Genomic DNA, 214,806 nt, shown 5'->3' with positions numbered 1-214,806 from the left:
AAGACAATAGTGAAAAAATCTTCAGTTTTCTTTCTGTGATGATAAGTTCTTAAAAAGAAATTTTCGATTGTGAAAAATTAGGAAAAAAAAGTAATACTCCTGTAATTATTTTGATAAACTGCCATTACTTACTGAATTGCCCTCTCTCGTACGTGAAAAAAATGATAAGTGATCAATTCATAAGGGATTATAAAATGTTTAAACAATGAATGATTAAATAGGTAAATGACCTAAAATTTTATGGAAACTTTAAAATTTGAAAATGAAATAGATAATAAAATAAACATCATTCAACAGCAAAACTATTCTTACCAGTTTCACAATGCCTTCCGGAAAAGCCAGACGTACAGCTACATTCAAAGCCATTTACATGATCTATGCATTTGCCGTTTACACACGGAGAACTTGAACACTCGTCTATGTCTGAAATAAAACCCCATTAACATTGAATTGAAATACACATGAAAGGTAATATAGATTTTTCTATGAAATTTTCGTCCAAACTTTTTCATATTTTCTGGTACCGCCGCCTGCTTAATATTCATCTGGGAACTTTATCAGGCTAATTAAAGATTGCCTCAGGTAAAGTTTGATAATGCTTTTTCTTTTAAAATATACTCATACAATGAAATTGATAAAGATATACTACTATAAATATTTTAAATCTTTTCCTTTAATTTTGCAGTAGGTTAATGAAGTTAATATGTATGGTAAGTATCTATTTGACGGATTCAATTAACAAAGAAGTAGGTAGACGAATCAGTGAATCAGAGAAGTATATTCTATTAAGTTAGACAGGTTTACCACAATAAAACCTTCTGATAATTTTAATGATTGCTAGTAATAAAATGACATAGGAAAAATTTAGCCATCATCATGCATTTTAAAACTAGTATTAATTAGTACTATATACTAACCGGTTTGACAATTGAGCCCTGTATATCCATCCTGACAGTCACATGTATAACGATTGATGTAGTCAGTACAGTTTCCATGTATACATGGAGAACTTTGGCAATCGTCAATATCTAAGGATATTTTTGATTACTAAAAAAAGTCTTGAATGAACATACTAATTAATGAACATATATCCTTTTTTGATTGATTTTAGATAAACAAAGCATGTCAACATTTACAACATTTAGTAAGTATATAGATACTGTACCGCTTTCACAGTTGATGCCTGAGTATCCAGGATCACACAAACATTCATAATAAAGGTATTCATTTGAACAATTTCCATTAATGCATGGTGAACTGGCACATTCGTCAATAGTGTCTGTTAAAGCAATTGATCAAAATATTAAGTTACTTACACATGAAGGGTTCTAATTCATGCATACACTTGAAATTATGAAACATACAAATGTAAACAATAAGCATGAAATTTTGTTAAGCAAAGAGAAATCATGTTTCCTTAGGCTTCGCCAAAAGCGGATGTGATTTTTCCTTGGCTAACTATATCTTCACAGCTTTCGAACTTTCACGCGATATTTTTTAATTATTTGAAACAAAACAAGCCTTTGAAAAAGAACACAAATTTTCAATTTCCCTTTTCAATAAAAAACAAACAAAGACATATTATTGAAGGCTTTTCGATACTTCATAAATATTTTTTTACCATCAATATCTTAGATTTTCTAAAAAACATTTTCATTGGAAAGAAGATCGTAAATTTCGCCAATGCTTTAAAGGAGAAACCCTTTGTTGAAAGTTTTCTGATTTCTGCTGCTCAAAGGAGTTTTCGTATATTAGATAATTAATATTTTTTTTTTTTTTTCCAAACTTTATTTTCCACTACAATATAAATTGGGATAATATATCCGAAGATATTCCCGGCTACTCCTCACCAATGGTGCCAGGGGCCCATTGGATCGGATATAAATGTTTTCATAAATATGTATATTTAATATATGTATATGTATAAAATTATATAATTATATAAATACAAAGACATAGACATTTATAGATTAATCATATAGAATATGAATCATAAAGATACTTATAAAAATATGTAAGTATTTGTTTTTACAAGAATATATGAAAATATATAAATAAATAATATATATGCCATGGGGTATATCTTACCTCACAGAGTCCATAATAATTACCCCCACCTGGCAGCACTACTGAAGGACAGACCCCTTCAGATAGTCAGACTATTATTATCACAAAGCTATCGAAATATCATAAAACCATTTATATATAAAGTTTACATCTAATTTTTTATAAATTTCATATTGATACATTAGGTTTGCCTTTACATAATACAAAATCTCATTTATATTTTCTTCTCTGTTTTCATATCTTAGCTTCATTTTTATCTTGTATATAAAAAATGCTATGTAAGATAATAGATAATTCAGTGAGATAGTAGTTTTGTTTTCTTCATAGAAAAAACCCAATACAATATTTTTCCATTTTATATTCAAATTCAGACGGTTTTGTAGATTTGCCCAAATCGTTTCTACATTTCTACAATCAAAAATTTGGTGTTTTGTATCTTCAAGTGATTCACAAAATGGACATTTATTCGATACATTTCTATTCCATTTGTGAACATTTTTGTTATTATTAAGTAGATTTTGTAAAAGCTTATAGTTAAATTCTGCTAATTGTTTATCTTTTATTTTCGTAATTTTTGATTGATAGATGTGTATCTTGTTTTCCTCAAAGTTAAAGTTAAAGCTTCTCGACCAAAATTTTTCGGAGTAAGGTTTTATGAAAGTTTTCTTCAGAAAAATGTCATAAATAAGTTTGCTACTTATCAGGTTTATCGGTAATCTTCGTTTATTTTCTAACAAAATCATCGTTTGATTTTTTATGTTTATATAAGCTCCTTTTGAAACATCATGATGTTTTTGTATAGGTTTAATAACTTTTTTCAAAATATTGTATTCACTGATTAAGTTGGATTTGTTTACAAGAATATTTTGAAAATAATTAATGTCATGGAAGTTTCCGTTTTCGTCAAACAGGTCCTTAATATATAAGATCCCACTTTTTATCCAGTTGGTGTAGAAAAGACATTTATCATTAAATCGAACCAGGTTGTTCAACCATATAGGTAGAGACAATATTTCATTATCGGTTATCTCCCTTATATCGTTTATTTTATTTTTGCAATCGTTAAATGTACTAAATATTTCACAATAGAAAGTTGGTAATGACTTAAATATTTGTTTTATTTCACCTGTACTTGTTGTATTTATCCTAATAAGATATTCTGGTGAAACGAATTTTCTCGCAACACAAGATGTAAAAAACGACTTTAAAGATGAATTTTTTTCGTTGAAAATTCGTGTAACCCATGCGACCTTGAGCGCTTTCAGTTTACAATCAATGTCAACAATTCCTATCCCTCCTTCGTTCTGTTTTCCGATTAATGTATTTCGTTTTATCCGTTCTCTTTTTCCCCATAGAAAATTGAAGACTGTTTTCTTTATTTTTTTAACTGTTTCGATTTTAGGGTATTGCAAAATAGATGCACTGTAGTATATTTGTGTTAATGCTAAAGTATTAATGACAGTACTTTTTCCATATATAGTTAACTTTCTGGTGTTCCACATTGTGAGTCGTTTTTCTAATTTATCGACTTTTTCTGTCCAGTTTTTTTCATAGCACTGATCAGAATCATGACCTATAAATATTCCTAAACATTTTACGGGTGCATTAGTAATATTTATATCGTACAATTTATCATATCTGTTTTTCAAGGGTCCTAATAATATTCCTTCAGATTTATTCTTATTAAGTTGCATTCCTGATATCTCGCCAAATTGTTCGATTATATTTATTGCGTTTTCTATAGATTTTATATCTTGTAAAAAGAGCGATGTATCGTCTGCGTGTTGAAGGATTTTTATTTCGTTAGGCATAAAGTCATTAGTAAAACCTTTCACTTCTGGTGAATTGTGTAATTTTATTGACATTATTTCTACAATAAATAGAAATAGCAATGCTGAGATTGGACATCCTTGTCTAATCCCTTTCGTCATTTTACAGGTTCTAGACATCCATCCATTATTTTTGATTCGAAATACAGGCTTTGTATAAAGAATTTTCATTCATTTTATGAATTGATCTCCAAAGTTGAATTTATCTAAAGTACTGAACATAAAGTTCCATTCAACAGAATCAAAAGCTTTTTGAAAATCAAGAAGTAAAATTGCTCCTTCTTTTTGGTTCGCTTCACAGTATTCAAATATATCAAGCAAAAGTCTTGCATTTTCTCCTATATATCTACCTTTGATATACGCAGATTGATCTTTATTAATTAGTTTGTCTATAACTTTCTGCAGTCTGATCGCGAAAATATGTGTTAATATTTTATAATCGCAATTTGTTAAACTAATAGGTCTATAGTTTCTGAGATCATTCTTTTCTCCTTTTTTATGTATCAGAGAAATAATTGATAATTTTTGCGAAAAAGTCATTTCCTCCTTTTCAAATGTCTTAGTTAATGATTCATAAAAATATTTTTTAATATCGTTCCAAAATATTTTATAGAATTCGACGGGTAACCCATCAGAACCAGGAGATTTGTTGTTTTTCATTTGTTTTATAGCCTGCGCACATTCGGAAATCGTGGGAAGTTCATCACACATCTCTTTCTCTTGATTAGTTAACTGAGGACAATCACAATCTTCTAAATATTCTTTTATGTTTTCTACTCGGACATGTTTTGTTGAATATAGGTTTTCATAAAAATTACAAAGTGACTCCATGATGTCTTCGGTTTTATTTAGCAATTTATTTTCTTTTTTAATTTCATGTATCGTATTTGCCGATTGATTTTTTCTTTCTAATCTTAAAAAATATGATGTATTTCTTTCCCCATTTTCTATCCAATTTGCTTTTGATCTAATAAATGCGCCTTTAGTCGTTTTAGCGTAAATTTCGTCTAATTCTGTTTCAAGAATTTTTTTCCTTCTCATGTCCATTAAGTAGTGCGGAGACGTTTCAATGTTTTCTATTTCTTTTTCTATTTCTGTGATTCTTTGTTTTCTATTAAGAATAAGAATTAATATAACAAGAAAATGCACGAGGTCTCCGAAGAGGTTTGATATGAAGTGTATTGCCATATTACGTTACTGTTGAATTCAAGTTTATCATATGTGATGTACAGAGTGCTAAATAATTTTTTTTTCGGTATGATAGTTACATTTATATATACATAATTTACTAAAATTAATTTACATTTCATACGATGTTTAACAAACCTGCATTAGAAATTTTGTTTTGATCTACTCTGAAAACGAAGTCCCCAGGAACATCAATGTTAGACATATGAGTAAGATTTAACAAAGAATCTGAACGTGATCCAGGTACCGAGTAAAAGTGTGTTCCATCGCCAGCATTGAATCCTACCTACAATAAACAATGATAAAAACAATTATTTTAAAGTAAATTGAATTTAAATTTTTAGATTTTCATACTGAGGCTACCTGTGTTATGTAGGTCCATGTTATTTTGTTATAGTTAAACACGGCAAAGGAATGAACCCCATCAGTGATGAGAAGGAGTTGAAACGTGTTTCCCTGAAATTTTGAATGTTACGTATACACTTTCCAACCTCACAATTTTTATATGAATGCAAAAAAAATTATAAAGAAAAATTAGAAAAGACACTCTAATTGCCAAAACATATAGAGACCTGATTACAATAAATTGGACCGCTTGAAGAACACCTATGAGCTGACACATTCTCCCATGTTGCTATTAGCATCCACGATGCCGGAAAAGTAGCGATGTCAGGGAAGAGAGAACGAATTCTAGTCGTTCCTTTCTGCAGTGTTGTAGAATCTGTTGATGTACGAAACCAAAGATGACCCCCTTTGATTGTGTCTATATCAGTCCAAAAAGGAGCTATGATTCTGTGAGACCCAGTAATTGGGAAGGGCTCAGAAGAATATTGACTTAATGGAGTTTGGAATGTTACATCGCCATTATTGTTGACCTGTATAATTAGTAAAAAGAATTATAATTCAATTACAAAATGGCAACAGTCATGAACTTATGTTTTACATTTCAAACTGAGACAATAAGACCCAGTGCGTATAATATATGAGAGGAATAAACTTGCATAACAATTGAAGCTAAATCAATGTTTTAGCATAAAAGCCGCAATTTACATTAATTTTTTCAAAATATTTTATCAAAGTAAGTTTTTTCAATTATTTAACTGATGGACATATACATGTACCTACTCATTAAATATAAATTCATCCATAAAATCTAGGATTTCAATCGGTTAAATCATTTCAGACAAAAGACCAGATAGTGTCAAATTTTTGTTTTTTTATGACAAATATAAAACTCAAAATACTGATATCAATTCCAAACGTGTTTAAAATTAAATATGTTTCATGTTGTTAAATCCTTAAAAATACAGCTAATACTTTATTTGCATTCAGAATGCCATTGTTATTATTAAATAAATGTTAATTTTGTTGTCAAAAATATCATTTGGCGTATGTATGTACTATTTAATGATAGATATTATAAGTGTGTTACTAAAATATTGCAGACATGTTTTCTGTTTATCTTGAGATAATAATTTCCTGTGCATTTTCAAAATTGATGAAATTTTGATATAGTGAAGTTCGGAATCTAGTATAAATATATATATAACTCGTATGCAATGAATAATTTTTTTTTAGCGATTTAGAAGTCCCAATTACCGTCCCGTCATGTGTTTTCGTGGTATATACGTTTTCGTGCTATTTTTTATTTTTAGGAATAATCGCACAATGCGAGATCGAAATGACGTCATATTTGCTATTAATAAAGGGGAACCCTGCGCATGTTTTATGACCAAATGTTAAACCTTTTTGCCTTTGCCAAAATAAAATATAGCGAGTGAATTATGCGTACTTCTCAAATTTGACAATTTGCGTAATATACGCCATTTCGTAGTGTTTTGAACTAGAATACCAAACTTACAAACTAATAGCCGGCGATCCTGGATATCATCGTCTGTTAACTATCGATACAGCTACCGGTCATGTGACAATAATTTGGAATTTCCCACTTTTGATATTTTTTCTACGGTGATCTAGTAACGTCATTTTTTATATGATTTTAAACGGAAATATCGGAGGTGTTAAAAAGTTATATGATAAAAAAAATATTGTGCCATTGATAATTAATTGAATTAAACATTTAGTTTCTTTAAATATACATGGAATTTATATTTTAAGACATGAAACATTCAAATAAAGGTTTACAAAATTACTTTTAGGCCACTCTTGAGAAAGAGAATTTTTTTTACATTTGTAAAAGAGTTTAAAAGTGGCTATGTTGTTGTAAATAGTGAGGCCACGCTCCTACTAGCAATAGCTAGTGGGTTAACCCTTTAGCTCATTCGGTAGAGCGTTGGATTTTAAATCTGAGGGTCGTAGGTTCGAGCCACAGTGTGGACACCCCCTAGCTAATCGGTCATACATTATTTAGCAATACAGCTTAGGCACGCCTAGATAGATGTGGTCTTAATTAGCAACAAATAAATTACCATGTCAAATAATGTAATCATTTTGTCAATTAACTAGCATTTTTGACATTGTAAAATTTATAAGGATTTTGCCCGACCATATTTCCATAGTTTACTTGTTTTATAAATACCACGAAAACATATGACGTCAGCAAAAAAATCGAAAGAGCAACTATGCAAGAATTCAATGACCTTCTGAACAAATAACAAATGATATGTGAGTTAAAATCATTTTAAAATAAGGATAATCATTGTTTGTATATATGATAAATAGCAAACATCTCAATTATTCAGTCTTGAAGCACTAAATTATTTCAAATTAACCGTAATGCCACGAAAACTCATGATTCGAGCGTACCTATTCTCAGAATTTTAGAACAATCAAATAACAAAAATACACAAAAAATTGCTGCATTTTCAGACGCGGATCCAGAAATTTTTTCCAGGGGTGGGGTCCACCCCAGTCAAAAAAAAATTCAATCCCCGAAATTTCTTGACAAGCAAAAAAAAAAAAAAAAAAAAAAAAAAAAACTAAACTCGCCCAAACGTCAAAAACCTATTTCGGGGGAGGGGGAGGGGGGGGGAAGTGGTAACTTCTATTGCCTCAAATCTTTCACTTTTCATACCCATTTCACACATATTCACATTGTTCGCATTTACCAGGGTGGGGGGGGGGGGTCAGCGTTTTCTAGGGGGGTCCATGGTAACTTTTTTCTTGTTTTAGTATATACATCTTTTAACCTGGTAAATTGCAGGGGGGGGGGGTGCTGAACCCCCCCCCCCCCCCCCTCTAGATCCGCGCATGATTTTTAAAGAGCAGAATTATACAAGATACTTTTTTCATTACAGCTGATACTTACGTATAAAGAATTAAAAGACGATCCAAAGAAAGGAAATGGCACATTTGTTGAAATGTTTGATGTATAACTATCATCATTTGAAGCCAATTCACTGTCACCTGCAGCCAAACCAAAGGGAAAAAATTGACTCAGTGGGTAACAAATAACTGTTTGACCAATCAAATACAACATAAAGTATATATATGGAACTGATGTTTTGACTACCATCTTAGAAGTTTCTTTCCCTCTGGTTTAATTTTGACGGGTTCATTCTTTTATATACAAGGACAGGGCTAATCGTACGAGGAAATCATTCGAATAATTTTTTAATTACAGTAGTTAACTATGTTTTAGATTTGCTATTGCTACCAAATAATGTACAGGGGCATAGAGACCGTGTACGATGTGAAAGATTTCCGTGCTGAAGATTCTTCCAGATTCGATTTATTCATGTTGTAGATCTCAGACGAGATGTTTAGACTCGGACAACCCTATACATTGTGGTTATCGAGTGTATGTTGGCGAGACAAAATTGCGTTTTAACAGATATACAAACAAACGAAGTCACTAATGTGTCACAAACTATTGATTTGTAATGACACGTAGAAATCAAAAGAAAACAGCAGAATTATCCTTTTTCAATTAACCACTTAACCACTTTTAGTCAAATATCACATATGTAATTTACAGGGTTTAATTAAAGATAAATCGAAATGTATGTGAAAAAATAGCAACAACAGTTAAAACATCGCGAAAGAAAATGTTTTTACCATGTCTGCAGAATGAATTTAAATATCAGTTGCAGAAAGTGTTCAACCTTAACTGTAGTGTAATTTTCTGTTCTATTCTGTTGCCTGAAGGAATAGGTTAGAAATCGTTTTGCGTGTCTCTTACAATGCAGGTAGACACTATATGATATAATTTAATCCGGAATCTGGTTGTTTGTTCGTCCTTTTTTATACATTATAACCTCCATGGCACCTGATCACACCTCTTATGTTTTAGAGATCCGTGTTTGCTTTGCTCCTGATTTGTAATATTTAATTGACTCTTGAGTTTGAATACTGTTCTTTATCTCCATATTTCTTCTTAGAAAACACAGTGCATTCTAATTGAATGTTTTGCTCACGTTTACTTTGTCGAATTATATTGAAAACATACCAATGAACTTGACCTTCGACCTTCCAATTTTAAAATTAAATTAGTTTTTAAATACAACTGTCCAATGATTTATTTGTTTCAGTCAGTCATAAATGTAATATACAATTAAGCGAAAAGATTTAACTTCTAATAAATTACAGAGAAACATATGAAGATAACGAACATTATACAAGATCAAAAGTTCATGCAAAATAGTAGCAGAGCAAACACGGACCTACAAAACATCAGAGTTGAAATAAAGATATGGATTGGAACAATGTATAATGTGCCCTTATCTACAGTAAAAGAAATTTGAAAGTATTACCAACCGGTCTTATATCCCCAAAATACTTTGAATTGAAATGTCATTTTTTTGTTATATTTTGTAATTTTTTTGCATGAAGGAACTTCTGCTTTGTCCAGGATTAAATTTTACAACATACTCAGGAAAAAAAACCTAGTTTGTATGATCTGCGAAATTTGGATATTCAACTTTGCTCTTCGTGCAAATTATATCTTCCATTTTGTTTTGAAAAAAAAGTGCACACAAAGCTATCGTTAATGACAATTTTCTGTTATGAAACACTCTTTTCGAAAATGGAGATTTTCAAATTTTTACACTCGAAAAGCTAGATATATTCAATCATCTTTTGCATATTTTGTTCAGAGAGTCAACCATTAAATCCAATAAAACTATTTAAGGTAATTTGGTAATGGAATATTAATCCTGAAAGTATTTACAATTTTTTTACGTCTTGATAAGCAGATCGCTTAAAGCACTTTATTGCAACTCTATCTGGAATTCTTCAAATATTTGTTGTCCAATATAGCCGTGATTGTCTCCTCAGCAAATGGTTAAAATTGATTTTTTTTTTTTTGAAAAGAAAGAATGTGCATAGTTTTTAGAAAGTTTCAATGAAGTATTTTCATTATCTAGATCTGTTGATGAACACATTTATTTATCCTAGCTTGTCAATTCACATCAATGTTTTACTGGCACTTCTTGTTTGAGAACACTTGTGCTTTATTTAGATTCTGAACACTTCCAAATTGGAAAAAAAATATTTTAAAAATGATAAAAATGCCAAAGAGGCACTCAAATATCACAAGACTCATAAAAGTACTACAAAGATATTTTCATTTATTTTATGTGCAGTAGAGACTGAAACTCTTACGTGAGAAAACTTTCAAGTCAAAGACCCCAATGATCAAGTATGGAGAGTGTGCCGTCTTATAAAAAATCATTCATGCCGCTTACCTAATTACTTTTTTTCAGAATTAACGGTTAGATACATGGAATTAATGAATTAGTAAATTAGAGACTATTGAACTCCAAACCCCTTCAAGAAATGAAGAAGACACTTTGCACTTTCCTTTAGGACTCTTCTGTCTCCCCATCTCACAGGACCTGCTAATGCTCTCAGTTATAAATGGTACTGATTTCCTTGTATAGTAATTTTGACTTTATATAATATTTTAAGATATTTATTTTGTTTGTTTGTTGATTTACGTCCTTTAGAGGATTTTTCACAAGTGGAGGCGCCATTACTTGTTGGCCGATGGGCTACAAATTTATACATATAAGTTACATATTATGAAAAATAAATAAGATGTATGCAAATAAATTCAAATTTAAAGAGCCAGCCAATTTAATATAGAAGCCAACTATTTCAGGTGGTGTAAATATGCACATTCTAAAATTCTTAAAGACAAGAAAACACCTTACAGAAATTTTTTTTATTAAAAATAAATATTTAAGAACGAGGCAATGCATCGTAGAATATTTTTATTGAGAATAAATAACGTAAAACAGTGCAATGCAGTATATAGTGCAAATATTTTATTGAAAATAGCATTAATTATTGAAAATTAAAAACTTAGATCATTTCCATGCATTTAAGACCATGAAAATAAATATCTTAAAATGCGATGCACCTTAAAACATTTTATTGAAATAAAAAAACCAATTACAATGTAGAACAGTGCAATGCATTTTAGAACATCACAAATTAATTTAATTTAAAGATAAATAAATTAAGGTTTATGCAAAACAACGTGTAATGAACACCCGTAATTGAAAACAATAATGTGACAGAAATCGTTCTACAATATTCTTCAAAAAGCTTTTTACATATGAACAATAGTAGACCACCCACATACATACAAACAGAGAGAGAGAGAGAGAGAGAGAGAGAGAGAGAGAGAGAGAGAGAGAGAGAGAGAGAGAGAGAGAGAGAGAGCGCTCTTACATATGTTACCAAAAGCAATGTTTTATACAAATTTTCAAAATATTATGGTCTCTTTTTCACCTTAGTTATTTCCAAATATCATTGAAAACAGTTCGGACTTGTTAAGGATATATCTAATAGATAACAGAATAAAAAAAAAGATTGACAACAAAGACAGAAAAAAAACATAACACCTTCACAAACACGTTGGATGAGGTCCAGTTAATGTTTTTTCTCGTCTATTTCACATAAATTTAAAATCTTAGGCATTTCTACACGTTTCTGATGAATTTTGCTGGCCTTACATGTTGTATGTTTTCTGGGGTATTGCTCGAAATTGCATTTATTTTTCCTTTTGATTTGGTCAATTTTGTGATTCTTTGCCATAACAGATTTAAATATCCCATTAATGTAGAATAAGTAGAGGAATTTTGTGTCTGTTTTCCGAACGATGTCTTACTAGGTCCTAAAGGTGTATCACTAAAGTAAATGACTCCGAACGTCTCACTTTCATTGTCTCTATAATTAAAATAAACAATTTCACTTGCTTTCAATGTGCAGATATAAAATATTAATGATAAAGTTAACAAGTATTACTGCACGTAATATCAATTCATTTTATATATACATATTTCGAAAATGTACATTGGCAAAACATTTCAAGAAAGCCATTTTGCTGATTCTTATTTTTTAAAAATTTTTTTGTTTATTTGTGAAATATTTAAAAAAAATCAACCATCCGTACCTTTTCATTCTTTTCCACAGATATAATACAACTAGAGCTAATACCAACAGCAGTAATCCTATCAATAATGGTATCAGGTAAGATAAGTTAACTAGAAAGAGAAAATAGACAATAGATAATAAATTAAACGTTTTTTCTCTTTTTTATGAGCCGTTTTATAATTGGGACACTAAATTCAACTGCCATATGATAAGTATTCCATAGACCGCATTCATTCAACAAGAGGTAGCTCATACACCGATAGAAGGACTTTCTAGTACTTGAAGAAATTTGAAAAAAATATTTTTTTTGTGGATAAAAAAATAATATTTATGATATTAATACGTACATTGTGAACAATGTCTGCCATAATATGTTGTATCACAGACACAAATGTAGTTATTAATTTTATCGATGCATGATCCGTGCTTACATGGTGAACTTGAACACTCATCAATTTCTAGAATAAAAAAAGATATAAGGTGAAATAAAATAAACATATTTTCATTGGTTTTTATTTGTTTCACTCAATCAAAATTATTCAATGTTTAAAAAAGGGAATATATGGAATTATAGAATACCTGTCTCACAGTGGACTCCAGAATATCCAGGTACACATTGACAGATGTATCCATTGACTTGATCAGTACAGTTACCATGTATACAGGGAGAACTGGCACATTCGTCAATATCTGTACATAATGATGAAGAGGAAATAATGTAAAACATTGCATGCATTTTTTGTATTCTGCGTACGAAAAAGAAATGATGTAAATGTATAAAATACAAACCTATCTCACAATTGGTTCCGGTATATCCCGCATAACACTGACAAGTGTAGTGATTAATAAGGTCAGAGCAGTTTCCATGAACACAGGGGGAGCTTTGGCATTCATTGATATCTATAAAAGTCAACTTCAAATTTTCAAGAAATGATTCACTTAATATTGTTTTATACCGAATATCATCAAATAGAATTTTTTTATTTTGATGTAATTCAACGTCATTTTTGGCAAATGTAGGGAATGAACAAGAGAAAACTCAATGAAAAAGGCTTTCACTTTTTTCATATAGTTGATTGATATACTACTCACCAACTTCACAATGGGTCCCGGAATACCCCGGCATACAATTACACGTGTATCCATTGATACGATCCGTACAGTTACCATGAACACAAGGAGAACTGGCACACTCGTTAATATCTATAGAAAAATTGAAACTTCTATCATGCTTTTCTTGAATAAATTGTAATAATGAAATTTAAGAATTAAAAACAATTAGATCCTCACCTGTTTGACAGTTTGTTCCTGTATACCCATCCTGACAATGACAGGTATAATGATTTATTTGGTCGGAACAGTTTCCATAGAGACATGGTGAACTTTGACATTCATCAATTTCTGTCCAAAAATAATTTAGAACATTGATCAGCAAATTTACTTCTTTTAAAAAGATACCTTGCTTCAAATATAATTTGTACTGTATAAGTGGAAAATCAGGATAAAGTAGCGAATTCTGTGAATGGCATCGTTTTTACCCACACTTAATCGTCTTCTTGTCGTAGTATTCAGTAGATTGAAACTTTCAGACAGTAAAATTCTTATGATTTCTTTTCTTAATGCCGTCAATAAGTGCAGAGAAAGGAACCAAACAAAATTTTACTATGATCAATTCTAGTTTACTGTTATGCTTTATTACAAGATACCTGACTTTGGCTCACGGATACCTTTTTACTTTAATACTTTTTCTAGTTTATATTATTTAATATTTTCAAATTTTACAACTACAGTAGTACTTTCTTAAATACTTTCAACTCATATTTTACTAAAATAAATTCCTCAATACATTTGTAATATTATATATTTAATGATATTGTAAAATTATAATAATAACGGTTTGAAACATAACTATGGAACATTCTTTAATACTCTGATGCTTAATTTCTTTTTAATAAGTTTGCTTATTATTGTTGATAATACCTGAAGAACCCGGTACTTCAGATAACGTGTACATCTATCCAATTCTTACCAGTTTCACAGTTTACACCTGTGTATCCAGGGTCACAGATACATTCATAATGAAGGTATTCATTGGAACAGTTTCCGTGAACACAGGGAGAACTGGCGCATTCGTCAACAGTATCTGCAAGAATATTGCTAAAACAAGAGTGTTTTCTTGAACAGTAGGATTATATAAGAAGTTTTCGTAGGGATAAACGAAGTTTATAGAAGAACAAACCTGCATTGCTTATTTTTGCTTGATCCACTCTAAATACAAACTGTCCGGGAATACCAATATTAGACATTTGAGGAAGATTTAACACTGCATTTGTCATCGATCCAGGAACTGAATAATAATGTTCTCCATCACCAGCGTTAAACCCCACCTTATAGAGGACACAATATAAAAAATTTAGATTACTAGTAAATTTAACATATATATCATATACTTAAAAATAATATAGGCATTAAGTTTAAACTATATGATCTACTACTAAAATGTTTTGTTACCTGAGCAGATTTTGTCCATGTGATTTTGTTGTAATTAAATACAACAAATGAATAAACACCATTGTTGATTAAAACAAGTTGAAATGTATTCCACTGTCAACATAGCAAATAAAATCATATATAATGCAATGGAAGATATTTTATGTAATGAAGCTCCAAACAATATATTCACGGATCGTTTTTGCAATTTATAACAATGAAGTTTTTGAAAAGAAAATTGACATAATTATTCATGGTTCTGTAATCTCCGTATTCATATAACTTTGTTACCTGTTGACAGCTTATTGCTCCACTAATTATTGTTCCACTAGTGGAACAACCATATGCAGCTACATCCTCCCATGTAATTACCATCATCCACGTGGCAGTGAAACTTACAATATTAGGAAAGAGAGTGTTAATTTTATTCGTTCCTCTTTGTAATATAGTTCTGTCTGTTGTTGTGCGATACCATAATTTACCTCCTTTTCTTGTATCTATATCAGTCCAGAATGGTGCTATGATTCTATGAGAGCCGTTTATTGGGAAGGGTTGTGAGGTAAACTGGCTTAATGGAGTCTCAAATGTAACGTCGCCATTGTTATTGACCTTATAATTTAGAAAAAGCTAAAATAAGTTAATATTGAAAAAAAAATTAATAAGATAAGAAAATTAAATTAAAAAAAAATTATTTAAAAAAATTGCCCTTCTTTCAAAAGAAGCATTACAAAAAAAAAAAGACTGAAAAAACAAACAAACAAAACACAATAATTAAAATAAAAAAGAAATTTTTAGACAATTATTCGGAAGTATACTTTTTTTGCAAACAATCTCCCATGTAAAATGATTGTAAAAGAACACGAAAACTCATCCTTAGAAAAAATTGTATGTACGTACGTAAATTGAGTTATATGACGAACCAAAGAAAGGAAAAGACACACTGATGGGAATTCTAGAAGTGTAGCCGTCGTCATTAGCTGGCAATTCGCTGTCTCCAGCCGCTAAACCATAACTATAGAACCGACTCAAAGGGTAGCAGATACAAATGTTAAGTATTGCTGATACTATTACTACAATCAAAGTTGTATAAGACATCGTTGAAGATAGTTTTGAACTAATATGGCACCAAATTTTTGTTACTTTTATATAGAAAAAATCAGGAAAGTCTGCAACAAGGAAGACTTGCTGAACAACCAATGCTATTGAGTTTACATCAATGTTAATTATTACAGCAAACAAAAATGATTTTTTTTTTCACAGTAGTTCCTTTGAGAAGGGCTAAATAAACTTCTCAGTTTTGATAAAGAATTTTTTTCATGTCTAAAACTGTATCTCTTGTCATACCTTTAATCGGTTACGTGGACATATCGTTAATTTCATAGCAAGAATAAAGTCCCTAGAGTATGATAGATTATCAAGAGGAAAGTAAATCGTTAAAAAACCTACACAGCTGTCAAGTCAAGATGTTCTTCTGAATCGATTGCCAAAATGAAAATGCACTGTTTCACCTTAATTTAAATTTATATACACTATATATTTATATACATCATATATATGTATATACATCATTAAAATGTTCTTAAAACCTTTTTTAAATATATTAAAATATTTATTGTACAATGTATTTAAACGTTATTTGTGCATATAATGATATGGTTATCATAGGAAACAAACACCTTATAAATGTGACGTTTCGTTGGTAATTATACCTGTCAGTATTCTCATTTTCACAAGAGGATTAAAGCGCATGCTTGTTTTATGATAAATTGTATTCATTAATATTATTTAATTTTATTATATTATCATAATTTTATAATTAAAATTAAAACATCATAAAATATACACTCATCTTCAAGATAAGACAATGTTCAAATAAGAAAAAATAACTCGTAGACATACACAAGCTATTTTGTTTATTCTTTCAGGGTTTAAGGTATCGAGAATCGTCAAATAAATGTTGCTGGCAAGGTAATGTCTGAATATTAGCATGAAGATTGTATAATTTTGGTTATGATTAAAATTCAACATTTATTTCGTCACTTTTTATTTAAAATTTGAGTAATTATAGGGAGCACACCGAATTCATAAAAATCATACTTAGAGACAGATATTTTCTTGGTAAATGTTTATGTGAAACCTTTCCAGACTTCCTCCGCTACCATTATTTCATGTTCTAATGCCGCATATAACAGATTCGCAGTTATTGCAAAGTTTCATTCTTGCAGATAGCTTAAAAAAACAGTTTTGTTTACTCTTCAATATATCATGAATAAATTGTGCAGTTGACCTAATTCGTTTCCATTACGGAATGTAAATTAGAATTCAGTGTGTACACACAGATTATGTGCTATCCACAGATGTGGTTTCCGTAGAATGTATCCCCAAACCGCTTCATCGAGCGGGAATCCTATATTTGCATAACCACCAAGTCTATATCTAATCCCTAAACAGGCACATGGTTTTGGAAGGGGAGCCCCCTTGCTACTTTTTCAAACATTTTAGAATCGAAAATGTTTGTTGAAAAGTTCGTTTCCCTGTTTTATATGAATGGTCAATGAAATCTCTCGGAAATTATCAGCATATTACATTAGTAAATTACTAGTAAATAGATTTGCAATTAATTTAAAATACAGAACTTGATATGAATATTGTCTCATACTTAAATGGGGTACAGTATCTGCTATCTTATCACAGTGTTATTTGATGAATGAATGTGTGTAAACTAACGATTTTACCAAATGCAATTACAAAAAGTGTTTGGTTATATTGATAAGGAAGTCTTTAAAAACAAATCTTTTCATTTTCCTGTTGTAGTTCTTGATTTCTTGAGTTAAAATTATGTTGGTACACAAAAGAAAGCTTAAAAAAGTTTTAGCTACTGATTTGTTGGATTTTTTTGTTTAAATACACATCGCAGCCTAAGAACGGGGGGAAAATAACTAAAGTAGAATTTGCACAACATATGCAAATTTACTTTAATTTTTAGAAGTGTTAAATTTCAGAAAATTACAGTTTACAGAACCTAATAAAACTATTTTTATGGTTGAAAGCATAAGGAAAAATTATTTTTGTTTGCCCCAACACGAAAATATTGCTTCTTCCGAAAGAAGTAACTTTGGTGTCCATTCCATAGATATATCTTCAATAAAGATTATCAAAATTTATTCTTCACTTTTGTTTGCTCTGATGATGTTTACAAGTAACATACAAACTACATGACCCTGCCATCGTTGACACTGACAATGATAAACGCAATTTAGATACAACTTATTTTAAGATACAAAGTTTTTTCCGGCACATACAATGAAGCGCATTGAAGTGGTAAAATTTTCCGTTTTGAAGAAACTGAGTCATGTTTTGAACGTCAATTATAACATAATGACACGCCCATTTCTTTAGATACGAAAAAAAAACCGTTGTAATGTTTATAACACTCCACTCTTCGTAACAAGCAACATGAATTTCATCAAAATGGATTTTTTTTTAAGTTATAAGAGAGTTAGAGGGTTCTCGCTTCTGTAAAACACGTATTGCAACGAATTTGTCCATAATTATGAATTGATCATGTTTATTGGAGTTACCATAACATATGTATCGGTCGAACACGTGCTTATTCGGTTTTTCAGCAGACCGTCAATTTGATTGGCTACTATATTTATGAAATATCTACAGGTACATGTAGTCGACTGAACCATTTGACCGATTTTTCCTTTCTAAAGAAATGGGCGTGTCATTTTATGACAATCATCGTTCTAAAGATAGCTCAAAACATCCGAGTCAAACGGAAAATTTTACAACTTCAATGCGCTTCATTGTACATTTTGCAGTCTTTTCTTACTTTAAAGTAAATTTTTTTTATAAACTTCGCTTTATTCATACATGTATATCTCATAAATCCTTCGTTTTATGATACAATATAACTTTGACTATATTACTAGAAATAGATGCTAATGGTAATCTACCAATAAAGTTTTATGATAAAGTGATGACTCAAAATTTTCAATCGTCAACTTCCCTTACTTGTACAGCAATATACCATTATAACTTGCACAAGGGGTTTATATTTTTCCGTTCAATTGATTCCCAATAGCGTGCTCTATAAATGAATTTTAAATCGAGGAAAAATTTTTGAAAAAAACATACATATCTCAGTTAATTCGATACGCAAGAGCATGCTCTACATATGAACAATTTCTAAAACGAGGTAAATTATTTACAAGCAAGTTGATGAAACAAGAATATCAGCAGTCTCGTTAAAAGTCATCATTTCATAAGTTCTATTGTCGATACAATGACCTTGTCAGCAAATACAATTTATCATTAAGTCAAATGCTGACTGAAGTTTTTCATACCAATTGTTAGTCCATTATTTATACACTGAATTGACAACGGATTTTTTCCTTTATTTCCTGATCATGACAAGGAGCACACGGCGGGTGTGACCGGTGGCATATATATCATGGCAAAACCACCTCTGATGTTCTGATGATTTTCATTCTGATTTGTTTTGTTTTATGGACTTTGAGATTGAATACTGTTCGTTATCTCCATATCCGTCTTTGACTTGTCGACGGATTTTCCCGATATTCCCTGATCATGACAAGAATCACTCGGTGGTATTGATCATCAGGTAATGCTCACTACTCCACGGCATCTGATCCCACCTCCAATGTTTTTAAAAGTTCGTGTTTGCTCTGCTTCAGATTTGTTTTTTGTTCTTCATATTTTTAGCTTGAATACCATTCGTTTATTTATATACATGTATTTCATGCAAAATCGATGCAAGATGACACTTATTTATGTACACAGGTGAGATTATGTAGACATACGATAATAATGCTTACATTCGACCTATTCATGTCGACATTCAATATATGTTTACATTTGAGCTTTTACCCAAAAAGTTCACATATAAAAAAAAGTCTCATTTGAACGTAATTTTCGTGTATGTTAAGAAAATATCTTGCATGTGTACATAAATAAGTCGCCTTTTGGTATAAATTAATAACATGACTTCAAAAATTTGCAAAAATAAATCGAATGTTAACATTGTTACGTTGTAACTCGCATGTTCATAGAAATAACTCACAGGGAAACATCGTAAAGGATACCAGTATATTTGGATAACTGCTAAGATGGTGTTCATTTTACACATCACAACAAATTGTTTAGGGATTGGAATGGTTATTTATTTAGCTAATAAATGAGAAAGAATTATGACAAGAAAAATATATAAAGCAGTAAAAATACAGCAAACTAAAAGCACAATACCATTGCTAAAACAAGAGCCGTGGCTTGTTAAACTTTCCAAAACTGCCACAACCCTAAAAAAATAGAATATAAAGAGTCATACAAATGGTTCTGTAAATAGAAAAATCTAAAGTTACAAAGTAAAATGATTTGGCACATTGTACATACAATGTACCAGAGGCATTTGTACAATACTTTGCATGCAATCTGGTATTGATAAGTATCAGCACTTTATATAATGTTAACTAGAACGTCTTTCTTATTTTATAAAAGAATTACCTGTTGGACGTGAACCAACTACCTGTTGATTATCATAGTCCCAAAAGGTTTAGAACTTTGTCTGCAATTGCACTGGGCCAGCTGTTCAAATATGTTTTGTTATTATACCTGGAGTTTTCCCTTTATTTTCTCTTTTAATAGATACAAATTACTCTTTGTATGAGTTTCAATTTTGAAGATAAAAAAACCTCAAAAACTGCTTTGGACTCTTTGAGTCGATCTTATAAAAATTGGTACTATTCACTGCCGACCCGTCAAGCCCGCCGTATGTTCTTTGTCATGATTGGGAAATTACGGGAAAAACGTCAACAATTTCACTGTGTAAAATCGCTTGACAATATCAATGTAAATACGAAAAACGTAATTCAGCATTTGATTCATGACAGATTTATCTCCATGTCAACTCATGCTACTATTAAATATCATAAAAGCTTTTGAAAAAAATAAGAAAATCATTTTTTATTTCTTGTTAAATTATCACAAAATTACTTTAAAAATACAATGATACATAATGAAAGATGGGAGTAAGTCAAACTCTATTAATTGAGGTAAATAAATATGTCAAAATATAATACAATACAACTTCAAGTGCTTTGCAATATCCATTTATATTTTGTGTTATCACTTTCACCTGCCTCAGTTGCTTTGCTGATCAACATGTACAACATGGGTTTTGTTGACTTGAAATGCTAACTCATCCGTTTGTACTTTATTCGAAGAGTTTTTTGAAAATGTGGAAATTTTTCCACTTAGTTTTATCACATTCATAATTCTTTGCCATAACAGATTCATATATACTACGACTTTTGAGGTGGTGGACAAACTCTGTGTCTGTATTTGGAATGATGTCTTAGTTGGACCTAATGGTGCATCACTAAAGTGTAAGACTCCATGCATCTCAAACTCACTGTCTCTATATATAAGAAAAAGTTCTAGAAATCTTGTATTCAAAGCAAATAATACAAACTCATTAAAGGAAGCAAGAATTGCTGAAGGCATTGCTCATATCCATTCTGTTCACGTACAACCAAAGCATAGAAAATCTCATTTTAATTTTTAAACTATTATATATTCCACCTTCTACTTTTTAATGGACCTATTCTCTCGTAAAATAAAAATAAATGATAGAACTCTCCGTACCTTTTGAATCTTTTCCACAGAAGAACGGCGACAAACGACAACACGGGCAATCCAACAAATAAAGGTATTAAATAGGCGAAGTTAACTAAAAGTGGTAAAAGTTAATTTATAATCTGACACAGTCTAATGAACCATTTATTAAAGCATCTAAAATGTTCTTGTCTTGTTATACCTGGTAAGATGTTTATATCCATAGAATTATTAAACATTTCTTAGCTAATATTTTTAAATAGAAAAGGTCTTGATTTTTTTTTTGTCTTGATTTATGATATTATACTTACATTCCGAACATTCTCTTCCAGAATATCCCGTATCACAGACACAAACGTAGTTATTGATTTCATTAATACACACTCCATGCTTACATGGCGAACCTGCACATCCGTCAATAAAGTTTGCTAAAATGCATAAAATATGCAGGACTTGTACATGCAATTTTAGGCGATTGATAGCTGTTGCTTTGTATTTATTTTTGTATGTAATAGTTAAACATTGTAGTCAAATATTTTTCATAGACGGAGGAAAGCTACTTATGTAAGGGAGTATACCTTCTGCCTCACAATTGACTCCCGTATAGCCAGGTATACACTCACAGCTGTAACCATTGACTTGGTCAGTACACGTTCCATTTATACAAGGAGAAGTGGCGCATTCATTAATATCTGTTAGGAATGATAACAAAACAGATATAAGCAATATGAACTATTTTATTTATAATAGTTCAGAAAACATAATACAGGAGGGAAAAAGATAAAATTATAAATAATAATACGAATTATATTATACAAATCTAGCGCTATATATCAGTGACTAAAATATTTAAAAGAAAAGTTAATTCAAAGTTACTATACATACTTTATCCACTAGCAGTCTGTAAGCGAAGTTTGTGGATGTTATCAGAAAGAGCGAGAGAGAGGGAGAGAGAGAGAAAAAGTACAACAGAAACTATATTTTACACAGAGATAATCTTTTATCTAGAAAATTAATAAAAGTTCAATTCTTGAATAAGACTTCAATGGTGACGGTAATCAGACTGAACAAAAGGAGAGGAGATACATGTATGTACGCCAGACAAGAAGTTTAAACGCAATTGATTCAAGTAGGTATAACCACACTTTTTTTCTCTAATACACTCAGACTGGACACAGAAGAGAAAAAATGCTCCAGGCATTTACAATATTAAGGTTTTTATAAAAATACATTTGATCTAGAAAACTGATTCAAGTTTAGTGCTCAACAATATTACGAACTGGCAATCTATCGGTGAATTTGGACTTAGAAGTGACCAAGAAGAAAGAAATTGCATGGACAAAATTGTTAAGAGATGCATTTGAAATGTATTTTTGATCTTAAATAAGGCTTAATTCCACATCAATTAACTAATGACACGCGTTGGATGAAATTTGGTCCAGATTGAGACATGTGTTTCGTGTCGATAGACAGACATCGATTTCGAGCACTGTCCGTTATTAGTGTATTCATTAAGATTAAACTGATTTTTATTACCATTTTTTAAAGTAATTAGCGCTTTGGAACAATTCTTGCGACGTATGAGTTTAATAGAAAATGTTGGGACTAAGTATAAATCTGAAGAATTGAAACATATGACGATGACAAACGGTATTCAAGATCAAAAGTCCATAAACCATAAACCAATACAAATTAGGAGCACAACAAAAACGTACCTCAAAAACATAGGGGGTGGGATCATGTACAATGGAGGAGAGAGAATCCCCTGCCGTTTTGCAAGACATGCACTAATATTTCTGATAGATGACCGCAGTATTACTTACCGACTTCACAGTTGATTCCAGTATACCCAGACTGACAGGTACACACGTACCCATTGATTCCGCCTACACAGCTACCGTGAACACAAGGAGAACTAGCGCACTCGTTTATGTCTGGAGAAAAAATAAGAAACTCTATACATAATATTCTTCTAATCAAAAATCATTATGTAATTTGTCAATTATATTAGATCATTACCTGTCTGACAGTTTGTTCCCGTAAATCCATCCTGACAATGACACGTATAATGATTAAGGTGATCAGAACAGTTTCCATGGAGACATGGTGAACTTTGGCACTCATTAATTTCTATCCAAAAATTGTTTAATGCATATAAATCAATTCCCTCGTTCAATGCTCCCAAAAATAACACATAATGCAAATAATGAGAAACTGTGAAGCTGACAAGTAAATTTACAATGATTCGTAAATACGAAATTCTAATCGATAAGCTTTTTTGTGTAAAAGCATCACAAGATTTTTTTTAATCTTCAAATATTTCGTTTGTTGTTTAACAAAATGAGTTTTTCACTTACTGATTGAAAGCAGCAAATTTAGATCCATACTCGGCACTCAGCCACCCACAGCTATTGAGCAGTAGGGATATTTTTCTTAGCAGTGCAATCTGTTAGATTTCCCATCGATACTAATTTCGGATGTAATCGATTTATTTTATATTCATATGAAGCAAATTTTATTCAAAAACTTGTACATAAAAAGAGGAAGACTAGCTGCTATGTTATCAACTCGTATGACGACTTACATTGATATCGTAACAAGTATATTGGTATGGTTTCGGCAAAATGGGAAATTAATGTAACTTAAAAAATATTTTTGATTAACTCTTACCAGTTTCACAGTTAACGCCTGTGTATCCACCATAACAGATACATTCATAATGAAGGTATTCATTTGAACAGTTTCCGTGAACACAGGGAGAACTGACACATTCGTCCACCATATCTGTACAAATATTTCAATTTTCTTGGTGAAAACTTGCACGTTTTCTGTTACCATCAACACGAGGAGAATACATTGATACAATTTAAAATCCTATGTTTTATATTTATGTGACCATAATTTATCCAAATTAAAATGAAGCAATTCGATCCTCACCTGTCTGACAGTTTGTTCCTGAAAATCCATCTTGACAGTGGCATGTATAATGATCTAAATGGTCAGAACAGTTTCCATGGATACATGGCGAACTTTGACATTCGTCAATTTCTGGAAAATAAAAGCATTGCTAATAATAAATGAAAATATACCTTACTCTCTTTTTTATTAAACTCATGTTTCTCTTGTCCCCGGGATCATGAAAGAACTTAAGCTAAGGTCAGAATCTTTATTTTGTACTAAAATGTTGTAGAAGTCGTGAAGTCGAAAATAAATACATTTTTCAATATTATTTCACAAAAGTGTTTTATCTGAAAATTCAGAGATTGATTCAATTATACATGTAATTATACATTTTATAGGCGATTAAAAAAATTGTCTAAGGTCAAAGTTTGTCATGATACTGGGGCTTCTTCATGATGATACATTTGGCATAAGTATTTGGAAAGGTTGTAGTTGACAATAATCCAAAGGGAAAAAGTATCAGGTTTCATCAGACATTATATATTACATACGATAGAGAGAAAAGAAATGCAAATACATATAGTTCATTCAGGTTGTAGATCAACAAGATTATTTTTCCTAAAAGAGGAGTAAAAACTGCTAGAGAAAAATTGAATTTGTTTTCAAGATTGCTCCCTTCCTGTTTTGTTTTCTTGTAGATTTAATATCATATTCATTTTAAATGCTAGAAAATCCCTAGGCAATAAAGTCATATTTCGCTTGATATTTTTTTTTTGTCATATAAAAAATTCATATATTTGCATAATCAAAGGTTTCGAAGGAACATAAATAAAAAGCAGTATTCTCATTTATGTTTAAAGGTAATGAAAACTTATTAACAGTTTTATCTTTGACATAAAACATAGAACAGTAAATATATCATTCGTTTGAGATTATGATTGTTGCTTAGAAAAAAATAGGAAAGGTGACCATCAAGTTATCATTATTGTACAAAACTTGACAACTAATCTTACCAGATTCACAATTTACACCCGTGTATCCAGGGTCACAGATGCATTCATAATACAGGTATTCATTGGAACAGTTTCCGTGTACACAAGGAGAACTGGCGCATTCGTCAACGATATCTGTACAAATAGCAAAATAGTTCAGCCATTTCCTTTCATTTCCATAAAAACGTATACGAATAAATGATTTAAAAGAACAATTGACGTGAAGCCAAATTTGATAAAACAAACCTGCATTAGCTATTTTAACCTGGTCCACTCTAAATACAAACTGTCCAGGAATTCCAATATTAGACATTTGAGGAAGATTTAACACTGCATCTGTCATAGAACCATTAACTGAATAGTAGTGTTCTCCATCACCAGCGTTAAACCCCACCTTCCAGAAGGCAAAATGCAACATTATGTGTACGCGAACAAGGGATTCTTAGTATGTAAACTAGAAAAATAATGAACAGAAATAATGATAACTTTATTTCTATTACCTGAGCAGATTTTGTCCAGTTGATTTTGTTGTAATTAAATACAACAAATGAATAATTGCCATTGTTGATTAAAACGAGTTGAAATGTGTTTCTCTGTAAAGGAAGAAATGTCATCAATAAAGCACAAGTGCGATTTCATTCCCCCAAAATTGCTTTGTTTGTGTCAAAAATAGCCTCTTATTAAAAACCAATTAAATTATAAATACATTTAATAAAAAAATAAAAAGATGTGAAGTAATATAAAAAAATATACTTATATAGCATAATTAGTCCAGGATGCTAGCACAATCCTTAATTTTCATAAGAAGCAGTAATATGAAACACAATATTATGTATAATGCAGATACGGAGATTTATATATGATAGAAATAAAATCTTACCTGCTGACAAGTTATGGAAGAACAGCCGTATGCAGCTACATCCTCCCATGTGGTTACCATCATCCACGTGGCAGTAAAATTGAAAATGTCAGGAAACAGAGAGTTGATTTTAGCCGTCCCTCTTTGTAATATGGTCGCTTCTGTTGTTGTGCGATACCATAATTTACCTCCTTGCCTTGTATCTATATCAGTCCAGAATGGTGCTATGATTCTATGAGAGCCATTTATCGGAAAAGGTTGTGAGGTAAACTGCCTCAATGGAGTCTCAAATGTAACATCACCGTTGTTATTGACCTATTTAATCAGAAAGTACGAACATCTTGAATAAAACATCTCATAAAAATACAATTGTCGTTTTTGAAAATGTCATTTGTTGTTTGTTTTATGCCTGAATGTTTTTGCACGATTTAAAAAAAAAAGAATGCAAGTTATGATTAAAAACCAAGTAAATTATGCATGCATATTCATTTTTTTTAATTCTATACGTACATAGATTGAATTGTAAGATGATCCAAAGAAAGGAAATGGCACAGATATGGGAATTCTTGAAGTAGAGCCGTCGTCATTTGCAGGCAATTCATTGTCTCCAGCAGCTGAACTAAAGTTATAAAAATCAGACAATGGGTAGCAGGTACAAACATTAAGAATTACTGATACTGTAACAAAGATAAAGCTAAAGTAAAACATCATTGCAATTTTAGAGTGTAGATTATTTTGAATTTCAAGATGTTACTTTTATATGGAAAATCAGCAGGGAAAAGAACTAGGAAGAATAGAAACAACCAATGCCATCACGTCTTACCAACAAGCAGGTACTTCTAAAATATCTTACAATATTTCTACTCCTAAATCAAACTTCTAATTCCTCTTGTCTTGACCTCAAACAACTTTATGAATGTTTGTCTACTAATTTTATTGCGTGAGAGTTAAGTATAAAGGGGTTGTCAAATCATTAGGGGGGCTAATAAATAAATATACAATATATGTAGCTGCCATATCTAAATACTTCTTTCTAAATCGGTAACCTCATAGTCAATATATTTGACATACTTTGTACAAAACTTACGGCCTACGCAAAACATTAAGCTTTTGATAAAAGTCCAACACTGTTATCATCACTCTCTAGCTCTGATTTTTTTTTTTGAAAAACAAACACGATAAAAAATTTGTTTGTTAATAGTTATTCTTGTATAATATGTTTTCTCCCAACTTAATAAATAATCAACGGGAATAATTCGGTAACCTCATAAATATTGTTTACTACAATTTTTTTCTTACTCTATTAATTACAATATAAAGAAGTATAATGATCAATAACATGTTTAATGTAACATCAGTACTGATTTGAAAATAGATCACATGTAAATGATACATATAATGGTCTTAAAAACGAAATCTTACTTTGAAAAACAATTTACAGGGTTTTCTATATTTATGTATTAATGTCAACAGAAGAATATAAATGGTAAAAGGTATACGACTAAAGTTTATCCTAATCCCGATCATCCTTGAAGGAAAGTCCAACTCAATTTCTAATTGTATATCAAATGGTACTTTTTAACTTCTTTGTAAACATTATTGCTTTAATTTTTCGGCATATTCTTTAGATAAAGTATGAAATTTGATTTGATAATAATTTTTCCAATCTAAGAAAGAAAAACAAGAGAAAGTCATATTTAAACTGAATTTCAAATACAAATGAAGCTTTCAAAAACTGTAATGGTAAATCAAAATATTATCTGTTATAAAATATCTCAAAAACATGTTAAAGTATTGAAATCTACTATTTACATCGAATTTGGAAACCCAACGATTGGGTACCTTATTATATCTTTATGCATGATTATTTTTTATTGCAAAGGACAAGTGCACTTAAGCAATACTTAATGGGCCCTTTTTATGTGCCAGTTTACTTTAGAATATATAACCGAATCGTTCTCTATTGGTAATAGTTAGATACTAGTGGATATTTCTAATTAAAAAGCATGTTAAGCATCACTAAAATCAGCATGGATTTGAAACAATTGAATTTTTTAAAATGCCTAGGGGCTAATCATAGTCGGGCACGTTTGCGAAAAACCTGTTTTAAAAATATTGAATGAATTTGTGTAGTTGCCTGTAACTATAATGATTAAACAAAGAAATTGGTACTCTTGCATTTGAAAAATTACAATAATAATTTCATTTAATTTGAAATTGAAAAGGAGTGTTTAGGTGGCTTTCAATACCAGTTTCTTTGTATTGCACGAAGGATAAAAATGTTTAACATTAAACTCTCTGTACCCTCCGGTGTTCTTAAAAACAAATACACACAAATATCTTAAGCATGCCTGACTTACTGATACAAAGCCTGCCTATGTTTTACAGTGAGCACCTTTGAGGAGTGTTTAATTATCTGGGTAGAACTCACGTGAATATCAGTATTTTAAATAATTTATTCCACTCTTGGATTCAACATGGGTCATACAGGTAAATAGCTCTCACTTGCCATAGGAAAAACATTGCACTTTTTATACATTTTTTAATATTTGAAGTACCAGCCTAATCGTGTGCAAATTTCATACTTTCACACAAGTTTTATAAATGTTTTATGCGTCTTTTGTCATTCGCACAAGTTTGCACAACGTTAGGCTCATAGTTAACGAAAGCTTTGAAATGAATGACCGTCCTCGATTTACTATAGAAAATCACAAATGTCGGCTGACCCCTACCACGTTGTATAATTTTGTTCTTTGTATATTCGTGGATTTCACGGGTAAAATTTGTTGAATCGTATGGTTTAAATATCAATTAATGATTTGAGATGAAAAATTTTGCTTAATTTGACTGTTTATTTTTTCATATTTTAACGGGGCCCTTAAGTGCACTCGTTCTTTCCTTTTTCAACCAAACGTTACACAATGAATTCTCTCCAGATTTTTCTGTTTGTCCAATCATGACAAGGAGCAAATAGGGAGCTCAGGGTTTGCCAATCCTCCACTACAACAGATCCTCTTACCTCTATAGGTAATATTTCAGAGATTTGTGTTCGCCCTGTTCGCGATTTGAATTGCTTCAATGGACTTTTGAGCTGTTTTCCCTCATTTTTCATAAAGAGATAGAAATATTCTAATTAGCGATATTAATTTGTTGTTTGATAAATTTATCACAAGCAAAAAATGGTCTCATTTACTTTATAAATCAATCTGGAATTACACACTATTGGAAAATAAACATGGAGAGCTCAAATATTAATGTCCATTAAACAACAAAGAATATAAGAGCAGAGCAAACACGTACTTCCAAAACATCATATGTGGGTGGGATCAGGTGCCATGGAGGGGTGAGTTCCCTGCCGACCGGTCACACCCGTCTTGTGTTCGGAAAATAACGGAAAATTTTAATCCGTCGACAATGAAATTCAGTGTGCATACATGTATAATGAACAAACTATTAGTATGAAAAACGTCAGTCGCCTTTTGACTTAGTGAAAAATTGTATTTGTTGACAAGGTCATTGTATCGACCATAGAACTTACAAAATGAAAACTTTAAACGAGTCTGCTGATATTCTTATTTCAATCTTGTTTATCAATAACTTACCTCGTTTATATATGTTCATACGTACAGCATGTTTTTGTGTATCGAATCATTTGAGAGATACATTGTATAAAAACTGAATAAAGATGGTGAATGAATGTTTATTGCAGCATGTATTTATTGATCTTTGATGCTGTCTAAATTGGTCTAGACGCCCTTTTCTGAGACGTACCTCAGAGTGAGTTCACCTCAAATGAATTTCCGGGAGGTTCATTCTGATTTTCCTCTTGACCAACCATAAATTTGCTTATATCTTCTTCGACCAATCAAATAAAACATCTGTTGTGAATGTAAACATGTCAGAAAACCGTACCGAAGACACTACATTTACGTTTCCTTCTTTATGAAATAGTTGAGTATTATTGTTTAATTATTGTCCATTTCTTGTTGTCCACTTCTAAACAATTGATAAACTATTAAAATATAATTAATATGTGTTGTTGCACTACGCATTATAATGTAAGTGTTTATATTTGATGATGACAAGAGCTAAAGTGTCAATAACACAATTGTATAATTCCTAATTATTTAGTACAACGACTTTCGAATGTGGTCTACTTGTGAATATACGGACCTGATCAGGTTTTGGTTAACCTTGGCTTTCGGCCTCAACTTAATACCTTACTAGGTTCATATAGTGACAAGCAGACCTCATCAAAAGTCTATACTAGTAATTGTCTAAAGTAACAAGTTGACTATTGAAAGGTTGAAGCTATCTCGTTTGTCATTTCCATATGTTTCATAAAGTTTGGTTGTTAGATTACCATTAACGTCTTTTTCAAGTAAAATATCTAAATACGATAATTCACGAATATTTCACTTAGAGAATATTATCTCTCTAATCAGAAGGTCTTTTCACTTCAAGAGAAGATAGCCCTGTCCATTTATATAACGTTTGGTATTCCAAAATATGTTTTATAGATACTTGCTGTGGATGTGCAGTTTGACACAAATGAAAACACAACGTTGTAATTTGAATGGTCATTTTTTATAAATAAATAAAGAGGAAAAAAATTCAATACAGTAAAATTAACAATACCATACACAATTAAGTAAGGTTAACAAAGTAGAAATATACATGTAAACTAGTAGAAAAACATCATACAATGAGGTTAATATGCATGTTACAAAATGCAAACAAAGGGCATACTTCAAATCAGAATAGTGACAAATAAGTGGCAACATAAACTGCAAAAAGTCGACACTAATTTTTTAAATTACATTGAGAGATCGGGAGGTTGGCATCAACAGAAAATTGTAAACATTGTGTACAGCGAGAAATAAAGATAGAGACTGACGTTACCTTTATTATTTAATTGTAAGATATAAAGGGAGTACAGGGAGTACACACCTAACACAAGAGTAATGAAATAGCAGTACAAAAGCTATCAAAATCCGTAAATAACCCGTAAATGATTTTATAGATATTTTTTTGCTTAATCTGAAGGAACTAAAACATAATGAAAATGTCATTTAAATGTTGTTCGTAGAGGTAAAACACTGTACTTATGAAGAATTCATAAGAATGATTCAACCGATAATTGTTTTTATAGGTGTATTGGAAGGCTATTAATAATAAAAATCACGAAAGAGTTACCAAATCCCACTCTATCACTTATTATAATAAAATACTGGTATTGTGTTTCCTCTGTCATATTTAAAAAGAATAGTCGGTCGTCCAGCTCTTTAAAAAATATCTACCAAAAAATTGCATCAAGTATATAATTATATTATAATATATATGATATTAGATAGATTATTATTCTAAGCCTTTTTCAAGAGTTGTACTGTACATACAGTAATATAATAATATCACTGTTGTGCTGAGTATTCGGGGTATTAAAATAAACTAAGGCCATCTTTGAAAGTTTTTTCGTTGCACTCCGCCGACCGATGGCTACAATGAAATGTTCTAACTCCATTTTTTAACATCCAAGATGCTGTTATATTTTTTATGTACTCTGGAAAATAGATTTTGATAAATATCTTAAAAATTGTAATTTATCATAACACATCAAAGTCAAATCATACAAAAGTTCATAGCGACCGAATAATTGTAAATTATGATAAATTCAAAAGCTTCATTTTACTTTCTGCTATAACTCCTAGTGTTCTAGAATTCTGTTGAATTTGAAGATCGTGCATGATAAACCGGATGTCGGTATATGATTTATGCAGTTTTGAAAGAGTTTCTGTACATTTCCTTTTATTTTTTAATTCCAGATAACAAAGAAACTTAAGGAAATAAGCGTATGATTTATCATACATTACAAATTCAGCTATGATACATCCATTAACTTCATTTTCAAGAAGTTCTGGGAGGAAGCAACAATTTCTATATAGATCCACTGAATATGAATAGTAGTTTCTTAATAAATCAGTAAAACTACATGCATCATTGGCTAAATCGTTCAGCAAAGCACTGTTGTATGAAATACAAAACAGTTTACTGTCAGGTAGTTTTGTAAGAACACCAGAAATAACATGTATTGAATGTTTAAATTTTCTTTGACAGTAATATAACGTTGCTAAATAAAGCGGTCCAGATGCATTAGAATATCTTGCTAAGGATAAGGCCGCCTCAGATGACAATAGATATTCATGAAATCCGGTAAGTATAAATTTTTCGTACAAAATTACTCCAGCTCTTCTCATAATGATCGAAAAGAGATATATTAACACTGTTTTCCTCAAATCATTTTCTTCTTCATGTTCTTTTCGAAAGGCATTAATGATCTTCAAAATGGATAACATGCATTCATGGTATGTTGTATGGTGTCCTTTTACACTTAGTAATGCAAAAGATATCGCCATAAGTTTTTTCAGTTTTCTTGAAGCATTTGGTATCAAACATACCGGATTTCCAAAAGACAGTGGTTGTATTAAACATAATAGATCAACAGGTCTGTATTTTAAAACTCTAAGAAGTCTTCCCTCAATCTTATATTTTTTCTCCTTAAATCCCTCTTTTAGAAAAAGATTACTAGCTGGTATGAAATAATTCGGACACACGCCTTTCTGCAAATATAATAAAAGTCGTGTTAAGCATATCCGAAAACACCAGAATATATTACTGGGAATCCAAAAGTTGACATTAATATCTTCTAATACATGAAACAGAACTGTCTTTAGATGGTACGAACAAAGTGTGTCATGTGTCTCGAGGCATTCTTCAATTTCGAAATGAGTTACAATTTTCAGTAGACCATAACAACAAAACTGAACATGATTTAGAGATCGGACGATATACCTTTCGAGAACTGAAAAGGATTTCAGCCACTGAATGCCACTGTCATCTCCTTCCAGAGGACCTTTTGGCACAAAATGCATGAAGGTTATTTCTTTTTGCTTTAAAATGTCCGATTTTACTCTATTCCAGAAGTTAGTAGAAAAGTTTTTCAAAAATTGATTTGATGAAACTGGATGGACAGGTAAACCATAACAAATGTCGTATCCTTTTGGAAAATTTGTACTAACGCATGGTCCGTGGCTTTTACTATCACGATTTTTATTAAGACTGTACTTAAGTTTTTCTTGTAAAAACCTTATTCTAGATAGGCACAATTTATCAACATCTAAACATGTTGCATCTGTGTTAACACAATGATATAATGGTAATAGTTTGCTAAAACCAGGTTGACAACCACTTTCAATAGCTACATATTCACACTGTGAGTTTATAGCATCTCCCAATTCTAGAACAACATTCATTGGTAAAAGGGAATACATTACATCAACATCAATCCAGTAAAACTGAAAACCTTCACTTAGACTTCCAGAAATATAATCCTGTAATTGTAGAGAAACGCATTTCATCTTTGGGTACAGATCGTAGATGTCCCGTCGTATTTGAATATCATCTGGTGTACCTACTGCAAGATCCAAACATTTCCAAATCTCCCTAACAGATGTTAACAGGGAATTTGGTTTACCTGTGAAAAGTTTAAGAAATCTTCTGTCAGTATTGACCGAATTCTTAGGATGACCTTTTACTTTTTATGGTTATCCAATATTCGCTTTTTCCTATTTTCCATTACTAATTTTGTAAGTCATGAAAACATATTCCTGGCAATGGACATTTTGTCAGGTGAAAAATTACAAAATAGCAACAGCATTCCTCTAGTAATGAGTGCATTTTCTAAAAAGTAGCTTTAACCACTATTCATACTGCATTTACTTGCCAAAACTGTAATCAAAAGAAAAAGTCTAACTCTAAGAATTATAATATTTTATGTGTATTTTTTCTTCTGTTTGACACTTGTACAGGATATTCAAGCAAAAATTATATTTACCCTTTTTCGCTTTGCGGTTTATAATGCGTATACTGCTCCAAGTTATGTTATATCATATAACATAGGTTAAAATAAGCTTCATTCCTTATACATGTATAAATAAAAATACAAATCCAACAATACTCATCTGATATTTCGTGCAAATTTAACGCAAATCTGACATTTCTTTCTTACTTTGGATAGCGAGCATTAATAAAATGAGTTTTTAAGCTACCTTTTGAAACTTGGTTATTATTATTATTATTATTATTATAAAATCTTATATAAGGGAAGGATATGGAGATAACGAACAGTATTCAATCTCAAAGTTCATTAAACAATGTACAAAATCAGAGCAGAGCAAACACGGACCTCCGAAACATCAGAGGTGGGATCAGGTGCCATGGAGGAGTGAGCATCCCCTGCCGACCGATCACACCCGTCGTGTGCTCGTTGTCATGATCAGGAAATAACTGAAAAAATCCGTCGTCAATTCAGTGTATAAATAATGGACAAACAATTGGTATGAAAAACGTCAGTCAGCATTTGACTCAATGATAAATTGTATTTGCTGACAAGGTCATTGTATCGACCATAGAACTTACGAAATGATGACTTTAAACGAGACAGCTGATATTCTTGTTTCATCAACTTGCTTGTCAATAATTTACCTCGTTTAAGAAATTGTTCAGAATGCTCTTGCGAATCGAATCAGCGGAGATATATATACTCCGTAGGCAGGTGATGAAGGTATATTGCTGCATAGGTAAGGGAAGTTGACGACAGAAATGTTAAAGTCATCACGTTTATCATTTAGCTTGGTTGTTAGATTACCATTAGTTTCTTTTGAAGTAAAATATCCAAATATGAAGCAAAAGTGTAATAAAACTTACTTTCTGTTGTCATTTTAAAAATCTCTCCGAGAAATCTGTACCAAGACATTATGATGAAACCTGTGTGGTTCTCAGCTCTCAGTTTTCAATACTGCCAAAAGATGTACCTTTAAATAACTGTTAACTTTACAAAAGGGCATACATTAAAAAATTTCGACATACTGAGTGTGAAGGGGTAAACAATTTGCATTAATTCAATGTTGAGTTTAGTTATTGAATAAGAAATACATGTACGTATAAATGCCTTTAAGGTTGTATTCTTGAATACGGGATTTGAATACGGGAAGCAAAAAATTTTGATGCATTATTTGATTTTTGCCTTTTAAACAGTCAATTTTTCATTTGAAGAAAAAAACTAATAAATCAAAAGAACATAATTATTTCTAGCTTACCTGTTTGAAAGCCAGAGGATTGTATTGGAAACCAGTCAACGTCACTACATTTTAAACACGACGCTTTCCTCTTCTCTTTTATTGGAATATACAATGCATCTCTATTGAGAGAAATGGGTCGAGGAATAATTAAAGTACGTGTCGGAAATGTCGACCATTGATCGCATAGAGTACATGAAGTGGTGACATAACAGCAAAGTAAAACATTTACTGTCTTCCAGTAGTGCTGTCAAAATGGAGCGAGTAAATAGACTGTGTCTGTATTTGTTGATTCCTCGGTTGACAGCTACAGTTAAATAATAATCTTTACCTTAATTCATGATGTATAATGTCTATATATTTCTTGAAAATAATTATACCCTTAATTTTTCAATATAATTTATAACATCCTTTGTGATGTAACTATCATTGTAAAGAAGGAGCTTAGTCAGGGTCCCATCCCTGGAAGCTGCCTTATTTTTTCTAGTGATGTTACTTGATATGTTGTTATGGATTAGGTCTGGGAAATAAATTGTTTAAAGAAAAGTAAGACATTTGAATGTTTTTCTTTTCTATTGAAATTTTGTTAAATCAATGAAAAAATAATTCGTTGTGTTCTATAGTATTTTCTTAGACTCAATAGGTTTTAATAATAGGGAAATACACCCAGAAATTTTCCAATTTAAAATGTCTAAATATACCAGAAGAAGAAAATTTAAAGATTTAAAACTAATATACACCGCTCTATATTTAAGTAATTTCATTTCTAATTAACGACAAAGCCAGATTAATTTCATTAACTGTAACTACTGATATAATGATCTTTAGGTCAGAATACAGGTTCCTTTAAATCAATTCATAATCATTCACAATAAATCTTTTTTTTCGTTTCCAACGGAAGACCTTCAAATGATACCGATGTTTCTTTACTACTACTGTGATATTTTCGTTGTTTTCGAGGTATGGAGAGACCAAGAAATTTATGACCACTACGAAATGTAAAATTTGAATATGAATTATACAACTTAACATTTTTCATTCAGAAAAAGTACAAACATCTTTTTAAACATCTTATAAAAAAACAATTAAATATTTTTTAAAATATTTTATGTAATGTTTGGCTAATACCTTTAAGTTTTTTCTCGATTAAAAAAATGCAATGAATAATTCATTGATAATCAATTAAATTATGCATGGATCTTCTTAAAATAAAATTCAAAAATACGTACGTAGATGGAACTGTAAGATGACCCAAAGAAAAGAAATAGCAGAGCTATAGGAATTCTTGAAGTAGAACCGTCGTCATTTGCTGAAGGATATGGAGATAACGAACAGTATTCAATCTCAAAGTCCATTAAACAATATACAAAATCAGAGCAGAGCAAACACGGACCTCCGAAACAACAAATGGGATCAGGTGCAATGGAGGAGTGAGCATCCCCTGCCGACCGGTCACACCCGCCGTGTGCTCGTTGTCATGATCAGGAAATAACGGAAAAAATCCGTCGTCAATTCAGTGTATAAATAATGAACTAACAATTGGTATGAAAAACGTCAGTCAGCATTTGACTCAATGATAAATTGTATTTGCTGACAAGGTCATTGTATCGAACATAAAACTTACGAAATGATGACTTTAAACGAGACTGCTGATATTCTTGTTTCATCAATTTGCTTGTCAATAATTTACCACGTTTAAGAAATTGTTCATACGTAGAGCATTCTCTTGTGTATCGAATCAACTGAGATATATATACTCCGTATGCAGGTGATGAAGGTATATTGCTGCATAAGTAAGGGAAGTTGACGATAGAAAAGTTAAAGTCATCACGTTTATCATATAGCTTGGTTGTTAGATTACCTTATTATTGCTGGTAATTCACTGTCTCCAGCTGCCGAACTAAAGTTATAAAAATCAGACAATGGGTAGCAGGTACAAACGTTAATGATGACTAAAACTGTCACAAAGACAAAGACAGAGTAAAACATCATTCCAATATCAGAGTATAGACTATTTTGTGTTGAAGATTTGTAATTTTTATAGGGAAAATCAGTCGACAGAAGAACTAGGAAGGCTAGAAACAACCAATGCTATCACGTCTTACTAATAAGCAGGTACAGTGGAGCCTCATTTATCCGGACGCTTTGGTTCCCAGTCAATTTGTCCGGATATGTGAAGCATCCGGATATCTGAATTACCAGTTAAACAAGACAGAATAACATTTTAAAATTTCGTTCCGATGAAAAATCGTCCGGATACTGAAGCATCCGGATATCTGGCGTCCGGATATCTGATGGTACACTGTACTTCTTAAATATTTTACAATATTCTACTCCTAAATCAAACTTCTAATTCCTCTTGTCTTGACCTCAAACAATTTTATGAATGTTTGTCTACTAATTTTATTGCGTGAAAGTTAAGTATAAAGGGGTTCTCAAATCATTAGGAGGGCTAAGAAATATACAATATTTGCAGCTGCCAAATCAAAGTACCTCTTTCTAAAACGGTAACCTCATAGTTAATATGTTTGACATATTTTGTACAAAACTTACGACCTACGCAAAACGAAGCTTTTGATTGAAGTCCAGCACTGTTTTTATCACCACTCTCCAGTTCTGAAAAAAATTGAAAAACAAACACCATAAAATATCACTTTGTTCATACTTATTCTTGTATAATGTGTTTTTCCCAACTACATAAGTTATCAACGAGTATGATTTGGTAACCTCATAAATATTATTTACTATGATTTTTTTTACTCTAGTACATATGTTGATTACAATATAAAGAAGTTTTAAGATAAATAACATTTTTAAAGTTACATCAGTACTTATTTGATTGTAAATGATAATGGTCTTAAAACAAAATGTTACTTTGAAAAAAAAATTTAGAGGGTTTTCTATATCATATATAAATGTCAACAGAAGAACATAAAGTGTAAATTTAAAGATATGCGACCGAAGTTTTTCCTAATTCTATTCACCCTGGAGGAAAGCTATACTTAATATCTAATTGTATATCAAATCATACTTTTGAACTTCATTGTTCATTTTATTGCTTTAAATTTTTGACACATGCCTTATTAACAATATGGAATTTGAAACAATAATATCTTTATGAAGAAGGATAAAACAAGGAAAAAAAATAAAGAAGGAAGAAGGATAAAACAAGATATTTTGTGAAAGTGCCAGGATGTGTCAATCAAACCTGCCAAAAAATTTGAAGTTTTAATAACTTTTAGATGAAATAAGATTTTTAATTAATTTTTGTGTGAACTGCTATTAAAATATATAATTCGTGATATTATACAGAAAAAAATTAATTTCAAATCTGTGTCCAAGTACCTTTAAAACAGATTATTAAAATAGAATATTATACAAATAGAACGTTAAAAATTGTAAAGGTAAATCAAAATATTCTTTCTCATGAAAAAAATCTCAAAAAATATTATAACTATTGAAATCAACTATTAACATACATTTTCGAATATCTAGCGAATTGGCATATTATATTTTTAGCATTCTTGTTAGCAAAGAATGCGGTATATTGCATAATTTTGCCCCAACAAAAGACATATTTTGAAAATTTCTAAGTATATTGTATGAGAAATCTAAAACAAAATACATATTATAGTTTCAGAGCAGGGTATTGACAATTTACTTTTATATGAGAGAAAATTTGCTCAATTTTTACTATAAAATTGGTAGAGCGCATGCCTGCTAGAGAACATTAATTACATGTACATGTTTTATTGATACTATCATTTTACACATTATATCAAAATATTGAGCTGGAGGAGACTTTTATCCAAAATATCAACGTAATAAATGTAAACACCCTTTTCTGTAGAAATCAAGGAAATTTTAAACTTACGTCGTTTTCCTCATCATTCCAAACATATGAATACATTGTATCCGGATTATTTCCGTTTGTTAAATTATGACAAGAAGCAAATATATAGCGGGTGACTGGATAGGCTTTTCCTCCATGAGACCAGATTATACGTACTTCATATTCTAATGTTTTAGAGATCTGTGTTTTCTCTGATCGCAAATTTTATTGTCTCAATGGACTTTTGACCTTGAATGCTGTTCATTATTTTGATATTTAAAGGTTCAATTTTTTCTCAATTTTCATAAAGAGATAGAAACGTACTAATTAGCAACATTGATTACGTTGTGATAAATGTAATATGCGCAAATAATGGTCAATTTTACTGAATAAATCTGGAATGATACACAATTCACAAATATTTAACTTTGAGAATATGATCTCTCTTAGAGAATATGATCTCTGAGTAAACTCAGGTGACCTATTGCTATCCGCTTTCGTCCGTCTTCGTTCGTCGTGTGTTAACATTTGAACATTTTCAGCTTCTTCTCTTAAACCCTGAACCAATTTCAACCAATTTTGGCATATAGCATCTATAAGTGAAGGGGAACAAAAATTAGGGCCTGGTGGGTGGGGCTAAAACCACAAAAATTAGTGCAATCTTTAACAATCTTTTTCTTTACTCCTGGACATCAAGCAGTCAAACTGTTGGCTTGGTTGTTATCAGCATTGAGTCATCTAACATTCGGAATTTTACGGCCCCAGGGTCAGGGGTTCTGGTATTAGGGTGGGGCTCTATAAATTATATAGTGAAAAAGGCTTTATTTCTTTGAAAATCTTCTTGTCTGCTCCTAGGTATATATCAGATAAACTAACCAAGTACATAGTTATGATGAGCAAGAGTGCCTCTTTTAAAATTGTGAATTTTAGGGTCCCAAGAATAGGGGTTCTGGTGTAGGGTGGGGCTCTATTGATTATATAGTGAAAATGCATTAATTATTTGAAAATCTTCTCTGCTTCTGGATATTCAATAAACTACCTAAGTACATATATAGTGTTATGATGAGCAAGAGTGTCTCTTCTAAAATGGTGAATTTTAGGGTCCCAAGGTCAGGGGTTCTGGTGTTAGGGTGGGGCTTTTTTGATTATATGGAGGTAATGCATTAATTCGTTCAAATTCTTCTTCTTTACGTCTGGGTATTAAATAAACTACCTAAGTATAGTTATGATGAGCAAGAATGCCTCTACCAAAATTGTGAATTTTATGGCCCCAGGGTCAGGGGTTCTGATCTTAGGACGGGGCTCTATTGATTATATATTGAAAAACGCATTACTTCTTTGAAAATCTTTTTTCTGTGCTCCTAGGTATTAAATAAACCAACTAGGTACATAGTTATGATGAGCAAGAATGCCTCTACCAAAATTGTGAATTTCATTGCCTTAGGGTCAGGGGCTCTAGTGTTAGGGGAGGGGGGCTCTATAATGATTATGTAGTGAAAATACATTAATTCTTTAAAAAAATTCTTCTCTGCACCTGGGTAATAAGCAGATGAACTACGAATATAGTTATGATGTGCAATGGTTCTTCTTCCAGAATTGTGAATTTCCAGGCCCCTGGGACAGGGATACAATTGGGGATTCTACTTATACATGTATACTGAAAATGAATTGTTTGAAATATGCTCCTTGGTATTAATCAAACATTATTGATAAGCAAGTGTGCCTATTAAAAAATTGTGCAATGTGTGGACCTAGGGTCAGGGGTTCATGTGTGGTAGGGTTACTTCTGATTATGATTATTGCCAAATATTACTGATTAATTGATTTGCATTTTCTTGTTTCCCTACCCTGCCTATGGGTATTAAGGAGGCTTGGGGTCATCACATTATCAACCAGATATATAACTTAAATTTTTAGATATGGTATCTTTAGCTGTCAACTATCATTTGGCAATGAAAAATTTTATGCATTTATTGAAATTTGACTATTTTTTTTGTATCTTTTTATATAGCTCTTCTTCTTATTGAGTTCGAAATAGTCTAAAAATTGCCATGACCACCAAGCCCGGCCCTTTAAGTTACCAAACGAAGCAATTGATAAGTTCATAGTTATGATTAGCAATGGTGCCAGCCACTTTCAAAATGGTGAATGCCATAGCATCTACCTTAAAACATGAACCAAATTCTATCACTTGAAAGTTGTTGCATGATTCTCAGGTGACATAAAAGGCCCATGGGCCTCTTGTTTCACATTTAATTTTGCTCCCCGAAAATATTATTTTTGGATACTTGCTGTGGTGTTGCTGTCCGACACAAATGAAACTGCAAGGTTGGAATTTGAATGGCCATCCATTGCTAAATAGATGAAGACGAAAACAAAATACACCAATACAGTTTATTTGACAATTCAGGGACAATTAAGCAAATACAATGTTGTATATATAAGCAGAAACATATAAAACACCGTGTAATAAAGTTACACATGGTACAAAAATGTAAACAAAAAGTATTTCAAATCAAAACAGTGTCAAATGGAATATGTGAAGATAACAAAACACTATTCGAGCTCAAAAGTCCATTAAAAATGAAATAATCGAAGTGGGGCAAACACGGACATCCGAAACATTAGAGGTGGGATCAGGTACCATGGAAGAATAAATGACAACATCCGCCCCATAAGTCAACACTAGCTGATTTTTAAAATTACTACAGGAGATGGGGAAGGTGGCGTCAACAGAGAATTGTAAACAATGAGAACAGCAGAAAATAAAGATGGTGACTGGCGTTATCTTCTGAGCATTAATTGTAAGACATTATTACCACCACCCCCCGGAGAACACGCCTACAACAGGAGTAATAAAATATTCTTACTTTTTTTGAAAAATTAATTTTCTCACTCACCTACCAGCCCAGTATTTTGAGACCGAATCAGGAGAGGGGTATCAAACATTCTTTTAAACTTGGCCTAAGGATGCTTCCTTCCATTTCGTAAGTTCTATGGTCGATACAATGACCTTGTCAGCAAATACAATTTATCACTGAGTCAAATGCTGACTGACATTTTTATACTAATTGTCAGTCCATTATTTATACACTGAATTGACGATGGATTTCACCGTTATTTCCTGATCATGGCAAGGAGCACACGGCGGGTGTGACCGGTCAGCAGGGATGCTTACTCCTCCAGGGCACCTGATCCCACATCTGATGTTTCGGAGGTCTGTGTTTTCTCTGCTCTTATTATTTAAATTGTTTTATGTACTCTGAGATCGAAAACTGTTCGTTAAACAATATCCTCCTTATAAATTTCATTAATTAAATTATCATATTTTAGTAAGACCAATCATACATATAGCTTTGCAATTTCCATGTATGCCTATGTAAAAAATTTTATCGACCACTGTGACCCTACCCTACAGAAAGGGGTCAAGATTTGAACAAATTTGAATTTACTCTACCTTAGGATGATTCCACATGGGTTTCATATTTCCTGGCTCCTGGGGAAAAGATTTGTAATTGGTGCCATTAATTTTTCACTAATTTGCTATTATATCCCCTTGGAAGAGGAAGTGAACCTTTATTTAAACACTTGAATTCCTTTTACACAATGATACTCTCTATCAAGTTTAGTTGAAATCGGCCAAGTAGCTTTTTAGAAGAAAATGAAAATGTGAAAAGTTTACGACGATAACGACAACGACGACAGACACTCACAAATACTCACCTGAGCTGTCGGCTCAGGTCAGCTAATTAAAAATAGGCCATCTATAAATAATGTTTGGTTGCCCTACCCTGGTCGACTGGCTGAAAATGTAACATCCGGGAAGCAATTATTTTGTATATGCTCGAGAAAATAGAATTTTGAAAATAGTATTGAAATCTACTGAGAAAAAAAATCACCTACCTACCGACCAAATATCTTCAGACAAAGTTGCTAGAGGACAAACAATATTCTTAAACTGGGTCCGCCGTCATAAAACTTTGAGAATTCTCAAAAAAATTCTCAACTCAAGTTATGAGGATTACTCACCTGAGAATTTTAGAATAAACAGGGTGTAAGGAATGTTTATTTTTAACATCAGGAAGCAATTTTTTTATTTGCCGCAAAGTTTTAAAAAATTTTGAAATTGAAATCTTCTGAGAAAAAAAATCACCTACCTACCGAGACTTAATATCTTTTATGACGGCGGACCATTATTCATAAATTGGCATTATTGGAGAAGAAATGTATCAGTTAAAAGTTGAGCATTGAAATCACAACAATGTATTAGATTAAATTTGATTTAAATTTATCATTATATTACACATTAACATCAAATCATACAAAAGTTATTAGCAACTGTATAATTGTAAAATATGATCATTTCAAAAGCTTCAATTTACTCTCTGCTATTACTCCTAGTTTTCTGGAATTCTGTTGAATTTGAGGATCGTGCACGATAAACCGGGTGTCAGTATATGATTTATACAGTTTTGAAAGAGTTTTCGTGCATTTCCTTTTATTTTTTAATTCCAGATAACAAAGGAACTTTAGGAAATAAGCGTATGATTTATCATACAATACAAATTCAGCTATGATACATCCATTAACCTCATTTGCAAGCAGATGTGGGCGGAAGCAACTATTTCTATCTAGATACACTGAATGTGAATTGTAGTTCCTTAATAAATCAGTAAAACTACATGAACATTTGGCTAAATCGTTCAGCAATTCACTGTTGTATGTAATACAAAACAGTATACTGTCAGGTAGTTTTGTAAGAACACCAGAAATAACATGCATTGCATATTTAAATTTTCCTTGACAGAAATATAAAGTAGCTAAATAAAGCGGTCCAGATGCATTAGAATATCTTGCTAAGGATAAGGCTGCCTCAGATGACAATAGATATTCATGAAATCCAGTCAGTATAAATTTTTCGTACAAAATTACTCCAGCTCTTCTAATAATAATCGAAAAGAAATACATTAACACTGCTTTCCTTAAATCTTCTTCTTCCTTTCGAAAGGCACTGATGATTTTCAAAATTGATAACATGCATTCATGGTATGTTGTATGGTGTCCTTTCACACTTATTAAAGCCAAAGATATCGCCATAAGTTTTTTCAATTTTCTTGAAGCATTTGGTATCAAACAAACAAGATTTTGTAAAGACAATGGTTTTAGGAAACGTAACAGATCAACAGCTCTGTATTTTAAAACTCTAAGAAGCCTTCCCTCAATCTTATATTTTTTATCCATAAATCCCTCTTTTAGAAAAAGATTACAATCTGGTATGAAATAATTTGGACACACGCCTTTTAGCATATGTAATAAAAGTCGTGTAATACATATCCGAAAACACCAGAATATATTACTAGGAATCCAAAAGTTGACATTAATATCTTCCAATACATGAAACAGAACTGTCTTTAGATGGTACGAACAAAGTGTGTCATGTGTCTCGAGGCATTCTTCAATTTCGAAATGAGTTACAATTTTCAGTAGACCATAACAACAAAACTGAACATGATTTAAAGATTGGACGATATACTTTTCGAGAACTGAAAAGGATGTAAGCCACTGAATGCCACTGTTATCTCCTTCCAGTGGACCTTTCGGCACAAAATGCATGATGGTTATTTCTTTTTGCTTTAAAATGTCCGATTTTACTCTGTTCCAGAAATTTGTAGAAAAGTTCTTCAAAAATTGATTTGATGAAACTGGATCGATAGGTAAACCATAACAGATGTCGTATCCTTTTGGAAAATTTGTACTAATGCATGGTCCATGCCTTCTACTATCACGATTTTTATTGAGGCTCTACTTTAGTCTCTCTTGTAAAAATCTAATTCTAGATAGGCACAAAGTATCAACATTTAAATATGTAGCACCTGTTAACATGTTATCAACATCTTTTAATGATAATAGCTTGCTGAAGCCGGGTTGACAACCACTATCAATAGCAATATATTCACTCTGTGAGTTTATAACATCTCTCAAATCAAGTACAACATTCATTTTTAAAAGGGAAAACATTATATCAAAATCAGTCCAGAAAAAATCGAAACCTTCGCTTAGACTTCCAGATATATAATCATGTCTTTGTAGCGAAACGCATTTCATCCTGGAGTACATATCATAGATGTCCCGCCGTATTTGAATATCATCTGGTGTACCTACTGCAAGTTCCAAACATTTCCAAATTTCTCTAACAGGAGTAACAAGAGAAATTTGTTGATCTGCAAAAGTTTAAAAAAATCTCCTGTAATGAACCTAATTTTTATGATGACATTTATTTTTATGGAAATACCATAATCACACTCTTTCATATATTCCATTACTTTTTTGTAAGTCATGAAAACATTTTCTTCATAATGAAAATTTTGTTAGATGAAAAATTAAGAAATAACAACAACAGTCTTCTAGTAATGAGTGCATATAGGCTTTAACTCATTTAAGTTAAATTGGTTTATCAAAGCTAAATAGTTTAATGTCACTTTCGGGGATTTGTCGGGTTTTTAGCCACCCGTAGCTCATCAGCAGGGGTAAGCGTGAAATGTGACGTCATGGCCACACTGCAGTCTCCCTGTAAACTTTTTAGCATTCAACACGTGGAAATTCACCCACCCAACCCTCCCATAAAAATGGCTTTAGCGTAAAATTATAGTTTTTAGCTCACCTGAACTATAGCCAATTAGGCTTCCAAGTGAGCTTTTGCTGATCACATTTTTGTGTATTTTTCGGCCTCTACCATCCGTCCGTCTGTCTGTCCGTCTGTAAACTTTTCACATTTTTGACTTCCTCTCAAAACCACAGGGCTAATTTTGATCAAACTTGGTACAAAGCATCCTTGGGTGAAGGGGAATTCAAATTGTTAAAATGAAGGGCCAAGTCCCCTTACAAGAAACTGTTTCCGTTTTTGCACTTGCAGTAATAATGAATGCAGCCGTGGCCATAACCGCCAATAAGCCATTATTAAAAAAATGAAATATGCGTCAGTTTTCTTTTTATGTTGAATTTGATATTGCACCCTAGAAAGCAAGTTTGTCTTTGATAACATAAATTTTATGCCTAGTTTCTTTTTGTGACACATGTACAGGATGCTCAAGCAAAAATGATATTTACCCTTAAGTTACCCTTTTTTAGCTTCGCTGTTTATAAAGCGTAAACTGCTTTATAATAATAAGTTAATAATAAATAAGTTATCATGTTATATCGTTTAAAGTAGGGCTATAAGCTTCGTTCCTGGTATAGATAATAATAAAAATATATTAATACTTATCTAATATTTTGTGCAAATTCAACGCATATCTGAATTTTCTTTCTCGCATAATCACTAGTGTAAGATTGAAGCAATATGAGCTGCATGTTCGACATCGGAAAAAATATTTCAAATTTGTAATAAACTATTTCAATAACAGGAAAATAGAACGTTTATAAACTTCTTTTGTTCATATTTGCTATGGAAGAACTTTTTATAAGCTTTGATTGAAGCAAAATTGAATTATTGTCGTCCTGTACAGTAATTATTTCTTATAAAATATTGTATATTCGGTTGTTCAGAAATATTTCTTCTGTACATTTTTAAACTTTATTTTGGTATTATTGATCATAATGGTTTAGATTACATACAGATTAAAAATAACACATTTTACCAGCAAAATAAAATTCTCAAATATGCAGCTCATATTGCTTTGACTTGTCCGGTGTGAGACAGCAGTGTGAGATTTTTCTATATCATATACCTAGTAGTGTATCAGCCCTGATACAGGCGTTTTGGACTATGCGAGACAGCGCCTTGGAAGAAGGGCTGTCTCGCCCTCAGGGCTGAGATATCTCTGTCTCGGCCCGTCGTCAAGGGGCTGTCTCGCCCTCAAATTTTAAATCATTATTTCTGTTTTATTTGTGTGAATAAAGAGTAAAATTCATATTTAAGTAATAAAGAGAAACATTATATATCGAAAAATTTAACCAGAATCTTAAAAAAATATTCATTTATATTAGAATTTTGAGAAAATTGTTTTTATCTCCTTTTTGAAACTTGGTAGATATTTTTTTCAATCTTCATTAAACTTACTTTCTGTTACCATCCTGTAAAGCTCTGCGAGAAATTTGTACAAGACATTATGATGAAGCCTGTGTAGTTCTCAGATCTTGGTTCTCAGCACTGCCAATTGAAAGATATTCCTTTAAACCGCCATTTCATGTGTATCTTGTATATTAATTTTTGTATATATTGTACATATATTGTTGAACCTCATGTACCATTTATACGGTTTGAGTGAATAACTTGAACTTGAACTTCCACTTGGCTTGTGGAATTTTTAACTAGATCAAGAAATGTTAAATTAGTGGTTGGGCCTTCAATTTTAACCTGAATTAATTGAAATTTCTATTTCCTGACAAGTTTGTTAGTGTTTAGGTACGTGTAGTTTCTAACACACTAAGGAATCCTTGAAACTTATTTATTCGTTTATCTATTTTATGTTAAATACAATGTGTGGCCTACAATTTTAAACCGATTTAATTGGAATTTTTTATTTCCTGAATTTATTTTTGTTCCTGTCCTGGTTAAATGTATTATAATATATGATTATTGTTGTCTATCTGCAGTTGTTATTTACTATTTAGAAAAATATTTAAGTGTATTGTGACATCTGAACAATGACAAAATAGAGAAGTTTTGTAAACAATGCCATACGATCCCTTTATCCCATTACAGAGCGTGCGTCAATCCCATGCATCTAAATCCTCCCTATTTGTTTCCATTTGTATGTATATCAATTATCGGTAATCTAAAACAAGGGATTGAAAACTGGATTAATTGAAATTTCTATTTCCTGACAAGTTTGTCAGTGTTTATAGGTACATGTAGTTTCTAACACACTAAGGAATCCTTGAAACTTATTCATTTGTTTATATATTTTATGTTATTATAATACGATGTGTGGCCTACAATTTTAAACTGATTTAATTGGAATTTTTTATTTCCTGACAAATTTTGTTGAAATGTTTAGTTAGTTTCTAAGACTCTAAGGAATCCTTGGAATTTATTTATTTATTTTATTTTAAATAAGTGGTTGGGCTTTCAATCTTAATCTGCGTTAATTGGAATTCCTATTTCCTGACAAGATTGTTGAAATGTTGTAGTTTCCCACACTATTTATTTATTATTTTTTATTATTATTAATTCATAAATTTTATTTTATTTATTTCTTATTTTATCTATTTAGTTATTTATTTATTTTTGTTACCTACTGACTGACAATCCAATGGAGTTTATAGATGAAAATTTTTCCTAAAGTAAGACATGTCTTTGAACACCCAAGGAGCATGCGCTTACAAACGTTGGACAATGAATATTTTGCTGAAGGAAATCATTCCATTTTCCTCGTAACTTTTAAGGATCGTAAAATAACATTTCATGCATTATATTATGCAATTTCATCATCATAAAATACTTTACTTTTCACTATAAACATTTCAATTCCTAGTTTCCTAATGAAATTCTATTTACAACACAAATAGTCATCACAATATACACAAACCTCACTTAACACAATCTTACCAAATCTATGGTATATGAACGTGATCTGTAGATGGTTCCCTTCTCAATCAGTCATAGCTTACCCTTAACTCTTACACTCCCTGTCAGATCTGTGACTCTTTCTTCAAAGATATTTCTCAACCAGTGTACAACATGGAGGCACAAACAATGGTGGTGATGATCGATGTGATGTCAATGCAAAAATAAATAAATAAACATTGAATAAATAGCATATATCAAGACAAGCACAAGTGTTACAACAAGACTGTCAAGAGATCAGCTGATTGATGCACAAAATAATTCAATTAAATGGCAAGTAAATATATAACAATTAAATTAACAAAGTGATAAATGCCACTATGGTTGAATTCGCAGAAAATGTCTTTCTTAAGGTTCATTCACAGCCAAGTTCCTCGCTGCGCTTAAAAATTAAAACAATTTTACCGACACATGATGTTTACACGGAATCCATGATGGATGGAATATTTTGCAGTCCGAACCCGATGATATGTGACGCCTATCTATGTCGTGGCGGATCCAAGAGGCACGTGATCACTGCATGGTGGCTAATGGTAATGTCCAATGTATGTGGGCACCATTTGTAAACGTTGGTTTTAATAACAACGAAAAGTTGGTTTCGATTTCGCCAATGTATTAATACACTGAGGTCATGTTCTGAAACAAGAGTTCATCTACTGCGGTGGTTGCTGCACACATGGTTAATATCGTCGTTGGGGATGTTGATACTTTAGATATGCTATGATAATATTCACACATCGGGTAATATGGATGGGTCCTTAGTCCAGGATCTATTTGCCCTGATTATGTTCATATTTCCGACGTTGGATGGTCAAAGGAACGCAAGATGAAGATGAATATTGTTGAGACTAAACTCGATGCTGAGCTTCAATGGATGACGGAAGATGGAAAGGAAGAGCAAATGCACATGCGTAATGGATGTGACTAAATGAAGTCAGTGCATTTTAGTGAGAATTATCTCCCCTGAACTTTTTATCTCTATTTGTCTCCATAACGGGACTTAACTCATATTGAGTTAAGTCGGATTAACTTCACGTAAGTGTAAGCGCATTCGTTAAAAAAAATTCTACACACCGAGTATGAAGTGGTAAACAATTCACATTAGTTTTCCTGTTGAATTTAGTTATTGAAGAAAAAATACATGCATGAATATTTTACGGATGTAATCTTGGATATACGGTTTTATGTATGATTAGGCAAAAGGTTTTTCATGCATTATGTGATTCTTAAAAACTCAGTCAATTATTCATTTGTTGTAAAAATAATTGATATTAAAGTTGATCGAACATAATCATTTCTAGCTGTACCTGTTTGAATGGCAGAGGATCGTATTGAGAACCAGTTTACGTCACTACATTTAAAAGACGAAACTTTCCTCTTCTCTTTTATTGGAAAATAAAATACATATCTACTGAAAAATATGGGCCAAGGAATAATTAAAAGAACTTGTTGGAAATGCCAAATATTGATCGAAGAGAGTACAAATCATTTTTTATCCTTATTCTGAAGTGGTGACATAACAGCAAAGTAAAACATTTACTGTCTTTCAGTAGTGATGTCAAAAAGGGGTGATTTAATAGACTGTGAAACGTATTTGTTGATTTATTGGTTGACAGCTACACTTAAATTATTATCTTTACCTTAATTCATGATGTATGATGCTTATATATATTTTGAAAATAATAACACCCTTAATTTTTTAATATAATTTATAACATCCTTTGTGATGTCATAGGGACGTAACTAAGAAGGAGCTTAGTCAGGACCCCATCCCTGGCAGCTGCCTTATTTTTTCTAGTGATGTTACTTGATTAGTTGTTATGGATTAGGTCTGGGAAATAACTTGTTTTAAAAAAGTAAGACATTTAAATGTTTTTCTTTTCTATTGAAATTTTGTTAAATCAATGAAAAAATAATTCGTTGTGTTCTATAGTATTTTTTTTCGACTCAATAGGATTAAATAATAGGTAAATACACCCAGAAATTTTCGAATTCAAAATGTCTAAGTATACCAGAAGAAGAAAATTTAAAGTTTTAAAAATAACACACACCGCTCTATGTTTAAATAATTTTATTTCTAATAAGTCATCAAGCCAGATTAATTTCATTAGATATAATGATCTTTAGGTCAGAATACAGGTTCCTTTAAATCAATTCATAGTCATTCAAAATAAAGCTTTTTTCGTTTCCAACGGAAGACCTTCAACTTATACCGTTGTTTCTTTACTACTACTGTGAAATCTCTAATTTTCGTGGGGGTTAAATTTTCATTGTTTATCGAGGTATGGAGAGACCAACGACTTTTTGACCACTACGAAATGTAAAATTTGAATATTAATTACAACTTAACATTTTTCAACCTCGTATTCAAATCCCGGCAAACCAATAATTTTTCCTCAAACCTTGAAAATTTGCATGTAACTCCACGAAAATATGTGATTTTACAGTATTTTATTTTTTCCTTACTGATTTTGTGCAGATGATTTAAAGAAACGTTCAGCAATTATGGCAAATTATTTGAACAAGCATTTTGTCCGCCAGTATTCTTAAAAACGCTTTAAGATTGAGTCTTGAAACCTTCAGGGATTATAGATTGTGACTTGAAGAGATGTGAGAAACCTGTTAAGTTTTTAATCTTTTTTTCTTTTTGAAATATTTTAATAGAGAACTAAACTGTTTCGAGTTATGATAATAACCGGTCATTATTTCCACCGGTAGACATTTCTTCGAAACCAGTATAAAGGATCGAATGTAGATTAAGAAACGTTACTATTCGGACTTTATCGATTAATTTTTGTTTAATGTCCAATCGACAATCTTTTAGCCAAACTTAATGTATATACTCGCGTAAAATCGGTCCGGCTATAAGTTGGTTTTGATTTTTGCCATTATTTTGGAGGGATTTGCCATTGACCCGCTAATAAGTCGGTAAAACATTCTGCTAGAAGTATTTGACAAATTTAAATCAATGTTGTGATGTTTAAGCAAGATTTCAACTGATACCTTTTCTAAAAATAAGGTCAATAATTAATTCTAAATCATTAAATCCTTTTTTTAAATGCACACTTTTCAGATTAAAATAAAACTATAAAAATCACAAATATTTTTACTTTATGCATAATCTTATAAAACTACCTTTTGTATCCAGAAAAAAATACCAACCTGTCAATGACTCGCCTATTAGTTGGACAATGAGTTTTGGACCAGAATTTAACTCCAAAAATTGGTATAATGTAAAGAAGTTTCAGATTCAGATTAGGGGGGGGGGGGCTAATATAGTCAATATATTTGACATTCTTTGCAGTCATGGGCATCGATCTTACAATAAAACTGCAAATACACGATGTCTCTTTTGATTCATTACTACCTTATGTAAATCAGCAGTTAGGTCTACATCATACTCGCACCAAACTTTACTCTGTCCATTTGAAACTTTTATATAGTCTTCTTGAAAAGGCCAAGGAAAGTCCCATTTTTCGATTCCTCGTCACCAGAATATAGGCTCCGATCCGTGATTATGGATATCGCAAAGCATATGCTTTTTAAACCCGCACGTTTTATGGAAGAAAATGCAGCTAAAACAATTAGTCTTTTCCTTAAACTTCCATATGCCAATAATGGAATCGACGCAGTTAATAAACGTAATATTCTTTATCACAAAAGGGCCCTGTCTTGTATTCCACTATATTACAAGTTAAAGGCTACACCTTGTATACAAATATACATCGACCATTGCTTCCAAACATTTCAATTACAGGGCTTGGATACCGAGTATCTGAAACATAATCCTCCATCCTTCATGATATCCTTCGTCCTATAACTATAGTCCTGCTTGACACGTTATTACCGGTTACGTAAATTTAGTTGATAATGAGGACCTTAGATCACTTATTTTAAAAAGCTCTAAATATAGGAATCCCCGATCCTTCAATTGGACTCGGAATTTCATAAATATTGTGTTAATTCACATTATTTTGTGGATTCTAAGATATTTTTATGAGCATTTTCGATTACTTATATATAACTGCTATTTTTATGAACCTGTTGACTACCTTATCAATTTATTTTACTGGTCTCTATACATACAGTCATTTGTATTAAATAGATTTAGAAATAAATTTGCTTGAGAGAAAAAAGAAAACAACACTTAATGATCCATTTTTAAGTTGAAAAAGAAAAAGATTACTCCACTTACTATGACGGACAGAAATTCATTCAGAAATTGGTATCACTTTAAAGATTTTGAGATCGATTTCTCTTTGTTATTTTCATTTTTTTTTTTTTTTTGCATATTTTATATTTTAAAACACAGACCCGATGAAGCTCCGAAGATGGGATCATAATAAGTACGAGGGTTGATCTAAAAGTAATGTCACAATTTTGATTAAATTGCTAGTTTTCGACGTAAATTAAGAAAATTATACATGATTGAAGCTACATTTATAACAAATCAGTCCTAGAAAATTCAAGTCAAAATAATTTATACTTTTCAAAATATCGAATTATATATGAAGTGCAATTTTGGTAGTCGCCGCACCTTAATAACGTCATATGACGGATACACGCCGTCATGCACTTAAGCGTTTCCTTTTCGTTTCATTAAAAATATTTGAGATTCATGAACACATATTTCACTATTTTAAAGAATTATTGGTACCCACTGTACACTCTATACTCTACTCTATATATAATTTAGTCCTCTGACAAAATTCTTTGTACAGTACCATAAGACAAACTAGAAGTTTCTCTTATCGCTCTCACCGTTACACGTCTCTCTTTTTTGACTACGTCAAATCACCATCTAACATTTACGCCCGAACTCCCTGTTTCGATCTTCCTGTCCTCTGCTGATCATCCAATGACCCATGACCTGTCAAAAATCACTAAAATGAAGGCTGCTTCCGCTGACAGTAAGTACTGTGTAAAACCAGTCAGAAGAAACTTTTCATAAAGAATGACCCCAGCTCTTTTCATGAAACCTATGAATAAATATTTAAGCGCCGCCAAACTTCTATCACTTTTCTCAGTTTTTAAAAGCTTGAATATTTTGAGAATGGAAAGCATGCATCCTTGAAATGATGTCTGGTATCCTTTCACATCTATCAATGCAAAACAGAATGTAATAAAGTATCCTAATTTTTTTTTGTTTGTATCGCATCAACCAAGTCGGATTATTAAGAGATGAAACAGTGCTTTCCCACAGCAAATAATCTGGTCCGGTTTTCAGAACATCAAAAAGAATTTTTTCAATTCTGCCTTTTCTTGTCATTATTCTTTTCTTGAGAAAAAGATTACATTCTGATAAAAAGTAATTGCGACAATCACCATTTCTCACAAAGAGTAGAAGACGTGTAAAACAAATCCAAAAGCAGTAGAATATATCATTTGGAATCCAAAAGTCTGAATGCACATCTTCCAATACATGAAACAAAACTGTCTTCAAATGGTAAGAATTCAATGTATCATGTATTTCACTATGCTCATAAATTTTTGTCGGATAACAATTTTAAATAAACCATAACAGCAAAATTGAACATGATTTAGTGAATGAATAATAAAATAACATATCAAAATGCATCGAATCTTTCTGTACATGTGGAACACACGTTGAATGCTATTATTAAGAAGCCTAAGGGAACAGATAATATTTATCATAAGCGCGGGACCGGTGCAACGTATGAAGGGAGAGGTATTATTTTAAGCATTCACTAAAGGAAGGCACGCAATTTTTTGAGAGAACACTTTATACCCCTTATGTTATATTAATGTGAATATCTAATCCTAAGACAAATCCTCACAGCTTTATCTTTTTTCTTGAAATACATAGACGTGATTTAGGGTTAAAAATTACTTAATTTCTGCCAATTATACATTTACAAATTCTCCTGAAATTAGTACATTATTTTACATTCCAAAAGTACTGACTAGCATATATTAATTGAGGAATCACTGTCTAGTTAGTATAGTATGTAAGGGCATTAACGATAATGGGAAACATGGGATAAATTGGCCAACGGGCAAAGCCCGTAATGTATAAATTATCCTATGTTTCTCATTATCGTTGATGTCCCTGGTAACTGTACTAACTAGACAGCGGTTTCTTATATTTCCATTTCATTGTGAAATATAATTGTAGAATAAGACTTAAAAAATGTAGATATAGATTAAAATCAGCACTTGACCTATTAACATTCCGGGAGAATTATCAAAATTAACTCCACTTACTTTCAAAGAGATATCACAGATATATCATGAAAAGAATTTTTTGATATCAGAAATTCGAATTTTTTACATCAAAATAATTTGTATTTTTTATATCAGAAAATATATTTTTTGAAAAAAGCGAGATTTTCTGATATCAGAAAATCAGAATGATATCAGAAAAACTTATAAGCATTGTAAATGCATTTGTTAATTTATGTAATAATCTATATTTATTCATATTTTTGCATTTATCAATACAAATGCTAAAACACAAACAAAGATTTAGGCTAGACTGAAACAACCATGAAGTGATAATACTAATCACCAAGCAGCAGCGGATGATACTATATAGAAACAGGAATAGGAGAGCATTTATTAAATTAAGTAAATTATATCTATTTCATTCATATTTTCTGATAGCAAAACCCCGATTTTTTAATATAAAAAAAAAATTAGGTACGCCTTTTTTTTTAATATCAGAAAATCATTTTCTGATATCAAAGAATAAACAAAAAATAAAATGTTGAAAAGCTCAGAAAATTGGAAGGAAAGCAAAAGCTTGATACTCAAGCTGTGAAAAATTAAAATCATGTGTAGTGTGCGAAAGCATTGAATTTGGTTGATTAAATTCGTTGATCTGTGTATTGACGTTTGAAATACTGGTAGTTTTCATAAAATGTTAATGAGTTAGAGAACTTTTGTTTTTCACTTAAATTATATATAGATATGTGGAAACAGGAAGTTTAAGGATTTTCAAAATTTCAAAAATTTCATTTTGGATATTTTATTACATGTACGCTTAGTCAAAGAAAATATTACACAGTAAACACTGGCTTTGTGTAGTTACTGTCAACTACACTAATAAGCAAATTATCATAACAAAACATCATAAATAAATTAATAAACAATAAGTTAATTATGTCCATATTGAAATCACAACGATGTATCAGATTCAATATAATTATAATTTGTCATTGCAAATCAACATTGCATCACAGAAAAGTTCTTAGCAACCGAATAATTGTAAAGTATGATCAATTCAAAAGCTTCATTCTACTCTTTGCTATAATTCCTAGTGTTCTAGAATTCCGTTTAGTTTGAGAATCGTACACGATAAACCGGATGTCTGTATATGATTTGTACAGTTTTGAAAGAGTTTTTGTGCATTTCCGTTTATTTTTAAATTCCAGATAACAAAGGAACTTAAGGAAATAAGCGTATGATTTATCGTACATTACATATTCACCTATAATACATCCATTAACCTCATTTTCAAGAAGTTGTGGGCGGAAGCAGCTATTTCTATCCAGATACACTGAATGTGAATTGTAATTCCTCAATAAATCAGTAAAACTACTGTTGGCTATATCTTTCAGCAGAGCATTGTTGTATGAAATACAAAACAGTATACTGTCAGGTAGTTTTGTAAGAACACCAGAAATAACATGTATTGCATGTTTAAATTTTCTTTCACAGTAATATAAAGTTGCTAAATAAAGAGCCCCAGATGCATTAGAATATCTTGCTAAGGATAAGGCTGCTTCAGATGAAAACAGATATTCACGAAATCCAGTCAGTATAAATTTTTCGTACAAGATTACTCCAGCTCTTCTCATAACGATCGAAAAGAGATAAATTAACACTGTTTTCATTAAATATTTTTCTTCCTTTTCAAAGGCATTGATGATATTAAAAATTGATAACATGCATTCATTGTATGTTGTATGGTGTCCTTTTACACATAGTAATGCAAAAGATATCGTCATTAGTTTTTTCAATTTCCTTGAAGCATTTGGTATCAAACATACAAGATTTCGAAAAGACAGTGGTTGTAGGAAACGTAACAGATCATCAGGTCTGTATTGTAAAACTCTAAGAAGCCTTCCCTCAATCTTATATTTTTTCTCCATAAATCCCTCTTTTAAAAAAAGATTACAATCTGGTATGAAATAATTCGGACACACGCCTTTCTGCACATATAATAAAAGTCGTATTAAGCATATTCGAAAACACCAGATTATATTACTAGGAATCCAAAAGTTGACGTGAATATCCTCTAAAACATGAAATAGAACTGTCTTTAGATGGTAAGAACAAAGCGTGTCCTGTGTCTCAAGGCATTCTTCAATCTCAAAATGAATTACAATTTTCAATAGACCATAACAACAAAATTGAACATGATTTAAAGATCGGACGATATACTTTTCGAGAACTGAAAAGGATTTAAGCCACTGAATGCCACTATTATCTCCTTCCATAGGACCTTTTGGCACAAAATGCATGATAGGTATTTCTTTTTGCTTTAAAATGTCCGATTTTACAGTATCCCAGAAATTTGTGGTGAAGTTCTTCAAAAATTTATTCGATGAATCTGGATCGATCGGGATACCATAACAAATGTCGTATCCTTTTGGAAAATTTGTACTAATGCATGGTCCATGACTTTTACTATCACAATTTTTATTGAGAATGTACTTAAGCTTTTCTTGTAAAAAACTAATTCTAGATAGACACAAAGTATCAAGATTTAAACATGTAGCATCTCTGTTAACAAAACTATATAATGGTAATAGCTTGCTAAAGCCAGGTTGACAACCACTATCAATAGCGATGAATTCACACTGTGGGTTTATAACATCTTCAACTTCTAGAACAACATTCACTACTAAAGGGGAAGACATTACATCAAGATCGATCCAGTAAAACTGAAAACCTTCACTTAGACTTCCAGAAATATATTCCTGATATTGTGGCGAAACACATTTCATCTTTGAGTACAGATCGTAGATGTCTCGACGTATTTGAATATCATCTGGTGTACCTACCGTCAAATCCAGGCATTTCCAAATTTCACTAATAGGGTTTACCAGGGAATTTCGTTCACCTGTAAAAGATTAAGAAAGCTCCTGTAATGGACCGAATTCTTAGGTTGACTTTTCATTTCATGGTGTTAATACCATAATCACAACCTCTTCGAATTCATATCTCCCATAATAATTTTATAAGTCATGAAAACGTTTTCCTGGAAATGAACATTTTGTTGATTGAACATGCGACTATAGTTTTTAAATACAAAGTGTATTTTCTTTAAAAAAAAGTAGTTTTAAACGGTATTTATACTTCAATTACTTGCAATAACGTTATCAAAATAAAAAGTCGAACTTTTAAAATTATCATATTTTATGCGTATTTTCTTTCTTGCAACGCAAATAATGTAATAAATAATGTTTTTCTTCGGTCATGCCAATTATGTATATCATATGTTATTATGTAAATCTCATGCTAAGAATAAGGAACTTAACTGAAGATTTGTTTTCAATATTGTTATAATATTTGAAAAAAAATGAGCTGATCCTCGTAGAGGCCGGGTGACCCTGTTAATACGTGCCAAAGTTGACAGCATTATTTTAGAAGATTCATCTTGAAAGTCATTTACATGATGGTGTGAGAATAGAAAGGCAATGTCTATAGCAATTACATGTAGTTTGCTGTTCGTGAAGATCTGTTCTGTTTTTAAAAAGTTTAAAAGGATCGAGCTAATCTTACAAAAGCCATACCGCAGATGGCAATTCGAACAATATACGTAGCATTTCGCTTCATTACAAGAACAAGAAGCCCATGGGCCACATCGGTCACCTGGGCACTGTACTAGGAAACAAGAGGCCCAAGGGCCACATCGGTCGCCTGAACACTGTGGCTAGGAAAAGTAGAAATTGGTGTATTATTGAAAAGTTTAAATCAGATGTAGTCCCATGACCAATCATGGCTTTGCTATTCTTGAGAAGGAGATTTTTAAGGAATTTTCCTCTTCAGTTGTTTATTTCTATGTTAAACTTTTTGGCCCCGTCCTACCGCCGGGGGTCATGATTTGAACAAACTTAAATCTACACTACCTGAGGATGCTTCTATATAAATATAATCAATTATGGCTTTGATATTCTTGAGAAGAAGATTTTTAAAGAATTATTTCTATATATTTCTATGTAAATCTTTGGTTGGCCATTTTGGGTCCCCTCCTACCGCGAGAGGTCAAGAATTCTATAAACTTGAATCTTCACTATCTGATGATGCTTCCATATAAATATGATCAATTACAGCTTTTCTATTCTCGAGGAGAAGATTTTTAAAAGAATTTTCCTATATATTTCTATGTAAAACTTTGGTCTTTCATTGTGGCCCTACACAACACTAGCTGCGGATGCTTCCATATAAATATAATCATTTATGGCTTTTTTTCTTAAGAAGAAGATTTTTAAAGAATTTTCCTATATATTTCTATGTAAACATTGGTTGGCCATTGTGGCCCCGCCTTACCGCCGGGGGTCATGATTTGAACAAACTTGAATCTACACTACCTGAGGATGCTTCCATATAAATATGATCAATGATGGCTTTTCTTTTTCTTGAGAAGAAGATTTTTAAAGAACTTTCCTAAATATTTTCATATAAAACTTTGGTTGGCCATTGTGGCCCCGCCCTTCCCCCGGGGGTCATGATTTGAACAAACTTGAATCTACACTACCCGAGGATGCTTCCATATAAATATGATCAATTAAGGCTTTGCTATTCTTGAGAAGAAGTTTTTAAAGAATTTACCTGTATATTTCCAACTGAAACTTTGGTCGGCCATTGTGGCCCCGCCCTACCCCCGGGGTTCATGATTTACACAAACTTGAATCTACACTACCTGAGGATGTTTTCATATGTTTTATTTTTCCTGGCACAGTGGTTCTTAAGAAGAAAATTTTATGAACATGCCACCAAATTTTCATTAATTCCCAAATATCTCCCCTTGAATAAGGGCGTGGCCCTTCATTTGAACAAACTTGAATCCCCTTTACCAAAGGATGTTTTGTGGCAAGTTTTGCCCAGCAGTTCTTGAGAAGAAGTCGAAAATGTGAAAAGTTTACAGACAGACGGACAGACAGCTAGACAGACAGACGGACGCCGGACAAAATGTGATCAGAAAAGCTCACTTGAGCCTTCGGCTCTGGTGAGCTAAAAAGCAGAAATCAGTTTATTATTATTAAGTTTAAACCCAAATGTAATTCAACCAATCCTTAAAGGGGAGAGAGTATGATTTGAACATACTTGAATTTACACTTACCAAGGATGCTTGCATATTTCTTTGACTACATGTGGCTTTATTACCCTTTACAATAAATTACATTTAAACTTACATTGTGGCCCTGCCCTACACCCAGGGGTCATGACTTGAACAAACTTGAATTCACACTGACTGAGAATGTGCTTCCATATGAATATGACTTATCATGGGTTTGCCATTCTTGAAAAGTAGATTTTTAAAGAATTTTTCTATATGCACATCTTTCCATGTAAAACTTTGATCTGCCATTGTGACCCCAACCAACCCCCAGGGGTCATGATTTGAACAAACATGAATCAACATTACCTGAGGATGCTTCCATATGATTTTGATCATTCATGCCTTTGCTATTCTTGAAAGGAATATTTTTAAAGAATTTTCCTAAATATTTCTATGTAAAACTTTGATCTGCCATTGTTGCCCCGCCATTATCCTAGGGGTCATGATTTGACAGACTTGAATCTACACTACCTGAGGATGCTTCTATATAAGTTTCATCTTCCCTGGCACAGTGGTTCTTGAGAAGAAGATTTTTAAAGAATTTACCTATATATTTCTATGTAAAACTTAGATCGGCAATTGTGGCCCCGCCTTATTGCCGGGGGTCATGATTTGAACAAACTTGATTCTACACTACCTGAGGATGCTTCTATATAAATATAATTATTCATGCCTTTTCGTTTCTTGAGAAGAAGATTTTTAAAGAATTTTCCTACATGTAAAAATTTGATCGGCCATTGTGGCCCCGCCCTACCCCCGTGGGTCATGATTTGAACAAATGTGAATATACACTACCTGAGGATGCTTTCCTATAAGTTTTATCGTTCCTGGCACAGAGGTTCTTGAGAAGATTCTATAAACATACCACCAAATTTTCACTATTTCCATATTATCTCCCCTTGAATAAGGGCGTGGTCCTTCATCGGAACACACTTGAATCCCCTTCATCTAAGGATGCTATGTGCCAAGTTTGGTTAAATCGGCCCAGTGGTTTTATAGAAGAAGTCGAAAATATGAAAAGTTTACAGACAAACGGACAGCTAGACAGACAGGCGCAGGACAAAATGTGATCAGAAAAGCTCACTTGAGCTTTCAGCTCATGTGAGCTAAAAAGTCCAAATGAAACAGAAAAGTGCGTTTCGTTCATAAAAAGTATCTTCCCTATGTTACATGTTGACATAAAAAAAATAAATAACAATAAAATAATCTAAAATTCAATTTTTCTAATTCATTTCATTGAATATTGATATAATTTAATACAATATGCACTATCATACCTGTAACGCATTTGATTTTTACTTTTTGTATAAATCTAATTCTAATCTATTTCTTTTTTCAAACTTGGATAACGAGCATTAATTAAATCAGTTGATCAAGCTACTCTTTTTGAAGTTTATTTTATCAAAATATTATCAAAAACTTACTTTCTGTTAATACTCTGTCAATCCCTTGGCGAAATTTGTACCGAGACATTATGATAAATCTTGTATGGTTCTCAGGTTCCAGTTCTGCCAAAAGGGGTGCTTTTAAATAAATGCTTCATTACGCAAGCGCATATATTCAAAGCGAGACAATGGCGTTTTCTACATACACATGTATCAATTGTGTAGTGGTAAACCATTTAAATCATTTTCACTGTTGAATTCAATTAAAACATGTATACATGTTTGTAAGGCTGTTATCTTGACAAGGGGTTTTATGAATGATTAAGCAATGGGTTTTTTAATTCATTTATTTTGTGCTAGCGATTTACATTTTTCTAGACTAATTGTTTCTTCAATCAAATTGATATACATGAAGCTTTGATTTCATTAGAAATTACATCGATTAAGTTAAGGATACATAAACTAAACTGTTTTATAGGACGTTAAAAAAATTACGTACATATACTCTCCAGTAAATTATTCATTTGAAGTTAAAAATAATTGTAAAATTGAAAGAACATATTCATTTCTAGCTGACCTGTTTGAAAGCCATAGAATTGTATTGAAAACCAGATTTCGTCACTACATTTAAAAAACGATGCTTTGCTCTTCTCTTTTATTGGAATATACAATGCATCTCTTTTGAGAGAAATGGGCCAAGGAATGATTAAGGTACGTGTTTGTAATATCAAATATTGATCAAATAGAGTAAATAAAAAATGAATAAGTTAAACTGCCTTTACCCAATGAATTTGTAAATTAAATTTTCTTATATACAGACAAATCATTTTTATCCTTTTTCTTAAGTGATGCCAAAAACAGCAAAGTAAAATATTGAAATGATTATATTTTCAATTGAAATTTGGTTAAGCCAATGGAAAAAAAATGGCTGTGTTATATATAGTAATTTCTTGAAATTAAAAGGTTTTAGCAATACGGTAATACACCTAGCAAAATTGAAATAAGAAATGTTCAAGTAAATCAGAAAAAGAAATTAAGTGGTAAAAGTAACATACACTGTACTAGTTTAGTCATTTCATTTTCAGTTTATCACCAAGCCAGATTAATTTTATCAACTGTAGCTACTGATATAATGATCCTTTGGTCGAAGACAGCAGTTTGACTAAAGCCAGCCCTTACTATATCACTTCGTTAGTAACGAAGTGATATAGTAGGGGCTGGCTTTAGTCAGACTGTCGAGGACAGGTTTTTTAAATATAACCTTTTTTTTCTTTATATTAAATCAAAATTATTCATTATTAAGCTTTTTTCGTTTCCAACGGAGGACCTTCAACTGATTCTGTTGTTTCGTATTTTATGTCTTCCCCTTCTTATTTTGTGCAAACGATTTCAAAAAACGTTCAGCAATGATAGTCAATTTTCTACACAAGAATGTTTTTTTTTTTTTTTTTTTTTTTAATTTTTTCGTCGTCAATTGTTACCGTATACAATTACTATCCTGTTTTTAAAGTGGCATTTTGTCGGCCAGTATTCTTAAAAACGGTTTGAGATTGAGTCTTGAAACTTTCAGGGATGATAGTATGTGACTTGTAGATGCGAGAAACCTGTTTAGGTTTAATAATTTATTTCTTTTTGAAATGTTTTATCACAGAGGAAACTAGACCGTTTCTAGTCATATTAATTCCACCGGTAGACATTTTTCCAAACCGAGATAAAGGATCTTTAATATGCATATTACTTTATTGATTAAATTTTGTTTTTACGCCGAATCGGCAAAATTTCAGCCATACTTAATGTACATACTCGTGTGTAAGTCGGTTTTGATTTATATGCACCCGGAACAATAGATCGGGGGAGTTATATTGTTTTTATCCTGTCTGTCTCTGTCTGTTTGTCTCTCTGTCTGTCTGTGGTCAACTTTAAGCTTCGCCATAACTTTTGAACCGTGAGAGATAGAAATTTGCGAAAGTCCAGAAGGCTCATTCGAGGTTCGAAATACGAGATTCGAGATTCGAAATTCAAGATCCAGATTAACCAATCAAAAGCGGGTTAAAGATTTGATTACTCCCCTTTATTAAGATTTTACTATCAAGAAATCGTTTAATATATTTATAACAAATGAGTCATTTGATTAAATTACAATGCAATAAATAATGTTATATATATTAGAAGGAAATTTAAATAATCATTGGATTTTTGATCAGCAAGATATACATATGTACCTCAATTTATATTATGGCTTCTTAAATATTAAATAGAATACATATATCAGGAATATATAAATTTTTGTATTGTCTACTTTGTTACAGGGTTGATGACATATAGGTTTAAATAAAGTTATAAATAAGTGTCAAGTGTCTAAAGATTATAATAACCCCACCCCTACCCACCCCACCTGCACATTTTTCCAAACACACTGAAAATGTTACTTTGTAAAATTTGAAAGGAGACGTAATATTGATAAACAAAAATCACGTTCGTTTTCCTGAAAGAGGAAATACATAAAAATTAAGTATTTAATTACTTATCTTCATCAAAGGCTTTGATTTCTTGAATTCAATAAATTAAAAATTACATCTACAATACAGATTGGCAATATGAATTAGAATAAAAGCAGCATTCATTTTATCTTATATCAAATAGTTGATGAGTCTAAATTAGATGCAGAACTATATAGCATTATGGTGTTATATTTTAGTTTCTGACCATAGCGCTATGGCCAAAGACTAAAATATACTCGTGAAACCGTATAACGCTACAGTTCGATTCAGCAGTCAAGTCTCACTGCAGAAATGTACCCTTTTAATGTAATGAAATATATACCCTTGAATTACTGTGCAGTGTAGAGGCGATTCATAACATTTCATACAGTATCTAATTATAATCAAATACAATACTCTCCCTCAGCAATGGTCTGATAAAAAAAAATTAATAGTCGACCTACTTGTTCCGCAAGTCAACGATAAGACCATGTAATACTCCATGTATAGGTATTTTTTATTTTGTTTGATGATTTAATGATGAAAAATAAAATTATATTTATATTTTTTCAAAATGTAATCCAAATTTTATTTTTATTTTGTTTTAATACATAAAACATTTTTTTCTTGCATTATCATTTAAGCAAGTGACCCATTTGTTATATATATAATTATTCAACGATTTCTTGATAATAAAAACATAACAAAGGGGAGTAGTCAAATGTTGAACCCGCTTTTGATTGGTTAGTTTAGATTTTGAATTTCGAATCTCGTATTTCGAAACTTGAATCTCGAATGAGACTTCTTGGTTTTCGTACACTGAAGATAAAAATAAAACTATAAAAAAAAAATTACAAATACTTGTACTTTATGCATACTCTTATAACACTACCTTTCGTTCTACAGAAAAAATACCAATCTTTCAATTGCTCGTCTAGTAGCCAGACAATGAGTTTTGGACCATATTTGACTCCCGAAAAACCGACTTATAGGCGAGTATATAAGGTATATTAACGCTTATATCATAATCTATTTTAAGTCATTACAAAGTGCCTTTGGCTACGACATATGACCTTATGTCAAGATATTGATTAACCTTAAACATGGTCTAGACTGTCTGTTAAATAAATTAATACTAGTAATTAATACAGCAATTTTCAAAATGATATTGGGTCGAAATCATTTTCTTAGTTTCGGTCGAAGGTAATAAAATTCTTAAGATTTAGTCCATTTCTTAAATTATTATTATTTAAAAAAGAATATATCCTTCAGAAATATTAACTTCAAATTCTCACCATGAATATATTTAAATTATTTATATAAAATGTACATTAAATATATGGAGATAAGTAACAGTATTCAAGCTCAAAAGTCCATTAAACAATACCAAATTGGAGCAGAGCAAAAACCAACCATCAAAACATCAAAGGTGGGATCAGGTGCTATGGAGGAGTTTGCATTCCGTGCCAACCGGTTCTTTTATTTTTATCAAAAGAAGCTAGAGAATAATTTTAACTCATTTTACGGTTGTTCATATAGGTACAATATTTAAGAAGAATTCTTAAATAGGATAAGGAGATAACGAACATTATTCAATATCAAAGTCCATAAAACAATACAAAATAGGAGCAGAGCAAACATGGACCTCCAAACATCATAGGTGGGATCAGGTGCCATGGAGGAGTGAGCATCCCCTGCTGACCGGTCACACCTGCTGTGCGCTCATGATCGGAAAATAACGGAAAAATCCGTCGTCAATTCAGTGTATGAATAATGGAGTAATAATAAGTATGAAAAACGTCAGTCAGCATTTGACTCAATGATACATTGTACTTGCTGACAAGGTCATTGTATCGACCATAGAACTTACGAAATGATGACTTTAAACGGGACTGCTGATATTCTTTTTTCATCAACTTGCTTGTCAATAATTTACCTCGTTTAAGAAATAGTTCAAAAAGCATGCTCCTGCGTATGGAATCAACTGAGATATATACACTCCGTATGCAGGTGTTGAAGGTGTATTGCTGCATAAGTAAGGGAAGTTGACGATAGAAAAGTTAAAGTCGTCCCTTTAATCATATAGCTTGGTTGTTAGCTAGGTTACCATTAACGTCTTCTTTAAGTAAAATACCCAAGTATGAAACAGAGACATCTTTCTGAGAAATTGATACATAAAAATGTAATAAGTAATTACTAATTAGATTCAAGTGTATTCGTCAAAGATTTTGATGAGTAGTAATTTTAGGCTCAAAAGTAATGAAGTAATTTATGATTAAAAATGTTCAGAGTTACCGGCATTTGGATGCATTGTCCAGACTAGTCAAGCTGTGTTAGGGTAATTAAGAGTAGAGCAGTGTCTAGTGTGGTCAAGAATAATGAGTCTTTAATGAGTGGAGCAAAGGGAGCTATTGTTCGTAGAATCGGGTATCGAGTTAAGGTCAAGCTAGGTTATGACAGTTTGATAAGGATTTGATAAAGATATATGTAGAGTTGGAGTTAGTCAATTAATAGGATGGAGCTAATGTTTTAGATAATCATCTGTTGGAGCTAAGATTCGTATATAATAAGTGTGACATTTTGAGAAGGTAGGAGTGCTTTGCTAGGATTTAGACAGTACATATGCTAGCATAAATGTAACATCTTTCGTTTGTATTGTGCCTCTTCATTGTATATATGTAAATAAATAAGTGCTCTGTTTACTGACTTTTTATTGGATTTAGCATTACAAGGATTTATTAACCAGGGATATATTGATTACAATTGGATATACATAAAGTGGAATTAAAAAGTTATAATTGCTCGGTCACCTCCGTGACAATTTTCTTATCTTTTAGGACTTATCTGACTTCTATCAATTCGTCGGGAAAGCAAACAACAGAAATATCCACCATTTTGATAAGCTTTGGCATTGTTAACCCTACGATTTTTTTTCTTTTTGATCTTGTCAAATCAAGATATAAATTGTCAATTCACAAAATAAAACAAATATCTCTTAAAAGTCAAAATCGACAGCAGAATAAGTTTCTGTCATACTAAAAAAGTAGACTGCAATTTTTAAACAAAATCATTTCAACTCTTAATCTTCCACACGTGTAAGCTTCTGTGTAAATCTCGACAACATTAACATGACTTTATCTCAGGCATTTTGGGAACAAAAATAAGTTTGAGATCAATTATAACATAACTATCGGAATATCCTTTCTGACATATTTTATTTGCAGATTTTATTTGATAAATAAATATGTCAGAGAGGGCAGGGAGAAAATAAGTATGATCAGCAGCATTTAAAAGGTTTTTGATTTGCAGGTTTAAAATGTAATATTTTTCAAAATTTTCGACACTTTACTTCAATTATTAATATAAATAATGTTCTGATAAGTAAGAAGAAAAATAAAGAAAAGTAATGATGTATGTATTAAAAAAATAATAACAGAGGTGCTCACAATTGTTGTAAGACAAATATCCTCTTTCAAGTAAAACAATTTTGTAAGATAAAATGGCCAATCAGAATTTCAAAGATGGTCAAAACTTTTGAGGATTATACTGTCGATCATTGAAGAATGCATTTACTAGTATCCTGCATAGCCTTACAAGCCGAAACCAATTCTAATAAATACATGTAGTAAATCTTTCCAAAATTTAAAATTTGTTTAAAGATTTCATTTTAAACTATTTCTTTTCCATGATTTTTTTTAACACTAACTGATACATTTCTATAATTTAATTAAAGAGCGCGGATATTTGGGTAAGTATTTATTAAGACATGTCAGTGATAGAGAGGTTAACGTAGAATAATGAGCATACTGATAAGTTAAAAGAGGTCCTGTTTTCTCCGATCGATTATTTAAATCACATTTCAGTGTAACTAATCAACAATCTTCGTCATTATTGATTACTTCCTGGTCTTTTTCGTAGGCTGACCAACCTGTTACTTTCTTTTCAAACTCTGGTAAAATTTATTATTGAATGTTTTCACCTCAGAATTTAAAGCCTAAAACTTGTATTCTTTATATAATTATTTATTTTAAATATAATGTTTATCTTTTGGTTTGGTAACCGTCCCTTCGACAACTTTGCATCACATTGTACAGAGTTTCATATTATATGGTATAACATGTGAACTTAAGTACAAGTAAAGAAAAAAATAACTGTCTCGTTTAATTTCACTTTGCAAAAATTTAATTAACATGTAGTTAATCAATTCATAATATTGCAACAAAGTTCGAAAAAAGCCATTTTTAGCATAAAGGTAACAATCGAGGTCATAAGGTCATTGATCTTGGTATTGTTTGAAAGAAATTGATAAGTGGAGTATGCATACCAAATATAAAGTCTCTATCTCTCATGGTATAAAAGTTATGATGAAGGTTCAAAAAAGCTATTTATGCATTTAGTTCACAGTCAAGGCCACAAGGTAATTGGCCTTGGTGTCATTTGAAAAGGCATCATGCGTGGAGTACGCATATCAAATATAAAGTCTCTATCTTTCTTAGTTCAATAGTTATGGCGATGGTTAAAGTCTGAAGAAAAAAATATTTCAGCATATAGGTCGCAAGGTCATTGACCTTGGTATTATTGAAAAGAGCTTAAGAAGTAGAGTATGCATATCAAATATAAAGTCTCTATCTTTAATGTTAAAAAAGTTATGGCGAAGTTTAATATTAGCAGAAAAAAAGTTATTTTTAGCATATAGGTCACAGTCAAGGTCACAAAGTCATTGATCTTGGTGTCATTTGAAAGATTTTTTAGTAGAGTACGCATACCAAATATAAAGTCTGCATTTTTCATGGTTCAAAAGTTATGACGAAGGTTAGAGTTTGCAGACAAACAGGCAAACGAACAGACAGGACAAAAACAATATACACTGTACGTCCGCATTAAAATGAAAACTCCGAAACCTTAGTTCAAATTTCAAGAACATTATCAGTTTTATGTAAAGATAAGAGGAGTATTCTTCAGAAATATAATAATAATCTTTTATAAAGATGCTCACAGGATAAGATATAGTTGTTTGCATCTAAAATATACACGATAAAAAGAAAGGTTTTCATTTGAGTCTAATTTAGGAAAATCTAATTTGGATGAACAAAATGAAAATGTTGGTGTTTTGCTTCATTATACTGCTAAACAGATTAAGTTCATAGACATACTGTATATCCAAAACCAGTGAATATAAAGCGCAACAAATAATGAGAAATATAAAAAAAGTGGAGATCATGATGATCCACTCGTACTTTATTTTCTATTTTCAAAACTCTTATGATTTTTTCTGTACTTTTCTATAATCTAATAAGAAAAATAAAAGAAAATCATAATTATATAATAAAGTTCTAGCTGCCCTCTTTCTTTTTGTATTTTTAAGTTATCTTGATTGCATTTGTATAGAAAAGAAAAGTTGTAAAACTAAGTCAATATTTCTTAGTTCGCATATCTTCGCATTACGTAAGATTCTGAACTATCAGTGCCATTGCTATGCAAGAAATCTTAAGATAGCTTTTCAAATGTCTACAGTCCCAAATTTAGACAAGACACACTCCTAAAAAAGGAATAAAATTAATGCAATCGTTGATGTTAGCCTTTCATTTAAGCAGGGATCTATAAAATGAATAGTATATAGTTCATGGACTGTAGATGTGAAGTAATAGTACACAACTTCGTCTTTGAAAACTGTATTTTGTTTTTCTGTGCTTCCTTGATTTAACCAATCAGCTTTAAAGGGTTGCCCGATAAGCAAGGACAATGATACATGTAGAAAGAGCGAAATAAAGTAGTTCACTAACATCTATACATTTATCAATTATTATTAGATAATTAAAATGTTACTTAAACATAATTACTGCAATAAATTGTAATTATTATTACGTTCATTGGTATCTAGCAAATATGAAAAAAATAAAACTCAGAGTTGAGATTTGTTTACTAGATAGATATTGAAAGTTATGTTTTTACATAGAAAGAAACAAATGAAACTGGCTGAGAAGAATTTTTTACATACAATATCCAAATAGCAAATTCTTTTTAAATTGAAAACTAAACATTATTTTACATTCTCAATTATATACTAGTAGATAATTTTAAAAAGTGCCTGCCTACCCTATCAACGTATACTTGTTTTCAAAAAAAATTTGTTATCTGTTTTCGTGATAATTCGTTATTTATGAGCTTTTGCATGGTTTGATAGGATATTTACATTACAGCTCTTCTTTAAAAGGATTTCGATTGCTTCTTCTTTCTTTTTTAATTTTATATAATTTAAGTAGTAGATAAATAATCGTGCAATATAAACGTCGATTAAGATTACGATTTTGTTCATTCTTTTTTTTATCTTTCTGATGATGTTTGCTGTCCTCTTTTATCTACCAATGGTTAGCTTCATTCCAAGATAAAGCGCACGTAAAGTGAAAAGTTTAAAAATGATAAAATAAAAATTGAACATAACAAGTACAGTTAAAGATAAGAATCAAAAACGATTTATAACCATAAGAAAGCTGATCAGTACTTCATTCGGAAACGGGAATGCAATGTGGCAAGTTTTGATTTTCCCTGCTTTTGCAGGTGCAATCCTCATACCGGAGGGCTGCCAAAACATCCCATTATGTGGTCAGTTACCTTGGTCGGAGTGGGGCCTCTGTAGTCGTACCTGTGGAGGGGGATCACAGACCAGGAAGAGAGAGGTGTGTGGTTTACAAGAATGGAACGAAGAAGATGTGGAGGACCAATGTGGGAAACCACCTCGGCTGGAGTACAGAGTTTGTAATACGAATTGCTTCAATGGTGGTATATTTGCCGATGACATCTGCATCTGTTATCATGGAAAAACTGGGAGATGCTGCGAAAATGGTCGGAATTATCTTTTTTAATATCGTTTTTAAAATAATTAAATCTGATACACATTTCTTAATCTTAAATTATTTTCAAAGAAGATGTAAACTGCCTTAACAAAGATACTTGTAAAGCTATAGCAGTTATATATTGATTAACTTTAAGTTATCAAAAGTACTTCTCTATGAAATCAATTTTAATGAGGTTACACTTGAATCAGTCATTAACATTAGTACAAATTTTTGTATTAGATAAGGTTTTTTTTTAAATTTTAAATCTTCTTTGCATTCAAGAAAAACTTAGCTCTTTTTTTAATATTCGTTTCATTCCTTTTAAAAAAAAATATTTGTTTGTAGTCTTTTCTCCCACTTCTGCTTAAAACCAGCGGGTTGATATCAAAAGTTTTTTGCACAGAATTAACTATTTAACACAAATTAACATCTACGATGTATTTCATCATTCGTTGGTACATAATACCAGATCTGTATTTTGCGATATGAATTTTTTTTTTAAAAAAAACATGGCATCTGATTGGTACTGTTTTTAAAATCAAGAAATTACTTCATTGGAGAAACTTGTTACATCAAAGGAGAAAGCGTCTTCATTTCTTCGAGAAGTTGGTATACGATCTAAGAGGGACCACCATATCGATGAGGAGTGTAGTGAATCGGGTTCCTGTGATCACGAGGAGGTTGAAGAGTGGATTAGTTATAAGCATGATCCTAGAGACGTGGTGTGTTCTTATATCAATAATAGAATGTTTAGTCTTGTGAAATAACACGAACCTTCGCACTTAGAACTTTATAATTGTAATTATTTTTGAAAAAAGAAAATTTTTCTATGTTTGAAAAAATTACGTGTATAAATTCTTTGAACACAGACTGGGCACTTGAAACATTTTAAATCTCAATCAACCCTTTATTTTGAAAAAGGATTATAATCAATATGGTCTTGCGATTTGGTTGTTACTACTTTATTGTGTACCATAACTTAAATTATAGTGCACATGGATGAAAGACAGGCGATGTAATGAAAGAAGCTGTGGAGCTGGCTATCGCTGTATAACGATTAATCGTGACTGTAGTCGGTATAGCCATTATCAAGTGGGATGTACAGGTAAGGAAAAATATACAGCAGTATTACATGACGTCAGTATTGGTGAAATCCCAAAAGAAATAAAGTAAACTCAAGTTACTGTTACACATCATGTTTATTTTTGTATGTGCAAGCTATTCGTATAGTATATGACATTGCATCTGGTGCAATAAAAAGAAGGTACCTTAGGCACCAAAATCCGCCTAGTCCCAAAATCTGGTGATAATATTTAAATAATGTGTCTTGGATACCCCTGTTCTAAATCAATTTATTTTTTGAAAATAATTCAAACCGTTTTCCCTACACAACTCACTAAAAATGCAATGTTTTCTTAAGAAAATAACACTGACGACGTCATGACGTGATAACGTTCACATGGCGTTATCAAATTTCAACGTAATGATTCCTGTACAGCGTAAAGAATTGCACATTTCTCAACCTAAAAAATAAATTCATATTTAAATCTATTACTTATCTTTTTTTTTATTTAATCTGTTCTAAATTAAACGTTTCAGTTTTTTTTCTTTGTATGAATTGATATATACAATAACCATGGGTCATTTAAAGAGATAATTTTCCGAGAAAAACTATTTCATCAAGAAAGCGTATTTATTGTCAGTATTTTTCCCCTCTCCATTTCTCTAAAATTCATTATAATAATTAAGATACTACATTAAATTTTAAAATACCAGTATACGATACAATCATGCTCACCTTTTATTTACTTATTTAGGTATATACATGTACGGGAATATACATACATAATACTATGTACGTACACTTGAAAGCGCAAGGTGTGCTTTTATACTGCGAATAAAATCTTGAATGCAACATAAAAATCAGTTTTTATGCCAGCATTTTCTTTGATTTTTTTTTTCTATTCAAGATTTATTTTTGATTAAGCTAAGACATTTACATGTATATTTATCTATGCATTACTTTGTTTCGGTTTTATTACAACAGTATAGTACTTTTCAGGCACGTAGCATCGTTTTTGAAAATGGGGAGTGGGGCAATCTGAAAATTTTTTTTTACTTAAAAAAGTTGATTAGCAAAAAATCAAAACAAAACAAAAAAACCCGCAAAATTAAAAGTTGCCCAAAGTCGAAAATCCTATTTCGTGTGGGGGGGGGGGTGTGTTTATAACACTGTACTGTGCTGAAACGTGGAGGGTCCAACCTTACTTTGAGTAAACATTTTCTATAGTAAAGGTAATGTCCGGAGAAAAAGTGGGGGGGGGGAGCCCCACCCCCACCACCTGATACTACGTCCCTGCTTAAAATAGTACATAGATTTACTCATTATTGATAAGAAGCTCAATAAGGTTACATATTTTTTTAAAAACAAAGAACAGACAAATATATTTATCTTACGTTTATGAAAGAGAAAATATCCCCAACGACGACAGCTATGTCATCCCATGTCCTTCTGACAATCACATATCATCTGTATTTAGTATTTGTGATAGTGGGGTCTGTTATTATGCTTCTTTAATAATGTACATTGCACATGTATTAATAATTATGACATGAAACGGTCATCCATCCAAAGGTTTCACAGGCTTGCCGTGTAACCTGACTTACTAGAAAGGAAGTATAAGTTGAATATACAGTGTACTTTCCGCAGCCCCCACCCCCTCCTTTCGACCCTAAGCTTAGCATGAGTTTCTCCCTTAGTGTCTGGACCTCTTCAGTACCAATATGTCGTCCACGAATACAAAGTCTGTACCTGGACACAAAGTCCAAACCTTGGAGCTTCTCGATGCTAGCTCAGACTTCCTGAAGCAAAGTCGTCAAACTGCAGAGTCACAACGCTTCCATCAATTTTGTGAATTTCCGCGATTTTTAAATATCTATACATGTACGGTAAGCACTTATCATCAAACGATTGCCAAAATATGCCTGCATTTTATACATTTAAATATGTGATGAACTCCACCATGCTACAAAACATTCTCGCAGCTTTACATTTTGTGCATGCAACTGCACATATAGTCAATTGTAAGTTTGTTGTGTGTATTCAGAACTTCTTGGGAAACTGTGTAACAAGGTCACATCATGGAAGAGAACACCACCACTACATACCCCCCCCCCCCCAAATGCTACCCCCAAAACACTATATTTCAGAGACATGAAAACCGTTCCGTACGATTAATATCCATACGTCCTTTTATCAAGTTTAATACAAATAATACATCATGTATATTCATTTTCATTTTTAACAGTCTGCCATATTTGATGTATGTGCATGTATATCAAACAGAATATAAGTCAACATCAATAAAACTGAACTCCTTGTTATTATTTAAGGGACGGCCATTCATTTAATTTACAGTAGGGGTCGCCAATTTTCAGATTATTTACTTTTAAACCACTGTATCACTGAATGAGCTTTTCCAAGATGTTCACAGACCATTTCATTTAATTCCCAGTAAATTAACATGCTAAAAATCAAAACTACGTAGACTACAGTTTTTTTAGCGGGTGTTGATACCCCCAGTCAAGGTCAGAATGTCCAAATGTTCTTGTAACTTTTAGATTTATAGAAGACACCACCCTTCATGCGACAAACAAAATAAGAAGGAGCTAGTGAAGGTTTGATTTTAATCGGACTGCCTTTTATGCATTTACTTATAATGTCGTCAATTGAAATTCAATTGTATTTACTTATTTAAACCGCTGTCTGTTTCAAGTCAACGAAAGAAAATTCCGAATCCGATTTTACACAACTTTTTTGAACAATGACACTAAAATGTAATTGCTGGAGTAAAATAAGGAAAGCAAGTTATAATAAGAAAAAATGCAAGTGCAAGCCAGAAAATGAATCTATATTTATTCATCTGTTTTTTCACACGCACTTATATATCATATTTATAACTCATTCATATGTCCCCCTACAACTTTGTTGCAATTTATGGAGGAAAACAACAATGCGGAGTCAGTTCAAGTATTGTTTTTTTTTAAAGGAAAAACAAGGTACATACATACAAATTGTCACGGGAAGGGGCGGAAGAGGGGGGAGGGGAGGTGAAGATTTCTTTTTGAAAGAACATGTTTATGAAACTAGGTTTCTGAATGTTACGTATGGAATTTTTTGAAATTATTATACAGGTGCTCTCTTCAACGAAGGGACGTGCCCCCACCCCCCAATTTCATAAATTACATTCTATACCTATAAACCGTGTAATGAACTTGTAACATGTATTATGCAATATGCACCACTAAATATACATAAACGCATTGGTTTTTATTAATTTTACATAATACACCGAAAACAATGAAGCCCACTTATATGATCTTAATACCATCCAGTGTACGAGATATTGATATTTACAGCGACAATGACTCGTTTTGTCGGACAGCTTACCTTGAAAAAAAAATAATCTATCATATTTTCTTTTTCTAAATTTCAAAACGTACTTGAGAAGGAACATGCAACAATTTATTTGTTAACAATTTTACAAACAATTTTATTCTTATTTTGAATAAGTAAGCTTAGATCGATTGAATTTACTTTATCAAAAAAAATACCTTCCATATTGATGGTGAAAACAATTTACCTTTCTCGTCCACATAATCTCAGGATCTCTTCATAATTATGAATTGTCATATATCTTTCAAATTACTTTTTCTAAGGAATTTTGAAGTTTTAAAAAATATTATCAACAGCAAGTCAGCAACTTAAAAAAAGTTGAAAGTATTTTTTACACGATCTATTGTGACGTCATCAATGAGTCTATTGCGTAATATTCATAATTATTTCCAGGCGAGAATCAAACAATTACATATCAGTTGCAAAACAAACATAAAAAGTCCTAAATCATGATTATTTAAATATTTTCTTATCTGCGTACTATTACAATCTTTCTCTGTTCAATTTTTTTTTTTGGGGGGGGGGTGCAGATGAACACTAACTTCAATCGTTAAGCATGCTGATCTAATGTTATCCCTATCGATAATTTTCACCTGAACCTGAAGGGTGGATAAAATATATTGTCTACCCAATTTATTGTTTAGCCTATGTTCTTATGATAATGATTAGACTTACTTAATTATTTTGTAACTTTCTAAAAAAAAATAACAGCACTTACGGTGCCTTTAATTGAAAAATAAGTTCACATTAGATTTCTCAACTTGAAATCCGGAATAACAAAGAAGGCATATAAATTCAATTTCAACATTGGCCGCAGCAAACGCGATTCACAAGATGTTGTTAAATCGAAACATTTTTGCGTTATAAAAAATATATGCAAGTTTCATTAATCGCGTTCATTGCGGCCAAAGTGAATTTTGCGATCAAAGATATAAAAACGGCCATTTTTTGAGAATATATTGAAACATGGTATGGTTTTGAGATTTACGTAGCGTTTGTGTGACGTTTTGGCGCCATTTCACATTCGTCATCAGATAGACCTGATCGTGTACAAAATATATCAACACTTTATTTCTGAAGGTATCATTGTTTATTTTTGACGAATTTACTAGGCCGATAGTGGTATCAACCGTATTTTCTTCTTTGTTGCCTCGTGTTTTGAAAGGGGGAGCGGGTCAGAGAAAAAAATCCAACTCACTAGAAAAAAAACCCGAACAGACCAAAAGAGGCCACCTGGCTTCCAGTGAAAAGTCTCATGATTAAATAAGCTATTTTTAAAAGTAGAGAGGGGGTGTACCTCCTTACCTTTCGATCCTTTCAATCCGGCTACACTGAGTGGCCAAAAATATTAATATTGCAACAAACATGACTGACGTCATCATGTAATATAGTGTGCATTAGGGAAAAAAGCGATTTTCAATAATATAAAATTATTATAACTTATACAATTCCTTTGTATTTAGTAGCATAGCCCTTTTGAAGGATAACTTGTCGTAGTCTGGAAGGAATTGACGCATACGGGCAGCGAATGTACGTCTGGGAAAGCCCATTTCAGATTCTTGTGACTTCAGCCAACAAATGGTCCTTGTTTTGAATGTTGTCAATCTAACGAGAGAGTTTGATTTTAACACAACAACAGACATTTATTATTATATTAAGGTCTAGGGATTGAGCAGACAAGCTAAAATTTTGAATACCGTTTTCTTGTTTCTAAGCATTGGTCTGTCTAGCTGCGTGTGGTGTTGTGTTATCGTCTTGCAAAATAAACAAACGATTTCCTAACAAAACTTGCCATAAGTGATTATCTCGCAATTCTATAAACTTTATAAAATTTTGATCTCCATCAACTGGCACAATGACACCAATACCATCGTACGTAATACAATTCCAAAACATACAACTTACTTTTAATTGGTGTTTTCTATGAGGCGCCTTTATGGTATTTACTGCAAAAAAGTGATATCACCTATTCAGTTGGTGATATAATCTATTACGAATAAGTGATATCACCTATTCAGATTTTGAATAAGTGATGTCACCTATTGGAATAGGAATTTCATTGATGCACCTAATCTAGTCTCCATGAACAGCCGAGGAACCAATCTAGCATAAACGTGCAATCTTCTGATGAATTATTAGTAGGTTACGGACAATATTCCTACCATCATTCAACTTATAGAAAATCTTATATTGAACGGTAAACAATGACAGCGTCTTTTGTTGTTACAATTATAGCAGTTTGTCCGTATGTTTTGTACTACATTATTCCTAGGGACTTGATCAAGAAAGACTTCTGAAATCACAAAGAAGATCTAGACTTCCATTTCAATTCTATACTAGAGATTTTTTGATTTTTTTTTGTTCTTTGTATTAATTCTTAATCTCTGAATGTGTTACTAAATCAAACTGGACCACTATCCGGTGCGCCGTAACGTCATTAAACGTCACCATTTTTCGTGTGTTGTGTTTACCACTTACCCATTTCGAATGCTCAGGAAACTGTCAAAAATTAATCAAATACTTTGAAATTCTTTTTTAAAAGACGACAGAATTAATTGTGGAATCGAATAAGGATAATTTTTAACCTAATCTTATCTACTTAAATCTTTTATTTCGAATCAATACTCTCGTATTCTCTAATAAAACCTTCGTTTTTTGACCGTGCGCCATAGGACCGTACCCTGTGCACATTCAAGCGTAATAAACTCTTTATTTTTGTCTATATCTTATCAAAAAAATATGATGCGCTTAAATAAACACTTTCTAAAAATTTCTTCTTTAAATAGTGCGCGCATTATTATTAGAGAAAAACGTTTTGTCCACGATTTTACCGAACAACCCTCGTATATTAAAGCAAACATTGAAAGACTTAATTGCATTCATTTTCTTTAAAGATTTTTTGGTAAAAAAAATAAACCTTTCTATGTTTTAAAATGTCCATACCCAAGTAAAGAAGGGAACATTTTGTAGATGGTCAATGAAAAGAATCTTTTAAATTTTGACAAGGTCCTAATTTTTTTGTTTTATACATACTGTATACAGACATAGACGAATGTGCCAGTAATCCATGTAATCACGGAGGAACATGCCATAATTACCAGAACAGATTTTCCTGCACTTGTCCAGATGAGTATTACGGAACACGATGTGAATACAGTAAGTGGAGTTATCGTTCTTTTTCTATCTTTTATAACCAGGCCCCTATATATTAAGTCAATAGAAATCATTTGCAGAAAGCTATTTTCAATGTTATCACAAGAATTTCAAGAAGAAAAAGCTGTCTTATTGGAAGTTCTTTATTGTTTATTATTTTACGAATACATTTTTTGAATTAAAAAAGTATATAGAAGGAAATAGATTTGAGAAATTATCTCAAGATCAGCAAAGCTTTAATTAGCATTCATAAATCACATGGAAACATGTCAAGGAAATATAAGTTCAAGCTCTGATATAAGGTATTGAAATAATCTGTTCCCCGAAAGACCCTGTAATAATATATAAAAACATTCAAATTTTATTTAGCTTGTAGAAAGCCAGTGAACTGCCTGCATCAAAAGTGTAATACTTGGGATGACTTCATTTGTACCGAGTGTATGAATCAGGGATCAGATCGAAAACACTCAATCTATTACGTTTCCACAGATAGGAAAAAATGTGAAGGTATGCCTACAAATTTACAAGAGAGAAGAACAGATTTTATGTCATTTGCACAATTGTCTAATGAAAACAGAATTGTAAAAAAAGAGTCATCAATACTACAGTGTATATAATATAAAATATATTTGTCAAAGATCTTCCAAAGTGTTTACAATTTTGAATACGTCATTAAATTGTATTACAACAGCTAATAATAGCTATGCTTTGGATAAACAGCTACCTGTTCTTGGAAGCAAAACTGGTGTTGGCCGGGCACTTGCACCCAAAACCTTGCAAAGAATTGCCATTGTAGTAATGGGTTTCACTTGTCATCAAGAGACTCGCACAAAATCTGTAATCGTATGTATAAGAGTAATGACTTTAAGGAGATACATTAAAAAAAGATAATCTGAACATTTCATATAACATCATTAAATTAAATCTTTATTTCGGAACTTTATACAAAACTAAATACAAAATATATACATGTACATGTGTATACGTAACATAAACGTGGTTCTAAAAAAAAAGTAATTTTTTCAGTAAATATTGCACCAGATTTGGAAACCTGTCGACTGGGCGTACAAAATATTGGAGGCGAAGCACGTAATTCTACGTCTACAGGACCATGCCTCCAGGAGAAATATAATTATATGAAGTTTCAACCAGAATATTCGTCAACCGTGTTTACATTCGGAAGCACGATAAATGTTTCATCCAATGTTCCGGACCACATTTCAGAATATCAATTTGGTATCGTTAACACAACGATTTCAGTTTCAACGAGAAATATCAATGGTATATATAAATATAAAATATTTTTTTTTACAACATTGTATTTAAATTAGTACATTTATCTATTGATATACTCTTCTGAAGTAATATTCTTTTATAATAATAAGATGGAGAAAGATGATATTGAATAATATAAACTTTCATTTATTTTTCCGAAGGCCATCAAAAGAACCAAAAGTATTTATATCTAAAGCAGACAAACAGTTGTTCCAGAAATAATTTTACCGACACAAATCCTATATCGACCATTATTACCTGTAAAATGACTATTGCAACACCATGGATTATACAAGATGGGGAACAGTAAGTAATTTAGCTTCCAAGAACATAAATATGAAATTTGTATGGAATCATGGATATACACAATATTTTACCATTTTAAAAATAAAAATGGCATTTATATTTCTTTTCATATTGTCAAAATGAGATGCTTGTGCCAAAATTTCACTGTTCGTTCATTAATGTAATTCAATATTCCCTAGCAATCGTTGCGCAGTGGTGTGAACGTGTTCTCTAAAGCAGTGAGGAAATAATCCTTACGTCGTGAATTTAATTCCTACTACGCGGAGACCGGTACAAGACCGTAAAACCGTGTCGCAGTAAGTAGCTATTGCTGACACGAAAATGAACACTCAACTGCCTCGAGTACCGAGCACAGGTCTTATTGCATCTCTCCAATAGCAAAAATTGCGTCTCAATATGATTGAAAAAGGTCTAGAAACTAAAACGAGACTTGCCTCAATGCAAAGTGTAGAAGCATATAGAAGCCGATTTATGTAGGGATCCATCTAATCAAAAATATCTATCAATTCGATGTAATGAACCGTCGATTTTGTTTAAACTGAGAACGCTAATCTCTAAATTGGATGTCCAAGTCGAATGATCGTAGACATCCCTAGTTAAAATTAATTAGATTCAATTTAATTAAAAAACCTGCGATGCCAAATCTGTTAAAATTTGTCATTACGAATAAAGATATTTCATACAGATTTAGAATTTTTTTTCGATTTTACAAATTTCAGAATTCATAATTTCAATTTGTTTAACTCCTTTAATCGGATTTAATATTTTAACGGTGCGACTGTTACGGCTACTTTAGATTTTTGCTAAGGTCCGTATCTTCAGTACGCATGTATAATTGGAAGTCGTGCCCCTCATGTCATATGTGGATTACCAAACCAAAGAATGATCATTGCTATATTGTTCATAAAATAGAACGTTTGAGCTACTATATACTCAGCAAAGGACAAGATAGGGTAACAGCCGAATCTGGCCCCTTATTTGATATAAAAATCAGAACAATGGTGATAGTTTGTAGTTCAGAAGTTAAAATGATCATAATTTTAATACATATGTACAAGCACTAATTTTGATTCAAAGCTTTCATAGAAGCCACTAGAGGACGCAGAAATACGGCATTTTCCAGAATTTTCTCAATTCTGGTGGAATTTCATCATATTTGGGATATATTTCTCTTCGGAAAACATAGAGCACAAGCTTGCCTATCTGAGATTTTTACACATAAACTGCATCTGATTTTAGTGTATAAAATATATAAATTTGGTAGATAGGCAAGCGTGTGCTCTATGTTTTCCGAAAGATAATGTCATGTAAAATTGATGAAAATTTGCATAAAAATGAGAAATTACGGAAATTGACCTATTTCCTGACCTCACTTTGGCCCCTGTATATTATAAATCTTAAAACCAATACTCATTTAGTGACAGGGGTGACAACAGGTTTTTATGGATAAACTGTTGGATCATTCTGAAAGACAGCCAAACTTGGGGGCCAAATACTGCTCTTACCCTATCTTGTCCTTTCTAAAATACAGGCGGGTTATATACTTTTTTTTACAGATGTTATAGCAAGAATATGCAAAGTCTAAATTTTCTCTAATTCGCTCAGGCGTTGCTCTTAAAAGCTGACAGTTACTAACAACTGTAACGCTGCTCACTGTGCTTGGTACAGATATTTTGAGCGAAATTAAAATAAAATATCTCTAAGAATTATTTAAATAAAACTTATAATTCTTGTTTTCACCCAAAATATTTAATAACATATTCTACTGTTTTATAAAGGCTTTGTATGGAGTTCACAGCATATGCTGGTGGATACCTGAAAACGAAGGATTTCCATGGGAACCCTTCACTCCCACATATCTATCGTACTACACAGTCGTCATATGAAGTGTGCATGAGACGAGACTCAGCCGCACCGAAACACTGTTTAGAAGATAATTCTTGTACAAAGAACGAAGTTATTCTCTTTGAAAATCGAATTACTAATTCGGCAGACTTAAACATATCACTCAATGGCTGGTTTGATCCTTATCGCTACACCCCTGAAGAAGCCTCTGGAATTCAAAGTTACTCAATTACAATACATGATATGAAAGAAGTAGATAAATCAACACTTTCGATGGACGAAGGCAGTTTATTAACTCTGAATATTTCAAGTGAAGTTGATTCAATTCAACTGCCTGATAAACAACCCGCATTGTACGGCGTTTCACTTAATATCCTTGATAATGCTGGTAACTTCAAACAAGCAAGACGATTTGTGTTGTTTGATAATTCATCAGAGATTCAAATCAATGCAGAAAACAAACTTATAGTATATACCGGAAACAAAGCAACAAACTTTACGTGGCAGACGAATCATGGCAAGATTTGTGTACGCTGGGATGAGCGATATTATAATTCTTTTCACATTCATCATAATTTGCTAAGAAAAATAAAAGCTGACTATCACAGTCTATATAATGGAGTTTATGAACAGAACAATGGTCAACTTCCAGTGAAAGGAACGCCAAATATTCATGGAATTCTTGAATTTCGTTACGTTTTTGCACTTAATAATAGAGTGTTGGATAATAAAACTGCTCCAAATTTCCTAAATCAGTCGATTTGTGAAAATTACAGCCTACGGGATGGGGAAACATATGATGTCACCCTTATTCCGAGAGATGTAATGAACAATACAATAAGGGAAACCATCGCAGTTCACATAGATGCAAGCGTACCTGACATTGTCGAAATGTACTTGATTAAAGATGGAGTGCGCCATTTGTTCGTTCACAATTCCACAGATCTTTCGAGAATGAAGATATCCTTTAAAGCTTTGGATGAACACAGTGGACTGAATTCTATTGAATGGATGCTGGGCACATCTCCTGATGGTGGGGAGCTAGGAAAAGGTTCCATTGCAGTGAATCGTCTGGAACCTGGGGTAAGTTTGATCCGTGAAGTGGTAGTATAAATATATTTGACCACATGCAATTGTCTTGCATGCTTAATTAATATCCTTGCTATGCATTCTAGGTTACTTGTAATCATACGGAAAATTGCTATTGCCCAAAAGTTGGAGTTTGTGAGAAAGCCCTGTACAGCGTGAAATTCAGTAGCTTGATCAAGAATAATAAACAGAACGGGCACCACAACCGGGGGTATTTCTTTACGGTGAAAGTAACTAACAATGCCATGTTGGTAAGTATTTCTAGAACGGATATCTTAGCTGATGATTCACCTCCCGTAGGTGGAAATGCTATGGAAGGAGAAATTGGATCCCAAGAGTTAGATTATACTTGTAATAGAGAAATAATCGTGAGGTGGAGCGGTTTCATTGACCATGAGAGTGGTATTAAAAAATATCGGATTGGATTCAATGACAAGTGTCTGTCAAGAGAAGATTTACTTCATAATAATCATACAACGCTTCCAAGTTATATTTACGAAACAAATGAGCAGCAAATAAAGGTACGTGCTCCCTACCCAGGTCTGTACTTTACCAGTGTAATAGCTTATAATTACGCTATGGAATCGTCGGAAGTGGCGTGCTCCAATGGTATTACCTACGATATCTCGCCACCAAAATTGTACAATATAATTTTAGAACACTCGAAAACAACAGAAGGCATTGCATGTTACAACAGGACTGCGTGGTTAATACTCCAAAATTTCACGGGTGTCAAATTAGAAATGACGCAAGCTTGCCAGAAAATATGCAACGACAGCAGTAACGAATTTCCGCTTTTGGAGAATATGTTCTATGTAAGACAAGATTATTATCATGATACATCCTACGCGGATTCAATATGCAAGAAATTAGGGGTATATATAAAAAACAATAAAGTATATATTCCCTCAGACACGATTTCTGTTTCTTGGAATATCACCGACTTGGAATCACAAATACATGACATTAAAATCGGGTTTGCATCAACTAAATCGCAATCTAAAACACCCGACATTTTATCTTTTACGCCCACTAAGCGTCTGCAGAGTGATAAACGATTGCATTCAGCACTTGACTCAGGAACTCCTTTTTTTATTACAATAAAAGCTACAAGTAAAGCTGGCTTGGAAACATCTGCAACAATAGGTCCAGTGGTAATTGACGATACACCGCCTTTATACAGAGGCGGTGTCAACATTGTTTTAGATGATAAGTTTGCATTTGTTGTATGGACCAATGAGACATTCGTTGACGAAGAACAGGATGAGCCAATATCAATGGTCTTATTCAAAATAGGTTTGTTGTCTAATAAATTGCATGGTAATTAAACTTTACTTTAATACCATATTTATTTATACTTTATTAATATTATTGATTTCATATATTTTAGGGCAAGGATCCACTTTTAAAACTCCACTTCTGCAAGGTTACCTTTCCAACAGCTGTCCAAATCCAACTGTTAATCTAACCTGCTTGAAGTATCCGATAAGAAGAATTCAGCAATTAAATGAAAATAATACTGTCTTCTTTTTTGAACTGTACGCTTATAATTCTGTTGGTCATGCAACAACTGTAAGAACAGTAGAATTCAGCGTCCCCTCACGATATCCTCCGACGGCAGGAACTGTTCTAGAAATAAGTAGCAATTTTCCCGGGATAGAAGATACTGATTATATAGAAAGTAATGAAGCAATCTGTTTCTATCTTTCTGGGTTCAAACACATTGAAACTGTTTCATTTGAAGTTGCTTATAGTACGAATTTAACTGATGATTTAATGCCATTTAGAACTCTGCCAAGTGCCAAATGTTTTTATAATCTTAGTCTACCGGAAAACACAAGAATTTACACTCTAATTAAAGCAACATCCTCTGGTGGTAGTACCATCTCCTCGTCTGATGGATTTTTTGTTATCAATGAATCAAAAGCCGAACACTCAATCAATGTTCATGATGGAATATCATGCAATTCTGTAGTACCCGACTATCAAGTAACTGCAAGTCTACACGGTCAAAGGACAGAAATTTCAATAAAAAATAAAAGCTTACTAACTGGAAATCCGTTTACACTTCAGATTTTGGGAACTGAATTAAACTTGTATGATATAAGTTCAGAAGATGTAATTTGGACTGGAAATTCCACTTACTCAGAAAATATATTAACAAAGCCGTTTGTCCCCATGATTGAACATCCACGATTTTTGATCAAGTTTCGGAAAATTCTCAACACAACTTTACTTGTTAAGATTATTAACTGTAACGAAAATGCGAAATTTCAAACTAATTCGAAGGTTTACTTTGCGTACTGGTCCACCAAAAATCCATATAAAAATTTAATAACCCACTTTAGAACTGGGTTACTTGTACAACGAGGGACTACTGAAAGCTTTATTTCTCCACTGCAAACAACAATAAGTCGCGAGAGAGCAAGATTTAGTGATGTATTGCTAGAAGATGGATTGACCTACAGGGTTATCATAGAGGCATGCTTTGAAAGACTCTGCATTCAGCCTCAAAAATCAAATGGGTCGAAAATGCAATATGAAACAAATTCCTTGAGCAAAATTCATTCCTTTCTTAAAAAATCAAATGATGACCTATTTGAATTAAAATTACAGTTTGATGGCTATCAATGTAGTGATAATTCCTATTCAGCTGGTTATGCAGTAGCTTTAGCAGATGAGAGAGGAGCTGAATTATCAAACTGGAAGCCTATAAGTATTAAAACAAATATGAAGAACATTACGGTGCGTAATTACATACCTCTTACGTATATAATATATTTCATTTCGGTTTTTTAAGATGTGTTATTCAAATTTCATTGAAAATGATAATAAATTTTTTTAAGCATTTACTTTTAATTTTCCTTTCAGACAAGCCTTCAAAACATTTCCCTGCCTGTTTACACGCAACACTCTCTGTCAGTATGTGTAAGAGGGTTTTGTTTATCTGGAACGTCTGCAATATCATGTCAACCGATAAAAGAAAAGGAAAATTCAAGTGATTTAAAATTTAATTACGTTTTCGAAATCAACGCAAACTCTCCCGACATTAAGGAGATAAAATTATTTGCTCATAGTCGATATCTTGGAGATAAATTGAAGGTGTTACATAATAATGAAGTTGATTTTATCCAATCAGACTGGAGAGTTAATGGTGTTCTCCTTGGTACATTTAATCGTACGATCATCTGGTACATCATGACAGAAGAGCGTCTTCCCTTGCGTTCTTGTACAGATGATGTCGCTTGTATTCAAGAGATTGTCTCAGAGGATTCTATTGGCTATTTTAAACAAATACAATTTACGAAGAACAAGAGATATTTTTTATGTGCTTTTGCAAACAAAACATTAGTTAAATATGAAAAATATTTAGAACAAGAAGGCCAGATATCTGTTTGTGGTAATGGATTCATAATAGATGATACGGCACCTATTCCAGGAAAAGTACACATCAAAGCAGATTTTGGAAATTTTTTGAATATGAACAAATCTTTATCATTTACATGGGAAGGGTTTTCAGACATAGAGCGAGATTTGATAATTGAATATACATCTGGAATAGAAAAATACACATATAGCATTGGTAATTATTGTTCATTACATAACTTATTTCAAAAATGTTGGTTAAACCTCTCAACCAATTTCTTATGTATATAATTTTAAGACGAGAATTCCTACTTGTATTTTTATAGGAACATACCCTGGTGGTGAAGACGTTGTGTCATTCACTGACGCTGGATTATTGACATCTGCTACTGTACACAGTATTTCATTCACAAACCATGTAGCATACTATGCAACGGTTAGAGGTGTGTGAAAATATAATTATCTTAACCCATCTTTGCAGAGAACTTAAGTATCGAATTCGAGGTAAAGTTAATTACTAATATATTTACACTTTCTCTCATTAAAGCTATTGATCGAGTTGGTCATATCACTGAGGTTTCATCAGATGGAGTCATGTTCGATGATTCTCCACCAGTGCAGGGAAGAGTTTTTGTTGACGGATCAGGACTAGAGGGATACATTACAAATTGTAGAGACATCACAGTCACGTGGGAGGGATTCAACGATCCAGAAAGTGGAATCAAGTCATTTAAAATAGGAATTGGCTCGACAAATCTTTCAGCAGATATTTTCCAATTGATGGAAGTTAGGGATACTTACTGGAAACCAAAAAATACTGATGGAAAATTTTTAGACGGATATAAATACTTTATTTTGTTAATGGTACGGAAAATGCGAATCAAGACGTTCACTTTTATTTTCCTTAAAATTAAACTTAGTCTATTAATATATCCCATTCATTATAGATAACTAACAACGCTGGATTATCTACTTTGGTCAGTTCAAGGGCATTTATTGTGGACGGCAGCCCCCCACATGAAGGGAATGTCATAGATGGAAATGAAGACGGGGTACGTAGGTCCCCTGTAGAAGGTCATATTTGACATATTATTTCTGGATCAACATTTACTGATATATCATTTTATTTGTAGATTGATCTAGATTTTCAACGGAATATCACACACATATGTTCAAGATGGGATGGATTTCATGATCCTCATACAAAGGTGACATATTATGAAATAGGTCTTGGTACTTCAAGAGGTGAAAGCGATGTGTTTCCCCTTACTTCTGTTGGACTAGTAGAAGGTATTTCAAACTTACATTGTATAAAAGAATTAACAATTTTTTTTGTTTGTGATGGTTTTAATTCATGTATGTTTATATGTGTATCTTTAAATGCAGAATTTTGCTGGGCTAATGAGTTTATTCCGGGAGAAAAGTATTTCACAATTATATGGGCATGCAATCAGGCGGGCTTATGCACATCAAAATCCTCGAATGGGGTAATTTTAGATAATTCACCACCAATAGCAGGACTTGTTCGCGTGAGCATGGGTGACAGTCATCAACATTATATCAGTCACAAGTGAGTAACATTTACATTTTCTGAGATAAATAAATTGCTTTGTATTAATATCAAAGTGGAGGAATTAATTTTCTTCGATTTTCTTCATTTAGACATATTGTATCCGCGCAGTGGATAGGGTTTCAAGACCCACATTCAGATATCGAACATTTCGAGTTTTGTATCAGCAAGTCAAGAAATGATTGTGATATTACCGCTTTTGAAAATGTACTTCTTAGCGAACGTATAACAAAAACGTCAATCGATCTACCACAAAGTACAAACTTATATATAATAGTGAAAGCATATAACCGGGTAGGGATGTCCAGCCAACAGTCATCCGAGAAGTTTTGCGTGGATACCTCACCACCGATACTGGTGACAAAACCTGTTTTTGATACTGCCCAGTTTTCACATAAATCTGGAACACAGTATGATGATTCTGTCTTGATTATCAAGTGGAAGTTCAAAGAGAAGGAGAGTTTCATTGCATCAAACGAAGTTGTATTAAAATCGCACAAAAATGGAAAGACCGTAACAGACATCAAAAGTAATGGAAATGATAATAATATCACAATTAAACTTGAAAAGGAAAATTCTTTAAAGAGTGGAGACACGTATTATGTATTTATATCTAGTTGTAATGCAGCTGGGTTGTGCACTCATGCGTCATCAGATCCTCTTCTTATTGATTCGTCTCCCCCACAACTCGGCGGTTTTAGGAATCTATTGAAGTGGAAACATTTTGAAAATAAAACTACTGAGCTCTTGCTCTTGTGGCATGGTTTTTCAGATATCCACAGCGGAATAGAAAGGTACGGAGTGTTCGTCAGCGAATCATATACAGGTTCAGAATTATCAAATGGAGTAATAATTGTAGACCACATAGATAGAGAAATTCAAATGCTATCTCTTAATTTAACACGACAATTGTCTGAAACAGATGAAATTATTTTGTCAATTTATGCGCTGAATGGAGTGGGTCTTAGAAGTAAAATTGCTAAAACAACTGTTGCTTTAGTTTCAGACGATATTTCACATGTAAGTGGTTTTCTAGAATTTCAGCGTTATTTATGTCGATCACATACTTGTAATAACGATTGCACTTGTTCAGTAGTAGGATCTAAATGCCAAGATGAGTCGCTCAAACCCGGTGCCTGTAAGAGAATTGATAATCATGCAGAAATGCCTATGGTTTCATTTGGAGATGCAATGTCATCGTCAAACTTAACTCTGTCATCAAAATGTGTCTTTGTACAATGGAAAGTAAGAAACATGACAAGGTTTCAACGCTTTGAATGGAGCATTGGAATTCAACATGAAGAGGCAGGTGTAGGTGTGTTTGATAGTAAGACAGAAAGTGTCTGGCGTGAAAACGGACAACTCATGAACACAACATTCTGCATGGAAAACAAAAACCGCTTTCAACAAGGGGAGTCCTACGTTTTTTACGTTCGAAGTTGGATTTCGGAGGATACTTATTTTGAAAAGCAATCAGAACCTCTTCTTGTAGATACAACGCCTCCAGCAATTCGACAAGGAAAATCGATTAAAGAAACGCTCTTTTCATGCAATGAAGAAGATGTTGACTTTTTGAACTCGACTTCAGATTTTTTTGTTTGCTGGGATGGTGTATTTATAGAAAAGGGAGCTCAGATTACGAAATATTCTATATCTTCAGGATCATCACCGTTTGGTATGCATGAGGATTTTTTTATTACTTGTTTCTAATTTGAAATTTGAATTTTTTATCTTGAATCTGTAGAAAAAAATGAACTGATTTTATTGTTATTTCAGGAAATGACCTTATCGATGTACAAAATGTAGGACATTTAACATCAATTCTAGTAGAAGGAAAGCTTCTAAAACCAGGTGTTACGTTTTACTTTACAATAACAGCCACAAACAAGCTCGGATTGAAAACATCATTTACCTCAGATGGAGTTCTTATAGATTTAGATAATCCAACGAGAGGAATTGTTTATAATACCAAATTCCACAAAAACATTGTATATCAATCATCAACAAGTGAGATAGGTTTATCATGGCATGGTTTTGATGATCACAATTCCTTCATAAAAAAATATCATGCAACTTTGTTTGGAGAGGATAAAAACGAAACAATAAGAACCGTCATCGATGCTAAAATTCATAATAGCTACATATTCCACAAATTATCGTTAGAGCATAATCGGAGATACAGAGTTGCATTGATTGCATTTGATGCAGTGGGACATTTTGTTGGACCAGTATATGCACAAGATTTGAAAATTGATAACACGCCCCCGCAGGGTTTTCGATGCACTCAGAGGGGGGCTATATCTTTGGCGAGAGTAAACACAACAAAATCTGTATTTTGGACAAAGGTGCGTTTCCGATATCAATTGTCTGCTAATCTAAAGGCTGGGGAGATTCACCATTTGTCTGTAAAAGCAGATGTCTCAGTGTTGTCAAAGAGCATTTATGTACTTGTTGGAGGAGAGAAAGCCATGATAAATTTGTTGCGTAATATTGATGATGACGTATTTGCTGAGCATATGTTTATACCAAAATTTACTGGCACCACTGATATTTCGATTTTTCTATCTTCCAAAGATATCAAAAGTACGATAGTCATAAATTTACATCAGTGTCTCTCGCATGAGCCATCGTTGGATCCGATTGCTCTTGTGCAGGTTTTACCAAACTACGTCAGTGTTTCTTTACAAATTAAAGACATCGAAAGTGGAATAAAATCCATTTACCTTGGTATTGGAACAACAAGAATGGGATATCAAGTAAGGTCATTACGTCCATTTTCAATGGGACTTCAGGAAATCGTAAAAACCGATGTTCGGCATAACAGCAGTCTTTACTTTACCGCTGTTATTGAAAATAAAGCATGTCTTAAATCAACATTTCATTCAAAGCCTATTTTAATTGATCATTCGAAACCGGAGATTCCTAGTATAAAAAGCAATGTAACATACAAAGAAATTTCCGTGTTCAGTGAAAATTCTACCAATGAATTTAAGAACACATCATTGAGATTTATAGAAAAAAGAACGCGGACTACTGTTAATGTCACATGGGAGGTAGTGGACAAAGAGAGTGCAGTTCGTCGTTGTGAGTGTGGGGTTGGTAAGTTAAGATTTTCTGAAACCTGAAACTAAGAGTTAATGTACGATTCCTTCCTTGCATTCAAAAGATAAATCTTGTTCTTTCTTTTAGGAGTTCTTCCTTTCTCAACATCAACAGTATCTTTAAGAAAGAGCGACACGACCATGGGCTGTATCTTTTCAAATCTTGATATTCGACATGGAACACGATTGTTTATCACAGTACAATGCACTAATGGTGTAGGACTTCGAGAAACGAAAACCCACGGTCCCATAATAATATCTATCAATAAACCAGACGAAAAGGCGGCAGAAGTTAGTTTCATACCCAATAATAAGATGTCCGTCGAGCATGCGGAGCCTCTGATTGAAACTCAATCCAATAGATCCAGCATTACGTTTTTATGGAATGGGTTTTCTGATATTTCTGGTATCAGTGAATATGAAACTAGACTATTGAAAGAATCTAAGGTTATTTCATCATGGAGATCAGTTGGACTTAAAACTTACACTTCATATGATATCCATGCCGCTGATGGCGATATCTATACTGCTGAAGTGAAAGCATTAAATCTTGGCGGGCTTTTGAGTAATGCAAACAACAAAAGTATTACAGTAGATGCAAGAAGTCCACAGTTGACAGGTATGTATGCATTAAGAGAGTGTAAATAGTATTATATTATTCTATATGTGTGTATACATTTTCATATTTTGGAGTCATTGGTGCATTTTATTTTTGCGCTAATGCATCAATAACACATGAAATTTTTTTTACCTAAATATAAAATGCTGTCTGAGGAACAATATCAAGCAACCATTTACTTTGATTGTGATAAATTTTATATATTAGTGTATACTAAATGGAGGTATTTGTAAACAAGTGAAAAAAAATTATAAATTTTCTCTATTTGTCAAATTATTTCTTTTATATTTTGATAATAGATCCAACAGACTCAAAAGACAAAACACAGAAAATCATTTATTTAACTATTCGATGAAAAAAGTAAGGAGATCTTATTGCATTTTTACTCTACATATAGGTGACAGCTTGGTAGTGAGGAAAATATCAACAGGCAAATACATGATCGATTGGTCAAACGTCTTTGAGGGCACTGCGAAAGGTTCTACCGCATTTATCGTCTCCGTTGGAACTAACAGAGGATATTCGGATTTACAGTCCCCGACTTACACACAGCAGCATTCGATGCCCGTGAACACGGACGATGCGTCTATTATATGTAATGGATATATGCCGAATACTGTTCTATATGTAAAATTATCAGACTGTTTGAGGCCCGTTAGGGCCGAAAACTGTCTGATAATTTTACATATAGAATAGTATGAGGCATATATCTTACTTAAAACATTGCCATTTAAATGTCCAAAAGTTACCTAGGGTAGTCCGATAATAACACAATGGGAGTTTAGGCATCCATTGTTTTCTACCCGTCTGATAAGTAGATAAAAGAAATGAGACAGTAAAAAAAGTGAGTGAACTCTTGTTTCATTTCATTCATTCAATGGCAGTCGTTTAGTTTAGCAGGAGGGTCCGGTGGTGAAAAATATTTGGGGGAACAATTTTATTTATGATGTGCATAAATTGACATTGATACCAACATAATTTTGGGTGATATTATAACCATCACCATGGAAAGTAAAAAAGCGGATTTTTACCCTGAAGTTTTAGTTTAGATAATGGAAATATTCTCAGGTTTTAAAAGTGTGGCCATCGGGGAACAAACATAAAATAAGGAGTTTTGCAGACTCTTTTGCAGAAATGGATTTAAATTCGCTTATTCAAAGTGCTGCATCAAAAATTCTTTTAAAGAGTGGAAAGCATTAATTTTGTGGAAGGTTTAAACTTCTTTTTTTTCATGGATTTGCTATTTTGTAGCAATTTAATTTCCTTGCGTTTGCTTTCCCTGAATTTGTTTCCTAGCATTTTTATTGGGGGTTTCTGGACATATTTGACCTTTATTTCACTCTTCTTTTTGTTTTTTAAATACCGTCCGATTTTGTTATCATTGCCGTCCGATATTATATTATCAGACTGGTAATTATTATTATCGGACGGCTACAGGTAAATTTTTAGACTGCAAGAACAAAGGCATGACGTCACAGCAATGTTTTAAATATTAATATTCGGGGTATAAGTCCAACAGGAGAATCGCGCATATATCACATGGTATATGCCACAAATTGAATTAAAATAGGCTTTTCATCTACTGATCATTTGATATAATCCTTGTTTGTAATTCATTACATTTTAAATTGACCTTAAATTTATCCAGTGATGTTTAAAAGATATTTAGACAATGTTTCATCAATCTTGATTTTATGCATTAAATATATGTGTACTTTTTTTAATGAATGGTTCATTTTCCAAACAATGGTTCTATAATGGAAATTAGGATTATATGATTAATTTAAATTTTAAAAATTAGGACTCATGAATAGGAAATATTAACACGTGTAGCTTTCATTTGTGTATATTTTGAAAAGATGTAGACAATGTAAAGATGTTAAAGTCATTGATTTAAAATTCCGTCCATTTCAGTTTTACATATTATTGTTTTGTATTACAACAAGTCATTTGATTGAGACCAGCAATATTTATTCAAGCAATATGTTTAAATTTCAAGGTGCATGTTATTTTCATTTGTGTCATTATTGCTTAATGTTTAAAGATATAATGATTTGTAATGTATATTTATTTCATTGTATAAAAGTTTTAATCCAATAAATCTGAGTTTATTTTTACAAAAGCTCGCCCGAATATTTGTATTCTTGCATTTATTTAATAGATTAAAAAGTAAAAAAGAAGTTGATCATGACGCGTCCTTACAAAATGTTCGGAGCTCGAATTAATCAAGGAATGTTATAAGTTTTGAGTGATTTTTTGATGTGGAAGTCACAAAGAGCTCTTAATTACAGTTAGGTATATTTTATGAAGCATGTTAGAGCTTCCTGAAAACGTATGCCTACATGCGAATCGGTTATTTATATATCAATAATTCACGCAAAAGTTTAACGCATTTATATTTTACATGGTCGCAATGCATGCATCTGTGAAACCCCAGTCACATTTCCAAAACGGCCGACGGGTTTTGAAGCTAAAATGGGATTCTTTGTGTGACAATTGGCAGTTCATCGGCCGTTGTCTTGCCCGATTTTGACCTCTTTTTTTGTCAGGGACCAATTTTGTGTCCATCGGTCCAAGTCATAATTTTTCTACGTCGGTGGCCGATTTCTTCAAATAAAGTTATCCGTCGACCAACCTTCGAGCATACCGAAAGTAACATGTTTCTATCTGGAGCTTTTCATGAGAAATTTACCGGACAACCCCACCAAATAAAAGTAGCTAAATCAACAATGTCTCGGGACAGGAGATGACGTCATCCAAACGAAATAAATGCACAAGGTTCAAGTAATGATAAATAAATCCTGAAAGTTTCACAAAAATTCCAAAGCGTTTGTGAGAAATCGCGTGCACAAAACGTTAAGTGATATATGATAGTATTTTTTTTGAGTCAAAAGGTTTTAGTATATGCAATAGGATATAAAAGCTATAAAAATTAATAAAATAAATGTTCAACGTATGACCCAGTAGAAATTTATTAAGTTGTTTAAATGACAAATTAAATTTTAGTCATTTCCTGATTGTGTAGAAACCTTTCAATTACTTCTTGAGGAAGATATATAAACAATTTTCGTGGAACGTGTCGTCTGTACTTAAATGTTCATAAAAGACAGACAACCATACATGATATACCCAGTGCTTTACTAAATCCTGAATGCGCCATCATATCATTAGTTGTAGTATACACTCACCGACCGTCATTTACAATGTTCGTCAAAACATGCATCAATCAGACAATGCGCAACATTTAGCTTAAAAATTAAAATTAACGTTAATAGGTAAACTACTTATAAATCTTAGCAAAGACTATCCTAGTGCATAACCTAGAATGTAACAATATTTTTGATTTATCAAATTTAAAGTAAAAGATGTACATGTCTTATGGTTAGATGTTTATTTAATTGAAGATTTCATATATGAAAAATAGGAAGTTTTGATTTTCAGTATAAAAATCTATAAAATACACACCCTCAATTTACATAACCTCTCCTGCACACACTTGTATACACGACAAAAACACCCTAACACCCACCCATACACATAATAATTCCAATGAATGATTTACATGATTTAAATTCACGAATCATACTTTTCTCCATCATTCTTTGGTTCTTAGTGACCCTTAATAGTTTAAACTTATAGTATCCAATCCAAAACTGACTCTAACGTATATATTCGAAGGAAAATATTTTTATGACGGTTAAACTAAGGATTGTTTTGTTATTCTCCATGACTTTATTGAGACACTCCAAGATCGACAATTACTTGATCGAAGAGGAAAAATTACTATAGAAATGAGTACAGTTAACATAAAGGTTAACTTTGAACTAAAATATGTAAAATAGCATGTATTTGTAAGGAAGAATAAAAAAAAAAGAAATATATCTTAGGGATAGTAAACTTAAATAATCGTTGTATAAATATCGTCATCGGCACAAGTTCCCAAAATAGCTTCATAGTCTCCATCTGAATCATCCGCCTTGCACAACGTGTGAGCTGCCTGAAAATAATAATAATAAGGTATATATAACTGTTACAATTATTTCTATATAATGCCATATGTTTCACTATCGATTATTACATGTAGACGGTCCTTGTATTTAGCAAAATTGGTTAAATGGTATTTTTAAACGAGAAATTCGATTTATCAAATTAAATATAAAAATACAGATTTTATTTTTTTCCCCCTATTATTCTAAGCTCTCTGATAAAAGCATAACTTGTGTTACTTTATATAAATTCTTAAAAGTTATCGATTTGATGTTACTAAAAATGAACATAATCTTTAATAAACTAACAAAAGTGCCGATTTTACAATCTGTTTATGAATCTACTTTATATTAAATAATTATATATTCTAAATCTTTTTATAAATATAATGAAACGGATATAGTCATTGAAATAATTACATTCCCTTAATTACTCAATCAGTATAGAAAGGAGACATATTTAGATCAAAAAGCTTATTTTTCATCTTCAGTATGAGTTTAACGAGAAGACAGAAGAAATTTGTGGCTTTTTTTTTTATTAATTTCACATTTTTATTTGTCAATATTTGAAAAACGATAATTTAACAAAAGCAACGCTTTCAGTCGGTCAATTCATAGATATATCGACTTCACAAAAATGCATACCGACCTCGCAGATATACTTTTCTGTGAAGACGATATATCTATGGATCGACCTCATGAAAGGGCTATAGTTGTATAAATTATTACACATAGCAAAATTAATACAATATCTTGTTTTCTTGTAAATTGTACATACTTTATTTTGCTCTGAATTATCAATGTTCCCATAAAGGGGGATATTGTAAGAGGGGTTTTCGAGAGCATCCCCATTTGTTACATTTGCCTCATTATTTCGTCTGTTTTTGTTCCCCCTTTCTTTGGAAGCTATCATGATCACAAAAACAACAAACACCACAACTCCGGCCACAGAAGCTGAGACAACTATGGTGCGCGTAATGTCTTTATCTTTTGAAACAGAATTTTCAAAAGAATTTATCGAATCTTTTTCCAAATCTGAAACGGTAATTCTAAAATTAAGAAAATAGGTATGAAAGATCAGTTGTAATATCATGGGTACTCTCCCTCTCTCTCTTTCTCTCTCCCTCCAAAATCAAACACGAATAGGTAATTTTACTTTTTTAAAATAATTGCAGCAATAAAGACAAAGATAGGGAGAAGAACGCTTGCCTGCTGCACAAATTACTCCAGCGTCTTTACTGTGGTAGCAATTTTTGATATCCAAAAGTGTAAAGTTACAATGAAACAAATCCACCTCATCACCATTGCACTTGACATCATTCATCAAGATCTTTCCAGTTTCGTACCCAAATACAGAAGATGTAAAGGCGGTAGCATTCTCTCTGTATCAGAATGTAAACATTATGTTGTTTAAAATGATTATAATTAGGGCAGGACATAGTGTTGACTTGATTATTATCAATGCAAAGGGTGTCATGGAATTACCAACAAAAAGATAAAAGCTCTAGTAATTGGTATTCTGACATTAATTTTGTTGCATCAGAAAAAAATACAATTATGATTCTTGAAATGACGAAACAATTTATTTGCCTTAAGAATCCCAGCATGAAGCACACGGCAGCAGCATCTCTATCATCCCATCCGTCGTTGCAAACTGTTCCCCATGAACCGTTATAGAAAACCTTCACTAGTCCTTCTGCTGGTGTCTGACCACCTACCAGTTTTATTTTATCTAGAAAAAACATTATTCGCTTTTAAAGGTATGAAGCATTTGAACCTACAAATACATGTACAGTTAAATAACAGACAAAGGCAATCCTTTATACATGTAAAATTTAATTTGGTGGAAACTGCAGTTTGAAGGCCATTTATTTGGAAACATCAGTAGAACTAAAACAACGGTAATTTAGAAATTGATATCGGCATTTTCTTTTGCACATAGATCAAATTATTTTTACATGTACTATGTAATATCTTTACGTGCATGTATCTCACATGTTTTAGATTAAAAGAAAGTTTTACATTTATATCAAAAACATGTCTTGATTATCTGTTTTCAGTAAATATATTTATAATGGAATTTTGTTTAAAAGTGCATTCAGTATCCAGTATGAAAACAATTTGTTTTATATGTGCATATACTAATAATTTGATTTTAAAATAGATTAATCAACTTTGTCTTGACAGTACGACCAACCTTGTGTACAATTGACTGCTGCGTAATAGTTTTGACTACACTTTTGTCTTCCTAATGTTGAGTATCTACATTGAAATATATCTAATTCACTTCCTCTGCAGTTAACGTCTGTCATCCAAACGATATTGTCTTGCTGGCCAGCGATTCGGGAGGACTCTGCAGTCGATCCTTTTCTAAAGAAATTTAATATTTAAGACATGAAAACTGTAGCATGATTTGTGTACGTTCATATTCAAAGAAAACTTAGGTGAGATATTAGGTCGATGATCTCTCTCTCTCTCTCTCTCTCTCTCTCTCTCTCTCTCTCTCTCTCTCTCTCGTTGTCTTGCCTTGAAAATCCAAGCATTAAACAGACAACAGCAGCGTCTTTATCGTCCCAGCTGTCATAACAAATTGATCCCCAAACACCTTTATACATGACCTCCACTCGACCTTCAGTTGGCGATGATCCATCAACAAGTCTGATTTTTTCTGTAATTAATAAATTAAAATTAAAGGTAAATAATGCCATATATTTATATGTTCCCATTTTAATGACAAGAGCCCTGAACAACATTTTACATTTCAAAACACCAATTTTTCATCCAACCCTCATTAAATCTTCTAAATAAAATACGAGTCTGTCTTCTATCTTACTTCCCAAATTTATTGTTGAGTTCTTAGAAACTGCTTTTTGGACTTCGAGAAAAATATTTCATTTAAAGGTGCGCATATTGAAATTTTTTCATACATTTGTAACATTGCGTACATGCCTTATTGTTCAAAGACAATGAACTATATCTGCAAGCAGCAATCACTGCACTTTACTTTCATTAAATAGATTGATTGTGCATTGTTTAACGTCCCTCTCGATTTTTTTTTAATTTTATTCAAACGCCACCACTTGCCGGTGGATAGCTGCAAATTTTGTCCTATACTCGGCACTGAAGGGCATTGAGCAGGGAGGGATCTTTTTCGTGCCAGCACCTACTGCGACACGGGACCTCGGTTTATACAGTCTCTGCACTTGAAAAAAATCAAGTAAAATAATTTAATTCGATTTCTTAATCTTGGTCTTATATAATGCTAAAAATATTTTAATGTATTACAAATTCTGCGATTAAGTATAACTTTTCTCTGATCATAGTATCTACTTAAAATGTGACCATTTGCAAAATAATCTAAAGAGGGCACTGACCTTACAAAATGATTGCCTGCTCCCATATGAGAATAATTGCTGAATACCTGTTTTGTTTTGATTTTGCGATTGAAAAACCTTTAAATCATAAAAATAGTAGATACACAACAGAATTATGTAATAAAGATTCTGGAAATGTCTAATTATATTTCATTTATTGGAATAGGAGGATTTGATTATTACAGATGGATTCCATCAATATTGGAAAGTCCGGGATCTGCTAGCCTGAGGTAACCCAAATAATTGTCCAATTGATCCGAAAAGATTTTGTGAAAGTTTCAGTAATTTTATTGATTGATTAAGGAGTAGTTAGAGTAAAGACATGGATACCCCCATGTTATAGAAAGCATAACAGGTCCATAATTGCTGTAATAACAACGTAATAAAAATGCCCAATTGATACGACGAAGGTGCACAATGGGAATATGCAAGAAACATTTTGTGAAGCTTTCATTATTTTTATCGGTTGTTTAAGTTTTGCGGATACTAGATGTACACGCACTTCGTTATAAAAAGAATGAAAGTGTCAATGGTTTGCTATGACAACAAAAGATTCACAATTGTGTTATAGGTAATAAAAATTCTTCTGGTTTGTAAAACTTTCAGAATTTTATTTAGTGGGATAGGAGGAGTTGTAGCTAAAATGCTGCAACTCTTGTTATTCTTTAAATGTCAGTCTACATGTTTTTCTATTAAGAACCCCAAATATTTGTTCAGTTGAATAACAAAATAGATGGTGCCTAATGGAACCAGTTTATGAAGAGTGCAAGTCTCATTAAATTCGAATGAGCGGTACATATATACTGTATGTGAGGATTTGCGAATAGGATGAGAGTACCCCATCCATATGATTTAATAATAGTGAACATGTCCACGTCTTTTATGGGAAACCAAAAACATCTGTCCCATCGAATAGAAAAATTGGAGTTCCACATTGAAACTATGCAATAAAGAATCTGTAAAATTAAAAAATATATTTATTTTATTTAGTGGCCTAGGGGGAGCATGAGGAACAGGTATCTCAATTATTACAGTAAGAATGGCAGTTTCTATGTTTTGTGATGGGAAGCCTCAAATATTTGCTGATTAAAAAATAAGGTGCACAATTGCATTAAGTAACACGATTCGTGATCATGGAAGTTGTTTTAGCAAGAGGAGAAGTTACGGATAAAAGATTGGTATCTCAAGTAATATGGATATACGGAAAGACGAACTACTCATCATTATATATCTCCTATTAATAAATGTTTTGCCTGGTGCACAAATAACTCCAGCATCCTCGCTATGTCCACAATTCTCAGTCCCAAGTTTTGATTTTTTACAATACGCTATGTTTCGGTCAAATTCACTGCATTCTACGTCATCCATCCAGATTATTCCTTTTCCTTCCCCGAAGAAAGCTTCCCTCTTTGCAACTGCATTTATCCTTAAAACAAAAGTTGAAAAAAAGTAAAACAACTTTTAAATTAAAACAAGATGTTTTTGTGAAACACTGATACCCCCGTATGGAAACATAGCAAAAAATTTATATTTTCTTAAATGCGAATTTAATATAAAGATACCAAAAGTAGGGTATCCCTACTGGAAATACAATTGTGAAACATGAAAGTAAGCCAAGGTTTAAGTTTGTTCATAAGTATGAAAATTTCCACCGTCAAGGTCAAAAGATCAAAGGTAATTGGTATCCAATAAAAGGTCTTGTTTTAAAAAATGCTTTTGTGAAGTATGGAAGCCCTAACCCTTCAAAAGTTATGGCTAAGGTTAAAAATTTTAAAAAGAAGGTCAAACTCCAAGGTCAAAGTCAAATGTAAAGTATGAAAGCACTACTTCTTACCCTTTATAAGTTATAGACAATGTTTACTTTTTAAAAGTACATGTACAAATGTAGGTCACACTCCAAGGTCAGGGTCAAAGGTCAAATTTCTTGGTATCTAATAAGGTGTCTTTTCAAAAAATATTTTTTGTAAAAGTGACTCAAACTCCAAAGTACATAGGTCAAATTTGAGAAAGGTCTTGTCACAAAGAATACACATGTGAAATTTTAAAGTCATAGCTCCACTTAATCAATAGTTATGGGCAAGGTTAAAGTTTTTACAGTCAAACGGACATATAGAGAGACAGACAAACAGACGAACGGACAAGACAACAAGAGGCCCAGGGGACACAGCGCTCACCTGAGAACATCAGCTAGGAAAATGCACATATCATGAATTGGAAGAACTAAAATCTACACTACCTGAGGATAATTCTACATAAATATTACTAATCATGGCTTTGAAGTACATGAAAAGAAGATTTCAAAAGGTTTTTCCAATGTATTCCTATGAGAATATTTGGTCGACCATTTTGGCCCCACCCCTACACCCAGGGGTCATGATTTGAACAAACTTGAATCTACACTACCTGAGGATAATTTCACATGAGTTTCATCTTTCCTGTCTCAATGGTTCTTGAGCAGAAGATCTTTAAAGATTTTTTCTTTATATTCCTATGTAAATCTTTGATCGGCCATACTGGCCCCACCCTACCTCCAGGGTTCATGATTTGAAAAAAACTTGAATCTACACTATCTGAGGATGATTCCACATGAGTTTCATCTTTCCTGGCCCAGTGGCTCTTGAGAAGAAGATTTTTAAAGATTTTTCCTACGTAAAACTTTGATCAGCCATTTTGGTCCCACCCTACCCCCGGGGGTCATGATTTGAACAAATTTGAATCAATCTACACTATCTGAGGATGATTCCACATTCATCTTTCCTGGCCCATTGGTTCTTGAGAAGAAGATTTTTAAAGATTTTTCCTATATTTTTCCTATGTAAAACTTTGATCGGCCATTTTGGCCCCACCCTACGACCGGGGGTCATGATTTAAACAAATTTGAATCTACGCTATCTGAGGATGATTCCACATGAGTTTCATCTTTCCTGGCCCAGTGGTTCTTGAGAAGAAGATTTTTTAAAAATGCAATTAATTTTTCTCAAATTCATAATTATCTCCCCTTGGAAAAGGGCGTGGCCCTTCATTTGAACAAACTTGAATCCCCTTTACCCAAAGATACTTTGTAGCAAGTTTGGTTGAAATTGGCCCAGTGGTTCTTGAGAAGAAGATGAAAATGTGAAAAGTTTACAACGACAACAACAACTACAACGACGACGACGACGACAGACAACGGACAAATTTCGATCAGAAAAGCTCACTTGAGCCTTCGGCTCAGGTGAGCTAAAAACTATATACCCCCCCCCCCAAAAAAAAAGCAGAATTGTTGAATTTTCAACATTTATATAATCAATGATCAATGTCTGAAATCTAAATAAATGAATGAAATGCAATGATTTCTTGTAAATGTCTAAAATATGGTTTTATTAACTCAAAATATGTGGACGTTACCTTGAAAACCCCAACATCCCACAGATAACAGCAGCGTCATTGTTATCCCAATCATCGTCACATACAGTTCCCCACACACCATTGAATTTCACTTCAACCCGACCTTCAAAGACTGAAGATCCATTGACAAGCTGTACATCTGTTACAGATAAAATATTAAAAACCTGTACAAAAATATTATAAGAAAAGTTATTTTAATACTAGTAATCAAATTCGTAACTGCTAGGAATTCTTCATGCGTTTTTTAAAAGTTTATTAGTTTTTAATTCTCAAAGATCCCTTTACAAATCTGGTCTTTTTTTTTTTTACATAATTTAGGTACTTGATAATGGGATATAGTAAAGGAGCTAATCTTTCCCAAATGAAGAAAAAAATGTATATATTTCAAATAAAGCAAACTATGACTGTTGTGATATACATGTAGTTTCCACAACAAGTGCTCGTTAGAATGCAATTTGTCTCACACCAGAGCTCCTCTTTTTTAAATCAATTTTAAGATACACAATATTTAAGGCTTGCCAAGCGTCTATTGAAAATAACAAGAGGCCCATGGGCCACATCGCTTACCTGAGTAACTTTGGTGATGCGTTTCTTTACCAGATTTCCCCTCTTCTTACATCTATTATGGCCCTCTACCCCCTCTCAACCCCAATCTTGATTTTAATAATTTTGCATCTACACTACCCCAGCATGCTTTTAACTAAGTTTTAGCTTTCCTGGTCCACTGTTGCTTGAGAAGAAGATTTTTCCAATATATTTCTATATAAAACTTAGACTCCCTATTGTGACGCCGCCCTACCCCCAGGGGTCATGATTTTAACAATTTAGAATTTACACTACCCTATAGCACCCTTCCACATAAGTTTCAGTTTTCCTGGCCCACTGGTTCCTGAGAAGAAGATTTTTAAAGATTGTTCCTATAAATTTCTATGTTAATCTTGTATTCTCTATTGTGGCCCCACCCAACCCTCAGGGGTCATGATTTTTACAATTTAGAATCTACACTACCCCAGAATGCTTCCACATAAGTTTCAGCTTTCCTGACCCATTGGTTCATGAGAAGAGGGTTTCAAAAGATTTTTTCCTATATATTTATACGTAAAACTTGGATAACCTACTGTTGCCCCGCCCTACCCCTGGGGTCATGATTTTTACAATCTAGAATTTACACTACCACAGGATGCTTCCACATAAGTTTCAGTTTTCCTGGCCCACTGGTTCTTAAGAAGAAGATTTTTAAAGATTTTTCCTATATATTTATATGTAAAACTTGGACTCCCTATTGTGGCCCCGCCCTACCCCCGGGGTCATGATTTTTACAATTTAGAATCTACACTACCCCAGGATGCTTCCACATAAGTTTCAGTTTTTCAGGCCCAGTGATTCATAAAAGATGTTTTTAATGACCCCACCATATTTTTATATTTTCTTGATTAGCTCCCCTTGGAAGAGGACCTGGCCTTTTATTTTTACAATTTAAATTCTCCTCACCCAAGGATGCCTTGCATCAAATTTGGTTAAAATCGGCCCAGTGGTTCTTGAGAAAAAGTTGAAAATGTGAAAAGTTAACAGACGGACGGACGACGGACAATGGGTGATCAGAAAAGCTCACTTGAGCTTTCGGCTCAGGAGAGCTAAAAAGATAAAAAATGAAAGTTTGAGAAAACCGGTTATTAACGAGCATTGGTTGTGGGACCTCTTATTCAAGCATGGACTTGCGTGTTTTGGTAAAATAAAAAAGAACGCTGAAAAGTTGCCTATCCTGTTTGTATTTAGATCTGTGGTTAGTTCAAAGTTCAAAGAATAAGAATATAATTGTAGATGTTTACAAACATACACCCTACATGTATTTTATGCCATCATATTCTACGGGGGACAATCAATAAATAATGTCATTAGCTCGATGAAATACAACATAGAAATCATATGACATTAAGCTTGGCTTTCTCTCATTATTGAATCTTAAATGAATTGATAACAGTTTGTGTGACCACTTTTCATCGTATTATTTTATTGTGGGAATCTGGAAAACAAGGGTTATTCGAGACACTGCATTAAAAATGAATGGTCAAGAATCAGTCAAGTAGAGTAAAATAGAAAGCTTCATTGAAGCAGCTGTAAAACTTGTTAATATCCAAAAAATATATTAACTGTAATATGTGAAATTTACAGCAGCCAATGTCTGTTTTATAGACACCTGAACAGATGGATTTCAATAAACTAAAATTATATAATGAGCATAAAAAATGGGTACCGTCCTTGGCAACAAGGACGTACAACAACCAATGCATATCTGCGAAAATTTGATAAATTATCACTGATTATGTTTTATTTACTTTAAGACACATAGCAAAATTGATAGAAATCATTTTGGGTGTAGTTCACACTGTTCTAAAGAAACATTTGACCATATATTTTGAAAAATGAATGCTATTTTCTAAAATATTAGCGGTCTTATTATTCAAATTCATATTCGGGGAGGAAGTTCAATTTCTGGAGGAGACTAGAAAACAACTTTTTTTGCAAAAAATTGAAAGGTTTATGAGAGGAAGGAAACAGAATGGGGAATTCACTACATTAACTTTCTTCATGACAGCGTCCAAAACAACAGGCCATGAAGAAAAAAGGAGTTTTGGGGATAAACAGAAAGATAATTTTTTGTCACACCGACAAAATTTAGCAGATCTTTCAACCTTTGACTTGTTTCATTTCCCAAACTTAAATAAACATCTATCAGAAAGAAAAAAAAAGTACAGCAAATCATAGGATCTGCCATATTCCAGTATATGGAGGGTCATACTCAAAAATGTGTTCTAAAACAATTAGAAATTGAATAAAATTGTTACGGACATGTGTTTTAATTAAAAGAGAATATTTTAGTTAAATCATTCAGACTAAGTCATAGAAAAGCGTTTTTTGTCTCTTTCTGAGCCCTAATGACATTATTTATTGAACGCCCCTCGTAGATGTAGTATGCATTCCTTGGGGGGGAAAAGCCATTTAGAATCGTTGTTGGTATAAAATAGTAAATCACAATCGTCTATAAGGTGTTTTATTACATGTGTGATATACAAAAAGGGTCGACTGTTTTCATGGTTGTATTTATCTTAAAATTATTTCTTGACTGCAAATGTATACCTAAAAAACAAGCAACTCCTGCGTCCTCGGCATGTGAGCAATCATGTTTCCCCAAGGCTGACTTCTGACATTGTAATATATCTGTTTCATTTCCTCTACATTCAACGTTATCAATCCATATTTTGCCATTTCCTGGACCATACCTGGCTGATGATTTTGCTAAAGCATTCTTCCTATAATTGGTCAAAAGTGAAGATACTGATACTTGCGATATCAAAAGGGTAAGATGCAGAAAGACACGTAGATAAAACAATTAACCTTGAAAAGCCAAGGATATAGCAAAGAACAGCAGCATCTTTGTCATCCCACTCGTCATCACAAACAGTTCCCCACGTACCGTTAAACCTCAGTTCTACTCGGCCCTCATGTGGCGTAGATCCATTGACAAGTCTTATGTTATCTGCTTCAAAATATATCTATTTAAACTACATTTATTATTTTAAAAAATCCTTACAATGAAACATATATCTAAATTAGTACTAGTATTCAAAAGTCTTAATAGAGGAAGGAATAATATTGATTTATAAAAATGCTTTGTAAACACCATTGCAATCTCGTTTTAATAAATAAAAAAAAGCACCTAGTGAGCAAACAACCCCAGCATCTTCACCATTGTCACAATCATGTTTTCTGATTCCTAAGTTTTGACAGTGAATTAAATTGTCTTCAGTTCCCTTGCAATTTACATCTGTCATCCAAATAGTTTTATTTCCTGCTTCTAAGAATGGAAATGACGTCGATTTTGCATTTTCTCTAAAGAAAAAAAACAACATATCATATAATCCTACGGAAGTATTTAACTTCGACTTAGAAAAATTATTTGCAATAAAAACATGAAAACTTCACAGCTCACATATTATTTTTTAATAACTATCATACACATTGTTTCATATACATGTAAAATATGGGGTTGATACCCGGTTATTAAATATTAAGTTCTTTAAAAATTCCTTACCTTGAAAATCCTAGCATTGAGCACAAAACGGCAGCAGCATCGTCGTCCCATCTGTTATCGCAAACAGTTCCCCACGTACCGTTATACTTTATCTCTACTCTACCCATTGTACTACTCTGTCCACCTTTAAGTCGAAGGTCTTGCACTAAAATAACATTTTTAAGGGATGAATAATCGGCTATTAGTAAGATATTTACCATGATGATTATTTATAAGAAGGAAAATCTCTTCAATTTGAATCGATACATTTCTATCCAATGAAAAATAACAGTCATTGCTTTGTATTTATGAGATCTACTAAATTTTATTATTAAGGTTTTGGCTAAAAAATGTTTTATTATTTTTCCATAAATTGTCAAATACATGTCAATCTGTAATATGCAGCAAAAATTGGGTTTTACATGGAATCCCGAATGCAAATTCAAATTTTCTTAAAATAACTTTTCCTCCAGGATTAGCATATTTTTCACCACTTACATGTAATTTCTGTGCATAACCATCATCAAATACATTTCGAGATAATTTCATGAGGGAAAACAAAAACAATGAACTGTTGCAAACATAGGGTCATTCAAACTCTTCCAGCAAATTGTAAGCCTGTGTTTATACTCAACCTTTAGTAGACTTTTGACTAGATTTTCCATTTAGACATAAGAGCTTATTTTCAAAATTTAGTTTAATCGTTTGTTTGTACATGTATATTGTTTAATGTCCCTCTCGAGAATTTTTCAATCACATGGAGACGCTACTACTTGCTGGAAGTAAACTGCAAATTTTGTGCTATACTCGGCACTAACAGCCATCGTGAGCGAGAGATCTTTTTCATACCCGCACCTCCTGCGACACGCGACCTCGGTTTCCTATGGTCTCATCCGAAGGACCGGTCTCCACGTCCCACAATACGCGACGTAAGGATCAACTCCTTTCTCCGCGACTTTAGAGCAGACTCTCTAACTACTGCGCCACGTGGGCAACTAATCTCTTGAAATGTTAGTTATTAAACTTTTTCTATGAATTGTAATGAATAAGCGTGGATGCATACCAGGTGAGCAAAGTACTCCCGCATCCTCACTGTTGGAACAATCATGTTCACCTAATGTTTCACTTTCGCATTCAAAGATATTATTTTCATGGCCACCACATGACAACCCGTCAATCCAAATTTTCCCATTTCCTCGTCCATAAAATGCACTTGATTTTGCAAAAGCATTACTTCTGCAAATCAAACAAATTGGAAATTAAATATTTTGAAAGTACATGTAACTTGACATGCTCAGTAACATAAACATTTTGTATTCAAAAAAATATAATATATTCAAAGTTATTGGTAATCATAATTACCTTGGAAAACCAAGCATTGAGCAGATAACAACAGCATCTTTTTTGTCAAATCCGTCATCACATACCGTTCCCCAAATACCATTATGCTTAATCTCTACGCGTCCTTCATACGGCAGCGATCCATTGACAAGCCGAATAGTATCTATTATACCACAGTAATTAATCATGTAAAAAAAATGACATTTCATTCCACATTTTTGGATGCATAATCAGTTTCTGCTTTTATAATTTGAGTAAATACATTGTATATACTGTATGTGAATGAAAAACAAAAAAAAGGATTTACAAAAACAATCCAAATCCTTGCATTACACACCTATGATGTTATCTTGTTTCTTTTAATACCAAATATTGCACCGGTAAAGCGACAACTATACACGAAAAAAAGCTGTGACAAATATAACATGAAATACTGTAGTAATTTCTTCGTACGTAATGAGCAAATAACTCCCGAATCTTCATTATGACCACAGTTATGTTTGCCAATATCTGCTTTAGGACACTGAAATAAATTAATCTCGGTTCCTGTACATTTAACCTCGTCCATCCATATTTGTCCATATCCTGGTCTAAAGAAAGCCCCACTCTTTGCCACTGCATTTTCCCTGAAATAAAAATCATTTTAAAAAATTAAGGTTATAGGAAAGTTTAAGAAGCGAATACTCGAGAAATCCCTCATCATTGAATGATAATCATAGATGGAGATGTGTAAATATTTAGCTATAAAGTCAAATTGCCAAAAGAAAACGTATTAATTGACCGTATGAATATGTTACTGATTCGATCAAAAATTTTCTATTAATTTATTATATTTTCACTTTTTTTGTTTTAATTAGCCTCAGAAAACCGAGATCGTGCGTTTAAAGTTATTACTATAAAAATAAAATTAAAGCTTGATAATATCATTCAAAGATAATCTAACCTCGAAAATCCTAGCATGGAACATACTACAGCAGCATCATTGTCATCCCAGTTGTCATCACAAACAGTTCCCCACGTACCGTTATACATTACCTCCACTCGGCCCATCGAAGATGTATACCCATTTACCATTCGAATGTTTTCATCTGGAACTATCAGTTTAATAACTCAGTCCTCTTTGCAGTGCATTAAAAGATTTTGTGATCTGCATTGGATTACTATTTTTATTTTTCTATTACTATTATTTTCTTTTTAAAAGTTGATTTTACCTTTAGTATAATATTTTCACATTATTTCTCCTTTTTGAACGACAATTAGAGATTTTAAGAAAAATTATATTTCTACTATTTTGAATCGCCATTTCAACCTCTTTTACGGCATTTTCATGAAAGGCGGCATTTTTGGGGGGGGGGGGTTTCAACACACTCAGAATAGCAATGCTGCACCAAATCCTACTTTTTTGCCGTGAAAACGTATTTCTACAAGTAGTCTTCTTTTTAAAAATCAGGAGCAGACTATAATTCAATGTGTAAATGATCTGTTTTGAAAACGAGAATATCCACACAATTCTTCTCGTCGACAAGTCGCACTTTATTGCCATGGACCGTGCAATTACATGTATATGGTTTCAAAGTAGGCATATTGCAAAATCTGAATTTTGCTCAATATAGGTCACATGATCTGATCTACCACCCATCTTTGACTTTTAAGAAATATATATCCGATCATTACTTAGCAAAAAGAATGTTTGTTTGTATGCTGTTTAACGTCCCTCTCTAGAATGTTTCACTCATATGGATACGCCACCACTTGCCCGTTTGGGAGCTGCAAATTTTGTCCTATACTCAGCTCTTACGGCCATTGAGCAGTGAGGAATTATTTTGAAAAGAATGAGTTCATAAATTCATGATAAAAGCTCAACATAAAAATGGGTCTTCGAACATCAACGATAACGACATCAATACGATGTAAGTGCCAACAAATGTCATTTCTTACGTTTAAGAATGTAAGGTTGGCATGTGTCTAAATTTTTAACCTTGAATTTTCGAAAGAATTATCTCCCTCTTTTTTAATTAATAAAATAGAAAATCAATTTTAAAAATTTTATCTGGTAAAAAATTTCTTTTCAATTGTTATTCTGTTTCTAATGTTTTAATGCATCTTTCCACCACAGTATACCACAGTATTTTTTACATTCATATCATTTCTAAAACAAAATGCAATCTTTGTTAATTAATTACTGCTTATTTAGTAAAATGTTTTAGACTTTTCTCGCAGGCAATCCTTTTTTAATATAAAATGCTTAAATTTGATATCAGAGTATTATGTACTTGACGGTTATTAGAGGGTAAAGAATTAGGTTCTATTAGGAATGGAAATCCTTAACACAATTAAATCTTGAGCTGATTTTATGCAATGATACTCCATGCAAAATTAAACAAGCATGCATACCAGGCGAACAAAGTACTCCTGCATCCTCACTGTGGGAACAATCATGTTCGCCTAATGTTTCACTTTTACATTCAAAGATATCAGTTTCATCTCCTACACATGACACTTCGTCAATCCAAATTTGTCCTTGTCCTTCTCCATAAAATGCACTTGATTTGGCTGATGAAAAATCTCTACATGTAAAATATCAATACAAAATATGTTTAATTTAGATGCTTGCATTATATGCATGCATGTCCAGTGCATTGCCAAAATATAACTATGTAACGTTACTCTTTTGTTTGACCATTACTTTTGAAAACCAAGCATTGCGCAGACAACTCCTGCATCCTTTTTGTCCCATCCATCATCACATACCGTACCCCAAACACCGTTATGTTTAATCTCTATCCGTCCCTCATTTGGGAAAGATCCATTGACAAGCCTGATAGTATCTATTGAACAACAAAACAAATGAGGTGTAACTTGGGGAATAATTCCACTTCATTATGAATGTTTTAGTCCCCTATCGGTAAAACTGGATGGGGAATATAGATTTCCTCTGCGTCTGTCCGTCCGTCCGTCTAGCTGTCCCGTGTCTGCCTGTAAGTCTGTCCTACTTGGTTTTCCGCTTTTTTTTCTAAACGCTTGCAGATATTGAGCTGAATTTTGGTATGTGCGTATATCTTGATGAGTTACAGGTCAAGTTTGAATGTCATTTTGCTTCATTGATTTTTGACAGAATTATGGCTTTTTTTTCATAATGTTATAAGATCGTACTCGTGCTGTGCTTAAGTCCGAGGGTCAACATGGTAAATAGGAAGCGAGAAAAAGACGTTGAAAAATAAGTTGAATTTTCGTTTTTGTGTGGATTATTTTTTTTTTAGGTTAAAGACATGCACAACCTCAAAATTTTAACATCAAGCAGTAATACCTTGGTCTTAACTTTTGAATATTATAAAATGACATCCTAAAGAAAAAGGGGAACCCGGTAGGGGACATGCATTGCTTATTCAAACTTTCAGAATGCTTGTTCAAATAAAAATGTGTTAAAACACTGAATAATGTGTACAATTATATAAACTGAAAATTTCTTGTATTATAACAACTTCAGATTTGTACTGAATAATGCCTAGGTCACATTTACATGTAAGCCGATGGTCGAGCGACTAAATTTTTCTGGTCTTGTCGGCTGAAAGAACAGGATCGGCCGACACAGTATCGGGCGACACGGAACAGTCACATTATTTCCTAGGGACACCGATGACTTGGATAAATAACACAAACAATTTTTTTTCTTTAGAAATCAGCAATATTTTTTCATAGATCTATATTCAAATAGGTGACGTGAGTAATGTTTGCAACGCAAAGTGGCAGAATATTATAAAATTGTGACTCAATGTTGAAAATGTGGTTAAAATTTGTATGGAATTGCATAAAAACGACAAATGGTGCATATCTAAGCAGCAAAGAATACTTAAGATTTCTTCATATCTTACGGATTAATTATTTATGTTATCTCCGTTCAAAAAATTTATATCAATCCATGCATAAAAATTTTGTTTGTGTTAGGGCCTATGTATCCTTAATAGGTTTAATATTCACAAGTCGGCCAATCGTCGCCCGATCATCGAGCTCTGAACTACAGTTTGATTTTAACCGTCGGCCGAAATTTTCAACACCCTTATTGTCCAACGACGGACGACCGACTTAATAAACTGACAGCCGATGGTCGGACGATGATCGAAGTTTGGTCGACGGATAACTGCACTTGAAGAAATCGGCCACCGACGCATGAAAAATTGTAACTTGGACCAATGGACACAAAATTGGTCGGCCGACAAAAAAAGAGGTCGAAATCGGCCAAGACAACGACCGATGAACTGACGACTGTCACCCGAAGAATCCCATTTTTGCTCCAAAACCCGTCGGCCGTTGGTCGTTTTTGGAAATGTGACTGGGATTTAACGCAGCTTCTTTTCCTCTAAATTAAGTATTATATACCCCTTGATTATTATCGGCCGCAGCAGCGGCCGATCAGCGGCCGATCGATCTATTTGTGGTTGTGTTAGAAAGTGCACAAGGGGAAATGAGACGTTATTTTATATTGGTTCGGTAAAATTAATTCTTAAGTAATAACAAGTAAAAACCATGAGTAAAATATTTTAAGAACTTGCTTTAAAGTAAGTATTAATTGTTGTTATTATATTTCGTTATCATTTTTCATTTTGTATAAGATATGAAAGGAAATTTTCCGGATAATAATGGCGCGGATAAAAGTGCAAGGTGAAAAAAAATGATTTTTTTGCAAACTTATAAAAATTGTTTTGGATATGTTCTACAGCTGGAAATGACACAAAGATATGTTTTCTACATTTTGCACCGCTGCTTCCCCCAGCATAGCCTACTCTGCAGGGCATTATCACGTGACCAAGATCCCGTGTATCAGCATGGGTTAATCTTGAGAGGCCTACATCTTCATTTTGAAGACAATAAATTCTTATACTTCATCAATGACCTTTTTTTTACATCAATGAATCTGTGAACAAAATGCGGTAAAATGGCAAAAAGTATTTTTTTTATATATATTATTTATTTTGCTTTGAAGACAGCCTGAAATAAGAATGATTCAACTAGGTACGGTATTTCACTTTTGAATATCTTTACGTATTTTCCTTGCATGGACGCTCTTAAAATTGTGAAAGAATTTTTTTTTAATGCTAAAGTTTGTTTGCTGCCGAATTGATGCTTTCCATCAATTTTACTTGTTACATTGGTGGGGGGGTGCATTTTTTATTTGACAAATATGTGTTACGATGAAAGTAAAGAAAAATACGTGGTGATTATAATTATTTTAAATGTTTGTTGATGTAATTACTTAATACCTTATTTGTAGATATAAAGTTATTTTACACAATATTGAAAACATTAAAATCCAGTTTATGTTTACAAACCCTATGGCATATAGTTTGCAGTTATATAACCACATGTGTATCAGTAAGTTGATCGCATACCGTAGGTTTTATCAGTACCTAATGAGCATATAACTCCCGAATCTTCACTATGACCACAGTTATGTTTGCCAAGTTCTGCTTTAGGACACTGAAACAAATTAACCTCTGTTCCTGTACATTTCATCTGGTCCATCCATATTGGTCCATATCCTGGTCCAAAGAAAGCCCCTTTCTTTGCCACGGCATTTTCTCTGGAAAGAATTCATATATACTGTATTCTTTTAATGGGCAGATGATACAAAAAGGATGCCTTGATTATTATATATGTTTTCCGATAGATATAATGTTCTATCGTTAAAATGATAACGATAGAATTCGTTCCGTGTATTCACAATGTTGCAAAATAAACACGGGAGATAATTCAAACTAAGTGCATTTACTACGAACAATCAAGAGAGTTCCGAATTAAACATGGCGTATAAATTTGAAGCGAGAAAAAAAACTTTGAGAAAATTGATTGAATTTTCGTCTTTATTTGGATTATATTTTAAGCTTAAAGGCATACAAGGCCTCAAAAACGTTTGTTACAATTAATTTGGAAGTAATTTTTAGTGCAAATCCTTTTGTATTCCTCGAAATCGTTTCGGGCGAATCTGCAATTTTTTGGAGGTATTCTAACTGTGATGAGGGCTTGTCCTCAGACACAGTTAGATTAATAGTCCCCTACCGATGAAACCGGGGGAGGGCACCATAGGTTTCATCTGCGTCTGTCCGTCCGTCCGTCTGTCCCGTGTCTGTCTGTAAGTCTGTCCTACTTGGTTTTCCGCATTTTTTCTAAACGCTTGCAGACAATGAGCTGGATTTTGGTATGTGATTATATCTTGATGAGTTACAGATCAAGAATGAATGTCGTTTCGCTTCACTGATTTTTGACAGAATTATTGCATTATTATTTTTTCATAATGTTTATGATCAGATTCGTACTGCGCTAAATTCCGTGGGTCAACATGGTAAATAGGAAACGAGAAAAAGACGATGAAAATGAGTTGAATTTTCGTTTTGTGTTGATTTATGTTTTCTAACTAGTTTTCCGATTGTATTTATTTTTTGTAAATGAAGCAAACTGCAAATTTATAAAATATTGAACAATGGGCCATATCGCTCACCTGAGTAAGTTTGGCCATTATGTTCTTTAACGGATTTCCACCTCGAAATATCTAGCGTGACCCCGCCCTATCCCCAGGAATCATGATTTGACGAATTGGAATCCACGATACTACTCGATGCTTCCACATCAGTTTCAGCTTTTTCTTCTATCAGAACAAGTTTTAAAGCACCCTTTGGGTATTACATTGTCCAACCTGGTTCTTACGGGCGTCTGTAAGCAGCCAATGAAGCTCCTTAAAGATCTTCGCCATTCTTTTGTTTGAGAGGAGAATTGAGAGGTTCTTTTTAAAGATACCGCCGAGGTTCTTAAGGACAGGACGGTATGTGGTTACCAGAGGGACCCTGCTGTTATTGTCTTTCTCTTTGTGGTGTAATAGGTTTTGCACGTCGTGTCCTGCCATCTCATCAATAACATTTAGTACGGTGTCGGGTTGGTAGCCTCTCTTGCATAAATGGACTAAAGGAGATTGCTTTGTATTTTTAAAATGCAGAGGATCAACAGATGCGCCGAATTCTGGTGGCTAGACCCGTAGGCATACCCTTAAATGTTGGGGAAACTGCTGGACGGCATAGGACACATATGGGAATAAGTAGGTTTCGTATAGTGACTAAATACGATTTAGCCATCAATCAGGGTGGATGAGGTATCTAGGATTGTGGGGGTTTTTTTGCATTTAGATACGTCTGCGACTGATGGAAATGCCTCGCAGCTGTCGCGGCATTCCACTCATTTCATTTCTATATCGTTAATGAAACGCAACCAGCTATGCGTTCAAGTCTTTCCATGAAAATATTGGTAAAGGATGCGGCCATTGTATTACCTATTGCAGTGCTTTTAACCTGCAGGTATTGTTCTCCATTAAACATGAATCTGTTGTACTTGGAAACATTTTCAAGGAGCTAAGCAAGAAAATTGGTTGAGGAAATCTGTATAAGTCTTCTATGCCAGACTTCTCTACTGGCCTCGATACCTACATCATGTGGAATATTAGTGTACAAAGAAGTAACACAGGCACGAGAAGGATAAGACTGGAAGACCAGTAGGGGCGTCTCGTAGATGTAATCCGTGGTATCCTTGAGACGGCAAATTCTCTACATATGGACGGAGATGTGAATTCAGAAATTTACTCCTTAGGTTGTTCAACTGCAAAACTCTATGCCTTCTTTATGTATCTTGAAAACCAGGTAAAATTGTCCTGCCTAAAATTCAATAGGAATGAGTGTCTCATAGACGTTGATACAAACCTTGGTTTTCTCAAACATTACGTCAAGTGTCTCGGTGAAAGCGGTGGATAATTCCTAAGTACGGTCAGAGTCCAGTTTCTTATAGAAAAGTTCGTCTCAGAGCTGTCTCACCCCTACTATTGTTATTGTGGTTTAAATTCAAAACACGTGGTATAGGTTTACCTATTCAAAGGTTATAGAGGGTAGCTGGGAAGAGTCATATGAATCATTTCGGATTCTTTTCTAGAGAAGTCCTCCCTCGGAAGAAAATAAAAATCGGAATAAAAGAATAATATTCCCAGAATGTTGAGATGAAACTATGGTCTTAGATAACAGTTCAGGATCGAGTCAAATGTAAATTTTCCGGCTCACACAATTTTGGTTTTTCGGGAAATTGAATGTGAAAGTTGTGTGAGGAACAGGTATGTTTATTTTCTGTACTAACTTTTGGGTCTCAAGATGTGGAAGTTATTAATTCCAACAGCAAATCATGCACCATTTCTGCAGTAGCCAATAACTTTCTAATGATATACTATATTATTATATAGTATATAAGTATATATTATTCCGATACTCTGAATAGTTATCTCTGCATTATTGCTTGTGTCGTAGACTCTCTCTCTCTCTCTCTCTCTCTCTCTCTCTCTCTCTCTCTCTCTCTCTCTCTCTCTCTCTCTCAAGACTTCAAATATTCTTTTAAAAAATTTGACAAGATTTGCAAATGTCTAGGATTCACAAACATTGTCACCGACAAGAATATCTACCAATATCTTATATTTTTCGTCCCTTCTGCATTCGGGAAAAAGGCTTGTTTTGACATATATTTAAAACTAGTGCTAATTGTAACGGGGACCGCGTTACAGATGTTCCCCAAACGCTTCCCAGATCCCTTTTTGTGCCTTATTCCTGTAAAACTTTTTTTTTTAATTTGCTCAGTGTCGACGGATTCCATTTAAGAATATTAAAGTTACAATGATATCAACTATATATCATTTAACGTTTCACATGCGCGCGCACGCATATGCAAGATAATCATGGCATGTTGGCTAAAGAATTCCTGAGAATCAAAGGAAATAATACAGATATAAATGTTACTATTTTTCAAGTATTTTAGTCATTTTTCGCATTGCGCATGCGCACGTGCTTGCATGTCCATGCTTCCAATTTTGATAGTAGCATAATGTAGGTATCTATTACACCTACTCATATTCTAAATTTTATCCGATTTATTAAAAATTAAGGAAAGTTATAGGCATTTAAAGTCTAAGCCAATCAGATTGCAGCGCACGTGCATGCACGTGCTTTTCTTGAAAATTCTTGAATATCATTTTGTAGAACCTTCTAATGTATGACTATATTTAAAATTTCAAAGTATTTTGTTAAAAAAACAAGAAAGATATTGAGACTTTAGTCTCAGTCAATCAGAGCGAAGCACATGTGCATGCGCGTGAGTTCATGATAATCTGACCATATCCTGTTGTCTATAGTACTAACATATACTTAATATATTATTATTTTCAAACATTTCATAAAAAAATAGAAAAGTTACGGCTTCATCTATTATATGGGTCACTTCACGTGTTGCAAGTGCGCGCTCTTGCAAGCACGTGCGCGCAAAATGACCTTGATTCCGCAAATCTACACAACATGTTTACTACGGATGAACAGTTTACAAGATCATTCGCGGACAAAAAAGTGCCCAGGAAGAAGAAAAATAACTATAAAGTCTGCTATTGCAAGCAATAGCTTATGTCGCCCCGAACTGGACAAGACTTTAATTTTTTTTTTCATCACTAAAACAATACCTATTAGCTAAGCTTGGAAAACCATCAACTCGTATCAGTCCTTTCAGAACTTTGATTTAAAAATCAATGTAAAAAAATTTTTTACGTTTCCCCTGTTTCCATGGAAACTATTGATAATATCTAATTTTTAAATGCAACACGCACAATGAAAGATACTAATCATTTAAGCGGTAAAGTTTCATGACGAATGTCTAAGGGACCAGAGAGAACACTCGTGGACAAAATTCGTCGCTTTTTGCAGGTTTCCATGGCAACGGTAGCCATTTTGAACCTGAATGACCACACATCACAACTACAACCAGTGATCCTCCTTTGAGGAAAGTTTCAGTAAGATTGTTCAGGCCATCTCCGAGAAACCGCCTGGACAACAAAAACATGCGTACAATCGCAATATGTCGTCCCTGACTTCGTTCAGAAACAGAGTAAAAACAATATGTTCCCCAACTTCGTGCGAGGAACATAAATATGAATGAATGGACGACAATTTGCAAGGAAAGAAGATATGTAACATATCTTCTTTCCTTGCAATTGATTGTATCCTCATATACGTTCAAATCTCATTGTTCAATAGTTTTCAGGAATAAGAAATCACAATAATGCAATAATCTCACCTTGGAAATCCCAGAACTGAACAAACAACAGCAGCATCTTTGTCATCCCAATCGTCATCACATACAGTTCCCCACGTACCGTTATACATTATCTCCACTCGACCCATCGAAGATGTATATCCACTTACAAGTCGAACTAGACCAATAAAATTAAATAAGTGTATTAATTTAGATAATTGTTAGAGAAACAATCATTTGATGCATGCATTTGATGATAAATAAAACATGTATGCATACCAGGCGAACAAAGTACTCCTGCATCCTCACTGTGGGAACAATCATGTTCGCCTAATGATGGAATACTACATTGAAAGATACTGTTTTCCTGTCCATGACATGACACTACGTCAATCCAAATTTTGCCATTCCCTTGACCATAAAATGCTTTTAACTTGGCTGATGCAGAATTTCTAAATATAAAATGTTTATGCAAAATATATATTCAACAGAATATTTTACCCGGTATTCCATATGCTTATTGCAAAAGATATTTCCTATTTTTTTCATAGTTGCATATTATTTTAAATACAACTAGTGCTAATTGTAAGGGGGACCGTTACAGATGTTCCCCAAACGCTCCCCAACTCCCTTTTGGTGCCATATTCCCTATAAGCTTCATTAAATAGGACAAAATCTAATTGCATTTGAGACTTTAACAACGCCAAGTTGATTCAAATTCTAGCATTGCACGCGTGCGCATGTGAATGGATGTGCGTAATGACCATATCATCTTGTCTACACAATCTATATATTTTGATATACTAAATATTAAAGTATTTAATCCAAAAGTATTTTTAAAAAACGCCCATTCAAGTGTATTTCTAATTTTACTCATTTCACGTGCACGCACGTGCATACATAAGCATGGTGACTATACCTTCTTGTAGAAGTCCATTACATCTATCTATGATCTAAATCCCACCCCGTTTGGTTGAAAACCAAGGGAGTTATAGCTGTTTAAAGTTTCAGCCAATCAGATTGCAGCGCACGTACACGTACGTGTATGCATGTGCATGGTGACCATACCTTCTTGTAGAAGTCCATTATATCTATCTATGTTCCAAATCCCATCCTGTTTGGTTGAAAACCAAGGGAGTTATAGCTATTTAAAGTTTAAGCCAATCAGATTGCAGCGCACGTGCATGCACGTGTTTTCATGATAATTGCTATTTATCATGTTGTAGGATATCCTAATGCATGGCTATGTTCAAAATTTCAAAGGATTTCGTCAAAAAACAAGAAAGATATTGAGACTTTAGTTTCAGCCAATCAGAGCAAAGCGCACGTGCATGCGCGTGAGATCTTGCTATTTTGACCATGTCATATTGTCTAAGCAACTAATATATCCTTATATTATGAGTTTCAAAGCATTTCATCAAAAATGTAAAAAGTTATGCCCATATCAATTAAATCGGTCATTTCACGTGTTGCACGTGCACGCTCTTGCAAGCACGTGCGCGCAAAATGACCTTCGTTCCGCAAATCTACATCACATGTCTACTGACCCTAAAAAGGTTTTACCTAAGTCGGATGTGTAGTTTACAAGATCACTCCCGGACAAAAAAGAACCCATTAAGAAGAAGAAGAAGAAGAAGAAGAAGAAGAAGAAAAATAATAATAACTAGAGCAAAGCTCGTTGCAAAGCAACGAGTAGGTCTTCCGTCCGGTTTTGACCGGAAGTGACATCAACACAAGAAAGCAATGAGCTAAGTTGTCTCCAGTGACTTTATAATTTCAATTTGCATCAAAACCTTCAAAATAAGCTATTTTTGGCTACTTCCGGTTTGACCGGAAGTGACGACGACAGACGGAAAATTATTTTTTATGCTACCAGAGACATATATAATGCAAAAACTTGTCTAGAACGACAAAAATACGTGTTTTCCGACTACTTCCGGTTTGGCCGGAAGTGACGACGCCGGACGTATTTTGAAGACCCCATTAGATAAAGCTTGACATTTTGAACAACTTTGCTTCTTTGATGTATTACAAATTTTCAATACTTTTTGAGATATAAAGAAAATTCTTTCGGCCCCTCTAGGCCCTTAATTTTAGGGGCCAGCCCTTTTTCCGAGATATCATTTGAAAGATCTTGAGATTCTACACTTCTTTTGTTCTATATGTTTTAACAAAATATTTCCAGGTAAAAAAATATCGTAGAAAAGGTGTTAAAAATTTTGAAATTCACGATAGGACTTTTTTCGGGCCACAGCGAGCGCCGACGTGCGGCACTTCCGATAAAAATGAAATACATTCCACAAATCTACAGACATAGGTCTACCATACCTGAAAGTATCATGTGTCTATCAAAAGCCGTTTAGGAGAAATCGTGCGGACAAACGGACCCTTAAAAAACCATTAAAGTGATGATAACTCTGGACCGGAAGTGACGTCATCAAAACAGAAGAAAACGCATAAGGTTCAAGTGATGTAACATAAGTCCTGAAAGTTTCATGGAAATCCATCGAGCCGTTTTCGAGAAATCGCGTGCACAAAATCGGTAAGAAAAAAAACAATAATAATAACTAGAGCAAAGCTCGTTGCAAAGCAACGAGTAGGTCTTCCGTCCGGTTTTGACCGGAAGTGACATCAACACAAGAAAGCAATGAGCTAAGTTGTCTCCAGTGACTTTATAATTTCAATTTGCATCAAAACCTTCAAAATAAGCTATTTTTGGCTACTTCCGGTTTGACCGGAAGTGACGACGACAGACGGAAAATTATTTTTTATGCTACCAGAGACATATATAATGCAAAAACTTGTCTAGAACGACAAAAATACGTGTTTTCCGACTACTTCCGGTTTGGCCGGAAGTGACGACGCCGGACGTATTTTGACGACCCCATTAGATAAAGCTTGACATTTTGAACAACTTTGCTTCTTTGATGTATTACAAATTCTCAATACTTTTTGAGATATAAAGAAAAAACTTTCGGCCCCTTTAGGCCCTTAATTTTAGGGGCCAGCCCTTTTTTCGAGATATCATTTGAAAGATCTTAGAATTCTACACTTCTTTTGCTCTATATGTTTAATCAATATATTTCCAGCTAAAAAGATATCGTAGAAAAGGTGCTAAAATTATGAAAATTCGCAATATGTCATTTTTCGGGTCATAGCGAGCGCCGACGTGCGGCACTTCCTATAAAAATGAAATACCTTACGCAAATCTATAGACTTAGGACTATCATGCCTGAAAGTTTCATGATTCTATCTAGAACCATTTCTTAAAAAGTCTGCAGACAACCTGACCCTTCAAAAATCATAAAATCGGCAATATCTCCGAACCGGAAGTGACGTCATCAAATCTAAAAAATATGTATCAGGTTCAAGTAATGTTACATAAGTCCTGAAAGTTTCATTAAAATCCATCGAGCCATTTTCGAGAAATCGCGTGCACAAAATCGGTAAGAAAAAAAAATAATAATATAGAAGAAAAAAAGTGAAAAAGAAACCGAAGAATAACAAGAAGGTCTTCCGCTGAAGACGGAAGACCTTAATAAAAGTGAAAAAGAAACCTAAGAATAACTAGAGCAAAGCTCGTTGCAAAGCAACGAGTAGGTCTTCCGTCCTGTTTGACCGGAAGTAGTTTTCATTTTTAACGAATATGAGAAATAACGCCCCAAAATTGGTTGAATCCTCAAAATCTATGTTAATTAATGCAAAAATAAGCCATTTTTTGCTACTTCCGGTTTGACCGGAAGTGACGACGACGGACGGAAAATTTATTTTTATGTTCCTAGTGACAAGATACCCAAAAACTTGTCAAGAATGACCAAAATACGCGTTTTCCGACTACTTCCGGTTTGGCCGGAAGTGACGTCGTCGGAGGTATTTTGACGACGCCCGTAGATTAAGCTTGAAATTTTGAACAACTTTGCTTCTTTGACGTATTACAAATTCTCAATACTTTTTGAGATATAAAGGAAAAACTTATGGCCCCTCCAGTCCCTTAATTTTAGGGGCCAGCCCTTTTTTTGAGATATCATTTGAAAGATCTTGGAATTCTACACTTCTTTTGTTCTATATGATATAACAAAATATTTCAAAGTAAAAAGATATCATAGAAAAGGTTGTAAAAAATTTGATCTTCGCGATAGGACAATTTTCGGGCCATAGCGAGCGCCGACGCGCGGCACTTCCGATAAAAATGAAATTCATTTTGCACATCTATAGACTTAGGACTATCATACCTGAAATTTTCACGTTTCTATCTTAAGCCAGTTTTTAGAACGTTCGCGGACAACCTGACCCTTCAAAAATCATAAAATCGACAATATTTCCGGACCGGAAGTGACGTCATCAAAACGGAAAAAAATGAATCAAGTTCAAGTAATGTTACATGAGTCCTGAAAGTTTCATCAAAATCCATCCAGCCGTTTTCGAGAAATCGCGTGCACAAAATCGGTAAGAAAAAAAAGAATAATAATAGGTAAGAAAAAAAGTGAAAAAGAAACCGAAGAATAACAAGAAGGTCTTCCGCTGAAGACGGAAGACCTTAACAAGAAGGTCTTCCGCTGAAGACGGAAGAACTTAATAAGAAACAGAGTAAAAACAATATGTTCCCCAACTTCGTTTGGGGAACATAATTACCTTGGAAAACCAAGCATTGAACAGACAACAGCTGCTTCTTTTTCACCCCAGTTGTCATCGCATACGGTACCCCAAACACCGTTATGTTTAATCTCTACTCGTCCCTCATACGGCAACGATCCATTTACAAGCCGAATAGCATCTAATTAGAAATCACAAAATTTTCACAAAATTAATAGCATTTAAACACACGATTAATTGAAGGCCTGCTTTTTCATTAACAAAACAACTCATATACATGTATATTTATGTCTTAGGTTTAGTGTAACCGGTATTTTATAAATTTTAAGACAGAGATAAATAGATTTATAAGCAAATCATTTATTTAAATCAAGTACATGGATTTTAGAAAATAAAAAAAAACCAACAGAGTTGCAATAAAACTTTACAATCTTGATTTTAGAACATGAAATTAAAAAGAGCATTTGAATAGTCGAATTTACAAATCTTGCCTTTTACTACCTGATTTTCTAGAAGTTGGAATAGATAGAATTAACCATATATTAAATGAATGCCTGTTGGAATAGAGAATAGGTATATTTACATTTTAGAACTATAAATCAGAATTTTTACATATATTTTCCACTTTAATCTACCGGTATTCATTCTAAAATTCAGCCATTTCAATGCTTTTTGATAAATCTAAACTTTTCTATACTAAAAAACTTTTTCTTGCAATCCATATATTTTAATGGAATTTTTCATAAATTTATTATTTTTGGTCTTAAAATGTACAAAAACAGGTACAGTGTATATTTAAAAAGGGACGTCTAATTCCTGTGAAATCAAATAAACTACAGTAACTGTAAACCATCTTTTATTCGTTACGAATTTATTTCGCGATTTACCAGGGGAAAAATAGTTCGCGACGATTAATTTTGAATCTGTTGTTAATGTATACAGAGATTTTATGGACCTGTTCGCAGCGAGAAATGATTCGCGATGACGAGGCTCACGCGAACTTCGCGAAAATTTCTCGCACGCGAATAAAAGTTGATTTACAGTATCTAAACATCTATTGTTATTTGCAAGTAGGAATAGGTGGAATTGAGATTTTTTGTCCCCCGCTTAAAAAGTGGGGGATATTAATTTGGGTCTGTCCGTCCGTCATTCTGTCTGTCTGTAACGCTTTCGTTTCCACACGATATCTCGAGAACCCTTTTAGCTTTCGCAATGAAATTTTGCATAGCAACTCCCTATGGACTAAAAAAGAACCCTATTGATTTTGAGGTCAAGGTCATAAATTCGCAAATTCTGTCTGTTATAACACTAATTTGTTTCCGCGCGATATCTCGAGAACCCTTTGAGCTTTTGCAATGAAATTTTACAAAACAACTCCTTGTGGGCTAAGGAAGACCCCTGTAGATTTTGAGGTTAAAAGGTCAAAGTTCAAGGTCGTAAATTTATACATTCTGTCTGTGTGTAACACTTTCCTTTCCGGGCAATATTTCAAGAGGATTTGGAGCTTTTGCAATGCAATTTCATACCAAAACTCCCTAGGACCTCCCTCATCTCTCTCAAAGTGTCCCGCCCCGTTTGTTTTACAAGTATTTATTGTATGATATGTCGCTATTTTTATCACAGGGGTATGAGGACATTTTTACGTATAAACAGGTTCTCGGCGGACTTTATATTCTTATTACATCTATTAGAACTGTTTAACAAAGGTTAAATTAGACACCATGCATTGTTTAAAATTTTGACAATATCGAACGTGAATATATATATACATGTATGTGACTTCATATTTGCATGTAATTTTCGTCAATGTACAGCAGTACCGTGGTGTAGTGGTATGTCTCTCGCTTCACAAGCGAGAGGTTCCAAGTTTGACTCCCGAGCGATCACTTTTCTTTTCTTTTTTTTCCGAAATACTTTTTTTTTTTACTGAATGATAGTATTCAGCATGTGAAATGAAAAATTTACGAGGTCTAGTTTGTACAAACTCATAAAATCATCACTACAGTGTGATAAATATTCCATATAAAAAGAATCTTCTATACACATAATTAAGAATAAGCAATCAAATCTTTATATCCATATTGACATATTTTATTTGCTTCAGAATACATGTATACATTTCATAATAATTCTACAAATTCAGTCAGGGGGAGCCGACCCCCCCCCCCATTTCCCCCGAACTGCGCATGGTTTACTTTTTTCCCTAAGCGGGGGACACAAATTCTCTAAATTAGCTTGTTAAAGTTGGAATAGGTAGGTGACACCATGTATCTTTATTCCAAATTGAAATAAAAGGGAGTTGATTAATCTATTATGGCAACGTTCTTTATTCTGGAAGACAAGCAGATTGGAATTGTTTGATTGGAAAGAAAAAAACACTTTTTTTGTACAATAAATTACTCCCCCGCAGTTACTATATCATGGAAAGACTGAAAATTGTACATTGACTTTTGTGAAACTAAAAAATCATACCCGCCAAGAGTCGTTTTTACAATATGGTGGGTATGGGTTTTTTTCATAAATCTTCCCCTCCGATGGTAAATTCATAATTTCAGGAACTTTTATGAATCATTCATGAACATTCATGATGTGTTCATGAATGGTTCATTACTGGTTCATAAAGATGGTTCATGAACTTTATTCATGAATATATTCATAAAATGTAGTTCATGAACAAATGATGAATATATAATATGAATATTGGTAATTTTCATTTTAAAGACAGAAAAATGTAGAGTTCAAGGTATTATGAATGTTAATGAATTTTCATGAAGACTATTATAAAATAATTGACAAAAATGATTGACAGAAAACACTCATTACTCGCATAATACAACTTTTGCATGCAGATGCAAATGTTGAACAAGCCCATGGTATAATTTATATTTAATAACATTCTTTCACCAACTATCTGAAAAAATAAATCATGAAATCTCTAAACATTTCGTGTTTTTATTTGTTTAATTAAACAAACACTGCATTGACATTAACATTTTTTTTTTCAAATTGATTACTTATGTTCCTTCATAATTTAAATTAAACAGTTATATTCATCATAATGTGCTTTACACACAACTTTGTTCGAACGAATTTTCTCTTACATCAAACTTTAAACAAGTTGTTGGAAGAATTATAATGAAACATTCTGGAAAAAGAACTTTGTGAGCTTCGAAAAAAACGTTATAATATATTTATTAACAACTAAAAAATTATATCGCTTGTCTGTACTGTACCGTATTCTTCCTGGATCGAAACGCTATATACATTTTAATTTTGGTACAAAGTTTCCGTTGCTTCGTGTGTAAATGATATAGCACAGACTGCATGGTTGTAAAGTATCTATGACATAATCCACATACGTATTTTGTACTTTTAATTGTCCTATGCGTCTTCACAGCTCAGAATATTCAGTCTGAGGGCGAGATATTGATATTATCATGTCATATGTCCTCTGTTTATGGGGGCCGCCATATTGCATACGAAACTAAAATGCAATACATGTATAATTGATGACGTAAAAAATTCGAATTCTACATTGATAAAACTTATTATGATATAAAAAAATTTGTATTTTCACAGTGAAAAATTATTCAGATAGTGTTTGTTATTTTTTTTAAACAGAAATCTTGGAAATTCGAAACTAACGTATTTCTTAGCTCTACCGTACATTTTTGAATAGGCGCAAACTTGAAAACGCGCGAGATGTTGGAAGTGGGAATTTGTAGAGTGGAGGGATCGGTATTTGTGATCTATAATTTGCATAGTCACTGACCTTTGTCAACTTTTTAAGAAAATAACAGAACATGAAGAAGGAAGACTATATATACGATCGATCTACTTCATAACTGGTGAGTGACAAAAATGGAGGCAATCACTGAGTCAGAAATCTGTCTGTAAACGTTACTGTCTATTTGTAAAATAAATTAATATGTCTTTTTTTAATGAAAGTTTTGTCTAACTTTGCTTTGAGTTGGGATCCAACCATATAATACCGCATATTTGAGTTCATCTCACAATATGCGCCGTTATCAAAGCTCTATCCTATTATTCTATGTCATCATTCACCTCCTTTTTGTGGAAAAAACTAATAAATGTGATAAGCCGGAATTTATTTATCCATCCATACAGCGTCGGTACTTAGTCACTAGATTTACGGGTTATCTCCCCTTTTCTATGCATCAATGAAAGCGAAAGGTGGGTGATGAAAGTATCCGATTTATGTTTTTGTATTGTTAAATATTTTATAATAATTTCCAGTTTTTAAAGTTAAGTTTCAGTCAAAGATGTAAAACAGATTATCTTATTAACATGGATATTGCTCGATGGCAAGTATTTTATTGGATTGAAACAGATCGATTTGCCACCCGTCCATGCTTTAAACACTGGCACATGGTACAAGATTACAATGTGGTAATAATAACCGACTTCATCAGCAGATTTTGAATGAATAAAAACTTACTTAGTGAAATAATATATAAACAAAATGAGCTAGTGTAAAAATAGGTATGAATTTCAACTTTATTCGGTCCATGTTATTCAAGGTCATTTGCCAATAAACATCCGTACACATGGTGGCCTATATTTTGTTACTTACATCCCATAGCCTATCTTTAGGGGATTAAAAAATGGGAATATCCATAATTATAATTCTTACAGTATGCGTATGCTTTTGAAACTTTGGGTTTGGTGCATTTATCAGTTTATTTAAAATATTGAGTGATTTAAAAAAAAAAAAAAGGATAGCCTAAGGGTTACCCTAGCTGTGCCATACCAGTCTACCTTTTTCCTAAAAACAGTGAATAAATAAAAAAAAAAATACAGATTGAGAAGTAATAAATGTTTGACAAATCTTCAGAAATGTTATTTAGCTAGATTCACAAAGGGACAGAACTCTAATTAAAGTATATAAATTTCAATCAAGGCCATTCAACTTTAACAAGGGTCCAAAGAGAGGCATGAAAGATATGCAATTGCGACAAAGGCAGTAATCATTTGTGAAATAAAATAGTTTGAAGTAAAATAAATAACAAGTTTTGGTGCTTTTGAATGTAGCATTACAATAATGCATTTTATGATATGAATGAAACATCAAGTAAGATGTGTATTTGTTTATACATATTTACAGTTGTACACATGCTATATGACAAAACTCAAGGTAAGTAAATATGAATGATGACTAAAAAAGTAAATAGATTTTGAGTCAAAATATTCAGTTGGATGGAAGCATTACAATCAACAATTCAGGCTGTAAAATCTGGGAGGTATACCCGGCATACTAGGTAACATGCACCAGAGTTGAATTGTACATTGTCTGTCAAATCCACATAATATGTATATTAGGACCAGCAGCATCCTCACCTATTCGGATATCACTTCTCTTAAGAACAATAACAATGTGGGCATAGTAATTTAGGACCTCAATGGTTCATTAGTAACAGTTGATATAAATAGGATTCCCCAAATTTTATTTTAATTAACTACATGTAATATATAGCAAGGCTAGCTACTATTTTGCTGGTTAATATATATCAAAGGGTTCAGATTAAGTAAGACGGGGCGAAGGGCATTTGTGTTGTCATTTTGGTCAATGGTGTAGTTAAAATTATACATAAAGGAAATAAAAGAAGGCCATGCTGTTCGTTCCTTGGAAGCCATCTCCAGTGTACATGAGCATAATCATGAATTTCTCTAACAGCGCCTTTACCTTAATTGAGAAGGTTTGATGATAACATAATATAAACACATACATTTAAAGGGGCTGGGTGGTTGTGGCCATTTTTAGGCTATTTGGATCTCCTTTAGAAGAAGAGCTCAATAAAGATATAACTGATCAAATTTTAAAACTAAAATTTATGAAATTTTTCTTTGCCAAATGATAGTTGACAGGTTAAGATATCATATATCAAAATTTAAATTATCTGGTGGTTAATAATTGTTGACCCCCTAGCCTCCTTAATGTCTTCTCACCCCTTAACAGCATAAAGGCCTTGTTCATCCTATAAAGTTGTGTTTAGTAAATGAAAAGTTTTGTACCATCTTAAGTTAACATGAAAAATCAGGTAAACTTATTTTAGTAATTTATTATATATGGATTATGTTGATTATTTACACAGAGATTAATTTCAGCATGGCTTTTATTTCCTAACAATGTTCTAAAAACACGGGTCTTGTCACTTGTTTAATATTTATACAAGAAGAGAACTTTGGGTATTGAAATACAATTCTACAAATAAAAGACTATAAAAAGAAGTTAAATAATAATTTATAGGCTAATTGAAGCACTGTGAAATAAATAAATTGTCAAGAGTACTAGGAAAGTAACATAATTAACATTATCTTTCTCATTGGGGAAAATTAACCTTAAAATAGGAATTGCAACTCAAATTTCCTGAACTTTTACCAATTTTACTCATTCAATATGGCATTGGGAATGAGGGACAATTTACAGAGTTCTTCAGTTGCTACAGTCAATGCAGGCTCATTTGAATACAGCTCACAGTGCTGGTACTTTCTATGTATTTTCCTAATATGGCATATGCTGTATGAATGGTCATGCAACAATAATAAATAAATAAATAAAATAGAAAGGGTTATAATGAGATTTATAAGGTTTAAATTGGGGCTTTTTGTCAGTGTTGGTTTCTGAGATTTGCTATTTCACACAGATAAAAGTTGCTTTAGTTAAAATTCTTTATTCACAGTTTTAAACTTGCAAAGGGTAAACTGTTTAGGTAACTAGTTTTCTTTATCACTAATAAGCACTAAAGGCGAGATTACCTAACTACCTAACAGCAGGGGGGGGGGGGGGGTAACACATATTGTTCCACAGGCTAGGTTACAATCCAAACCATTTCCTACAATATTTTCTTTTTAATAGTATGTGCTTACTGTTGGAAATTAAGACACATATGCATATCTCAGGGGGCATTTTCCCATTGAAAACATCAGTTCAAACCCAGGTGCCATTTGCATGTAATATGTTAGGTGTTTTTCTCTCATCTGAGCAGTTACATGTAGCTTGATTATTTTATGTTACTTTACAAATTTATCTCATATGGGATTAAGATGCATCAGTTGGTGCATATATATGTACATGCAGTTTACATCCATGCATTAGCTAGTGGGTACAAATACAGGTTAGCTAGGGGATACAAATACATGTGTGTAGGAGTTACAAGATTCATAGTATTAAGATTAGATAAACTTCTCCAGCATTTTAGGGTATTAGATATAGGATAGGTTTCCACTGACTAAACATATTAACTTTTATGCTCTTTATCATATATCCATTTTCTACAGCCTTAATAAGATTTTGAAGTCTATTATTTAAATAACCCATTCCATGACACATTTTTGTGGGGGGGGGGGGGGAGCTTAAGGTGTGAAAAGATCATGCATTTTTGATAGAGCATCAGCTGGGAAGGGGTTTAGAATGAAGGATTTAGTCATATGTGCCTTCAATGTCTGCTGCAGTCCAACTACATTTACAAATGAGCAGTAAATACAAAGTCCTCCATTGTGTGTCTTGGTTTGTAAGGTACTTATTATATACAAGATTGAATCAATTTTAAATGGTCCTTGAAGAGTTCACTTTCAATATAAGTGGTACATGTATAACATCATTCCCTCAGAACTGGCAAGATACATTACCAAATATCACAAAACATGTTCTGCAGTTTACAAATTGGGCATGTGAACACCTTTAAAATTATTGACAACATTCAGGAATAGCATAATCATGCTGAAAGGGAAAGGGAAAGGGGGGGGGGTTAAAGAGTAAAGGTGCTCATTCATCTTATTTCTCATCTCTGCATGAAAGTATTTTATCACCTAAAAAATAAATAAATAAGAAATAAAATTCAAATTTATAAACAAATAAATAAAAAAGGGGGGGGGGGGATCTAAATAAAACGTATTTTCTACACAATTTTCTTACATTAGTCCAGGTAGTAGTTCTCTCTTGCCAGCTGGATATTGATAATGGAATCTGAGACCCAAAGCAATATACTAGTAACTTGGAAAGATATAAATTCAGGAGGGGGGGGGGCGTTAGACCCAATTAATTTGAAGGGTCAGACTAGAATTATTTTAATGCAGGATAGTTCTAAAGTGGGTTGGCAATGAGAGAGTGATGTTCACGATGGATGGGTTGCTGAGGGTTTTGAGTAGGCTAGGAGTCCATGGTGGGTGGTTAAATTGAAGTTGCCTACCCCCACCAGGTGGCGGTGGGCACCTACGGTGCCCATGTGGCGAAATCGTCACCTTCAATTTAACCATTGAACTGTTGATTTTGTTGACTTTTTGTGGTTGATGTTGATATATGTGATGGTTGATGTTGATATATGTGATGTTGACTTTGAAAATTGTATCTTATACAATTTAAAGCTAAAGCAAAATAATATAATTATAAAAGATAATTTGTGTTGAAATGTGTCCGTAGCACGAATGAGGTCAACCCAGCGTGCTACTTTTCCCGTCAGGGAGGGCACAACTTATGTTGATGTTGGGGGTATGCCATTTTGCCGGCTGCCCCACTGTTGTGTAGACCACTGTGGACAATACCTGCCAACTCGAATAAAACATTAAACTTAAATACGTAGCTTTTGTTTATTATATACATAGGTCTTTGATAATACCGCATATTTGAGTTCATCTCACAATATGCGCCGTTATCAAAGCTCTATCCTATTATTCTATGTCATCATTCACCTCCTTTTTGTGGAAAAAACTAATAAATGTGATAAGCCGGAATTTATTTATCCATCCATACAGCGTCGGTACTTAGTCACTAGATTTACGGGTTATCTCCCCTTTTCTATGCATCAATGAAAGCGAAAGGTGGGTGATGAAAGTATCCGATTTATGATTTTGTATTGTTAAATACCCTCCCACCTCAACCCTTGAGCTAGGTGTTAAGTATATACCCCTTCTCCTTTTGTTTATTTAAATTACGTTTTCATTGTTTTACATGGTTTGGCTAAACCAAATTTATTAGAGTTATGCAAATGTTATTGAGAATCTTTTTCTGCTGTGGGTTTTTGTTTTTGTCTTTTCAGATATTAGAGATTTCGTTGAAGGAGACTAACGATGCTGATCTGAATTGCCTGCTATTTCCGTATTCTGGGACCTTTGGAATGATCTCTGGCCGAATACCATGCATGACAAGGGTCAACTTGGCGAATTATCCATTCGAGGAGTTCGGGGAAAGACAGTAAACTATACTTCACAGTGGTCGTATTGGCGAAATCGTCACCTTCAATTTAACCATTGAACTGTTGATTTTGTTGACTTTTTGTGGTTGATGTTGATATATGTGATGGTTGATGTTGATATATGTGATGTTGACTTTGAAAATTGTATCTTATACAATTTAAAGCTAAAGCAAAATAATATAATTATAAAAGATAATTTGTGTTGAAATGTGTCCGTAGCACGAATGAGGTCAACCCAGCGTGCTACTTTTCCCGTCAGGGAGGGCACAACTTATGTTGATGTTGGGGGTATGCCATTTTGCCGGCTGCCCCACTGTTGTGTAGACCACTGTGGACAATACCTGCCAACTCGAATAAAACATTAAACTTAAATACGTAGCTTTTGTTTATTATATACATAGGTCTTTGATAACATACATTTATTATAGACTGAGACTCAAAACATTCAAAGATCTGATTGATCTACAAAATGGCGGTCCAAGAAAATAGGCTTAAATTCCACTCAGAATGTTTTAATTTGGAAGTGCCTCTGATGCAATATTAAATGAAACTAAAATGCAAAAAAATACAAAAAAGTCTTAAGTTTTACAATCATGGGTATTTTCAGAAAATCTTTCTTCTTGAAGGAAAAAGAGAAGCAGTTCACAAATGTTGATGAGCAGAAGACAAGAAACTCTGGCTGCAAAATAATCTGAGCTCTTGAAAAAGAAAGAAAAAAAAAGAAATGAAAATATGAATGATATTCAATCAAAGGAATTCAGGAAATTCCACATGGAGAGACAATAAGGATTTTTGAATTGACCATTTCTGCTCGAACTGCTTTAAGCCCTTAAAGCTGATACCCTGGTGCTGAACAAACTTTTCTCCTAGACTGGAATTAAAAACTGTTCAATTTCTGGCATTAAAACACACTTTGAAACATGCTGAGGAAGGACCCCCCTCTCCTCTTGACCAAGTAAGGTTAAACATTCTGCAAAGAGTTGCGTTTGAATTGAAATTTTTCATACTTTTAATAGGAATAAACTACATTATTCATTTACTATGATTTGATATGTCAGAATTGTCTATTTTAAGTTTTTTAACAAAGATTTTGTTGCCATGGTTGGAAAACAAACAACAATTCTGTGAAATCTTTCAAGATGCTGTATTATAAAACATCAACTGTTACTGTTTTAAGCATGACTTCATGCATTTTCATGAATAAACATGAATAATAATATTGCATTTTTTTGTTTACAAATAAGCAAGAATATTCATGAATGCTAATGTTTCATGAATTTTATCAATTCATGAACATTCATGAAAAAATTTATCAAATTATTCATGAACAGTTCATGAAGTTCAAATGAACTTATTATTGGACATTCTTGAAATGATGAATGTTCATGAATATGACTCTTCATGAATTATTCATGAAAAAAAATATTCATGAATATTCATCAATTTTCTTTCATGAATAAAAATTCATGATTTGAAAATGTCCCATAATAAGTTCATAGGATCTTCATGAACATTTCATGAATAAAATTCATGAAAAATTCAAGAAATTTCATGAATTTTTCATGATCGTCTCGCAGGTTTTTTTTTTATTCTTTTTTAATATGAAATACTTTGTAAATTTGTAGTAGATGAAAAATAGATAAGATATATTATTTGGTTAGGATTGTACATGCGACGATTTAGGGGACTGTCCTAAAGAGCCTGTGGATTTTAAGATATTCTGAAACACCTACAAGTAGCAACACAACATTTAAACTGTCTTAATGTTCAGTACCAAATTTAACTGTGAATCATGTTCTGTGATTGATACATGCATTTTTTCTTACCCAATGAACAGACGACTCCAGCATCTTCGCCATGACCACAATCATGTTCACCGAAAGCTGATCTGGGACACTGAAATAAATTATTCTCGGTTCCTAAACATTCCACCTGGTCCATCCATATTGGTCCATATCCTGGTCCAAAGAAAGCTTTTTTAAAGGACACCGAATTGTCCCTGTTAAAAATAATACATTACCGTGGTTTCACTATATTGTGACAATATCTCATTTTCCGTCATCTCTATTGTTAAATACGACTTATTTCTTTTCACAGCATTATTGTAAATAATAGCCTTTATGTAATATATGATGTATATTGGTTTCATGTTTGTTTGAGTCTTATTGTGAAATTAGTATTCTCCTTGAGAAAAAAATTTTATTGTCCAATCGTAGTGCGTATTCAAATCACGTGACACAAAATGTCGTCTTTTCACTGATCTAAAAGTGTTATCAAGTTCACAGAATCATTTTAAGAAATTAATCCACCCCCGTCTCGCTTCATACTCCACGATAAAAACATGTTACTCTATTTAATATATTATTTTATTTTACATGATAGGAGGGGTCTGATCTGAGTTGTCTGTATGTCTTCTATCTTAGTAGGGGATGGACTCGAAGCAAAGCGCTTGCGCTGCAAGTGCATTGTATGAGGGTAGTACACTAAGCGGAAAGTTGTGTAAAGGGATCATGCTCCCTGTATCTATAATTAATATTTTATTTATGCTTGTGGCTTCTTACTTGCCATGTGGCAAATTTTTGTTTTGTCAACTTTACTGTTCTGTTTCAATACTTTCACTGACTTTTGTCAAATTATTGGCAGCTTTTTGTTATGACAACTTTGGGGTTTATGTACTTTTTATTTGTCAAAATATGTTTGCTAAACTGATGATTTTTTTGCAACAGGGGAGATACCATTGCTAAATTTATTGTTCTTTGTACTAAGGAAATATCCCGGGTATCTCCCCTTAACTATAGTTGTGTAATATACTTATTATCATTTAATAAATGGCATCTCTCACTCAATGTGCATTGTCTTTCAATTGCTTTCAACTACAGCGAAAGCCTAGAGCAAGATCACTAGGATTACATAAAAGTAATGGGATGACAAGACAATTAAATACCTGGGGTGGGGTGGGGTGGGGGGGGGGGGGGTATTTCCATGTTGCATTACTGAATTTTCCTCTCAGTACTATTGATGTGATTATTTCGTCATTAGAGAATACTCAGTTACTTAACCTCAGATAAAACAAAAAAACAATAAAAATTTAAAATTTAATTACGACAGTATAATAATCTGACCTCGAAAATCCTAGCATTGAGCATACTACAGCAGCATCTCTGTTATCCCAGTTGTCATCACAAACAGTTCCCCACGTACCGTTATACATGATCTCCACCCGACCCATCGCAGATGTATATCCACTTGCAAGTCTGATGCTTTGAGCTAGAACAATGAATTTAATAATTAAATTTCTATCCTGGGATATGCATTTTATAGAATATTTTAATCATTTCATGTGCTCTGAGGAATGCGTTCATAAAGTTCATAAAATTAAACTTTCAGAAGAGCAATATGACCTAGTATTGTCTAGAATCTAATTAATAGTTACATCTAGTCGAACAAACGGACGGACGGACAAAAGAATAGAAAATCAGACCATAATTAATATCCTAATGAAAGCGGATACAAATTAATGACCGCTGTTATGGTTTAAGAAATATATTGTCTCAATTGATTGAGTATTGGTCCATTTCGTTTGGTTGTTTAATGCCCTTTCACTCATATAAGACGCTGCCATTTGCTGGTGGAGGACTGCGAAATTAAACCTGTTATCGGCGAAAGCCTTTGAGCAATGATTAAGAGGTATCCCTTTTGTTTCAGCACCTCCTGCAACAAAGGGCGACTAATAGCATCACGTCCGAAGGACCAATCGTCACGTTCCGCTGCGGATTCGAATCCGCCACAAAAGGATCAACTCCCTACTTCGCCAGTTTAGAGAACACTGTTACAGTAATTTGACCAGTTCCGAATAAGAAACGGATTCGGGGTTGCTATGAATATACGAAGCATTATTTCAAAATATAGGTTTTTGGCAAGGTAGTTTAATGACTTGTGGAATTAGATATTGTTTCATAAAAGTTGCCCATGTAAGGTCTTCCCCATAGCTTTTTATAATCTGGTAATACAAATAAAAGCAAGATAATAAGAAGTGGGAATACCTACTCTGGAGGAAGTGAAATCATACTAGTACTCTAAAGTCAATTATCCGTAGTGGGAATCCTACTTTACAACCTATGAATTTCACTTTCTAATAGGGGGTCCTTCTCTACAGCCAGTTTTCCGATGAGAAGGAGGAATTTAGATCGAGGGGAATTCCTAATCTAAAAGACCGCTTAAACTATTGACATGGCCGAGATCAACAATTTTTAAACCGGTCCGATAAAAAAACTGTTGCCCGAGATCCTGTAAACAACTCTGTACGTAATATTATGAGAAAAACAAAAACATGTCAAATTTGTAAAACTTTGGAAGAGTACCTTTCGCAAAAGATACGATGCTAAGTGAAAATCGTTCATGATTTTCTAGGCATTAACTCATATTTGATTTCATAACTTCATAACATACAGGTAACTATTATTTAGCACATGTTGTAATACTGTTGTGAATTGATAAGTCCGTTTTAAAGTTCAGAATTTATTGTAAGTCTAAAAATATAAAATTCACAAATACAATTTCGAACACATTTCGCAGATGGAAGAAACTGAATTGAACAAAGAATTTTCTTAGATGGAACACATTGAATTTACAAAGAATTTTCTTAGATTGACTCGCTTACAAACTCACTCACATCTTATCTTTGACAACTCCGCCCACTTTCGTACTGACCAGCCAATTAAATCAAGGATAGAAAGTTGCATGAACAGAGGGAATCAGTATGACATTAATTTACAACACTGAAATTAGGTAGAGCTAAGCATAACGAAATCAAAGAACACAATCCCAAGGTCTAACCATAAAGTTGATGAATTAGATATTGCTACCATGTACAAAATGCCCTTTCTAAACATCAAATGAAAACAATTAACCTTCAACTACAGATGTTAAAATAGACCAAAATTACTATAGAAATAGATTGACAATAAATAATTTGTCATTTAGAAACCCTCATAACACATAATTAAAACAATGTATTTGGTTATTCATTGCTTTTTAAAGCAATTTTTATTGTATTTAGAACAAATAAAATTCTTACCTTTTACAAATGGTATGAATCGACTAAGAATTGCTGTAAGAAATAATATCTGAAACCTTGGATATATACAATACATTTCTCTTCAAATTCATCAAATTTTGTATCGCTTTTTAATTGATACATTTATTTCAACACTAAACTGTCCTAAACATGAACAAGGAAGGAAATACTGTAGTTGCAAAATACCAAACACTATATACTTTTATAAATATGTTAGCGCTCTGTTTTTAGCCCTTATAAAATTAATGTATAATAGTGTGACTTATCCTCAGTTTGCGTTACTTACCGTGAACAGAAAATAAAAAAAAAACATTTTCGAAGAGAAAAGGACAAAAACAATATACGCTCCGGATCTATCGATATACATATCACTTTATATAGCTATAGGATAAACTTTTTTAAAATTCATCGCAATCTGATTGGGACTCTTTTACGGCTGAGAATTCCTTCTTGAATTTGAAAATAAATGAAGCGACATGGAGATTTGCAGTTGAATTCGTTTTTCAACATTACATTATTTTCTTATCGAAACTTTAACTTCATATATATATAGGTAAATATTTACCAAACTATGTGCGTATGTTGAGACTTACGGTTGAAATCGATCTTAAAATTTACAGTACAGATATTAGAACGGTATGTTTGTAAGCGACATAGAAAAATCTTAATTGGTCATGTTTTTGTAGAATGACTGATAATACAATCTATACAACGCCTTCTCTTCTTATCTCTTCATAACCACTTCAATTTTTAATATTTTTTAATGTTCTACTCATGTACTTGTGGCACAGTGGTTAGAACGTCTGCTCTAGGGTCGCAAAGTAAGGAGTTGATTCTTACGTCGCGGGTTTGATTTCCACTACAGGACTTGGAGACCGGTGTTTCGGATGAGACCGTATAAATCGAGGTCATGTGTCGCAGTAGGTGTTGAATGAAAAAGATCTGACCGCTTAATGACTCTGAGTGCCGAGTATAGTTATAAATTTGCAGCTCTCCACCGGCAAGTGGTTGCGTCTCCATATGAGTGAAAACTTCTTGCGAGGGACGTGAAACAGCAAAAAAAAAAAAAAAAAAAAATCTGCTCAAGAACGGGACCTAATCCAACATGACTGTAATCCATCAACTAGAAGAACACACCCATGGTTAGTCATTTTTATTTGTTCAATTTTTGAGAACTGGGGGAGGATTGTGACACAGAAAGTAATCAATGTTTAACATTGGGAAATTAGAGGGAAGTCTGCTAATAAAGAATAGCAGTGTAATAGAAACTCTGGTGGGCGATTAGGCCTCCTCTTTTAAATACTTAAAGTATTATTTTTAATTTATTAAAATTAGCATAAGATAAAGTAGTTGATTGAAAGAGGTATTTCTAACTTAGATGTAATAGAATATTTCAATAAAAAAGAATTATTTTTTTTACTCCACAATTGCCGTTTGTTCATGGGAAGGGGTTAAACTATTTCGGTAAAAATAAATGAAATGTGGAAGGATTTGACTATTATGCAAAAAAGGGACCATCTGGCCTTAAAAAGAACATTTTTACACTTAGTTAATAGTAAAAAAATATCAGTGTTAAGGAAAGAGGGAAGGTCAGGTCCCTTGGACACCCTGTTACATGTACTATGTGACAATATGAGTTACATTAATGGCAAGTACATGTACCAAGTACATCTTTTATGTTAAAGTTTGAATAATGATTGGGATATTCCTGTGATTATTGTTATGAAAATGAAAGATTATTGGTAATGATTCCTACATTTTTACCATTATCAAACTAATTTTTCCATCAAATCAAGTTGAGCTGCTGAAAAGTTTTTATTTTTTACCCTTTGTGGTGGCTTCCCCATATGAGGAAAAAAAATTCTGAACAGGGACGTTAAACAACAATTAAACAAAACCATTTTTGGACGAGACAATTTCATGTACTATATCCTGAATTCCCTGTAGGACAAAGCAATTGGTAGTATATTCATTATAACACCGAAAACGAAAAAAGTTGTGCACATTTAATAACGTGACTTTTATTTGCCTATAATTCAGTTTGAAAACATTCAAACATTTCTTCGGTAAAAAGAAATTCAAAAGTATGTTCATTTTGTTTATTGTAAAGTACATGTGCACTCATGCTGTAACGCCACAGAAGAAATTGTTTTCTTATTGGGATAAATACTTAACATTTCATATTTTCTATACATTTATGTTCTTATTCGTTTCCACTCAAACGAACATAAACTAGAGGTACTGTGAGCAATGAGCTCACTAAATGATACCCCCGCCTCCCATACGAATATAATGGCAGTGTCCATGTTTTGCTCTGGAAAATCCAAAATATATACCAGATCAAAAAGTAAAATAGGAGGTGCAAAATGGCAATATGTAATGAAGATTCTGCGAAAGTTTCATTAAATTTCCTCCAGTGGTATGATAGGAGTTGCGGATAAGAGATGGGTACCCAAAAGCGTAACAGACGGACGGACGGAAATACCGATTACTGTATACCCTCCCATTTTTCAAGCGGGGGGGGGTATAATAATTCATAAAATAAATAACAACACGTATAGGTACAGAAGCGCTTTCGTAAGTGCAGTTTAATTAAAGCTGAACACTACTCGTAAAAAAGGCATGGTCCGCCATATTTCCCGTTCTTCAACGCTTTCCCTACAACCCATATAAAAGGAGCAGATCGATTATCAGTTCAATGTATTTTGCCGTTCTACTCGGTCGCGATGAAATTATCAAATTTAACGTATTTTTCCAAAACAGGATAAAAGTATCATGAAAAATACAGGTCAATACATTATTTACAAACAGAAAATGCACATAAAAACAAGGAATAAACGCAAAAAATCTAAGACCACGAAAGGAGTACTACATGCCGACCACGAGTTTTGAGTGTGCAACCGGTTTTAACAAAATCGAATGGTTTATGTACCCGTCTGACAGTGCCTATCTTTGAGAAGTGTTCAGCTTCAATATTATATACAAAATATACATTTCCGACTTTACTTCTTGACAACTCGTACAATCTACAAAACAAAAACATGTAATAAATAAAAACAAAGATGATACTTGTGAGGATGGGTGGGTGAGTGGGGAAACATCTGACTGCAATGAGAAAGAGTCCTCCAATGGCATTTAGCTTTTACATACGTTAAAGTTTGCTTTAACAGACTACCTGGGGAACAGGTATTCTATAAATAAATACTTTAACCAATCACACTGACTCTCTTCCTAACTAAATAAACACGTGTTCGATTGATACACGTGTTGTGATAGCTTCTATAAATACATGTACATGTATTACAATGTAATAAGCTTAATGATTCGGGTATATACTTTCCATTAATTAGACTGAATTTATAAAGGAAATGTTCAGTTATCAGAGGATCCATTTAACAAAAAATTGTACCTTTAGTACATCAAAAATACTAAATTTTTATTAAAAAGGTATATCATTTTTCTAATATCTTCATTTTTCACCTTAAAGGAAGAAATTCAAAAATTTCTAACTTTATAAAGTTCAATGTACATGTCGCGTTCAAATTCGGAGTTGTATACACACCCCTACTAATGTTATTGTGATTTAAATTCAAGGCACGTGGTTTAGGTTGACCTATTCAAAGGTTATAGGGTAGAACCGTTTTTATAAATAAAACTGGCAGTAAACAGAAAATTCCTATAGTCTGTATGTCCTGTAAAAATGTGTTTTCAGACATTTTTGAAAGACTTTCATGATTTTAGACAGAAAAAGGGTGGCTCAAGGGGGTGTTAAATGACAATATATATCTTATCATACTTTACGGCGAAAATAATAGCTCACTAGCGACCAATACGCTGGTAAAAAAATAGGTGTAATGTCATCTACACTGACAAACCTTTGTTTGCCTTATATGGCCATTGTTATAAATGCGCACAGAGGATCTTACCATGAGCAACTGACCAATCGTTGAATGAATAGCAACGTGTACGCCAAATACATGTTTACATTCTATTTCGAACACGTGTTTCAGGTCAATCTATGATCATGTGAATGGAGTGAAAAATAAAAGAAATGTTCTTATGAACAAAATACAAAGATTTGTTGGTAACTAGAAAAATGTAGTTTTTGTCTAGCTTAGAACACCAGCGCTTCAAGGGTAAGGAAAACAAGCAGCATCTCTTAAGCATTTCAATGGACAAATCCTTGTTTACATAACTATACTCGTGATCACGTGTTTTGGCCAGGGAATCCACCTGACAATTGTATTCACCGCTAGTACAATAAAATTTCTCCTCACTTTCAAATAGAAATAAATTTATATGGCTAACGTCAAATGAAAGTAGTGATATAATAAATAGTTTTGCAGAATATATATTTAGATGTTACAATAAAAGATCCAATGTTGTCTCAGGATGTTCCTGAAAGTCGAGAATGATATAATATGCAGACAAGGTAGATATCCACTAAAATTTATGCATGATGTGTCATAATATTTGCGTTTGTGTACTTTTATCATACATGTATATTATACATATTCATTGTTGCATATGAATTCAACTAACATTTGGATCTCTTCCTCTCTTTAGCTTTATATTTTATTTATGTTGTATTTTTTCTTGAATGCCCTTCATGGGCCCAAAATTGGAAATAAATGATATTCTATTCTATTCCGCTAGTACAACAATGAACAAAGGAATTAATACAGACACAAATCGCTTTGAAGTATGACTTTGAGAAACCTAGACTTCCATCGTTTATTTAACAGATGAATTGTTTGTCATTGTGAGCATGAAAATAATATAGAATTATTTTTTTTAAAAATGCTATTCATTTACCATAAGATTTTCCTTTTTTATCGTAAAATTCCTGTAGTATTCGTAGTAACCCATAATGCATTTCTCATTCAGCTGATTGGACAGTTAAAATCATGCTGGTGCCTCATTTGCTAATCTGACGCCAAAAAATATACATGTAGTTCCAGTTCCCATGTAAAAATATTTGTCCAAAAGAAATTTTAATTTATGACTGCAGAAAATTGTAATATAGAGAATACTTATTTGAGTTTGAATGAATGTAAGAGAGATCGAATGAAGTGCATTTCTACAGATATTATAGGTTGGTAAAAACTGAAACGCAACATAACTTTTCTGTTTACCATGTCTCCACGTGCTAGTCACTTCCTAGCCACATTTCCGTGAATAATTTACCCTATCTCGCTGTACTCCGCTAACTCTCGTCAGAACCACTGTCAGAGCTACTCTGAACTCATCGGGTTTTATAATTTGAAGAACACCGAAAAATAAAAGGTTCCGAACACATTAGTAGGGGTGTACAGTTGATACATGTTGCGAAATAAAAAAATGATAACTACAGCCGAAATATTAATGACATCCTTACAAAGTAACAAGAGGTTTGTTAAATGAAAAATTTTATCATGGAAGATGGGGAAGTGTGGTTTTTCTAGATTTAGGAGATGCACGTACTTGGAACGGAAAGGACAAATCTTATGATTTACTGATAAAACGCACAATTTAAAAAAAAAATGTTTATGTAAAACACTTAACCAATGTTTAGATAAAAATAATACGACACTGATTACATCTCATTATTAACGACGTTCGATCCTGATATTTAAAGTCTTAAACTTTTTTTGCCAAGTATATTTTTAGTTTCTACATACATAGCTCAATTAAAATTCAAATAAAAAAAATGGGGGTCAATACGCTTCTTTTGGCGCTACAGTACATTTAATATGACCTTTTGCACTGAATTTGTGTCTTAATTAAAAATAATATTTTTGACGTTTTCCCTCCAATATGTTTATCCAATAAAAGCATGAAACAAAATGAATTCTAAGTTTGTTTTAAAAAAGACGTTTAAAAATTGTGACCAATAAAAAGTTTTAAATTGCTTCGCATAATCAATTATTTGACCTTTCTGCACTAATAAAAAGTGATTTTTCTGGCATTGAAAATTTAATAAGCAAGAAAATTATTTTAAAGTCTTAAACTTTTTCTGATTTTAAGCAAATAGGCCAAATTTATCTTGAATATTTAGAAAAGAACATCAAAAGTGGGGGTATATGATGTAAATTTTCAGATATTAATAAAAAAAAAAGTGTCAATTTTACGTTAAAATTGGCTCAATTTTTTCCCGGATTTTCAGAATATATTTACTATATTTGTTACACTTTCTTGATAGAATTCATAAGAAATAATTCAATAGATATTTCAGAACCAGCATAACACATTTAACTGCAAAAAACAGCTTTTTGTGAAACCAGGATAGAAAAAAAGGAATCCAAAATTAACAGTACTGTTATAGTTCAAAATGGTAAAACTGATCATTTTCGTCTAAAAAACCTTCCGCCACAAAATATAGTCCCTATCTTAATTCTACTTGAATGGAATTTAATCTTTGTTTTTTCATTGAATGTAGTTAAATTTGCACTGTAGAATTCAGATTCGATTTTAGAACTTAAAAATGATGCAGAATTTTATATATAAAGGACCTGACCAAATTATGCTCAAAATCTCAGGATCGAGCGTCCTTAAGAACATATGATACAAACAAACTCTTATCAAAATTTTGAAAATAACAACTTGTTTGTAAACAAGTTATTTTGCTTTGAATTTCCATTTCTTTACTGAGGCATGAATAAGAACTAAATTAGTCTAAAATAGAAAATTATGTAGAGAATACATTTTATCCAAACTTACCCCATTTTTGTATTTTTAATTTACCTCAGGTTTTCATTTGTTTGTTTATTTAATAATTTTTTTTTTTGATTTTATATTCTATTTGTTTATATTTTGTTTTAGGCAATTTTAAAAAATTTAAATATTTTCCAACTTAGATTACAAACAAGATCAACAGGCACCAATTCTCTTTGAAACCCTCTTCCCTCCCCTATCTGCATGTGCTGTGTCTGCTCTGATGACAATGTGAAAAATAACCAAACAAAAAGTATCTATTTTGCCATATTTGGCCCTGTGAATTTCTGAAAAACTGAAACTGCATAGTTTTAGTTAAGAGTACATTGAATAACACTTAGATCTTTGGTGACTGCGAATCTGTCAAAATTGACGTAATTTTCTGGCTAGTCAATACATTCTGACGTCACAAAATGCGCCAATTTCATCATATTCCGAAAAAAGTCTACAAAAACGGCAAATTTTTAAAGCTATTTTTCGAAATTTAATATAGAGCGCAACCTCTGATCTTAAGTATGCAACTTCTAAATGATAGAACTGTTTCTGGGGATTAAAAGACAGGTTTTATTTTTCAGATCATAGAAAAAAATTAAAAGAAAATGAAAGCACCAAGTCCCTATTTTATTTTAATGCTTCAAATGGAAAAATTAAGTCTTAATCAATCAATTGGTATATCTACAGGGCCATTTTATGCATAAAGTGAACCGAGCTCTTTAAATGTTTCCACATTCCCACTTTGTAAATAACAAAAAAGGTTTGGGGATACCTAGTTAAATGTACTTTTCTTCCCTGCTACTTTTATTTTCTTATCTCGAAAACCATTTTTGTGCAACCTTAGCTGCGCCAAACTACAGGAATGGGTGTGTTTTCTACTTGACAACACACACATTGAGAGAAATATTTTTTTTCAAAGAATTCATGCATTTTCACTATATAATCAAAAGAGTCCCACCCTGAGCCCAGGCAAAAATGGAATTCACAGTTTTAGAGGAAGCACCCTTCGGTTTGTTTAATACGCAAATTTTATTTTCAATATTTAATCTATAAAGTCCTGCTTTAATACCAGAACCCGATCATGGGGCCATAGAATTCACAAATTTAGAAGAGGCATCCATTCTCACCATAACTATGTATTTACATCTAGTTTCTTTATCTAATACCAAGGAGCAGAGAGGGTTTTCGAAGAATCGATTGATTTTCATCTCATAATCAAGGAGTTCCATCCTACATTGTAACACCTAAATCCCTGACCCCAGGGCCATAACATTCACAATTTTGGAAGATTGATTGATTGTAGTTTTAACGTCCCTCTCGAGAATTTTCACTCATATGAAGACGCCACCACTTGCCCGTGGAGAGCTGCAAATTTTGTCCTTTACGAGGGTTGTCCAAAAATTCCATAGACAAGTGTTGTTTTCTAGGAACCCTATGTCGTACATTAATGAAATTTCGTATATAGATTTAACCACACTATCTAGTAAATTTATGGACAAATATGGAGTAACAACACAAATTATTCCAATTTAAAAGACACATTTTATTGTCTGGTGTAGGAGGGCGGGGCAATACCCAAAAGTTGCAATATATTGATTCGGCGGACAATGTACAATACTTAATTGTACATTGTGTAGCTTCCATTTAAGTGATACTTACCGATATGGTTATTTTTGACATGTAATTTCTGGATCAACATTTACTGACATATCATTTAATTTGTAGATTGATGCAGATTTTCAGTGGAATATCACATACATAATTATATATCTTTACGATGGAATGGATTTCATGATCCTCATACAAAGGTGACATATTATGAAATAGGCCTAGGTACTTCAAGAGGTGCAGGTGATGTGTTTCCCCTTACTTCTGTTGGACTGGTAGAAGGTATTTCATACTTATAGAAGGATTAACAAATTATATTATTTTCGATGGGGTTAATTTATTTATGTGTATATGTGTATCTTTTAAAAACAGAATTTTGCAGGGCTAATGAGTTTATTCCGACAGAAAAGTATTTCACAATGATAAAGGCATGCAAACAGGCGGGCTCACTGTATACAAAGTGCTAATCAAAAATCTACCTGATTTGGATCACTAGTTATATTTGGTTGGATCATTAGAAATTTCTGTCTGCACATTTAGACAAAAAATGTCATTTAAATACGTTTTCTTACTAATTATAAAACTACTTCAACTAATATGAGACTTCTCGGTGTATTTAAAGATAATCATATTTGTGTGTCATCTACCCCTCCTTAAACAGCGGTAGCACGCGATTTTCCCGCATCTAATAGTCATTTTTTAACTATTCATCCATTTGAATGGACCTTTGACATTATTTAGATAAAACATGTATTGTTATGTTTCATTTTTGTTGTCATGACAGCTATACTTTTTCGAGTATATAGCATTTAGTGCAATTAGTAATATATTTTTATTGATGTTACATTGTTTTACAGCAGTATTGTACAGTGTTTTCTTACTCAGACTCATTTTTACATTATAGCATTGGCCAAGTCATCTTTTGAAATATGACTAGTGGTGTTATTTGTAATGTTTTTCATCCATGTGAACAAGTAACACAAGTTTTTTCCTAAAATTTTTTAAAAACAAAATCTACGCGTCATTCTTTTAAATGCATGATATAAGAAAAATACTTTTGTGAAAGCTCCATTTCTTGGTCTACGATCAAAGCTTTCCTTTCAAATAACTATTCCTTTTACAGCTTTGATCCGATTTCGATTGCACTGCACAAGTTGACTATTCTTTGATACATAAGAGGGGTGATCAAAAAGTTCGCGAACTAATTGAATAACTTTCATAAAAGAAACGATATTTGATTTCAATTTTGATTATATTATCAATTAGTCCTCTACGATTTTAATGCACATATGCCATCATTCTGATCATGCACAAATCACGTGATATACGTGGTCATGTGACCCTCTCGTTTTGTCACAAAAGCTGAAAGATTTTTCTGAGTTTCATATTTCTTTTCATGCAAGTTAATTCTTGTAACAGTTCATATGTCAGAAATGGTCAAGTCTAGGCAACAGAATGGGTGGATAAGAATATACTTTCAAAAGCCAAATTTTTTGTCTCGGGAGAGACGTTTTTTCAAGGTGGATAGAGAATAGGTGCCTCCTTTTTATCATATCTAATATGTTTAAAATCTAAAGTAAACGATATCATCATCATTATTATTATTAAAAATATATATATATATCATTATTGTATTTGGCAGTAAGCAAAATGTGATATCAATTTCTACTTTAAAAAATCTTGCATGATGCAATAATAAGTCATAACGTGTGTATAAAAAATCAAAATCTTTATTTTGTAATTAATTATAGGGGAACAAATAACATTAGTATAATGGTGTATTCGTTCCATTTTGACAATGTAGAGAAAATTTTTAAAAATCGTTTGTACGATTTAAATAATTGTTTGGACGATTTTTAAATCGTTTGTACGATTTAGAAAATCGTTTGAACGATTTAGAAAATCGCCTGTACGACTTTGAAAATCGTTTGAACGATTTCATCAATCTTTTGAACGATTTAGAAAATCGTTTGTACGATTTTAGAAAATCGTTTGCACGATTTTAGAAAATCGTTTGTACGATTTTAGAAAATTGTATGCACGACTTAGAAAATCGTTTGAAAGATTTAGAAAGACGTTTATACGATTTATTTTTCAATCGTTTGTAGGATTTTTTTAAATACGACTTAGAAAATCGTTTGTACGATTTTTATTTCTTGTTATTACACGTAGAAGAAGCGCAGTAGAAAAACCTGCAGAAGTAGTAACCTTTCCTCGCATAGTTATAATGAAAGACAGAGAAAAAATGATCAAAGGATATTTCAAGATGTTTTCACTTTTTCGGAAATCCACAGATCCTTTCGCAAACTCACCGAGTCTTTGTTAGTGAACGAATGAACGTTGTATTGAAAAGGACAACGGCTAAGTTGGGACTGTTCAGACGTAAGAACAAATACAACATAGGGGATGTAGCTCTTTTCATTGAGGAAACACTTGAGTCATGTAGTCAATTGCATGGATACATGCGGTTGTATTGGAAAGTTATTATGGCAGGTTTAACGGTTACAACAATATTCATACAGTTTAATTAACAAGATACAATTTATTATAAGTGTCTCTGTACCTGTTATAGTCAGCAACGAAGAGACTTCTCTGTACAATAGCTTTACCGGGTTTCTCTTTTCCGAATCAGAAGAAAATCAGGAGGCCCAAGGGCCTTGAATCGCTCTTCTGATAAATTGTACAATCTATCACTTCTATTAGAAGCCTCCAACTCTATTAGTATCATAAGACCCGAAATGCATCAACTTACAAAGTTTGATAATATTTAGCCAGTTAAGACTGAAGATATTAATATATAATTATAAAATATCATAAGTAGGTCACAGTGACCTACTTTTTGATCGAAATTTTCTGAGGACTCAAGATACATTAATTGACAAAGACTGATGATTCTAATTAAATACGTACCTGAGATATTCTAAAGTAGGTCACCATGACCTATTTTTGGTCAACATTCTCTTAAAACCCAAGATGCATCAACTGACAAAGTTTGACGATTCTAAGCCAATTAGTACCAGAGATAATTAAATATAGCCATTAAATTTCAAAAGTAGGTCACGGTGACCTACTTTTTGGTCAACATTTTTCAAAGACCCAAGATGCCTAAACTGACAAAATTTGATGATTCTAAGCCACTAAGTACCTGATATATTCAAAAGTAGGTCACCATGACCTACTTCTTGTTGGACATTCAATGAAACCCTAAGATGCCTCAACTGACAAAGTTTGATGATTCTGAGCCAATAAGTACCAGATATAATTAAATATAGCCATAAAATGTCAAAAGTAGGTCACAGTGACCTATTTTTTGGTTGACGTTCTCCGAAAACCCAAGGTGCCTAAACTGACAAAGCTTGATGATTCTAAGCAAATACGTACCTGAGATATTCTAAAGTAGGTCACCATGACCTATTTTTGGTCAACATTCTCTTAAAACCCAAGATGCATCAACTGACAAAGTTTGACGATTCTAAGCCAATTAGTACCAGAGATAAATAAATATAGCCATTAAATGTCAAAAGTAGGTCACGGTGACCTACTTTTTGGTCAACATTTTTCAAAGACCCAAGATGCCTAAACTGACAAAATTTGATGATTCTAAGCCACTAAGTACCTGATATATTCAAAAGTAGGTCACCATGACCTACTTCTTGTTGGACATTCAATGAAACCCTAAGATGCCTCAACTGACAAAGTTTGATGATTCTGAGCCAATAAGTACCAGATATAATTAAATATAGCCATAAAATGTCAAAAGTAGGTCACAGTGACCTATTTTTTGGTTGACGTTCTCCGAAAACCCAAGGTGCCTAAACTGACAAAGCTTGATGATTCTAAGCAAATACGTACCTGAGATATTCTAAAGTAGGTCACCATGACCTACTTTTTGGTCAACATTCTCTTAAAACCCAAGATGCATCAACTGACAAAGTTTGACGATTCTAAGCCAATTAGTACCAGAGATAAATAAATATAGCCATTAAATGTCAAAAGTAGGTCACGGTGACCTACTTTTTGGTCGACATTTTTCAAAGACCCAAGATGCCTTAACTGACAAAATTTGTTGATTCTAAGCCTCTAAGTACCTGATATATTCAAAAGTAGGTCACCATGACCTACTTCTTGTTGGACATTCAATGAAACCCTAAGATGCTTCAACTGACAAAGTTTGATGATTCTGAGCCAATAAGTACCAAATATAATTAAATATAGGAATAAAATGTCAAAAGTAGGTCACAGTGACCTATTTTTTGGTTGACGTTCTCCGAAAACCCAAGGTGCCTATACTGACAAAGCTTGATGATTCTAAGCTAATACGTACCTGAGATATTCAAAAGTAGGTCACCGTGACCTACTCTTTGGTCGACATTCTCCGAAAACCCAAGATGCCTCAACTGACAAAGTTTGATGATTCTAAGTCAATAAGTGCCTGAGATACTTAAATACAGCCATAAAATGTCAAATGTAGGTCACTGTGACCTACTTTTTGGTCGACAATCTCCGAAAACCCAAGATGCATCAACTGACAAAGTTTGATGATTTTAGGTCAATAAGTACCAGAGATACTTAATTATAGCCACAAAATGTCAAAAGTAGGTCACCATGACCTACTTTTTGGTCGTCACTCTCCGAAAACTCAAGATGCATCAACTCACAAATTTTGATGATTCTAAGCCAATAAGTACCAGAGATTCTTAAATAAAGCCATAAAATGTCGAAAGTAGGTCACTGTGACCTACTTTTTGGTCGTCACTCTCCAAAAACCAAATATGCATCGACTCACAAAGTTTGATGATTCTAAGCCAATAATTACCTAAGATACTTAAATATAGCCATAAAATGTCGAAAGTAGGTCATCATGACCTACATTTTGGTCGACATTTTTCAAAGACCCAAGTACATCTACTGACCAAGTTTGATTATCGTAGGTCTGAAGGTAATCAAAATATGCGTTTTAAACAATTTGAAAACAAATGTCGGCAAAATTCAAAAAGTAGGTCACAGTGACCTACTTTTTTATAAATAGGTTTTAAGATCCCAAGACGCATCAAAGTACAAGATTTGATGATTCTAAACCTCCCAGTGTCTGAAATAATGGGATTTAATGTTTTTAAAAAGATAAGTCATAAAGTTCAAAAAGTAGATCATGGTGACCTAATTTTAAATTGACATTGATGCATCAACTGATAAAGTTTGATGATCATAGGCCTTAAAGAGTCCAAAATATGCTTTCAAATCAATTTGAAAACAAATCCCCGCAAAATTTAAAAAGTAGGTCACCGTGACCTACTTTTGAGTTAACATGATGTGAAGTCGTAAGATGCATCAACTTACAAGATTTGATGATCCTAGTCCTTATAGTAAGCAAAATATACAAGTTTTTATTAATTGTAAATTAAGGTCAACTTTGAAGTGACCTTGAGACTACGCCCTTTGCCCCAGGGTAATTCCCCATGCAAATTTTAATCTTCGACATATCTTGATCCTTGTATGTAAGTTTGGTGAAAATCTGCCTGGTGGTTATGGAGGAGAAGATTTTTTAGCAACCAGTGCTTTTGGTTTTGTTTTCCTGATTATTTCCCCTTGTTTAAGGGTCTCAACCCTTATTTTAGTATAAATGGTAGTCCTTGGGCCAAGGATACCCTGTGACAAATTTGGTACTGATTGGCCAAGGGGTTCTCGAGTTATGCCCATATTCTAAAAAGTTTACGCACACCGCACAAATGGCCATAGCATTAGCTCTTTGAGCCTTTGGCTCAGAAGAGCTTAAAATCGTACAAACGATTTAACAAAACAAATCGTGCAAACGATTTTTTAAAATTTTCTCTACATTGTCAATATGACTCGAATACGCCGTCGTACATTAGTAAATCATTTGTGGTAGAATATTACTTTGATAAGTAAAAAAGCAAGGGCGTAACATTTTACTTGAAGATTGATGAAATAAATAAAGATTTGCAGAAGTTTTCAGAACTTGTGTCCAATCCTTTTGTTGTTACATCTAAGCAATAAAATATGTTCAAATCAAATCATAACACTGTTCTTTGTATTTCCAAAGTAAATATGTCAGAAGTTTGATATTAATAAGCTCTCCAATTCATTCTCGAGTACAGATTTTCGCCTGATCTTTTTGTCGTTAAGGTTTCATACACATTTTGGTCAGTCTTTGGACTTGGTTTGTATTGTGAGTGATTGGGGGCCTACAATAAAATCATACTATAATTTTTTTAATGTAAAGCTTTTATATTTCTATTCTCATTTCAATTAAATATTCATCTTATATCACATTTTGAAAAATTAAAATAAATTAACAGATCATAACAACATATACAATTGTTAGCTCTAACAATTTTATCTGGTTACCTCTTGATCAGGAATCTCATCATAAACTTCTGATTCATCATACATCGGGTTTGGATATTGATCATTGTTTTCTCTTCTTTCATCTTTTGTAGACGATTTACTCCTTTTATATATTACAGTAAGAATGGCTAGCGTCATTATCAGAAGTAATCCACTAACAACTACTCCAACCACTGTTAGTGTATTAAAAGAATACAATTTCTCTTCCATAATTACTTCAGCATAACCTAGACAAACAAATGATACTTTGAATAAGAATTGCTTGATACTGTTTTGTCTGAAATAATCTTAACGAAATTGCTCCCTAAAATCCTTACATTGAGACATCAAAAAAGTCCCTTGTGCAGATGTTCTTCCATTCGGGCATTTTTTACAATACCGTTGTCCTGGTCGATCTTGGTAGAATCCTTCAGAGCAAAGAACGCAAACATTGTCATCAAAAAACGAACCTGGTCCGCACTTAGCTTAAAGTAGAATGAATCATTTTTTTCGCTGAGAAACATGGCTTACCAAGAAATAAATTCTCACATTAATTATATTTTTACCAATGAAAACAAAATTCGTCGATCTTGAATACGTAGACAGATATAAGAATAAATAACGTACCACAGATTTCCTGTCCATTAACATGGTAGAATACAGAACCTCTTTCACACACCTCCTGCAATGGTTGGGCTTTAATATAATCAAAGTCACATGTTAAACTGGGACAAGTCTTTAGAAACAACCCCATTTGGAAAAGGTCAATAATATTCTGTCCATATCTGTCCATTTCCTGAACACCCCTACTAATGTTATTGTGATTTAAATTCAAGGCACGTGGTTTAGGTTGACCTATTCAAAGGTTATAGGGTAGAACCGTTTTTATAAATAAAACTGGCAGTAAACAGAAAATTCCTATAGTCTGTATGTCCTGTAAAAATGTGTTTTCAGACATTTTTGAAAGACTTTCATGATTTTAGACAGAAAAAAGGGTGGCTCAAGGGGGTGTTAAATGACAATATATATCTTATCATACTTTACGGCGAAAATAATAGCTCACTAGCGACCAATACGCTGGTAAAAAAATAGGTGTAATGTCATCTACACTGACAAACCTTTGTTTGCCTTATATGGCCATTGTTATAAATGCGCACAGAGGATCTTACCATGAGCAACTGACCAATCGTTGAATGAATAGCAACGTGTACGCCAAATACATGTTTACATTCTATTTCGAACACGTGTTTCAGGTCAATCTATGATCATGTGAATGGAGTGAAAAATAAAAGAAATGTTCTTATGAACAAAATACAAAGATTTGTTGGTAACTAGAAAAAATGTAGTTTTTGTCTAGCTTAGAACACCAGCGCTTCAAGGGTAAGGAAAACAAGCAGCATCTCTTAAGCATTTCAATGGACAAATCCTTGTTTACATAACTATACTCGTGATCACGTGTTTTGGCCAGGGAATCCACCTGACAATTGTATTCACCGCTAGTACAATAAAATTTCTCCTCACTTTCAAATAGAAATAAATTTATATGGCTAATGTCAAATGAAAGTAGTGATATAATAAATAGTTTTGCAGAATATATATTTAGATGTTACAATAAAAGATCCAATGTTGTCTCAGGATGTTCCTGAAAGTCGAGAATGATATAATATGCAGACAAGGTAGATATCCACTAAAATTTATGCATGATGTGTCATAATATTTGCGTTTGTGTACTTTTATCATACATGTATATTATACATATTCATTGTTGCATATGAATTCAACTAACATTTGGATCTCTTCCTCTCTTTAGCTTTATATTTTATTTATGTTGTATTTTTTCTTGAATGCCCTTCATGGGCCCAAAATTGGAAATAAATGATATTCTATTCTATTCCGCTAGTACAACAATGAACAAAGGAATTAATACAGACACAAATCGCTTTGAAGTATGACTTTGAGAAACCTAGACTTCCATCGTTTATTTAACAGATGAATTGTTTGTCATTGTGAGCATGAAAATAATATAGAATTTTTTTTTTTAAAAATGCTATTCATTTACCATAAGATTTTCCTTTTTTATCGTAAAATTCCTGTAGTATTCGTAGTAACCCATAATGCATTTCTCATTCAGCTGATTGGACAGTTAAAATCATGCTGGTGCCTCATTTGCTAATCTGACGCCAAAAAATATACATGTAGTTCCAGTTCCCATGTAAAAATATTTGTCCAAAAGAAATTTTAATTTATGACTGCAGAAAATTGTAATATAGAGAATACTTATTTGAGTTTGAATGAATGTAAGAGAGATCGAATGAAGTGCATTTCTACAGATATTATAGGTTGGTAAAAACTGAAACGCAACATAACTTTTCTGTTTACCATGTCTCCACGTGCTAGTCACTTCCTAGCCACATTTCCGTGAATAATTTACCCTATCTCGCTGTACTCCGCTAACTCTCGTCAGAACCACTGTCAGAGCTACTCTGAACTCATCGGGTTTTATAATTTGAAGAACACCGAAAAATAAAAGGTTCCGAACACATTAGTAGGGGTGCTGAATCAAAAGATGTTTGTTTGCACCGTATCTGCAATGAAAACAGTCTTAATATTTATTCCCGGGCTTCAAAATATGAAAAATGAACGAGTGTAAAACATTTCAGATTTCATTTCGATATTTTGGATGACAAGTAAAGTCAATTACTAAACAATTTTTATCATTTAATTTGTTAATGAATTAAAATAAAGAAATTGTTATATGAAATTGTTTAATACTGAAGTATTCCCTCCATAACCATCCATATCTGCAACTTCTGAGATGAGAGTTGTTGTCCTTCTATTCTTTGAAAAGGTCTGTCGCATAGTAAGATTTCTCCTCTGGGACATAGTCCAGACTGATTAATGCAGTCCTTCAACTCTGCTGCATTAAACTTCAGGTATGGACAGTTAAAAGTAAATGTGTAATTTCTTTGTAAATAGGTTGGTTCTGGTTCTTAAAGAGAAAACACACTACTATTTGTATAATGACCTGCGGAATAAATAACAGTAATTTATTATTAGTTATGTTTGGTATAAACGTACTGATACACGAGGTTGTTATGAAATCATTCCGAAACTCCGGCACCCAACGTCCTTTCTTACAGGTATGTGTCAGATTATTTCTTAGTAGATATCCTGGATTACAGGAATCCATTGAGCACTGAAGATCTTCCTTGTCTTGACAACCCAAAGTACCATGAAACGGCAGAGGTGGAGATTCACAGATTTTATCTAAAATATACGCAAAATATTGATCACTGTTATCTAAGTGTTAACATAAATTATGTTGAATAATCTTGTTTTCTTAGTCTTAACATAAATTATTTAGAATAATCTTATGAAATTTTGAAGATTTTCCTTTATTCAAGGGAATGCGGTGCAATAATTATAAATTAATTTCGATTTTCTTTAAAAGTCCTTGCTTGATATTAAATGAATGCAAAATGGAAAAGCTTGTTTTCCAAACATTCTGACAAGCAATATGATATATCACTTTTAACTTGCCTAAGATACGATACTGTATTTATGTTTAAGAATGATTAAAAGAATGCACTGGATAGTAGTGTTCTCCCAACTACATGCACCTCTAAATCAAATTTCAAAAGTTCAGATATTTGAACGATTTTTCATATTTATAACGATATTTACAAGAATTTTCATAAAACACTACTTATTTGAGAAAACAAAGAGAGAGAAATCTAAAATTGTTGTAAAACTTGTGCTTTCACTGTAGAAGTCAACGTAAAATGGTAAATATTTTAAAATATCTCCATCCCACCCCCTCCCCGTGAAATAAAAATTCCTTTTTAATTTGTACAAGGTCATATGGACCGCTATAAAGTATTTTACAAATTTGTACCAATTTTTTTTGCGTTTCACTGCGGGGGAAGGGGGGGGGAGGTAATACATGTACATGTATGTTTACAGACAACAAACGACAAAAATGTTCATTTTTTCACCAATTTTGATCGGGTTAACAACTTAAATGTTGTATTTTATCAATAACATGTGTTTTTATTTTATTTGCGTAAGACATAAAAAAAGATTTAAGGATCATTTAGCCATAACCAAGAATGTTTTGAAACATGCTGAATCTTCCAAGCCCGATTCTCAATGGAAAATATCGTCTAACCCCCCCCCCCCTTTATAAAAAGAGCTGGAATGAATATTAATTTACTAATTAACACTGGTATCAAATTTAATATTTAACAAACATTCTGAGAGTATTGCATAAGCAATAGTTTACCGGGTCCCCCTTTTCTCCTTAGGACACGAGCTCGTTTTGAACTTTAATTTAGTACATAACGAACCCGATTTTAATCCCAATTATAAAAAATTATAAATGCCATAATTTTGTCAGAAACCAATTAAGCGGAACGAAATTCAAACTTGATCTGTAACTCATCAAGGTACAGTTACATACCAAAAATCAGCTCAATATATGCAAGTGTTTAGAAAAAAAAGGTGCGGAAAATCAAGTAGGGCAGACTGACAGACAGAATGACAGCTAGGAGGACGGTCGGACGGACTGACAGACTCAAAGAAAAAAGAAAACCTATAGTATCCACCGGTTTTACCGGTAGGGGACTTATTACAATTGAACTTTTCCTTGCATTAAACAGAGATTTTATGACCAAATTGCCATTAGTATCGAAATAAATTGGTGTGAAATGTAGGGAGAAACCGAGATTTAAAGTGCGTAGTTCTTCCCGTTTTAAGTATAGTATATTCTTCAAAATCACAGCGTTAACTCACAAAACATATAAATATTCCCTAAATATTTTACAAAAATAAACATTTATTTATTGGAAACAAAAAACGATTTCTAAGATAATTGTGATTTATCGTTTACTCCCCATACATTGAATTTATGTTGCATACACAATTCAATGCTTTAATATCTGCATGTGGAGTTTATATCTCTCAGCCAGTTGATTCGATACGTGTGTAAAAGGTACGATTGATTTCAAAAACAAGGTAAGATATTGACAAGCCAGTTGAAGCTAACATGATTACAATCCCGTTAAAAGTCAACATTTTGCAAATTCTGTACAATGACCTTGTGGGTACATACAATCTTCATTAACGTATTTCATACAAGCTATGTTAGGCCACAAGTTTGCATGCTTTTTTAAAATTATCCACGGAATTTTCAGTTTTACCCGATCATGACAAGATGTGACCAATCGAAAGAGGAAACCCATCTCTCCATGGCACTTGATCCCACCTCTGTTTTTCAAGGTGGAAGCGGCCGTTTTGGTTCTGCTCACCATTTGTACTGTTGTTTAAATGGACCTTTGAGGATTATCACTGTTATTCTCATATAAATTTTTAAAATATCCATGTCGTAAAAAAGTTAACAAAATTAAGTTACCTTTTATCTTCGTCACTTTTACTTCGAAGTTACAAGTATTTATGTTCCCAGAATCATCAGTCGCATTATAGATAACACGATGACTACCAAATATAAGGAAATCCCCATTTTTTATATTGCTTGAGAGACTCAGGTTGCCAGCATTGTCCACAGCGTGTATTGGTTCCCATGTTACATAGGAACCTTCTCCTGAATCATATTTCTGTATCTTATCTGAGGGGCAGTTGACGAATTGCGGTGGTATTAAATCTGTAAACCAATGACACTATAGTATATATAAATATATTTTTTTAAAAAACAAGTCAGAGATAAATATGACAAAAATACAGCTAGTGTATGGACATCTCCCTCAGGAATTATGTAAAATAGGAATGGCCGTTCGCAGCGCTTCGGAGACTTGAGTTTACGAATGTTTTATTTGCTAACAAGAACGTCCAAATGTGTTATATATGCAATATTAGAGTGCACTGATTTTCTCACTTGTATAATGCCTTTACATTTTAAAAATTCCTTTGTAATATTTATCGTTAAAATGTCAATCCCTAAAATATATTTATAATACAAACCCGTGTAGCTTTTCTTATCTGTGGAAATAAAATATGCTGATTTTTCAGGAGTAGCCCCTTCTCCGTAACACTTTTTACACACATAATCTTCTGCCGATGTACACTCGTATTCCTCACAATGCTTTGGTCTGATGCATGCTGCTCATTAAAAAAGATATATTGATGATTAGATGTTTTCATTAATATTCCTTAAATAAGTAGACTATGTTGAATTTTGAAATCTCTTGAATTCAGAGAAACTAATACAGGCAGAAATACTAGATGTTTTATATCATCAAAGCTTAAATTTAAGAGTGGAAGCGTACAAGAGGAGAACAATCCACTGTTCTGAGAGAAGATAATTCTTCATTCTAAAATTCATTTTTTTTTCAAAAGTTTGGTTGTCAGCATAATCTTTTACGCAATTGATTCCTTTATTTCATTTTATCAAATAATCCATTTTCACTTATGTTTTAAGGTATGTGGGGAAAAAAAAGAACCCCATGCACGTTTCCAACTCGGTCCAAATCTAGCAGTGGAGCTATGTGTTAACAACTACGCAACACAGTCTTTTATCTTATAATGTTTCAGTTTGATTTAAGTAAACAAGTTTGTTAAAACTCCTTTTTTGAAACATGAAATAGATTTTACATTGAATTTCTTTCTTTTTGTCATTCAAACGTTTATGTAGAATAGATGATCCACTCATTTTCAAAAATCATTTTGAATTGCTGTTTTGGATAAATAGCATTAACGTGTTATGAGCAATACAGAATAAATGAATCAAATGTGTTAAATATAATATTACTGATTTTTGAATTATAAAACTTTTTCATAAACTTTAAAATTCAGAAATACATTTTCGCTTGTACACCTCCATTCTTTCTAACTACTAGTATTATTAATCTTTACCGTTTTGACAACGAGATCCATGATGAGTATTCGGACACGAACATTCATTGCTACTGTTCACTACGAAACATATTCCTCCATTTAGACATATGTTAGTTAAGCATTTGTCCACTTTGATTTCCATTGATAAAGATGATAGCAATAGTGCGTGATTCATTGCATTAATTGTAAGAAAATAACTTGTTTTATGAGTTTCATCTGAATTCTTGAATCTGTGTTCAAACGCGTTAACAGTATACGAATACTTTTCGCAGTTCCCAGTCTCTGGACAATAACAGAGGCTCAAACGGTCGCAGGAGTTCTGAAAATGTAAACAACTGTTTTTAAAGTTTTTAGCAGCTGATAAAAAGTAAAATTTTATTGTGATTTTCATGCATTGTATTTTCGAGTTTTACTTTATATTATTGTATTAGAATTGTTTTGTTTCAACGTTTTTGAAATATACAAAATTAGAGATGACCACTTCGTGTCTCCCTGCAGAAAATAACAAAAGATATACTATTTCAAGTTCAAAACTCTTGTACTGTATTACTGTGTATCAAAACATCGGACATTACCTGCGATTGAGGCACAACAGGAAGATTTCCAGCGCCTAAATCTGCACTTCCTACTGAGGTACCTAATGTCCAATTTACCGAATACAGTCCACTGTGTTCATCCAGGATTTCAAATGTTAATTTTGGATTATTTGTTACATTTTCCGACGACTGGTGCGAGCCATCCTTTATAAAATGTATTTCAGGACCACTTGAATCCATACGAACAACCAGTGATTCACTTAAACGGTTGCCTATTATATCGACTGCTGTAAGTGTAATATCGTACACCTCACCATCCTTAGATTCCAGCAAATGACAAAAGGATTGATTAAAGATATTTGAAACCGAGTTGTTCAGTAACATTTCTTTATTTCTTTTGATGACATAGAGAAACTCAATAATTCCATTCACATTTGGCGTTCCACTGACTGGGAGTTGGCCTTCAAGCTGCTCATATACTCCGCTATACAATTTATAAAAATCTGGTTTGATTTTTCGAAGTATGTTGAAGTGAACATTGAAACTATTGTAGTATCTTCCAGACCAGTTAATGCATATTTCCCCATGGTTTATTTGCCATGTGAAATTTGTTGCAGGATTTCCAGATGACACAGTTACTTTGCAGACGCGATTGGTTTTAATTTTTGACGAAATGTCAAACAATACAAATCGCCTAGCCAATTTGAAGTTCCCTGCTTTATCACCAACTTTTAAACTAAGCCCATATAGCGCCGGTTGTCGATCAGGCAACTGTATAACATTAATATCACGTGTAAGTTTATAACTCAGCAAAGACCTTTCATCCATTGTGAGTGTTAATGAATCAATTTCAAGTATTTCGTGTATAGTAAGGAAATAGCTGTCGACACCGGAAGCTTCATTAGCCGTCAATGGCCATGGGTGAGAATCATGCCAGCCTGCCACTGAAATCCTCAAATTTCTAGATTTTGTTATGCGATCTTCTATAATCAGTGTTTCATTATGTAAACAGGTACTATTTTCTGAACAATGTTTTGGCGGAGAAGAGTCGTACATCATGCATACTTCATGTGATGCCTCTGTAGAATTATAAATGTGGTATTGTGATATTGTTCCTGAAAAATCTTTAGTTCGAAGGTATCCACCGACATAGGACGTGAATTCCAAACAGAACCTAGATGGATGTAGCATTATGACAGTTCTTTATTTCTTTGTTGGATGAAGATGAGAAATTTTTTTGCATGATAGAACAGTTGGAAATCGAATTTATTTTCTTAATTAACTTGTTAATGTATATGTAGTTCTATTTAATAAGCCAAGAACTCTGTAAATCAGAAAATTCACGCGCGATTTTTATTCGCGATTCGTCGCTAAGAAATTTTTTCTACGACTTTCAATATTCGCGACTGGGATTATAAATGGCAAGAAGAAGTATCGAAACTCGCCAATATATCTTGCACTATCGTCGCAAACCACTCCCATTTTGGCCGTGGTTGATTGAGAGGAGAATATTTCGTACTTCATTAAATTATTGACTAATGCAATTTAAGCAGAGTCAGAAAATGAACTTTGTCGCAGCCTTTCAAAAGCCAATCGCACTAACCGAAATATTTATTTGTTTACTGTTGATGTCATGTTGCAAATATTGTCTATGGCTGAGCATGACGTCACAGCATAGAGGTGAACATATTGAAGATTACGACAATTTATATGATCAAGCGGCCACGGGTAGGAGAGAGCTATACTAAGCCCCCCCCACCCCACCCCACCTCCTTTTACTAACTGAAGATGATTCTACATGAGTTTCATCTTTCCTGACCTTGTGCTCTTGAGAAGATTGACTGATTGCTGTTTAAGGTCCCTCTCCAGAATATTTCACTGATATGGAGACGTCACCATTGCCGGTGAAGAGCTGCAAATTTAGGCCTATGTTCCGCACTTATGGCCTTAGAGCAGGGAGGGATCTTTATCATGCCACACCTGCTGTAACACGGGGCCTCGGTTTATACGGTCTCATCCGAAATTTTTTAAATGATGCCATCAATTTTTTAATAAATTTATTTCCCCTTGGAAGAGAGCTTGGCCTATTTTATTTTTCAATTAATCATAATATACAAATTTATTAAGAAAATTAAACATATGATCTTGAATCATGACAGCTGGTTTACTGAATTATTCAAGATATTTTTCAAAGAAAAAATGATGTTCCATTAATTTTAAATGTAAAAGGAAAGTAAAACAAATTTTGTATGTTTTCAATAAAGAGATGTTCATTCGAAACTTCTGTGTTTTGTGAAGATGAATAATTTTAAAACGTACCGTTCTCCGTCTTCAAAATGCCACGGTGTCTCAAAATTCATTTTGCATGATATAACACTTCCATATGGGTTGGTATTCCTAAACCCATTGAAGGTACATCTGTTAAACTGATGAGGTTCAAGTACTCGGAGCTGTGTGCGTGTTCCTATGATTGATGAGAACAGCTTAGTGTTTATCGGTTATCAGTCACAACAAATTATATTTAAGGACAATCTATGTTGAAAATTGTGTCTAAGAGTTAAACAAGAGGCCCAAGGGCCTTATAGGTCACCTAAGTATCGTGTAACAACTTTCCAACAATTTAATTTGGTTCGTACTTCGGTTTATTTGGTTCGATGGTTTTAATCCAAAAGCCATGAAATTAAGATTTTGAAAGAGGCACCATTGCTTATCATAATTATACACTTACCATGCTTACTTTGGTTTCTTAAATATCAGAGTAACAAAGAGAAAATGCATTTCCGATTTATAACCACCAGTTGTGCACCCCACCCTACAGAAACTGCGGCCACATATTTCGAAATTTTTGAAATTTTATCATGAATTCTGTTCCATCATAAACGGTTGGTTAATACCAATTGCAAAGAGCAGATTTCAAAGCATTAATTTATTTTCAGAAAGAGTACCCCCGGTACCTCTGACCCAGGGGCCTTGAAATTAACCATTATGAAAGAGGCACCTTTCTTTATCATAAATATGTAATTGAATTATTAAATAAATGTATATAAGAAATAAGGTATCATTTTAAAACATCTGTTGGGATATAAATACGGGTTGGTCACGAGATTAAATTCCATAAAGCGGGGCATTATGATGAATTTAATCTCGTATCAACCCGTATTTATAGCCCGATAGATGTTTTAAAATGATACCTTATTACATTTACATTTGACTTATTTATACTTTATATTTGTCTGATTGTGACTTTTAACGTGTGAAATACATTATTTTTTCAAATCCAACGGCATATATGTAATCCACTGAACGCGCGTCGACCCTTTATGACTTCACTGAGAAATTACGTCGAACGATTATCCATCCGCACATCTATGACCTCTAGACCCCGTACCGGTATTCATTCAGTTATAGATACGCATTGCTTTCAGTAGTGTTATATAAAGGAAAACATTCGCAAATGTAAATAATAACAGTAACTTAATCCGAAGGAACGTGTCACGTCGAGTTGACAGGCGCGGGTCATCAAATCAAACGAGACGAAGAGCGTCTGATGATCCGCGCCTGTCAACGAGACGTGATACGGCTCTTCGGATCAAGTTACTGTATTAAATTGTTAGTCAATAAATTGGTATATCTACAGGGCCGTTTTATGCATGAAGTGAACCGAACTCTTTGAAATTATTGAAATCTTCTACACAAATGCAGTTTATGTGCAAGGTTTCTTAGCGGCAAAGGAGAAAGATTTTGAAGGAGTTTGGTCCCAATATTTTGATCAAATACAGTAACCGAACATAAGCGCAATCAATATTCAGCCCAATTATTTTTTCATCCAGATGTCCTCCTCAGTGGGAATGGAGAGCATTACTTGACTTGTATCAAGCTTTTGTAATGATTGCAAAATTAATTCTTTTATATTTCAATATGAATAAAGAACTTGCCATTTGCTTTTGCAGTTGCAATAAGTCGTAGTCATACATGTAATTACTAGCTCAAAACAACCTTTTCGTTCATGTATTGTTGAAATATTTTCTTTCCGTAAATATGTTTTTAAACTATATTTTTTCCAGAATCTTATTTTACTTACTATGTATGTTCATTCTGGACACTGATACTGAAGCTTTTACAATGCCGAATGAATAATCATAAATCCGATCCGGTTTTGGTGCTGAAACATGAACATTCAATGCAAATTCAAAAACAAATGAAGAATGCTCTGGCTGAAAATTCATAAAATTCGACTTTTCTTCCAGGCAGGATCCTGTAGATGTTGAATTCTTTACTTCTCCGGCATTGCTTTCTACTCCTAGTCGACAAGTGAGCAAAGTTGGAGAAATATTTACTAAAATAAAATAGGAAATGTCATGAAATTGTAATTTTTTTTTTGTTTTTCTTTTTGGCCTAAAAAAAATGAATACCCTTATGTAAGGACATTTATGTACATACAATCACAGATTTTGGTGGAGCCTCTCGATGACAAAGAAAACCCATCGTCACAAGCACAGTTTTTGGCCAAATACCCCTCACAAGTTCCAGGCCAACACCAATTTTGCTTCCAAGAACAGGTTGCTATAACATATTTCAAAAATGATAAGAGTATTGATTAAACACACTATTAAAAGTATCATTACTATCATTCCAAAAGATAAATATAATTTTTTTGTTTAACGGCCCTCTCTAGAATTCCTCACTCATAAGGAGACGCCGCCACTTGCCGGTGGAGAGCTGCATCTTTTGACCTATTCTCGGTACTTAGGGCCATTGAGCAGTGTAGGATCTTTTTTCATGCTAGCACCAACTGTGACACCTGATCTCAGTAATACGGATTCATCCGAAGGACCGGTCTCCACAGTTGGATTCAGACCCGTGACGCAAGAACTCTTTAAACTCCGAGATTCTGGAGCAGACGCTCTACCACTATTGCGCCACGCGGGCGACGAAAATTTAATTGGAATATGAAGTATGACAGTGACCGAATCTTGTCACGTTCTAGGATTTCAAACAAGTTATCCCTTAATTTAAAATTTTTGAAGGTCTCTGCAAGGCAGGACAAAATTTCATTTAATGTATCTTTCAAATATTTCTGTGAAATATGATTTTGTTATTCAATGACTGATATAATCTTTTAATATACGAGGTAAAATATTTATAAGTAGGCAAATTGTCGCCCGACAATAAAGCTTTGAGCTACAGTTTGATTTTTACTGTCGGCCGACATTTTGGAAACGCATAACTATCGAACGACGGATGGCCGACTTTATAAACTGACCGCCGATGGTCGGACAATGATCGAAGGTTGGTCGATGGATTTCTTCAATTAAAGACAACAAATTAACTTGGACCGATGGACCAAAAAAAATAGTCCACCGAAAAATAGAGGTTCAAAATCGGACAAGACAATGGCTAATGAACTGCCGACTGTCACCTGAAGAATCCCATTTTTGCTACAAAAAATTGTCGGCAGATCGTCGTTTTTGGAAATGTATTTGAGGTTATTGTCCGTGTAAAACCCCAGTCATATTTCCAAAAAAAAACCACGGCCGACGGTTTTTGAAGCAAAAATGGGATTCTTCGGGTGAAAGTCGGCAGTTCATCGGCCGTTGTCTTGCCCGATTTTGACCTTTTTTTTTGTTGGCCGATCAATTTTGTGTCCATCGGTCCAAGTTGTATTTTTTTCTGCGTCGGTGGCCGATTTCCTCAATTGAAGTTATCCGTCGACCAACCTTTGATCATCGTCCGACCACCAGCGGTCAGTTTATTAAGTCGGTCGTCCGTCGTTCAACAATAAGGGTGTCCAAAATTTCGGCCGACGGTTAAAATCAAACTGTAGCTCAGAGCTCGATGATCGGGCGACGATTGGCCGACTTGTGAATATTTAACATATTAAGGATACATAACACAAACAAAATTTGATGCATAGATTGATATATATTTTTGAACGGAACTAACATAATAATTAATCCGTAAGGTATAAAGAAATCTAAAGTAATTTTTGCTGCTTAGATATGCGCCATTTGTCGTGTTTATGAAATTATAAACAAAATTTGCACACATTTTTAACATTGTGTCACAATCTTAAAAATTCTGTGACTTCGCCTTGCAAACAATACTCATCTCACCTGTCTGAATATAGATCTATGAAAAATATTGCTGATTTCTAAAGAAAAATGATTTTTTTTGTTATCTATCCAAGTCATCGTTGTTCCTAGGAATTAATGTGACTGCTCCATGTCGCCCGATACTCGTGTCGGCCGATCATGTTCTTTCAGCCGACAAGACCAGAAAAAATTAGTCGCCCGACCATCGGCTTAAATGTGACCTAGGCATAACACTTTTATTCAAATTTCTAAAATGGTTTTCAGTTCTAGAATGTTAATGTATTAGTTCAAATTTCTAAATTTCAAACTTCATTCTGATTTGGAATAATGAAATTTAATCTGTTAGTTCTAACATTTCAAACTTCTAAACAGGAGGATTTCAAAATTTAATGTTTTACATTTTTACCTTAACTGTTCAGAATTCAAATTTCCAAAACCGATTTTTGCATTTTAAATTTTTGAGTTTTTAATCTACCGTTTGTTCAGAAAGTTTACGCTTAACTTTCCAAAATTCAGTTACATATTTTGTCTTCATTTAAATTTGACTTCAAACTTTTAAATTTTAACTTTCAAAGCTTTCTAGCTTTTTAGAAATTAAGAACTAAAATTTAAAATACTGTAAACGTATTACATTTGGCTGTTCATTCTTTTTAGAGTTTTTGGCGGAAAGCAATATCTGCTAATTCAAGTACAACACTAAATGCCTCGCGCATATATCTATGAAGAAGAGCATTAAGATGTGCGCTAAATCAAATCAACGCTAACTTGTTCAAAATCCAATTTCCGCCAAATATCGTATACGCTAAATATAATACATTTACAGTACTCTAAAACACTTTTTACATCTTGAGTTTTTTTTAGACTTTTACTTCAAATATCTAAAATATCAAACTCTAAACATGGTTTAGATTTTTATAATATTTCATGAACTCTTTTGGTCTATTGAAAGAGCTTTTAGATAGTTAAAATATTGAACCGATATTAAAAAATCAAATCGGGTTTTGAAATTTGATATTATTAATCAATCAAATCGGGATTTGAAATTTGATATTTTGGTTATTTGAATATTTGAATCAAAATACCATATCAGAAAAACCAAAACGTTTTGAAAGTTGAGAAACGTTTTGGGTTTTTGATATATGGTATTTTGAATATTTCAATACCTTTAAAACTTAAGACTTTCAACTTTATACACAACCATTCCCCACGATAAATTAAAGTCCAGGCTTTTTGATATCATTGACAGCTACTTTTTCAATAAAAATGGAACTCGTAAATTTACTTACCTTGTCATTGGTCATTTGAAAAACTATTTTGTTAAAAAAAACATTCTGATTGTACAAGCAAGTACTCTGAAGTCGACATTAAAGAGATGCTTGAGTTCTGCTTGACAATATCTATGTTGATATTGGAGAACAGGTCTTTCCACAATCTACTGGAATTCCCATAGGTAGGGATTGCGTCCCGTTATTAGCAGACGTATTTTTGTATTCATATGAAGCAGAATTTGTGCAAATTCTTATGCGTTAAAAGAAGAAAACACTCGCTGTAGCCTCAACATATCGACGATGTATTGTCAATTAACAATTTTAATTTCCATTCTTATGTCGATATGATATATCCTGGTGAGCTTGAGATAAAAGATACCACAGAGTCTGACACATCTGTTTCATATTTGGATATTTTACTTGAAAAGGCATTAATGGTAATCTACCAACCAAGCTCTATGATAAACGTGATGACTTTAATTTTTCTGTCGTCAACTTTCCTTACTTATGCAGCAATTTTTTCTTCATTACATGCATACGGATCAGGAGTTTATGTATCTCAGTTGATTCGATACACAAGAGCATGCTCTACTTACGAACAATTTCTAAAACGAGGTAAATCAATTACTTGTTTGTCAATGATTTACCTCGTTTTAGAAATTGTTCGTAAGTAGAGCATGCTCTTGTGTATCGAATCAACTGAGATACATAAACTCCGTATGCACGTGATGAAGAAAAAGAAAAAGTTGATGAAACAAGAATATCAGTAGTCTCGTTTGAAGTCATCATATCGTAAGGTACGTTCAATGGTCGATACAATGACCTTGTCAGCAAATACAATTTATCATTGAGTCAAATGCTAACTGACGTTTTTCATACTAATTGTTAGTCCGTACGCTGAATTGACGACGGATTTTTCCGCTATTTTCAAATCATGACGAGGAGCACACGGCGGGTGTGACCGGTCGGCAGGGGTGCTCTCTTCTCCATGTCACATGATCCCACCTATAATGTTTTGGAGGTCGATGTTTGTTCTGTTCCTATTTTGTATTGTTTTATGGATTTTTGATCTTGAATACTGTTCGTTATCTCCATGTGTCTCATCGCCATTGATCGACCAATCATCAATTGTTTTGACAATGTCTGCGTTTGGGACATGTTTTGAGTCTTCACTTTCGGGAATGAAAATCGCAAGTAAACAACGGTCACATGCTCTTCTATTCATAGATATGGTGTCATCCAAAATCTTAAGATACATGTATGTGCAAAATATTAATTGAAATATATATTGAAGATGTAGATTTGCACTTTGAAAAATAAATGAAAAATCAATACCTTCTTGTTAAAAACTTTCATGATTTAAATACTTTATTATGTTCCCCAAACGAAGTTGGGGAACATATTGTTTTTACTCTGTTTTTTATTATTATTAAGTCTTCCGTTCACAACGGAAGACTTATAGTGTTTGTATTGTTTCTTTTTATTATTATTATTATTATTCCTCCCAAATTTTGTGAGCGCGATTACTCAGAGATGGCTGGATAGATTTTCACAATTTTTCTCATGTAAGTAGGTTGATATATGAAGTTTATATAAAATTCCGTTTTTTGAAAAATTCACTTCCGGTCCGAAGTTATGGCCGATTTTCGAATTTTAAAATGGACTTTTGTCCGGCAGTTTTCTCGAAAACCGTTTGAGGTAAAGATATGAAATTTACAGGAGTATTAGATCATGATATTCTATTTGTTTTGAAGTTGTTTTTGTGTGTTTCCAGTACTTCCTGTCCGAACCGGAAGTGAATTTGTTTTTGGTCAATTTTTGATTTTTTTGTTTTTAGATATTTTTTCAAGATATTCTTATGTAAAACAAACATTTTTCTACAAATACTAAATATATAATTTGTTTTTAAATCAGATTCCGCACTTTGTATATTTTCGGTACCGAAATTTTCTCTATTTACGTAGTATGTATAAGTTGGGCAAAGAAAGATAACTCTGACCTGTGAATGAGAATAGAACTTTCGAGATAAAGGCGGAAATAGTATTGATGACGTTAGAGACATATATACGCTCTCCAGATCAACATATTTACACATTCAATATTCTCTCTTTTGAATGTTACTTAATTTACTATATGCATATTAGTTTAAATTTGACTGTGTAGTGTTTGTCTGTATATTAAAAGTTTTTGATTTACAAATTTATATCTAAAGAAAAAATATCCGTTCTGTGTCAACTAAGCACTTTGAAGAAAATAATATTGTACGCAGTATACATTACAGCGATGTATATACAAATTATTCTACAAAAATACTAAACATATTATTTATTCAATCGGATTCTACATTTTGGAGATTTAAGGTTCCGTCAATAAATTCATTTTCTCTATTTACGTAGTGACAATGAGCAAAGATAGATAACTCTGACTTGTAAGTGGGAATAGAACTTTCGAGATAAAGGCGGAGGTAGTTTCCATGACGTCGCAGACGTCTATATCCACACTTTTCACATAAAAAAAATAATTAAGACTTTGAGTTTCCTTATCCACTTCTGCATGAAAGATGACGTTGGTTACTGCTTTCAGTATATGCATAGTTTAAAGTTGTCAGCGTAGTGTAAATCTGTAATGTCTGTTATTATTATATTTAAAAAAAATATTCTTAATTCATTCTCTAATTTGAATGCGAAATTATCCCGGAATCCGAGTTTTATTTTCGATTCTAAAATATTATATGTACTCAAAAGGGGACTGGGAGAAAGAAGAGTAGGTGTAAAGCCTTTAGAAATAAATTGATATCTGCAACTTAAAAGAAAGAAAATCAATCTTTAGATTGGATTTGGTTTTAACACGTATATTTCATTGATTAAAAGTCTTATAGTGTTATTTATTATACATGATCTATACTTTTATATAACCGAGATGTTATTAAAGATGAGAAAAAGCGATTCTTGGATTTTTGTGAAATACTAGTACTCAAAGGGTTAACATTATGTGAAAGTTACTTGTTTCTGTGTGAAATAATGCTACGCTAAAAACATGATACAAAAACATCTGCAAAGGTCTGTTGATATGTTAGATGAAGTATACGAATGAACACAATTTTATGCAATGCTATATAATTATATGTATGTACATGCAACCTTAAATATTTTCCTTTTAATTCATAAAACATAAAATTACCGAGTATGTAATTCTTTTGAAGCCCCCCCCCCTCCTCTTGATTTTATTCGGAGACATTATTGCTACTATAAGCCTCTGAATTATAAATTCGTTATGCAATTAAATCTGGAACATTTGGTTATAATTACCATTAACATGTATACAGAATTCATATTCTATTATAGTAGATTTTTCATTACGCAAGAGAGAGAGAGAGAGAGATTCCCTTTTAATCCTGATTATCCTATCCATTTACATAGACAAAAAATCAGTTCTATATCAGTTGTACCCATTCTTTATTAAACATTTTCTGTTTTCATAGTCCGTCATAGTCACTCTCTGTATATTTTTTCTGCTTAAGAAGTATTACACTACGTGCTACGTGCACATGTATTGACCTGTCAATCAAAATCTCCGGACGCTGTATGCATTGCAATAAAGTTGTTCGAAATGATTTTTATTAAGTATGATCTTTAAGAAAATCTGATGCAACAAATTTGAGAAATGAAAAATAAAATAAAAACACGGCTAGAGCATCATATATCTGTATTATGGACTTCAGTTGTGGGACGTGGAGACCGGTCCGTCAGATGAGATCGTTTAAATCGAGGTCCCGTGTGTCAGATGGTACTGACTCAAAAAGATTCCTCAATGCTCAATGGCGATTAGAGCCAAATTATAGGACAACATTTTGCAGTCTCCACCGGCGAGTGGAGGCTTCTCCATGTGAAAAATTCTCGAGAGGGACATTAAACAACATATAATCAATTAATCGATTGCTGAATAATTCCTGTAGTTGAATAATCTTTCTGCTGACAAATCTCGATATAGTATTACTGTAAAAGTCAACGACTTTACGTTTAATGTGGTACTAACTTAGTTCATGACATTTTTATAACACCATCACAATTGTGCCAGAACATAAACACAGTGAAGTTTATGAGAGTACGGTGTTCATTCGTCTGTTGGTTTGTCTATGATACACGTGTAGCTCTTATGAGTGCCAAAATGCATAAGAACACGATTGGTCATGAAAATCAAAGTACCTTAAGTAATGAAAGACCTTTTTTCAGTGTTTTTTTCTTTCAGAGTACATATGATATCTATGTTTTTTGCAGAGAAAAAAGCAAATTTTTACAGATTTAGAAGAACGGAAGACTTATTTGTTGCCATGGCAACAAGATTCTAGTTAAGGTCTTCCGTCTTCACGGAAGACCTTATAGTTATTCTATTGTTTCTTATTATTATTATTCTTATTTTTTTCCCTAAATTTTGTGCACGCGATTTCTCAGCAACTATGCAGTGGATTTCATTGAAATTTTCAGGAAATATGCACATTAATAGAAACTTGATACATCTGGTCGGAAATTTGAAAATTCGCTTTTGGTGCCAAGTTATGGCCAATTTTCTGATTTTAAAATGCAATTTTGTCGCCCCTTTTTCTCGAAAATGGCTGAAGATATGAACTGGAGACTTATTGGAGACGATTCATCATGACTTTGTGGTTAGCAGAATCACCATTTCGTACATCGTCAGTACTTCCGGTCGTTATGAGATGCAAATTTAAAAAATCGTATTTTCTAACTTTTTTTGTTTTTCAATATTTTTCTTTTATTTTTGGTATGTTAATAGAAACCTTTCTTATTATGCTCACAATATAATTTGTTTGAATATTGATTGATCGAAACTCTAGATATAAGCATTTAAAAATCTGAAGCGAGTCCAAGATGGCGGCTGTCCCTGTCAACTCCGACATTTCGCAATAGGGCTTTACGGAGTCAGTCGAGCGTTTGGTTGAACGAAAGCAACACAAAGAAAAATGAAATGTAAAGGAATACTTGGACTGTCACGTCGTAGTAACGTTGCAATTCTGTGTCAAACTATGTTCTTCTTAAACGTTTTCTATAATTGGATTTGGCTGATTCTCAAAGTAGAAAAAGAAAAGACTAAATGTTCAAATGAAATTCGATACCTAATACCTTCTGATTTGCAACACGTAAAAACAGGTCTTAAATCATAGTTATAAGTAATAGTTTTTCTAGAAACAATATCAATGAATATAGTAGGTATAGAAATTACAAACTGTTTTTCCAATGCACACTTGTGTCATATTAAAATAATAGAAAAGACAAAATAAGATAACATTTTTTAAAAGATCGCTAAATGGAGTTTATATTAAGATTCTTGTCTCAAAGATCTGATTCAAGTTATTGAGCATAAATGGATTCCGATTCCTTGACTGTCTTCGGGCGACATATGTTTTTCTGCAAAACATTTCAACCTTTTCATGGAAGCTTAACTAATCGGGATAGTTCACTTAGGGGATAAACAAGAAATTTTAAAAAAGTTAAATTCAATAACTGTTTCATTGCTTTAGTGTTACTTGCTTATATACAATATGAAATTTGTAAAATGTACTAAATATACTTTCTTCCCCTTGATATTTTAGCTATAAGAACGTTCTTTTTTTTCTTTCCATTGACGCTTTCACACCTATTTAATGGAACATTCTAAAGAAAAGGCGCGAAGATTTATTCAGTGTGTTTGACGCAAAATTATGAATAGCGATTCGCCTTTCATTATTCTAAGACAGATGTACTGTTGCAGAAATATATACAAATACAGTTAGAGCTGTGGTCCCAATCGAGTAATAGTAAGCGCATTGGATTTTTTACGCTTTTTTAATGGGTTTAATCCCTTTTGTTTCCATAAAAAGTTTGATCACTTTTTTTAGCTCGATTTTGCGGTGTTTTTTTTTTTTTCAGAATCAGACGGAAGACCTCTCGTTGCTTGCAACGAGTTTCTTTTCTAGTTAAGGTCTTCCGTCTTCACGGAAGACCTTATAGTGATTCTACTGTTTCTTATTATTATTATTATTATTATTATTCTTATTTTTTAGACAAATTTTGTGCACGCGATATCTCGAGAACTATTCATCAGTTTTTCATCAAACTTTCAGGGATGATGCGCTCTTATATGCCATTGTTACATTTGGAAGAATTTTTGAACATCTCCCTTTCGGTGCCAAGTTATGGCCATTTTCCTGATTTTAAAATGAAATTTTGTCAGTTCGAGATCTAAAGAACTACTAAAGATATGAACTGGAGACTTGTTGAAGAACATAGGGCATGACTTCTAGATATGCGGAATGTCCTTTTCGTGAGTCGTCAGTACTTCCGGTCGCTAACGGAAGCGAATTAAAAAAATCAAAATTTTCAACTTTTTTGTTTTTCATTATTTTTCTTTGATTCTTATATAAATAATAGAGACTCTTTAAGGAATGTGAAATGTGCAATTTGTTTTAGAATTGAAAAATCCCATCTCGAGATATTCGCATTTAAAAATTTGAAGCGGGTCCAAAATGGCGGCTCTCTCTGTCAACGTCAACATTTCGCAATAGGGGTTTACTGAGGCAGCTTAGCGTTTGCTTGAACGAAGGTAACATAAGGATAAATGAAATGTAAAGGAATACCTGGATTGTCACGTCGTAGTTACGTTGCAATTCTGTCTCAAACTAACGTCTTCTATAATTGTACTTGGTTGGTTCTCAAAGTAGAAAAAGAAAAGACTAAATGTGCAAATGAAATTCGATATGTAATATCTTTTGTGCACCACGGAATAACAGATCTAATTGATAGTTATAAGTAATTCTTTCTCAAGGAAGAATATCAATGAATGTTTGAAGTATAAAACTTAACCACGGATTTTTCCTTGCAAACTTGTGTCATATTTAGATTATTGGAAAAGACAAAAGTAAGAAACCTATTACTTGAAAGTTCGCTTAATGGAGTTTATATTAACGTTTTTTTTTCTTCTCAAAGATGTGATTCAAGTTATTGAGCATAAATGGTAAATTTTGAATACTGACCTGTCTTACATAATTCTAAGTCAGAAACACTTTTTCAGAAGTATATGTAAAAGTAGATTTGCAGCAGAGGTCCTAATAGCGTACTTTTAAGCGTATTGGATTTTCATGCTGACGACTAGTGTTTAATCCTCTTCATGTGCAAATTATTTTTTTCCTTTCAGCTCGATTTTACGTTTTCTTTCCGGAATCGGACGGAAGACCTCTCGTTGCTCGCAACGAGTTTCATATCTAGTTATTCTTATTTTTCTTCCTGGGAAAATTTTGTCCGCGAGTGATCTTGTAAACTACACATCAGACTAAGGTGAAATGTTTTTAAGGTCAGTAGACATGTAATGTAGATTTGCGGAACGAAGGTCAATTTGCGCGCACGTGCTTGCAAGAGCGCGCACGTGCAACATGATAAATGACCGATTACATTGATATAGATGTAACTTTTTAAATTTTTGATGAAATGCTTTAGAACTCATAATATAAGCATACATTAGAAGTATAGACAATATGACAGGGTCAAAATAGCAAGATCTCACGCGCATGCACGTGCGTTGCACTCTGATTGACTGAAACAAAAATCTCAATATCTTTTTTGTCTTTTGACGAAATGCTTTGAAATTTTGATTATAGCCATGCATTAGGATATCCTACAATATGATATATAGCAATTATCATGAAAACACGTGCATGCACGTGCGCTGCAATCTGATTGGCTGAAACTTTAAATAGCTATAACTCATTTGGATTTCAACCAAAGACGATGGGATTTGAAATATAGATAGATATTATGAACTACTACAAGAAGGTATGGTCAACATGGACATGGATACACGTGCATGTACGTGCGCTGCAATCTGATTGGCTGAAACTTTAAACAGCTATACCTCCCTTGGTTTTCAACCAAACAGGATGGGATTTGGAACATAGATAGATATAATGGACTACTACAAGAAAGGTATGGTCACCATGCACATGCGCATGTGCGTGTACGTGCGCTGCAATCTAATTGGCTGAAACTTTTAACAGGTATAACGCCCTTGGTTTTCAACCATATGGGGTGGGATTTAGAACATAGATAGATGTAATGATCTTCTACAAGAAGGTATGGTCACCGTGCTCATGTATGCACGTGCGTGCACGTGAAATGAACAAAATCAAAAATACACTTGAATGAGCGTATTTTTATTACTTTTGGATTAAATACTTTAATTTTTAGTTTATTAAAATATATGGATTGTGTAGACAAAATGACAGGCATTCGCATGCGCATTTGAATGAACTTCGTACACTTCCAGGTAAATGTTAAAGTCTCAAAAACATAGAGTTTGTCTTATTTAATGAAGCTTACAGGTAATATGGCACAAAAAGAGAGTTGGGGAGCGTTTGGGGAACATCTGTAACGGTCCCCGTTACAATTAGCACTAGTTTATATCTGTTGATGACGCAATTTGTGCATACCTTTTCAAAATTTGAGATCACTTGACGAAAACAATCGCGTCTTTTTACAGCTGCGTGTGCCAAGGGATTATGAGGAGAGTTAAGCGACTATCAGAAACCCTTGGCTAGCGGAGATGTACACGGACCAGTTTAACATTTAACGATCAATTGTATTTGCTAACATGACCATCGTATCGACCATAGAATCTGCAAAATGTTGATGTTACAGGGACTCTTGTGTCCTCATTTAATTTGTCAATAGCCTTCATCTTTTTAGAATTTATTCGTATTTAGAGCATGCTCTTGACTATCGAATCAACTGGGAGACTTTAATTTCATAGGCAGGCCATGATGATGCATTGTATAAATATAGGAAGTTAACGAAAGAAAAGGTATTTAAAGTCATCAATCATGGAACTCACAAATTTATCCCGGCTGAAATAATATGCAGGACAAATTCGAGATACAAACCGTACGTCGATTATTTAATGTTCGTTGACCATTTTGTTCTTTCTTATGCATTCGTTTTAAACGGCACTAAACGATGAGGTATATCTTTACTCAGATGACTAAAAACACTGATAAGAACGAAAAACCACCTATTGCACATCGTACACCTATGATTCTTGTGTTAAATTTCAATTTTAAATAACTAGGTCATTAACCTCGTTTTCATGCTAGTGGCCCCTGAGTATTTCTTGGGAAATACTTCAATTTTTCACACTATGGCAATTTCTTCTTCACTCACAAAATATTACAAGCAACAAAACTCTTTAAATAATGAAATATTAATGCAGTGGAACAGCGTTACTTCATATAAAGAAATTATTAGAGTTATAGTTATGACAGTCCGAATTTCCTCTTTCATATTTATATTTTTCCCCATTTTTAATCGAATATTACAAAAATCTGACTGATAAGAACTCTATATTATTTATAGCCCCAGGTTACTTTCGTTAGCCTAATTCTCTTGGTATTAATATTATATTGGGTCAATGATCAAATTATTGACGGGAAATGTTATCTGGAATGGTTTTTGTACATATTTTTGAATTTCTTTATTTCATATCATTCAATTAATTGAAAGAATTTATGAGTTTTAACGCACATAATATTTGCAAAATGATGTCTTAAAAAACATAATATTATAACCTTAACTTTGTGATTAATATTGCAAGAAATAAAAATTTTGACAAAAAATGAAAAATTAAAAATTTAGTCCGAATTTCCTCTGCAGTACCATACATTGACTTTTGTTCCTGTATATTTTCTTCAAATAATAAAATATTAAATTTTTGAATTAATATTGAGATAAAATTAGTTATTTTATCCAGTTAGAACAATTTTTTATTTAACATATTATACTTTATAAAATTTTCTTTCAGATATCTGAAACCTGAGTAAACTTCATCCTTAATGCAACAGAAGTAAGACAATTTTCAGTAATGCCATATCAAAAGATGAGTCCCATTTCTTCATTTGTGTGACACCTGTTAGATGTGATTGAGTCCTAAATGGTGTCTATAATAGCAGGTGACGCATGCATTCCTTAAAACGCTCATTTATCACATGTCCATGTATATAAATAGTGAATGAATGAAACTAGTCAGTGTTATACTAATTTGTAAAAGACAAACCATCGCATGCTGTTTGTGTTGAGGAAACAATGTAAATGGAATGTGCAGCACTTGATCTTTGGTTTGTACACTTTGTGCAAACGTAATCATCTCTGGTTGTACATCTGTATTTTTCGCAGTGATCTGGTTTCACACATGCTGTGAAAATTAAATTGCATTGTATTTTACTTTATGACATCATATTATTCTAGTGTATTTTAATTGACAATAATAAGCTGCATAGGAATAACAAGGACAAGGAACATAAATACATTGTATATTGAAAAAATATATATATTCTCTCTCTCTCTCGTTTAAATTTTTCACACTGCCTTCCGTAAGATATTCACGGATAATAGCAAGTTAACCCGTCATCCAAATTCTTACAAGTTCAGTGTAGACAAGGCGAGCTAGCAAATTCATTAATACATGCATTTAAAAGACTTCATTTTATTTTTTTTAAGTACATTGATGTACGGATCTTCTATTTGCGTTTATTTCCACAAACAACATTTATGTAGTTAAACACAAACATCTGGATGATAAAAACTATTTAAAACGCAGTTAAGGTATGTCAATTAAAAAATTCATACAGAAACAAGATTTATGAGGGTTTATTTCTTGTGGGTGCGGGGTGTTTAACAGAAAATTCTCTAAATTTACAAATTTAATATCATGGAACTTAATTCGCACATACTTTTACTCGGAGAATATGTTTTGTTCTAATATGCTTGAGGTCAATTTATATTTTCAAAACAAATTTTACACCTGCCCTCAACAAATTTCGTCAAGAAATGAAGATAAATTAAAGAAATCAAAATAAAATTTTACACATTTTTTGGCCCGGAAGTCGGATATTTTTTAAAGTTGGTAATTCCAACTTTAAAGTTGGAAATTCCAACTTTAATCTTGGCTTTTCCAACTTTAAAGTTGGTAATTCCAACTTTAATCTTGGCTTTTCCAACTTTAAAGTTGGTAATTCCAACTTTAATCCTGGCTTTTCCAACTTTAAAGTTGGTAATTCCAACTTTAATCTTGGCTTTTCCAACTTTAAAGTTGGTAATTCCAACTTTAATCTTGGCTTTTCCAACTTTAAAGTTGGTAATTCCAACTTTAAAAGTTGGCTTTTCCAACTTTAATCTTGGCTTTTCCAACTTTAATCTTGGCTTATCTAACTTTGACTTTTAACGTTTAAGAAAGGATTTTATCATTTATTTACTTATTAATTTTTTGCTTGTCAACATATTTCTGGCTAGGGTGCCCCCCCCCCCCTGAAAAAAAATCCTGGATCCTCGCCAGTACGGAATTGATACATTTAGTTATGTTGTATATTTAGCAGAAAATGTTTCATTTGATTAAATAAAACTGATTACATTGAGTATTTAATTGTTGTCTCAATCTTTCATACAATACATAATAAATGACTAATATCTGTAATTGGTTAAGTTGAAATCCTGTCATGTACGGAATACTGTGTACATAATTTATATGAAGTTATTCTCAATAGAATTACACAAGAGAACTTAAAGGAATATAAGGATTTCTAAGTATAAGTTTTATGTAAGATCATATAAGGAAGGTCAAGTTAAAAAATAAAACAAACACTGATAAAAAGGGTTCAACAATTTATTTTAATGTGCGAGTATTTATTTTCCATTGTAAAAGTACCATATTAAAACTCACCATAATCCCGTCCGCTCTTTTTACCCCCCCCCCCCCCCCATTTCGACCCCTACCCCTAGATTACAATGACAAATTGCTAACTAATCTATTTCAGTGTGTTATTTTCACTTAAATTAAGTTTGTGATACTTTAAACAAAAGAAAAAACTAAGAAAAGCGGGTAGAAAAGCCAAGATTAAAGTTGGAATTACCAACTTTAAAGTTGGAAAAGCCAAGATTAAAGTTGGAATTTCCAACTTTAAAGTTGGAAAAGCCAAGATTAAAGTTAGAAATACCAACTTTAAAGTTGGAAAAGCCAAGATTAAAGTTGGAATTACCAACTTTAAAGTTGGAAAAGCCAAGATTAAAGTTGGAAAAGCCAACTTTTAAAGTTGGAAAAGCCAAGATTAAAGTTGGAAAAGCCAACTTTTAAAGTTGGAATTACCAACTTTAAAGTTGGAATTACCAAGATTTAAGTTGGAATTACCAACTTTACAGTTGGAAAAGCCAAGATTAAAGTTGGAATTTCCATCTTTAAAGTTGGAATTACCAACTTAAAAAAAATATTGAGTGGCACTAATACGCTTCCGTACATAACAGATCCCTACTTTTTTTTCATTATTTTAAACTACTAAATGCTTTCGACCAAACAGCACTTAAGTCATAGAAAGTTTGATACTAGGAAATAATTCATTGTCTATTTAAATTTCAAAACCCCAGTTGGATACTTTTTAGTGCAAAAAAGTCACACATTAATTTATGCGCATTAAATTTCTGTGATTTGTTTAAGGAATAACTGTCTTATTTTTCGAATTCATGAAGTGATCAATGGATTGGCTTGTGTGATAATTTGCATAAACGCCGAAGGCGTTTATGCATAAAATTATCACACAAGCCAATCCATTGATCATCTTCATGAATTCGAAAAATCTGACAGTTATTCCTTATATTTACATGCTTTGATTCCGCCAATCCACAGGCTCCAAGCCTGCATCTCTCTAGGTGTTGTCCCGCCCTGCACGTGGTTTTTTTTGGAACCGCGCCAAAACATTCATGAGGAAATCAATTACATTTACAATTGGTAATTTTATCTCGGACAAAGACATTGGAAGTGTAAATATACTTTGATCAATATCATATGGGCTATTTTATATAAAATAAGATTATATTCATTGCCATGGTTACTGATAATAAATATGATATACTAGTATGTTAAATTAGTTAAGCAAGGAGATACAATTTAAAAGCAAAAAGGTCAACTTGATTGTACCGTAGCTTAGTAAGATGCACACTAACCCCACCCCCCATTATCTTAGCGATTGAGTCATCTTATGTGAGTACTCATTTTAACTAATTCCAGAAGTGACATACCTTAAGGAAAAAAAACATGTCATATATCTCTTTCTGACGAGCCTTAACGTACATGTATGTTCAGTCGGTATTGTAGTACTCGCTCCGTGATCCCAAGGTCGTGCGTTCAACGGAATTTTGCATAGAATTTCCGACAGTTTTTCCATTACTTTTCCGAAAAGATTTTAATTTATTCGAGGCATATTTTTTTCAGTTAAGGCATTTTTGCAGATTTGCTCCTCGGCAATTTAATGTCAATCAAGAAAGTGAAAATAAAATTTGAACTTAATTCAAACCACATTTTCAAAATTTATATAAACATAATACTAGTCTTTTGCATATATACATATGTCACATATATTAAACATTGCAAACTTAAGCTTTTGAGCAAAAGTTCAAGACACTTACATGTGTCTCGGGGGGGGGGGATCTAAAATTGTTTCGCTACATTTGTCATGTTGGTAAATAAGCAAAACTCATTTACGGATTTCATTGATTAATTCCTGATATATTAGTATTTATTATATTTTTAATATGTGCGACGTTGAAACCGTTAGGACAAGGAGACTTAAATTCTCATGTGTCGGAATCGAGATTCCGAACTTTAGGGATTTTCCCGACAAAATCAGAAGTACCCGAGCCGATTTAGTGACGAAATTATGACTATTGACCAGTGGACCTTTTCACAAAAATTCTTACGACTAAGACCAAAATTTCCTCCCATCCTACAACAAATTTCTATGCTGCGAAAATCTTATTAGGTCACCTGAGTACACTCAGGTGACCTATTGCAATCTGTTTTCGTCCGTCGTCGTCCGTCGTGTGCTAACATTTGAACATTTTCAGCTTCTTCTCTGCAACCGCTCAACCAATTTCAACCAAATTTGGCATAAAGCATCTAAGGGTGTAGGGGGACAAAAATTGTGAATTTGAATTTCATGGCCCCTACCCCCCTGGGGCCTGAGGGGTGGGGCCAAAATCACTAAAATTAATGCAATCTTTAAAAATCTTCTTTACTCCTGAACATCAAGCAGTCAAACTGTTTGCATGACTGTAATAAGCATTCAATCCTCTACCAAAATTATGAAATTCATGGCCCTGGGGTCAGGGGTTCTTAGGTGCTAGGGTGGGGCTATATAGATTATATAGTGAATAAGCATTATTTCTTTGAAAATCTTCTTCTCTGCTCCTGGGTATTTAATAAACACACCAAATACGTAATTATGTTGAATAATGCTCCCTCTTCCAAATTTGTGAATTTCATGGCCCCTGCCCCCCTGGGGCCTAAGGAGTGGGGCCAAAATCACTAAAATTAATGCAATCTTTAAAAATCTTCTTTACTCCTGAACATCAAGCAGTCAAACTGTTTGCATGATTGTAATAAGCATTCAATCCTCTACCAAAATTATGAAATTCATGGCCCTGGGGTCAGGGGTTCTTAGGTGCTAGGGTGGGGCTATATAGATTATATAGTGAATAAGCATTATTTCTTTGAAAATCTTCTTCTCTGCTCCTGGGTATTTAATAAACACACCAAATACGTAATTATGTTGAATAATGCTCCCTCTTCCAAATTTGTGAATTTCATGGCCCCTGCCCCCCTGGGGCCTGAGGGGTAGGGCCAAAACCACTAAAATTAATGCAATCTTTAAAAATCTTCTTTACTCCTGAACATCAAGCAGTCAAACTGTTTGCATGATTGTAATAAGCATTCAATCCTCTACCAAAGTTATGAAATTCATGGCCCTGGGGTCAGGGGTTCTTAGGTGCTAGGGTGGGGCTATATAGATTATATAGTGAATAAGCATTATTTCTTTGAAAATCTTCTTCTCTGCTCCTGGGTATTTAATAAACACACCAAATACGTAATTATGTTGAATAATGCTCCCTCTTCCAAATTTGTGAATTTCATGGCCCCTGCCCCCCTGGGGCTGAGGAGTGGGGCCAAAACCACAAAAATGCAATCTTTAAAATCTTCTTCTTTACTCCTGAACATCAAGCAGTCAAACTGTTTGCATAATTGTAATCAGCATTGAGTCCTCTACCAAAATTGTGAAATTCATGACCCCGGGGTCAGGAGTTCTAGTGCTAGGGCGGGGATATATTGATTATGTAGTGAAAAAGCATTTTTTTCTTTGAAAATCTTCTTCTCAGCTCCTGGGTATTTAATTAAGTATGAAAATTGTTACGTGATATTCAGGTGACCTATAAGGCCCGTGGGCCTCTTGTTTCTCTTTAACATTATATTAGTATTTTATAATTACATATTGTAAATAATTATTTAGAAAAAATATCTTTATCACAAAAAATTACATAGTGGTGAAATTTTACTCTAGGAAGTAATATTTTTTTGTGAAAAGTGCCATAGAGACGTATAATGCACGTGGAATGACTGGAATCATAAAATTTTCGTGGAAGTATGTGCAGATTTCAACCCGAATTCTCTCCGTTCCTTCACGTTGTCTAAGGAGCTCGCTCGAACATCTGAAAAATGTCGGTGATGAGATGAAACATATGAAGATAACGAATAACGAACAGTATTCAACATAAAAAGTCGATAAAACAATACCAAATAGAACAAACACGGACATCCAAAGCATCAGAGATGGGATCGGGTGCCATTGAGGAGTGAGCATCCCTTGCTGACTGGTCACACCCGTCGTGTGCTCCTCGTCATGATTTGGAAAATCCGGCGTCAATTCAGTGTATAAATAATTGACTAACAATTACATTGTAGTACAAGTAGAGCTTTTTAAAAAAGCTTACCGTCTTTAGCAACAATCTTAAACTTAAAAAGTAAACTAATCTACACCTATCAGGCCGTATAATTCTTTTGAAATTCTTGATTTTGTATTTCTACATTAGCTTTTAATGGCATTAGCCCTACCACGGTTGTCGCTCGGTCATCTCCGTAAACTTTGACTGGCCGAGAGCTTTCGGCAAACCTCGGCTGGTTCCATTCCCTTCTTCAAACAAGAAAGGGGAAAAGAATAATAACAAATTCTAAACCCTGCAAGCAATAAAAATCAAATTTTATTTATAATGAACTTAAATAGACCTTTTAATTTTATTGCAATAAAAAAATATCATGTTATTAAGAATTAACTACTGCTGATTTTGTTATTCGTTTTGTCATTTTTTTAAGATTGAAAAGCTTGCAAAATTGTTAAGTCGTACGAAAATTAGCTCATCAGAAAGTTATCTCCCTTGCCTTGAACAGCATTTCAACCTATGAAATAACTGAAAATTTTCTCATCATGCAATTTCTACCAATCATAAAAGAGAGGAAGTGCATAGTCCGAAGACTGTAAAAAACTTCAACTATACAATACCGTCTTCCAAGGAAGACGGTAATGAAAAACGTCAGTCAACATTTGACTCAATGGTAAATTGTATTTGCTGACGAGGTCATTGTCTCGACCATAGAACTTACGAAATGATGACTTTAAAGGAGACTTTGCTTCTTTGGGATCTTAAAAATACTTAAAACTGACATAATTTTGAAGATTTTCTTCCTTAGAAAGGAAACTTTGAATATAATTAACATAATATACATTGATTACCACTTGTAGAATTAAATTAAAGTTCTTTTAAAATACAATTTATATACTGAATGGAAAAAGAAACCCAGGGTAAACTTTTGAGGTGAATTAAATTCATTTATTTTTATTTTTTCAGCATTCCTGTATTACTTTTTAAAATCGTCTGTAAAGAAAATGTAACCAAAATCCCATTTGATTTTGTCTTGTAATTCATGTGAAAAAAAAATAATAAAGTGAACCCTTATTATCTTCAACGCATTTGTCACAGCCATGATTCTCCTTTGCATAGAAATTATCAGAGTGCTTATCTTTCAAATCCTTATGGGTAACAGCGCCTAAAAATTAGTCAAACGACGCGCACATATGCCAATGAGAGGAACATGAACGTTAAGTTGACCGGCTCAAAAACCCAAATTGCGCAATTGTTTTCTTTCATTTTTGGTGTGAATGTAATGATTAAGATAGTCTAATGTACGAAAAGTTTTTTTTGGGGGGGGGGGGGGGTTGGCGTAATTAGGATGGCGATTAAGCAGGTGACAGGACGAATAACTTAACGTGACTCTGTTTTGCGTGAACGTCATCGTCACGGTTGGTTACACATCATTCAAGGCCTTCTCTGACAATGGGTAATACGTTCTATTGGGGAAAATTTACAAGAAACTGCTCAGTAACCCGTTGTTGCCTCAAAAACCAGACCCAATGGAACTTCCGTAAACTGTACCAAGATTGCAAGGAATTCACATCGTCTGTAATAAATATTGAAAAACAATGTGTATACCAAAGTCGCATCAAATGACATAACAAGATTTGCGTAATTTTCGGTCATGCGGTCAAAATAAAATTTAGAATATTATGCTACCCTACATTTTTTCCTCTCTGTATACAATAAGCCTTACAAACGAAGACAATGCTGTTACCTGCTTTGTCAGCAGGGACCAGTACGTACTGATCATATAACCTATCTATTCCTTTTTTTTACTTCTGGATTGTTGAATACAGAAGGATGGATGGTTTTCATATTGCCCCCTTCTTTTAATGTGAGATTGTAACATAGATCTGCAGGCACGCAGCATCGTGTTTGAAAGTGGGGGGGGGGGGGCAGCCAGAGAAATTTTTTTACTTACCTGAAAAAGTTGACAAGCAAAAAAAAAAGGAGATCTTAAAAGTTGCCCAAAGTCGAAAATCCTATTTCGTGGGGGGGAGGACAACTTTTTCTTCAAGTCAACTACTTTCAGTACCAATTCCTATACTACATTTTAAGACATCACTAAAAGTGGGGGGGGGGGGCAACCAGACTTAATTAATATTTCCTATAGTATAAGTAAGGTTTGGGAAAAAAGTGGGGGGGGCACCCCCTGCACCCCCCCCCCTGTTGCTACGTCCCTGATCTGATATATTTAATCCTTTCTGACAAAGAGTCAACGTCTGCTTTTTCATATTTGGCCCATCGTCTGGCGTTCTCTTCTATAGAATCCATAATATTTATGGAATTCCGACGCCAGATGAAGAAACGGGGTTCTCTACATTCAAAGGTGCAAAGACTTAAGAAAAGTAACAATCTTGTTATGTATTAATATTATTATTAAAACTCTAATCCAGAAAAATAATTATATTCAGTGTATAAATGTTAGAAAGCAAAACCCCTTCACAGATTTGAAGTTATCGTCATTTCGCGTTTAGTGTTACGTACAGTTTAGGAAATTGATTGATTGTATATTGTATATTGATTATCGTCCCTCACTCGTGTGGAGACGTCACCGTATGCTTCAAATTTTGACATTTACTCGGCACTCAGGGCCATTGAGCAGTGAGGGATCTTTATCGTGCCAACGCCTGCCGCTGACACGGGGCCTCGGTTTTTAAGACTTCATCCGAAGGACCTGCAACTTTCACTTCAAAGTGCCGAGCGCATGGCGAAGGAACAGTTGCTACCCATTTTATCGACTAGGTGAGTCGAGGCCGAGATACGAAATCACGACCTCCCGATCACGGAGCGAGCGCTCTACCGACTGAGCTACCGTGAAGGGTTTAGCAAATTGAACACACCCGTGAAAAGTCAAATCTTCGGTACATATGGCAAGCCCTTTTGCTATTTATTCGGAAAATAAAATTTAAGGTAAATTACAGAGATATCTCTCATTTTAGAGAGATTTCTCTTTAAAAATAGAGATATCTTTCAACTTAAAGAGATATCTCTCATTTTGAAGAGATATCTCTATGGGAAAGAGATATCTCTTAAACTTAGAGAGATATCTCTAATACTTAGAGAGATATCTCTTTTTATTAGAGAGATATCTCTTCCACTTGAAAAGATATCTCTTTCACCTAGAGAGATATCTCTTTTACTTTTGGAGATATCTCTCAAGGGTAAAGAGATATCTCTCAAGGATAAAGAGATATCTCTTAAAGTAAAAGAGATATCTCTCTTAGTTTACCTTAAGAGATATCTCTTAAAGTGAAAGAGATATCTTTCAAAAGTGTCTAAAAGAGATATCTCTTTCACTTTAAGAGATATCTCTTTGTCGGAAAGAGATATCTCTATACATATTTTTTACTTAAATTCCATTTCAAATGACTTCGCCCTTTACCGGAAGTAAACTTTTTATTGACGGAAGTATAGTTTATTATTTCATAAGCCGAGAAAATTCGGTCCATTGCATATGCTTACTTTCGTTTTCGTGAATATTAAACTTTACGCATTTTTATCAACGAAGTTGCCATTATTATTTGTTGTTTCAAGTAAGGGATTTATAGCATTTTTGTCTACACAGTACATGTATTATTCAGGGTAATTCCTTGCTCAGTCTTTTTTTCTTATAACATAGAAACTATTCCAGAGACTTTACTTCCTGTTTCGCTTTCGTTTTAAGGTGGAGTATTAATTATTCTATTTTAAGCATCACTGGAAAAGAGATATCTCTTTCATTAAAAGAGATATCTCTTAAGCTCATAAAGATATCTCTTTTTAAAAATCTAAAGAGATATCTCTCTAACTAAGAAAGATATCTCTTTTAACCTTGTTAAAGAGATATCTCTCTAACTTGAAGAGATATCTCACTCGTTTAAAGAGATATCTCTCTAGCTTAAAAGATATCTCTCTAAGTAAAAGATATCTCGCTTACAAAAAGAGATATCTCTTTTGTTTAAAGAGATATCTCTCTAAGGTATAAAGATATCTCTTTTAGATAAAGAGATATCTCTATAAACTAAAGAGATATCTCTCTATGTTAGAGAGATATCTCTCTTATTGAAAGAAAATTTTTATTTCACGAATAAATAGTAAAAGGGCTTGCCATAGGTACACTATCCATTAAAAATAAAATCTGGTTAAAACATAATTGTCTTTCATCAAAGCTCTGCACAGAAATATTCTACGCTTTACAAGTAATTAATTTTACACGCTAGATATTTTTAAATAAGACGTACATGTACTGATTAAAGATATACAGATCCGAGGGGATTACTTTTATTGTCTTTTAGCGACTTGATCAATGGGCCATGGGAAATTAACCGATTCCTTGTCAAAAGATTTTTTTTAATGGAAATGATTCCGCACAGTATTTAATTTAAACTTATAACCTCCGTATTTAGAAGCCTGAGTGCCATTGTGATTAGACTTTATCTCATATTCAAGGAAGAAAGTAAATATTTCACAAACAAAAAAAGAAAACAAAATAAAAGTAAAGAAAATTAATACATTAACCTTGACAACCAACGGTGTAATCGTTCAAAGACCGACAACTATTAGATTCAATCGTTCTGCAAAAATATCCAGCTCCACAGTTACGTTGATTACACAGTCTATTCTTCATCCATCCACACTGTAAATACAAATTAAAAGTTATACCCAGCCTCCCATATGACTATAATAGCAAAGTTCATATTTTGCTTTTAGAGACTAAAAATATGTTTCAGATCAAAGAGTAAAACAAGAAACATATTGACGCAAGCGTCAAAAATCGGCCGCAAACCAATTAATTGTTCCTTTGATAAAGTAAATTAGAAACTAAAATTTGCGTGATCTGTTTTTAAAATTTCTTATATTTATCTGTTAAAATATCCTCGTGACATGAAATACTTGCATGCGACATTGCCGATTATTTTCATGCATAATGCATGTTCAATATTATAGGTATAAGCAAACTGTCCATAGACCCCTGCGTCCGTACAAACGACCTCTGGTGGAAGTTTGATGTTTAAGAAATTATTACATAAAAGTACAAAACTAAAGTGTAAACTTAGCTATAGTTTTACTTTAATTTAAATGCAACAAATATGAAATATGTGGGACTCCTCGCTCTCTCTTAGAAGATGTTAACATCCCCCACCCAACTCCCTCTAGATCCACCACTACATTTCCTCTCCTGAAGTCTCTTTGTTTTGATGTTGATATTGGCTGGAAAATGCTTGGCACATTGTAAAACGCGCTTTATCCTACTCTCTCCTGGACCAAAATGACGTAAGATTCTGTGCTTTTAAGAAATCAATATTTCATCATATCTTTGAAAAATTTTCATAGGAAATATAAATATACACGTCGTTTTAAAATAAATTCAACAAATCCTGTTTAAAAAGAGAAAGTAAAATTGTTGACATACAACGTGGTTTTTGTTTTAGACTATGCCTATATAAAATACTCGTGATAATTTTCTCCGCACTTCAGTTATGTCAGAGTTCGTCAATCAGGATTGGATGAAATATTTACCCAATGATTTATAAAATTTTAATTTTATGATTTTTGTGCTGTTTGCTTAACATTTAGAATATCTTTGTTTAATATTCTATAATATGAATGTTAAATATTTTTATTCAAATTGTTCTAACTCCGCAGAAACGCACGGCGACTTAAAGGTGTCACAACAGTATTAATTTCTGCTATATATTCTTACCAAAAATGCGCAAGTTTGAGTAGATGTAACTAATTCAAAACAAACTTCTGAGAAGTTTCCTTTTCAGATCTTGTAAAACCATTCTTTATAAAGATTTTAGTACCAAAAAATACATAGCCATCCAGCAAGGCACGCAAGTTTGTTTCGGTCGAAGTCGAGCAGGTGCTTGAAAATCTAGTCTAGGGCCTAATCACTCCCCACTCTTGACAGTATACAGAAAAATCAGCACGCCCTAAATTTTAATAAATCTGGTCAATACAGGAAGTTTACATGTTGTTTTTCATCTCATAAAAAAATTCAGCTCCAGTCTCGTATCAAAATGCCCGAATCGGAAGGGAAGATTCCGGGATTATTTTCCGTCAGCCATGATTTGACGTGAACCAAAGTGTAATACTGTTATGACACCTTAAAACTTTCATATCAAGTAACCGACCGCCTCCTGGCGGCCGGTAATAAAAAGGTCACAGGGACATTTTGTAATAAAAATTCTGTGAAAGTCTCATTAAATTTTATTCAGTGGTTTGAGAGGAGTTGTGGATAGGAGATGTGTAACTGTGTCCATGTTTTTCTATGGGAAAGTTTAAAAAAAAAGTAAAATAGGAGGTGCACAATGGCACTATGTAACATTGATTTAGTGAAAGTCTCTCTAATTAGTTGTATAAGAGGAGTTGGGGATAAGAGATAAGTACTTCAAAGCGTAACAGACGGACGGACATCCCGATCACTATATGCCATCCCACTTTTCAAGTGATGGGTATTAAAAGATCAGGCATTTGTATGGATAGATGATGTAGTGTGCCTTAAATTTTTAATGGGTAGGCTTTAGTAGATGTAAGACAATCAAAAAGGCATCCTTAATTATTGAAATTACGGGGAACATGTCTTAAATTTTTTCGTCGAAGAAGGAGATATTTTATTGCATGAAAATGAATCAATAATAGTTCTTTGGCTTTTTCTCAAATACATAACAAATTCAAAGTTTAGTTTATGTGTATTTGAACTTGAAAATGAAATATTTAAAAATACATTTTAATTCAACAATCAGGGTCTAAAGAAAAATGTATATAAATTCGATATAACGATTTGTCGAATTCGTTTTAACGAATTTAAATCGTAATAACAAATTAAAGAATCCATTTAAACGAGTTCAATTCGTTATAACAAATTTCGTTTAAACAATTTTAATTCTAATTTTCAAAAAATGAATTTGTTAAAACAAATTCAACAAATTTGTTATAACGGTTTAAATTCATTATAACGAATTCAAAGAATTTGTTATAACTAATTAAATTCGTTATAAAAATTTTACGATTCGTTATATCGAATTCAAAAATATTTTTGATAGGTCCAAGTGGTTCTTGAGAAGAAGTCGAAAATGTACAAAAAAAAAACAGAAAGAAAGAAAGAAATTTTCAAACGACAGACGGACGGCGGACATTTTTTTGATCAGAAAAGCTCGCATTATCCTTCGGCTCAGGTGAGCTACAAAAAGGTTATAAGCACAATGTAATGAGGAAATTAAATTTTATTCAGTGGTATAGGAGAAGTTGCGGACAAGTGATGGATACCGTTCAACATTATAGAAAGAGTGGCAGTAACCGTGCTGTGCTATGTTAACTCGAAATATGTTTCCGATCAAAAAGTAAAAAAAAAAAGGAGGTAGCATAGATTACTAGTATATGGAAGTCTAATTAAACTCATATCATTCAGTGGTATGACATGGCTTTGTATTTTATAAAGACTGATAAAAATGCTGTTTTTTTACCACATCGTTTCCTAAATTATGATAATCCAGATATTCTCTCACTTCTTCGTGGTCACAACCCTTTGTTTCTGTGCATTCTTCATTTATATCAAGGTCAGACAAGCTTCGTCTTTTTTTAAATCTCTGTAGAAATGTCGATGCCTTTTCTTTAGAAGTAAACAGTTCTTTATTGTCTACAAAATATATCAAGTATTGCGACAATTTTTCTCCGATGTACTTTTTTTAGAAACTGATTTTTAGCCAATCAGATTTTTTGCCCACGTCATCTTCGATATACGATGTCAGGCCTGGGGTATACTCTTCACATTCGTTGCACCTGACTGCTTTATTGTCACGGGTGTCAGCGAGGAATGGCTACCCGTGTTAGTACTGGTTATTTTGCATTACATTAGTTTGAAATTTATTTCAGTTACGTGTATTTGTTTTCATACTGGGCTGACCTGTGTACATGTAAGTAGCCCTGTTACATGTACACCAATCTGTGTCCCTGCAGAGTTAATACGGGTTTGTTAAATTTTCAAAATCTCTTTGGAGTCACAGAAAAATTGCATATATTTCTGTAAGATTTTCACAAACAAAAGATGTCTCGGCGTCCCGACACATTTCTACGGCGTTTTCGTAGGAGTTTTTACTGCTGGGAGCTGGGAGCTGTCATCTCACTTCGACGTTTTGCATTTTTTTTATGGACGCCATGCGATCGCCGTGAGGACGCAGTCCCGGTGTGATAGAGTTTTTCTCGATGGTATCTTACTCTCCTGTATTAGAAGAAGTATATGTAGCTTTAAATAATGTATAGAATAAGTCTGTCTATACCGGTGACGATTGATTATTAATAATGAACAGTGACTAAGTGAATTTTTCTATATATAAGGGTCCTCATATAGAGCTATAGCGAGAGTCCTATCAAAAAGGCGGAAACATTTATTTACGACTCGTGTTCAGCTTAAAGTAGACATTTCTACTTGACAAGCAGAGTTTCGACGCTGAGATGAAATAAAATAAAGACATGTTTGCCATATATTGTAGTGTAGATACATTATCGTAGAAGACAATGGTACCGGTAATAAACAGTTTGCCAGTACGTTTCCTCTGAAAGTGTAAATGACTGCGTCTCTGAGGAGGCGGATATTGAGTGTAATTCGGACTTCAGCTGCAATAATGTAGCCCTCTCTATTTTTTTTTCGTGTATGTCAACATCAAAACTTGAATTTATCCGCCTTTTCTACTGACCTTGGTCGATTTTTTGGGGGGTGGGGGGGCAGCTGAGATTGGGTATCTATATGGTGCGGATTTCTATAGGAATTACCTTATTATTAGGCATACATATCACTGTTTACGAAAAAATGTCAGATGGAAACTATTATTGTTTTTCTGTCGATGTTTAGTGAAACTACATGTATATAGCACAAACATTAAGTAACCCCGACAATTGCTTTTTTGAGTTATTCTAAATTTTAAGGGAAAGTCTCAGTACATCATGCGAGAACTGTCATGGCTTATGAGGAGAGCGACTGGTAAACCTTGAAGCCTGTACAGAGCGAGCGCTCGCAAAAATTTCTACCGGGCGTATAAGGACTTTTGGCGAGAACGTTCGCGCTTTTAAACAGTCCTCATATTTTCGCGTTTTACGGATTATGTACTTGACAGTGAATAAAAATTTCGACAAGCTTTGTAAAAGTAAGTTGAATTTTTTAAAAAAAATAACAATTTATTTTACCTGCAGTCGTCTGTAATTAAATTATATATTTGCACCATAACAAAGATGCTTTGGATTTGTAGCCCACTCCAGAAAATATCAGGGGCAATTTCCGAAACAAGTACATGTACATGTGCTTTGTACTCACAAACTGAGTAAAAGTGAGAAGCACTTTTATGTAAAGTTTGTGAGTACAAAGGCATGAGTTTACTTATCGATAAATTCTGAAAAAAGTTACTTCTAGTCTAGTCGACTACAACTCCTTAAATTAGGATCTCCGTAATGATGCAAGTGCGGGTGTGAATCACTCCCGCACAGATTTCGGCTCGTATTCTCAGTAAATGCCTATTTCATTAACATTTCTTACCTGGACTCCAAAAATGTAGTTATGCTAGACATAAATCGATCCAAAAATATATTCATAACAATCCATATATCTGTTATTTTTCGTGTATGTCTACATCAAAACTTGAATTTATCCGCCATGTTTACTGACCTTGATAGATTTTATGTTGGGACAGCCAATGAGAATTTAGGATAAATAGGAGCGGTTTCTTTTAGGAATTCCCTTATTTTAAGCATAAATATCGCTGTTGCGTAAAAATTTCACTCAGTTTGATTAAAATCAGATCCTTTGATACGCTCACATACTTATAGATCACTGCACAAGGATCTGAGGAAACCCCATTCAGGGTCATCTCCTGATGACCTTTGAATTATCCAATCAAATACTTACTTTAGAGAATTGGAAAGTATCTCGGAATTCAGTTACAGAGGGGAAAGGCCCGATGATACACGAATGGAAAAATCGTGACCTAGTTCCTGAAGCCTGTCAAGAGAAGGACCACAGTCTTTTCTGTACAGTAATATCATATAAGTACTTGCTTTTGTCTTGTTTTTTAGCCCTTTGTTTTGTACGAAACGATAAGATCTTCTCCGCAGCTACTTTCACTTCTATATTCGTTTTCCCGAATGTCGCTTAAGTACGATCTCTCTGATTGGTAAAAAATTACATGAATATTTTTATTAGAAAGGTCACCAGGAGACCCTGAATGGGTCTTCAGATCCTTGTGTAGCGATCTATGTGAGCGGATCAAAGGATCTGATTTTAATCAGATTGAATTACACTTAAAATGGTTTCATCGATCTTTTTGTGATACCATTCTAAACACCGACATTTGCTTTATATGTTGTTCTAAATTTTAGGCGAAAGTCTCAGTGCATTACGCGTGAACTGTCATGGCTGCTGAGTACAGCGACTGGTAAACAAGCAGATTTATTTTACATATAGTTTCCGCGTTGAACAGTGTATGTTCTTGACAGTGAATAAAATTTTCGTCTCATTAGAAGTACTAGTAAGTTGAATAGTGAAAACAATTTATTTTGCCTGCAGTCGCCCGTATTTTACAAATATATTTTACGGAGATGCTGTGGAAATGTAGCCCTCTCCAGAAAATATCTGATGAAAAAATCGGAGAGGGCTATATTATTACAGCTAGTACGTATGCATGTACATGTATATATACATCTGTTATGTTGCATTTATTTCTTGTATATAAAAGAATGTTTATCTCACGCTTACAGTGAACACACTGAATTAAATATTACTTAATGATTATCTAAGCGCATATCTTCGATACAATCCAGAATCTTACAAACATGTATTTTTATTAGAGACACATTCTTTGGACCACTTTATAAAAGGACGGTAACTTAAATTATGACATTTTCACTACAACGGAAATCAGTCTTATCTAGACCAACAAAACTGTGCACACACTGTGTTGAGAAAAAAAAGCTTTTCTTGTCTATTCTAGATAAGTAAAAAATAAATTATTACCGTTTGTGCACACGACGCAAAATCGATGAGTCATCTCGCGAGATTACACTACCTCAGGGTGCCAAGTGGTCATTGGGGAAAAGATTTTTAAAGATTTTTCCTATACATAGTATCTCAACGTAAAACTTTGATTCCCTGTTAATTGTTGCCCACCTTAAATGCTACATAGAGGGGCTGGGGTGAACAGTACAGAATCTACACTCCCAGGAGGCTTCCACATAAGTTTCATCTATTTTAGCCCAGTAGTTCATGAGGAAAAAATTTCCTATATTTTCAGTGTTAAACTCTGATTTCCCATTATGGCCCCACCCTTCATTGGGGGCCATGATTTGAACAATTTAGAATCTACACTACCTCAGGAAGCTTCCACAAAAGTTCCAGTTTTTCTAGTCCATTGATTGCTTAAGGGGAATATTTTTAAAGTTTAAAGACATCCAAATAAAACCCCAAAAATGATACCATATTTCTTAATTGATACTCTGATAAGAGAGATACATGTAACTCTTACTGACATAAATGTTTATTATTACATTTTAGATTTGCCAAGTTACAACTGAAGTGACTATTTTGTCCAATTTTGCCCCGCAACCTATGCTATAATTGTTTGCATTTAACTTATAAAATACATTTCTTTTGGAAAATCATAAGGGCTCAAGCAATATTTTGTATGAGTGGGCAGAGGGTTTATGAACCTTAAGGAACATGACATAAACTGTTATACCTTTAAAAATTTGTTCCTATACGAATCTATACGAAAAAAGTCTAACATTTCTAATGTTTTTCTGAGCGGGCATAAAAAATCGATGTTGGACCGCTAAGTGAGATGTTGGACCGGTCGATGAGATGTTGGACCGCTTACGTCACAGAATGGGCGGAGCTTTATCTCATTTTCATACGTTGGTGTTTAACTGTGACGGACCTGATGTTACACCACGGAAGATATATATGGTACAAAATACATTTAAAGTATGTCAAAATAAAATGAAAGGTATAACAAAACATTGACCGAGTTCTCGGGCAAAATGCGTTTTGTCGACCCTCGAACCAAACTGTCTGCCTTTGGCCTAACGGCTTCAGTTTGGTCTTTGGGTCCGACAAAACACATGTTGCCTCGAACTCAGTCAATAAAATATAATGTTTTGGAGACGTTTTAAAAATAATATCAATGATATATCTAGTTTGGCGATTAAGCAGTTTCAAATTACCAAGTTTAAAAAAAAAACGTTACGTTTTAAGCATGAAATAGATATTTCCTCTTCCATACATCTAAAACATTGTTAACTTATATGTTTATTGTAAACATTATGAAGGAACGTTGTCAAAATAATAATTTCACTCCTCCATGGCATCTGATCCCACTCGTCTTGTTTGAATGGACTTTTGAGCTTGAATGCTGTGCGTTATCTCCATATACACTGTTTTTCGTTTACTAAATGTATGTCTTTTACTGTACATGTACAGTAGATATTTAGTACCTCACTTACCGGTATCCATTTCACAGCACCTGCCAGTTTTACCGGTTGTGCAGCTACAACGATCGTTAACAAATATAGCTCCGTTGAGACATTTCACGTTACAAATTCTTCTATCTATCTTGAATGTCTTTCCGCACTGATCATCTATATCTTCCTCACTCCATCCTGGTAAGCTACAAATTTCTCGCTTCCTTATTTGAGAGCCCCCTCCACAGGTATGACTACAGGGACTCCAATCTGACCAGGGTAACTGACCACATAAGTGTTCATCTCTACATCCATTGGGAATAAGAGGAGCGCTGGCAAAGGCTAAAAACATTAAAAACAGCCACATTACAGAAGTTATGGAACCTCACATGAATATGATTTAAGGACGCTTTGATTTACGGTTGTCTTCTCAAATATATTAACACTCCTTTTATCCATTAAAAAATTGATCTTGCACGAATCACTCTACACGATAGGAATGTGATAAATCTTTTCGAAAAGATTACAGCTTGGAGGTTAATATCCTTGTTTATTTTAGAATTCTTTCAAGTTGTCTTTTGTTTGAGTTTTACATTTCTGAAACAAATGTATCTCTGAATATTTAATATATAATCGACATGGCCCTATCTAGGACGAGGGACTCGTAACTCATAGACGTCGGGGGGGGGGGCTAATTGAAAGTGTGGGGCTAAACCAGCAAAAAAAAGGAAACCCCAATTTTCAATGCCTATACATATATATTTACAAAAAAGCCACCTGGTTCCGACGCCTATGTAATTTAACGCTTGCTTACCTTTTGACTTTAGGAGGTTGATAAGTATATGACATATAAAACACATGTGAAGTTTAAAACATCCAAAATAATTGTGAAAATGAAAAATTACAATTCACTAACGTTTAATGGTCCACTAAAAATAGAGATTTTTTTTTTTTTTTTTTTTTTTTTATTGCCCCATCACATGTCCAAGTATATAATAGTGCCAGGGTTGGGGCCCTGGGTTCACTAAGTAACATACATAATACACATATATATTACACAATCATAATGTGACAGGACATTTTTTTCACATATCATTCACACACCTTTCGCTACATAACATGCATATGATTATATTTATAATAATATTTAACAACTGAACTCTTAATATAATCAGTGAAAAGTTGATGTACATCTGTAACTGCATTGTTTTTTCAAAAATATTAATCATATTAAAACATTATCAAATTCCATCGTTTTTTAAAACTGTCCATTTCCCCATTTTTCTTATAAATATATTTTTCACAATTAAAATAATACATAACCTCTTGTTTGACCCTCTCAAAAGATGGTACACATTTTTTGCATCTATTTCTATAAATATGCTTTTTTATTATACATACTACTAAATTAAATATATTGTTATATTTATAATGTTTTCCCAACAAAACATCAACTTTGTTTAGAGATATATCAACTCCAAACTGTTCTTTCATCCAATCCAGTACATTTTTCCAAATTTCTGCAACACACTCGCATTCCCAAAAAAGATGACAAAGTGTCTCTGGGTGTTTCTTACAAAAACTACATAAATCTGAGTCAGTAACACCAATTTTGTGTAAATATGTATTTGTAGCTAAAATTCTATGTACAATTCTATAGTGGAACCATCTTAACTGTATATCATTTGTTATGTTAAAAAACAGAATGTTTTGTTTTTTCCACCAAAATTCATCAACATTAAGTTCTAAAATGTTTTCCCATTTCATTTCACTTTTTGGTTTTTTGTATTTCTGACTAATAAAAACATCATAGAAATCTCTTGCACCTTGTTTGCTTTTTGTTATTGTTTGTAAGAATTTTGGGAAGAAAGGTTGATTTCTTTGAATTATATTATGATCATAATTCAACTGTAATTTTCTAATACAATTTGTTATGCCTAAAAACATTGTAAAAGGTGTTTTTAAATCATATTGTTTACAAAAGTCTTGGTATCCTAACAAAGTCCCATTTGTATCATAAAAATCAAAAACAAATTGTATACCTTGTCTCAGCCATGACTTATAACAAACACTTCTGTTGTTTATACATATTGATGGATTATACCATATGGGACTTAAAATAGATGTTTGATCATCAATACATAATCTCAAATCCAACAATGCTGAAAAAACATCATTCCAGAAAACATTTTCCGTATCTTTCTTAAGTTTTTTTGAAAAATCCCTACCATAGATAACTAAATATTTAATGTCAGGAATTAAATCTTTTAGCAATTCTTTCCAGGCTGATTTACATGAACTATCAAACAATCTGCGAATCCATGTAATTTTTAAACTTTTACAAAATGAATCAAGACATGTCATTCTCATACCACCGTTTTCATAACTTTGGCATATAATATTTTTAGCCACCCTAGCCGTTTTGGTATTCCAGATATAATGAAAAAATATAGCTTCAATTTCTTTGAGTTTTTCTTTAGAAGGGCTCGGTAAACTAATTAATAAGTGACCTAAATTTAGGTAAAAGCAAGGTTTTTACTACTGTTATACGACCTGCCGTTGATAAATGTCTTCTAGACCATGATGATAAAAGCTTTTTGACAGAGTCAATCTTTGGCAAAAAATTCAAATCAAACATAGTGTTTGTGTCTAGATCTACACAGTATGCTATACCTAACACTGTAAATGGTTCCTGTGACCACATCAAGTTTTGATATTTATCACACAAGTTATCATCAGTATGAACAGTAGATCCAATCCTAATACATTGAGTTTTATCATAATTTGGCTTCAGTCCAGAGAATTTGGAATACTGATTGACTAAAGACAAAGCTGATCTAATTGAGTCTTCTGAACCATCCATTAATAAAACTGTATCATCAGCATATTGTAGTAGTTTATATTCTTTATCTTCAATAACAATGCCCTTTATTAATTTATTATTTCTAATCATAATTCCCATTATTTCTGCACATAGTAGGAACAAGTAAGGTGAAATTGGGTCACCTTGCCTACAACCTCGTCCCATTTGGAAAAATTCAGAAAAAATACCATTTTGAATAACACATAACTTAGCTTCTCTAAACAAAATCTTTATCCATTTTAAAAAATTCTCACCAAAATTAAAAAATCTGAGTACTTTAAAAATAAATCTCCAAGAAATAGAATCAAATGCTTTCTCAAAGTCAATCAATAGAACAAGACCTGAATGATCATTCTCTTTACAATAATGTATGATGTCATATAATAACCTTGAGTTTTCACCAATATATCTACCAGCAAGAAACCCTTTTTGATTTTCATGTATTACTTTTGACAGAATTGGTTTCATTCGATTTGCTAAGACACTAGATAAGAGTTTATATGTAATGTTCAATAATGTAATTGATCGCCAATTTTTTAATTGTTCCCTTGGCTTATTGCCTTTTGGTAAAATAGAAATAATTCCAAGCATCTGAGTATAAGATAATTGACCTACTTCATAGCTGTAATTAAAGGATTTGAGAATATATGAATTAATATCTGTCCAAAAAAACTTGAAAAATTCTGCTGTAAAACCGTCATTTCCAGGTGTTTTGTCGTTCTTAAAATTTTTAAGAGCTTGAAGTATTTCTTGTTTTGTAATTTCAGCATTTAAAATGTTTTTCATATCATTATTTATTTTAGGAACCTCAAAGTTTTGGAATAAATCTTCAAGATTTACATCATCAAGCTCCTGATCTTTGTTTTCATATAATTTTTTGTAAAAGTTCCTTACTTCTTCTAAGATATCTGCTTGCTTATTTACATATTTACCATCATTATTGATTAAATTGCTAATATTTTTATTGACATAATTTCTTTTTTCTAAGGCACAAAAATATTTTGTAGGTTTCTCCCCATCTTCTATCCATTTACAATGACTTCTTAACAATAGCCCCTTCAATTCATATTTTCTAATTTCCTCTAATTCTGTCTCAAGGTCACTTATCATATCTAGATAAATTGACAAAGGGTAATTATTATACATATCATGTAAAATTCTAAGTTGATTTCCAATCTTTGCTTTGTGATCCCTCCTTTCTCGGGTCAAATTTGCAGATAATTGTATTGCCATATCCCTTATTTTCATTAATAGAACATCAAGAAAAAGATTATCTGGTATTCCTAACATTGATTCATCAATACGATATTCATTATCCGTTTCCCTTATAATTTTTTTAACATTTGTCACAAATTCTTTGTTTCTCAATAAGGAATTGTTAAAACGCCAGAATCCCTTTCCACGTTTAAATTCATTAATAGTAATATCTAATTCTATGATAGAGTGATCAGTCCTATAGCCTGGCATCATGTGAACATCATTTATAATTGATAAGAGTTCCTCTGATACTAAAAAAAAAGTCAAGTCTAGCCTGTTTTACTGGGTTCTTCCTACTCCATGTATATTTTTTAGCATCTGGGTTTTTGATTCTCCAAGGATCTACTAAATTGAATTTTGATTTTAATTTTTCAATTTCAAGTTTATTTTTGGGATTGTTTTCTCTAACATAATTGTAACAGTCTAACTGGTAATCTTGTACTACATTCCAGTCTCCACACATAATTATAAAGTCAGTATCAAAAAAATCATCCATTTTATCACTTATTTCTGCATAAAATTTAGGATTATCTTTATTGTGACCATATAAATTAACCAAAGTGATTGAGTACTTGTTATCCACCATTATATTTGTTATAATGAAATTCCCCTCATTATCACTATAAACTTTAGAAATTTTTATTTCATTTGTGTTATGAAAAAGGGTTAAAGTCCCTCTTGCATCTGATTTTCCTGAACTGATGAGTATGTCATTACCCCATTGGGCATAAACTGAATTTTTCTCTAATTCTGTACAGTGGGTGTCTTGTAAACAATAAATAGATGATTTAAAATTTCTTAAATAGTTTAGGACATCCTTTCTTTTCATAGAATCATGTAAACCTCTGCAGTTTACAGAAGTAATTTTTAACTTAGTCATAGATTACACTACACAGTTGAATAAAGGCAAAAAAATATGCATGTTGCATACTCTCCATTCTTTCACACATATATCAAAAATGAGAAATACTTCCTGTATGGTAACAAAACAAATCAAGAAAATTCATGTATTACATCGCATTGGGTCTTTTTAATTTAACTTAGCCACCTAAATAAGATAGTGAACCGTAGTTCTCTCATAGAAAAAATAATAATAAATACAAGCTCCTCTAAGAACTTCTACCAGTAATCTTTGTAATCTTTGTTGAAATTTAGGTATTTATTACATTAAAAAGAAAAAACCAATATGTCCCCATGTAATTTATACAGCAAACCATAAGCTGCCAAACAAATATATATCCTGAGACATACTACATGTAGATATGTTACAAGTTATCAACTATGACATAACACAGTAGTTCACAGATAACGATACCAAAAATTCTCAATATTTTACAAGTTATTAACAACTAAGGCATAACTCTGAATTTTACAGATATCATCCAAAGCTCAAAACACTGGTATTTTACTTTTAAACATCTGCAGCATACCTTAGTATATCTTTCTAATAGCATCTAAAACATACTTATTATTTGACAAGTAAACAACACGATACCAACTGTAGCATAACTCATCACTTTACAGATATACAAAACCTTCACCATATCATACTCCTACAACCTGTCATCTCCTGCAAATAATCTTGTTCTTATCTAGATCAATTAGAAGGAATCACTAAAAGCGAGCCATTCTTTTTCTCCTTTTTGTCGATACTCCAGAATCACATCGTCTTTCGTTTCACGGATTCTCGTCTTCATTCCTGATTTCATATGCTTTTTGAGCCAGCTCTGCCCTCTTTCTCTTCAAATGCACGGGTAGATCTGTTCGTATTGCATAGCCTTTCGGTAGGGTAGTGTTTCTGGCATGATTTAGTATCATATTACGGTCCTCCATAAGAACGAATTTAACAATGACTGCTTCTGGTGCTTCAGGTTTGTAACTGCTGTTGGGGTTTTTTGGAACCCTATGAGAGTTTTTAATCATTATAGACTCTGCTGTTGACATGCCCAGTTTTTCACTCAAAAATTTCACAATAACCTCGTTTGAAACTTCATTCTCTGCTTTAGGAATGCCATAAAATAAGAGGTTGTATTTCCGAGATCTTAACTCTTGGTATGTAATATGATCTTGCAGTTCTTTTAAAGAAGCCTCAAGAAGGCTTACCTTTTTACTTTGGGGTTGTATAACCTCTGTGTTTAGCTTTTCTAAATCAGTTAATCGGTCATCTTGGTTTTGAAGCGCTGTTTTCATATCAGTTATCTCCTCCTTAATAACGATCAGCGTTTCCTCTACTTTTTTGTCAAGCGCAGTAAGCCTCTCGTTCATTGAACTCTCCAACTTCTGTATTAGATTAGAGAAAAGTTCCTTTAACTCTTTATTTGACACCTCATCATTTTGCGCACTCTCCTTCTCCGTATCTTTTCTCTTCGCCATCTTGCACGAGCTTCCCGAATTTCCTTGTGCAAAGTAGTGACTTACAGTCTGTTGCATTTAACAAAGAGGAAAATACCTGAAATTCACCTAAAACACGAAGGTTTTCACGTAATTAAGAAAACTATCTGCAATGCCTCGTATCAAATATTAATGTTCACTTAGGAAAACAGAAAAAACGACCCTCTGCTCCTTCTCACTTCACGCCATTTGCGCAGCCACACCGGAAATTTTCAAAATAGAGATTTTATTTGTAAGTTGCCAACTGAAATTTGCATCTTAAAATGGCACCATTAGTTTAACACAATGTGCAGATGTGCCCATTCAAATATCTTTGTGCTCATAGAGATGCTTCAGAAAGAACAGGCTGCAAATGAAGCAAAGACTATCCAGATTTTAACTTCCAAAAAAATATAATATATCTCCAACTATCAAGGACAGGCTGCATCGAGTGCAAATGGACATAGTGGTCTACGCTGATACAACGACATATTTGTCCATCTGGTTCCTTAAATATGAAGCCGAACCATGATCCGTTCTTCGTACAAATTCTTTTCCCAACAAATAGTGTTTGTTATATTTTACAAAATAAATTACAGCAAGCATCTCTTTCCTCGTAACACAATAATTCTTCTCTGCTGAACTAAGAGTTCGACTTCCATAAGCAAAAATTCTTTCCCTTCCATCTTAAATTTGAGACAGAACACATCATATAGCTTCATCACTTGCATCTGTGTTCAGTATAATAGATCCACCATTTACGTCTTGGTATCCTAATATATGTGCTTCTTGTAGCTTTTGCTTCAGCTCACAGAAGGCTTCGTCACATTCAGTCGTCCAATTCCATTTACTTTTTTTACCTGTGAGAAAATGTAAACATTTTGCAATCTTGGCAAAATCCTAAATATACTTAATTCAGGAATACTTAACTGATCTAAGGAAACTTATCATTTCTCTAACATTCTTTGGTACTGATATTCTTTTAACATCATCAATTTTAGCGGGATCTGTTTTGATTTCTGCTCCGGGTACAACATATCCAAGAAATGACACTTCCTTTTTGAAAAATGAACATTTCTTTGCTTTCAACTTCAAATTCGTCTCCTCCAGTGTATCAAATACTCTCTGTAAACCCAAATGCTCATCAAAATTCTTTAAAAATTCCTATAGACAACTATATCATCAAGATATAACACAACTACATTCCACTGCAACCCACTCAATGCTCTTTCAATGGTTTCAAGTAGCAGGTGCATTACAAAGTCCAAATGGCATGACAGTGTGCTGAAATAAACCTCCTCGTGGTGTAGAAAATGCAGTTTTCTCTTTATCCCTCTTCAACATCGGTACTTGGTGATACGCCATTTTTAAATCTGAATGATGAAAACCATTCCTATCCAGCCAATGCATCCAGATTATCATCTACCCAAGGTTTAGGATATGCGTCCTTTATTCGGCTTAGCATTCTATCGACGATAATCAACACAAATTATCCAACTCTTGTCCTTCTTCCGAAGCAAAACAAGTTGTGACGAGCATAGACTGCTGAATTTCTCAACAATTCCTTGTTTAAGTAATTTCTCTATTTCTTGATCAAGAATTTCTCGTTAAAATATTGGTACTCGTCTCGCTGCCTCCTTAAATGATGTTTCACCACTCAGATTAATCCTATGCTACACAATGGTTGTTCTCTGTAATAATCCATTTGGGATCAGCAAACATCTCTCCGTTTAATGAGAAACCTTTAAAATTTCTTAGAATCCACGGTAAAATAAATCCTTCTATTATATAAAGTTCTGCTGATGTTAATCCAATTTTGAAAAACACAGATTTATCCCACCGCTGCCACCATATGTAGCGTTTCCGAGCGGTCTAAGTTGTAATTCCTTCGAGTGTTAAAATTCAATGCCAATATGATTATTGATAATCTCCGTGTATAATATCATAGGTTTTTTCCTTGTAATAAAAGTCAACAACTGTTTACAAATGTTTATTAAATCCAAAGTAAAATAGAATATAATCCAAAGGAATTAAAACAAAATAAATCCAAAATATTAATGAATGTAAGGCACTATATAAAATCACTTTACAAAATTCCTAACCACAAATTCTCCCAATTTCTGCGAGGGCCGTTCAAAAATTACGCGGACTTGTTGCACAGAAGAAATATTTGACGACATAATCGGGCAAAATTTCACAAATAATATAAAAGAATCTTTACTTATATGGTCTTCAAAATTTCATATCAAAATGTTGTAAATTGGTATTAATTTTGAGCGATTTTTCAGGACATACCATTAAGTTACGGCGCAGCAAAATCTTCGACGTCAGAAGCATTATAAAAACTTTCATTTTCTCAACATTTTCCCTTGAGTACCTGTATAGTTTGAGTTACCTTATCTACTCAACATCAAAACACCATATTTGTCAAGCTTAAAATCTATTAAACAAGTAAAGAATATTCTTTTTTTTTTTTTAAACCAAAAACTACTTATGAGATATAGTGTGATATTGGTGACTCTCAAGCACGTTCTTTACAGTCCGGATAAAGTTAACTTTTCGTCTATAATATTCTTCCCGTCTTCCCGTATAGCCTTTTTACAGAGGTCTAACTGTCTAAAATTTCAATTTGCTATTTGTGGGCGAATGTCACGAGTAGCCTAGTTTACTACATGTTTATTATTAGGGATGTGCAATTTTATCGGTATACCGGTATATCGCGATTTTTTGTTGCGTGATACGTATCGTGATACAGAGACCTAAATACCGGTCTTTTGGTACATATTATAAAGTCCAGAAATTATTCACTTATTTGTACAATCTTTCAAATTACAATTACAGAAAGTATAAAAAAATGTTGTAAAAAGTGAAAGGAACGGCATCTTACCGTCAAAACGTAATTGATTTTATATACATAAAATTTCAAGAAAGTAAAATTTTGTTTTTCTAGCATATTTTTTAGAAAAATAATGACTTTTCATATAAAATCATTGTAAAAACTGCTTTTAAAAATATTATGATATTATCGTGATATTGTGGGAAAAAAATCGAGATATATCGCGATACGAAATTTTTGGCGATACCCATCCCTATTTATTATGCATATTTTGGATCTATGTTGCCGATTTCTCGAGCATTACACATATTTTAACAAAAGTGTGGTGCGCCCTCAATTCAGGAGACGTCATTTTTACAGTCGTTTTCACGGGAATCGCATCAGAGAAAAATCACTATATTTCTGTTAGTACTTCAAATATTACGTCCGAAATCTAAATACATAATAATATAACAATTTAAAGGTACATTTGAGAAAATTGTTGAAAAATATCGCGAATTTTAGAAAATCAATGAGTTAAATTTTTGAATCCGCATGCTTTTGTTTCAATTTTTTTTTTTTTTTTTTTTTTTTTTTTTTTGTCGTGCGCCGTACCTCTCCATCAACGATATCAACATACCGACAATTTTAGTAGAATTTTTTTAAAATGCAGAAATTTTGCCAATAATTTATTGGAATCTTTAAGATACGTATTTCTGTGAAATCTTATAACTATATGACGTCTGTAAGAGTAAATAATAGCACGGTCCGCGTAATTTTTGAACGGCCCTCGTATATCTAACTCTATCACTATTTCTATAACATCGTCTACTAATTATTTTTAAAAATATCCCGTTTATTTCCTCTATTGACTTCTTTTACTCCACTTATTTTTAACTCCCCGTCCCCGATCCATTTAACCTAGTCTATACGTAATTATATATTCACTTACATCCTCCTCCCACTGATTATAATCGCCTAAATTTCTCCTCCTTAGTTACCGCTAGCTCCCCATGACTTGTCCACAGTCTGGGTCGAACCTCCAATAAGTCTATCTAAGTTACCAATGCAGTACTCTACAAATAGAATGCTACAGAATAACATGAATATTATTATATGGAAATCTAAAATAAAACAATAAAAGAAAAATAATATATCTACGCTATACTTGCGTTTGAAATCTGCAAGAAGCCAATGTTACAAGAATGAAGTGCTGTGTAGGTAAATATATAATTATATATATATATATATATATATATATATATATATATATATATATATAAGCACTAAAAATGACCAACGACACGAACAATAAAAATTGTCAAATTTTCGGGACGCCCTGTCCCTTCCTCAGGACAAAGAAAAAAGTTAGAAAGTCATAAGAACAAAGGAAAAAGAGAAACAAGAACAACTAGCACTACTACTAAACTACTAAACACTAGATATTTACATACTTAATTACATGATGAATTGGAATTTTTAAAAACACTAATAAAGAAAGAAATCCGGACCGCTATGAAATGCGTCCGGTCTATCGGGTATACTCGGGCGAAGTGCGATTTACATAATTAAACGAATTAATTATGCTAATTAATTACGAGAATCAGTAAATCGTACATTGTTTCATTCTCTCAAAATGGCGTAACTTTACTTAATAAAGAATAATCGAAGAAAAATAATGTAGCAGGGATATTTAAACATATGAATTATGATCAATTATAAATTTTGAAATATTTAGGGACTTATTACCGGGAAAAAATAATTAACAAAGGTGTAAGCAATACATAGTTATGAGAGTTGTTCGAGAGTTGGTGACGCAAATTAACTGTAGAATTTACACTAAATTGAGAGAATAATCTTGTTTAGTATCATCAGGAATTGGGTCTAGTTTACGTTCATTCTGGTGAAGTCATTCAGTTTGTTAATACCATTAGGGCGGAATGACTTCAATCTGTGCATCCAGAACTTTTCTTTGCTTTTTCTCTGAGCATCTGTCCATCTTGGGTTATGGTCAATCACCACTACTGTCATGTCCTCCCATTTGTGACCCTCAAGGTTGAAATGTTCCCCAACGGGTTCATTGAGTTTTTTGGTCCTAATGGTCGAACGGTGGTTATTGACTCTCCTGCGGAGATCTCCTGTTTCACCAATATACTGTTTGGAGCAAACTTTGCAACTGATGAGATAAATGCAGTTGTCAGTATGACAGGACAAATTCCCTAGTATTTTGTAGCTGCGGCCTGTAACAGGGCTGTTAAAACTGTCTGTGTCAGTGCTGTGCTTGCAAAGAAGATATATATATATATATATATATATATATATATATATATATATATATATATATATATATATATATATATATATATATATATATATATATATATATATATATATATAGATAGATAGTGGAAGAAAAAGTATTATATATTAATTTCATGAACCTGTGTTTTAAGTTAATATAACCTGTTTTTGACCGCGTTTGACTATGTACAGCACTACTGTACTTGTGCTAAAGTATATGACCCAACAATTTGTCAAGCAATGACTTGTGCAAAATCACTTCAAAATTGATTCAAACTTCCCGCTTTTCCACCTTTTCTGGATCCACCATACGTGTTACCTCTTCAATAAAGGAGACATGAAAAGTATATGGTTGTCAACAATGGATAAGGACGCCAACTCGGAAAGAGTGTGTACTGTGTGTGGATCTAAAGAAAATTTAAAACGATGTACTCGGTGTAAAGGAGTTCTTTACTGTTGTCGTCAGCACCAGATACAGGACTGGCCTTCTCATAAATTAAACTGCAGTCCAAACCAGGCTATCGACACAGCCACGAAACTGAAAGTAAACAAACAGACTAACGTGAAGGACACGTTTTTGCGAAATGGAAACAATGTTAACGATTCTGTAAACAATTCGGGTGCAACTAATAATGATTTCATTGAATTTGGCAGTAACCCCTTCAAGGAAATAAATTTCAAGAGACCACTTTCCTCAGAAGGTTCGAAACTCGCTGAGTTTGTTATCCATTATTTGAACAAAAATAACTTTTGCATCGTCGATGGAATATTTTCTGACACACATTTACGTAAGGTTTTAGATGAAATAAAAATTCTAAATGCAGAAGGGTGTCTGAAACTCGGTCGACTATCGGGAGGTCGTACGAGTGCTCAAGAAGCATTAAAAGTGACCAAGACTGAGATAAGAAATGACACCATATACTGGGCGGAAGGAACGGAGTCACGACATCCCAACATCAACAAAGTGGTGCAAAAAATGGACTCTGTCTTATCGACCCTTAATTGTTACTTTGATGGAAAATACTTTATCAATGGTAGAACAAAGGTACTACAGGCATATTTTACATAAAGTACTTTATAGTTATTGTTATAATGTACATAGGCATCAAAGGTTTAAACCCCCACCCCCACTTTGGTGCAAAGATTTAAGATAGACATAATATTGTACACTGTAAATAATTCCTACTTTAAAATAGCTTTTAAATTTGGGACTGACCCTCTCCCTTCCAAACTGTTTTGCTGGTTAAGCCAGTTTAGTCTTTTAAAAAGAAAAGACAGGCCATTGAATATGTATAGAGAAGAAGAAAATAGTATATGTGCATAGCATTGCTCATTTTTATACATGAGTGCAGTCAGTCATTCTGTATTTACAAAATTACAGAAGTTGAACTTGATACTATATATAGACTTGTGGACGACAGCCCCCCACCCCACCCCCGATATTCAACCCAAGGGCTTAATGGACATTTTTTTCCACAAATTATATTTTTTTACACTTATTCATCAAGTGTGCAATGGGTAAAAATCGTAAAAAATGAAAATAAAAAAAAAAAACGCTCCACAAAAATACCCCTTATACTGTACATGTATATTTGGAGCGATTATTATTTTTTTTTTGGGGGGGGGGATTAGATTTTTCCCTATTGTACACATGATGAAATTCATGTAATAAATATAGTTTGTTGGGGAAAATGTTCAATAAGACCCGGGATTGAATATCGGGGGGTGGGGTGGGGGTGGTTCCTGTCCACAATTACCTACGATATAGCACACTTTTATGGGGGTGGGGTAGTCAAAATTACGATGCTGATTTTCATTGAATAATTACTTCATTTCCACTTTTGTATGTATAGCTACGAAATGAAAGCTGCTGAACATTGAAAAGCTCAAAGATGACATTTTTCTGCAGGCCATGATTGCATGTTATTCTGGTAATGGTTCCTACTACAGACGTCACGTAGATAATCCGAGCGGCGACGGACGTGTAATCACGTGCATTCTCTATCTTAACAGAGACTGGAGGCCTAAGGTTAGTTTACTCTACACATATATACGTAAGTTTTGTATAAAGTGAGCACTATTACAATATACGCGATATAAGATAGTATGATTTTTAATAAAATTTTGTTATTCTTGTATACTTGAAGAATGTCTTAACAGTTTATAAGAGTTATGTTTCTTTTATCATGAACAGATCCCGAAGACAAAGTAAGAATTTGCTCCAAACATTTTTTGATATGATGAGTGTTCCCTAATTTGTATATATAAGGAAGTTCTAAACACTAATGAAATTAATATTTTTTTTACTTTGAAAATATTGTACCAGGTAATGTTGAGCATATTTATTTTAAACATGTGGTACCTGCCAAATTAATTTCGCGATCAAAATTCAGTGCTAAGAAACAGAAATTTTTTGGTACCCTGGAAGTAGAGGTGTTTAGAGCTCCCTTAAAGAATAGCAGAATAACAAAAACACCTCTTAGAGTGTAATAATTATACTTTAGATTCTAGACAGGTGGTAGTCTTTTTTTTTCCCCACTATGGCAAGGTTTTCTACACTACAATTGAACTACAAAATTGTTACAAGGGCACTGCAAAGCTGAGCATCCCCCTCTCAAAGAACATTCATAATTATCGGTAAATCAAAACAGCATATGACATCGATCCGATACAAATTACGTCACTTCCGTTACGTACAAGGATTAACTAACACAAACATACACAAGCGCGTTTATCTCCCCAAACTCTGACGTGAGGGGGTAATCTTAAGGAAAATTTCTTCTCTGGTTTCTGACTAGATGGAATATTTAAAGTACATTTGTTGATATGTCTAATATATTTAGATGTAAGAGATTTAAAAGGCCATATTTTTCTTTCCTCGTCACAGTTATACAACTTTAAATAGAAATGGTAAACTGCGTTTGAAAACTAGCAGGGACTATATTTTTGGCGGAATGGTGGCGTATGAAAATATCTTCTTTTCTGCCTCTCAAAATTATTATAGAACATTGAATTTAGTTATAATTTTTACGCAATCAAAGACTACACGAAATTTTCAAATGTAAGTTAAATTAATAATAAGGTACTACTTTTCAAAATATATCAAATAAATAAGATTTTTCACACATACTAGAACTATATTAGCTTTTAAATCCTAAAAAATTAAGAAAAGTAGAGGAAATTCGGATCAGCAAATATCCATTTTATCTAATTTATCCATGTCAATTTGGTAATATCATCTTATAGGCCCTATATGGTAGTATTTTTTCCTGCAAGTAGGGATCCATAGTTGGAAACAGTATTTTTTTTTTATTCTTAATTCCAGGAAAAAGGTAATGACCTTGACCTGACCTTGCCTGTAATATTAAACAGTGATATTGTCCTCTTGATTCTGTGAAAATTTCATTAATTTTTAAATACAAGAAATGTGAGAAGAATCCTATCTTAAATGCTATAGCTGAGTTTCGCACAGAGAAGTTGAGGTACATTTACTTACTTGTTTATCTCCGAAAACTAAAACATTCAAAAGGGATGCCTTATAACTGTAAAATCTTAGCCGTGTCACATCAGCTAGAATTGCGTTCCCGCAGATTTGCACGGCGTAGAAATTTTGGGTTTTTTTGTATTGCCTCGGAAATCAGGAATTTTCAAAGACACCTTTAAAAGATGAAGCTGGCACGATGTCCTGAGGGTGTCCAAGACGTACTTCTGAGTTCCCGCAGTGTGCTACTGCGCTAAGATTGCCATCATTGGAACACACGGGCTTGTGTAGAGAAAATAGCTGGTGAAGCGAGTAGGTATCCAAAATGGCGTCCTCCTTTGTGTTTTTTTTTTCTCTGAGATACTAATTTTTTTAAACTGATTTATTTTCTCTACACAAGCCCGTGTGTTCCAATGATGGTGTCGCTTGGTTTGTCTCAGGACTTTACTATTAGGCCTACAATGAACGTAAAAGTAAAGTCGTACCCAAACTAAAATATTTGAATATTTTATTGGTAAACTCAGATGCTTTCATTTTATCCATGGCTGTTATTTCATTTCTTTGCTTTTCTGTTTGAAAGTATTTGGTTTCACTTTTTCCCAAAATTTGTTCAATTTGGACTGAATCTGGGGTAGTACGAAATATTCTCTGAGTCACGTGTCATACTTTCGTTTTCTGCAGAAGCCAAGGAGTTGTCGATGTAAATGCAAACAAAGAAAGATTAAAACTGCAAATAGTAAGACCTTCAATAAAAAACATTAATTAAGGGATATGAACTGGCTCGTATGTCTAGTTTAACAATATTAAGCGAGAAAATAGCTGATGAAGCGAGGTGGTATCCAAAATGGCGTCCTCCCTTGTGTTTTTTTCGCCGAGATACTATTTTTTTTAAACTGATTTATTTTCTCTACACAAACCCCTGCCCCTGGGATCGGAACCCACGGGTTTCTCTCGATCCGTTACACTGCATGTAAATGCAGAAAACCCGTGGGCTCTGACGATATAAGATTGCTCATGACTTATTAGTTGTCATTTTGTTTTTGCGGGTACCCAATGCGCAGACTGCGCTCATGACACAGTGACACTACAAAGGACTTCGAGGTCTCTGTGAAAGCGCCATCGAAAGTTCCAATGCGTCGATACCCAATCGGCAATGCGTCGATACTGCAGTACCTTTAAGCATCGTCTGAGTGCGCGAATTTAGCTGTTGTGGCGCTGTTAGATACTTTTCCCTGCTGTAATGATGGCCTTGCGGCGATTCAACTGTGTATAGAGCGCAGAGAAACGCGCACTTTGTATATCTAGGCGATGTAGAGTTTTGACGCTGTTTACGGAGATTAAAGTAAACAAAGACAAGCAAGCTATATACGTTTGTGTAGATAAATTATCGTACATGACATAGGTATAAACACTGCCTTTTCTCTGAAAGTGTAAATGAGCGCGATTCTAAGGGAGGGGGTACTCCGTGTAATTTGGAGTTAGATATCTTGTGTTATCATTATACTATGGGTTAAAATTTACTCCCAAAACAAGTGCCTGTGATGTGCCTCGGGATCGCCGTGAGAACGCAGCCTTTGGTGTGACAGGGTTTAACTTGCAAGGCGACTGTATTTATCTTGTCTATAACATCTTCATGTCTGTGTATAATCTTGTTCTGTACACTGTATCTTTAAAATCAAAGTACTGAGACAGTACTGAAAGACGGGGTCAAAATAATCATGCTAGATTTCACAAATGTGATTTTTTTACGAGTTAAACTTCAGTTTTATATAATAACAACTTTATTTTTTCATTAACATACTAAGAACAAAACTATGAATAATATACATTCACATTTTTTCATTTTATTTGATTTGAAGTAGAAATTTTAATAATTGCTCAGTCTGGAAACCTTTCTGAACTGCTTCGAATTTCATCAGGTACGAACTAATAATTTTTCCGGAAGTAAACAATGGATGATGCGTACACAGTCATAATAATACGCAGGATAGTACTTTGTCTACTAGTGTTATTTACAGTTAATATTTTCAGTTTTAAATTATCAAAATACTTTATTAGTTGAGTTAGACAAAGGTTCATATCAATTTCTTCAGTTTGATACAAAATGTTTATGTTTTGATCGAAACAATTTCTGCACTCTTTCGTATGCGTAGATTTAATTCATGTGTTATCACCACGGCTTCCGTTTTCTATTTTTAGGCCTCTGAGAGTAAACTAAAAGACGGGGTCACGTGACCCCGTCTAAATACTATTCAGAAAAGAACCAGAAGTCTCTGTCAAGTCTGTAGCTCTACTGGTTTGTACTTATAACAAAGGATGTAGTAACCATGGCAACACTGATCATCATAATCAAAACCGATGGACTATTCTATGTATCTTAATGTAGTCTACTTGTGTGCCAAGTTATATTGAAACCAGACCAAACCTGTAGAAGGAGTAGCATTTTAAAGGAATTTCACAGAAAATTCTATTTTTAGTAACCATGGCAACACCGTTCATTGAAATCAAAATCCGATGCTCTGTTTTATATACCTTTGTGTAGTCAACTTGTGTGCTAAGTTATATTGAAATCAGACCAAAACTGTAGGAGTAGTAGCGTTTTGAAAAATTGTTTACAGACAGACGGACAGCTGGACAGACGGACGACGGACACCTTACTATCGCATAAGCTCTTCTGGTCTCTGACCAGTAGAGCTAAAAATTACGCTAGGAGCATTTGTTTAATAAATGATTTAAATTCGTCTAAAGGGAAATTTCAAGTTCCATCTTTTAGAAAATTAGAATGTCTTTAACTCAGTGTTTTAGTGTGTGTGGAATCTCTTTTGTGTGTGTTTTTTGTGTGTGTGTGTGTGTGTGTTTTTTTTCTTTTTTTTTTTATTTTCCACCATTTATACATACATGTATGAGCAATTAAAAGTTTTGTAGAACTTCTACCTATACTTAACATTTATTTGGCATGCATGCACATACCCATTTAAAGTCTTTACAATGAGAAATTGCAACTGGAACAGTTTATTAAATACATATATTCTCATAAATCATATTATCTATGCACTTCCTTTAAATACATGTAAATGGTATTTCTTTGGTTAACCAGGTCGATTTTCTCTTTATTATGTGTCCTTTATTAATGTCCATACTTGTATATGTGCATTCTTGAATATATCAAGGTTTCCGGCTTTTAATTCCTTTAAATAAAAGGTTTATAACAGTTTTAAGGACAGACGACTCACGAGATGTTCCTCAATTTTCCAAGATTGTGTCATTGAAGTATTGCTACTTCAACATGTTTACTTACAAAAAATTGAGGTACCCCACCAGGCATTTTTGCAAGATACCAGAAGATGGAATTTCTTACATAATCCTTTAAAAAAAAAGTTGAATGTGCCAAAGTAACATCTTCAGTGTTTCAAATTTTTAGAAACAATTAGAAACCGCTTAAAAAATCAGAAAGTAATTAAAATTTTGTATATTTTTCATATATTGTGAAGATATACAAAACAGAAATTTAGGGAACGTATCGTCTCATTCGTCTGACCTTAAGTAGATTTCATTCAAATATATACAAACCGGTCATATGGAAGTTGTACATTTTGAATTTACTAACTGTAGTAACATATAAAATGTAAATGCAACATTTGAGACATAATAAATCTTTGATATTAGAGCTTATTTTTGATTGGTCGAGGATTCATAGTGAAAGGGATTGTCCTAAGCTGATTCGTAAAACTTGACTAATACCTGAATTAAAAGTACAAGTACACGCTGTGTATTTAGTACATGTGTATTAAACTAATTTAGAAACAGTGCTGAGAATATCACCTCCTATATAATTATATAATTTTAAAGATCTAATCTTATTAATGATAAATAAAATGAAATTTAGAGCACAATTAATTACCATTAAATGTACTTTGAAATATTTTTGAATACAATGTACATTCCAGTTTTTAGCAATTATAAGACTTGAATGAAACATTTTAAACAAATCTGTTAAGAAAAGCATTTTTTATCTGTATATTCATTTTAAAGTATTAACAAACTGCTAAAACATGTTTAGATATCAGTGTATTAAAAGGGGAGAGAAAAGAGTTATCAAGAAAGATAGTGCTAAAGGAATTAAATCCAGATTAACATAGAAACCTTAATTCAACCCTTTTCTGGGCGCCCTTTTACTGAAGATTAATTAATTATTCTTAATATTAACCTAGAATTGACCATTAGTTTAAGACCAATCGGATAGTTCTTGATGCTGTAAAAAAATATTTAGTCCATGTACGTTTACTTATTTTCAGTGTAATTTTTCAAAAAAAAAATCTTTATAAATAGCAGTACGTTGAAAACAACTAGGTGAATTACAAAAAATATATACATGTGTAAATAATAACAATTGTTTTTAGTAAAAAAAAAAAAAAATGGAAAATTTGACCCCGCTTTAATTCTAATGAAAAACCAAAACAAATTATTTTACACTGTATGTGCAGTGATGATGCTACAGATTTTTTTTTTAAATACATTGTTCATAATTAACGTTCGGAAAGAGGAAGACTTGTAGAGAGTTTCTAGATTAAATTTGAAGTGAAAAATACCCGATAACATGCACCTTTTTCGGTCACTGTGTATTTATAAAAGATTGCGTCCAAAGTTATAAAACCCAGTAGCTATTCCGACGACGACAAATGGTCGACGGTTTTTATGCAAAAATATGGGATTCCTCGGACTGTTTCTGTCAATTTGTCGGAAGTTATTGTTTCATTATTATAAATTGTATTACTCAGTACATTCACAAAAATTTATGGAAATTTCAAAGCAATGTTATAATTTGGATTTTTGGCACTCACTCACCCAATTATACTCCCATTTGCACTTGAAATTGGTGTAAAGGTTGCAAAGTAACTATCTACATCATCAATTTTATATGTTCTATTAAATTTTATGTTTAAATTTCTCTAAAAAGTAAGAATTGGATTGTTATTTTAAATTGTCTCAACACAGTGCCTTTTTTTACAGCTATAGAAGTATCTGCTCCAATGGCTCCTCCAATAATTGCAACTTCCGTAAATGATAATGCGAAAATCTGAATAAAATGTAAATTACAAACAAAGGAAGGGGCTGGGGATTTAAAAATTAAAGATAAACTTTGACTTATTTTTGAAATATGTATTCTCATAACTGAAGCAGTGTTTGGATCCTAACTCGTTGACGGACTTGACTCTGTTTAAAAACACTGTTGCAGTTACAAAAATACTCTTTTCCAAAAAAAAATTATTCAATGCTGAATTAAAATAGAAATATATATCTTATTTGCAGGA

At 33.0% G+C, this 214,806-nt stretch overlaps 8 protein-coding genes and 2 long non-coding RNA genes across 17 annotated transcripts; 4 read left to right on the top strand and 6 right to left on the bottom strand.

Annotated features, from left to right (window-relative positions):
- Positions 1–12,761: 12,761 nt before the first annotated feature.
- LOC134263227 (uncharacterized) lies at positions 12,762–27,017 on the bottom strand. The gene is given in 21 exon segments (XM_062745540.1): positions 12,762–12,883; positions 13,005–13,115; positions 13,215–13,325; positions 13,518–13,628; positions 13,716–13,826; positions 14,455–14,812; positions 14,937–15,029; positions 15,207–15,542; positions 21,084–21,357; positions 21,585–21,669; positions 21,866–21,982; positions 22,133–22,246; positions 23,378–23,488; positions 23,574–23,684; positions 24,225–24,338; positions 24,492–24,602; positions 25,469–25,582; positions 25,694–25,841; positions 25,948–26,040; positions 26,328–26,621; positions 26,817–27,017. Coding segments are annotated over 21 exon segments (3,240 nt in total).
- A 29,010-nt stretch (positions 27,018–56,027) lies between these two features.
- On the bottom strand, positions 56,028–57,882 carry LOC134263231 (uncharacterized). Its single transcript, XM_062745550.1, has one exon. It carries the CDS (start codon positions 57,810–57,812, stop codon positions 56,079–56,081), a length of 1,734 nt encoding a protein of 577 aa, XP_062601534.1. The 5' UTR covers positions 57,813–57,882; the 3' UTR covers positions 56,028–56,078.
- A 12,590-nt stretch (positions 57,883–70,472) lies between these two features.
- On the top strand, positions 70,473–82,713 carry LOC134263226 (neurogenic locus notch homolog protein 2-like). Its single transcript, XM_062745539.1, has 10 exons — positions 70,473–70,859; positions 71,396–71,574; positions 71,843–71,957; positions 78,351–78,464; positions 78,831–78,968; positions 79,182–79,304; positions 79,488–79,742; positions 79,898–80,042; positions 81,821–82,404; positions 82,664–82,713. Exons 1-10 carry the CDS (start codon positions 70,541–70,543, stop codon positions 82,711–82,713), a joined length of 2,022 nt encoding a protein of 673 aa, XP_062601523.1. The 5' UTR covers positions 70,473–70,540.
- On the top strand, positions 82,555–93,725 carry LOC134263228 (uncharacterized). Its single transcript, XM_062745541.1, has 14 exons — positions 82,555–82,970; positions 83,063–84,272; positions 84,367–85,721; positions 85,848–86,559; positions 86,669–86,785; positions 86,890–87,206; positions 87,290–87,394; positions 87,476–87,632; positions 87,729–87,912; positions 88,005–89,587; positions 89,689–91,011; positions 91,102–91,632; positions 92,030–92,216; positions 93,111–93,725. Exons 1-14 carry the CDS (start codon positions 82,713–82,715, stop codon positions 93,190–93,192), a joined length of 8,121 nt encoding a protein of 2,706 aa, XP_062601525.1. The 5' UTR covers positions 82,555–82,712; the 3' UTR covers positions 93,193–93,725.
- Positions 93,726–95,004: 1,279 nt separating this feature from the next.
- Positions 95,005–136,910, bottom strand: LOC134263229 (deleted in malignant brain tumors 1 protein-like). 8 transcript variants are annotated; one of them, XM_062745542.1, is made up of 25 exons: positions 136,767–136,910; positions 134,812–134,956; positions 133,516–133,688; positions 122,517–122,658; positions 118,164–118,336; positions 117,927–118,062; positions 113,198–113,370; positions 110,479–110,620; positions 110,187–110,359; positions 108,736–108,886; positions 108,246–108,418; positions 107,814–107,955; positions 107,515–107,687; positions 106,473–106,617; positions 106,098–106,270; positions 105,776–105,917; positions 105,518–105,690; positions 102,380–102,518; positions 100,246–100,418; positions 98,145–98,286; positions 97,816–97,988; positions 97,209–97,350; positions 96,828–97,000; positions 96,397–96,653; positions 95,005–95,629 (listed from the first exon to the last, which is right to left on the bottom strand). In XM_062745542.1, the coding sequence occupies exons 1-25, from the start codon at positions 136,840–136,842 to the stop codon at positions 95,531–95,533; spliced, it is 3,903 nt and encodes a 1,300-aa protein (XP_062601526.1). In that variant the 5' UTR covers positions 136,843–136,910; the 3' UTR covers positions 95,005–95,530. The 8 variants fall into 8 exon arrangements, with proteins under 8 accessions (XP_062601526.1, XP_062601527.1, XP_062601530.1 ...); XM_062745543.1 differs by having other exon boundaries at positions 108,736–108,880; XM_062745546.1 differs by lacking the exons at positions 106,098–106,270; positions 106,473–106,617; positions 107,515–107,687; positions 107,814–107,955.
- LOC134263233 (uncharacterized) lies at positions 126,466–130,732 on the top strand. The gene is made up of 2 exons (XR_009991215.1): positions 126,466–126,708; positions 130,428–130,732. It is a non-coding gene; the product is annotated as an uncharacterized LOC134263233 (long non-coding RNA).
- A 14,161-nt stretch (positions 136,911–151,071) lies between the features above and the next one.
- On the bottom strand, positions 151,072–152,201 carry LOC134263223 (uncharacterized). Its single transcript, XM_062745537.1, has 4 exons — positions 152,034–152,201; positions 151,745–151,891; positions 151,428–151,654; positions 151,072–151,264 (listed from the first exon to the last, which is right to left on the bottom strand). Exons 1-4 carry the CDS (start codon positions 152,197–152,199, stop codon positions 151,145–151,147), a joined length of 660 nt encoding a protein of 219 aa, XP_062601521.1. The 5' UTR covers positions 152,200–152,201; the 3' UTR covers positions 151,072–151,144.
- Positions 152,202–153,948: 1,747 nt separating this feature from the next.
- LOC134263224 (uncharacterized) lies at positions 153,949–197,270 on the bottom strand. Its single transcript, XM_062745538.1, has 15 exons — positions 197,081–197,270; positions 194,450–194,749; positions 189,430–189,602; positions 187,104–187,247; positions 186,479–186,596; positions 163,232–163,354; positions 162,873–163,127; positions 161,111–161,255; positions 158,831–159,965; positions 158,274–158,574; positions 157,383–157,520; positions 156,817–157,065; positions 154,485–154,673; positions 154,179–154,395; positions 153,949–153,991 (listed from the first exon to the last, which is right to left on the bottom strand). The coding sequence occupies exons 1-15, from the start codon at positions 197,268–197,270 to the stop codon at positions 153,949–153,951; spliced, it is 3,720 nt and encodes a 1,239-aa protein (XP_062601522.1).
- Positions 197,271–199,535: 2,265 nt separating this feature from the next.
- Positions 199,536–200,890, bottom strand: LOC134263232 (uncharacterized). Its single transcript, XR_009991214.1, has 2 exons — positions 200,631–200,890; positions 199,536–200,430 (listed from the first exon to the last, which is right to left on the bottom strand). It is a non-coding gene; the product is annotated as an uncharacterized LOC134263232 (long non-coding RNA).
- Positions 200,891–206,374: 5,484 nt separating this feature from the next.
- On the top strand, positions 206,375–208,042 carry LOC134263222 (egl nine homolog 1-like; the record flags this gene model as incomplete). Its single annotated transcript, XM_062745536.1, has 2 exons — positions 206,375–207,058; positions 207,923–208,042. Coding segments are annotated over exons 1-2 (804 nt in total), but the record flags the coding sequence as incomplete, so codon positions are not given.
- Between the last annotated feature and the right edge of the window lie 6,764 nt (positions 208,043–214,806).

The sequence above is a fragment of the Saccostrea cucullata genome, unplaced genomic scaffold (assembly GCF_032062105.1).
Source record: "Saccostrea cucullata isolate Sc308-1 unplaced genomic scaffold, CSIRO_AGI_Scuc_v1 ctg2843, whole genome shotgun sequence".
NCBI classification, from domain to species: Eukaryota; Metazoa; Mollusca; class Bivalvia; order Ostreida; family Ostreidae; genus Saccostrea; species Saccostrea cuccullata.
This window is presented reverse-complemented; position numbering and strand designations above follow the sequence as displayed.

What these genes read in the sequence shown, in the direction of transcription:
- LOC134263231 (XM_062745550.1), bottom strand. Translation starts at nt 57,812, where the DNA reads ATGAAATGTGTTTCGCCACAATATCAGGAATATATTTCTGGAAGTCTA.
- LOC134263226 (XM_062745539.1), top strand. Translation starts at nt 70,541, where the DNA reads ATGTGGCAAGTTTTGATTTTCCCTGCTTTTGCAGGTGCAATCCTCATA. An exon ending in TGGGAGATGCTGCGAAAATG is followed by an intron (nt 70,860 to 71,395) that starts GTCGGAATTATC and finishes TTTAAAATCAAG; the next exon opens with AAATTACTTCATTGGAGAAA. An exon ending in TTCAACGAGAAATATCAATG is followed by an intron (nt 79,743 to 79,897) that starts GTATATATAAAT and finishes ATTTTTCCGAAG; the next exon opens with GCCATCAAAAGAACCAAAAG.
- LOC134263228 (XM_062745541.1), top strand. Translation starts at nt 82,713, where the DNA reads ATGAACAATACAATAAGGGAAACCATCGCAGTTCACATAGATGCAAGC. An exon ending in AAAATACACATATAGCATTG is followed by an intron (nt 86,560 to 86,668) that starts GTAATTATTGTT and finishes GTATTTTTATAG; the next exon opens with GAACATACCCTGGTGGTGAA. An exon ending in TTCAGGATCATCACCGTTTG is followed by an intron (nt 89,588 to 89,688) that starts GTATGCATGAGG and finishes TTGTTATTTCAG; the next exon opens with GAAATGACCTTATCGATGTA.
- LOC134263229 (XM_062745542.1), bottom strand. Translation starts at nt 136,842, where the DNA reads ATGTATTGTATATATCCAAGGTTTCAGATATTATTTCTTACAGCAATT. An exon ending in AGGAGTACTTTGTTCGCCTG is followed by an intron (nt 108,887 to 110,186) that starts GTATGCATGCTT and finishes TTAAACTGATAG; the next exon opens with TTCCAGATGAAAACATTCGA. An exon ending in TGGAGTTATTTGTGCACCAG is followed by an intron (nt 98,287 to 100,245) that starts GCAAAACATTTA and finishes TATTAATTACAG; the next exon opens with AAAAAATCAGACTTGTTGAT.
- LOC134263223 (XM_062745537.1), bottom strand. Translation starts at nt 152,199, where the DNA reads ATGGACAGATATGGACAGAATATTATTGACCTTTTCCAAATGGGGTTG. An exon ending in GACTTTTTTGATGTCTCAAT is followed by an intron (nt 151,655 to 151,744) that starts GTAAGGATTTTA and finishes TTGTTTGTCTAG; the next exon opens with GTTATGCTGAAGTAATTATG. An exon ending in ATGAGATTCCTGATCAAGAG is followed by an intron (nt 151,265 to 151,427) that starts GTAACCAGATAA and finishes ATTTTATTGTAG; the next exon opens with GCCCCCAATCACTCACAATA.
- LOC134263224 (XM_062745538.1), bottom strand. Translation starts at nt 197,270, where the DNA reads ATGGATGGTTCAGAAGACTCAATTAGATCAGCTTTGTCTTTAGTCAAT. An exon ending in GGAACCATTTACAGTGTTAG is followed by an intron (nt 194,750 to 197,080) that starts GTATAGCATACT and finishes TAATGTTTTTAG; the next exon opens with CCTTTGCCAGCGCTCCTCTT. An exon ending in GTGGATCTAGAGGGAGTTGG is followed by an intron (nt 186,597 to 187,103) that starts GTGGGGGATGTT and finishes TTGTATTTACAG; the next exon opens with TGTGGATGGATGAAGAATAG.